The 288,358-nt window shown below is 42.9% G+C and overlaps 1 protein-coding gene across 2 annotated transcripts; it reads left to right on the top strand.

Moving 5' to 3' along the window:
* Positions 1-80,905: 80,905 nt before the first annotated feature.
* RSPO1 (R-spondin 1) lies at positions 80,906-263,457 on the top strand. Of its 2 annotated transcripts, none has more exons than XM_066574856.1 (6): positions 80,906-81,250; positions 200,500-200,850; positions 228,561-228,752; positions 233,559-233,705; positions 236,251-236,442; positions 262,722-263,457. In XM_066574856.1, the coding sequence occupies exons 2-6, from the start codon at positions 200,757-200,759 to the stop codon at positions 262,850-262,852; spliced, it is 756 nt and encodes a 251-aa protein (XP_066430953.1). In that variant the 5' UTR covers positions 80,906-81,250; positions 200,500-200,756; the 3' UTR covers positions 262,853-263,457. The 2 variants fall into 2 exon arrangements, with proteins under 2 accessions (XP_066430953.1, XP_066430959.1); XM_066574862.1 differs by having other exon boundaries at positions 80,906-81,255.
* Positions 263,458-288,358: the final 24,901 nt, after the last annotated feature.

Below are 288,358 nucleotides of genomic sequence, written 5' to 3'. Positions count from 1 at the left end.
TGTTATAGAGCAGGAGTAGCTGAGCAGATTGATGTATAATTTATGGGAAGTAATTCAGTATACCCTGTATTCTATTATTTTGAATTTCTGCTAATTTTGGACTTATGAGTCCAGTGGGTGGTCCTACTGAGTGATTGACAGCTATGTCAGCATGCACACACCCAGAATGTGCAAAGATTGAAATTAAGTAACACTGAATCTTCCCCCACACAAGTATATAGTGTATGTAAATTTGTTCAACTACTCCTATTCTATAGCCTGCTGCCCAAACCCCAGGTACCATGTTGAATGTGACAGGTTCCCTTTAACTAGATTAATCCTCTTTTTTAACCATACTCTAATACTCTGATTGGATATATGTTGTTTTGTCTAAACCCCACATAAAGTTACTTATCATCATAGATAGAGACCACACAACTGCTCTGGGAACTGTAGTGTACACTGCACTACCCGTCTTGCATCTCTTCACACTGATAGCTTGTTTACCTGTAGCTACTACTAAAGGCAGGTGAGCTGCATTACCAGGTAAACCAATGGCCAGATGCGGTGTTGTTTCTTGATGTACTTTTCATCTAACTATTCTTGATCTGTTCTTGCATCGATTGGCTTTCTCAAACAGAAAATAAGACTGGCACTTATTAGATTTTTTAAATTCAAATGAAATTCATTTTATATATTTAAAATTATGTTTATCCTAATGTTTATGTTAAAATCCTGGAATTGCCCAAACATGTCTAATTTTTATCTACTGCAGACCTTCTTAAATATTATTTAAAAGAAAATCAATAAAAGAAGTGTAACTCCAAGCTGCACATAGACAATGGCCACACGTGGTACAAATGGATTTAAACCATATGTCAGTACAGGGTTGAACTTGTTAGTGCGTATTCTCGGCAATGATGGAAAAAGCAAATGTTGTACGTCAATTGACCCATGGAAATATCATCTCAGCCAAAACAATTAAAAGATGCCACTTTAGTGATTTGACATTTTTTAGGAAACATACGTAAGCAGCTTCATTTCCTAAGAACATATTAAACCATTAGAGATGTTAATTATTTATGTACTTCAGTGCGTTCTCTTTAATGGCGATCTTGGAACATCTGCAAATGTAAATTTAGCACCAAATTCCTCATATTCTTCCACTACTTTTAGAATTGTGGAACAATTATTTAACTATTTACTGGAGACTTTCCTGACTTAGTTGTGTTGTTAACTCATGACTTAGAATGAAATTAGCGGCCTGTTAACAGGTTAGCAGAAGGGGAACTGGTGAGGGGAACTTAAAAAAGAGGTAACAGTAATAAGATTCAGTCAAGCAACTGCTATTGGTTCAATTCACTAATATTAGGGTATGTTCACATGGTGGAATTTAGCTGTGGAATCTTCGCCGATTCAATGGCAAGACTACGTCTCATTACTTTCGATGCAAATCTGCTCCATAGTCTATATAATGCTGATTTATTCTAAACACAGCTTTCAATTCGGCGCATGGAAAAAGAGGTGACATGCCACTTCTTGATGCAGATTCTGTGCTGTATGCACATCGGGAATTCCACACACAGATTTGCTTATAAAAATGGACTAATCTGCAGGTATAGATGTATATAGCTGCGCAAAAATCTGTAGCTTTAGGGCAACTTCACACAAGCACATTTGTGTGTGCATTGCGCAGAGAATAGAGCCCATTATTTTCAATACGTTCATTCACATTTTGGCATTTTGCGTGTGAATAAAACCCATCATGCTCTATTTTTGTGTGCACTGGCGCACAAAAATATTGGGGCAGATTTATTAAAACTCGTGTTTCATACCATTTTCACGGCAGAATTCTGTTGTAAAAATGCTTTGTGTATGAAAAACATCTATGATATAGCAGCCCTAATGTCTAATGAGGGAATGTCTGCAGGGACGCACACTAATCCTGAGACTGGAGGCGTTCTGTAGTAATGGACCAGAGTTGTTCTCCAGCTTGAAAGAATTTTTTAATTGGCTCCAAACAAAGAAAAAATGCACATAACATCAAAATAACAATAAATAATTTTACTGTACAGTGCATAAAAACATAGACACTACAGGAAAGATACAGAACCACAGCCCAGGACAGAAAACAATAGGACCTCCAAATTAGGCCTCGTGCACACGGGCAGGTCGGACCCCGCATGCGGGATTCCCGCAGCAGAGTTCGACCCTGTGCCCGGCCAGTGACCCCTGCATACCTGATTGGCGTCTTCTTTCTGCACTGCGGATGTGCCACCCAGCACTCTATCGTGCATGCGCAGTAGGTGCCAGCGCTTGGCAATGACGCAGATCCCTCCGGCACTTCTGTAGTGCTCAATGCGGAAGGGCGGCAGGACGGATGTCTTCCATTGACTTCAATGGAAGCCGGCCGTGCGTAGCCCGCACAAAATCGCAGCATGCTGCGTTTTATCCCCCGCGAGTGGAAAATCACAATCGATTTCCACTCGTGGGCAGGAAATCGTGTTTTGCCATAGCTTGCTATTGGTTGGATTTGCTGCAGAGTCCGGAGGCAGAATCCCGCTCTGGATTTCACAATCAAAATCCACCCGTGTGCAGGAGGCCTTACAAAATCAAGCTTCAATATTTTGCAATTAAAGCATGTGCCACTATTAGAAAACAAATAATGCTATGCATCAGTGCAATACATTATATATCAATAATGTGCTTGTGCATGCATTACATAAATAAAGTGTAAATGCTCCAAGGGATGCAAACAGAAATAATACTTTACAGGATGGCGTCTCTCAGCTCAAATAGCTTTCCTCTGAGGAAGACCAGCATTATTATCCAGCTTCAAAGACCTTTCCAGTGGCTGCCTGCACTAGCACATAGATGGGGTTACAGTAGGAGAACCCTCATTATTAGCTTTCAATGGGCCATATGGAAACAGTTGTCAAAAACATGTAACCAGTAGAGATGAGCGAACGTGTTCTTCCGAGCTTGATATTCGTGCGAATATTAGAGTGTTCGGGATGTTCGTTATTCGTAACGAACACCATGCGGTGTTCTGGTTACTTTCACTTCCTTCCCTGAGACGTTAGCGCGCTTTTCTGGCCAATTGAAAGACAGGGAAGGCATTACAACTTCCCCCTGTGACGTTCAAGCCCTATACCACCCCCCTGCTGTGAGTGGCTGGGAAGATCAGGTGTCACCCGAACATAAAAGTCGGCCCCTCCCGCGGTTCGCCTCAGATGCCGTGTGAGTTAGATGAGGGACAGTGCTGTTTGTACCGGAGCTGCTGTAGGGAAAGAATTGGTAGTTAGTGTAGGCTTCAAGACCCCCCAAAGGTCCTTATTAGGGCCACTGATAGCTGTGTGTTGGCTGCTGTTAGCAGTGGCAAATTTTTTTTTTCTCAAAATCGGCTCTGCAGAGCATTGCACCAGGCATTAGGGACAGAAGTGCTGCATAGGCAGGGAGAGTGTTAGGAGTGAGTGTAGCCTTCAAGAACCTCAACGGTCCTTTCTAGGGCCATATTTAACCGTGTGCAGTACTGTCCAGGCTGCTGTTAGCTGTGCTGCATTTTTTTTTGCTTCTCAAAATCGCCTCTGCAGAGCATTGCACCCTCCATTGATACTGCAGGGAAAGAATTGTATAGGCAGGGCCACAACACAGTTATTATTCATAGAATATACGCAGTGCTGCCTTTTGGTGCCAAAAAACGGAAAATAATTCTATTTGTCCTGCCTCTGTCCGTCCTAACGCCGGTGGACACGTGTCGGCTGCGTGTGCAACCTGTAAAAATCAGACGCAGCCAGCTACGTTTTACTCCTGGCTTTGCCATTTGCTTTCCTTAATTGGGAAAAAAAATACCTGCTCTGCCACAGTTAATAACTCTGCTACCCTCACGTTCTGTGACACATTAGCAGGAAAACAGCACAGTTATTAAACTTCTCATGTTCATAGAATATACGCAGTGCTGCCTTTTGGTGGAAAAAAACTGAAAACAAATCTATTTGTCCAGCCTCTGTCCGTCCTAAGGGCTGTGGACACGTGTGAGCTGCGTGAACAACGTTGAAAAATCAGACGCACCCAGCTACGCTTTACTGCTGGCTTCGCCATTTGCTTTCCTTAATTGGGAAAAAAATACCTGCTCTGCCAGAGTTATAATAACTCTGCTACCCTCACGTTCTGTGACACATAAGCAGGGACACAGCACAGTTATTAAACTTCTCATGTTCATAGAATATACGCAGTGCTGCCTTTTGGTGGAAAAAAACTGAAAACAAATCTATTTGTCCAGCCTCTGTCCGTCCTAAGGGCTGTGGACACGTGTGAGCTGCGTGAACAACGTTGAAAAATCAGACGCACCCAGCTACGCTTTACTGCTGGCTTCGCCATTTGCTTTCCTTAATTGGGAAAAAAATACCTGCTCTGCCAGAGTTATAATAACTCTGCTACCCTCACGTTCTGTGACACATTAGCAGGGACACAGCACAGTTATTAAACTTCTCATGTTCATTGAATATACGCAGTGCTGCCTTTTGGTGGAAAAAAACTGAAAACAAATCTATTTGTCCAGCCTCTGTCCGTCCTAAGGGCTGTGGACACGTGTGAGCTGCGTGAACAACGTTGAAAAATCAGACGCACCCAGCTACGCTTTACTGCTGGCTTCGCCATTTGCTTTCCTTAATTGGGAAAAAAATACCTGCTCTGCCAGAGTTATAATAACTCTGCTACCCTCACGTTCTGTGACACATTAGCAGGGACACAGCACAGTTATTAAACTTAGATTATTCATTCACTAGAGGCAGTGGGGCCTTTCGTTTTCCAAAAAGGGAAAAAATTATATTTGGCCTGCAGTCTTGCGCCAATTTATTTCCTGCCTGTGAAATCAAATCACTGGTAATACAGCATGCTGAGGGGTAGGGGTAGGCCTAGAGGACGTGGACGCGGCCGAGGACGCGGAGGGCCAAGTCAGGGTGTGGGCACAGGCCGAGCTCCTGATCCCGGTGTGTCGCAGCCGACTGCTGCGCGATTAGGAGAGAGGCACGTTTCTGGCGTCCCCACATTCATCGCCCAATTAATGGGTCCATGCGGGAGACGGTTATTAGAAAATGAGCAGTGTGAGCAGGTCCTGTCCTGGATGGCAGAAAGTGCTTCGAGCAACCTATCGTCAACACGCAGTTCTGCGCCGTCCACTGCTGCAAATCCGAATCCTCTGTCTGCTGCTCCTCCTTCCTCCCAGCCTCCTCACTCCACTACAATGACACCTGCTCAGGAGCGGGAAGACTCCCAGGAACTGTTCTCGGGCCCCTGCTCAGATTGGGCAGCAGCGGTTCCTCTCCCACCAGAGGAGTTTATAGTCACTGATGCCCAACCATTCGAAAGTTCCCGGGGTCCGGGGGATGAGGCTGGGGACTTCCGCCAACTGTCTCAAGAACTTTCTGTGGGTGAGGAGGACGATGACGATCAGACACAGTTGTCTTGCAGTGAGGTAGTAGTAAGGGCAGTAAGTCCGAGGGAGCAGCGCACAGAGGATTCGGAGGAAGAGCAGCAGGACGATGAGGTGACTGACCCCACCTGGTGTGCAACGCTTACTCAGGAGGACAGGTCTTCAGAGGGGGAGTCAAGGGCATCAGCAGGGCAGGTTGCAAGAGGCAGTGCGGTGGCCAGGGGTAGAGGCAGGGCCAGACCGAATAATCCACCAAGTGTTTCCCAAAGCGCCCCCTCGCGCCATGCCACCCTGCAGAGGCCGAGGTGCTCTAAGGTCTGGCAGTTTTTCACAGAGACGCCTGACGACCGACGAACAGTGGTGTGCAACCTTTGTTGCGCAAAGCTCAGCCGGGGAGCCAACACCAACAGCCTCACCACCACCACCATGCGCAGACATATGATGGCCAAGCACCCCACAAGGTGGGACGAAGGCCGTTCAGCGCCTCCGGTTTGCACCCCTGCCTCTCCCCCTGTGCCCCAACCTGCCACTGAGATGCAACCCCCCTCTCAGGACACAGGCACTACCGCCTCATGGCCTGCACCCACACCCTCATCTCCGCTGTCCTCGGCCCCATCCAGCAGTGTAGTTCAGCGCACCGTCCAGCCGTCGCTTGCGCAAGTGTTCGAGCGCAAGCGCAAGTACGCCGCCACGCACCCGCACGCTCAAACGTTAACCGTCCGCATCGCAAAATTCATCAGCCTTGAGATGCTGCCGTATAGGGTTGTGGAAACGGAGTCCATCAAAAGTATCATGGAGGCGGCGGCCCCGCGCTACTCAGTTCCCAGTCGCCACTACTTTTCCCGATGTGCCGTCCCAGCCCTGCACGACCACGTCTCCCGCAACATTGTACGCGCCCTCACCAACGCGGTTACTGCCACGGTCCACTTAACTACGGACACGTGGACAAGCACAGGCGGGCAGGGCCACTACATCTCCCTGACGGCACATTGGGTGAATTTAGTGGAGGCTGGGACAGAGTCAGAGCCTGGGACCGCTCACGTCCTACCCACCCCCAGAATTGCGGGCCCCAGCTCGGTGCTGGTATCTGCGGAGGTGTATGCTTCCTCCACTAAAGCACCCTCCTCCTCCTCCTCCTCCTCTGTCTCGCAATAAAGATGTGTTAGCAGCAGCATGTCGCCAGCAGTCGGTGTCGCGCGGTGTGGCAGCACAGCGGTGGGCAAGCGTCAGCAGGCCGTGCTGAAACTACTCAGCTTAGGCGATAAGAGGCACACGGCCCACGAACTGCTGCAGGGTCTGACACAGCAGACCGACCGCTGGCTTGCGCCGCTGAGCCTCCAACCGGGCATGGTCGTGTGTGACAACGGCCGTAACCTGGTGGCGGCTCTGCAGCTCGGCAGCCTCACGCACGTGCCATGCCTGGCCCACGTCTTTAATTTGGTGGTTCAGCGCTTTCTGAAAAGCTACCCACGCTTGTCAGACCTGCTCGTAAAGGCGCGCCGGCTCTGCGCACATTTCCGCAAGTCCCACACGGACGCTGCCACCCTGCGCACCCTGCAACATCACTTTAAGCTGACAGTGCACCGACTGCTGTGCGACGTGCCCACACGGTGGAACTCTACGCTCCACATGTTGGCCAGGCTCTATGAACAACGGAGAGCTATAGTCGAATACCAACTCCAACATGGGCGGCGCAGTGGGAGTCAGCCTCCTCAATTCCTTTCAGAAGAGTGGGCCTGGTTGGCAGACATCTGCCATGTCCTTGGTAATTTTGAGGAGTCTACCCAGGTGGTGAGCGGCGATGCTACAATCATTAGCGTCACCATTCCTCTGCTATGCATCTTGAGAAATTCCCTGCAAACCATAAAGGCAGCTGCTTTGCGCTCGGAAACGGGGGCGGGGGAAGACAGTATGCCGCTGGATAGTCAGGGCACCCTCCTGTCTATTTCTCAGCGCGTACAGGAGGAGGAGGAGGAGCATGAGGAGGATGAGGAGGAGGGGGAAGAGACAGCTTGGGCCGCTGCTGACGGTACACCGGCTGATTGCCTGTCATCCTTTCAGCGTGTATGGCCTGAGGAGGAGGAGGAGGAGGAGGATCCTGAAAGTGATCTTCCTAGTGAGGACAGCCATGTGTTGCGTACTGGTACCCTGGCACACATGGCTGACTTCATGTTAGGATGCCTTTCTCGTGACCCTCGCGTTGCACGCATTCTGGCCACGACGGATTACTGGGTGTACACACTGCTCGATCCACGGTATAAGGAGAACCTGCCCACTCTGATTCCCGAAGAGGAAAGGGGTTCGAGAGTGTTGCTATACCACAGGACCCTTGCGGACAAGCTGATGGTAAAATTCCCAGCCGACAGCGCTAGTGGCAGAAGGCGCAGTACCGAGGGCAAGGTAGCAGGGGAGGTGCGGAGATCGAGCAGCATGTACATCCCAGGCAGTGCAACAGTCTTTAAGGGCCTGGCCAGCTTTATGGCTCCCCACCAAGACTGTGTCACCGCTCCCCAGTCACGGCTGAGTCGGCGGGAGCACTGTAAAAGGATGGTGAGGGAGTACGTAGCGGATCGCACGACCATCCTTGGTGACGCCTCTGCCCCCTACAACTACTGGGTGTCGAAGCTGGACACGTGGCCTGAACTAGCGCTGTATGCCCTGGAGGTGCTTGCTTGTCCTGCGGCTAGCGTCTTGTCGTAAAGGGTGTTTAGTGCGGCTGGGGGAATCATCACAGATAAGCGTAGCCGCTTGTCAACCGACAGTGCCGACAGGCTAACACTCATCAAGATGAACAAAGGCTGGATTTCCCCAGACTTCTGTTCTCCACCAGCGGACAGCAGCGATACGTAAGCAATACGTAGGCTGCACCCGCGGATGGAAGCTACGTTCTCTCTCACCATCCAAAACGGGGACATTTCTGCTTCATCAATCTGTGTCTAATATTCCTCCTCCTCCTCCTGCTCCTCCTCCTGAAACCTCACGTAATCACGCTGAACGGGCAATTTTTCTTAGGGCCACAAGGCTCACTCAAATAATTTTTCTGAATAATTTTTATAAGTTTCAATGCGCTTAAAAGCGTTGGAACTTTAACTTGAACCAATTTTTCGTTACACTGGGCTGCCTCCAGGCCTAGTTACCACTTAAGCCACATTAACCAAAGCGATTAATGGGTTTCACCTGCCCTCTTGGCTGGCCATGGCCAATTTTTGGGATGTACATTAGTACTGTTGATACAGCAATTTTTGTGGGCCCTCGCCTACAGTGTAATCAAATTAATTTTTAGCCCACCTGCATTACAGCTGACGTTACCTCAGCTGTGTTGGGCAATGCAATGGGATATTATTGTGTACCGCTGGTGGCTTCCTGGCACCCACCCAGGCAGTGGGTCCACAGGGAGTGTAACCTACATGTGTCCACTTGTAAAGAACCCCAGTCTGACTGGGGCATGCAGTGTGGGCCGAAGCCCACCTGTATTACGCACGACATTACTACCTCAGCTGTGTTGGGCAATGCAATGGGATATTTTTGTGTACCGCCGGTGGGTTCCAGGGAGCCACCCATGCTGTAGGTGCACACGGAGTTTTTAATACATCTGTACACTTCTAAAGAACCCCAGTCTGACTGGGGCATGCAGTGTGGGCCGAAGCCCACCTGTATTACGCACAACATTACTACCTCAGCTGTGTTGGGCAATGCAATGGGATATTTCTATGTACCGCCGGTGGCTTCCTGGCACCCACCCATGCTGTCGGTCCACAGGGACTTCACAATAGGGAGTTGTACCTGCCTGTGTCTATGAATTAAAAAGCCCGGTCTAACTGGGGCATGCAGACACCTTGACAGAATGAATAGTGTGTGGCACATAGGTTCCCCATTGCTATGCCTACGTGTGCAGCTCCTGATGGCGGTGGCACAGGATTCTATTTCTCATTGCTTCTGTACAGCATTGTGGGCTATCGCCCCGCCCCTTTTAAAGAGGGTCGCTGCCTAGCCGTGCCAACCCTCTGCAGTGTGTGCCTGCGGTTCCTCCTCATGGCAGACGCACTTCTAAATAGACATGAGTGTGGCGTGGCATGAGGGCAGCTGAAGGCTGCGCAGGGACACTTTGGTGTGTGCTGTGGGGGGGAGGGGGGGGCGGTTGGTCAGCATGTAACCCAGGAGAAGTGGCAGCGGAGTGTCATGCAGGCAGTGATTGTGCTTTGTTGTAGCTAGTGTGGTGCTTAGCAAAGGTATGCCATGCTAATGAGGGCTTTTCAGAAGTAAAAGTTGTTGGGAGGGGGGGGCCCACTCTTGCCGGTATTGTGGCTTAATAGTGGGACCTGTGAACTTGAGATGCAGCCCAACATGTAGCCCCTCGCCTGCCCTATCCGTTTCTGTGTCATTCCCATCACTTTCTTGAATTGCCCAGATTTTCACACATGAAAACCTTAGCGAGCATCGGCGAAATACAAAAATGCTCTGGTCGCCCATTGACTTCAATGGGGTTCGTTGTTCGAAACGAACCCTCGAACATCGCGGGAAGTTCGTTCCGAATAACGAACACCCGAACATTTTGGTGTTCGCTCATCTCTAGTAACCAGTTGAAAGGCTTCAAGGTTGAAAACAGTGTTTCTTAAACTTAAATGGGTTGTTCCTATTTTCACATAGGAACATCATAGGGTGGTGCACCCCACTCAGGACCCCCTTCTATAAGACAGACACATGTTACTTTTGAGAACAATATGATAAAAACGCTCTGATTACTCCTGTATGAAAACACTATAATAAGTGCTATAATGACAGATATAGCAATTCGGACATACAAAATTCAAAATACGTGAAAAGTAGTGAGTAATAAAAATGAATGCATATTTTGCAGCCCCCCTCTATGCAATGCCTAAATGGCATTGTTATATGCTGGTCCATATATTTACCCCTTTCCTCAAGTTTTGAAGTTGGACTTCATTTCACCCAGAAAAGGCTCTTTTACATTAATAGAGTTCTCTAGTAAAGCATCATCTTCCAATTCACATAACAATTGCAAAGTTTCCTTATTGTTATCACTGAAAGCATCTTCAGCAAAAGCCCCAAAGGGTCCCAAAGATGAAGGAACCTCCCTTTCTCTAGCTATATCTTTATCAGAGGCGTAACTTGAAGCTCCCAGGCCCCGATGCAAAACTTGTAACAGGGCCCCCAACTATAATGCTTTACTTATAGTACTGGGTTCCCTATATGGAGAAGAGAGGCCTTATGGGCCCCCTAAGGCTCCTGGGCCTGGGTGCAACCGCATCCCCTGCATCCTCTATAGTTACGCCCCTGATCTTTATCCTTTACATTAATATGCTCAAAATTTCATCAGATTCATTTTGCGAATAGCTTTAAATAAACCTATCTCAAAATCAACTAAATCAAAGTTCCGTGAAAGACAAAAATTCAGTCCCCTTGATAAAATTCCAAGACAATCTTCACTCAACTTGAAATTTGCCAAATTATTAACAGCAGTCATTTAAGCGGCACTTACATTTGCCAATCTACTCGCTTTCATGGATGAGCATCTGGACAATAATGTTGAAGCAGGGTGCCCCTTTGCGAATGGGAGCCCGGGGCAATTGCCCAGTTTGCACACACACCACTTCCATCCTCCCAAAGCGGACTCTAGGCAGGGCTTAGCTAGGATAAGTAAGCTCCAAATAAGTTCATACAGATCATTCTGCTTTCCCCAGCTGGTACAGTCTGACTTGAGAACTAGTGTACAAGCTCTCTTCCCTCCTGTTTCAGCTCTGTACAGTAAGTAGCCATCGGTCCTGATAATGCCCTATCCTTCCACAGTCCTGCTATACAGGCTGCTTGTGGCAGTACTGTAATTCACACAACATTCAATGAGAAGAGACGGTTTCTCAGATCAGGCAGGGCTCCCTCTGGGCAAATGTAAGGAGAAACCAGGAGAAAAGAAGTAGAAGCATGTATAGAACTGGCAGAGCTGTCAGGCAGGTTACTGCCCTCTGAGAATGAGTGGATGGATTACACAGGTCTGCAAAAAAAAAACTTTTTTAAAAATTGTTTTGATTTTGTTAAATCATCTTTATGTAGTTTTTTTGCACAGATTTTTTTCTGTCACGTAAGGCTTGCCTACAAAATAACGTTGAAATATTTGGAAAAAATACAAAAAACTGAAAATTTTTTATTTGTTTTTATTATTTTAACATGAAGTAAAAGCAAAAAAACCCCAAAAACAACAATACCTAGCTAAAATAAGCATAATAGTGATACACATGTGTTGCAAAGTTATTATAAGTCTTTGGTACTTTTTCGGCTGTGTTCTTGTGAATTTTCCCTTTTTAACATTCAACAGTAGTCTGCCATCATGTTGACATTCCATCGACCTTGGTATCTGCGCTCCATTTCTTTTAGATCTTGATGGAAACGTTCTCCTTGTTCCTCACTTACAGCCCCAAGATTTTCTAGAAAATAGTCCAGATGTGAGTGAAGGAAATGGACTTTCATGACACTCATGTTGCAGCCCAAGATTTTGTAGTTTTGTAACAATTCAGCAACCAAAGTTTTGTAGTTTGGGTCGTTTTTATTTCCAAGAAAGCCTGTTACAACAAGTTTAAATGAATTCCGGGCATTTTTTTCTTCAATTTCCATTTTAGTGACAAAGATTTCATCTTTTAAAAGTTTTCTTATGTCAGGCCCAACAAAGACTCCCTCTTTCAGCTTAGCATCTGATAGACCAGGAAACTGTTCACAAAGATACTTGAAACACTCTCCTTCTTTGTGTAATGCTTTCACAAACTGTTTCATTAGTCCCAATTTGATATGAAGTGGTGGAAGTAAGATCTTTTTAGGATCCACTAAACTTTGTCTTTCAACATTTTTAACTCCAGAAATAAGAGCCTTTCTGATTGGCCAGGTCTGCTTGACATAGTGTTGTTTCCTGTCACGGCTATCCCATTCACAGAGGAAACATGTAAACTTTGTGTAACCACTTTGTTGACCTAGTAACATGGAAATAACTTTCAAATCCCCACAAATGGTCCATTTATGGTCAGAGTAGCTGAGCTTATTAAAAACAAACCCAAGATTTTCGTAGCATTCTTTCAAATGGACTGAGTGTCCAACAGGCACAAAAGCATATTGGTTACCATTGTGAAGAAGTACGGCTTTCAAACTCCTTTTTGACGAATCTATGAAAAGTCTCCATTCCTCTGGGTCATACGTTATGTTGAACATTTCCATGATTCCAGGTACATTGTTGCAGAAAACTAGTTCACCCTCTTGTGCAAAAAAAAAAGGGACAAATTCCTTTTCTCTAAGTCGGTACCATAAAAATGAAACACCGGAGGCTAACATATGTCTTTCTTCAAGTCTAGACCCTAACACTTCCGCTGAATCCTTTGGTAGGCCCAGATCTCGTACTAAATCGTTCAAGTCTGATTGAGAGAAAAGTTCAGGGTCATTGGTACCTGGATCATAGCGGTCATCATTATTGCTGCTACTATGTGACATTTGGTCTAAATCGTCTAAAATATTGTCCAGGGTATCCGGAGGTGAAGGAATAGGCAAGTCAGGTCCATGAGGAACAGGGCGAATAGCCGAACGTATGTTGGTTGGGTATGAAATGTCCTTCCTGTTTTTTAAATTGAAACCTTGCACTGAACAAGAACAAAAATAACAGTCATCACTGTGATTTTTAGGCTCTTTCCAAACCATGGGTACTCCAAAACAAAATGATTTCTTCTTACCTTGAAACCATTGTCTCAGTTCTTCAACACACACAGAACACACTATATGGGGAGCCCAAGATTTATCTTGGTCCCCTAATTTCATACCAAAGTATGCAAAATACACCTTCTGAACAAAATTAGAAATGTTCCTTTGTTGCTTCTTGACGGTATAAGACCCACAAATATAACAGAAACAGTTAGGAGAGTTGACACATCTTCTAGTAGCCATTTCTTCTAAATACAGTATCTCAAAACTGTTTGATGCGTACACCACAGTGGCTGGCTCCACACTGAGTCACTGACTGCAGTCAAGGTCACGCCTAGCAGACAGTTTAGATTCGTTGTCGAACGCGTACCGAACCTGAAAAACCATGAAAATAAGAAACTTCAGGTGAAATTTGTGACTTATCTAGGGGTGATGGAAGTTTTTCACTATTTTTACCGTAATCAGCACAAAAAATACTGTTAAACCCACTAATTAAATATGCTACAATTTTTTCATCGCACACCTGTGTTAATAGCACAACTATGGTATGCTTAATTTATTTTACTAGTTCTAACTTATGTTACCCCTTTTTAAAATAGTCCAGCTAATGATTGATTTGAATACATACATTTTGGTAAAATCATTGTACATTTTTTGTTGTGTTTGCCAGTTATCCAAAATGTATATGTTAAACTATAATTATTCCTCTGTACAATGAGAGTTTTGAAATTTAAACAAGTTATACAAGTGCTTCAACATCAACCTATGTTGCATAATAGTCCATTTACCCTCCATTAGCTATTATAATAGTCCAACTGTTGTTTGCAGATTGGTTAATAAAGATAATTAATTTGAACAAGTTTGCATTTTTTGGCTTCCCATTTAAGTATAAGTATGAGAAGTATAGATTATGACTAGAGATGAGCGAACGTACTCGTTACGAGTACTTACGCACCCGAGTACCGCCATTTTCGAGTACTTCAGTACTCGGGTGAAAAGATTCGGGGGGCGCCGGGGGGCGGAGGGAGGCGTGGCGGTGCGGGGGGTAGCAGCGGGGAACAGGGGGGAGCCCTCTCTCTCTCCCTCTCCCCCCCACTCCCCACTGCTACCCCCCGTGCCGCCACGGCGCCCCCCGAATCTTTTCACCCGAGTACTGAAGTACTCGAAAATGGCGGTACTCGGGTGCGTAAGTACTCGTAACGAGTACGTTCGCTCATCTCTAATTATGACGCATTTAAGCAGCAGTCACAAAACTTTTCCATACAATTTATAAAAACGATGTTTGGAAAACCAATATATGACCAACTGAGGTAAGCAATTATAAAATTGCATGAAAGGGGGAAATCTCAATATTCGATTTCCAAAACACTGAATATATCTCATGTCACGATTCAATGTATTGTTTTAAAATGTACAAAAGCAGTCTCAACTGCTGTTGGGAAGAAAGCAGGACACTTTATAAAAACTTCTGTCCAAGAATCAGCGAGCATCAGTTGCTGCAGTTTCAGTGGATTACCAGCAAATATATAAATAATCTAACATGCAACAGAGCCTTAAGGCCATATAGACGGGACAAATTATGGGCAAACGATGCCCAACACTCATCCCCGCAAGTACGCGCTCACGTGCTTTTGCACAGGAACGAGTATCATTGCTTCACAGTGGGGCGGCTGCAGGAGAGTTCTCTCCTTCATCTCCCACGCCACTCTCTATTGACTTAACATAGCGGCTGTTCAATACTGAACGGCTGCTATTTACACTGAGCAATCAGCGATCAGCTCATCATCCATCGTTTATGCTGCATAAATGATGAACGATGAGCTGAACTATGAGAGTTCAGTGTAAATAGCAGCTGTTCAGTATTGAATGTCCGCTATGTTAGGTCAATAGAGAGGGAAGAGTAAAATCTCCTGCTGTGAAGCAACGATACTCGCTCCTGTGCAAAAACATGTAAGCGGGTACTTGTGGGGATAAGTGTTGGGCATCATTTGCCCGACATTCGTCCCTTCTAAATGGGCCTTTACTCAGACTAGGTTCTGGCTTCTACAAGACAAAGGAAAAACTACTTATTACAAGCCTGCAAAAAAAAGAAAAGCCTGACAATGGCTAGGGAGAGCCAAAACTGGGTGTCTTATCAGTGTTATTCAATAATAGGGAGTGATTAGTTGAGGTTTTATGTCTGTGTTGGCGATAAGAATAAATGAGTGGTCCAAATTTCTGAAAAATTATTGCCTAACTCAAACAGTCAAATTTCCAGTTTCTATAATGGTGTCAGCTAAAGGCATTGGCAGTATTCACTTCATAGTGAATATGATCAATGCTTCTATGTACCAAAAACTTTTGGCTGAACTACTTTTGCCCTCTATTTCAAAGCTTTAAACTAATGATAGAGAATTCATTTTCCAACAAGATGGAGCATCACGTCATATAGCTTAATCAACTAAAGTCTGGTTGGCTCAAAACGGGATCCCCATATTTCCCTGGCCTGCAAGCTGCCATGGTTGACAATTGAGTCCATATGGCAAAAGCTGAAGCGGAAGTCATATAAAAATCCATGATGCACCAAGGACAGATTAAAGGTGAGGATTCAGCAAATCCTGGATTCATCCAGCCCTGGGAAGTGCCAAACAGTAGTAAATTTGATGCCCTTTTGGCTAGTAGTCATTCTATATAAAGTGATGCAGGGATGCAACAAAGTTTTAAATAAACTTTTAATTTGTTTTGCTGGACTAGTTGGACTATTTTGATCTATTTCAGCAGATAGTTGGACAATTATTAAAGTTCACACTGTTCTTTAACTTAAGAAATCTTCGTTTCTAAGGCCAGCTGCACACGAACGGGGAGGATTCTGGATTCGGGAGCCCACACTGGAATCTGACCCTGTGCCCCGCCGGTGACCCTGCGTACCTGTCTTCTTTTTCTGTACTGCGTATGGGCGGTATTTTCTGTGGAAACCAGAGGCAGACACCGGATTCCCCAATGCAAATATGCCCGTGTGTAGCCAGCCTAGTAGCTGTATATTTTAAAATACATTTTCATATACCATATATTCCGGCATATAAGGTGACTGGGTATATAAATCAACCCCCCAACTGTCGCCTTATATGCTGGGAATACGGTATTAAAAAAAAAAAAAAGCAGTACTCATCTCCCCCGACATTCTGTGGCGCTGCTGCAGGCTGTCGCTCCCTCCTCGTCCCCGACAGAGCATTGCTTTCTGGATCCGGGGCTTGAAATCTCCGCCTCCTGAAAGCTAATGCTGTGATTGGCAAACTTATGCGGCGTCAGCCAATGACAGACATTCAATGACATCATTGAATGGCTGTGATTTCCTAACTCAGGCGGCGTCAGCCAATCACAGACATTCAATTGAATGGCTGCGATTGGCTGACATCGCGTGCGTTAGCCAATCACAGCATTAGCCTTCTGGAGGCGGGAATTTCAAGCCCCGCATCCAGAAAGATATGCTCTGTCTGGGATGAGGAGGGAGCGACAGCCTGCAGCAGCGCCGCAGAACACCGGGGGAGGTGAGAACTTTTTTTTTTTTTTACACCTTTTTTTTTGTATACCCGGCTTATAAAATGACCCCCGACTGCAGAGCAGATTTTTCGGGGTAAAAAGGTCATCTTATACGGTACATAAATAAATGTTTATTTTTTGGCAGCTTCATTTGTTTTTATTCGTATTATTTTTCAAATAAGGTAACTAAATTAGCTGATCAAACTGAAATTTATAGGGTAGGTGAACTATTATCAAAAGGAGTGGTAGTTAATATCAGCTTCAGATGTTATACTATATTAGTTTTGTGATGATAGGAGTTGTATTACCTATGAACAGTCAAGTTAAATGCTAGAAAATAGTAAAAAGCAGGATACAATTTTTGTGGCTTTTCACATTAAGAATCATCATAAGACATTTATTGCTTAAGGGTTTATTCACATAGGTAGGTGTGATCTCAGATTGTGCAATTCGGACCGAAATCGCACTTATAAAGCTGCGATTCTTCCTTTTCAAGAAAAATGCATCGCATCACATGACTGCAAATGCCATTTTTAGGCACAATTATCACGCTTGTTTAAATCGCATGTTGGTTTCAATAGGAAAAAAAACTAAAATTGTATAGCATTCGCATGGAAATCGCATCTGCTTGCAAGTGCAATGTGATTTTTTTTCACATAGAAAATAATAGGACATGCTGTGATTTTTCTATCACACAGCATCGGTGCTAGAGATAAGTCACCCATGTAAATAGACCCATTGCAAATAACGGCTTCTATTTTCATATGCATTTTGTGCATCCCACAATGCGAGAAACTCACCCATATAAATACTTTTATGCAAAGTTAACAATGCCTCAATTTTAATTTCCCAGTAAAAACTGTAGGATAAGACAGCACTTGTTCTATCCAAGTATGAAAAAACATCTACAGATTTAGACAATTATTTATGGATGTGTAATAGACTTAACAATTTCCAAAAACTCTTTCTAAAGTCTAGGCAAATTTATGATTCTTGTTAATGTTCTGCTGACATTGGCAGCTTTGTTTTTTATCCAGTGGAGCTGAAGGAAACCATAAGGAGAAGACAAACAAATCTCAAATTGCTATAACAAGAGACAGAATGGTCTTTCTAACACTCATTGTGTGTATGTATGCATTCTGTATACAGAAACCATTTTATGTTTCTTAATTTTTGTGTATTTAGAGTTTTAATTTACTTTTATGCATCCGTTACATTTAATTATTAGCTTTCTATTATTCTGTAGTCCTAGTAAGCTTTTATATAGTATTTATTCAGCTCAATATCAATGAACATGACAAGTCTGAAAATTAGTTCTATTCATCTGAATGGGGTTGCTTTGGTAGCAAGCAGAAGGTTTTTGGCAAACCCTATTGAAATGAATAAGACAATCAGAGACATTTTCTGCATTAAGGGCTCAGTCACACGGACACCGATCCGCTCGTGTTTCTGCCCGATAAGACGGCCGCAAGGCATGTGGACGACTCTCTGCATAACCGGCTCCATTGCCGGCCATGTGTTCTTTCTTCCGACGGGGCGGAGAGTCATCTGCACCTGCAGTGCAGCGGTCTTAATCGTGCAGGAACACTGGCGGATGGGCACCCGTGTGACTGAGCCCTAAATCTGCATTGCTGTGGATTTGCCATTAAATCTGTGTGGAAATCTTCCATCCATTACTTTTAGGGCTTAGTCACACGGGCACATCCGTCTTCCTGCAGGATAAGACGGCTGCACTGAAGGTGCGGAGAAAGAACAGGCTCCATTGCTGGCCATGTGTTCTTTCTTCCGGCACTGTGGAGAGTTGTCCGTACCTGCAGTGCAGCCGTCTTCTTCATGCAGGAAGACGGGCGCATCGGCACCCAGATGCGCCCGTGTGACTAAGCCCTTAATGGGAATCTGCGTTGTGGGAAAAAAAAAGTAACCTGTCACATCTTTACATGGACTCTGCATGGAATCTGCATTGGCAAAACACAGTGACTTGGCCATTGAAAAGAATGAAAGAGTAAAAAGCACTTGTGGATACTTGGGCATACAAGCTCACAGCCGCAGCAGAAATCCTTGGCTAGTCGATGGATTTCTGTTGTAAATTTTGAGGAGAATCCATCTGAAAAAATGTGATATAGCTTCCGCCCAGGTGAACATAGCCTAAGGGTTTCATCAGGTTTTGTGGCCATGAAAATTGGGGCCTCAAAATGTGATGAAACAAAACCATTGGTTTCAATTGTTTCTTTTTGGCCAGTGGGATTCTCGCACAATATTATTACGTGTGAGAAAAGATTGGGCAGGACCTATCTTCCTGCTTTCTTTTTACCATGCGCAATGGCGCAAATTATAAATGGTAAAAAAAAGAATATTGACTTGTTCATGCGCAAATACGCTCCATAGCGCTGAGTATATTTGTGCATGCGCTCGTCAGTTTAAGCCTTAAAGGGCAAGGTTTTCTATACAGTATCAATTTATGCTCCTTTCATACAGTTTTTTTTACTTTACAGTTTGTATCTACTTACACATTGTGATACTGTATATCCCATTCCAGTAACTTTTTGATTGATCTATCAAGAGACAGTGAGCATGCAGTTAGTCGGCTGACAATATGCATTATACAGAAATGAATTCTCATTATTTAAAATGATACCTCTGTTGTCCAAAAACAATGCAATGCAGTTATCAAGCAGTATTGCCATATTGTGTCCAAAATAACGGTGGACTGTGGATAAATGACACAACATACTACAAATGCCTTCATGACCAAAGGATCTCCTCCATAGTCCTATGCTTTGCCATTTTAAGTTAGTCAATATGCAGATCACACATAGCAGGTTAGTGAAAGCTGCTATATTGTGGAGACAGTTGCTCCACATGCCTCTCATATAATCTTGTCCCTTTTCTACCATTTCAAAAGTTGTTGAATTTGAAGCACTTTTTCATTTAAATGTAGAGATGAGCGAGCACCAAAATGCTCGGGTGCTCGTTACTCGGGACGAAATTTTCGCAATGGTCGAGGGTTCGTTTCGGGTAACGAACCCCATTGAAGTCAATGGGCGACCCGAGCATTTTTGTATATCGCCGATGCTCGCTAAGGTTTTCATTTGTGAAAATCTGGGCAATTCAAGAAAGTGATGGGAATGACACAGCAACGGATAGGGCAGGCGAGGGGCTACATGTTGGGCTGCATCTCAAGTTCCCAGGTCCCACTATTAAGCCACAATAGCGGCAAGAGTGGCCCCCCCCCTCGCACTGTCAGCGTAAAGATCGTTCTCCTCTGCCATAGCTGTAACAGCTGTAGCAGAGAAGAACGATGTTTGCCCATTGAATTCAATGGAGCCAGCAATACAGCAGGTTCCACTGAAAGCAATGGGCTGCCGGCGTGCGCGGGGATGAATTGTCGGGAAGGGCTTAAATATATAAGCCCTTCCCTGCAATTCATCCAGAAATGTGTTACAATAAAAATATATACCGGCGTATAAGGCGACGGAGCGTATAAGACGACCCCCCAACTGTCACCTTATACGCCGGCAATACAGTGGAGCAAAGAATAAAAATCATTACTCACTTCTTCTGACGTTCTGCGGTGCTCCTGCAGGCTGTCGTCCCTCCTGGTTCCCGGCAGAGCATTGCTTTCTGGACGCAGGGCTTGAAATCTCCGCCTCCAGAAACACAGCCAATCACAGCCATTCAATGACATCATTGTCATTGGCTGTGATTGGCTGAAGGCACGTGTGTTTCTGGAGGCGGGGATTTAAAGCCCTTCGTAGAGAAAGCAATGCTCTGCCGGGAACCAGGAGGGAGCGACAGCCTGCAGGAGCACCGCAGAACGTCAGAAGAAGTGAGTAATGATTTTTATTCTTTGCTCCACTGTATTGCCGGCGTATAAGGTGACAGTTGGGGGGTCGTCTTATACGAGAAGAATGATTTGTCTTCTATATGTTCTCAATGGGGTCGGCGCTGCTGCCGCCGGCCCCATTGAGCGCATATAGAGAAGAGAACAGAAATCGCAGATCGCACATAGGTGCGATCTGCGATTTCTATGGCCTTAAGAAGGACCGTTGGGGTTCTTGAAACCTAAAATACTCCTAATGCTTTCCCTATAGCAGCTCCAACACGATAGCACTGTCCCTCAGCTATGTCAAAATGCATCTGTGGCGAGCCGCGGGAGGGGCAGATTTTAATACTCGGGTGACACCTAATCTCGCCAGCCACTCACTGCAGGGGGGTGGTATAGGGCTTGAACGTTGCAGGGGGAAGTTGTAATGCCTTCCCTGTCTTTCTATTGTCCAGAAAAGCGCGCAAATTTCTCAGGGAAGAAAATGAAAGTAACCCGAACATCGCGTGGTACTCGTTACGAGTAACGAGCATCTCGAACACCCTAATACTCGAATGAGTATCAAGCTCGGACGAGTATGCTCGCTCATCTCTATTTAAATGCTAATTTCACCATAAATGTCTTTTGCATAAAATCAGCCTCCATAAAAGGGTATTTTTCTATTTTCTTTACAGGCATTGTACATGTATATTTAGTGGTTTCCACAAGTACATATGTGTGCCTTTTGCATCTTTCCCCCATATGACCTTACAATGGTATGATGCAGTTATTGGGAGATCTGGTTGCTGTTCTCAGTATGTCCTCCTAGTCCCAGTGCTGCTGGACATTATTTCAAAGCACTTACAAAGTTTCCTCAGCTTGAAATTGATCATCTCAAAGCATCACTGTGTTCTTTAAACCTGCCTGAGGGTTTCCACCTTCAAAGGGAACATCTTATACCCAGCTGATTATCTGTCACTTTGGAATCAACAGTGCTGTCTATTTAATTTAACTAGCATGTTGTCAGTTTAACCGAGACCACAACATATCCAAATGTGGTAAGCATGTGTTGGCATCGAGTGGGATACGGGCAAAGAATCTTCATCCCGACCCACGTTATTCACTGAGTAGTAGGACATCTTCCAAAGAATGCAATTCCCACAACATACTTATGACCTGAATGTGTCAGTTTACATGGCAGACCTGCACTGATTTCTTCAATGAAGAACAGAAAATTGGCACAATGCTGCATAACTCTTTGGATAAACTGTGGCCGTATCTCTTCACTTAAACCAGATTGCTTAGTTTACATTTCTTGTCCTATCTGGCTAAGATGTCTGTCCTGTGAATTTCCAGTTGGTGTTTCCTGGTTTTCAAAAGTAATTGAAAAAAAATGCAAGGCTATGAAGACACAAATAGCATGTGTTGTTTTTTTTTACCCTAGGAAACAAAAAGTTTCCTTGATCTAATGAAATGAATGGGAGTAACTCTGAAATACATGTCCCAAAAGAAAACAGGTAAAATAGACTGCAGAAAATATCTATTCATCTATTTATCTATCTCATATCTATCTTATCCATCCATCCACATATCTATCTATCTATCTATCTATCTATCTATCTATCTATCTTATCCATCCATCCACATATCTATCTATCTATCTTTCTATCTATCTATCTCCTATCTATCTCTTATCTATCTATCTATCTATCTATCTATCTATCTATCTATCTATCTATCTATCTATCTATCTATCTATCTATCTATCTATCTATCTATCTGTCTGTCTGTCTGTCTGTAGTGTATCTTGACGCCACCATGAAGCTAGGGGTTTGACACGGTTTGGATGCAGGCACGCTCCTGTCACACCCCCAGCTTCTGATTGGTGACTTCTCAAAGGCCCTAGCTGAACAGTGTGTAGTGTTTTTTGACGTGGCTGGACGGCTAGGGATTAGTGTAGGTTTTAGGTGTACATTATTTGCTGAAAAGGGGTGCATGTCACAGCAAAAACCATTTAACCCTAACCCCAAAACATCCCTAACCCTCCTGCCAAGGCAAAAGTTACAGCACTGGTATGACAGCGAACAGGCTGCTTATTGCTGTGGGGGGACTAACTGTGCAGGGCGCAAGCAGATTTCAGTCGGCATTGCTGGCGCTCTTCACCGCTGAAATGTTACGACCAACGCCTCTCTGCTTCCTCCTTGGCCTGCACTACAAGCGATTGGAGCTGAACTTTGTTACACTGCAGCCGCCAGGGACTGCCACACGGGCCCCGGTAAGAGGAGGGCACAGTAAGTGCAGCGCTGCCCACAGTCTGGCTAGTGTTGCTGCTGGGAACACTCTGCCGCACACCCCACCGGGAACAGTAGGAAGACTGACAGGGCGCTGGCCACAGTCAGACTAGCGCTACTGCTGGAAGGCCGCTATCCCAGACACCGCCACCGGGAACAGTGACAGGGAGAAGAGGCGCAAGGGGGAAGCTGCTGGTGGGAGCCCACTGACACCTTACAGGGAGATGACGCCGCAGGGGGGAAGCCGCCGGTATAGCAGCGGTGCTATACTCACTTGACGAAGCCACTGTGGGTTGCTAAGTTCCAGGACCTGCTGTCAGGGTGAGAAATATAAGCCTATCAGGAACAGGGGGCGTCACCCCCCTGTCAAGCACCTAGTATCTTGTCACCACCCACACTTACGGTGGTGTCAAGATACACTAATACCCAATCTATCTATCTATCTATCTATCTATCTATCTATCTATCTATCTATCTATCTATCTATCTATCTATCTATCTATCTCATATCTTATCTTATCTATCTCATATCTTATCAATCCATCCACATATCTAGCTATCCATCCATCCACCTATCTATCTATCTTATATCTTTCTCATATCTATCTTATCTATCCATCCACATATCTATCTATCTATCTATCTATCTATCTCATATCTATCTATCCATCCACATATCTAGCTATCTATCCACATACCTATCTATCAATCTCATATCTATCTATCTATCTATCTATCTATCTATCTATCTATCTATCTATCTATCTATCTATCTATCATCATATGTCCTATCAACTCTCTGGACATATTTTAAAAGATTGTAATTTATACTCAGAACCTGAGCAGCCACATACCATACATTTTTGGTTACTGTTGAATAACAATGTTATCTAACATCCATATCACCCACATGAAAGCTTCCAGTCCCTTCAACAACTTTCACCATCATCAGCATCAATTACAACCCAAGGTCTCCTGTAACTTAATATCAGTCTTTCACATGCTTGTTTAATCTGTTCTTAAGTATATGTTAAACTTTACCTATTAGTGTGTAATCTTAAAGGGAACCTATCATGTCCCCACAGCAGCATAAACTGAGTTATTCTGCTGTTAGGAGACATAACAGGGAGTTGGGTGGAGTATTTTTTCATACTCACCAACTCCCGTGATCCAGCGGAGTCCCTCTCCAAAGTTGGCATGCGGTACAAAAATCTGACTCTTTTCAGAGTCCCATCCATGCACTCTTCCATAGACTAGTGTAGGACAGCATTGAACTCTAAAAAGAGTCAGATTCTTGTACCCTGTGCCAACTTTAGAGAAGGACACCACTGGATTGCTGGAGTTGGTGAGTATAATAAATACATCAGCCGGCTCCCTGTCACATTCCGTAAAGGACCATAACTTAGTTTATGTGAGGATGTGATATGTTTTTCTTTTAAATGAAAAAGTTTGGTACGGTGTCTCCAGTAGAGCAAAATGTGATTGTTCTCAGCAAGAGAAACCAAGTAATCTTGCAGATATTATACCTTTTAATGGCTAACAAAAATACATAATGTTATAGAGAGCTTTCCAACCTACTCAGGGTTCTTCCTCGGGTATATTTCATTTTAAACATAAAATTGAACATATATATTTATATTATGGGAAAATATTAAATTTAAAAAGTTCAAACCAAATGAGTAAAGATATAAATAACATGACAGTATGTAAAAGTAAAATGAGCATGAAGAAAGTCGGAACTTGAATATATTACCTAATATTAGATAGATAGATAGATAGATAGATAGATAGATAGATAGATAGATAGATAGATAGATAGATAGATAGATAGATACTATAGATAGATAGTGGATTTAAAGAGGGAGAATGAAGAGGAGCTGTTTACTATCCAGGTCACTTCCTCAAAACTATCTGGAGCAACTTCTTGTGTATCTAGATGAATAATTCTTCTGCTTATGTTCTGAGCATCAAGAGGAAAGGGGTAGCAGACAGGAGCAAGAGAGTTTGAGTCATCCAGATACACAAGAAGCTGCCCTACACAGCCTGTAAGAAGTGAGATTAGTAAACAAGTAACAGTGTGGCAGGGGGACTTGTGGGAGCATTAAAGGGACACTATTATCTTATGGAGGAACAAAAAGGGCAATATTACATCATGCTGGCACTACCATGTTTCCCAAAAAATAAGACACTGTCTCATATAAAATTTTGCCCCAAAAGAGGCACAGTGTCTTATTTTCAGAGGGTGGGGCACATACTCACCTCGTAGTCGGCGTCTGTGTCCCCGGCGATGATCTCCCCAACGGTGCGGCAGGCTGCTCTGTAATCTTCCCCGCTGTCATCTCTCTCTGGTAAACGGGGCTTTGAATTCCCCAGCTTCCAGCAAGTAAGCGTTGTGATAGAATCAAGCGCCAGCCAATCACAAATGGCGCTCAAACAACCAGTCTCAGCGATTCAGTGATGTCATTCACTGAATGGCTGTGAATGATTGAGCGCTGGCTGTGATTGGATGGTACTCGATCCAATCACAGCACTTACTTGCTGCATTCAGAGGAATTCAAAGTTCCATTTACCAGATAGAGATGACAGCAGGGAGGATTACAGAGCAGCCTACCACACCACTGGAGAGATCATCACGGGGGGACACAGACGCCGGCTGCTCGATCCAAACACAGCGCTTACTTGCTGGAAGCGAGGGAATTCAAAGCCCCATTTATCAGCGAAAGACGACAGCGGAGAGAATTACAGATCAGCGTGCCTCAGCGCCAAGGAGACCCCTAGCGGGGGACACAGACGCCGGCTGTGTGGTATTGCCTTTTTCAATTTTTTTACCTAGTGTAGCTGGAGCTTATTTTGGGGGGGGGGGGTTATATTTCAAGCCCTCCCTCTCCCTGAAAATCAGGGTAGGACTTATTATCGAGGTAGGTCTTATTTTTGGGGAAACACGGTATTATGCACATATAAATTAGACTATTTTTCCTTATGCGGGCACTACTGCCTTATAGTTCGCATAAAAAAGGCAGTATTATCTTATGGAGTACAAAGGTTGGGCATTTTTATTTTATGGGGGTGTAAAGGAGACATTACTCTACAATTAACTTATAGGGCATAAAGGAACACTTATTTTGATTGGCAAAAGATGGAATTTTTACTTTGCTGAGACACAAAGGGGGTACTATTGCAGTGGGGGGCACAAAAGAAGCATTCTGATGTGACAGGCATAAAAGGAAAATTATTTCTGTATAAGGACATTTGCTTTGTAGGGAAAAGAAGGGGCACTATTACTGTGTAAGGGGCACTGAGAAGGGCAGAGGTTGCAGCAGGATGGAGAGTGTGTACAGAGGTGAAGTAGTGGCTGGAAAAAAGTCTTTATGGCAGTCAGAGCACCGAAAGAGATGGAGGACAGAAGCTCATGATCCCAGTCAGAGAAGATGTCACCTGTGATCACTGGATACAATTGCACTGTAATCACTATAAGGGCTCAGTCAGACGGACGTTTTTTCGCGCGATTTGCGCATGCGCATGCGTCCGGCGTTTTTATAAAACCATTGCTTTGCAATGGTATCGGACACATGAGCGCTTTTTATGTGCTCGTCCGATAAATTATAAAACAGAAATCGCAGATCGCACCTATTTGCGATCTGCGATTCCTGTTCTCTTCTCTATATGCACTCAATGGGGCCGGCGGCAGCAGCGCCGACCCCGTTGAGAACATATAGTAGACAAATCATTCTCCTCTGCCACAGTTGTAACAGCTGTGGCAGAGAAGAATGATGTTTGCCCATTGAATTCAATGGAGCTGGCAATACAGCCGACTCCACTGAAAGCAATGGGTGTCGGCGATCGCACGATGAATTTTCGGGAAGGGCTTAAAAATATAAGCCCTTCCCGGAAATTCATCCAGAAATGTGTAAAAATAAAAAATATATATATACTCACCTTGTCCCAGCAGACGGAGTTCAGCCGCGGCCGGCCAGCAGTTCTCCTGAGCTGCTCTGAGTAGTATTCAGCTGAGTAGCTCTCAGCTGAATGACAGCTGAGAGCTGCCCCTGATTGGTCCCTGCGCTGAGCCAATCCGAGGCAGCACTCACTCACCTACTCATGAATTCATGAATGGGTGTGAGTGAGAGCTGCCTCTGATTGGTGAGGCTGTGACCAATCAGAGGCAGCTCATTCAGCAGGCGGGGATTTTAAATCCCCGGCTGCTGAATACTACTCAGAGCAGTTCAGGAGAACTGCTGGCCGGCCGCGGCTGAACTCCGTCTGCCGGGACAAGGTGAGTATATATATATATTTTTTATTTTTACACATTTCTGGATGAATTTCCGGGAAGGGCTTATATTTTTAAGCCCTTCCCGAAAATTCATTGTGAGATCGCCCGCAGCCCATTGCTTTTAATGGAGCCGGCTGTATTGCCGGCTTCATTGAATCCAATGCACTGGACAGCGCTGAACTGCTCCGGCCCGTTTCTATTAAAACACGGCTAGGAGCAGTTTTTTCGGGCGATTTTTCGGCCCCGGTCACGCGATTTGCGGATGCATCCATCATGCGATCCGCAAATCACGGGAAAAAACGCCCGTGTGACTAAGGCCTAACTGTGTAGAACTGGTATCTAACCATTGTATGGTGACTGCATTGTTTAGAGCTATACTACCGTACATACAGCTGAGCTGCTATATCTTAACCTGCCATATTCTAAAAGTTCTTTACATATGCTGTCTCCAATGTTTATCTAGTCCCTAACAACAAAAAAGTTTCACCAGCACATTCAGGGGAAATAGCTATGCACAAGTGGCGAAGAGCGCCACCACCACTCCAAGATACAACCAAGTATCCAAACCCCCCATTGTATCAGACTTCAGATGAGAGCTGTCAGTTCCAATTTAGTTATATGCTATGTCTAATAAAAACACAGACCATGGTGACAATGTTTCATAGTATGGCCTATCTCAAACCTTGCCGGTAACCCAGCTTTCTCATAGATGCTCCATATCACAAGTAACAGTTTCCAGAAAGACCCTTATAAATCCCACCCTTCAAGACCCTTTAACTTCTCTTTACATGTAACATTAAGGAGTGGGGGCCTTTTTACCTGATACTGACATTCTCCAGTTAGCTTTACGAAAGCTCTACATTAAAACCCTGGATCTGCACAAGATGACATATCTGTGTATAAACACAATAAGAATCTATTGAGTGCAAAACAAATGAATACCTAGCCTCATGTACAAATCTATAAAAGCAAAACATGTTGGTGCCGGGCAGCCCGGTGGTTCAGTGGTTAGCATTGTTATCTTGTAACACTGGGTTTTTGGTCTTGAATCTGCCCAAGGGCAACATCTGAATGGAGTTTGTATGTTCTCCTCATGTTTGTGTAGATTTCCTCCAGGTTCTGCAGTTTCCGCCCACACTCCAAAAACATATTGAGAAGTTAATTGACTTTCTATGCCTGATACTGCAAAATACTGGTTCAGTTCGCTCAACCCTAATCAGCAATGTTAAGCTGGCCATACACCTTACATTGCTGAGCATTTACGGCCAGATATTCCACCCAACTCTTCGTGCCATACATCTACCATGCTATTCATCTACCTTGAGAACAAAGGACTGCTCATGTTGAAATTCAAGACGCTCAACCCTTCGTTCACATCACAAAATTGGCAGGTTTGGACAATATTCACCTAATGTGCATGGCAATCTTTAATGGCTATTTAAAATGTTTCTTTATACTTTATTACTTTGCATTTTATAATACATCATAGAAGCTCTTGAGGTTGTACAATTTCTATTGCTATTTGCTAACCTGGATGACATTCTTTATCTGAGAGATGCAACCTTACTCACCTTAACAATTAAACAGCTTTGATATGACTGTAACTACTCTATAGAAAACTTTGTACATCTCTGTGGAGGAAGGTGCTTTATTGTATTTCTGCTCCAAAGCACCTGACACAGTCAGTTAAGAGGCAAACTCAGAAACAAAGTCCAGAGGAGCTGGACCTGGACTCTCCTAGTAACACCCAAATTGTAAGGATGTTAGAAATTGATTGGCTCCTGGCATGTTAATTCCTGGCTCTTTTGCCTCAGTGAATTTCTGGCCCTGTTTGTTTTGTGCTCATTATCCACACCTCACTGGTTTAACATTATCTCTAGCATTAGCTTTTCTGCAAATGGTGCGTCAGTAAGGGCCATAACCTGCAGATGGTCCTAAGCCCAATCCACAAGTCTTTGCAGGAGACTTTAGGGAAAATGATGTCCACATTAACACGGATTAATGAAAAATACTCCCATGACAGGAAATCAAGCCTAATAATTACAAGTTATCATTCTTTCTAAATCCGAGACGTGCTGTCCTGAAGTCATATATGACTCCGATATGTGTACAATTAGTTCATTGCCAAGCCATGTTGTCTTCACTTGAAGAATATATTCTACAAACATCCTTACATCAATATGGCCACTGTTAAAATACTCTTAAGTGTGACTATAACTCATCACTAATTGGTATTGGATGTATGGCTCTGTTTCAGTCTTTCCTGCATGACGCTATGGCATGTCAGAAGTTTTCTGAAACCACAGGTATACTTGAAAATAAAGAAAAAACTAATATAAATTTAATAAAAGCTTCATATAAATGGCCATGTGTAGAAAAATCTACCAATAGTTTGGAAACTTTAATTTCCGTGTAATTCTTGTTGTATAGCCTCTTGAGTTCAAGAACTGAGGGCAACTTCATAGATTTGGAAGTACTTCTTCAAAGAGAACTGCAGTGGTAATAATCTAATCATTCCCAATAACATCCCACCCTGACCCTGACTTCTCCTCCCTGTGACTTCAAATAATTAAATATAGACGGCTGTGGAAACTACATCTAAATAAACATTAGGAGAAGTAGAAATTAATCCCCTGCTTGTCAAACAAATGAATCCTCGCTATTTTCAAAGACAGCTAAGCCAACAGATTTCTATTTTCGTAGCCGTAACAACTTAATTTTTCTTCCTGTGATGCCAATATCAACAAGCTGTGGAGAGGCAGGCCAGCCGGACAAAAGCAAAAAATTTATTTCTTTCATGAGAATGATGAAGGATGGAAAAATATGGCACAAAATGTTAGAACATGGGCAAGAACAAGATTTAACTCTAAGAGAAGCAAATAAAGCTGAAAATAGTTGATCACAACTAACACAGATTTACCAGCAGTGTGTATCTAGCATCATGTAGTTCTATTAAGCCCTATTTAATCTTCAAATACAGGGAGGGGTGGAGTAAACTATACCATGAAACACCCAAACAATGCGCCAGAGAAATCAACTGTACCCACAGTTCAACATGACCATGCCCAATTTCTTAAGTGAACTCTTAACGGGGTCTTGTGGTTATACAAAGTTTCTGTCAAATGATAATCAAAAGTTATTAAAGTTTGCAACATGATTCTGCTTTGTATTTTGTGTCTGTAGCTCCAAAACCATCTTCTCCTGGCACTTCAGAAGGGTTTATTCACAGGTTGCTCTGGATACAACCTGTAGGCGCTCCAGCGCTACCGGTCAGGCTTGTCAGTACGAATGACCAGAAGAGGCTTTTTTTTACTCTTCAGTGCTCAGGACAAGATTGCTGACCAAGAGCAGGGCAGCGCTTAGTGGGGAGGCACATAGGAAGAAAGTACAGAACAGAGAATTGTGTGAAATGTAGTTTCAGGCTCCATATCGGCAAGGATGAGACCGTCATCTTGGAAAATAGTGAAGCAGGGAAATATCAGATTTCAAGAACAGGATAAGAAGGTAATGACTATGTGATTTATACCCATAACCAGCTGTTCATAAACATGGTGCAAACACCATTCATATCTGGAATATTTGAAAATTTGCTTCATAACTGGAATACCCCTTTAAAGTCTGCAAGGTGGAATTATAAGAGGGTTGGAAGGTTGGAAACTGTTATTGTGCCCAACAGCCCATCACTGTATCCTTTAACTGGGAATAGTTGACTATTGGCATGTTTGCCACTATTTTGTATTGCACTGTTATAAAGGCTACAGTGCTGATGATGCATTATATTCACAGGTTGTTGGCAGAGAAGTGTATATTGCACAATGTAATAATAATGATGATTTTACTCTGTAACTTGTAAGGCACTGAGCAAACATCCTGGCTGGGTGCTAGACTGCAAGCGTGTCACGTACTGGAATTGGGTTGTTTATTTTAACTTATTTTTCTCTTGTTATGTAATGAAACCAATTTCCTATGAACAACACCCAAGAATTAATGGCACTTTAAAAATAAATAATAATAATGAGGTAGCTCACAGAACGTCATGGCAGCAGTTAAAGTGAAAGAGGAAGAGGAGTGCAGTGAGAAGGTCTGCGTCCCCTTGTAAGGTTATAGTGAGCTACTAGAAGGGCTCTGGAACTGTAGGAGTATTGGGAATGCTGTACTTCCCTGAGCAATCTCATTGAAAAATTGAGATTGGTGAGAGATCAAGTCCTGTAAAAGAGAGAGAGTAGATGAGCCATCCCTAAAGGGATTCCAAGAGAGGATCACTGCCCGGAGGGCCCTTGGGTAATCTACAACAGATGCCCTATAATTGTCAGCTGCGTTGTGCTGACCAGCCAGTTGGCCACCCTGAGAACATCTGTGGTATGAATCTGAACGGAATATGTACTGTATGGAGTATACTGAGGCTCATGAGAAATCAGATTAATAGAAATGTATAGTGTGGGCCTATAGCAGGCTATGGATCTGTAGCAAATAGATTTGTTATACAGTACAATTGTGTGAGTACATTGTCAATGCAGCTATAATATGCTCATGTGAAAGTGGCTTACAAGAGTTCTAGGACAACTCAGAATGAATTATAAACTTCAATTGACCCTCTGTTCCATGAGAAAACCAAGATGGCCACACTGATTCTCTGACTATCTGATGCTCATGTGTGCAACACTGACCAATCAGAGCAACATGTAGTGTCTGGGACTACCAATGCAGTGTGCGCATCAAGTAGTCAGAGAATCAATGTGGCTACCCTTGGTTTCTCTGGGACCATAGGTTCGCTTTAGGTGGAATGATATGTTGTTTGGGCGATTCCCATGTCACAGTCATTCTTTTGAGAATAGCGGCTGCAAGAAAAACACTGTTGAATGAAAAACAATATAACTTAAAGCGGTTGTCTGATAAGGAGACCGTACTAGTACCATAGCTCCTCCACTGCCTATCTAGCTGCCAAACATCTGGTTGCTGGAGCCCCATAGAGGGGATAATGAACTGGGATACCCCATGTCCATGTTGTCCATCAAGAACACACTTTTTATACCATAAAGAATGGTGCTCGCAGGATTACTCTGTGAGGCTGTGCCTATGCAGCATGCTCTAGAAAGTAGAGGAAAAGTAATGTAGCAAATATGGGTAGGTTCAGAAGGAAAACCTGCTGCACTTTGTAAGAGAACTGCAATGTGGTGGAAGATTTATTTTTCTTCATCAACAATTTAGACATAAAGCCCGTCACCAAGAAATAGCCTAAAATAACAATGGGCAAGAGCCCATGCACACAGGTGTATTATGGATTGCTGTTGTACGGATCGATACTATAGCACAGATAAGCTGCTACACGACCATATTATAACTCGCTGTGCTATTTATACAGAATACTTGAAAAAAAAAGTTTGGCCTGTTCGAACATTTGCTGTTTTATGGAGGTATTGTCTTCCCGAAAGCACTATATGGCCTATATGAAGACAATGGCAGTGGTCTGTAATACAGGACTATAGGCATTTCATGTGCTGCTTAGTCAGTGACTAGCCTGGGCCCTAATGGGTTATCACTTCACTCCCAATAATATACCCATATTAATTTACCAGTTACCATAATATAACAGAAATGGGGATTTAAGACGCTGGTGGTAGGTGAGTCATTTGTGCTTATTTTTTCCTGCAATTCTTTATATAACTAGCATCAACGGATACTGACTAGCTGGAATTTACTGAGAACATAGAGCCATACCACTTGCTAAGGACAATAATGCATTGTGCCTTACGTAAATCAATCCAGAGACTATGGACACTGTCTGGTGCATATATATATATATATATATATATATATATATATATATATATATAGTATTCGGCATCTGTTTTACTACAATTGCATTCAGTGATCAAACAAATGAGATTGTCTTTGATGGGTTAAATGCTCTCAGACCAGAGTGGGTTAATTTATAATTGGCACATCCTGTTTAATACTTCCATGAAACATTATTAAGCAGAATTCTAGTATAGGGCCCGTCGGTGGCATTAAATAATTGTCACATTTTTCTTCCGAAAAGATTAGCCGTTTTGCTAAGGTTGCAGAGGCTTATTGATGCACTAACGCCATCAGAAAGAGGACACAATTGCTAAGGGATTAGTGTGTCTGTGTCACAGCTTGTTTTTGCCATTATATTTTTCCGATGATGTGCAAATTTAGTTTTCTGCTGCAGGGAAACAAGAGTCACACTGGGAAGTGCCACAAAGCTGTCGTGTGTGTGTGTGTGTGTGTGTGTATGAGAGGCGGGTGGTTTCTCTGTGGTATGTCTGGGTGAGTCCAGAAAAAGGTCACATACAACACACAGCAAAACAATGTTATTCCTTGCAGGCAAACTTCATCTAGCTATACTATAGCAAGCTCAAGTGTGACTTATTATACTCATAGGAAAGCCATTGCTTATAAAGGCATGTTAAAATGGCTTAAAAATTGCATTCTGAGTGAAGGTCCATTGCTTGTAGTATCTGTAGGAGATATTTAGAAGTGTATAATGTATATAACATACATTGAGCACCAAGTTAGGTGCCTATACACGAACGAGCCGGATTCCGCATGCAGGAGCCCACAGCAGAATCTGACTCCGGCCGGTGACCATGCGTACCTTCTTTTCCTATACTGCTGATGACTGCAGACACTGCCTTCGGTCATGCACAGTGCAGAGTTTATTTTCAAATACTTGATTTTCTTGCGTCACCGCTATGAAATTGCAGATGGGCTGCGGGTCAGACAGCTTCCATTGACTTCAATGCAAGCCGTCAGTGTGGAGTCCGCACAAAAATAGAACATGCTGCGATTTTAAATCCGCTTGTGGAAATCGCAATCGCTATCTGCTTATCTGAGCGGACATGCAAATGTTCTGTTCTTTAAATGGGTGCGGAATACCGCGGATCGTCCGATAAAGTGACGGTCGCAGATTCCGCAATTCAAATCCGATTGTGTGCAGCTGGCCTTGGGAAGATTTACAGTTTATTTTTTATGTTTAAACTTGTTTTATTGAAGAATAACATATTCCACTTATACAAACAAATGCAGTTACAATGTATTAAGGTTTAAAAACTTATAAAATGTCAAGTATTTTTTAAATGATTAAATGCATTATTATTACACTTAAAGGGGTTGTCCCGCGAAAGCAAGTGGGTCTATACACTTCTGTATGGCCATATTAATGCACTTTGTAATGTACATTGTGCATTAAATATGAGCCAAACAGAAGTTATTCACTTACCTGTTCCGTTGCTAGCGTCCTCGTCTCCATGTTGCCGTCTAATTTTCAGCGTCTAATCGCCCGATTAGACGCGCTTGCGCAGTCCGGTCTTCTTCTTTTCTGAATGGGGCCGCTCGTGCCGGAGAGCGGCTCCTCTTAGCTCCGCCCCGTCACGTGCCGATTCCAGCCAATCAGGAGGCTGGAATCGACAATGGACCGCACAGAAGACCTGCGGTCCACCGAGGGAGAAGATCCCGGCGGCCATCTTCACAAGGTAAGTAAGAAGTCACCGGAGCGCGGGGATTCAGGTAAGCACTGTCCGGTTTTTTTTTAACGCCTGCATCGGGTTTGTCTCGCTCCGAACGGGGGGGGGGCTATTGAAAAAAAAAAAAACCCGTTTCGGCGCGGGACAACCCCTTTAAAACATCTTTATTGTGTATACAGATATATTGATTTAGTAATGATAAATATAGTTAGGATAGTTTGTGTTATTTCATAGTATTTTAGTAACATAGTATGTAAGGCTGAAAGGAGACTTGTTCATCCAGTTCAGCTGATTATCCCTCAATATTGATCCAATATTGTTAATTGGTCTATATAGGAATTGATGACCATTTTGAGAGAAAACAGTATTGAAGGAACTACACCATACATTAAAATTATTTTTTACCTTATTTAGTATGCTTTGTGCTAACTCCTCTTATAGGTGCAGCAGGCATAAGGGTGGCAGTGGCATGCCTGAAGCAGACAAATTTGCTAATTTAGGTTGTATGTAAAACATCTTGACAGGGGGCAATACCAATAAATAGAGTAAAAGCCCATTTACACGGAGCGATGATCGATCAAAAATCACTTAAAAAGCGATCGTTTGAGCGATCATTGTTGCGTCTAAACGTGCGTGAATCGTGCACTTTTTGTGCACTGCTAGCTGATCATTAAATTCAGGCCAACTTAAAAATCGTTGCTCAGCCTTATCAGCAGTTTTCCGCGGGTAGTGCTGATAGCATTGTTTCCTGCTGAAGAACAAAGGAACTGAAAGCAGATAAGAGCCCTTGGGCTATAAACTGCATTTAGCTAAAGGCTACGTTTGCACACTTAATTGCTCCTAGTAGCTGAGTAGCTACTTAATAGTTTATGCAAAATGATCGCTCAAAGCTGTCACTCATACTGTCTTTGAGCGATCTTTGAGCAACCATCGCTTCGTGTAAATGGGCCTTAAGTACAGGTTATCACCATGCAAAGAGCCCAGTACAGGCTATGAACAATTAGTATCACATGTCATGTTATTTACATCATTTTTTTTTTTTTTCCAGTGTTTTTTTTCTCTTTAGTTGTTTTTGTATGGGGCACAGGCTGGGTGTATGCTTAATATATAACAAAGCAGTACCACATACTGTATGTGCCTACTCCTTTTCCACAAAACATGTATCGTCAATTGGCATTTGGATCTGTTTAAAATTAAAGTGTGAGTAAAATTAATTAAAAATTATCTAAAATATCTAACAATGTTTTCTATTACTGGTACTTCATGGAAACAAGGAATGGCTATCTGTGGAAATATAAACATTAACTTCTGGTATTAAAATCATTTTTTAGTAGGGACACTAGCAGCTACTGAGTGAATATTGTTAAAGTTCAATTTTGGTTAGGCACAGTTTATTTAACATGACTACAGATGATAGGGGATCACTTGCTGATCATTAGGGATCTCACTGCTGAGAGCCCAGCCAATCTCGAGATCGGGGGTCCCGTGTCCACCATCCTCCTCACTGTGATGAGACTAAATGGAGTGCTTTTCACCAAAGTGTACTGGCTCTCCATTCCCCTTCAAAGGGGCTGTGGAGATACCCAAGTGGCATTGGAATAAATGTAGCACTGACCTCGCATGTACGGCCAGTGCTCCCTTCCTGATGACGTCATTGCAAGGGAAGACACTTGTAATGACAGCAGAAAGGGGCAAGGAAGTCCTGGAGTTCGGCAGGGGTCTCAGCAGTGATATCCACCCCCTCCCCCGCCCCACCCCCACCAATCAGCAAACTATCCATAGGATAGAGGTTAACTTGCAATCTGGGTACATTCCATATAATATCCATGGCAAAAAAACTTTTATCAACTTTGTTAGGAAAAATAAAAATTAAACATTAACAATAAGGATGAGCGAGTATACTCGCTAAGGCACTACTCGCTCAAGTAATGTGCCTTAGCCGAGTATCTCCCCGCTCGTCCCGAAAGATTCCGGTGCCGCCGCGGGGCGGGGAGCTGCGGGGGAGAGCGGGCGGGAACGGAGGGGAGATCTCTCTCCCCCTCTCTCCCGCCCGCTCTCCCCTGCTCCCCACCGCAACTCACCTGTCAGCTGCGGCGGCTCCCGAATCTTTAGGGACGAGCGGGGAGATACTCGGCTAAGGCACATTACTCGAGCGAGTGGTGCCTTAGCGAGTATACTCGCTCATCCCTAATTAACAACAAACATAATAAAGCAATGAAAAATGGCTCCAAAATAAAAGACTTCCTGTAATAATCCAAGAGATAAAATCAGGTTATATGTTTCAATCCTGGAATGGGGTCTTTGTTTTATTTGCTATCATATCTGTTTATTCTTGGGGAGCAGCATCTGTGGGAGATGGTTGTTTAATTGTGTTTACTGTGCCCGGTTTTGAGTCCATGGAAAAGCTCTCCAGGTGACCCTAAAATGGCTTGCAGTCCCTTAGCCTGGATTTATCAATTCTTCTGTCTCTTATCTTGAAGTGCCTTCCAGGGACGTAACTATAGAGGATGCAGGGGATGCGGTTGCCAATAAGGGTCCAGTAAGGCCTCTCTTCTCCATATAGGGAGCCCAGTACTATGAATAAAGCATTATAGTTGGGGGCCCTGTTACAGGTTTTGCATTGGGGCCCAGAAGATTCAAGTTACGCCTCTGGTGTCTTCTATGTAGTTATGCACATTCTAGCACAAGTGAACAAGGTGAGAGTAATAGTCATTTGTACTATTTATGTTTTGATTAATTTCATTGAGTATACTAACCCATATAACGCCCCCCGAATTCTTCCTCCCCCTTGTTTCCTCAAGATTCTATAAACATTAACGGGTTGCTCTGAATAACAAATCAACATTTTGTTTGAGACAGTACTGATACATGAGGTCACAGTGGCCCCTATCAAAACCAGACCTTAATGTAAGACTTCTTGCACACTTTGTTCTTCTGTCTAGTGCTGACTCCATCTCAGGTTTCCCATTTTCTATGCAGAAAACTGCCTAAGGACAAATCTCTGAATGGAACTGAGAAGGAACCATAAGGTTTAATTTGTGAGACAGAGACCTCTTTGGTCTCTGTTTTACAAGGTTTCCATCCCTGTCAGTCTTTTTAGCTGGATAGAAAAGAGTCATCCTCAGCAACTAACAAGCACAGAAACCCTATGAAATGGAGGCCAAAGAGGACTCTGTCTCACATGTCAAACCCTGTGGTTCCATCCAAGTTACCATCCCTCATGCAGTTCTCTATAGAAGAGGGAAAACAAAGATTGAGCCGGTGCTGGAGATTAAAATGAAATATGAAAGAAAACTTAGCTGCTATATGTACAACCAGTTCAGGGAAAGATCAGAAGCAACGTCAGAAAATACTAGGTAATTGAAAGAGTAGAAAATGCTTAGAGCAAACTCCCAGTACCAGTAGTTAGAAAATCAACAGTAAGTGAATTTAAGAATGGGATATAAACATGCATATCTATCCTAAAAGAAAAAGGAAATAATATATAAGGGCAGACTAATGGACAATGTGGGTTTTTTCCACAGCCAGTCTTCTAAGTCTCTAATAGAGATGAGCGAACCTACTTGTTTCGAGTAATTACTCGATCGAGCACCGCGATTTTCGAGTACTTCCGTACTTGGGCGAAAAGATTCGGGAGGCGCCGGGGGGTGGCGTGGCAGAGCGGGGGGTAGCAGCGGGGAACAGGGGGGAGCCCTCTCTCTCTCCCTCTCCCCCCCACTCCTTGCTGCAACCCCCTACTCACCCATGGCGCCCCCCGAATCTTTTCGCCCGAGTACAGAAGTACTCGAAAATCGTGGTGCTCGGGCAAAAAAGGGGCGTGGCCAAGTACGCTCGCTCATCTCTAGTCTCTAATCAAGACTTATAGTGTTACATTCCAATATTAGTTTTCCAAACTGCTTTAAGATTAGGGAATCCAAGAAACATATAAAATGACAAATACAAAAATGTGACAAAAGGAGAGGAAGGACCCTGTGCTTAATGGGAACGCTTCACAATCTCTGCCCAGTCTCTCTCCCTGCTTTATGCTGTTATTAGAACAAGAAACATAAACCTGGTGACAGATTTCTTTAAAAGCCTGTATTCTAAGGCATAGTACTATCTCTATTTAAACATCCTCCCCTGGACTCCAGGATTTGGTTATTGTTTAGCAGATCATAAAGGGGTTTTCTAGGCAATTTCTATTAATGACCTATCCTCAAAATACATCAATACTTGATCGGCTGGGGTCTGCTTCTTGGGAGCCACAACACACAGGGGTAAGGAGCAGAAGCAGATAGCTCCCACTCCTGTGTAGTGGCTGCACTGGTAATTGCAGGCCTACCTTCCACTGATTTTAATGAGAGCTGCAGTTGCAAGCACTGGCCACTACACAGGGTCAGAGTGATCTGCTTTGTATGCATTGTTGTGGCACTGACAGCAGGTGCCATAACAGCTGATGGGCTGGGGTCCTGAGCGGCGGACCCTGGCTGATCAACTTTTGATGATCTATCCTGAAGATCGGTCATCAATAGAAATTGCCCAGCATACCGCTAATTACAGTAATGATTAGTAAAATGAACTAAGCTTAAAGTTCAAAGATCCACTCATTGACGTATATTAGGGGAAATATATTTTCACAATTATAAAAATTGGATCAAGTACAAAAGATGACGTCATGGACAAGTACATTAGATTATGGTTTGAAATAATAATGATGATTGTATCCTTTATTTAATTTCATAGGACAGAGAATGCTCATATTTTTCTAATTCAATAACTTTACTGTTGCCTGTCCTGGCTGCCGGTTCGGTCATAGCAAAAGGATGATATTAATAATAAATAAGTAATGGTATCCTTTGTTCATTTTAAAATGTTCATGTGGTTTTTATGATTTATTTAACTATTTGGCAAGTTTGTTATGTTTTTAATTATGAATCCCAGCTTTCCCACTGGAACACGCAAGTGGCAGCGCCCATCTAGAGAACCCCTTTTTTTCTTAACTTTTTAATCCACTTCCTATAGCATACCATGAAAACTTGCTATGCCTTTATATAGGCATAATGAATTAATACTTCGCCTGGAAGTTATTTATATGCCACAAGGACTTAATGCAATGTTGCCTATAGTGGCATTACTTCTTATTGTAGACCAAAGCATAAGCCAGCAGATAGGTCAGCGCAAAGCAATGGGTGGGTTTCTTATTCCAGCATTGCAAGTAGGCCTGGCTTTAGACGTAAGCGTATTTATATGTGCATTTGCGCTGTGTATTTGCGGGATGGGCAATGCGTTTTTGCGTGTGCCTGTGCAAATTTTACTGTATTTTTTGCACTCGCATGCCCTGTGTTTTTGCAATTTAACTTTAACAGCTACAGACGCGCTACAATGAAACTATTCTGTAAACTAGAATATTTTTTAAAATATGTAATGTATGAAAATATTTTAAGGCATTATGCATATGAATTATGATTATGAATGGTTTATAAATGTCTAATTAATGTGACTATAATCTATATACCTAGATATCCCTCATACCACATCCTAACAAATATGGAAGAGGCGTATACATTTTCCGCCACAGTTTCTCATATTTGCTTTATTTTTTAGGCTGTCACAATCTGCAAAAGAAGGAATGTGCACACCAAAATTTATTATCTGCTCCCCTGAATGAACACCTGGATTCATGGCTAGAGGGGCAATAGCCAGATGATGGTTCGGAAGGAAGTTATTGTGCACTAAAAGGAGTATATTGTGGGATAATGTCACCAGATGTGTCTTGATCTATCTGGATATCCTACATTGTCGACAGTACTCAACACAACTGAGGTTTTAAAGGCGTTGTCTGCCCACAGAAAATGTAGTTTTACTATTTCTATAGACTAGATTGCAGTCACTTACCCAAAGGGGACAGGTTTCAATTGCAGCATGAGCACCAGCTCTGTCTCCCCATCACCAGCGCCTATGGGTAAGTGGCTGTCTTCTAGCCTATTGACCCCATATTTTCTTGGAACAGATGACCCATTTACTAATTCCTAATGTTCTAGAAGTGTGACTCAAAAAAGTTGATAACATTGCATGCTAGCTATTCAAAGTCAATACTAAGTCAGCAGCACAAACTTCATACCACTTAGGGAAGTAATTTAAATGCACGTCCAAGGGAAGGATCTTGACTCACTACCCAAAATGCAATTCCAATATAGAAAGAATCCAAGAGCAGCATACGTGGTGCAAAATTTAGCATCCATTATGATGCATCTTTATTTCTCCCCAACATAGAGATGACACGATGGTTCGACCTTCTTGCTGGGTCGAAACCTTGGTATCTCTAACTTTTTCATTAGGTCTGTGGCTGTATTGTCTTAAATGAATATAAAGTCTTTTTAGAAATATACTCAAAACTATGCAATCAAATCACCCGTATTTTATTGGCACTAGGAGAGGGTTGTTAAAACATGCACAAAAGCATGAGCAGATACATAGACAATTCCATCTCCGCTCCCATCAAATATGAAACGCCTGCGTTGAGCTCAGTTAGGATTATTCACTTCTAGTTAATAAGAGAATTTACTGTCTCTAGATCACTGAATCAAGGCCACTGGAATACTTAGACTCTCTTCTGAGTCACATTTTCAGGCTTCTATCCATGAAATTCTCTTTCTTTTTTTTGTGACAGGAGGCTTGATGAGGTAACAGATGCTATAATTACAAACATTTGGATGAAAGTGGTCTTGCAATAAATTTGGTCCTCTGGAATTAATTATCTAATGCAGTGCTAACATTTATATGAAGATTGGTAGAGCCAATCATATAAATCTTGCCTTATTTGAAGTATCAAAACCTTATCAGAATAGTCTTAGAGTTTTAAATAATTGACTGATTCTTTTTCATGAAATCTAAATAACAGACTTTTGGAGATTATTGGATCTAACGATCAGTTACTAACTATAAATGCTCAGTCAGTATCTACAGTAATGCAGCACAATTTACCCTTAAAGGGGCAGTTAAGGTTCAGATTTTCTATGGGCTGTATCTGGTATTGTGGCTTATTACAACTGAAATGAATAGGGTTGAACAAACATAGCCAATAGACAAAAGTCATGCTGTTTTGGGGGGAAAAAAGAGCAGTCTCATTTTTCCAACCCTAGACATAACAGTTTTAACTACGAATTTTGCCTAAAATTTGCTTATCCTAAGCTGATAATGCATTTTATGAACCAACTCACTTCCCAAGGTGGTCATTGCGATGAGGCTCTCTTATACGTTTTGCTATGAGCCCCTATGCTTAATTGTTCTCTTGCTGCTTAAAAGCAACTGAAAGGGGAAGTAGAAAGCCTACCAAATGGAAGATTCTTCTTCTTCTTTCACTGGGCTTTGCTCTACATGCTCTATACTTCCTAAACAGTTTCAGAGCTTTTTAGAGACTTCCAGCATGATACTCCCAATAACACATCAGTTTCAATGGTGTTCCCTATACAAAGGGATTTTTCAGGTTTCAAGTGATTGAAGTTTTCAAAGAGCACCAAAAAAGTATTAGATGGTCTACAGCATATGTAGACATTGGGAGTGGTTCACGTTTCTGACTCCGCTAAATATCCTTTTATGACTTCTTTCTGTTACCTGTGATGCCGTACAAACAGCTAACGTATAAATGAACAGTTTATGGAAAATTACTCTAAATTGCTGCAAACAGATTGTTGGGATGAGACAATTTTTTCCATCTAGCTATAATTCCAGTTGTTGCCAGGTATTATCTTCCTTATCAACCAATTCAGTTTCCAAACACAAGATAACTTTTAAGATTGGAATACAGATCTTGGCAATTGTGGCTACTAGAGGCAAGTGTTCCAGCATTAGTTCAAGAGTCATAAATGTTTAAATAGTGATCCAACCATTACACATTCAGTTGAGTAACAATATCACCATATGAAATCACTTGCGCAGTTAACAACTGGATCTCATCACCCGCACCAAAAATAAGTTGTTATTTCACTTGTGATAAAGCATTATAATGCCCTTTTCTGTTGTGCATTTATATAAAGCATCACAATAAAAAATGTCTCAGTATTAGGCCTTATTCATACAAGCGTATATCAGCCTCGTTTTCATGGCCAACTGATATACGCATCAGTTTAGATGGCCGATTTTCGAGTGCGTAAAAACGGTCATCTGGAAAAGATAGCGGATATGGTGCGCATTCCGTTTGTCTGTTTTTATACTGGGCGGAAAAAATAGTTCTGGAACTATCTTCCATCCGGAATTCTGCAGCTGGTCCCATAGATTTCTATGGGAGCCCATGGGAGCTGCTGAAAAAGGGAGGTGGGAGGGAGTTTAGCAGAAGCTCTGCTAAACTGCCCTCTCCTTATGTCCCCCTCTCCGACCCTTGCTGGCTGTTGGCAAATGGAGGGGGTGGGGCGGAATATTAGCACACTAGCTCCCATCCCCTCCCGCCCTCCCTTTGCCAACAACCAGCAAGGGGTGGAGTGAGAATGAGAAGGGGGAGGGAGTTTAACAGAGCTAAACTCTCTCCCCTCTGCCCGACGGTATCCCACGTTCTGCATATATTCACCTTACCCAAGCCACCTGAACGAGTGTATAAATGGGAGATGCAGCTGTGACTTTGTCACGGATGACTCTCAATAATGTGATTTTCGGCCACACTGCGTCCGTTCTCAGTTCTAGATGTCTTTGTTCCTTTTTTTCTTCCCAGCTCTAGTGCTGAACCCCTTGTAAATAAGGTGTGATTTCAATGTTTTAGTTTTTTCTTACTTCTGTACGTTTTCGTTATTAGTTTGTATTTCTTTTTAGCTATTTACATGAATATTTCCATCAGAAATTGCATCCTGACAAATATTGTTGTAGGAAGAAAAAAATACTTAAAGGGGTTGTCCCGCGGCAGCAAGTGGGTCTATACACTTCTGTATGGCCATATTAATGCACTTTGTAATGTACATTGTGCATTAATTATGAGCCATACAGAAGTTATAAGACGTTTTTCACTTACCTGCTCCGTTGCTAGCGTCCGCGTTTCCATGGAGCCGACTAATTTTCGGCGTCTAATGGCCAAATTAGCCGCGCTTGCGCAGTCCAGGTCTTCTTCTTTTCTCAATGGGGCCGCTCGTGCAGGATGCCGACTCCGTGTAGCTCCGCCCCGTCACGTGCCGATTCCAGCCAATCAGGAGGCTGGAATCGGCAATGGACCGCACAGAAGCCCTGCGGTCCACCGAGGGAGAAGATCCCGGCGGCCATCTTCAGCAGGTAAGTAAGAAGTCACCGGAGCGCGGGGATTCAGGTAAGCACTCTCCGGTGTTCTTTTTTAACCCCTGCATCGGGGTTGTCTCGTGCCGAACGGGGGGGGGGGGGGGGGGTTGAAAAAAAAAAAAACCGTTTCGGCGCGGGACAACCCCTTTAAGAGCAATGAATAAGACCCATTTTTTAACATGGCCATTCTTCATGTCTAAGTGAGCATTCCCACTGTGTTTTTTGTATCCTCTAATAAAAATATACGTTTTTATACTATTTTACATTGTTTAAAAGGGAAAGCGTACACAAATGTAGGCAAAGATCTACATTTATCTGCATTTCATTTTTTTCTTGCAGTATACTGTAGCCTAATCAACTACATTATTGTGTCCCACAAAAAAAGGATACATTTGTTTACAGTTTTTATTTTTATTTTTTACAATGCTTTCCTATGAACTGATGTATTGTGCAATATGCTATACTGCATTAGAGAGTGAATGTAAGAAAAGAGAGGGGGTAGATAAGTTGAGCTGTGTTAAGGCTCCTTCACACATTGCAATTGCGATATTGGCGCAAGAAAAGTGCGTCAAAGTCACAGTCTTTCCTGAGAAAAACCATGCAACGTATCACTGCTGCTTGCGATTTTGATAAAATCTCGCAAAAGACAATAGGAGTTTTTAATCCTAAAAACACATTGCGAGTTCGTGTGTTGTGATAAATTGGTGGCTCCATAGAGAAACATGGGGGATAGAAAAAAATTGCAAAATGCAAAAAGATAGGACATGCTGCAATTTTCAAATCTTGCAACATTGCGTGAGTGAAAACATTGCAAATGGGAATAAAACCATTGAAAAGCATGGGTTTCCACTCACTCTCGCCTTGCCCGATTTTATCACCAGTGTGAATGCACCCTAAGGCATATATACTCTAAGACATCATCATAAGATCAGTTTTTCTGTTGGCTGACAAGGGTCCAGAGAGGGTTGACAGAAATAGGGGGGAGCGTGGAAAGAAAGAAATAGTATTTGTTTTAAATGTAATCTACGGCTTCTTTGTCAACAAGTTTGTCATGAGTGCTCCTCAACTTTTCTGAGCCATGTGCTTATTGATAGGGTCTCTATTAGAGATGAGCGAGCATACTCGCTAAGAGCAATTGCTCGATCAGGCATTGCCCTTAGCGAGTACCTGCCCGCTCGGGAGCAAAGATTTGGCTGCCAGCGGCGAGCGAGGAGCGGTAGGGGAGAGCGGGGAGGAACGGAGGGGAGATTTCTCTCTCCCTCTCTCCCCCCCCGCTCCCCCCTGCTCACTGCCGCAACTCACTTGTCACCCGCGCCGGCAACCGAACCCTTTCTCCCGAGCGGGGAGATACTCACTAAGGACAATGCTCGATCGAGCAATTGTCCTTAGCAAGTATGCTCGCTCATCTCTGGTTTCTATACTTTTCCATTTTAAGGGTAGCAAAAGTCTCGCTATTTGTATCAATATAGTGGTGAGATTATTTTTCCTCTGTATCCAACTAGAATGAGGGAGGACAAACTTGGGTGTTAACTGTATGGAGAGTGTACAGATCTTTTTAATGTGCTTCCCTATTTCCTTCCAAGATGATTGTATTTTGGGGCAGCAACAGAAAATGTGTGATAGGGAGCCTATGTCCCACTCACATCTCCAGCAAAAAAGTTTATAAGCCCAATCAATTTGAAAATAAGAGGTGTCCTGTAACATCTTCTTAGGAGTTTATATGACCCCACTTAGATTCGGACACACCTTGAAAAACCATTAGATTTAGATAAGATACGGGTTACTTTAGGAGGTTCGGGAAACTGTCGCATAAGATTTGCCTACCACTGTCTAATAAAAGCTGGAGTTCCTGAAGCATTTAAAGTTCTAATATGATTGGAAAACAATGAAGTCATTTTAGAAGGGAAATAAAGCTAACTACGGTACTTATCTATGTTTTTCCAAACTTAGAGGTCAATTGTGTTCAACTGCCCTCCCATTCGTTTCTTGGATGGGGAGAAAAATTCTCCTTAAAATATACATCTTACCAAAACTCCAATGCATAATGCATATGCACTCAATCCACCTACCAGATATTTTTTTAAACAAATTAGATCCCTCTTTATATTATTCCTATGGAAAGGCAGACGTCCCAGACTGCCCTTTGATCCTTGGATATGTTTTGGTGGGTTTGGTCTCCCTAACATTCATACTTATTATGAGCCAATTCACTTGGGAAGATGGCTACAACTTTTAGAACTCTAGGTTCAGATATTGAGTTGATCTTGGCAGGTATGGAGGGATTAACTTGGTTCTGGGATATCTTTGTGATCTTTACCGCTATTACAAAAGGAACAGTTCATTTCAATATTTAAAGGCTAAGTACAGCGTTATCTCAAGTCTATCTCCACAGATGTCAATTTTCCTTCTACTGGCCCTATTAAGACTGACTTGCCATCAGAAATAACCTTTTTGGGAAAGTTTCTCTAATTTCACAATCTCAACTATATAAGGGCAAATTGGGATTGCAACATGTCTGTATCCCTGTTCTTATCCATTGAGATAAGTTCCCTTAATTTCCTCCAACTTGCAGACATCAGAAGTACATGTAAGTCCCTTGTGACTTGGTTCCTAACCATCAAGCTCCTAATCTAGCTGAAATGTCTCATGTTAACCTGTTTTTTGTTGTGTTAAGTGACAATTTAAAGTTTGCAGAAACTGTATTTAATGCATAAAGTATCAAGTTCATGTTTGCTACACCTGTACATGTCCCTAAGCTGCTCCTGTCCTGCTCTGCTACAGTTTACAGTATTTTATCAGTTAGAGAACATGAGAGAGCAATATCAGCTATAGGGAGGGTGACAAGAATGCTGACACAAAGCTATAGGTGATCAGTTCTCTCACTTTTCTGTTAAGGCCCATTTAGATTCAACGATGATCGCTCAAAATTCGCTCAAACGACTGTTTGAGTGACAGTTTTAAGCAATCATTTTGCATAAACTATTAAGTAGCTACTCAGCTACTTAAGAGTTTATTAGCGTGCAAATTAAACGTTTTGCTGAAGGCAGATAACAGCTGGAGGTCTGTTCTTTGCATTCAGCTGCTTTGTTCTCGAGCGGGACTGCAGCTGAAAGAATGCTATCAGCACTATCCTGCTGAAAATTCAGCGTGTGGTCGAAATAAGACACATCGCTGACTTCAAGCTGGCTTGAAGTCAGCGATGAACGAATAGTGCATAAAAAGTGCATGATGGGCACACATTTAGACGCAGCAATTATCGCTCAAAAGACGGCTTTTGAGAGAATTTTGAGCGATAATCGTTGCATCTAAATCGGCCTATAGTTCTCATTCTCATTGCCATTTTACACCGTCGTAATTCTGCTGTTATATTAGCAGAACAATGAAAGTGACAGTGGTGCCAGATTCCTCGTATGCTGAACAGCAATAACACTCGATGGACCCTACTGATTATGGAATACGTTGGGTTTCCACCCTGGTGTCCAATATTTTACCAGAAAAAATAGATATATGAAGGGGGCAACTTATGCGGATTTGCTGATCTTTTTTCAGAGGTCTACCATAGATAATAGTCCATTTGACTACCACTGGCCTATGGTTACTAGCCATACATTCTAAAAATTGCTAAAGTAACTTCAAAAATTTGGAATAGCTGTAAAATGGAAAAAAATATTATTTTTTTCTTCTTTTGTGTGGGTGTTTGAAATTTTGTCAACCATATTTGACCATAATTTTCTACCTGAACCTTAGGTAGGAAATATATAAGTGAACCTTTGCAAATGACAAAATAAACGAGGTATGAGAAATATTTAATTGGAGCTTTAATCTCCTGATAGTTGATGTATTGTAGAAGCTTTCCAAGCTCTGCTCTTTTAAACAATATGACTAATGGATACCGTCTAATTGGTCTTAAAGCTCCTTGTGAGGGTAGAAAGCTCAGCATGTCCCTTGAAGAGGCTCACTTTCTATGCACTGAGCGCAGAGGCATGAATTATTAAGAGGGACTGTGATGGAAGAGCCCTTTTGCAAAACAGACTGAAGAGGCCATTAACATAAGCTAAATAATCCATAGCAGATTGACCATGGCCAATCAATAGAGGGATGGAGATTGAGATAAACACAAAATCGTTACCTATGCATGCTTAATGCTTGGCATTTAACCCTTTCTAATAAGAGATTTTATCTCCTCTTCTTAGAACATTCAGTACATGTTTAAAAGTGGGCAATAAAACAGGACACCAAACAGAAATGATGGATGTATCCAAAACTCAATCATGTACTGCATTGGTTATGCTTCCAAAGAACCTTGGCCACCATTAATATCCAGGGTAACATTTACCAAAACGTCATCCTCGGTGATAGCACAAATACAGCAAAGCATAAAAAGCACAAAATGCAAAAACTTTTTTGATGATTTCATATGCAGTGTTTGAGAACATCTACAAGATGCAGCTGGTTTATAGCTCTGTTATTTTACACTACTGCAGGGCTTTAGGGTCTGAGGCGGCACAGGCGTAGCTAGCAGCATACGTAAAGATAGTAATGGAGGTGTAGTTATCCAATTAGCGTCATATCTCTGCTTGTAGTCATGAAAATAAAGTGTGTGGTTTTGCAAATCGGAAAGTATTGTATGATTTCTACACTGTGTGTTCAAGGCAGTGTTTGTTGTTATCAAAGTGGTATATACTTTAGGCCAGTTCTGTTCATTGGGTTGCATAAATAAGTTAATCAGGTCAGCCTGACAAGAAAAAGTACTGACGAGTAAAAAGCACAACTACAATAATATTACCAATTCATAGTTGAGATGTGACAGAGAAAAAAATGAGTTGATGAATAATCCATTCTATTCCAAATAAATAGATAGATGCAAAATCTATGAATAATGCAAATAATAAAGACAAATTCAGCAACGATGCTAGTATAACTTTATAAGTGTCAGTACTACATCAACAGCACAACAAGATAATATAGCATAACATAACCAGCTCATACTCATACCTCCCATCAGTCTAATGGCTGTTGGTCATCACTGGGAGCTTCCTGTATCTCCTCCTGCCATCAGACATGGTCAGTGCTGTGACCCCATGTAGTCTGTTGCACACTTCACATCCCCTACAAGTTTCCTGGTCCCCATGTGGTGCATGCGCACCCAGGCCACCTCTTACAGGGTCAGTGCCTGCAAGCAGCTTCCGCGAACGGCGTCTGTGCGATCCATATTAACATTGCATATGGGCTGTGGGTACCCATGTTAACTTCAAGTGACGGCGCAAGAAATACAAAAAACCTGTACTGCTCATGACCGTCTGCGAGCTTTCGCGGTCATACGCAATACAGTTACTTACTGTACGCAGGGTCACTGGCTAGGCTCACAGCTGGAATTTGCTGCGGGCCTCCCGCATGCAGAATCCAACCCAGTTGTGTGAGCCCAGCCTAACTGGAGCAACCAGTGTCAGGGGCACATGACGAGAACATTTTTCTGCCTCTCTGCAAGTCACTGGTCAGACCACACATAGAACTATGACACAATTATGTTGGTGATACAAGTTTTTCTTGAGATGCCAAGGAGATCTTTTGATAGGTTGACTACTCTATATTTACATGTTTGTATACAAGGCACTAAAACCTAAGGGCAAAAACACACGAGCGCATGCACTAATACGTTCACCGCAAGTGTATCACAGAAGTGTATTATTGCGTGAACCAGGGGGTTCTTTTGGACTTTTCAATCAAATACGTGATATACAGTACTATCATGACTGCCGAGATTCCACCATCCTACACTAGAAGGGTTGCAGTGCTAGCTAAAGTCTTTAGCGTTTTGATAGTGTTTCTGTGCACATTACTATTCCCAGCCATCCGGAGTGGAGGGAACTATCATACAGCTCAGTACACCTAAATGGTGCTGAGTTGTAGTTCCATTCACAATGACCCTATCGGGAGTGAAACTAGCCAGGATATTGGGGAACACTGTGCAGCTTACACTGATGAGGAAAGTCATTATTTGTTTCAATATATTTCATCCATACAGACTTCATAGTAGACTAGATAAGTTAAATACATCTATAAATGTGCATATGCAGCATCTGAGGAGCAGGCCCACAACCAAGGAGATAGCGGGGTAGAGAAAGACTTTGTCACGGAGCTCTACCATCTCCTCCCTGTAAAGGTAGCTCGGGACCAGACCACGTTACTGCTGGAGGAGATCACAGGAATAGTAACTGGCGGTTACCTGTAGCCCAATTGTCACTCGTGACGCCAACATTTCATCCTCTGCGGTGAATCTCTCAGATGTAATAAAGTAATCCACACACAAGGTATTTTCTGAATGAGAAGCAGGTATGGTCGATTCTGTTCGTTTACTTAAACTCTTGAAATTGTATCCAAATCAACAGTCTTTGTACAGAAGCAAATTATAGTGGTGTAACAGAGAGGATTCTTGGGGCATTTGTATAATCCACAGTCCAAGTTATCTGAGATTTCTCCCCCAGCAAACTCTCTTTGTCCTGTCATACACTCACTTTCCTCTCGCTTAGTAGCAGTTTTCCATTCCTCTTAATTCATGTGGTACCGCTCGCTTAGTAGCGGTTTTCCATTCCTCCGGATGCATGTGGTACCAGTGATGTACATTCACGTGTTTCCATCGTGTCCAGGCTTTCGCTCTCCCTACAAATGGAGGCCATAGGTAGTCTCTCTGCAGGTCTAGTTCCTGGCAGGAACAGCCGACCACCTTTCTGACTCTTCCATGTCTCAATTAGCTCTCCATGCGTCAGGATTGGTTGTGCACTTTTGTACTAGGTGTAAGGCCTGAGTGAACACGTATGCATATTGACGCGTGCATTTGGGCTGCGTTTTTGCACATCAGGTGTTGCGTATTTGTGTATGCAACAGTGTTTTTTATTGTACATCTTATATGCGCAAGTCGCATGCAATTGTGCGCACAAAAACATGCACTAATGCTCTCAGCCATTGAAATGGACAATTAGTTTGACAATGAGTTTATTAAATGAGCAGGAAAATAAAGCATGCTGCGTTTTGTCTTTTTTTTTTTTTTTGCACAACCAAAATGCGTGCTTGTAAATGAACTCTTTGAAATCAATGTATTCTATTTTCTGCATATTGTAAGCGCAAAATTTTTATGAGCAAATATGCCCATGTGACACAGGCCTAAGCTTTGCCAGTGCATATAGATCAAACATGCCAGACCAGATCCCGGGTGAAGCAGAAACAAACTTTTGGAAGCATGTTTCTCAATTATTATATCCTTAGGTATTATAGCAATGCCTGCAAAATCTCATTTCTAGCCTGCCTAAAACCAGTAAAACAAAATAAAAAGTAATATTATTAAGACATAAAAGAACGTACTGCATCTGCTCTTCACAGCTCCATCAGTAGAATACAGATGCCATTAACAGCAGGATAATAAATGTGTATTAGGGAACTGGAGTAAATGTATTGGTGAAGTTTGAGAAATGTAGATTCTTGCAGAATTCAGTGTGATGTTCATTTTTTATTAGGGAGAAAACTAAATGTTTTCTGACAAAAAAAATCAAATATGTAAGTAGTGCATGTTAATAAGAACACAGTACCAAAAATGGTGTTTCGTCCAGTGGAGACCAAGCACTGGTCTAGTGTGAAACTCCTGCTGCTACCTTGGAGAACCAGGAGTCTGACAAGGGTGAACGCCCCATGGATGAGTACAAGGTGATGGACTTTATGCTATATGTTTGAGGCACTAAGTCTGTTTGATAGACAGAGTTAAACCCATGCTATTTAGCAGCAAGATGGCCAGCGACTTGCATGTGTTCATGTACAATGCGATGAGTAACCAACAGTGTGAAGATAGTACTATGATTTCTGTTGATTTGCCACAATAAAAGACGTATCTAATGAGTTTGTACCACACTTCTGGCCTGGATATGGCTTCCTGGTGTGCGACCATCCATCTGGTGGAGGGAAAATGGTTATCTTGCTATATGAGCTAACAACCCCCAAGTTGCTACAATGTCTATATGCAATAAGCTAACACCCACAGTGCAGTGGTTAGATATGTCAGCTGTTGTGAATACCTCAGTAGTCCTGAGGGTTCCCCTCTTTTCTTCTCTGGTGTGTCATCTCCTGTAGTGCATGTTCTGATTGGTTGTTAGGGAGTCATGCTATATAATCCGACCCCACCCTATCATGGGTCCTGGTCATTTTGCTTTTGTCTGCAGGGTGCCAGTGTATCTGCATGTCTGCTAGAGCTCTGTCTGTCCAGTTCTTCTTTCTGGATCCAGTTTTGTCAATTATAATGCTGTTGCATGCATGCTATGCTCCATCAGTCCGGCAGTCTGTCCATCAGTTCATCTGTTTGTTTGCCTATGTCTGATACACCAATCTGAATGGTTGTTAGATGCCTGGTTCATGTCTGTCTGTCCTACCTGTCCGTTGGTGAGTGGTCACCTGAGCCTCATTCTGTTTTTTTCCCTCCATATGGTGGTAGGCAGACACCAGGGCCTTGTCCTCTTTGGTGACACTTGTGCATGGCATCGTTGTTTTACTATGCATGGACGTGATATAATGACCAGCCCAACTTTTCACACTGCAGAATGTTCCTATTGTGCTAATGTGTGTACCTGTGTTTGTCTACCCTCTGCTTTACTTACAGGCATGTCATGGACTCTGATGTTGCAGACTTATTATTTGCGACTGAAGCAGGTCACGTCTGGTACTGATAGGGCGCAATAGTTTTGTGATAAGGTTTCATGACAAGCAGTGGTCTCTTCCGGAGAAGTCACAAAGATGTATCTGTATCAGGCCCAAGAGGATAAGTCCTGTGCAACATAGATGTTAGAGGAAGAGTTTCCATTCTAATTTGTCCTGTGGGTCTAGAGACAACACGTAAAAAGTGGGGGTACTCTCATTGTGTAATTTGGCTGGCAGTCTGGACTTTCCATCTGTTTTTTGAGTTTGGTCTTAGTTTAGTCATTCATAATATCAACCATCTGAATATCAGTGGTTCTCGAGGATAAAGAAGAGAAAAGTGTTGCAGAGTGCCATCACTGCAGAGCTTCCTTGTGTCTGCAGTTGGGAATACCTCAGAAGTTCTGTTACTGCAGAAGTACCTTGTATAGGCTCATGGTTTCTATCTTCTCTTCCCTGCTGCATCATGCCTCATAGTGACTGTGTCCTGATTGGTTGGCAGGAAGGCGGTTTCCCTGGTCGGCCAATCAGCAACAACATGATGCTCTGTAATCTGACTGTGTCCTGTCATGGATGATGGTCAGTTTGGTTTTTGTCTGCAATGTGCATGCGTGCCTGCTAAAGCTCTGTGTGTCCACTTCCGTCTGTGCGGACACCTGAGTCAATGCAGAGTGAAACAACAATGCCCTATGTAGGTGTGCAGACTCCTGTTTAATGTTCTGCAGTGTAGCAGTTTCAGGCACAAGGTTAGAGCCCCAGGTGTAGTGGATGCAGGTCTGGAGAGTAATCAAGGAAGAGCCAGGAGCCAGCAACAGGAGGTCTCTGTTCACAGTACAGATGGAGGAGGCGGGTAGTGTAGTCAGAAGGGAAGACAAGGGGGGCGGTATCAGAAGATCTCAGTAGAATAACAGAGGAGCATGCAGAAAGAGCTTGATCACAGCTTGGAGCACAATAATCACGCACTGGGTCATCTGAGACAGGGTCAGGCTTTTATAGGAAGTCCCTTTAGTGGTAGGGTGGGTCTGGGACATAGAGAAATAGATGGTGGAGACAGTCAGGGAAAACACGGGAGCATGGCTGGGAGTTCAGTAGAGAGCTGTCCAAGTCCTAGATGGCCTAGTGGAGAGAGCTGGTGACTGGAGTGCAGGAGGTCCTGGCTTCGAGCCCTGACAGTAGCCCCCTTCCTTGAGGATGGCCTCTGGACATCCCAGGTGCCGGTTTACCTGAGTATCTCCTGTGAAACTCCTTTATAAGCCTTGAGTCATGTACATTTTTCTCTGGGTCCCATGAGTTCTCCTCTGGCCTGTATCCCTGCCACTTCACGAGGTACTGGACTTTACCTTTATGTAGTCTGGAATCCAGAATCTTCTCCACCACAAACTCGTCCTGGCCCTGAACTTTTATGGGAGGAGGAAGTGGTTGATGCCTTCCCATGAAAGTATGGCATTCTGGGCTTCCCATAAGGCTTCTTTCAATTCCTTCTGGGTTTCTGCTAACCCCATCAGTCTGTTATTGACAGTCAGGACAGGGTTGTTGATAAGAAGACCAGGAATGAAGATGGGATGTGTACCGTAGTTGGCATAGAACAGTCTCTCAACGGTTGAACTGTGTCTGGCATTGTGGGTGAACTTAGCTGTCACTATATAATCCACCCAGTCATCTTGGAGATGGAAGATTACATAATACTGCTCCAGAGTCTGGTTTTTTCTCTAGGTCTGGCCATTAGACTTATGATAAAAGGCAGAGGAGAGATTCACTGTAGTTTCCAGAGCCATACAGAAGTGTTTCCAGAACTAAGGGGTGAACTGAACCCCATTGTCAGAGACCACATCATCAGGAATTCTATGTAGTGGAAAAACTCTGTGGTGTGCTCGGCGGTGGGAATCTTTTTTATGGGGATAAAGTGAGCCAGCTTCATAAGTTGGTCCACGACAACCAGGATGTTAGTCATTCCTTTTGAGGGTGGCAGATCCACTAAAAAGTCCATAGATATAGATCCCCATGGCCTGGATGAGACTGGACAAGGTTGTAGGAAACCCAGAGGGTGGTATCTTGTTTTGTGCACATACTTCTCAAGAGGTGACATACCTCTTCACATCCCTCCTGCAGTTGGGCAACCAGAAGGTATGAAATCTTTGTGACTTCGAGTCGACTAGCCTTGGGAACATTTAGTTGCTGTTCTCACCTTCAAAGTCCATCTTTGAAAGAAAGCTTCACATCCTTAGAAGGACGACTCAGAAAAGGGTCATTTTCGTATCCTCCCTTAAACTTTGTTAGAAGGTCTTCAAAGTGTAAGACACCCAAAAATCTTTTTTGGGACAGCAGTGTGTTATCGATGTTTTACCCCTCTTCAGGCTCCGAAAATATCCTGGACAAAGCATCTGGCTTACCGTTTCTGGAACCGGGATGGAAGGACACAATATAATTTAACCAGGAGAAAAACAGGGCCCATCGTGCTGGCCTCGCCAATAATCTCTTGGCAGCATGGAGAAATTCTAAGTTCTTAGGGTCAGTAAGAACCATTACTGGATAGTGGGCTCCCTCCAAGAGGTGCCTCTATTTGGGGAAAGCCACATTGATGGCCAGTAGCTCCTTGTTCCCGACGTCATAGTTTTTTTCTGTGGGTGATAAAGTGTAGGATAGAAATGCACGAGGATGTAGTTGCATCTTATCTCCAACTTGTTGTGACATGATAGCTCCCACTGCAGAGTCTGAGGTATCCACCTGAACAATAAAAGGCAATTCCGATTTTGGGTGGATCAGTACTGGTGCTGAAGTAAACAAAGTCTTTAGTTTCTCAAAAGTGATTTGTGCCTCCAGGGACCAGGAAAACGTGTGTGCTTTTCTTGTGAGAGAGGTGATGGGGGAGATGACCTTTGAGAAGTCCTTGAAAAATCTTCTGTAGAAGTTCGCAAAAGCGATCAGGCGCTGTACTTCCTTCAGATTTTTTGGAATGGGCCATTCCAGGATGGCTTTAATTTTGTTCTGGTCAATACTTAGGCCATCTGGGGAGATAATGTATCACATGAATTGCATTTGGGTCTGTTCAAACTCACACTTCTCTAGTTTGATGTAGTTGGAGTCATTTCAAGACCTCCCGAACGTGCCTGCTATGCTCCTCCAAGTTATCAGAGAAGATAAGGATGTTGTCGATATACGCCAATCTGAACTGGTCCAACAGGTCTCAAAATAAAGTGCTGGAAGGTGGCGAGAGTATTGCAAAGGCCGAATAGCCTCACTAGGTATTCGAAATGACCGTATCTTGTCCTAAAAGCAGTCTTCCATTCGTCCCCTGGGCAAATCTGTATAAGGTTATAGGCCCCGCTTAGATCTAGCTTGGTGAAGATCTTGGCAGAGCGGAGTTTTTCTAATAATTCTGGAATCAGGAAAAGGGATAGCGATTCTTGACCGTAATTATATTTAACTTCCTGTAATCGATACATGGTTGCAGGGTTGAGTCACTCTTTTCCACGAAAAATATGGGTGCTCCCGCTGGGTATTCTCGGAGTACCTTCAACTCTGATTCTGAAAGTTTGTAGATCCGCCCAAATGGAATAGAATCCCCCGGGAGCAACTCCACTGAGCAATTATAGAGCCAATGAGGTGGCAGCTGGTCAGCTTTTTTCTTAATGCAGACATCCCTAAACATCTGGTAGTGAATCAGTAACTTCTCAAGGTCCTGTAGACCATCCTCGGGGTCTTGCAGTGGTTTAGAAATGGATGGTGCTATCTTGCAGTTCTTTTTACAGTACTCTGACGTCAGCGTGCACCCAGGATTCTCCGCCCCTGAGTCCTCTCCTCCTAAGTTCCGTGGAAGAGGACAAGGGAGGAAATGTTCTGAGCGCACACACTGATGTCAGTGTGCACCTGGGATCAGCACTGTGCAGAGAAAGAGCGATGCTGACTAAAAGGAGAAGGTAAGTATATGGGTTGGGGGGCTATTATTACTGTGGCTGCTGTGTGGTTAATATTACTGAGCGGGTTAACATTACTGAGGCTACTGTATGGTTAATATTACTGTGGTTACTATGGGATTAATATTATTGAGGGGGTTAATATTACTGTGGCTACTGTGGGGTTAATATTACTGAGGTGGTTAATATTATTACTGTGGCTACTGTAGGGTTAATATTACTGTGGCTACTGTGGAGTTAATATTACTGAGGGGGTTATTATTACTGAAGGGGTTAATATTACTGAGGAGTTAATATTATCACTGTGGCTACTGTGAAATTATTATTATCACTGGGGCCTCTGTAGGGTTACTATTACTACTGGGGCCACTGTGGGGATCACTATTACTACTGGGGCCATTATGGGGGTCACTACTACTACCGGAGCCACTGTGGGGTCCCTATTACCACTGGTGGCCACTGTGGGGGTCACTATTACTACTGAGGCCACTGTGGGGGTCACTATTACTACTGAGGCCACTGTGGGGGTCACTATTACTACTGGGGCCAATATGAGTGATGTTAATACTGCTGGAGCCACTATAGGGGTGCTATTACTACCGGGGCCAATATAGGGGACACTTACTACTGGGGCCACCAGTATAGGGGTAAAAATTATATGTTGTGATAAGCCACGCACCTAACCCATCCCTGACCACACCTTGGGGCTCCACAAGAATTTTTTTCTTCAAAAAGGCATGCTTTCCATGGCTGAAAAAGTTTGGGAACCACTGGGCTACATAAAAGTCTGTATTAAACACATCTTAAAACAGGCAGATGTTTTGTTTTGCTTTTTTTTCCCTTTAAATCAACAGGAGTCAACAGCGCACCTCCAGGCAGAAAAGGAGAGAGCAGTAAAAATGGTGCGTTTATGTTGGCAACGCATTTCAAAACCCAGGCTTGGACAGCGCTTGTATTCACCTCCTCTCCCCCGTAGATTGAGAAATAAAATACCTTGTGGAGCTTCAGGAATCTGAGATTGATAGCAGTTTGGTGGTTCTTTTGGCTGCCTAGTATCAGCCATCTATCTCTTATGTTATGTTGTTATATCACATTGTGACATGATCAGTGCTATTTAAAAACATTTCCTGCTCATTAACTAATTTGCTTGTATACAGTGGTCCTGACATTCGGTATCTTTTAACTACACGTCCAGATAAGGTTTAAGAAGTCTGAATACTTAAAAGTGTTTTCAAGGCTCACATACTATTAATGACCTATCCTCAGGAACCCGGGCGATCAGCTGAGTCGGTGCATGCTGTCAGCCCCACAATTTTCATTCATTTTATCCAGGCATAGAAATTATCGTTGGCTCATTCACTAATCATTTGGTTAAGCAGCACTCGTTCAGTCGTTCTCATTCCCTTATACAGTCAATGTGAACAATTTGCTGTTTGAATGAACCAACGATGCATCTCTGCATAAACAGGCTGACCGAGCGAACCCTTCCATTGGTCACTCGTTCAAACAGTAAATAAGCAGGTCTGAATGGACCCTTAGGCCTCCTTCCCACGAACGGATTTACGCCGCGTAAATTCGCGGCAAAAATCCGCTGCGTGGCCCCCTGCTATTAGGTTCTATTGAACCTAATAGCACAATGCTCACGATGCGTAATTCCACCGCGGAATTACGCACCGCGATTTCTCCCGTCCTCACCCGCAGCATGCTCTATTTTCTGCGGGTGAGGACGGGCTGTACGCGCTGACGGCTTCCATTGCAGTCAATGGAAGCCGTCCGTTCACGCTATCGCCCGCTGTAACCAGCGGGAGATAGCGTGAAAAAACGCTTCCCCGCCTACCGCCGAGCGTCATATGACGCGGCCGGCGCGTCATATGACGCAGCCGGCGCGTCACGTGACACGGCCGGCCGCGTCATGTGACGCGGTGGGCGTGTCACATGACGCGACGGCGGTGGGCGGGGAAGCGTCTTCACGCGATCTTCCGCTGGTAAGTATGGGGTCTCTGGGGGGCGCCGTGACGGGCTTCACTGCGTAATATTACGCGGCGGAGCCCGTCACGCTCGTGGGAAGGAGGCCTTACTGGTGTTGCTGCCTGCCTGCAATCTGATCTGAGATATCTCTCCTCTGCTATTCCCTCCAGGACTGTAGAAGAAGATGTTAGTGACTCAGAGTAATGACATTTTATTTAACACTGTCAGCCAATGAGTAAGAAGAGTTTATAGATGAGAGATAACTCTGTCAGTCCAGACATTAGGATATCAGCTAGTTAATTACAGACAGTTACCAGTCCAGCCTGCTGATGCTCACTGCACTCACCCTCCTAAGGGCTCACTCACACAGGCGTGTGTCACCCACGTATTATGCACATATTTTGCACATGTGTAACAAGTGGTTCTAAAAGCCCATTGATTTTTATTAGGCCATTCAAACCAGCATTTTTATTCACACACCTATTACCTATGTGAAAAAAAAAAACGCAGCATGTCCCAATTTGATGGGTATTACATACATGATATATAATACATACATAATACATATATTACATGCATATAAACCCAAACCTGTGTGAGTGAGCCTTAGGCCTCATATCCACGGGGAAAATTCTCCATGGAGAATCCGTAGCGGGTCCCTCCTGCCCCGCGGACATGAGGGCTGAAAATAAGAATAAACTTACCCGCAGCGGACCGTGCAGATCTTCTCTTCGCGGCCGGATCTTCTTTCTTCGGGCGGCGGATGTGCTCGGCACGCTGGGCACATCCGCCGGGCCAAAGAAAGAAGATCCAGCCGCGAAGAAGAGAAGATCTGCACGCTCCGCTTCGGGTAAGTTTATTCTTATTTTAGGTCTCCCACGGATCCGGGAGCCGTTCCCGCGGGAGACCCGCACCTAAATGGAGCATGTCCATTTTTTTTCATGCTCCATATTTTTTTTAATTCACTTTTATTGACCATCCGTGGGTATTTATCTACCCGCGGGTGGTCAATGCATCCCTATGGGGTGCGGATCCGCGTGCGGGAGAAGAGTTAAAATCCGCTGCGGATTTTAATTCTTCTTTTCCCCGTGGACATGAGGCCTTAAGCCTCTGAGGACGCTGCCGGCTTGCAAGGTACAGCAGAAGAAGAGAAAATGCCTCTGGACCGCTAACGAAGACAGAAGAAGGCCGTACTAAGGGGGGTTTGGAGCCAGCCCATGTGCTTGAGCCTGCAAGGAAGCCAGAGGTGGACCTAAGTGCTATCAGCAGTGGTGGGGTGTCAGATATCTGGCCATCAGTGTCAGGACAGGCAAAAGAATCTTATGGAGAGTGTTGTGTGTATCAGGAAGCCCCTCTGAGCCTGCGGGAGGGCAGGCAAGGGTTGGAGCCCCCCTTGAATATGGAGGAATGCGGGGCCTGGAGCCAGTGCTCCATTTGCTCCAATTATAATCTGGCCCTGCCACTACTCCACGAAAGCCATCAAAAGAAAGCGTGCCCAAGACTTGAAAAGCTTATGGTAATTTTGGTTTCTGTTTCCCCGCATAGTTTTCTTGTTTTATCAATGATCTGCATTCAGTACTTCACAGCTCTATTGCTCTACGATTCCATAATCCACACCTCTTTTCTGAGTGGATACGAACCCCCTTAGCTGCTGAACCCCATGTGCAATGCCTGCTAGTTAAGTCCTAAGTGAACCCTCCGACCACCCTGTGCCCTCAGGCAGTGCACAAATACTTGAATGATCCGTCCAAAACTGCTGGAAAATCAATTCCACTGCTTATTTTCTGATTCAGTAAAGTATCACACTACAATGTATTTACGATTATGGTTTCCTCAGCACATTCTTGTAACTACACTGCTGTAAAAGTATTTCCGACTGAAGTATACAATCAGTTGACACACTGCTCGTGTGTGAACATTTGTGGTTTTGGGTTATGTTTTCCTTTTTTTTGGAGATGTGTATGCTGAGCCAAGATTTTCTATCATGTCATGTACTATGAGCAAAGTATGAAAGACAGAGCTCAAGCATGGAAAGCAACAACCCAAAGCAGCTAATCTTTCCTAGGTATTGGTTTTTAAGAAAAGCTATACAATGTTTCCACAATTTTTTGGAAGTTTGGGAATTTGGGATGACATTTATTACAGGATAAAATCTGTACTCGAATATAATAATAAGCCACTAGCATTCTTTATAAAAGAAGAAAAAGACATACTTCATTATTTTCTATTGTTTACCAAAAGCTGCAGGGCATCATAAATGATACATCAGGGGTAGATAATATATATAAAACAGAAGAAAAGCAATCTGGAGTGCAGGACTTATAAATACATATATTTTATGTATTTACACGCCTCTTTTACACGGGCGACAGCGATATTGGCGCTACAAAATCGCGGCTTTGTCCCCACTGTCTGCAATCAAATCGTGTGATTAAGCCCTACCTCGAAACTAAGCCCTTGTTGCATTGCATAAAAAAAAGGTAATGCTTACCTAAAAGGCTCGTCCGGGTCCTCACGCTACTCTCTGGAGCTCTGCTGGGCATCCCACAGTCCTCGTTCACCCACAGAAGATCACTTCCTGGATGCTAGATTCATAAATCCCGCCTCCAGGAAGCGATGGCTCTGATTGGTTCATCCAGCGCTGCTCAGCCAATCAATGCAGCGCTGGATGAATCAATCCAATGGCTGTGATTGGTTCATCCAGCGCTGCACTGATTGGCCGAGCAATTGCGAAAGAATGAATCAACGGCCGGCGCATTGTGGAGGTGGGATTTATGAATTGCCCAATCAATGCCGCGGCTCAGACATTTTTAGCAAGTGTAAAATAGAGCATGCTGCATTCTTTCTTCCACTTGCGGAATACGCAATTTGAACATACATACCTTTCAATGCTCACCTTTTATCCCTGAAGAAGGCTGGTCGGAAACGGATGTCAGGGGTCTAGTCCACACATTATGTTGGCCCTCTGGGGAGCCTTATATTAATAATAGATATTTAAAACTCTCTGCATTATCTGTGACATGCACTTAGTTTTTCTGTCTTGCATGGGGGTTATACTGGAGATGCATTGATCACTATTGCCCTGGACATATCCAGTGATATACATCTATTTGGATTTGTATTATGCTCTGTGAGGATTTGTTTTATTTAATGTGTATTTATTCTTGTGTGAATTTCTGTGTCCTTTTTTGGATGTCTGACTTTTGTATATTTAATATATATATATATTTTTATTATTATTATTATTATTTTTTTTTAATAAGTCCTGCACTCCAGCTTGCTTTTTTTCTGTTTGATATAATTTTCTACATATAAGGCAGATTTATTAAAGGGAATAAGGGGGGTCTCGCACGAACAGTTTTTAATTGTGGAATTCGCGATCACAGTCTGCACGGAAGAACCATGGTAAAATGCGGGCATTGAAAGAATCTACTTTCGAATTGCATATGCCGCAAGCGGAAGAAAGTCTGCAGCATGCTCTATTTTAGCGTGGATTACAAGCAGACGGCCTCAATAGATGTCTATGGATGTGAGTGATCCGCAGCTCATATGCAGCATTGCATATAAGTGACAGAAACGTTCGCAACTTCATAGGAAAATAAATAGAAAGGGGTAGAGGGATTTATCTTCCGCATGGACGATATGCTGTACATACGCATACATCCGTGCAGAAAAATGCTAGAAAAATGCTTGTATTCTCGATCTTCTGTGACAATTCGTGATTACTTTCCACAAATGATTGCAGGTCTTCTGCTGCGGAAATCTGCATGCAGAATCTGACACTTTCATGTGGGCCCGGCCTAAGGGACATTCCACACGGGATGGAATATTCCGCAACAGCGTTGTAGAATATACATTCCTTGAACTCCACACCAAAATGTGCACTACACATTAGTAATTCAGACTTTGGGGCAAAATATTCCGGAGGAGGGCATATTTCTCAATGCTGTTGTGGAATATTCTGTCTTGTGTGAAAGGTCCCTTAGGAAGCTAAACACTAGAAAAAGGGGGCACCATCTGAGATTAGTTGGAGAAACAAACAGAAGCAATGCGAGGACATAATTGTTCCAAGATGGACAAACCTACTCAGTTTTGTTCCTATGTACTGGAGTAGAGGCAGAAGCAAGACTGAGCTGATGGAACAAATACTGAGGTGGGCACAAGATAGAAACAGTAGGTGGAGCTATTCTAACATTAGTCCTGAAATATCTGGGGACAGAAGCATTTTTTATCAAGTGTAAATGCAAAGATTTTTATAATTATAAGCTGGATCTAACCAGAAACAATATCTTTTATATGGGAACGCTTTTGATAAAAGGAAACCCAGAAAAATTGCTTACTCCAAGGGAACGTCTACTGTCATTCTCACTTCAAAGAAATTTGGCATAGGGACATCTAAAGCCAGGAATAGATTACCATTGGTACACTTTTGGAAGAACCAATAGTTAAGCAAAGCAGAAAGAAAGGAATGAAGTATGGAGAAAAGAGAGAAGGGGTGATGAATAGAGATGAGCAAGCACACTCGGATACAGCAGTTACTCTAGCGAGTATCGCTCTTCTCGAGCAACTGCTTACTGGTCCGAGTGTGCTCAGGGGGGCAGGGGTGAGCGGCGGGTGGCGAGGGGTAGCGGGGGGAAGAGTGAGAGAGATCTCTCTCTCCCCCCTGCCACCCGCTGCTCACCCCCGCCGCCCCCCCGAGCACGCTCGGACCAGTAAGCAGTTACTCGAGAAAAGCGATGCTCGCTCGAGTAACTGCTGTATCCAAGCGTACTCGCTCATCTCTAGTGATGAGCATAGAGAGAGATGTGGGTAAGGATTAGAGGAAGAGAAAGGAAGAAAAAAAGCAGGAAAGAGGGAGCACCAAAGCGCTAGGCTGTACTGGGAACAGGAATCCAAGGCAGGTTCTGCAACGAGCAGCACCTGAAAATCTGAAGAACTCTTGCAACTCTCTGTAGGCCAATTTCTCTCCCTCCCCTCTCCCTCTCCCCCCCACACCCCGCTGCAACCCCCCACTCACTCATGGCGCCCCCCGAATCTTTTCGCCCGAGTACGGAAGTACTCGAAAATCGCGGTACTCGGGCGGAAAAGGGGCGTGTTCGAGTACGCTCGCTCATCTCTAATGGTGATTCAAGAGGTAAAGTTTTTAGAAAGATTTGAAGGGACAAACAACCCCTAAATATTGAACAGCCTGGTTTTGCCACATAAAGGGAAATATTCAGTGATTTGTCTAGTGGAAGAGAAATGTTAAGAGGATCTGTCTTTATGTACTTGACCCTGAAATTACTTAAGTCAAGTGCCCATACCTTTCGAACTCCTGAAGTAATGTAGAAAGAGTTATACAGGTTTGTGAAACATAGAGCAGAAGGTCATCTACATATAATGCAGCCTTATACTGAGTCCCCTCAAACTGTAGCCTAAGTATGTTAACATTATTCCTAATTGTATTAGTAAGATGCCTTATCAGCAGGACATAATGCAGGGGTGAAAGAGGGCGCCCCTGCCTGGTTCCATTCCGAATAGATGATAATAGGCAATTTATACAAACTATTGCTATAGGAGGTGAATATAGGGCTAAGACCCTGTGAAGAAACCTAGGACCCATCCCAAGTTCTTTGAGTGTTTCTGTTTTGAAGCCCCCAGTGGACCCTGCCGAAGGCCTTCTCTGCATCCACCTTTAGTAGACAAAGCAGCTATGAAAGTGCTTTATCATCATCATCCACCCAAACCTTCCGACCCTGACAAAGCTCACCTGGTCTGTCTGCACCACCATGAATATGAGGGGAGCCAGTCTATAGTCTGATAATATGGAAAACAGTTTTATATCAACATTGATTAAAGATATGGGACTATGATTGGAAGATAGCAAAAGGTCCTTGCCTAGTTTCAACAAGGTACTAATGTGGGCCTCCAGGGATTTCTTAACATAAGGGGAATTTTAAGAAACTGCATTAAAGACCCTAGCCAGAAAAGGAGTCAACTGGTTTTGAATAGTTTTTAAAATGCCGTCATCAATACATTAGTGCCAGAGCTTTTTTCAGCTGGGGTTGATTTGATGACCTCCTGGACCTCAGTCTCCAGGAAATCATTCTTCAAATCCTCCCTGGATTCATCTTCCATAGCTGAGTGAGAAATCTCTGCTAAAAAGTCTGCAATCTAGTCCAATAGTGTGGGGGAGTGCATATTGGTAAATTTGCTCTAAATATCATAAAGTTGGGAGTAATAAGAGCAAAAGACCTTTAAGATCTCTGTGGAGTTATGTGTATCTGTCCAATCTGTTTAATGTAGGATAACTGTTTGCATCATGTGTGGGTGTAGCAAGCGGGCCAGTGGTCTACCACATTTATTTGCATTTTATAATGGAATTATTTATGTTGAACCCTAAATATCAGAAACGTATCCATTCTTGGCATGGATTGTGGCAGATGATAGTATATGTTTGTGTGCAGTTTCAAGTATGAATTTGTTGGAGGGGTTTTGTTATTGTGAACCCTCTCACTTTTTTGAGCCTTGCTTCACATTTGATTAACATTTCCCTGAGGATGCATTTTGATGCTTCCCACTGTGTTGGTTATTCAGTAGAATCAAGAGCTTGCACAATTCGGAAAGACTCAAAAGTCTCCTTTACATCAGGCACTCATGTCACATATTTATCATTTAAAGGAAACCTGTCATCAAGTTTCTGAGTATTAATCCGCCAAGAAAAGTATTGATCCTGAATAATAGGGATAATGCACAAGACAAAGAACCATTTCTTATTCATGTTGTAAAGAATTTGTAATCATTTTGCAAGGTGATAAATACCTGTATGCTGAGGGAAACAAATGTGAGTAGAGCCATTATGTAAGCAGGTTGTATGAAAATAAGGGGCAGCAGAGAGAAAAGTAGAGAAAAAAGGGAATCAGGGGTAAAGAAGGGGAGAGAAGAGGTCTAAGAGGAAAAAGGAGATAAGAAAAGGGAAGAAGCAGAAAGAGAAATATGAATTAAGAGGGGAGAATTAGAATCCTGTTCTCTAAAAGATCATCTCCCACTTTACAATGAATTAGATAAGGGGTCAACTGTACTTGACAATTAGTACAACTGATCCTCACTATTCCCATAAGGCCATGAGAGCATTGTGGAAATTCCTACTATTCCCCTACCCTCTGTACTTTAGTACACATGGAAATTAAATGCTGGAGACAGAACCTTTTATGTTAGGTTATCATTGGTAGCCCAAGTGCAAATGTGAAGGTAGCGACAGCTTCTGGGAGTTGAAGTGTCTCATGGCAAACCCAGCCCTCATGGCAAACCTATAAAAGAAATGGAAAATGCCGAGTGTATAATACGTTTTGCTTTCAGAGAAAATCCAGCAGGGGTTTGAGGGCCCTACTCATTTGGAACATGAGATGGGAGTGTCAGGGTAATTCTATGTACAGCACCAATCAGGCCCACCCCAATACCCCGTAGCCAGTTTTAAAGAAAAACATCACACACGGAGGTCTGGTATAGTTCCTCCCACGGGAGTAACTGCACACTTTATTGCAGATTACATTATGTTTTATACCACTTGTTGCGTCACTAGGAATGTGTAATTGTCTTATTGGCTCAAATCCACCGCATAACCATATATGTAATGTCTGCAGTTCCGCCTGAGGCAGGGTTAGTCATATAAGCAGTTAAGTTAATCATTATCCAGATAAGGCACTCCTGGTTTTCAGTCTCTGTGCAAGAAGTGACATAGTCAATTTTAAGAAAGCAGCCAAGCACACAGTCAGCGCAGCCTCAGAATACATCTCTCTGCCTTGCAAAGCTCTGGCATAATATCTTGTCGTATATTATTAAGGTCCATATTACGTTTTTGCATTATAGTATTGCATAGAATTAGCACACGTATAAAAAAGAAAGACATATAGCAATATATATATACATATCCATATCTTCTACCTATATACACATGTATTTCCCTCTCAGGAGAGACCAGGGAGAAACTGAATCCCATAGCCTTGATGTCGCATGATTCTTAATTCTCATGTCTTCTACTTTATTCTCTCTTTGTGTTGATTACAATGTAATCTGCAGATGACGTCTGTTAGGTGGTCAGAATCTGTGGAACTGGGGACTAGTTATTGATGTGATGAGTCTGTGCTGTCTTACTCCAGTGCAGTATCCAGAAAGACTCTCTCAGGGTGTCGTTCGAGGAACAACTCTGCCCAAGACATGACCAAGTGGAGGTCATGGGTAAAAAGTTGGGTATGCCTAAAATTGTCTGTCTTGATGTTGAGAAATAAAAAAAAGGTTTAAAGGCAAATATGGAAGCTGGACAAATGATCATGAATTCACAATGGATGTCTTTATATAGAAGTCCCTGCTTGGAAAGATGTAAGATTATAGTCAGAGCATGTAGAAATTAGATCCAGAAAGAGTTAATTCCTTTCTACTGTTACAACCGGCACCGGAGACAAAAGGTTTCAATAAAGACTTATGAAAAACCTTGTGAACTCTCCATGTAGCTGGCAAATCCAGTTCATAGGCGAGTGGATTCACTACACGTGTGATGACAAAGGGCCCTACGTAGCGCAGCACCAGCTTCAAGGATGGGACATTTAATTTGAGACTTTTCGAAGACAGGTATACCTTCTGTCCCACCCTGTAAGGTTCAGATACTGACAGACTCCTCTCACTACGCAACTGCATATGAGCCCCCGTTGCCTCCAAGTTCCTCTGCACATCCCTCCATACTCCCTGCAGTGCATCAGTGGCGATGTCAGCTGCAGGACAGACAGAGGGAGTAGGAGTCGCTGTAAGGTAGCGAGGATGCTGACTGTATAAACAAAAGAACGGGGATACCCCAGTGGAAGAATAAGTGCGGTTGTTTAGCGCAAACTCTGCCAATGGCAGGAACTCTGCCCACTGATGAGCCTTTTCGTTAGCAAACAACTGTAAATATTGCACTAAATCTTGGTTCTTCCGCTCAGTCTGACCATTGGTTTATGGATGGAACGCTGACAAGAAGGAAAGCGACGTTCCCAGGTTTCTGCAGAAAGCTCGCCAAAACTGAGCAAAAAACTGAACCCCGCAATCAGATACAATGTTTTTGGGAACCCCATGTAGACGAATGAGTTCTTTTATGAAAATCTTGGAAAATTCTATCGCGGTTGGTAACTTCTTTAACGTCACAAAATGTGCCATCTTAGAGAACCGGTCGACAACCACTAAGATAGTGGTGAACTTCTGAGTTTCCAGTAGATCGGTGATAAAATCTACCGATAACTGCGTCCACGGACGAGAAGGTACCAGTAACGGTCTCAGAGGGCCCTCCGAAGGATGCCGCCGACTTTTATTGCGTGCACAGACCGAGCATCCCTTAACAAAGTCGCGGATCTCCTGAGACATGCCTGGCCACCAGAACTGTCTAGAACAAAGATCCAGAGTCTCCTGAAACCCCGGATGACCTGCGAAAACCAACGAGTGAGATTCTTCAATGACTCTGAGACATAAGGTCTCTGGCACAAACCATCTGCCCTCCGGCACCCCCTAAGGAGCGTCCTGCTGACAGTTCTGTAGTTAAGGGATGAAGTTAGATTCTACAGCTGCCACCACCACCCCAGGTGCCAAGATATTCTTGGGAGTCATAGTCTCACTTTCCGGCGCCCCAAAACATCGTGACAGGGCATCCACCATCACGCTCTCCTCTTCCGGGATATATGTTACAACGAAATTGAACCTGGCAAAAAATAACGCCCACCTGGCCTGCCGAGCTGTGAGTCTTTTAGCATTGGCGAGATGTACCAAGTTCCTGTGATCAGTGTACACGGTAATGGGGTGTCTAGCCCCCTTAAGATGGTGTCGCCACTCTTCTAGAGCCCACTTGATGGCCAATAACTCACGGTTCCCCACATCGTAATTACGTTCCGCCGAATTAAACTTCCGTGAGAAGAACGCACAAGGACTATACCCGGATCTCCCGCTGGCCTCCTGAGACAATACCGCCCCTGCCCCCACCTGGGACGCATTGACTTCAATAAAAAACGGTGGCTGTACTAACACCGGGGCAGTGAAAAACGCCCTTTTTAAAGGACTAAAAGCCTCTAGGGTCTCTGGTGACCATCTTACCAAGTCGGACCCCTTTTTGGTTAGATAGGTCAGGGGTTGGCCAATAACTGAGTAATTTTTAATGAATTTGCGGTAAAAATTAGCGAAACCCAAAAATCACTGGAGAGTTTTTAGGTTGTCTGGTCTGACCCATTGGTAGATTTCAGCCACTTTATCAGATTCTATTTGAATCTCCGTGGGTGAAATCACATAAGCAAGGAAAGAAACTTGTTTAGTATCAAATATGCATTTTTCCAACTTGACAAAAGTTGCTATTCACTCAAATGGGTCAGAACCAACCTCAGGTGCCACACATGGGAATCCCAGTCTGGGGAGTACACCAGAATGTCATCCAGATATATGACCATAAATACCCCCAGGAAGTCATGGAAGACCGCGTTCATAAATCCCTGGAACACAGCGGGGGCGTTACAAAGTCCAAAGGGCATGACCAGACATTCAAAATGTCCTAACGGGTTGTTGAACGTGGTCTTCCACTCATCTCCCTCTCGAATGCGAATTGGATTGTAATCCCCCCCTTAAGTCCAATTTGGAAAACCAGTGGGCCCCTACTACCTGATTCAATAAGTCAGGAATCAGGGGCAAGGAGCACTGGTTCTTCACTGTAATTTTGTTCAAGGCATGATAATCCACACAAGGCCTCAATGTCCCATCTTTCTTCTCTACAAAGAAGAGACCTGCCCCGGCAGGGGACCTGGATGGCCTGATATGTCGTTTGGCCAGAGACTCTGAGATAGAGGACTTAAGGGCTCACGCCCAGACAAATTGAAAATGGCTCCCTTAGGGATGGGACTGTCGGGGATCAAATCAATACCACAGTCCCACTCCCTATGAGGAGGCAAAGTCTCAGACAGTTTCTTGGAAAATACGTCCTGAAAATCAGACACATACTTTGGGATAAGTACAGTATCTGCTGAGCACATGGATACAGTAGTTACATGATTACGACAGGACAACCCCCAACGTGTAAATTCCCAGGTGGACCAATCAATTTGGGGGTTATGCAATGCCAACCAGGGCATACCAAGCACCACATCTACGGACATCCTTTCCATAACCAGGAAGGACAGATTCTCAGAGTGGAGAACACCCACAGTGAACTGCAGAATGGGAGTCCTCCATTGGACAACACCTGCGGACAGAGGGGTAGAGTCAATGCTAGTGAAGTGTATGGGGGACTTACACGCAGAGAATTCAGTCATCAGAGGTCTGACAAAATTTAAATGAATCAAATTGGCGGCAGCGCCCTAATCAATAAGGGCTTGCCCGGACTGACTGAAATTCCGGAAGCCCACCTGACAGGGCACAAACAACTTAGGGAGTACCTGTGATCCTAGGCGATCCTCCCGACAGTCGCCTAGGATGTGTAGTTTTTCCGCTGGTTCAGACTGACGTCGCTTCTATGGACAGGTTGCTACCTGATGTCCGGCTTCCGCACAGTAGAGGCAAAGACGGTAAGACATCCGGAACCGTCGCCGTTCCTCTGGACTTAGTTGGTCCACTTCCATAGGCTCAGCACCAGGAGTTGGCTTGGAATGAGTGGAAGCGGGTCTAGAAGATTCCCTAGTTTTATAGGCCTGATGTCAGCTTTTACTGCCAATTCCATCACCTCATTGAGTGTTACAGGAGTGGGATGAGAAATAAGTAGATCTTTGACATCATCAGAAAGACCCAACAAAAACACATCTTTGAGGGCACTATTGTTCCAGGAGTTTTCACCAGCATACTGTCTAAACTTATAGCAATAGTCCTCTACCCACTGCTGCCCCTGACATAGAGACATGAGCTGTGACACCCCCGCCAGTTAGCCAGACCACAAGCGGTGGAGTTAGGTGATATAAGGCGAGGAAGGAAAATAATAGGCAGGATTTCTGTAACGTAATAGTTTCGCCCCTCCTTAACACAGACCAACTTAGCAAAGAGACGTGTATTTCCATTTGAGTGCTATGTATGCATGTGTATATGTATTCTTAATGTATGCACAACACAGGTTAATGGTGTATTCAATAAATATTGGGTTTTACTTATTCGAATACTATTGAATTCTGATGCTAAATAATAATAAGACAATTGTGTACTTGACAAGCCTGATAAATACATTGCAAAATTAAGTTGATGAGTGGATCGCAGTGTCTCAGAAAGTGTATTATGGCCCTTTTACACGGGACAACAGTCGGTTAAACGACTGCCCACGGGCTAATGTCAGCGCTCGTGCAGAACATTTAGACAGACAGACTTCGCCACTGGATCACTGGGTTCTTGCTCAGTGCTTCACCTTCTATGTGAAGCGCTGAGCGGGGAGCATGTACACGGAATGAGAAGCCAGTGATCCAGCAATAGTTTTCATGCTGATATGCTGATTAAAAGTCAGTGATAACGATTTGCGAACGAATAGTGAGCTTTTTATTTATTTTTTTTGCCTTTACACTGCAGGATTGTCAGTCAAATTTGTTTGTTTGAACAAATTTTAATCGTTATGTGTAAATGGGCCATTACAGAGGATATAATGAAGTTGATGTAAACAAATGCTATCTGTATAGTGGCATAAGTATGAATGAGGACCATGAGGAAGTATTAGAGGAGGCAGGGTCAGCTCCTCTCTATCACCCCATTGTTAATTTCATACAGGGGTGGACATGTCATAACTGTAGACAACAAAACCCTAGATTACTGTATATCTTGTCACAGGTCCCATCCTGATGGACTGGGGCTTCCAGACCCTGCCTATCCCATGGTGATGAGAACTAGAGTAGTACATAGGAGCAGATGGACAAAGAACACAGTTTTAAGCCAAAATACTTATAAACCCTGGATGCCAAGAGACCAAATTACCCTGGTTAAGGCCTCATGTCCACGGGGAAAATCAGGCCCGCCGCGGATTCTCCATGCAGAATCCCGCAGCGGGTCCCTCCTTTCCAGAGGACATGAGGCTAAAAAAAAGATTAAACTTACCTGTCCGGACGCTGCGGATCTTCCCTCCGTCGCGGCCGGATCTTCTTTCTTCGGCCCGGCGGATGTGCTCGGCACGCCGGCAGCGTGCCGCGCGCATGCGCCAGGCACATCCGCTGGGCTGAAGAAAGAAGATCCGGCCGTGACAGAGGGAAGATCCGCAGCGTCCGGACAGGTAAGTTTTAATTCAGGTACGGGTGTTCCGCAGATCTGTACAGCTTCCATAGGCTTCAGTAGAAGCCTGCGGGAGCCGTCCCCGCGGGAGACCCGCACTAAAATGGAGCATGCCGCGTTTTTTTCCCCACACACGCAATCCGCGCCTAGAGGGTAAAATGACATCTGCAGGTATTTAACTACCTGCGAGTGTCCAATGCATCCCTATGGGGTGCGGATCCGCGTGCAGGAAAAACGCTGCGGATTTTAAATGATCTTTTACTACAGACTATTAAAACAACATACACTGCTACCATAACTAACTTGACTTTACTGGTTTTGCTTATAGAGGTGAAGAGACATTTTTGTCCCAAATAGAGCCATTTTGGGCTAAATATGATGTGGGGAAACCAGAGATGAAAGAACTGAGCAGTCAGGAAGTGATTTTGTGCGGTATGTACAATGTTGGGCTAAGGCACATCTGGACAGGAGCCCTATGACTCTTAACCACATCACACAAAATAAAAGAGAAACTTTAATTGACTTTTATATTAGACTACAGATTGCATGGTCGGACATGGGGTTTAAATCAGACCCAGCAGCATATGAAAGAATCCTCCACTGCTCATTTCTAGATCGGCTACATTAACCCATCCAGAAGCCAGTGCTCTTAGCCAGACCAGAGGCTAATACCATGAAGGCTAGTGACTTAATGGTCTGCCATTCTGCTGAACTGACACGGGACAGGTGAAGACCCAAGGAGCCTTTTTAGTGCAGGACCATCAGTCACGTTATGGGTCATTCCCAAATTGGGATGACCCTACCTATAAGAGGAAAGGTCCAGCGCAATTTAAGTGCTACACTATACAGCAATTGGGTCACTTTGCTCATAATTGTTCAAAAGGCCCAGACTGGCTCCTCGGTCAATAAGAAATTGGCAGTCTGAGTGTCCCACAGCCATTTATTGCACCAGGGTTCCTGAGGGAGGAGAGTCGGTCTGCTACAACTACTCTCACTCTATCAGGAAGTGAACCCATCAGTTGCTTAGTGGACACCGGAGAAGCCAGATCAGTTTTTTAGAGCATCCGATGTACCAAAAGAGTTGCTTTCAGGGGTAGTGAAACATGGGATGGGATTAGGAGATGAAGAAATGGAGCACAGGAGATGAAACAATTAACTTTACAAGACACCCAGGAAGCTGTAGGTAGATTTTTAGCGCCAGAGACCTGTCCAGTTAAAACTTTATATTGAGGCCCAGCAATGTTTTCGGGATCTAAAAAGTCCATTGCCTCAGCTCCAGCACTCTGCCTCCTCAATTATGACATCCCCTTCACCCTTTTCTTGCATGAGACATATGGGCATGTACAGTTTTGAATCCAGCTTCATTACTTCCACTGAATTTAGAAGAGGGGGAACTAGAAATGGACGTGAACATCAAATGCATGATTGTTTACGGTTAATAGAAAACAAAACAAGGGGTCTTGAAAATGTTGTTAAAACTCCCATTGCGAATGCAGGTTTTGAGTTTTTGTAGGTGGCTTGCTACCATGAAAATTGGCAAGCAAAACATGCTATGCAGTGGTAACCAACATCAAGGTAATTGTACAGTAACCACTACCTCCTGGCTGAGGTAAGACTGTTAACATGTATACTGACTCGAGGAATGCTTTTGGAATTGTATTCAATGTTTGTGGCACAGTAGAAAGTTTGTTGGACCATCGGGTAAAGCAATCCAGAAAGCAGAAGCAGTGTCTCTGTTGTACAAGGCTTTAGCTCTTTCCAACAGGTAGCTATCATCAAGGTCCAGGGCCATACCAAGGAGACAACTCCTGAGGCCCTAGGGAACTGGAGAGCAGACGCAGCAGCCCAACTCCCCATGAATAAGGTAACAGCTGTTAACCTGGTTGCAACTAACCTGGGCATGGATATCTCTCTGTTGTCTGTTTATGGCAAAAGGAGAAAAAGAGGAGTGGCACAGAAAGTGTACCGAACCGGATAAGAGTGGAATCTGGAGGAAAAGTATACACCTGTGCCTTCCCTGAACACTCTACTCCATTATGTCAAATTTGAGCCACAGACCAACTGATCAGTTAAAGGAGGTAATGTATGGTGTAGTGTCTTCTGCTTGAATTGCCACAGGGTTGAACAATGGTAGTTTGTGAAAGGATGCATAACTTGTGCCCAACACAACCCAGGCAAAGTTGCCAAAATACCTCCTTGCTGAACTATTTAAGGCCAAGTGTTCTCCAAGGCCAGACTATCCATTCCAGCTATTGCAAATTGACTACATGGAACTGCCTACGTTAGGTGTGTGGGAGTTTGTGTTGGTTTGCATATATTTACATAGACTTCTTCTCAGTTTAGCCAGAGGAATGGTGTGTGAAAAATGCCAATGCCAAGACTACAGCTAAGAAATTGCTGAATGAAGTCATTTATAGATATGGTTTACCAGAAGTTATGGAAAGTAATAGAAATACACATTTTACTAGCCAGATACATCAGGAGATCCTACAGGTGTTAAGGAGAGTGAAACACTTGAGCAATTCTTATCACCCACAGAGTAGGGGTAGGGTAAAAAGGTTAAATGACACCTTGAAAGTACAGAAAGCCATGTAGGAGAGAGAGAACCCATGGCCAGAATGTCTATCATTATCTCTCTATTCAGTAAGAACCATATTTAACAGGAAGACTAAGCAGCATGGGCACCTCACCTCCTATGTGAGTGCCTTACACCCACAAATTGGCTGCCATTTGTAAACATGTGTTTTCTTCGATTCCAGATCCAGACTCAAAAGAGGGATTGCTTGCAGGAGGCTGGATTGTCCTCAAAAGACATTTGAGTATTTGGAACAAAAATGTGATGGCCTATATCAAATATAGCTGACAACTGCCCCTTCAATCAAATTGAAAGCAAAGGACACCTGGATACTCTCCAGCCATTGCAAAAAGGTTTTGACCCCAGAGCCTGAAAAATGTTTGGAAGGATGTTTCTACTGCCATGGACAATCTTCAGTATGGAGAGACTCAATGACATAATAAAAGATGATTGGAAAAATAGGTCATGGGACTGTGGTTAAAGGATTTTGATGATTCAGAGAAACTCAAAAAATTGCTGGATATGCACACATAACTCCATAGCTGCAAACACTATTAATGAAAATTACATAAGTGCTACATGTCATATCGCTTTAAGGTTTGCAAGAACTGAGCTAAGACAGTTACCAGGGTGGCAAATACCAGATAACGCCCTTATAAAGATGCCTACCCAATAAGATACCAAAAGTCACAATCTACCCAACTATGAGAGTTTCTCTCAGCCCTGAATAACACTGGACTGTGAAATGAGGTGATAGCCCTTGTGTGGTGAAGAGTCCTCCTCTTGGGATTAGCCTAAGGAATATACCTAGTTCAGTAATGTGTTTGAATAAGATGGGAAAAATCTAAGAGTAATTTATGTAAATTATTTACACATTATTCCTTTGGGTTATTGCAATTTTACTTAGACTCAATCGAAAATAGGAACTGCCTCTAGGCAGAATTATATTTGACCTGTCTAAGGCCAGTTGCTGAGCAGAAAATCTTCAGGGTTTAAAGCATTACTATATATGGTTATAGATATTCGCTTGCTCGTAAGATTAATTAATTCATGCATCATACATTATCCTTTAAGATGATTCACTGACAAACATGGTAGACATGTTGTCAATCGGTCATAGGATGGCTATCTGGTGTTGTCAGACACTGAGTGGCTGTTGTTATTCCTCATCTATCTTTAAAAATAAAAAAGGATGTGCGTACCTCAGAAGAGCTCTGAGCTGCTACTCAACCACTTCTGTGTTGTGTCCAAGTTCTTCTCCAGTGCGCTGTACAGATAATTAGACATACCTGCTTGATAAGGCTACAATATCCTTTGAGTATTATCCAAATTGAGGCAAACACTCCATCAATACTATGGTAATATTAATCAGTCACTGTGGAATTATGGAAAAGTAATGATAGTGGTGTGACAATATTATTTAGGCCTTGTATAGTGGTAAGATTGGTATTTGTACAGTGCATTTTGTTCAGTAACAGTATGTAGATTACAGTATGTTGGTAATATTTTTTGTGGTTTAGTGGCAACGATGTTATAAGGTAAGTATTAGAGTTGAGCGAACGTACTCTTCCGAGCTTGAAGCTCGTTCGAGTATCAGCGTACTCGATGGTGCTTGTTACTCGTACGAGCATCACGCGACCCACCCCAGTTTTTGGCTCCTCCCCGCTGTGAGGTGCCTGTTTTGGCCCCTCCCCGCCACGACGCAGCGTGCACGTCAATGGCAAATTTTTTTGGGCTGGCTGGCTGGCAGGCAGGGGGAGAGAGAGAGAGAGAGAGAGAGAGAGAGAGAGAGAACACACGAACCAAGAAAAAAAAAAAAGAGCTCGGGACCCGGCATCCCACATACAAAAATGCTTGAGTCTCCCATTGCAGTCAATGGGGTTCGTTACTCAAGTAGAGCTCTTGAATTTTACGAAAAGCTCGACTTGAATAACGCGGACCCGAGCACTTGGGTGCTCGCTCATCTTTAGTAAGTATGCATGTGCATAATTTTGGTGGAGGTCGCAACATATGCCTTGGGGCTTGTGCCCTTGATCTTTTAAGACCCAGCAACCTTCCTGAGCAGCAAATTAGGTAGACCATAGGCCGTGGGCTGTTATCCTTGCCCCCACCCAACCTTGTGCCTCTTTGCCATGCCATGTCTATGGCCAATGCCACTTTTCTGTGCTGGATGCCAGACCAGATGTCTATTTTCTAACTCCACATTTGACAAGAAATAGTATTCAAACCTCAGAGTAGACTTGTATACTCGCCAACCTCTCTGCCACACCTTGCTTCAAGTGCAACAATAATCCCAGCACACACTTTCTTTTGCTGAGCATTTATTAGCTATATAGCATACAGCTAAAGAATCAGCTGACAGCACTCAATATGAACTGTTATAGTAGCTGCACACTGATGCCAAGTAAGCAACACATGAGAGAAGGTAGGCTGCTTTCACATCTGTGTTGAAACCTCCATTTGGTCCATGGAGTCAATTCCGTCACAAGACAGCTCCGTTCGGCCAGAGGATTCCCCTTTCTTGCTTCTACAATGTAGAAGGAAAACGGAACCCCCAACGCAGATATGAAAACAGCAGTAGCATGAAAAAAGACATTGTAGCCCAGTAATAAAAAATACTGTTATATAATAGAAAAAGTTACATCTTCATTGCACACTTACGCAAAGTTAAAAACACTTAAAATTATATACAATGTAACCAACATAAAGTGCTGCATGATATGAGCCACTTCGTACTATATCGTCCATGAAGGAATAGGACTATACACATCCAAATGTCATAACAAGATGTCATACAAGCCCAGGCTGTCTATGCAAAAAAAATCTAATAAGATGTCCAAGTATTAGTATTAGAGCTGAAACAATATATCTAAGTTGTCCATGTTATAAAAGTTGTCATCTAGATATACTATCTCTGACATATATATTAGGAGGAACACATATGGCTTAGGGTTTATGCCATTTATCTTTTAAGACCCTAGCAACACCCCCAGCTGCTAGTGCTGCCTTGATGGATCACTCAAGGGAACCAGCAGAAAGTTCCAGGCTGACCAGGGCTAGTAGCCCTGAATAGGAAGGGGGCTTAACCTGAACTTTTGCACTAGGGCCTATAAGCTTTAATTAAATGTATGTATTTATATTGCTTAAGTAGCACCAACATATTTTGCAATCCAGTAGAAATATTGTTATCACTCACATCAGTCCCTGCCCCCAACAGAGCTCACAATCTAAATTCTCTGGCTCAAGCACATGTTGAGTTAATTTCATAGAAAGCCAATTAACCCTTTCAAAACCAGAGATCTCTCATTTTTTCATCCCCACCTTCCAAGAGCCATAACTTTTAAATTTTTCCATGAAAATACCGTAGCTATATGAGTTCTTGATTTTTTTTTTTTTTTTTTGGGGGGGGGGATCATTTTTTTAATTGGACCATATAATGTACTGAAAAATGTTTACAAATTTGTAAGAGCGATAAAATGAAAGAAAAGTGCTGTTGCACCATTTTGGAGGGGTGTTAAATTTTTACACAGTTCACAGTGCATTAAAATGACTTTATTCTATGGATCTGTACAATTATGGCCATAGAAAATGTGCACAGTTTATTTTATATTAAAAATGTTTGTTAAAAAAAATTGCATTTGTTGCTGTGTTCTGACACCCGTAACCTTTTTCATTTTTCTGTCGATTGGGCTGTGTGAGGGCTTGGTTTTTTCAGGGCAAGCTGTAGTTTTCTTGGTACACATGACTTTTTATTCACTTTTTTATTCCATATTTTTATTCCATATTTATTCCAACATGGAGGTATTTTTTTCATACAGTATTCACATTGCAGCATAAATAGTGGGATATTTTAAGGCAAACAAGCATGACAGCCCTGGAAGTGTTCATTTCATGTTGCAAGGGAGCTTATGGGGCAATGGAGGGAACCTTTCCCCTCCCACCTACTGCTTAGATGCCCTGGTCATCATTGACCGCAGCATCTAGATACAGCAGTATATTCCAGCTCACCTTACTTAAGGATCAAAGAGGTGCTAAGAGCACTGAGAATTCAAAGAGGAAAAAAAGGGTGACTTCATAGTCATGTATAGAAAACAGAATAAAAAAAATCTACAATCAGAAAATTAAAAAAAAATAGAAAATGGAACATGTTTCACTATGTGGTTTTAATTAGTAAAAACATGACGCATTACATTTAATAAACGGGGGAAAAACCTGTATGGGGTTGCATGTAAAGGCAAGTATCACATAAATATAATATAAGAAGACACTAAATGGACTTTATTCTTTGATATTTACTATTAGCCAAATAGTACAATATTTTTTATGCCATTTTTGCTAATAGATCAGATGTCCACACGCTATCTTTCCTTTAAAGAGGGCTGCATAATACTATATCATGATTGATTTGATTTAATGACAGTCAATAAAGTAATGTAAATCCCAGAGAATAAAGCAAACACTAAGAAAGAAACTGAAAAATAGAGCATTTACAGGCAAAAACAAACTAGCAACATGAGGTTAATATACCTCAATATGAGCACACATTATCTGTCTGTCTATACGCTTCCATTGAAGATGACATATGTCATACATACTGTGTCTTTAGTATTGATTGCATGCCATTTTAGAGAAATCCTTTAAACGCAAACTTCCAGCTTTGCATTTTTAATACGGCCTTTTGTTTTCTACTGAGGGACCTTGACGTGTGATCAGTGAGAGACTTTCCTGGAAGCACCAGCTGTTGTAAGTATGAATCTGCACTTCCAAATCACAACTGGGAATAATGTCCAAAAGAAGGATGAGGTGAAACAGAGAGAATGACTCTTCTTCTGAGCAATTTATGTCTCTCTTATATATTCTGACACTTCTGTGGTATTTGATCTTCTAGCAGCAATCTGCTGTAGTGTCATTTCTCCAAGGCCTTCAGGCATTGTGTAAAGGTGTTAATGACAGTAACTTCGGAATGTGCTAATTCTCATTATCATGTGTTTATTGGGAGAAAGGGAAGGAGAGAATGAATCTTATTTTTATTGCACACAATTTCAGAAGATAGGTGCAATGTGGGAATTCTAACAAGCAAAAATGGATGGGATTAGTCCAGAACCGTGAAAACCCTTTGGCGTTATGCAATAGAGTGCGCTATATGAATGACAGGTGACAGAGCAGGAAAACATCACTAGCATCATTATAATATAATGGCAGTGACAATGTTTGCCGATGTATGACATGATACTGTGTCAACTACATTTTTAAGATACAAATAAGGGAGATGGAACAATACCTCTGCAGCGCCACCTATTGGATGGCAGCATTCTTTCCAATCAATGCTTGATCCTTTATACAGGTCTGTAGAGCAATGATTGGGAATTGGAAACCAAGCCAGAATCCATATATAGACAGCTGTTTCTGGGTGTTTGCCCCTCATCAGTGTGCAGTAGGTTTTTGGTTTAGTTAGTGAGAGGCAGGAGGGGTAACATCACTCCCTAGGGAGAGCACCAGAAGGTGAGTGATGAGATGTATTAGGCCATTCATGCTCCTCTTAGTAAAACACCAATCATTGCTCTAAAAGACTTGTCTAAAGGGTCAAGCATTGATTTGAAGGAATGCTGCTGTCCAATAGGTGGTGCTGCAGAGGTATTGTTCCATTTCCCTTATTTGCATGTTACCCAGAGGAGCATGGATGGCCTTATAAGTCTCCTCCCTCACCTTTTTTGAGCTCTCCCTAGTGTGATGTTACGCCTCCCATTTTCAAGATGTTAACACCCATGAAATGTAGAATCCAGGCTTTAAATCCATGTGGTATGTATTCGATTGCAAAAATTCTAGAAAAGCTTTCTTCAAACCTGTTTCCACAGTAAATGGAGATGATCAAGTTCCTATATGAGTAGTCAAAAAACAAATATTTCAGTTAAAAGAAATAAATTTTTTCTCTTCCACCGTTATCAGCGCCCTCCAATTTTAGGAATATTCCCTTTCAATTCCAGAGAATGTATTTACATCTTGCCAGACTGGACCTGTCACTGTGAAGGAGAACAATGCCCTCCATGTAGTTTCTGTGAATGCTTGCATATCAAGCGATATGTTAGGGTCCTTTTACATAAGACAATTGTTGGTCGCTTAAGCGCTCGACAGTCGCTCAATGAAATTAAGGTTTATAATATATCCTCAATTGTATCTAGCAGCCCATTGGGGCTGTTTCTGTCCTAGGTGTAGGCAGAAACAGACATATGCAAAGCCTACTGACAGATACGCCCTCCATACTAGCACCTGTCTTTACTGGACACCAAGGGGGAGCATTGTCTTTCATGAGGTCATGCATAAGACTCTTTGACCTCAAGAAGATGCATGTCCGAAAGCCAGCAGGGTTGCAAAGTACCCAAATGAGACTACTAGAAATGGTAAATTGCGTATTACTGAATTTAAGGTAGGTTTAGGCATAACTGGATTCTTTAATTAGATAAATCTCGATGGTCTACTTTAGACATTCTTCTTCCTTTATTCAGTGACGTTGAATTTCATTTAATATACATTTGTGCCATACTATGGAATGCTATGTGGATGTGCAGAAAGTCATCCACTATACCCAAGGTTTACATTTGGTGTCCAAATTTAGTTTTAGTATAAAAAACCAACTAAAGAACCCCTTTAAAATGAAGTATTTCAGTAGACGTATCCTTAGCATACCTACCCTTGATCTCTTGCCTTACTGTTTCCTGATGTAGAACTGAGTAGCAAAGAGTTAAAATTCCCTGTTAATCCCTAGAGGAGGTGGCACTTGCATGCAACAGATATCTGGCTTAAGTTAGAGGGGAAAACTGGATGCTTTGGTCATTTAAAAAGTGAGAGGGAAAGTGAGAGTCAGTCGACTGCATGAAAGTGGATGGAGCCAGAGCAGCATACACGCTGGGTCTCTTCACTGCTTGAACACTTGGTTTTGCTGATGGACTACAGTACAGACACAGCCAGACCCCTCTCCCTCTCTTCTCTTTGAAATCCAGTTGGAGTTATCACTAGCTGCCTTGTGAGAGCTGATATTTAGCATTGAATTGAACTCGCCATCAAATTGAAGAATCAAATCCACCTTTCTGGAGACTTTTATTCATTTTCTTTGGCTTTTCGGGAGATTTTCTGGAAAGAGAGGATTGCTAATAGAAACATATCCATTCACTCTGTCAAGTGAAATTTAAAGTAAAGGTAAGGTTTATGAAATCTTAGAAATGTATTTTTTAAGCTTTTGTGCTGATTTCTGTAAATATATATTTCCTTTAAAAAGCTTTTCTGTGATAAAGACAAGCCTCTGAAGTAGGAACAGCAAAAGTCATTTGTATTCTTCTGCTTGTATATGCCTGATGTATATGTACAATGATAAATCCTGATGGCAAAAAGCAAACAGTTTAGTTTAGCTGGAGAAACAGACATCTTTAATTGTCAGAAGACAATGATTTACTGACAGGCACTTTTTTTTAAAGCAGCGGTGCAAAATTCTGTGTTACTTTTACTGAATGCAGCAGAGTTGAATTTGTCATGTAACTCTTTGGAACTACATTGTTTGTGCACCATGATAAGTGTCTGAGTTGAGCACATGTAATAAGCTTATCTGCAGTCCTAGGTAAACCACAGATAACACATTATGATATCACCATCAGCTATGTGGAGCAAGCAAGTTACTGTATCTACATACTTTCATTTATTGGTGTGGACCTCAAGGCTGTAGCAGCAAAAAGATTTTCTGAAACTATTTTTTGTTGTTGCTCTTCTGCATTGCTTAACAGGCTCAGTGCCAAGAAGATCCTTCAGTTATCAGATTTGGAAGCAATTGTTCGTTGGCGTTATTAGGATAAAAGTATGGTTTATTTGAGTTTTCTTATTGCATGATTTGGATCACGGAACGGAGAGCGTGAGGTCTTTGTAATATGTGCATGTGTTTAGAAAAAGTAGCTTCTGCAAGGTCAAATTTACAATTCCTTTTTAATTTAAAACAGACATATCTAGGTCGTAGTTAGTTACTCCACAATGGAGAGCAGAGAAAGAGGGTGTGGAGATAGTTTTCCTTATATATTTTTTCAAACACTTTGCTTCTCTCCTAGTCAAGAGGCTAGAAAAAAAATGTACTATAACACTTGTGCGAGTTTCGTGACATTAGCCATGCTTACAAGATGAGTCTTTTTGACCCACTGTGTTTTCCGACATACAAAGTTTAGTTTTTCTATCTACTAGCCATTACTACAAGCTGGAAAGAGTAAAAAAAATGACTTCCTTCATGGCAAAGATTTAATCTATGTAAGGTGATAATACATCTGGTCAAGACTGTCAAGTTATAATACAATCTTTTCAAAAATCAGAAGGATGAGGAAGCTACTGTAGACCAAGACTGAAGCATATGTTGTACAACTGGGTTCTAAAAGAAGACTGATGTATATACAATGCAAGGGGGGTTCTACGAGAAGATTGAAGCATATATAGTACGTGTTAAAGGGGGTTTTGGATTATAGCTGCGTATGTAATACAAGGTAGAAGGGTTCTAGTAGAAGACTGAAACATATACAGTTCTAGTAAATGTAATGTGAAGACTGAAGCATACATGGTACAAGGGAATTCTAGATGAAAACTGATACATATACCACATGACAGGGTTCTAGAGAAAGTCTGGTCCACATATAATACAGGGAAGCTTTAGATGAAGAATGAAGCTAATAAAGTTCAAAAGGGTTAAGGATGAAGACTGATGCATATACAGTGCAAAGGGATACTAGATGAAGTTTAAGGCATGCTAAAGGGGCTCAAAATGAAGATGGATGTATAAATAGAGCAGGGGTTCTATACTTACGGTCAACTTAACAGAGCACTAAATACACTCTCGCTTGTGTGATATATTGTATCTTGAAATTCGACCATAATCATGAACTTTTACAGCTGAGAAAGGACAGTATCTATTGTCTTACAGATGTCTACCTAGCACATCAATGGAGGGATTACCCCTAAAAAATGCATTTTCAGTCTGAACCTACAGTGCTCAAAATCCAAATGTCAACATACTGTATATTGCACAGTTAAATCACATAGTAGCATATAGATCCCCTTTAGTAGGGCAGTATTTCATATAGGTCAGGCTACATTCTTTCTCATATATGTAGAACAACTTTAAAGGCTTAAGTAAACAGTGACACCACAAAATTGCAGGTAAAAATATTAAAATCGGCATAAAGCCTTGAAAGACTCAAAAATAATTACATTTGTAGTGTAATGGTCAAATTCTTAGAGTTTCTTCAAATCGCAAGATTAAATATGCCTCCAAGAAGTCTAGTCAGTGACATGTATCTAATTCTGAGAAACTCCGCTTCCTCACTGGAGGTAACATTTTTACCCGAGCTGGTTTGGTTATTGTGCCAGGAACATGTGCTTTCTCTTCTTGGCACACCCACTGATTAAAGGCTTTCATTTATGAGCTAACAAATCTGCTAACACCTGATACCTCTTTTGCTGCCGCTTTTGAGTCTGCATTAAGGGGGGCCTGGCAGTGTTACAGTGAAAAGTATCATATTCTGCTTTTCAGGAGACCTACAAAGCTCTGATGATTGAGCTGATTAAATCTTTCCTAGCTAATAACCCAATATATATTGGATTGCCTTGTTTAACAATAGTATATGTGTCAATAAAGAAACGCGTCCTAGCTTTGCAACAAGACACATTTTATCTCATGGCCCACCCTGAGTAACTTTATCTAGTGATGTTGAGCAGTAGAAGCCAAGATGACATCACACACAGTTTTATTAATGACACCGGCTTTAGGTTGAATTTTTAATCCTATATATAGAGGAGAAAACTTGCTGAAAGAGGAAGGAATTACGGGCCAGCGTAGTTTTTTTTTTCTCATTCCTTTTTGGCATGATTTCTATGGATCACAAAAGACATAGAGTTTCTCTATCTCCATAAATGGTCTAATCTCATTCCAGATTTCTCTTGCTTATTCATGAAGTTGTCATCCTGTACATGGGAATACATGGAAAAAATGAGCTGAAACAAGATGACTGTGGGGTTGACACTGATGAACCCTTACTTCTGATATCACTAATGTTCATATAGGAACCGCTGCTTAAGCTGTTTGCCCAGATCTTCAAATGATGTGCAAATCTCTGGATACGAGTAATGTCCACCTACAATGTTTTTGAAGGGTACATTTATACAGGGACATATTGTCTGCAGTGGAAAAGCTGGAATGAGTGTGCTATAAAATCTGCATGTAATAACCCTGGATATATTGTGGATTTTGGTGTGGATTCGCTGTGGGTTTAACCCTTTGTTTGACATGCTGGGGGGTTAAAAGCCACAATGCAGGTCAATTCACGCAACAGATTTTTTTCTGTAGCATGTGGATGTCATTTTTTAAAAATCAAATCCATTCCGCATGTAATGTAATATGCTACAAACCCACAATGGGAAAAAAAGGCAACATATATACATGAATATACCCTGGGTCCAAATGTGGCTGGATATGAAAGAGGTGGAATAATCTTGAACTTGCAGTGTGGATTTCACATCACAGATCCCCAGCAATTTACAATACAAAAGCAGTGAATGAGATATGAAGAACCGCATCTCCACCTAGCGGAAAAAGTCTACGCAGAAATAGGAGCTTGCTGAGGATTCTTAAATCTGCAGCATGCTCATTATGTTGCTGAAAACCTTCAGATTTTCAAGTGGATTTCATCCTTTGCAATGTACACGGTGAAATCCATAGCAAATCCTTTACAAAATCTACATGTAAGACAGATGGTTTCTTCTGGACTTACCTTAAGGGTATATTCATACGGTGTGATCAAATTACAGTTTATTGAAATGAAGAACACTGGGGGCGGGAACACAGGAAGATAGGTCCTGCCCTATCTTTCCTGCAGGTAGTATTAACTACATGCGGGAAAGATAGAGCAAGTCCTATGTTTTCTCGGGTGTAGTGTTCACACCCGAGAAATGAGCTAGTGGAAACGATACTATTGAAATCAATGGTTTTGTTTTCCTGTTATGCTATTGTGATTTTCACAGCCAAATAATGGAACTAAATCATGTTCATCTGTTGGGCTTAATAAGCACAAAATCAGGGCAAAATATAGTGGTTTTGCTGTGATTTTGCAAAAAAGTAGTTTCACTGAACAAGACACCATTTTAGTCAACAGGATGGGCTGATTAAAACATAACCTTTAATTTTCCATTTAATCCATTACTAGAAACTGTTTCCAAATACCAACATTTATAACATATAATGCCTCATCAGGGCTAAACATATCATTTTTAGGGGTCCCAATGTGGGACATCCAGTAATAGGAATTTTGAGTAAGCTGCATTTAGTGCTGTTGGGAAAGAGTCAGTGAAGACAAAACTATAAACTCACCCTATTACAGTCTGACTCTCACCCGTACACAGCAGAGCACCCGCCCTGATAAGGGTGTGACCACAGGAGCTTTCCCTCTCTGAAGTCTTCTTCCACTTAGGGCTCGTTCACATCTGTGTTAGAGCACTGGCCACACAAAAAGCAGCCATCAATTTTCCTGTCTAGCCATGTGGCTGTTCTTCTTTTAGGTAAAAAAATGACTATGCATAAGTCAATCACCCCAAGTTTTCATTTTCCATATGTCATAGAAGGATCAGAGGGTATCATATGACAAATCTGCAGACTTATCCACAATAATCTCACTGACATCCACATGTACATTATCAAAGGTCCCTACAATGATCAAAGTGCTCCCCTCCTCCTTCCACTTCATGGAATTAATAGTGTTTCACAATCCATCCATAATGCCTTTTTTATATGCAGTGGTAATTACTTCTTCGGGTACCCTCTGTGAATAAATGTTTTAGGTCTCTAGATTAATTTTTCAAAATTCTCAATGGAAGAATAGTTCCACTGCAAGCGGAATTCCAGACTTCAACGGTTTGGGGTACCAGCTCTCCCACCTCAGTAAGTTATTTGTTGAGGAAGACTTTCTGAATATACTGAGTTTCCCCAAAAATAAGACCTACCTTGACAATAAGCCCTACCCTGATTTTTGAGTGGGTGGGGCTTGAAATATAAGCCGTCCCCTGAAAATAAGCCCTAGCTACACTACATGAAAAAAAAGCAATACTTACCTAGGGACACTGTCCAGGTCCGTCCCGCTGGTCTCCAGCACTCCTGCAGGCTTCTGTGTAGTCCTCAAGAGCGATTGCTCTGATTGCTTCATCTGATTGAATAACATCATTGAATGGCTGTGATTGGTTCATCGAGCGCCACCTTTCATTGGCTGAGGCGGTGCTTGTGAACCAGTCAGAGCAATCGCTTGCCGGGGTATTCAAGCCCCATCTTCAGCAAGAGATGCTCTGTCGGCGTTGAGGACTACACGAAGCCTGCCCGGAGTGCGGGAAACCATCAGGAGGGACCCAGACGGCGCCTGCTAGGTAAGTATAAAACATCCCCCAAAATTAAGACCCTGTGCCTCTTTTGGGGCAAAAGTTAATATAAGACAGGGTCTTATTTTTGGGAAAACATGGTAGTTGTGGAGATTTGTCCCTCAACCCCACACTGATTCTTGCATCCAAGAAAGTCAAAGATTGTTTTTCCATCTCTGATGAAAATCTCAGACCTATGTCGTTTTGATTAAGAATCACCATGAACTCAGAGAGGGACTCCTCTGATCCGCTCCAGACAAGTAACACATCATCATTGTATATTGTCCAGAACAGGATCTACGTGAGGGTCACCATATTTTCCTCTACAAAATTTACTCTGTCCTCCCAAAAGCCCAAGAGTAGGTTGGCATATGTTGGGACGCGTGGGAACCCCATGCTAATGTCCTTGAGTTGCTGGATGATTCAGCAATCAAAGACAAAAAATTAGAGGTAAGTATGAATTCCATCAGTCCTATGACAAATTCATTGGGTTCACAAAAATGGATGCTTCTCATCTCCAAAAAGGGATGCATAGGCCCTGATTTACTATATATAAGTAAAATTGCCCTAGCTATACTGTGATAAGAGGTGTTATAAGTTGAAGATTTAGTGTTTTGCAGCAATTTTGTGGTAATTGTGGCAATAAAACATGATTTTATAAAACTGTTTGAATATAGCCCAATAGTGGATACTTGACTGCGTGTTTAGCTGCATTAGGGCACAGCTATAGCCGGCGACTGCAGTTTATCGTCTGAAGTAGCCTGTAATTCAACTCCTGCTTCAATGCAAGTTTGGGTTACTGCTGTGTCCATCAACCCTGCTTATGCCGAAGATCTGTTTGTTCAGACTGGCTTATGTGTATAAACATAGGCTCACCACAATTCAAGCCAGAAGTTAGAACATAAAATTTTTGTATTACAACAAGGGGGGTATGATTCTAACCTATAGGCACCTAAAAGACCAGTAAGAAAGTATGACTGTTAGCTGACTGTCTTTTTGCACTTTTTAAAGTAAGATATAGATATTACACAAAACTGAAAGCAATGACTAAAGATGAGCGAGCAGGCTTGGATACAGCAGATCTCTCTCTCTCTCTCTCTCCCCTCCGCTACCCCCCGCCGCCCGCCGCTCAGACACACCGCCCCCCCGAGCACGCACGGACCAGTAAGCAGTTACTCGAGAAGAGCGATACTCGCTCAAGTAACTGCTGTGTCCGAGCGTGCTCGCTCATCTCTACCAATGACGACTGTGTAACTCAATATTCTTTTAGAGGTGCATCTATAAACGCAACATGGCCTAGGAGGACATTTAATACGGTCTTACGAGTTGTTTTTGTCAAAAACATAAATAGTAATGAAGCAAGAATACAATCTTAAAAGGGTTGTATGATATCCGAAAAAGTCTCAGTTTTCTTTTACTGAGAATAGAGTAAGCGCCACTCCTGTCATAAGGCTGTATCTGGTATTACATCCACATTCATTTTCATGGTTTTCTATTACATAAAAGCATTTGAAGGGTTGTCCAAGAGTAGGAAAAAAAGACTGTTCTCTTCCAAAAACAGCAAGTCTCCTGCCCATGAGCTGTGTTGCTATGTCACACAGAAATGTGGACAGGTGGAAGAAAGCAGCCTTTTTCTATTCTAAAACAACTCTTTCCAACATGGCGCTGATCAGCTATTATTATCACTCATCAATGTTGTATACTAACGATGAAGAGAAGTAAATTGAGAGCAGTGACCCTATTGTTTACTCTGACCAGCTGCTCTCCTTTTCTTTTGCACTTTGTCTTGGTAATTGAACTTTTTTAATCTTTTTCTATAACACATCACCCAACTGTTCTATTTCTGGGGGATTGTTCAGCAGAACGGACATTAAAGGGGCTGAGCTTATGCAAATATGCCCCAAAGTAGGTGTTCCTGGGAGATTTTGTGGGCATTCATGTGTGACATTGGAATGGGGCTTCATAATCTCCAATTGGGAATTCAAATCTTGGGAGGTATGCTCCCGTTGTAATAAAAATGTTAGATGTTAGGTCTAAGTGTAGTTACCATTTAACAGATGTAGGGCAGCTATAATACAAACTGACAACAGAAGAATTACCTTTATTAGTTTAGTGATTTAGCTAGTCTATAAATCCTACAGCATTATCAGCAGCATGCTCCTTGTGCGATGGTTATGTCAGTTTTACTCTTTTTATGATTACTAGACATTACAAGTAAAATGATGGGAGACAAGAAGCTGCCTGTGTTTATTATAATTGGACTTTTTATAATAGGCCTGATGATCCGAAGACATGTAAATATAGTTGGTAATTATGTTGTGATTAGAAAAGCAGATGTCAAAACTGTTTAGTGTCTCAAGTATTTACTGTTCATCTGGTTCGACATAACAAATGATACCACCCATAATTGCTTATCAAATGATGACAGCAGAAAGAATCAATGTCATTTATGGCTGCTTCCAAGTGATGTCATAGTGGAGGAGAAATGCAGAGTCTTAGTAACTGCTTATGTACCGCTCCCTGTGAGGCCGGGATCAAACGTCTGTGTGTGCCGGCGTCAGGCACGTACATCACTCATGTGCGAGCACGTAGCAAGTATACAATGACATGCATAGATGCTGTGTGCTGCCGTCCCCATACACTATCTTAGTATGTATGCACCAAGATAGAAACTGCCTCAATTTTTTTTAGTGTGAGTGATACGCGCGCAAAAAACACAGGTGTCAAATGGCCAATATAAATCGATTGGATATTGGCATCACATGTTGCATGTTGTGTGTGCAACAACAATACACCCATGTGAGACTGGCCTGAATTTTTAAGAGTAGTAGAAAGTTCGCCCCAAGACAATGACTGCAATCTCTCTATATAAATATCCATGCTAAGGAAAATTATTCAGTGGAATTAAGAATCATAGTTATAATGCAAAGATGTCAGCTATTTCGAATACACAAGATACCCAAAGCAAACCAACACGGAGATCCCTTTTTTGTCTCATTCGCTCTGCTGCATAGCTTAGCGCTCCTCTTTGCTATTATATATTTGGGGATGTATTGTGATTTCACAGGACTTAAAGGGGTTGTCCGAATTGTAAAATCTCAGTTCAACTCCTTCCCTTTGCATTAACATAACAAACCCGCATATACTCAACCCTCCTGCTCCCACTATGTCCTGCAATGGATTGCTGAGTTCTTTTATTGGCTGCACACTTGTGATGTCCCGTAAACTGGACAGGACACACAGACCAGAGCAGGGACAGAGCATCAGCATAGGACACAGCGGGAGAGGAGAAGGATGAGTATATGTCTACGACAATGCTTTCCCGATGTGTTCTTACGGTCCTCCAGTCTTCTCAGGACAAGAGCTGCCAACTGCTGCAGCCAATAGAAGGCCCGATGAGGATGTCACTGATGATGTCCTGTAAACCTGCCTGGAGCTTCTACATTTGAAGCCCAAATGACATGTTTACAGGACGTCACCCAACCTTCTGCGGGGTGACATCACCTGTCAGATGCTGTGGTGTTGGACCACTGAAACATCAGTCAGGTTTCACGGTGAGTATATTTATTTTATATTGTTTTGGGCACAAGGAGCCTAAATCCACATAAAATAAATAACTCGGAAAACCCATTTAATGATTACATTCTAAGTGGAGTAAAATCTAAGTTATACAAAAATAAAGTATGGTCTTAATGACCACCCACTGTACTTCATCAAATCTAAGCAGCTAGAATCACCTCTTATACATGAATGTTGCGCACTATCCATTTGGCTTTACTACTTCAACAAACATGAGAGGCATTTTACAATTACAGATACTAACTTCATCTTTAAATTGTATATTATATTAATTTCTTAAAACAGGTTGTCCAATCAGTACAACCCGCTTTTTTAAGGAAGACCTACAGATGATCAGCTACTAGACTCGCTACCATAAGACTCGTTGATAGTAGCGAGTCTAGTAGCTGAATCCCTGGAGAATGATTTATATTACTCGTTGTTGTAATATCACATGTTTCTCTTGCTGTAGTATTATTTGGCACCTAAGCAAACCTATATGGTCAGAATGAAGGAGGATTCTAAGCTGGGACCCCCTCTCTATAACATCCATGTACCCTAATAGGTGTATTCAAACCAAAATACAATATTAAAAAAGTAAATTGTATATTTCTTGAATAGTACTATACTACTGTTATACTTAATTAGGCATTGTTCATCTACATAGATTAAGTGATTAGAGAACTAGTAGTTACATTTCCCTTGAATTTCATACTTGGATACTTGCCATTTTTTGCACAAGTAAATTATTCTCAAGTGAGAAGATAGTTCAGAATAACATTTTATAATTCCTAATGAAATATAACAATGACAAAAACTTCTGTTCTCGCTGAGTATGATTTATAACGTCCAAATATATGCCATGGATTCCAAATTATTGTTTGTCATGCAGAGCAATAATATGAAGTCCAAGGATACTTTTCTGGGACACCTAGACTGGCAGCAAGGGAGTGCCATCTACTAAACATGCAGGTGCTTATACTATTGTGGTGTCCTGCAGTAACTGAGACATGAGGCGCACACAGAGGAGATGGTGGGGGTAGAAAGGGCACTTGTCATGGTGGCTCTACCAAACTCCTCCCCAGAGGGATGCGCGAATAGCTTCAGCCAAGGCACTGCTGGGCCTCCTCCAGGCAACACTGGTATTGTGTTTACCTGTATAATAGTATAGTGGGCTTAAGATATTGTCGCTCGTGACGCCACCGTTCCTTCACATCGTTGGATGTCCGGCAGGAAAATAATAAAGTCCAAACACAGTTGTATTTAAATACCTCAATCATTGGGAACAGGTAGTGACTGGAACTTTAGTTCTCCAATGCAAACTTCTTGCAAGTTAGGGTTCAAGGGATGGGGACATCAGGACACCTCTCCTCAGCTTCCATTCTTCACCATATGAGGGTTGAAGGTACCGGATGCGTCCGGCATTCTCCCTCCACGCTCTACCGTTGAAGCAATGGAATCTCCAAACCCCACTCCTCTTGCAATCACATATATATCATATGACATCATGTGACAAGACAATTGGTTACAATTTCCAGACATATCCCAGCCATTAACCTCTTACATGCTGCAGCTGTGCAATACACATAACTAAACACAAGACAATTTGCACAGAGCATCCACATAGAAGACATGACATGTCTGACAGTTATGCAGGGGCCAGATATATAGACTTCGGGCCATTACACTATTAACGCAGAAACTGAAGTATTATCTAACTCCTCATGAGTTAAAAATGAATGTATTGGAGGGCCCATTAACCTACTGGGCTTCTTCAATGCCTCTCTAAAAGCACCTTCACTAAATTGTATTATGAACACAACAGCGAGGATGTAGCAGAGTCTTGGAGACTTTATGCGTGCAAATCCTAATTGGTGCCAGCAGTAAACAGCCAATAAAATAGTAAATGGACTTTAGTTTTACCTCTTCATTACATGAAAAAAGCAAAAATGCCATGTAATTTTTTCCATTTAACTAGAAAATGTGCTTACGCGTGACACGTCCTTATCTATAGTGTTACACAAGTCAAATAGCACTCTTCTGTATGAAGAAGAATCTGCTAAGACTATCCCAATGTCTCTTCTGAACAATACTCTCTATGAAACAAATGAAGCATCTGCTGAACATAAACCGGCTATATTAATCTGCACTGCAACCATTTTACAGCATCATCCTGTTTTTCCTTCAAAATTTAAATCTGGCAAGAAGATGCATTCCTTGAACTGCTCTAAAGCAGCCTTTAAAGGGAACTTGTCAGATACAGAACCATGACAGATATGTACAGTGCTCCCGAGTATGTGCTATTCTGAAACATTGCAGTCTTTCAGAATAAAGACACTTTGAAGTATGACTCGAAACAGAGCTGTGTGTCAAGGAGGCGGGCTGTGCCAGCCTCTCCCCTCCCCCATCATGTTATCTGGACAACATTAGTGACGTAGCATTCAAAGCCGAATGCTGTGTCGCGAGAGTTCCTATACTAATGCCGCGAAACAGCGCGCATGCGCAATCTTGGTATTAGCCCGACATAGAATCTGGCGCTTCCTGCTAGGCAGTGAACGCTACGTCACTAGGATGCCGGAAGAACACTGGATAATAGAAGAAGAAAAATCCGGTAGGCTTGCAGTGAGGTGACACGGGGGACTGCAAGAGCCAGGAGAAGATTGTTGAGCATAAGATGCGGTAAGTAGACTGCCAGGGGAGGAATAGGTAAGTATAGATTTATTTTTTTAATGACAAGACCCCTTTAAGTACAGTATATCTTACAAACAAGGAAAATAGTGTAAAGCAAGAAGAACCAGAATATAGTAAATAGAAAAAGAATGTTCGACTGATTTTACCCTGTAGATCACATGTAATAATAAATAGTAATCTTTATATGTATAGCGCCAACTTATTCCGCAGTCTATTTGAAGGACGATAAAAGCCTTTAAAAAGAAATAAGAAGTCAGATAAATACTAAATCAGAGAGTTTCCACTAAAATACTTTTATGTCCTGTCGCTTAAAACATGCCATGCAAGTCTTATTGTTATGGGTTCAACCACTGGGGTGTCAACTGGTCCCAATAATGAATAGACCTGGACCCTGATTTTGGAGGAGAGGTGGACATTAGAGATGAGCGAACGTGTTCGTCCGAACTTGATATCCGTGCGGATATTAGGGTGTTCGGGATGTTCGTTATTCGTAACGAACACCATGCGGTGTTCGGGTTACTTTCACTTCCTTCCCTGAGACGTTAGCGCGCTTTTCTGGCCAATTGAAAGACAGGGAAGGCATTACAACTTCCCCCTGTGACATTCAAGCCCTATACCACCCCCCTGCTGTGAGTGGCTGGGAAGATCAGGTGTCACCCGAACATAAAAGTCGGCCCCTCCCGCGGCTCGCCTCAGATGCCTTGTGAGTTAGATGAGGGACAGTGCTGTTTGTACCGGAGCTACTGTAGGGAAAGAATTGGTAGTTAGTGTAGGCTTCAAGACCCCCCAAAGGTCCTTATTAGGGCCACTGATAGCTGTGTGTTGGCTGCTGTTAGCAGTGGCAATTTTTTTTTTTCTCAAAATCGGCTCTGCAGAGCGTTGCACCCGGCATTAGGGACAGAAGTGTTGCATAGGCAGGGAGAGTGTTAGGAGTGAGTGTAGCCTTCAAGAACCTCAACGGTCCTTTCTAGGGCCATATTTAACCGTGTGCAGTACTGTGCTGGCTGCTGTTAGCTGTGCTGCATATTTTTTTTCTTCTCAAAATCGCCTCTGCAGAGCATTGCACCCTCCATTGATACTGCAGGGAAAGAATTGTGTAGGCAGGGCCACAACACAGTTATTATTCATTGAATATACGCAGTGCGGCCTTTTGCTTGTAAAACAAGTGAAAAAAAATCTATTTGTCCTGCCTCTGTCCGTCCTAAGGGCTGTGTGTACGTGTCGGCTGCGTGTGCAACGTTTAAAAATCAGACGCACCCAGCTACGTTTTACTGCTGGCTTCGCCATTTGCTTTCCTTAATTGGGAAAAAAATACCTGCTCTCCAAGAGTTATAATAACTCTGCTACCCTCACGTTCTGTGACACATTAGCAGGGCCACAGCACAGTTATTAAACTTCTCATGTTCATTGAATATACGCAGTGCTGCCTTTTGGTGGAAAAAAACTGAAAAAAAATCTATTTGTCCTGCCTCTGTCCGTCCTAAGGGCTGTGTGTGCGTGTCGGCTGCGTGTGCAACGTTTAAAAATCAGACGCACCCAGCTACGTTTTACTGCTGGCTTCGCCATTTGCTTTCCTTAATTGGGAAAAAAATACCTGCTCTGCCAGAGTTATAATAACTCTGCTACCCTCACGTTCTGTGACACATTAGCAGGGCCACAGCACAGTTATTAAACTTCTCATGTTCATTGAATATACGCAGTGCTGCCTTTTGGTGGAAAAAAACTGAAAAAAAATCTATTTGTCCTGCCTCTGTCCGTCCTAAGGGCTGTGTGTACGTGTCGGCTGCGTGTGCAACGTTTAAAAATCAGACGCACCCAGCTACGTTTTACTGCTGGCTTCGCCATTTGCTTTCCTTAATTGGGAAAAAAATACCTGCTCTGCCAGAGTTATAATAACTCTGCTACCCTCACATTCTGTGACACATTAGCAGGGCCACAGCACAGTTATTAAACTTAGATTATTCATTCACTAGAGGCAGTGGGGCCTTTCGTTTTCAAAAAAGGGAAAAAATTATATTTGGCCTGCAGTCTTGCGCCAATTTATTTCCTGCCTGTGAAATCAAATCACTGGTAATACAGCATGCTGAGGGGTAGGGGTAGGCCTAGAGGACGTGGACGCGGCCGAGGACGCGGAGGGCCAAGTCAGGGTGTGGGCACAGGCCGAGCTCCTGATCCCGGTGTGTCGCAGCCGACTGCTGCGCGATTAGGAGAGAGGCACGTTTCTGGCGTCCCCACATTCATCGCCCAATTAATGGGTCCACGCGGGAGACGGTTATTAGAAAATGAGCAGTGTGAGCAGGTCCTGTCCTGGATGGCAGAAAGTGCTTCGAGCAACCTATCGTCAACCCGCAGTTCTGCGCCATCCACTGCTGCAAATCCGAATCCTCTGTCTGCTGCTCCTCCTTCCTCCCAGCCTCCTCACTCCACTACAATGACACCTGCTCAGGAGCGGGAACACTCCCAGGAACTGTTCTCGGGCCCCTGCTTAGATTGGGCAGCAGCGGTTCCTCTCCCACCAGAGGAGTTTATCGTCACTGATGCCCAACCATTCGAAAGTTCCCGGGATCCGGGGGAAGAGGCTGGGGACTTCCGCCAACTGTCTCAACAACTTTCTGTGGATGAGGAGGACGATGACGATCAGACACAGTTGTCTTGCAGTGAGGTAGTAGTAAGGGCAGTAAGTCCAAGGGAGCAGCGCACAGAGGATTCGGAGGAAGAGCAGCAGGACGATGAGGTGACTGACCCCACCTGATGTGCAACGCTTACTCAGGAGGACAGGTCTTCAGAGGGGGAGTCAAGGGCATCAGCAGGGCAGGTTGGAAGAGCCAGTGCGGTGGCCAGGGGTAGAGGCAGGGCCAGACCGAATAATCCACCAACTGTTTCCCAAAGCGCCCCCTCGCGCCATGCCACCCTGCAGAGGCCGAGGTGCTCTAAGGTCTGGCAGTTTTTCACAGAGACGCCTGACGACCGACGAACAGTGGTGTGCAACCTTTGTCGCGCAAAGCTCAGCCGGGGAGCCAACACCAACAGCCTCACCACCACCACCATGCGCAGACATATGATGGCCAAGCACCCCACAAGGTGGGACGAAGGCCGTTCAGCGCCTCCGGTTTGCACCCCTGCCTCTCCCCCTGTGCCCCAACCTGCCACTGAGATGCAACCCCCCTCTCAGGACACAGGCACTACCGCCTCATGGCCTGCACCCACACCCTCATCTCCGCTGTCCTCGGCCCCATCCAGCAGTGTAGTTCAGCGCACCGTTCAGCCGTCGCTTGCGCAACTGTTGGAGCGCAAGCGCAAGTACGCCGCCACGCACCCGCACGCTCAAACGTTAACCGTCCGCATAGCAAAATTCATCAGCCTTGAGATGCTGCCGTATAGGGTTGTGGAAACGGAGTCCTTCAAAAGTATCATGGAGGCGGCGGCCCCGCGCTACTCAGTTCCCAGTCGCCACTACTTTTCCCGATGTGCCGTCCCAGCCCTGCACGACCACGTCTCCCGCAACATTGTACGCGCCCTCACCAACGCGGTTACTGCCACGGTCCACTTAACAACGGACACGTGGACAAGCACAGGCGGCCAGGGCCACTACATCTCCCTGACGGCACATTGGGTGAATTTAGTGGAGGCTGGGACAGAGTCAGAGCCTGGGACCGCTCACGTCCTACCCACCCCCAGAATTGTGGGCCCCAGCTCGGTGGTGGTATCTGCGGAGGTGTATGCTTCCTCCACTAAAGCACCCTCCTCCTCCTCCTCCTCCTCTGTCTCGCAATCAAGATGTGTTAGCAGCAGCATGTCGCCAGCAGTCGGTGTCGTGCGGTGTGGCAGCACAGCGGTGGGCAAGCGTCAGCAGGCCGTGCTGAAACTACTCAGCTTAGGTGATAAGAGGCACACGGCCCACGAACTGCTGCAGGGTCTGACACAGCAGACCGACCGCTGGCTTGCGCCGCTGAGCCTCCAACCGGGCATGGTCGTGTGTGACAACGGCCGTAACCTGGTGGCTGCTCTGCAGCTCGGCAGCCTCACGCACGTGCCATGCCTGGCCCACGTCTTTAATTTGGTGGTTCAGCGCTTTCTGAAAAGCTACCCACGCTTGTCAGACCTGCTCGTTAAGGCGCGCCGGCTCTGCGCACATTTCCGCAAGTCCCACACGGACGCTGCCACCCTGCGCACCCTGCAACATCACTTTAAGCTGCCAGTGCACCGACTGCTGTGCGACCAGCTTTATGGCTCCCCAGCAAGACTGTGTCACCGCTCCCCAGTCAAGGCTGAGTCGGCGGGAGCACTGTAAAAGGATGGTGAGGGAGTACGTAGCGGATCGCACGACCATCCTCGGTGACGCCTCTGCCCCCTACAACTACTGGGTGTCGAAGCTGGACACGTGGCCTGAACTAGCGCTGTATGCCCTGGAGGTGCTTGCTTGTCCTGCGGCTAGCGTCTTGTCGGAGAGGGTGTTTAGTGCGGCTGGGGGAATCATCACAGATAAGCGTAGCCGCTTGTCAACCGACAGTGCCGACAGGCTAACACTCATCAAGATGAACAAAGGCTGGATTTCCCCAGACTTCTGTTCTCCACCAGCGGACAGCAGCGATACGTAAGCAATACGTAGGCTGCACCCGCGGATGGAAGCTACGTTCTCTCTCACCATCCAAAACGGGGACATTTCTGCTTCATCAATCTGTGTCTAATATTCCTCCTCCTCCTCCTGCTCCTCCTCCTGAAACCTCACGTAATCACGCTGAACGGGCAATTTTTCTTAGCGCCACAAGGCTCACTCAAATAATTTTTCTGAACAATTTTTATAAGTTTCAATGCGCTTAAAAGCGTTGGAACTTTAACTTGAACCAATTTTTCGTTACACTGGGCTGCCTCCAGGCCTAGTTACCACTTAAGCCACATTAACCAAAGCGATTCACCTGCCATCTTGGTTGGGCATGGCCAATTTTTACTGAGGTACATTAGTACTGTTGGTACACCAATTTTTTGGGGCCCTCACCTACAGTGTAATCATAGCAATTTGTATGTTCTTCGCCTGCACTCATGGTACAGAAAGGTGTGTGGGGTTGGCCTACACTTTAGCTACATAAATGTAACTTGGGCCTTGGCTATACTAAGGCTACTGAAATGGAACTAAGACTGCGCTCCCACTATACTGCTGCTTCAGAATTGTTACTGGGGCCTGTCTTGAGTGCTACTATTGCTGACATGGAACGAAGACTGCGCTCCCGCTATACTGCTGCTTCGGAATTGTTACTGGGGCCTGTCTTGAGTGCTACTATTGCTGACATGGAACGAAGACTGCGCTCCCGCTATACTGCTGCTTCGGAATTGTTACTGGGGCCTGTCTTGAGTGCTACTATTGCTGACATGGAACGAAGACTGCGCTCCCGCTATACTGCTGCTTCGGAATTGTTACTGGGGCCTGTCTTGAGTGCTACTATTGCTGACATGGAACGAAGACTGCGCTCCCGCTATACTGCTGCTTCGGAATTGTTACTGGGGCCTGTCTTGAGTGCTACTATTGCTGACATGGAACGAAGACTGCGCTCCTCCTATAATGCTGCTACTGATATGTTAGTGGGGCCTGTCCTAATGCTACGGCTGAAATGTTACGAATTCTGGGCTCTGCCTATACCGCTGCTAATGGTATGTCTCTGGGGTGTGGAAACAGAGGCTTCCCAAAGACATGATGGCGGCGAGGCCATTTCCCACCAACGCGGTTACTGTTAAGGTGCATATAACCACGGACACGTGGAGAGGACACGTAGTGCCTCAAAAACATCCCCCTCCTCCTCCAACAGGGAAAACATTCTTGGCAAATGCCTTTGCATTGGTTCGTCTGGTGGCAGTCCAAGAATTTCACCTTTACTGACACAACAAGAGAGCCCCCACACCATCCCCCCGCCACGGCCCACTTAATCCTGGCCGCATTCCGAAAACCAACAAAATACAACCGTGCTACTAGGTCCGCAGTCACCACCACATTACCACCAACGCGGTTACTGTTAAGGTGCATATAACCACGGACACGTGGAGAGGACACGTAGTGCCTCAAAAACATCCCCCTCCTCCTCCAACAGGGAAAACATTCTTGGCAAATGCCTTTGCATTGGTTCATCTGGTGGCAGTCCAAGAATTTCACCTTTACCGACACAACAAGAGAGCCCCCACACCATCCCCCCGCCACGGCCCACTTAATCCTGGCCGCATTCCGAAAACCAACAAAATACAACCGTGCTACTAGGTCCGCAGTCACCACCACATTACCACCAACGCGGTTACTGTTAAGGTACATATTACCAGTCTGACTGGGGCATGCAGACACCTTGACAGAATGAATAGTGTGTGGCACATAGGTTCCCCATTGCTATGCCCACGTGTGCAGCTCCTGATGGCGGTGGCACAGGATTATATTTCTCATTGCTTCTGTACAGCATTGTGGGCTATCGCCCCGCCTCTTTTAAAGAGGGTCGATGCCTAGCCGTGCCAACCCTCTGCAGTGTGTGCCTGCGATTCCTCCTCATGGCAGACGCACTTCTAAATAGACATGAGTGTGGCGTGGCATGAGGGCAGCTGAAGGCTGCCCAGGGACACTTTGGTGTGCGCTGTGGGGGGGAGGGGGGGCGGTTGGGTAGCATGTAACCCAGGAGAAGTGGCAGCGGAGTGTCATGCAGGCAGTGATTGTGCTTTGTTGTAGCTAGTGTGGTGCTTAGCAAAGGTATGCCATGCTAATGAGGGCTTTTCAGAAGTAAAAGTTGTTGGGAGGGGGGGGGGGGGCCACTCTTGCCGGTATTGTGGCTTAATAGTGGGACCTGTGAACTTGAGATGCAGCCCAACATGTAGCCCCTCGCCTGCCCTATCCGTTTCTGTGTCATTCCCATCACTTACTTGAATTGCCCAGATTTTCACACATGAAAACCTTAGCGAGCATCGGCGAAATACAAAAATGCTCTGGTCGCCCATTGACTTCAATGAACATCGCGGGAAGTTCGTTTCGAATAACGAACACCCGAACATTTTGGTGTTCGCTCATCTCTAGTGGACATGCATATGTGGTCACACTCAATTGAAATGAGAGATATAGAAAAAAACTGGAGATTGCACAAGCCTGTGTCCATACCATTTCATTTCCATGGCTAGCTACCTCTCCGCTAGAGTGGGGATTGAGACCTTCTTGTTCCCAGCAGTCAGAACTCCACCAGTAACACTTTTATGTGGTGTCTGATATACAATACAGCTTTTTAAGTTGAAATCCCATTTAAAGATAAGTTTCACTCTGGGGCACTAAAGATGTACTGTAATAAATATTCATTTCAGAAACGTGATAATGGTTGTAAAAATTCACTGTATCAAGAAATGTTAATAGTGAGGTAGAAACAACAGAGAATGTAAATGGGCCAATTGCTTCCCTATACATGATCTATGTAAGGTCTATATACTGATTGTACAGAACATGATAGAATAGTCCTCATCCTACATGCTATATCTTATTACAGCTATTACTTTATATTAATATAGCTAAGTCCTGTTGCAACACATAGGCATTTGGGCTGCTCTTGCTTTTGAGAAACCGGCATAAGCATTTTTTACTTGGTCATCCACTGACGTTAGTAGAAATTATTTAATACTTAATTTCCTCTCCATTAACATGGTTATAACTAAATGTTGGTGCATTCCAGAAACTGAACACCAAATTATAAATTGGATCAACTCCTTTAATCTAAGGTAGTTAGTACAAAGTACTAAATTTTGCCCTTTTCTATGACTCTTCAAGCTTTTAAACTTACATTAACCAAACTATGCTAAGAGAAGTTGCATATGTCAAATTTCTTTGCTTTAGTTGGTGTGTGGTATGATGTTTACTAGTTGTGTACCTCCAGATCATACAGGAAAGCTGCAGAAAGTCTCTAAAGCTTGTTTCATGTCATTCTAATAAAATATTTACCTTGTACAAAGGATAAAGTGAAGACAGTCAGACATTGTATTATCAGCTAGAAATGATGCTGTGATAAGGGAATAGTGTGATAGATGCAGCAACTTAATAAAGAAATGACTCAAGTCAAAAGTAGAAAATATTCTTAGACTCTACTGTTAAATCCTTGGATTTAATCACTTCTCCAGGGGTGTACACAGAGGCGAGGAGATGCCATAGCAATCTGTAAAATAGAGCACCCCTCTGCTCCAAGATAACATCACAATAACCCTAACTCCATAGAACAGAAGGACTTGAAGGTAGTTTGCTCCCATCCTGTTTCCATTATGTTTGGGTTAGTTCTCCACACTCTTGATGGCTAATGCTGTAAAGCCTGACCCTGGTACAAATGGCCTTGTCAAGTGGCAAACAGTTATGGTTTGATAGTACCATATATAATAGACACAAAGTATTTTAGGATCCAAAAACCAGATGGATATACTAATAAACCAACACTATATATACACTCTTACTTTGTAATAGTCTCTATGTTACAATTTTAAAGAGGTTGTTCCATAAAGACATCACCCTTCTATATGCACAATTAGGGCATATAGAATTGTAGAGGAACATCCCAAACTCAGAAAGGAAGGAAGAACAGATCATACCCTGGCACACAGGGGCGTAACTAAAGACTCAGGGGCCCTGATGCAAAAGGTGAGCTGGGACCCCCCTCTATCTGTTCCTGTACCCGTATCCATACCTAAACCATGCTGCACAGAGGCATAACTTGAAGCTTCTGGGCCCCAATGCAAAACCTGTAACAGGACCCCCAACTATAATGCTTTATTCATAGTACTGGGCTCCCTATATGGAGAAGAGAGGCCTTATGGGCCCCCTAAGGCTCCTGGGCCCAGGTGCAACCGCATCCCCTGCACCCTCTATAGTTACGCCCCTGCTGGCAGACCTAGGCAATTCATCTATTATATAATTGGTCATTCATTTGACTCTACATTTATGGCTGAATAAAACTTACCCCACTGATAACAGTATCTCTGCAGCGGCTCTCATTATATAAGACACTATCTTCTATAGGCATGCCTTTTTTTGGACTTGATGGCTACTATATGTGAATTATTTAGACAAACCTGTTTCCTTATAATATAGAAACCTCAGAATGCACAGAGTTAAATGTACAAATAAAATATAGCTCATGAAAACAGTGTTTGAGGATCACATGGTAACACGGAGTATACTTTGAAGTAAGAGCTTGTTTAAGTTATTGCTGTTATGGAACAGTTTAGGCTTAGAAATATAGGACTGAATCATTTTTAATATAACTTGTACATATTGCATACGTATTGCACACATGCTCATGGTGAATTGAAATAAACTGTGTGGCGGTTTAATGTAGTAATAAAAAGATGGTATGAGACCGGGTTAATACAGGGTGATTTTTTTTCACATCCCCTAAGGTGGTATTTTTGCCACCAGTTCTTCTCCATTAATTCAGCGCAGCAATGAAGAAGAATGTAAAACAACACGCTTAATCATTTTCATGCACTGTGATTCTCAAGCACACCGCTATCACCGTTGTATATTGACCAGAACAAGACTTTAGAGCTTAGTGGGTAATGTTTCCATAAAACAAATGGAAAGTATAAAGGATTAAGCAATATAACATTTGTTCTCCCTGTCAATGATGCATCCTACACCTCATTTCAGAAACCTCCTGATCGGCTCCAAAACCCACAAATGTGCATTAAGCAAGTCATTTACATATCTAAAGTGAAACATTTGGTATGTATTAATAATTTCCCAACACCAAATGTGGCAAAAATCCCATCTAAAATATAACACCACAGATAATTCTTTCCATGTGTCAAGCAGAACATGGAGCGTTAATATAAAAGCTCAACAGCAGCTTCCATATTCAGTCTTAATATTGTGCAGTATCTGTTATATTGTTGAGCTTTTTCCTAATTTCATTATTTTGTATATCTCATCCTCTGCTCTGTAGCCACAACATCATCGTTATCATGGGATGGCTTCAGGAATCGCTTGTGAAAAGTACAACTTCCTCACATCTGCCCCGAGCCATCCACTTAGTGCGCGACCTCTTGTTCAAACACATTTTTGGGATATAATTCCCCTGTCTTGTGTGTATTTGATGGGTCTCTCATGGTGTATAAATTTTGTTAAGTGAGAGGGTAATGTGTCTGTAAAATAGTGCAATAGTGACCCCTGACCATTAACTAACCGCACTCAGTATGAGTATGTCATCTTCGTTATTTATGGGCATGAATAATTCCAGCACAGTAAGCCAATAAGAGTCATTTGGAAGTCAGTAGCTGAATGTGAGATGAAGTCAGGAGTAGTTCTAGATTGTACCATTAGCATTACAGAGAGATTTTAGGTTATCAATCATTCAGCAGCTAACATCTCTAAATATGATTCTGGCCTCAGTTATTGGGATTACATGTCTTGATCTTGGCAAATACAACATTCGTATGCGGGCACAGGTGTGGGATGAGAGTAGGCAGTAGCCAAGGGCACCACTGAGCAGAAATAATGCCTTTTTAATAAAAACAATGTTCTACATTTAAACATGTTACCACCAGTGTTTACTTCTATAATAAGGACACTAGGGATTAGTAGTAAAAGATGAAGCAGGTGACAACTAAATGAATGATTGTCCATCTGACAACTATAATGCTGAACTTCAGGGATGGAGTTGGGTAGTAGTGATTGCCTTGGGCACTTACGGAACTAGTTTCATTCCTGTGTGAGCAATCTTGCACATTTATATCTTTGTTCTTTGACTTCATGAGCTTTTAAACAGCATATCGCAAGCAACAGGACACCCCTCCAGACCCATGTCACAGGCCACTCACCAACTAAGACAGAAACGTACTGCACACTAAGGAGGGGCAAACACCCCGAAACAGCTGTCTGTGTATTGTTTCCTGGCTTGGTTTCCTATTCCCAATCATTGCTCTACAGACCTGTCTAACATTGATTTGCAGGAATGCTGCCATCCAATAGGTAGTGCTGCAGAAGTATTGTTCCATCTTCCTTATTCGCATTGCAAGCAATTTATTGGCCTTAAAAGACTCAGCGGTTCAGCTCAGAACTGAATAGACACTGTACTGACATCATGAAACAGGGAAAGCAGGTTAGCACTAGTAAAGTTCTGTATATGACTCCTGTAAAACCACATAGATAGAAAACTAAAAAATCTAAAAGAGCTACACTTTACTGTATATATCCACTAGACACCTGGTTCAAATCTCTCAGACCTGAATCCCAATAAAGACCAATCAGATAGGAATGCTGACCACACAGGGTATACGTAAATTTTAAAAACTCATCTATGTCAACAGCATGACCACACCCCAAAGCAGCAGGGTTATGCATGCCCAGTCACTTAGATCTCGAATCCACAGATCCACACATCAATAGAAAAATATATGTGGCAGCATGTCAGATGCAATAATATAAAAAGACTGTATTCCTCCTTTACATACAACATTTCAACCCCATAGGCCTTTGTCAAGCACAGGATACAAGTATCACCTAATAGGCAACGCCCATTGCATAGAGTATCAGTACCGAAGAACCTGCACACAGCCAAACTCCGCTGATGCTAGTAATCTCTCCTGGCAGTAGGTGTCTGTCAGATAATACAGTGAAAGTCCCATGTAAATGCTTCTGCTGTTCTGAAGCCCTACTGCTCTTATTGGTTTAAATAAAGCTCAAAGTCTTGATAGATGGAAGTACCTTCTGGCCAGTAGCGTGCCCCATTCTCAATTGTCAAACAGCGGGGAGCCAATCAGCATCAGCCAATCACAGTCAGCACTCGATGAATGGCTGTGATTGGTTCAATCACTGTCATTCATCGATTGCTGGCTGTGATTGGCTAAGCGTCAGCCAATCACAGCCAGCGCTTCCAGAAGGGGGGGATTTTTGAATCCCCGGCCAGAAGAAAAAAAGATTACTGCCGGGAACCCGGGAAGAAGATGCGGCCGCGCTAACAGCGCAGGATAGGTGATGTATGTGTGTTTTTGGGGGGGGGGGGTTTCTGCAGCCAGGGCTTAAATTTTAGCTTTAACAGTAGGATTTCCTACTGTCAAAGTTGCATCGCATCACATGAAAATCGCATTTTCGTGCAATGCGATGCAACAGAGAGGAAGGCTTAATAGGGAAACGGGGACTACAAAACCTTACGAGTAGCGTGCATGTAGTGGGACCCGCGAGGTTTTTGTGTCTGATTGTTGTATGCTACACAATATTGCGTGTGTGAAGTAACCCATGGGAAAGCATGGGCTTCTCATACATGTGATTTGTAGCAATGCTACAAAATCGTGCGACTTTGTCGCCCGTGTGAACGAGTCCTGAATGGGATTTCGAAAAAATACATTAACTTGTATTCATTTTACTATCAGTGTTGTTTTTTGCTGAAAATTTGTGTGAAATCTGTGACTTCTCCATAGAGTCAGTATTCATTATATTACTAGCATTCTATACATGAATGAACTAATAGTCATTAATTTTCCAAACAACTTTTGCTTATATGATAGCCAATGTGATAGCTGACAAAACTGCAATTTACTTTATTTACCTAAAATGATGTTTTTGTGCTGAAAAATCCCTTTAAAGTGTTGTCTACTGGGGCTCTCCCTTTCCCATAACTTTTTGTCTATTGCCTGCTGTCAAGTGTGTTACTGCAGACAGTAAAAGCGAAAGAATAGGAAGTAGAGCACAGGGATAATTCATCAAGCTCACTGAAAGGGGTTGTCCCGCGGCAGCAAGTGGGTCTATACACTTCTGTATGGCCATATTAATGCACTTTGTAATGTACATTGTGCATTAATTATGAGCCATACAGAAGTTATAAAAAGTTTTTTACTTACCTGCTCCGTTGCTGGCGTCCTCGTCTCCATGGTGCCGACTAATTTTCGCCGTCTAATGGCCAAATTAGCCGCGCTTGCGCAGTCCGGGTCTTCTTCTTTTCTGAATGGGGCTCCGTGTAGCTCCGCCCCGTCACGTGCCGATTCCAGCCAATCAGGAGGCTGGAATCGGCAATGGACCGCACAGAAGCCCTGCGGTCCACCGAGTGAGAAGATCCCCGCGGCCATCTTCATCAGGTAAGTAAGTAAGAAGTCACCGGAGCGCGGGGATTCAGGTAAGCGCTGTGCAGTTTTTTTTTTAAGTCCCTGCATCAGGGTTGTCTCGCGCCGAACGGGGGGGGTTGAAAAAAAAAAAAACCGTTTCGGCGCGGGACAACCCCTTGAAGTCTACAAGAGCAGAGAAAAGGGTGAATAGGAGAAGGGAGAAACGCTCACACACAATTGTGTTTAGAGCTTATGGTGATTTCGTGCTATTTATTCACATCTACACTGCTCAGGACTACTGTATACTCTCCTACATGATGATGTTACAGTATATCTTTGTGTGTTACAGTTCATTGCGCAAAGTCTTTAGAGCACAGCACAGCAACTAGGCTTCCCTACCAGTTCCTAGAAAATTGAAAATCAGATATATAGCCTGCAGAGAGGGGGAATGGAGAAAATGTGTGCTGTTGTGAAATGTTCTGTTATGTTCATAGATGCAGAGCTATTCATGCCTAGAAGCAAGGCTTTTGCAGAACTTTTCATCAAGCTTTATTTACATCAGACAGGGCAACCCCTTTTGACCTTGTTTCTTATTATCAAACTATAGACTAGATTATAACCAAACAAAGGAAGGATTGAGTTTGGCACAGCTAAAAAATGTCCATGGAAGTTTAACAGGAGATCAGCATACAAGAGCGGTGGTGCTCAACTCACTCCATTATCAGCAAGCAATAGAAGGAACAAGCAGCACTGGCCATTCTGCAATAGAGGCTCTCTAATCTAAAAAAGTGGAAAGGTTACATAGTGGATGAAAACATGTGCAAGTGAATCTAGACTAGATTATACAAATTCTAAGAAGATCATATTGAGTCCTAGTAGGAAATATACATAGGTGAATGAATTTACTGTTCTTCCAAGAATACAGTTGGCAAATCTGTAGCTTTGTTGTAGTAGCTATCCAAGAAGCTAAGCTAAATCAAGACCCTGTTTCCAGTTTTCTTGTCACCGTAGGACCTATTAGCCCTAGTATTTTTATCTAAAGTTTTAACTTCACATGCAGGAAACTAACTATTCTAAGTCAGCCGTGAACCGTGTGATGCAGTAGTGTTGATGTTACAGAGGTCCGAGTAGCAGTGCAAGACATTTAAGCCTCATTTTACACTGTATGGTCTTCCAGTTGGCCAGAATGATAGACACTGTAATATAATGCATTCCTGTCGCTCCACTGAGAACACTATATGCTGATTATAGTCCTAAAACTTCCATGTGTGTATCCTAACAACACCCTAGATAATTTTGTTTATTTGGATATACTCCATACCTCCAAACTGTTCCTAGTTTGTGAGATGGCTGAGAATCTTATTGTCTCTAAATCATTGCAACTTTTGTATCTTCAGCATGTGATTGCTAGATCTTTAAGGATAAAGCAGGTATTTAATTTATACAATTATACGTTGGGACTAATGACGATCAGGAAAATCAATCTGAAACGTGGAAAGATTTCCCACCTTTATATCAGAATGTAGCAAAGAAAAAGCAGAGGACTCCTGGACAAAATTGTTATGTGGGCCTCTAATAAATATTCATGCACACAAATATATACATAGCTATACAGGAACGCACATAAATTACACGCACCAATATCATATATGTAAGAGGGGTGACCCCCCCCCCCTCCTATAGGTGAGCAGCTCCACCACTCTGTGAACAGTGGCGGCCACAATTGCAAAGCTTTGCTCCTATGAAGGGACTCCTGCTAGAGGAAGAGTCTAGCCTACTGCGTGCCAGAAAAATAGGCATACGGCAAGTTTGAAGAAGCCATACACCTAAATTGGGCATAAAATGTGTCCGACAGCAGCACCATGTAAAGATCCCACTGCTGGCCCATTGGGAAGTCAGAGATGGACTAAGAAAATGCATAGATGAAGAGGCAGATGGACCCTTGGAGTTTCCTTTCCCACAGTGCCTGACACGGCAGCGACTATGCCAAAGAGGTACATCGACCACTGCTAGAGGTCCATGAATTGGCTATGATGCAGATAAAAAATTAGTGAAAACAAGCAGCAAAAGGTTATTACACAGCATCGGGTTATTTTCCTGGACACTGCGTAATGTAAAATCTCTGACCAGGGTGGGGGATGGGGATTCACAGGATCTGTTATATTGCTAGCTTAATGTAGCTATGGCGCTATACTTTTGATAATGCAAGGGCTTGCATAGTTGATGGTTAGGATAATGTATGGTAAACTGAAGTGTAATGTGGTAAAGTATATGATGTCATGTAGACTGTTATAACAAAGGATGTAATCGCGCAGTAAGGCACATGATGAAGAGATGTAGTACGGGTTTGAGTATTGTGTGATGACCTCTAGAAGTGACATCTATGACATGTTTGTCTTCTGTGTGAAAGGACTCTGTTCCTATAGAGTGTTTTGAGGTCGGGATCTACAGCTAAAGATGATGTATGTAATGGTTATACTACAGTTAAGAGGTGCAAGTTATGTGAAAAGTCATGTGCCTTACTGCTGCCAAGTAGGATGTGAAGGAGATGTATGTTCAGTAAGTGATGGCAGTTGACAATTTGGAGTTTGAGTCGATAGTAACCAGAATATCGCTTTAAGAGAGTTTTTAAAGGGGTTGTCCCACGAAACAAAGTTGGGGTATACACTTCTGTATGGCCATATTAATGCACTTTGTAATGTACATTGTGCATTAATTATGAGCCATACAGAAGTTATTCACTTACCTGTTCCGTTGCTAGCGTCCTCGTCTCCATGGTGCCGTCTAATTTTCAGCGTCTAATCACCCGATTAGACACGCTTGCGCAGTCCCGTCTTCTCCCTTCTGAATGGGGCCGCTCGTGCCAGAGAGCTGCTCCTTGTAGCTCCGCCCCGTCACGTGTGCCGATTCCAGCCAATCAGGAGGCTGGAATCGGCAATGGACCGCACAGAAGACCTGCGGTCCACCGAGGGTGAAGATCCCGGCGGCCATCTTCGCAAGGTAAGTAAGAAGTCACCGGAGCGCGGGGATTCGGGTAAGTACTATCCGTTTTTTTTTTTTTAAACCCCTGCATCGGGTTTGTCTCGCGCCGAACGGGGGGGCTATTGAAAAAAAAAAAAACCCGTTTCGGCGCGGGACAACCCCTTTAAGTAACATTTAAGTATGGAATCCCTTCTATAGAGCACAATAATGCTTACTCAGTTGATGTTCAGTAAAGCTATTTTTATATAAATATCTATCATCGCCTGGCCATCATGTAACCTGCTACATTACCACCCGCACATTACATTTACACATACATAAATTAACAGAAAGGATAACTGGACACTAAACAGCAAAACTTGGCTTCACCTTTAGCCATCACCTTTCCTGGGTACTAGCAGTGTTTCCCAGAACTTAGATACCCCAAGGACTTACGATAAAGTCAAATACCTTAAGAAATGGATGGCAAAATAAATATTGACATATGTATCAACACAATATATATGTGAAAATGGAACAGCTTGATCTGCCTACGTCCGGGCTCACTCAAGCGTAAGTTTACCGCAAATTATGTGCACGATGTACAAATGGGTGATACTTGGTAATTCTTAGGCAATCAAATACATTGCCCTATGCTGTTTCACTCACATATGCATTGCGTAATATGCAAGCGCAAAAAAAGAACACAGCGTGTTCTACTTTGCTGCGTATTACGGGCAAAAGAACCCATTGTTTTCTATGGGCACAAAATCAATGCTGCCCATACACAATGTAATATTGTAATGTTGATACGTGCTGTTGCGAAGCGACAACGGTAAATTTAAACAAACCAAAGAAAAAACAGGAGGATGAATGAGATATGCTGTCAGGCGCAGTACAATATTGCTGCCATTGCTGCCAGCTCACTACAGGCTCCACAGGGGTAAAACCATGCATGACTTACACAGGGATTTACGCACACTGTCGTGTGAGCCCGATCTACTAAGACCTCATGTCCACGGGTGAGCCGAATTCTTCTTGCGGCAGCTCATAGCAAAATCTGACGCTGCCTGCGGCTAAGGACCCTGCTTACCCGTCCAGGTTTTCTTTTTTCTGTACTGTGGATGTGTGCAGAAATAGAGTTTTTTTTCTTAAAACTCCTGCTTTCCGCGGAATCTATGGCCTGTTCGCAATGTCAATGGAGCATGCTGCAATTTGATTTCCGCACCCAAAGATCCGCAAATCAAATCCGCATTCTTTAATTCAGTTGTGGACGCCCATGTTTCCTTATGGGTGGCTTAAACTGTGGATCAACCGCAATTTAAATCCGCCCGTGGACATTGGGCCTAAGACTACTGTCTTGTGCTAGCAAAAAGCTCCATTTCTAAAGCGGAGACCAAGACAGCTAAACCCTGAATCTTCAAGTAAGCCCTCCCTCCTCAGTTGGTGCCCTGCTGAAGATAGAAGGGACTAAGAAGGGATTCACCACTTTTTTTATCACATTTCTGCAAGAATATTAGTTCCCCAAATTCTAACTAGAAATCTGAGTCTAGGGCCAGGTTTAGCAGATGTTTAGTTCAATGTAACTTTATGCAAATCTCTCCATTTGATAAAATACAGCTATTGTCTTTTGATTGCTATGCTTGTAGGATGAAAATAATAAGTTGGGCTTGTATCATTTTTTAACTGAGGTTGTAACACGCCACGATGGAAAGAATTTTAGAGCGTGCGGCAAGAGCTATTCATTTTAAAATAAAGTGCAGAAGGAAATAACCCCGTTATAAAAGTAATGTAGGATTTATTTCTATTAAATAAGCTAATGTCAACAGACATAATTCTTTCTGTGCACGCACTTGTTGGTATCCGTTCAGAACAGATCTCAGTAGGCTACAAAAACTCAGAATTATACATCCCTGCAATGGATTCTACAGATACTCGTATAACAACATCATTTATTGGACAATTCTATTTGAGTGATCTGTGTAGTTACAGTTATAAATCTGCTTCTTCTATTGGCTTTTCAACTGATAATAGTATACACAAGAAAACCCGTTTAACTTCTAGCTGATTTTGGTACCTGTGTCAGATCAGAAGAGTGGTACATGTCATTTATTTTTCTCCATCTTCAAAGAATGCTATGAAGTACACCATTCTCCTAGAATGCTGCTGATCTCCTGATATATATATATATATATATATATATATATATATATATATATACACACACACACACACACACACACACACACACTGACGTACGTATAGGGGTGCAGTCGCATCTGGGCCCAGGAGCCTTAGGGGGCCCACAAAGTCTCTCTACCCCATATTGCAAACCAATACTATCAATGAAGTTTTCTAGTTGGGGGCACAATTCCAAATCTTGCAGTGGGGCCCAGCAGCTTCAAGCTAAGCCTCTGTTATATATATATATATATATGTGTATATATATATATATATATATATATATATATATATATATATATATGATACTGGGTTTTACACAGACAAAATGGGAGAGGCAGCAGAGAGGATCTAAAGTAACATATTTAGTGAGTTTGAAATATGTTTGCACTGTTGATCCAGGAGAAATCAAACCAAACCCCATGAGGTGAAAGCCAATTTTCCATATTTTAGGATAAAAAAATATTCTGGATTTAAAAGGCAGCAATTAGATTAAATCCATCTCCAATATTCTACTACATGTAACTTGTAATTTTATTATAACAAAGGCATCTGGGCTTCTTTTAAACTCGTTCAGTTAATTGAAGGGAATTTGTAATCAGAAACAACCAATTACATTTTTGTTAAACATTAAAAAAAAATGTTTCTAATTCTTTAGAATGTTTGATGTCACGAACTTTTGATCAAATAATAACAATTTTAATATTCTATTTTTTTAATAGTATTTTCATTGTTTGATGGAAAAATCATGAAACATTTCTATTGTTCCAAAGTGACAGTACATATTTTATTGCTGTAACTTGATTCAACAAAGTTTGCTAGCACATCCTATCAATGAGCTTGCCTTTTAACTTAAAGAAGTTCAACAGGAGAAAAACTATTGATGACCTATCCGCAGGATGCAGTTGGTCACCAATGGCAGATTGGCTGGGTCTGCTGCTCGGACACCCACTTATCAGTTGATGAGAAGCTGTTACAGATGGTCAGAACTATCAAAACACCGTCCCTAGTCAGTGGCCTGGTTTGGTATTGCAGCTGTGTCCTGTTGATGTGAAAGTACTATTAATGAAGCATTGTAGTTGGGGTGCTGTGTTACAGATTTTGCATTGGGGTGCAGCAGCTTTACGTTACACCACTTGTGTTGTATTTAGAGATGAGCGAACCTACTCGTTTCAAGTAATTACTTGATTGAGCACCGCGATTTTCGAGTACTTCCGTACTCGGGTGAAAAGATTCGGGGGGCGCCGGGGGCGGGGGGAGGCATAGCGGAGCGGGGGGTAGCAGCGGGGAACAGGGGGGAGCCCTCTCTCCCTCTCCCCCCCACTCCCCGCTGCAACCCCCCACTCACCCACGGCGCCCCCCGAATCTTTTCGCCCGAGTACGGAAGTACTCGAAAATCGCGGTACTCGGGCGAAAAAGGGGCACGGCCGAGTAGGTTCGCTCATCTCTAGTTGTATTATTTTAGGCACGATGCTCTTCAGCAGTTAGCCTGTCAATAATAAAGCACTTTATTTCTCTTTGTACTGAGCTAGAGTTCTGTAATCCATAATACTTTCTTATAAACACATTTTTTAGACCAGTGTTTCCCAACTCCAGTCCTCAAGGACCTCCAACAGGTTAGGTTTTCAGGATTTCCTCAGTGTTGCTCAGATAATGTAATTATTGTCGGTGAAAACATGACCTGTCCAGGTCCGTGAGGACTGGAGTTTGGGAAACACTGGTTTAAACTATTCTCACTGGAGCACTGCCTTATGATGGAGATATATTGTATGGATCCATAATACTGCACTCATAGACTACTATGGGCCCATATCGTCGAACACTGTTCCTCCAATTTCTATAGCACGCAAGGGAAAAAAACGATACTTACTGTATTTTGAAAGTATTGTTTAAGCATTGTTTCTAGAGGAGAATGTGGTGCCAACCACATAGTGCTGCTATATACTGTAGGTGCTGTGTGCTACTGCAGACCAAGAAATCATTACTACACATTAATATATATTTTTTTTTATGCAGAAATACAATTCCAGATAGATATAATATTGTTTCAACCACCGACAAAAAGCTTCTTAACAGACCATAGTACTCTGCAATATTAATCAAGAGGGCAATCCGTTGTAGTAGACAAGATGCTAGCAGAACTAAACTAAGCCTATTTCCTTTTTACTGCCATAGTAACATGTCAATGTATAGTTCAAGGATTTCGCATTTAAAGGGGTTGTCCCGCGCCGAAACGGGTTTTTTTTTTTTTTTTTTAACCCCCCCCCCCCCCCCCCGTTCGGCGCGAGACAACCCCGATGCAGGGGTTAAAAAAACAAACCGCTCAGCGCTTACCTGAATCCCGGCGGTCCGGCGTCTTCATACTTACCTGCTGAAGATGGCCGCTGGGGTCTGCTCCCTCCGTGGACCGCAGCTCTTCTGTGCGGTCCATTGCCGATTCCAGCCTCCTGATTGGCTGGAATCGGCACGTGACGGGGCGGAGCTACACGGAGCCGGCATTCTGCACGAGCGGCTCCATTGAAGAGAGCAGAAGACCCGGACTGCGCAAGCGCGGCTAATTTGGCCATCGGAGGGCGAAAATTAGTCGGCTCCATGGGAACGAGGACGCCAGCAACGGAGCAGGTAAGTATAAAACTTTTGATAACTTCTGTATGGCTCATAATTAATGCACAATGTACATTACAAAGTGCATTAATATGGCCATACAGAAGTGTATAGACCCACTTGCTGCCGCGGGACAACCCCTTTAAGGCCTCTTTCACAGGGCTACAAAATCATTGCTACATAAGCATATATGTGAAGCCCAGGGTTTCCAATGGGTTCTTTCACATGAGGGATGTTTTGTAGCCTGAAAGGACCCATTGGAAACCCTGGGCTTCACGGACATGCGTTTTGTAGCAATGATTTTGTAGCCCGTGTGAAAGAAGCCTTAATGCCCGGGTTTGCAAGTTGGCAAGAAATTTGTCCCATGATTTTATAATGGGGTACTAATCAATCTCATACCCTGTTTGGGGAAATTTATAGTAAAAACACATAGCTGTTCAGCCATGCTAGATTATTTATTAATGCCCAACTATTTCTATCTCACCACACGTCTTACAGTGTTGTGCGTATCATTTTATTACTCAATCAGCAGACAGGAATCTGCAACCATTGTCTGCAATTTCATTAAGTATGAATTTATTCTGAATCTCTTCTTGTCTGTCAGTCCTGTGTATGCTATGCCTATAGTGAGGCCGGTGTGCACCTACTTGGATTAGTATACAAGGGAAAAGTTCTCCTACACATAACAGCCAATATACTCCGAAAGATGCACTAGCCATGGAAACGCCTACTCTAAGAGTCTTCAATCGTTTCATTTTAGGGTAGAACTTTGTAGAAAAGAGCTTTTAAAACATGTTTCAACATTTAAAAATGAGGCAATGGAATAATATAGCATAAAGCATTGTAGCATCCTGAGTAACATCTGGAGGGAAACAAATGACTGAAAATACGTTCAATGGAAACGTACAATGCTTTAGTCCAGATTCTCCAACTAATCATTATTGGAAATATTACATAATTCAGAACCTTCTTGGTTGATGAGTGATTATGCAAGTGGAAGGCAGTGTTGTACTGCTAATGGTGGGAGACCATGCAGCTGCCATGGGGCCAGTGAGGTAGAGGAACCTAAGGCTCAGCAAGGTATGTGAGCAGGAGATGGGAAAGGAGTCAGGTCATGCTCAGGTACTTGCGGTTCTCATGGAGCCATGCAAAGTCAGTACTGTGAGTAAGTAAAGTTCTGCTACTGGGTGAAGTTTCAGGGGGTTGGGGTGCTTGGAGTGTGGGGTCCATAAAATAGATATGATAACTATGAGGATCACAGAAGAGGCATCAGTTCCTTGTGAAGCCACACAGGGGTCACTAGTCTTTTCTGAGGCCTCTGTGGGGGCGCTATAACTTTGAAGAGTCATAGAGGGGCACTAGTCGTTTGTGGGGCAACACAGTGACACTAGTCCTTTGAAGAGCACAGATGTGACATTCTTAGTTTCAGAGGCACAGAGGGGTGCTAGTACTTTGTGAGGCCACAAAGGTTACATTATAATTTGGAAATGCACAGAGGGGTCACTAGTCCTTTGTGGGGCCATAGAGAGTCCATTATCACTTTGAGGGACAACATATGGGGCACCATAACGTTGAGGGTTCACAGGAGGCAATGTAACTTTGATGGACACAGTGGGGGCACTAATCCTTTATAAGTTTGCACTATTACTTTCATATTCATAAAGTTTCACTATTACTTTGAGGAGCAAAGGGGACACTATCATTTATTGGGTGGGACGCAGAAGGGTACTATCACTTTCTGGAGCGCAGGTAGCAGTTTTACTTTGAGGGGGGCACTAATACTTTTCGGAGCTTCAGGCATGGTGCCATTACTTTGTGGGGGCACGGAGGGGATATTATTACTTTGTGTGGCTACAGAGAGAGCACTATAATTTTATAGTGCTACAAAGGTGGTACCATTACATTGAACAACACAGAGAGGGCATAATTATTCTGTGGTGCCACAATGGGGGCACTTTTATTTTGTGAGAACTAGTACTACGAGAGGGTAATGAGTGGGGCCATTGGGGTTGCAGCAGTACATGTGCAGAGAAAACTTGTGGCTGGAAAAAGTCCTCATGGCAGTCTGGGTCTAGGTAGAGAAGAAAAATGAAAGCAGAATACTAAAATCATAAAATAGATAGATAGATAGATAGATAGATAGATAGATAGATAGATAATTTTGCTTTTTTGGGAAGTGGGTCCAAAATCAGAGTTGTGCTGTTGGCTCCATGTACTTCTAGTTCCTCCATGGTGGAAGGATGTAATAACTAAGTCAATAGGACTTGATGTTTTGCTGTACAGTAACATTTGTGTCCTTTTGTAGAACAGCTGATTCAGAGATTCTGCTCTGTTCTCCCTGCCATTGTCCTCTCTTCAGTTCCGATATAGAGAATGAAACAACTTCATTAATCACAACTCATCAGTTTAAGCCAATGTAGTTGATGATTCTCATTCACTAAATTCATGGTTGAATACAATAGCTTGAGATACAACAGCATAGTGGGAGCAGCCTGACTGGCGTTCTAGACCTTATGTACTGGAAGAGCACACGAGTGCATAGTATGCAGCAAACCAGATAAGCAGCTCTGTATGAGAATTACTGGGTGGCAATAATTATACTCCCAATTTGCTTGAGGTCTGTGTTGTAAATGCCTTATGGAAAAAGAAGAAAGATATTTTAATGCTCCACAAAGATCTACCGCTCCTAATGAACACATCAGGCTTCAAGCAATGTCAATTATAAGATAAATAAAAGATTTACTGCCATATAAAAGTATAAGACTATAAATTGCTAAAAATATAGGGAAAAAGGTTACAAAATATTTAGTGTGCAGGAAGGGCAGACGGGTCCGACAGAGACAGGAAGTTAAGACACAAGAACTAGAAAATTAAAATCAAACCGTAAGCTTTACCCTTTATTAAGACTGGTTTTAATAATATTTCTGCCGATGCATGATGTGCCTAATACATAAATAGGCTTACGGCTCTTCATACATTAGGCACATCTTGGCAGCTCTGTGCACCTACACAGAAATGTATATTCAATTTAGCATTCATTTCTGGTATAACGTACACCAGTTTCTGGTGTAAATTATACATGAATGTGTCAGTCTGGGGTGGCAACTCCCTCTCCCAACAAGCTGTGCCCCCTTTTTAAAAAGGGCTGGACAGCAACGCCGACAGCAAAAAAGTCGCAAATTTTTGCACAATCCCTACTTGTTCAAAAATATTCAACTTTTTTACACCAGAAACAGGTGGAAAAGATTTTATGAATGTTCCTGTTTGTCTCTGGTGTTACTCATTACCTGTATTAATGCACACATTCAGTCACAGCTGAAAATTTAGGAATGCAGTTAGGTTCATTTACTCCTTTACTAAGTCATAGTCAGCTGATGGGGTATGCAAGGTACTCTGCTGAAAGTTAAAGTTCAATGTTGCACTCAAAAAATTGATTTTTTTTGAAAGGTCAGACGGTACCTGGACCTTTAATATATGCATTATTTCTTCATGTTGGTCTGATTTGTACCTTTTTAGGATGGCTACTCAGAAAAAAAAATTTGAACCCAGTTGAGATTCCTTTCATTCTGCAATTGCTCCCCTTCCCCTGCTGTGTGATCAATTTCTCATCACAGCAAATCGTACTGTTGCAATACAACATCCCAACCCCTGCTGTCTGAAATTGTTTTCTCCTATACTACGCAGCCCACTTCTTCCTACTCCTCACCCAGAGGTGTAAATTGAAGCTTCTGGGCCCCCATGCAAAATCTGTAACAGGGCCCCAAACTATAATGCTTTATTCATAGTACTGGGCTCCCTATATGGAGAAAAGTGGCCTTATGCATCCCCTAAGGCTTGTGGGCCCAGGTGCAACCGCATCCCCTGCATCCCCTACAGTTACGCCCCTGCACTGTAGGCTGCTATGTCTCCCCAGTCCCCCCATTCTCCCTTCTGCTGTTACTTAGATGGTTCTTCTCAGTCACTGTAGCCTGCTGGGTAACATTTAAAGGGAATCCGCTTTCAAACTGCAGGCATTTTGTTATAGAGCAAAAGGGGCTGAGTAGATTGATATATAGTTTTATTCTTTTTTATCTCTGTTCATTCTGAGCAGGACAACAAAATAGTGGGGAAGACCATCAAAATATAACTTACAGACATGAAACAGGGTACAAACAGCAACAAATGAGAGGATAAGGAGCACCTGTTAGATTTTTGAAAACTCAGGTATGCTTTAAATTATGGTAGAGAAGCCTCTTTCAAGTCAGAAATATTAATATATTAACACAAGAATTGTAAAATTCAATTTGCAGAGAAGTATTTTAAAATTGCTGCACTGTTTTTAAGCCATCTAAATTGGCACAATTCGGTGATAGAATGTGTATGTAATCTCATTAATATGGATGTCATATTGTAGCAAGTACATGTGGCAAGCCACAAGCAACATATGGCGCCTGTGTCACTGATTGGAAGCACTACTCTAGGCCTTTTTACATTGTACAGAATAGCTGCTGTGTATATGCACAAGCCCACCACAAACTCTTGAGATGTTAGTGCATGGTGAGCTAATTTCTATAAGTAGCTACTTCCCATATACTGAGACAAATGAGCCTCAGTAAGTGGCGTGTCATTGGACTTTCATTAACTATCTTCATGATAATGCTTGCATTTGGAATATTGTTCTAATAATACAGATTAGACATACAGTTGGTCAATTGGCACAGAATGTAAGGAGTATCGTTAAGACTTTAATAGACAACATGTATTGTGCCATATCCACATTTTAGAATTAATCTCCAACCTAAAGATCTCCGGATTGGAGAGCCACCAGATGGAAAGCACTGGCCTGAGGAGGAATAAAAATTGAATATCAAGTGAAATCAATAAGCAAGCATAGATTTTACATAGAGCCAACTTCTCAGTCTATGTCAAAAGAAAAGCAAGTGCCCTTAATATTTGCTATACGCTGTATGAAATTGATGGACCGTATAAATGAATGGACTAATCTGCTGCCAGGAAGAGAAAGCAAAAGAATGTCCTGGGGACAGAAACTGGATCCATCATGTACATATTCCAGGTAAACAGACTTCTCAAACCAACAAACATTTTCTTTTTACCGTCATTGAACATTAGGGTTATTATACAACGCTTTGCTGGATTGTCATGAGTTCGTTTTCTGTCAAATGTTTTTCATTTGTTGTGCTAACAGTACCATGCTATGTTCCCTCCTGAAGCATTCTGATGAACAATTTAAGGAACATTTCAATGAATCATTTGGTTACATTTGTATAGACAATGCAATAAAAATAGTGAAGGGTTTTTAGCCCGCAAAAAAAAGAAATAAAACAAAAATATTATATCTAATCCAATTAGTTTGGAAGGAATTTAATTGGATACAACAGGTTTTAGCAGAACTAGAAAACTCTGCCTCAGTTCATAGCCCTGAGGTCATTCTGAGGGGAAAAAATGAAAGATTTTCAAAACAATGAGACAGCTTTGGGATGAAGTCAAACATCTGTAATGTTTGGGAAGCCATCCTAACCTGGCAAAGAAACCTGGGATGTAAACACTGGTACGGTTAGACTCATACATCACTAAAGTCATGCAAATCTAATTATCCACGCAATAGCTTTCCAATAGATCAAACTATTAGGTACTTCTGGAGTCCATCTGTAGATCATGCAGATTTTACTGGGCATTGCATAAGTCAGCTGCCACATTTAGTCAATGTGTATTACGATAATAGGTATTTGAATGTACATCTTCAAGAGCGCAGCCTCCATTGCATTGTATTTCTATAAGAAATGGTCCAAAGGCCAGAAATCTGCTACCACAATGTGCATGGCGCTTAAGAGTGTTAATTTATTTCATTTCATCATCTGCTGGCTGAACACAGCCCAAGTTCAGCCTCTGTGCATGTATCCAACAGGCCGAGATTCTTAACATAGAACTACGCCAGATGTTTCTATGCTGGTAACAGCTGGGCTAATTGATTAATGAGGTGCTAGTTATAGTAAACTGAAAAAGTTGGGGTAAATCTCATTGAAATACAATGTATTTGTAAACATATACTTTGAGTGCCTACCTATGCAATTTCACATCTGAAAGTTCTTAAGCCAGAATCTGATTCAGAAGTCCTCATAGGCCAACTGGCAGTATGCTCTCTCTTGAGTTGGAATGCACACTTTGCCTGGCCTGGTAAATGTCGTCACCTTTTAACTGAGGTTTCCTGTTCTCAGTCTTATCAGAAATTCATGTAGAAGGGCTACACTACTGTCCAGCAGAGCCTTGAACTTTTTAAAATAAATACATGCAATACTATAACTTCCGGCTAAAAGTTATGTACTAAATGAGCTAATGTTGTACATGCCATACCAGAGGCCTTACTTTATACGTTGGGTTGAAACTTAAAATGCTTCTATGGATATAAAAAGTTTATTTTGTGCCAAGAGTAGAAGTGTAGAAAAGGATTCTTAACCAAAACACTTAAAGGGGTTTTCCAAAAGTAGAAAAACATTTCTGGGCAGAAAATAGGCTTTAGTGGTTCTGTGGTAGTATAGTATCACCAGTGAAGGTAGTGATTGGCTTAACGGTCATGTGTACAATGAATAGCATGTGACCGGCACAGCTTCTTCCAGGACCATGTGGAACCTGGACATCTAACCTGTGCGGTTTGCCTACTTTTTTTATTTTAGCACATCTGCAGAGAATTTATTTTTACTCTTGGAACAACCATTTAGATGGTAGATGGTATTAGAAAACTAGATAATGCAACTTTGGTTCCATTTAAAATATGTACAGTATATGCACTAAAGTAAGTGTTTATCTTTTCTGTGTTTGCCTCCATCCATATTGTTATTGGACGCCCTTTTTCCTATTTCTGTTGAATTCTTTTGAGGTTGTTATTTTTCCTTCAGCCTAATCTTACAACGTAGCTAGAATCAGATTCGATCTAGATACTTGTAAATCAGTTATAAAGTTGGGATAGATCTGGTCAAAGATAGGATTGATTCTTTTCACTACCATCCACAGTATTATCAAATGTCATCATCACTACAAGAGTTCAAAAGCATCAATATATTTCTTGACTTGTCCTTTATTGCCGAGCTTTCACCTTCGTGAGTTTAGTGTAAGCTAAGTTTTATACTTGCCTTCCCCACCATTGCCCCATTAGTGCTGAAATCTGCCACTGTAGTATATTGAGCAGCACACTAAGTAGTCCTCCTATTCTGTTCCTAGAATGGGAGGACTACTTAGCACACTCCTCAATGCATTCAGTGGCCAGTTTGAGCTCTGACAATGGGGGAACGCAGGGCAGGGAAGGTCAGTATAAAACCTATATTCATGGACTCAGCGGGTCAGCTACTTTGAGCCTACAAGCTTAGCTAATAGGGCCCAAAATAGCTGCCAGAATCCCTTTAATTACATTTGAACCTCTTTTGCTACATGTTTAATGTGTTTTCTTCCAAGGCAAAACAAGGTCCCACCATTAAGTAACATTAAGTAGATACACTATAGGGACAAAAGTATTTGGATACTGCATGTTTTTCAGAAAAAGTGCTTTATTACTCTATTTAGTAAGGTGTCGGCCCTCCTATTGGTTGTATTATAGCGGCAACACGTCTAGGCATACTTTCCATAAGTTCTCTGTAAGTCTGGGCAGAAATAGCTCATCATTCTTCCTGCAAGGCTGTCGGAAGAGATTGTTGTGACGATGGGCGTGGGTGGTAATGTCATAGCCGTCACTACAGTTCATCCCACAAGGGCTCGATCAGATGATTAAATAGTTATTTTACCCATGTCCTTCCCAACATACCGTTCAGCAAACTCAGTATTTGCATATTTGCTGATTTTCTGCAGTGTCCAAATACTTTTGTCCATATAGTGTATTATCAGATCGGTCTCATCTTCATAGTTCCACCAAATGTAATGTAAATTGTGAAGAATTAATGGTTACATAATAAACTGGTCATATAACAAATATGTATGACTGTATCCACTCCAATGTATGCATTATGAAACACGTAAAATAAATACATAGAATAATTCCATCTTGCAGCCCAACCATGCAATTAAAAACGTAAAGAATACTGCAGAATTATTATATCCTCCTCTGGTAACATTGATCTGCATATACCCCTGTAATCTAGCTAGTGATTTAAACCAGACTGGACTGGGTAATGTTACTAAAAAGGAAGTCATTATTTAAGACTTCTAGGCAATCAAGTTATTTTTTTGTTGGCTTTCTCTTACATTTAACTTTTTTCTCGCTGTGCGTTAGCCCTGGGAAAAAGTAAGATGTCAATGAGACTTGCCAATTTTATGGTGTTCTGGGTGTGAAGTTTCATCAAAATGTTCACATCTCAGAGGTCTTGACTCTACGACCCTTAAAAACTTTACAGCTATAGAGAACAAGATGTATTCCAACTATTCTGGGGATTGCGTGTAGGTGATGTGATAGCTTGCTAAAGGCATTAAATGTGTCCATTATTCTATTCACATGGGTGTGTTTGACTGTATTATTATAGTTACTAAGCAAAGAAAAAGAAGAAAGAAACGTAGAAAATTGATGGCAGCCAACATAGTCTATCTAGCTTTTTCCTATTTAATTTTTATTTCTCTCTTAGGATAGATCTATGCTTATCCATCGCATGCATTAATTCATTTATTTTAGATTTTCCAACCACATCTGCAGGAAGTTTGTCCCACGCATCTATTACTCTTTCAGTAAAATAATATCTCCTGACTTTTCTTCTGATTTTTCTCCCAACTAATTTCAGATTGTGCCCGCTTGTTCTATTGTTTACCTTTCTAATAAAAACACTTCTCTCCTGAACCCTATATATACCTTTAAGCTGTGTAAAGGTTTTGATCATGTCCCCCCTTTCCCTTCTTTCCTCCAGGTTATACACATTAAATTCTTTAAGTCTTTTCTGATAAGACGATGATTTGAGACCTTCCACCATTTTTAAAGCCCATCTTTGGACTCATTCTATTTGATCAATATCTTTTTGTAGATGAGGTCTTCAGAACTGAATGCAGTATTCCAGATGTCGTTTTTACTAGGGCTCTGTACAGCACAATCACAATCTCCCCCTTTCTACTGGTTATACCTCTAGCTATGAAGCCGAACTCCAGCTCATTCTTGAAATAAAATAAAACACATTTAATTTACTATTGCTGGTGATCTTGTAAGCTGGGAGTAAAGGCCTGTTTAGACACAACGATTATCGCTCAAAATTCACTCAGAAGCCATCTTTTGAGCGATAATCGTGTCTAAATGTGCTGCCATCGTGCACTGTTTGTTCATCATTGATTTCTAGCAAGCTAGAAATCACTGATGACTCTTATCAGCGCCACATGCTGATTTTCTCAGTGGAAGGCACTGATAGCATTCTTTCAGCTGGTATCCCGCTGGAAAGCCCCAGCGGGATACCAGCTGAAAGCTCTTAGAACAAAGGAGCAGTTAGTGGTCCTGCTGTTTCTCTGAGCTATCATCTCAGCAGGACACCGCTGATAACAGCAAGAGCAAAGCAGCTGTTTGCATATACCAAACATCTGCTGTGTTCTGAGTTATCAATGGTGTACTTCTCCACCTGCATTTAAGTCTTTAAGTAGCTAATTAGCAACTTAAGAGTTATGCAAAGATGATCGTTCAAAACTGTCATTCAAACTGCCGTTTGAGCAATTTTTGAGCAATCATCTTTCAGTCTAAATGCACTTTTAGGCAGCTGAAGATAAGGTGCAGCAGAAAACAGTTAACTGAACTCTGAAGCATTCAGATAGTCTTTTGTAAAAAGAGGTAAAGTTCTTGATCCTTGCTTTACTATCTATACAGTCACATTTCACAATGGTAATGGTAGATATTTCTTCCCTGCTACATGGGTCATCACGTTATACTCTGAACTGTCAGATAGCTATCTTAATGTATAAATCATTTTACCAGTCTTTCAAAGACTGAAGGAAAATTTCACCTTGGGTTGCAGCAAGATCACAAGTTATCCTCTGTACACAAAGTAGGAAATAACTTGCTGATTGTTGGGGCCTCACCCATTAATCCCAAGAATGGGGATCCAGTGTCCCCCGTCCTCTTCACTGCAGTTAAGGAGGACAACCTGTCCCACAAAGAATAAGACCTCGTATGGCTATATAGACAGCTTTTGGAAGGATGGGAAGAAAAGGCAACTACAAAAAAAAACGAAAAATGGCTGCAACCACGTGGGGTGAAAGTGAGACTTTTTGGCACGTTTATACAAAGTTTGTCTATGCCATGTTTTAGGGGATATCTGTCTTTTTATAGTATATCTACTGTACTAAATCCATAATGTCAAACTACTAATGACAAGCTATCCGTCCGTGCGTGAGTGGGTAAGTGGGTTTGTGAGTGACTTCCATGCTCCGCCCCTGATCATATGACAATGACATAATCACAGGTCTTGTATGCACACGGCTGCTGTCCAGCTAGGTGTTCATTAGTATTCCATAGCAACTGAGGCCACTAGGGGTTTGTAATCTTCCCGTAATCTGCACAAGAATGCAGGACCTTTGGTGGCATTACTGTCATGTGATTAGGGGCCGGACATGTAAATCATTCACTCGGGATGAGCGTCACTGTCATGTGATTAGGGATGGAACATGACGGTGAAATCATGACAGTTCCTTCATCTCTGGTGCTGCGCTACTTCTGATCCCTGTTGTATGGGATGAACACTGTATGTAGCAGTGCTGTGTGTGTGACATGCATATAGCAGTGCTGTGTGTGTGTGATGTGCATGTAGCATTGCACCACCAGAAACACTGGTACTATAATTTCCTAATCATTACTAGTCAATTTTATAAAGATGATAGGAGAACTATTGTTCATTACAATGGCAAAGCAGCACTTTAATCAGGACATAAAGTGCCATATTATAAATACAGTACATTTAATAGATGGTTGGTAAACAATGTAAGCAGATACTTAAAAAGGTTTAATTACTGTATTTCCTCATTTTGTCATCATTTTGTTAAGGTACTATACTATAAAAGATGTATTCAATATAATATAGGGCTATATTGGTAAATATTAGTAGCAATATAGTTGATGACGTCTGTGGCCACTAATGTTGTCTAGTACGCCGTTCTAACTCACTGCTGCTTATTTCATTTAAAGTAATGGCATCCAGATCACTTTAGTCTGCAGGAGTTGCCCTCATCCTGTACATATTACATAGGATATTAAATTATGTGCACATGCAGGCCATGGTCCTTAGGCTTGTTGTAAACCAAGGCAATTTGACACTGCAATTTTTCAATTCACATCATAGTTTTCTGGGTTGATGTCTTGCACTAAATCGTAAAATTCCATCTTCTGCCTCAGTACTGTGGATTTGTAACTAGGCACAGAAGGGGTCATGTTTAACACATTAACCCCAGGAAACCTCAGCACATGTCATTACATTATGTGTGTGTCAAGGCATCTCTCCTTCCTTCTCATTCGTCTTCCACCTCCCACATCTGGATCTGGTCTTCCCCTGTTGACTAATCCTACAAGACCCCGTTTACATTACAGAATACCTTGATATGTCCTGAAAAGCGCAGCACAAGTAAATAAATAGGGATGGGGCAATGATATCTGGTTTACATTATCCTGCTTAATACTCTTGTGTGTCTGAAACTGCTGAAGGCAAAAGCATGTGGTTAGAAAACTGGGAGAGCTTTCAAAATAAGATCTCAGTGGAAGTAAAAATTGTCGAGCATTTAGTGTCATTTGGAGAATTGTGCGGTTTTCATTTTTGATCTCTATTTGAAATGGAATTGAAATAAACCATTCAAGAGTGTAAGTAAGTTTACATTACAAATTGGACTGGCTTGGGCTCACATGCATTTGTATATGGGGTACTTTACAAGTATTACATTTTGTAGAACAAAATCTATTTTGTTAGCACAAAACGTATGAACTAAATAAAATGAAACCCAAATGTTCCCAAACTCAATTCTATGTTACTAAATTTTATTATATGTCACAAACCATTAGTTGGTATCACAGAATATTAAACTATGTAATAAAAAATGACTTTTGTCATAACAATATTTTGTGAACAATTGTGTTGTTTTGTTCTTGTATTTTATTTTACTAGTTTGACCCGATGTTCGCTAATATGTAAACATAAAATGTTTGGAAAAGTGATTGTAAATGCAAATGTTGTCTATGGATCCCAGAGTTTGAATTTCCGTATGGTGTGATGTTGACCTATTGGAGATACACATTTGCTGCAATTATCGGGTCTACGTTGTCGAGCCAAGGATTCGACTTGAACTATTTGATATCCATAGCTTGCTTGGTCGTCCATATTTTTGTTACATGGCAACAGTCAAACTTGGTAAGCACTGTTCTTTATAGCAACTTGAACATCGCTTAGCAATGCTTGACTCTCCCTAGCAGCGGTGTTGGCTGAAGCACAACTGCGCCACTAGACCTTATATAGGAACTCTGACCTGGCCTGACAGTCATTCAAAGTATCAAACTTAAATGTTATGATTTTACAGTGGTGGTGAGGATGTCACAAATCTAATGACACCAAAATCATCCACCAAAGGTCACGCAAAGGGGTCAAAGTATGGGGCAAGAAAAATCCTGTAGGCTTTTTATATTAGATTTCAGACTGGTATTGCACCACATTTGTAAAGCAACCCATGAAACTATAATCCATAATTTAAAGACCAAACATACTGACCAAGGCTTTCAACCACCTATAAATGCTTGAATAGTCTGTAAAAAAAATAGGAAACTTTTTTACAGTGTCGTCAAGTTTATTTTTTTAGGCTATAGGAGCTAATAAAGTAATTACTATTTTAATTATCACCATTTTACAGATCAAAATAAATGCTGGTAATGTGTTCCTATCAACATTCTCACCTAGAAACATATAGCACTTATAATCTTCATTTGTCTGTGAAAAAATGTTGGCTGCCCATGCTTTACGGATAAGCCATCCAAGAAAAATAAAAAAATCTGGTTGCAAATCAGGTGCTGTTAAGGTGCAGAATGCATCTGGTTGATAGTCATTTTTTATTAAGTTAATATTGCTATGATTAAAGGCATTTTACTGGACTAAACTATTTATGACCTGTCCTCAGGATAGGTTAACAATAGTTGATTAGCAGGGACCTACCATCCGGGATCCTTGCAGATCAGCTGACTGAAGTGAGAGTGACATTCAAGAGAGCACCATGGTTGCTTCACTCCAATGGTATTCAGAAGAGCGCCATACATTTCATAGCAGCTCTGCCTGGTATAGCAGCTCAATCTCATTCACTTGAAGTTACCAATGAATGTAATATGAGCACTGCGGCCTTCTAAGACATCTGATCGGCGGGAACCTGAGCAGATGATTAACTATCAATGACATATATGGAAGATAAATCATCAATAGTTTAGTCCCCAAAAACCCATTTATCAATGTATAAATAATTGTTTCAAATGAATATAGTGTTTATGTGAGATCTAAAGACCATCTTTTGGGACTTTTAAGTGTTTTGGTACATACAATAATTCACAACACTTCATATCCACAGCTTGTTCTTTTTTATCTAACACTACAAAAATGACTATATATGTTTCTGCCCGGAAAACTTTATATGACGCCTCCAGTACCAGCTGGACCAACTTCAAGCAGTATGTCCTCATATTTTCCCTGACTATTGGGCTTCCAACTATCACACGACACCACCATAGCTTGCTCCAAAAAGTCACTATGCTAAGCCTAATTTATTTTTCAATTCTTATTGCTTCTTTGTACCAATTAAACGTAATGAGAACAGACAAAATAACCACTTGTAGATGTACAAACTCCAGTCGTGCGATTAATTTCTTCACCACAGCTTGCAACAGGGAACCTATGTCCCCCACAAAGACCTATGACTCAGGTCAAATCTGGGCCTGGGTTCACATGGACAATGCTACTCAGATCCACAGTGGCCTTTATACAGCAAGGTGACTGTCTGATGTCCATTTTCTCCTCTCTTCTGATTTGAGCTTTCAGGCTGTAATTCTTCAATTAAAAGCAGATAGCTGGTTTACACAGTGTTTCCAAAGTTTGGGAGAAAAGTTGGAAATTAGGTTTAACACTGATAAATGTAAGGTTATGCACATGGGAAGGAAAATTCATGTCACCATTACATGCTAAATGAGAAATCACTTGATAGAACTGTTATGAAAATAGGACTTGGGGACTAGAGTTAACTGTAAACTTAACTCGAGCAACCAGTGTCAGGCAGCTGTTGCCAAGGCAAATAGGATAATGGGATGCATGAAAATAGGTCTAGTGGCACATGACGAGAACATTGTTCTTCCTCTTTACAAGTCAATGGTTAGGCCACACATGGAATATAGTAAACAGTGTTGGGCACTGCTACTCAAGAAAAAATAGCACAGTTTGAGCGGGTTCAAAGGTGGGCAACTAATGTCATGGTTGGACTACAATACCCAGAGAGGGTATCAAAATTGGGCTTATTTAGTTTAGAAAAAAGATGTCTGAGGGGCGAACCAATAACTGTGTATAAATATGTTAGGGGACAATACAGAGATCTCTCTCATCATCTATTTATACCCAGGGCTGTAAAAGTAACAAGGGGGCATCCTCTCCATCTAGAGGAAAGAAGGTTTCAACACAAAAGGGGGTTCTTTACTGTAAGAGCAGGGAGACTATGGAACTCTGTCTAAGGATGTGATGATGGTGTACTCACTGAAAGAGTTCAAGCGAAGATTGGATGCCTTTCTTGATTGCAACAAAATCTACATTTTTTTTTTGCCTTCCTCTAAATCAACATTGCAGAATGACAGACTGAAATGGATGAACGTGTCTTTTTAAACTTTTGATATTATGTTACTATACTATGTCTGCTCTAATTAATAAGTAGTGTATTTGGATCAGGAGTGCCCAACCTGATTTTTGAAAAATAGTCATGAATCGAGAGAGCTGATTCCAACCCCCCTTTGAAATCGATAGGAATGAAAATCAGCTTCACTAATGTGCATGTGTGTTCTTGTATGAATGTGGTTAAATTGTTAGTAGTGATGAGCGAACGTACTCGTCCGAGCTTGATGCTTGGGCGAATATTAGGGTGTTCGGGATGCTCGTTACTCTTAACGAGCACCATGCGGTGTTCGGGTTACTTTCACTTTCCTCTGTGAGACGTTAGCGCGCTTTTCTGGCCAATTGAAAGACAGGGAAGGCATTACAACTTCCCCCTGTGACGTTCAAGCCCTATACCACCCCCCTGCTGTGAGTGGCTGGGGAGATCAGATGTCACCCGAGTATAAAAGTCGGCCCCTCCCGCGGCTCGCCTCAGATGCCTTGTGAGTTAGCTGAGGGAAAGTGCTGCTGCTGGTGCTGCTGCTGTAGGGAGAGTGTTAGGAGTGAGTGTAGGCTTCAAGAACCCCAACGGTCCTTCTCAGGGCCACATCTATCCGTGTGCAGTACTGTGGAGGGTGCTGTTAGCAGTGTTGCACAATTTTTTTTTTTTTCAAAATCGGCTGTCTGCAGAGCATTGCGCCCTGCAGTAATAGTCCAGGGACAGAAGTGGTGGTTAGGCAGGGAGAGTGTTAGGAGTGAGTGTAGGCTTCAAGAACCCCAACGGTCCTTCTTAGGGCCACATTTAACCGTGTGCAGTACTGTGCAGGCTGCTGTTAGCGGTGTTGCATATTTTTTTTTTCAAAATCGGCTGTGCAGAGCATTGCGTAGAGAATTGTGTAGGCAGGGCCAGAAGACATATATTATTGATGGAATATAGTCAGTGGGCCTTTTCTTTTAAAAAAAAGGGAAACATTCTATGTGGCCTGCCTCTGTTAGTCCTCAGCGTTCTGGGTACGTGTGTGGTGGGTGGAGATAGTAAAAAAATCATACGCAGCCAGCTACGTTTAACAGCAGTCTTGCGCCAATTTATTTCCTGCCTTCCTGGGAAAAATCACCGCTCTGCTGCACTTCATATAACTGCATTTCTGTGGAACACATTTCTTATCTGATTGAATATAGTCAGTGGGCCGGCCTTCCCTTAAAAAAAAAAGGGAAAAATTCTATGTGGCCTGCCTCTGTCAGTCCTCAGCGTTCTGTGTACGTGTGTGGTTGGTGGAGATAGTAAAAAAAATCATACGCAGCCAGCTACGTTTAACAGCAGTCTTGCGCCAATTTATTTCCTGCCTTCCTGGGAAAAATCACTGCTCTGCTGCACTTCATATAACTGCATTTCTGTGGAACACATTTCTTATCTGATTGAATATAGTCAGTGGGCCGGCCTTCCCTTAAAAAAAAAAGGGAAAAATTCTATGTGGCCTGCCTCTGTCAGTCCTCAGCGTTCTGTGTACGTGTGTGGTGGGTGGAGATAGTAAAAAAATCATACGCAGCCAGCTACGTTTAACAGCAGTCTTGCGCCAATTTATTTCCTGCCTTCCTGGGAAAAATCACCGCTCTGCTGCACTTAATATAACTGCATTTCTGTGGAACACATTTCTTATCTGATTGAATATAGTCAGTGGGCCTTTTCTTTTAAAAAAAAGGGAAACATTCTATGTGGCCTGCCTCTGTCAGTCCTCAGCGTTCTGGGTGCGTGTGTGGTGGGTGGAGATAGTAAAAAAAATCATACGCAGCCAGCTACGTTTAACAGCAGTCTTGCGCCAATTTATTTCCTGCCTTCCTGGGAAAAATCACCGCTCTGCTGCACTTCATATAACTGCATTTCTGTGGAACAGATTTCTTATCTGATTGAATATAGTCAGTGGGCCTTTTCTTTAAAAAAAAGGGAAAAATTCAATTTGTCCTGCAGGCTTGCGCCAATTTATTTCCTGCCTGGGAAATCACTGGTAATACAGCATGCTGAGGGGTAGGGGTAGGCCTAGAGGACGTGGACGTGGCCGAGGACGTGTAGGCCCAAGTGAGGGTGTGGGCACAGGCCGAGCTCCTGATCCAGGTGTATCGCAGCCGACTGCTGCGCGATTAGGAGAGAGGCACGTTTCTGGCGTCCCCACATTCATCGCCCAATTAATGGGTCCACGCGGGAGACCTTTATTAGAAAATGAGCAGTGTGAGCAGGTCCTGTCGTGGATGGCAGAAAGTGCTTCCAGCAAGCTATCATCCACCCACAGTTCTGCGCCGTCCAGTGCTGCAAATCCGAATCCTCTGGCTGCTGCTCCTCCTTCCTCCCTGCCTCCTCACTCCACTACAATGACACATGCTCAGGAGCGGGAAGACTCCCAGGAACTGTTCTCGGGCCCCTGCTCAGATTGGGCAGCAGTGGTTCCTCTCCCACCAGAGGAGTTTATCGTCACTGATGCCCAACCATTGGAAAGTTCCCGGGGTCCGGGGGATGAGGCTGGGGACTTCCGGCAACTGTCTCAAGACCTTTCAGTGGGTGAGGTGGACGATGACGATGAGACACAGTTGTCTATCGGTGAGGTAGTAGTAAGGGCAGTAAGTCCGAGGGAGGAGCACACAGAGGATTCGGAGGAAGAGCAGCAGGACGATGAGGTGACTGACCCCACCTGGTGTGCAACGCCTACTCAGGACAGGTCTTCAGAGGGGGAGGCAAGGGCAGCAGCAGGGCAGGTTGCAAGAGGCAGTGCGGTGTCCAGGGGTAGAGGCAGGGCCAGACCGAATAATCCACCAACTGTTTCCCAAAGCGCACCCTCGCGCCATGCCACCCTGCAGAGGCCAAGGTGCTCTAAGGTCTGGCAGTTTTTCACAGAGACGCCTGACGACCGACGAACAGTGGTGTGCAACCTTTGTCGCGCCAAGATCAGCCGGGGAGCCACCACCAACAGCCTCACCACCACCAGCATGCGCAGACATATGATGGCCAAGCACCCCACAAGGTGGGACGAAGGCCATTCACCGCCTCCGGTTTGCACCGCTGCCTCTCCCCCTGTGCCCCAACCTGCCACTGAGATCCAACCCCGCTCTGAGGACACAGGCACTACCGTCTCCTGGCCTGCACCCACACCCTCACCTCCGCTGTCCTCGGCTCAATCCAGCAATGTCTCGCACCGCACCGTCCAGCCGTCGCTAGCGCAAGTGTTTGAGCGCAAGAGCAAGTACGCCGCCACGCACGCTCAAGCGTTAACCGTCCACATAGCCAAATTTATCAGCCTTGAGATGCTGCCGTATAGGGTTGTGGAAACGGAGTCCTTCAAAAGTATGATGGCGGCGGCGGCCCCGCGCTACTCAGTTCCCAGTCGCCACTACTTTTCCCGATGTGCCGTCCCAGCCCTGCACGACCACGTCTCCCGCAACATTGTACGCGCCCTCACCAACGCGGTTACTGCCAAGGTCCACTTAACAACGGACACGTGGACAAGCACAGGCGGGCAGGGCCACTATATCTCCCTGACGGCACATTGGGTGAATTTAGTGGAGGCTGGGACAGAGTCAGAGCCTGGGACCGCTCACGTCCTACCCACCCCCAGAATTGCGGGCCCCAGCTCGGTGGTGGTATCTGCGGCGGTGTATGCTTCCTCCACTAAACCACCCTCCTCCAACGCAACCTCTGTCTCGCAATCAAGATGTGTCAGCAGCAGCAGCGCGTCGCCAGCAGTCGGTGTCGCGCGTCGTGGAAGCACAGCGGTGGGCAAGCGTCAGCAGGCCGTGCTGAAACTACTCAGCTTAGGAGATAAGAGGCACACGGCCCACGAACTGCTGCAGGGTCTGACAGAGCAGACCGACCGCTGGCTTGCGCCGCTGAGCCTCCAACCGGGCATGGTCGTGTGTGACAACGGCCGTAACCTGGTGGCGGCTCTGCAGCTCGGCAGCCTCACGCACGTGCCATGCCTGGCCCACGTCTTTAATTTGGTGGTTCAGCGCTTTCTGAAAAGCTACCCACGCTTGTCAGACCTGCTCGTAAAAGGTGCGCCGGCTCTGCGCACATTTCCGCAAGTCCCACACGGACGCTGCCACCCTGCGGACCCTGCAACATCGGTTTAATCTGCCAGTGCACCGACTGCTGTGCGACGTGCCCACACGGTGGAACTCTACGCTCCACATGTTGGCCAGGCTCTATGAGCAGCGTAGAGCTATAGTGGAATACCAACTCCAACATGGGCGGCGCAGTGGGAGTCAGCCTCCTCAATTCTTTTCAGAAGAGTGGGCCTGGTTGGCAGCCATCTGCCAGGTCCTTCGAAACTTTGAGCAGTCTACCCAGGTGGTGAGCGGCGATGCTGCAATCATTAGCGTCACCATTCCTCTGCCTTGCATCTTGAGAAGTTCCCTGCAAAGCATAAAGGCAGACGCTTTGCGCTCGGAAACAGAGCCGGGGGAAGACAGTATGTCGCTGGATAGTCAGAGCACCCTCCTGTCTATATCTCAGCGCGTTCAGGAGGAGGAGGAGGAGCATGAGGAGGATGAGGAGGAGGGGGAAGAGACAGCTTGGCCCACTGCTGACGGTACCCATGCTGCTTGCCTGTCATCCTTTCAGCGTGTATGGCCTGAGGAGGAGGAGGAGGAGGAGGATCCTGAAAGTGATCTTCCTAGTGAAGACAGCCATGTGTTGCGTACAGGTACCCTGGCACACATGGCTGACTTCATGTTAGGATGCCTTTCTCGTGACCCTCGCGTTGCACGCATTCTGGCCACTACGGATTACTGGGTGTACACACTGCTCGACCCACGGTATAAGGAGAACCTTTCCACTCTCATTCCCGAAGAGGAAAGGGGTTCGAGAGTGTTGCTATACCACAGGACCCTGGCGGACAAGCTGATGGTAAAATTCCCATCCGACAGCGCTAGTGGCAGAAGGCGCACTTCCGAGGGCCAGGTAGCAGGGGAGGTGCGGAGATCGAGCAGCATGTACAGCACAGGCAATACAACAGTCTTTAAGGCCCTGGACAGCTTTATGGCTCCCCAGCAAGACTGTGTCACCGCTCCCCAGTCAAGGCTGAGTCGGCGGGAGCACTGTAAAAGGATGGTGAGGGAGTACGTAGCCGATCGCACGACCGTCCTCCCTGACGCCTCTGCCACCTACAACTACTGGGTGTCGAAGCTGGACACGTGGCCTGAACTCGCGCTGTATGCCCTGGAGGTGCTTGCTTGCTTGCTTGTCTAGCGTCCTGTCAGAGAGGGTGTTTAGTGCGGCTGGGGGAATCATCACAGATAAGCGTACCCGCCTGTCAACCGACAGTGCCGACAGGCTAACACTCATCAAGATGAACAAAGCCTGGATTTCCCCAGACTTCTCTTCTCCACCAGCGGACAGCAGCGATACCTAAGCAATACGTAGGCTGCACCCGCGGATGGAAGCATCGTTCTCTCTCACCATCCAAAACGGGGACATTTCTGCTTCATCAATCTGTGTATAATATTCCTCCTCCTCCTCCTGCTCCTCCTCCTGAAACCTCACGTAATGACGCCGAACGGGCAATTTTTCTTAGGGCCACAAGGCTCACTCATATAATTTTTCTTAAAAATTTGTATACGTTTCAATGCTCTTAAAAGCGTTGAAACTTTAACTTGAACCAATTTTTCGTTAAACTGGGCTGCCTCCAGGCCTAGTTACCACTTAAGCCACATTAACCAAAGCGATTAATAGGTTTCACCTGCCCTCTTGGTTGGCCAGGGCCAATTTTTCTGATGTATATTAGTACTGTTGATACAGCAATTTTTGTGGGCCCTCGTCTACAGTGTAATCAAATTAATTTTTAGCCCACCTGCATTACAGCTGACGTTACATCCGCTGTGTTGGGCAATGCAATGGGATATTTTTATGTACCGCCGGTGGGTTCCAGGGAGCCACCCATGCTGTGGGTCCACAGGGAATTATAAATGCATCTGTTTCCACTTCTAAAGAACCCCAGTCTGACTGGGGCATGCAGTGTGGGCTGAAGCCCACCTGCATTAAGCACGACATTACTACCTCAGCTGTGTTGGGCAATGCAATGGGATATTTTTATGTACCGCCGGTGGCTTCCTGGCACCCACCCATGCTGTGGGTCCACAGGGAATTATAAATGCATCTGTTTCCACTTCTAAAGAACCCCAGTCTGACTGGGGCATGCAGTGTGGGCCGAAGCCCACCTGCATTAAGCACGACATTACTACCTCAGCTGTGTTGGGCAATGCAATGGGATATTTTTATGTACCGCCGGTGGGTTCCAGGGAGCCACCCATGCTGTGGGTCCACAGGGAATTATAAATGCATCTGTTTCCACTTCTAAAGAACCCCAGTCTGACTGGGGCATGCAGTGTGGGCCGATGCCCACCTGCATTAAGCACGACATTACTACCTCAGCTGTGTTGGGCAATGCAATGGGATATTTTTATGTACCGCCGGTGGGTTCCAGGGAGCCACCCATGCTGTCGGTCCACAGGGACTTCACAATAGGGAGTTGTACCTGCCTGTGTCTATGAATTAAAAACCGCGGTCTGACTGGGGCATGCAGACACCTTGACAGAATGAATAGTGTGTGGCACATAGGTTCCCCATTGCTATGCCCACGTGTGCAGCTCCTGATGGCGGTGGCACAGGATTATATTTCTCATTGCTTCTGTACAGCATTGTGGGCTATTGCCCCGCCCCTTTTAAAGAGGGTCGCTGCCTAGCCGTGCCAACCCTCTGCAGTGTGTGCCTGCGGTTCCTCGTCATGGCAGACGCACTTATAAATAGACATGAGGGTGGTGTGGCATGAGGGCAGCTGAAGGCTGCGCAGGGACACTTTTGTGTGCGCTGTGGACACTGGGTCGTGCGGGGGGGGTTGGGCAGCATGTAACCCAGGAGAAGTGGCAGCGGAGTGTCATGCAGGCAGTGATTGTGCTTTGTTGGAGGTAGTGTGGTGCTTAGCTAAGGTATCCATTGCTAATGAGGGCTTTTCAGAAGTAAAAGTTGTTGGGAGGGGGGGGGGGGCACTCTTGCCGGTACTGTGGCTTAATAGTGGGATCTGTGAACTTGAGATGCAGCCCAACATGTAGCCCCTCGCCTGCCCTATCCGTTGCTGTGTCGTTCCCATCACTTTCTTGAATTGCCCAGATTTTCACACATGAAAACCTTAGCGAGCATCGGCGAAATACAAAAATGCTCGGGTCGCCCATTGACTTCAATGGGGTTCGTTATTCGAAACGAACCCTCGAGCATCGCGATAATTTCGTCCCGAGTAACGAGCACCCGAGCATTTTGGTGCTCGCTCATCTCTAATTGTTAGCACTGTTGCCTTTCAGTGCTGAGGTCCTAGTTTTAAATTCCATTAAGGATAATAACTTTGGAAAATTCAATAAGATGTTGCTCTTTGTCAGATTTGAACCTACAACTCCAGCCCTGCAAAGCTGCAGTGCTACTAAGTGAGCCCCCACACTTGCTTTTTCTGCTCCAAAGGGTAGAGGAAGAGCAGCAAGAAAAAAACACAAACAGAAAATAAAAACCTCATTCAGATGTTGCCCTTGGTCGATTTGAGCCTAAAACCAAAGCAGCAGCACCAACAACAACAACTGAGCCACAAAACATGCATTGCTCCAGTGGAGGAGGAGAACTAGAAGAATAATTAACTGGAAAGAGAACATAAAAACCCCCTCTAGATGGTGTCCTTAGTCAGATTACAACATAGAACTACAGTGCTGTAAGGCAGCAGTGCTATCAACTGAGCTACTATGCTTGATCTTCTGTCTCCTCCTTCTCCAGACCAGAAGGAGAAGAAGAAAGTGAAGAAGAAGAATGAGAATGAGGAGGATAAAGGGGGGAAAAAGCAGATGAAAGAGAATAATAAGATATTTTCTTATTAATTTTTCTACTTCTCCTCATCCAGAGAAGAAGAAGCCAGAAGAGAAAAAAAGAAGCTTGGCGGCTCAAGAGCTATCGCTGTTGCCTGGTAGTACTGTGGTTCTAAGTTCACAGGTTATTAAATGGACAACATCTCTATCTATGTTCTCTTTGTGTTTATTATTCATGTTCTTCTTAATTTTCTCCTCCTATGGAAAGGGCAAAGGGAAAAGTGTAATGGCTCAGTTGTTAGCATTGCTCCCTTGCAGGGCTGGAGTTCTAGGTTCAACTCTGCCCATGGTATTTTATGTTCTCTCTGTGTTTATTCTTCCTGTTTTTCTCTTCCTCTGGAGCAGCAAGGACAGAAGTGGTGGCTGAGTGGTTATTAGTGCTGCCTTCTAGTACTTAAGTTCCAGGTTCAAATCTGTACAAGAGCAACATCTGGATGGAGTATTTCAAAGTCCATGTAGATGTTATCCTTAATAGGATTTGAACAGCATTGAAAGATATCAATTCATAGAAAAACACATTCACACCCCCTCCCTCTAATTTGTGAAATTACTTTCTTGCAATTTTTTGTAAAAAATTGGGTCAGGGTGTCCTGATCTGATTTTATCTTTCGGCCACTCACAACGAGCAACACTATAGGTTATTGGTTACCTTCAAGGTGGTGGATGCAAAACTTTTTGAATGCACCCCGAGGAGTAGGTTTCAATCCCTTGTACCCAACATTGCCAGTGCTTTACTTACATTGTTGCATTATACCTTTTGCATTCATATCCAGAGCTGCTCTAATAATCCTGAGGGTTTCCTGTTGACTTTCAGACTTCAGAACATCAGTTCTAATTGTTGGTTGTTGGGCTAATAGGTCAATTTTAAAAAATTCTGAGCTCCAACAGGGACAAAGCCCATAATATCAAGTGATGTAAAATTTTTCGGAATATGCATGTGCTATATAAACAAAGGTGATATAGCCATGGCCATATGCGTAAAACGCTGTGTGGATCATGCAGTGTTTAAATGGTCTGTACTGTATGGTGCTATCATGCGCAATGTGACTTATTTCTTTTTTTTTCCATGCTTTGTCTCATACTGGTGTTGCATATGCAACATTGCCCATACATGGTGTATTGCGTGAAATGGACATCATTACATATGTTACCCATAGAAAAGATTAGGGCTGTTCCCATAGACATCAGTGATTTAGTTTTGTCCAGTTAGGCCTTAGTCAGACGGGCGTTTTTTCGTGCGATTTGCGGATCGCATGACGGATGCGCAAGTCGCCCGCAAATCGCCCGAAAATCTGCTCCTAGCCGCGTTTCATTAGAAACGGGTCAGAGCTGTCCAGCGCATTGCATTCAATGAAGACGGCAATAGAGCCGCCTCCATTTAAAGCAATGCGCTGCGGGCGAGCCCGGGATGAATTGTCGGTAAGGGCTTAAATATATAAGCCCTTCCCTGCAATTCATCCTAAAATGTGTTAAAATAAGAAAAAATTGTAGACTCACCTTCTCCCGGCAGCCGGAGCTCCGCGCGGCCGTCCTGCAGTGGGTGTAAAGGGGGTGTGAGTCAGACCTGCCCCCTGATTGGCTCAGCGCTGAGCCAATCAGAGGCATGCCTCACTCACATCCATTCATGAATTCATGAATGGATGTGAGTCAGACCTGCCCCTGATTGGCTCAGCGCTGAGAGGCAGCAGTCACTCACCCATTCATGAATGGGTGTGTGAGTGAAACCGGCCTCTGATTGGTCAGGGCTGTGACCAATCAGAGGCAGATCATTCAGCAGGCGGGGATTTTAAAGCCCCGCCGGCTGAATAGTGCCAAGAAACAGTTCAGGAGAACTGACAGCGGCCGCGGCTGGACTCCGGCTGCAGCGGAAAGGTGAGTATACAATTTTTTTTTATTTTAACACATTTCTGGATGAATTGCAGGGAAGGGCTTATATATTTAAGCCCTTCCCGACAATTCATCCAGCGCACGCCGGCAGCCCATTGCTTTCAATGGAGCGGCTGTATTGCCGGCTCCATTGAATTCAATGGGCAAACATCGTTCTTCTCTGTCACAGCTGTTACAGCTGTGGAAGAGAAGAATGATTTGTCTTCTATATGTTCTCAATGGGGTCGGCGCTGCTGCCGCCGGCCCTATTGAGCGCATATAGAGAAGAGAACAGGAATCGCAGATCGCAGAAATCGTGATCTGCGATTTTTTGTTCTATAATTTATCGGACGAGCGCATAAAAAGTGCTCATGTGTCCGATACCATTGCAAAGCAATGGTTTTATAAAATCGCCGGACGCATGCGCATGCACAAATCGCGGCTAAAAACGCCCGTCTGACTAAGGCCTTATACTGCCATTATTAGCATGGCAGTATAAGGGGGAAAAAACACACTCATCTGAATCCGCCCTAAGGCCCCCATCACACAGGCACTTTTTACCGCGATTAGCGCAGCGTTTTCAATGGGAATGCTCACACATGCGCAGACAGACACTTGATTTTTGAGCAGTGCATGTCCTATTTTTGGCGTTTCAGCTTTTCTAAACGCAGTGTGTCACCCATTGAAATGAATAGGCAGAGTTTTCAGCGCTGCTGAAAATAAAGCACAACTTGGTGTCGCGTTTTTGACAGTGCTAAACGTCCTAGCTACAGTACCTGAAAAAAGAAAGGAATACTCAACCAAGCAGTCACCATCCGGGTCCCTACCGCTGCTCTCTGGCTTCCCTGCTGGCTTCGGTGATGTTTTTAGGCTCCGACAGACCATCCCTTGCTTGTCACAGGGTTGAAAACCCCACCTACAGCAAGAGATTGCTCTGAATGGCTCTTGAGTGCCACGCTCAGCCAATCAGAGCCAGCGCTTGATGAACCAATCAGAGCAATCTCTTGCGGGAGGCGGCGTTTTCAACGGGGTCTGAAAGTTGTCAGCCTCCGAGACAGGGTCTGTCGGAGGCTGACAACTTTACCGACACCTGCAGCAATGCCGGAGAGCAGCAGCAGAGACCCGGATGGCTCCTGCTAGGTGAGTATCCCTTTTTTTTCAGCTTCTTTGGCTGAGTTTTCAGCCAAAACCCTGGCAAAATGCATGCCAGTGCTGCTGGAACCGCAGTAAACGTAGTGTTAAAAAAAAGCTGCGTCTTTGCAAACGCCTGTGTGAGGGAGGCCTTTAATCTGTAATTTTCCTGCGTCTGCAATACATTTTTCACACACAAAAAAGTCGCATGTGTTTCAATAGTAAGAAATGAAGAATTGTATTGCACTTGCATGCACATTGTATAGCATGCGAGTGGGCTCTGATTTTTTTTTTCGGGTCCATAAAAAATAATGGAAGATGTCTCCCCAAAATAGGACATACTGCAGGTTTTCTATCTTAGGGTTTATTCACACTGCCATAGGTGCAACTACGCTCAGCAGCACGGAGCGTAGTAGCGCCTAAATGAGGGGAATCTCTTTCCTCGCTGGCAGTTCAAAGTCTGCGCCAGAGCGCAGGAGTATGAAAAAAGAGTCTATATACATCAATAGATCCAATGACATGATTTCGGGGTAACCTTTTCTACAAAAAAATAATTAAATTCTTTCTTTTTATGCAAAAGTGCATCAAAATAGAATACAGGAATATGAGGTTATAAAAAAGTGATAACCCTGGAGCACAAAATAATAGGTTCTATTTCCAGGGAGCCTGTGTGTCTCGCAACACACAAAACTCGTACATTTAAATTGCCCCTCTAAATATAAAGCGCTCTGCAAAAGTTCAGATTTTTGTGCACTAATAGCAGAAATAGTATTATTCATCATTTAGCATATTTTTTCTGAAAAATCATTATCTCTGAGAACCTTTTTTATCAATAGTCTATATGGTGTTAATATTTTTCTTTATCTGTTTTTTTTATTTCCTGCATGACCAACTCAATAGGACAATGTTGCAAAGGCAGATATGTACTTTGTGCTGTTTTGTTCCCAAATTAACATTTATTTCTGAAATACCAAGCAGCATACTTGGTGGATTAGGCAAAACAATTGATCTCATTGGCAAACTATTGAAGGCTTTAACTACTGGAAGCATTGTGCATGAATGGACCATTCAATAAACTATTCATATATTTCAATTAACAGTTAAATGTGTTGCCTTATTACTGAAGACTTCCAAAGTTAAGAACTGCTAAATAATTTGATTTCACCTGAAGCTCCACCTGTAACACTACATTTCTCCTGTAGTGGCCACTGCAAAAGTAAGTTGCAGGTGGCAAATTTCCCTAGCAGGGGTTTTCATTTAAGTATACAGAGTTCATTACAAATGATTGATTTCCAAATGGTAACCCTACTAGAGGCAAAGACAATATAGGTTCACTTCAAAAAAGTACAAATACTACAGTCACCCAATTTAAGGGCAACATCTGCGTAAAACTAAACTTTTCCCTTTTCTAAGAAAACTTCAAGTGATTTGCCAAATCATTTGAGATGTATTCATTTGTATATTGAATTCTTTTACATAGTTTATCTTTAGAAAAATGTGTTTGATTTATCTAGCTAAAAATATCCCAACTGGATTATCACAATCAACAGAGCTAGGAAATGACGGTACATACAGTAAAGCTGGAAAATTATTTTCTTCTTGAACCCAATCATTCTGAATTCCATATAATGCACAATCCATCAAAGTAGTCCCAAAGCTGAGTATCAAAAAATGCCTTATGGAATTTTGTAGCACCAGCAATGGCAAACAATGGTTGTTGTGGATGGAAATTGACCCCTGTCTCTCTTTTTTTAAGAATATTTTTATTTATTTAGGAATAAGTCCTTTATGCTGTTTGATAGTCTCATTGTCCTGCAGGCCACACTTTTCATTTGTTTAAAAGGAGACAGTGGCATATATGAAGTGCAGAGGTGGCAGTCACATCCAGCCATGGAGCCTGAGGGGTCTTTCTATCTCACATAAGAAGACCAGTACTATAATGCTCATAGCTTCTGGATCCTGCCAGGATTTAGCCATGGATTCAGCTGACATTCCGCCAACAGTGCATATGAATGAGGTATTTTATACCCAATTCACACACTTTGTAACAAAAATCAGTGTAGAATAATGAATGCACTGCAGATATTAAAATTCACAACATATTAGTTATTCTTTTGCATTGAATTACAATGTCTAATCCATGTATCGATCCACTGGATGCAGCAGTAATTATCATGTCCGCATAATGGGACAAAACAAAAGCCCTGATTTCAATAGGATTTCAGTGGTTTCATTTCACCAGCTCCTATTAATTGTATGGCTGAGAAAAGATAGCACAAGCCCTATCTTTCCCACATACAGTGCATACTACATGTGGGACAGATCAAAAGCTGGTGAAGATCAAGAAATTCCTCTCATTCAGGCGCTACTACACTCCGTGCAGCCGAGCGTAGTTATGCCGACATTTGTACGAATCCGCCCTTAGGTGCAGATTCCTGCCATTAATTTTCCATAAAAATACACAGAGATTTGTGAACACGGTGTATGTGATGTTTTACAGTTGAGAAGCCATTGCAGATTCAGAATTGGGGCCCATGGACTTCAATTCAGATCTCTGGAAGGAAATTTGAATTACTGTAGCCGTTTATAGTTGTGGTCAACATTAGTGGCACTCTTGATTGTTTACTATAAAAAGCCATTGTTTTCAAAAATAAGTGTATATTTAGTAACTCTGTATTCTTAAAATATTTTAATATCATTTCCAAATGCATTCAACAAAAACAATTTACCTGTCAACATACATGCCTTCATTTCTAAAAAGAAATAAAGAATGGGTATAATATATGACATGGACAAGATTACAGGTGCCCTTCCCTAATACTTGGCTGCATGACCTTTGTTAACAATGTCAATCTCAAAATGTTTTTGGAGCAATTAGTGAGCTTCTTGCACCTGTCTGCTGCTTGTAGTTTCTTCTACTGCAGTTCACTCAAGCTCTTGAATGTTTCCATGGTTCCTTTTCTCAATTTTAGCTCTTTCCAAAGATTGTCAGTTAGATTGAGATCAGGATTTATTGCCGGTCAGTTTAATCCAGTCCATTTTTACCTTCTTCAACATTCTAGTGTACTTTTGGATGTGTGCTTTGGGTCATCATCCTGCCCTAGGATCCAATTTGTTCAACGTTCTTGTCCCAGAGACAAGAACGTCTCTGGGACAAGAAGACAGCCCCACAATGTTTAATCTTCCACAGTATTACACTGCTTTTAGGGCGCACCTTTCCTTTTAGGCTTCATTTCATCTACTCAATATAACACTGGTATGCATTGCTGAAGAGCTTTAGTTTAGTTTCATTTGTCCATAAAACATCTCACAGAATGATTGTGGTTTGTCTATGTAACTTTTAGCAACATTCAGTCACTCTTTTTAATGCCTTACTTTAAAGAATGGGGTCCTCCTTGGCTCTAGCCCCATAGAGCCCTGTTTTGTTGAGTATGTGGCATATGCTACAGGTTGAAAATATCACGTATCTTCAACTCAACTTGAAGTTCTTTGAATGCTCTACATGTTCTCTTTTCCACATTGTGTTATTCATCCCCTGCTCGGCTGTATAACAGCCGGGCGCTCTGAGCAGAGTACAGCTGGATACAGAAGACAAGCGGCCCCGCTTGTCTTCTGCATCCCCCACTCAGAGTGCTCTGCTGTATAACAGCCGGGCGCTTTGCGCAGAGAACAGCTGGATGCAGAAGACAAGCGGCCCGGCTTGTCTTCTGCATTCCCCGCTCGGAGCGCTCGGCTGTATAACAGCCAGGCGTTCCGAGCCGGGAACTGCTGGATGCAGAAGACAAGCGGCTCCGCTTGTCTTCTGCATCCCCTGTTTGGAGCGCCTGGCGGTATAACAGCCAGGCCCTTCGAGCGAGAAACAGCTAGATGCAGAAGACAAGGGGCCCAATTTGTCTTCTGAAGCTCCCGCTTGGAGTGCAAGATGATTGATCAATGTTTGAGTGAACCAGCCTTAATTTCTAATTCATTACCGGTTAGTCAGATTTCATACTTTGTGCCATTAATCATGTCCTGGTATTGTTTTCAATTTTGTATCTTTGTTTCCAGCCCAGTTTTTATTTTGTTATCTTTGTGTCTTGTGCTTTTCAGTATCAACAATATATCCAATCATTTTCAATATACACATTATTTGAAGTGATATTTAATGTGGTGTACTTAATATTCAAGTGTGCCAATAATGTGGACTACCAATGTAGTTCCTCTCTGCTAATGTCATAATTAGACAGATAGATAGCTAGATAGAGATAGATATGAGATAGATAGATAGATACATAGATAGATAGATACATAGATAGATATGATATGGTCGGTAGGTAGATAGATAGATGATAGATAAAGAGATAGAAAATAACTTGAATACGTATTCAAACAGAGGATTACAAGCCTTTTGTCTGTCCGTAGAGAACTAGCTAGCTAATAAAACATGTAAGCACAGCGCCATTCATACTGAATTGATGGAAGGAAGAATTGCTAGTGTAATGTGAGCTAGCAGGTTTGTAGAAACTGTGACAGGCAGAGGCGTAACTATAGAGGATGCAGGGGATGCGGTTTCACCCGGGCCCAGGACCCTTAGGGGGCCCATAAGGCCTCTCTTCTCCATATAGGGAACCCAGTACTATGAATAAAGCATTATAGTTGGGGGCCCTGTTACAGGTTTTGCATTGGGGCCCAGGAGCTTCTAGTTACGCCTCTGGTGACAGGGACTGAGCTGCAGTTCCACTGTATGTATAAGTGACAACTTCCTGATAGTGAATTGGATTAGTGGTCTGCAGCACAAATAGTTCTGTTTCAAAAGGAAAAAGTTAAGGAACAGGATAATTAGGCTTACCATTATCAGGAGAAGCAGTTAACAAAATAACCAATTCTGTCTAACTAAATATTACACAAAAACCTATATAACAATGAAAATTTCAGTTACTGAATGCAGAATTCCTCACATACTGTATAACCAGTTGTTTAAACAATTTATCATGTTTAAACAACATTTTTGCTCTTTGAAGTATTCGCTTTATTGAAGAATATCCCCATTACTCATCTCACACTGCTCACATTAAGTTTAATGTAAATAAAGACTAGATTTTTACAGATATGTATATGTGATTGTTTCCAATATATGTATTTAATAATGAGAACATCCGAGTTCCAAACACAAGCTGAAAGATATTTGATCTACATTTCATCTTGTGTTCTAGTCTGCATTATAACAGCACCTGACAGTGGTAGCTTTCAAGGTCTCAGGACCTGTCCTTGTTTGAACTCGGTTAAGTTTCCGATCCAAAGTATGAGTACTTAAAAATGTCTGATGATAGTAAACAGAGTAATAGTGCAGATGCTTCCTTCTGACTCCTAGAGAACAATAGGTTTTACTCTAAAACTTCAAAGCTACACAGTCACCAAAGAAAAGCACTGGCTGGAGAAATCTCTGGTTTCATGCATTTATTTGGCTATAATCTACTTTTTATAGAGAAAAATACTCTTTGTGATTCATCACCGTGAGCAAAAAATTAAGTTGCTACATATATAACACACAAAAAAATAAAAGGCACATTTCTCTAAGTGTAAAATACTCCAAGGTTACTTAGCCAAACTTTCTCACAGAGATATGTCTCTTCTTTTGTAATTTAGTGATAACAGGGCTCTGGTAAAAGACAGTAACATACTGTAAGATGTAAGATCAGACAGTACACAGGTTTGTCTATATTCTTTAAAGGGGTTTTCCCATCTCAGCAAATTCTTCCCTAACTACAGCATAGGAGATAACTTGCTGGGTACTGGTGTATCTTGTCGACACCGGAAGCGTGGTCGTCGACAAGGGTAAGGCTGTTTGACAGCCAGGTGACGACCCCTGTTCGTGATTGCCTGCAGTGCTAGGTCCTGGCACTCACCACTCTGGTCTCTGTTCAGCCTCAGGTCCTTGGCTCACAACTCTGGCCTTCTCCACTGCCACTGCCATGCACTGCCTCTCAGGTGATCACTGCTAGGTCCTGCGCTACTGCTGTCTGCATGAAGGGCCGCGGCCACGGTAAGAGCTTTGCTCTAGGTGGGGTCGGAGGGTTGTCCTGTGGTGCTCATAGCAGCTGAAGCGGGGACACTCTCTGCACAGCGCTGGTAACAGCTTGATGGCAGCGGCGGATGCGCCGGCTGGGGGGAGGGGTGAGAAATGCTGTTAGATAGCCAGCAATCTACTCGCAACGTGGAGGATGATTTGTTGCTGGGATGGAGGGTTAGAGTTACTTTCAATGTTAGGCTTACATTATTTGCTGTAAATGCTTCCATGTTACTGCGGCCCCGCTGTCACATGCAAGGATTTACAGATAATAATGTAACTTTTACACTGAAACTAACCCTAACCCTCCATCCCAGCCATAACTCAATCCCCACGCTGCTAAGACCTTGCAGCAGCAAGCCAATCAGCACCTTTGGGGGCATTACCTAGCCCTTAGCTGTCACTCAAGGTCTTCACCCATTATTCTGGTGGAGACATAATACAATAGTACCAACTTGATGATGGTGGAGGTCCAACTACTGGGACCCCCACTGATCCCTGAGTTCAAGTGGTTGACAATCTGCTGCAGGCCGAATCACTTCAGTAGGACCATCAGAGATTGATGAGTTTTAAATGCATTGGAGCAAAGTTCATACAGTAGATTATGAACTGTTGATGTAGACATTGACTAGACTTGTTCAAAGCATTTGGATTTAGCTTTAAATGATAACAGATTGACCCTTAAGAGTTACCTATCAGATCCGTGGAAAAGAGATTACATTCTTAGAATTAAAATTTCCTAAGAATGCCAAAAATAAAATAACATCTACAATTGACTGCAAGAAACCATCTGAAATAATTAGTTAAAATGGGATAACTGTCATCACTTCCCATTCAAAAAGGGTATTTCCAAAGGATTGTTTACCAAAGCAAAATCCAGGGAAGTGTGAAAAAGGTTCCTTAAGAGGCGTTTCCCAGATGTAGTCTTCAGGTATGTTTGAATGTAGTGGAAGACGGTGCTTGTGATGGGCAATAAAGAATTTTCTCTTTTATACAATTTTGATAAATGAGGCCCATCTGAAAGGTCTCTTTCATAATGTACAGAAGAGGCAGTAATATCATCTGACAGAGAGATACGTGCGTCCTCTACTGAAACTGAGAATGTGGTTGGTTCGGCAAATGCCGGGAACATTTGGTTATGGTGTTCATTACTAAGGCAAAACATTCAGGAACATAGTTACAGGACAACGGTGTTGCCAATTGCTCATGTCAGTCTCATTGGGAGATCAGGAAACAGAGAGTATAATATTTTAAACCAGATAGATCTCACAATGGCATGTTAGGTCAGAGCATGGAGGGGAGGCAATATCATTAGTTTCAAAGCAACGGAATTGATAAGAGATGAGTCAAGAAGATGAGTCTGAGAAAAGAATCACAATAGATCTAATAATTAAGATCTGTAAATTCTGGGGGCCTGAATGATTTTATATCTTATGGTTGCTTTATATATGAATTGTCAAGAGATGATTTGGTTCTGCTAATATAAGACCTAACATCAGGGCTCACTTACACGGGCGTATGTCATCCACGTATTTTGTGCTCATATTACTAGAAGACCATTGATTTCTATTGGGCTACTCTCACCTGTGTCTTTTAATGCGTGGCAAGCCTGCGTGTGGCGTTGGAGGGCAGCCCATGTGGGTATTCATTACTTTAATGTTTTTCTCTACCAATATCTGGACTTCTATAAATGGGGCTGGGTGACTTTGTATAAGGTAATCCGTACCACTGGTTACAGAGGATCATATTATTAATTGGGGCAAGTAAGGGCCCTATTACTAAGTGGGTGCTTGCAGGGGGCTTTATTACTATGTGGGGGCATAGAAGGAGACCTGTTACTAAATGGGGGCACCAACAGGGTCCTATAACGACGTGAGGGGTCTTACTATATAGGGCACACAGGGGATCCTGGCATCATAGATGCGATCACTATCAATGAGTGGGACCACAGCAGGCACATTAATTATATAGGGGAGCACTCATCTGTAAAATGCACCCTAAATACATTTGTTTGAAACTGGACATGGTATTTATGCACTCTGCAGTCTTAGTTAGTTATCTCGCTTGGACGACGAAGGTCGGTAGCGTTGATCTAGAATGACCACGACCAAGAGCATTGTTCCATTCAGTGTTGATGTGTGGAGGAGGTACCGTTGCCTATCTGTTGCACCGAGTGCCACGGACGACCACGAGGCCTCCGCTGTGGTTCGAGCACCGTGGGCCGGGACAGCTTCTGACAAGGGTGCAATATGACCAAAAAGTGCAAGTCATCTCCTTGTTATTGTTCTTGTGATTGACTTAAGCTCCGTGCAAGCCTGTATCTCGCCGTTTCTGATGAAGTCAAATCAATGGACACAGCGAATCTGGCGTTGACATCGCATGTGAAAGGACTCCAGACGCTCCTGGACCTTGGTTTGTGACAGCAAGGTCCAGGTCTCCGAGTCATACAATAATATTGGCATTACGCAGCTCTGTCTATGTAAAATTTATGCATCTTTGTAAAAACAAGCCTATGCATGTGCCTGTATGTGTAAAAGTGTGCCTATGTGTTTTTAAGGCTGGGTGCACACTGCACTTCAGTATGTGTGTGGTGTTTTACAGCAACCAAGACATGAGGTATACACTGAGGAGATGGCGGGGGTAGAAATGGCACTTGTCATGATGGCTCTACCAAACTCCTCCCCAGAGGGATGCGCAACCTCAGCCAAGGTACTGCTAGGCCTCTTCCAGGCAACGCTGGGACAGCGGTTACCTGTATAGTGGTGTAGTGGACTTGAGAAGTTGTCACTCGTGATGCCACCGTTCCTTCATACCATTGATTGTCTGGCGAGAAGAATAATAGACTCCACACACGATTATAGTTGAATACCTTAATCACTGGGAATGGGCAGTGACTGAAACTTTACTTCTTGTAATGCAAACTTCACACACCAGGCAAGGAATAACAGTTAAGAAAGGTCAGGTAGGAGAACACAGGATGACACGGGTCCTACAGTCCTAGTTATCTGTATGACTCACGCTCCTGGACACACACACTCCAGGACAAAGGATGACATCAGACCTTCAGGCTTAGTTATCTGTATGACTCCGCTCCTGGGCACACACACTCCGGGACAAAGGATGACACCGGTCCTACAGTCCTAGTTATCTGTATGACTCCACTCCTGGGCACATACACTCTAAGACACAGGATGACACCGGGCCAACAGGCTTAGTTATCTGTATGACTATGCTCCTGGACAGACACACCGGAGGTGGGAAGAACACTCCGCTGACACTCACTTGTACTTAGAAGACAGAACACTGCACGGCAGGCTCCTTTCTTCCACATCACGTGACAGGACAAACTTGTTACATTTTCAAGACATATCCCAGTCATTCACAGACATAGCCTCTTGCATGCTGCAGCTGTGCAATACACATAACTAGAGAAAAGACACTTTGCACATTGCATTCACACTGAAGACATGACATGTATGACCATTATTGAGGGGCCAGATATACAGACGTCAGGCCACTACATGTGCCCAGGTTTTCTGTCCCATGATTTTGTTTGAATCACCAAAACTACATACAGACAGAATTTTGGACAAAATCATAGACTTTTATTAGTGAAACATTGACCATGTTAGTCCCTGCTCCAGCAGGATTGCTTTTATTTTGTTTATTTTTGCCTGACACAATAGCGCAGTCGGTTACATTATTATATTTGTCAAAAATGCTGGAAAGGAGTGAAATCCTGCTAAAATGGAGATCAACATGGTCACGTTTCACTAATAGAACCCTATGATTTTGTCCGAGGCCATGTCTGAAAGGTATTTACAGTGATTCACATTGAACCCTGGGAAAAGCTGGGCACATACTGGAATGCAGTGTGAACTCAGCCTAAGACCCCATGCACAGGGAGCAAACTGAATTGCAAACCCCTCGCTTGTCTTCGGCGTGGGTGATCCGCTGCTCAATTTGCCCATAGATTTGCGTGGCGATTACTCTGCTTCACGCACACATGTGGATTTTATTTGCGGACACAATGTGGCAAAAATAAAAAGCAGTATGCTCTATTTTAACTCGGATTCCGGGCGCACGGCTTCCATTACAGTTAATGGAAGCTGTCTGTCCCGCGACCCTTCCACAATGAGCATTGCGGAAGATTTGCAAGATCTGCGTTATCGCCTAGCGACAGAGCAGGGAATTCTGCACTGCACATGTGTGCCAGCGCGCCGGCGGCACATCCGCAGTACCGAAGAAAAGAAGAAATGACAGGTAAGCAGGGTTGCTGGCGGATTCCGTGTGGGATACCCCACGCGAAATCCATGCGTGGCGTGTGCATGAGGTCTAAGGCATGCTACTGTGTGTCTTCTGAGTACATGTAAAGTGTATCCCTGTGTGTGTGCGACTGCATAAAAGTGTACATGTGTGTAATAATGTATTCAGATATTTGGAGCATATTTACTAAATTTGCACCTTTGACAAGGTTTGCACTGTGATTTTTAATATATGCATAATATAAGTACAAAAAAGGGATGCAATTTTGTATCGTCTCTATGCTGCTTTTGATGGATCTGGGATTTTTTTTTTATTTTTACACCAGCAGCGATCAATTAGGCCAGATTTAGAAGGCAACATTTGGCTGCAATGGTGGATGTTCAACCCAAAAAAAGTCACTATGCAGTCCTGCAGCCTCACACTTGGGGGTTGCACCGCAACCCCACTGACTTTAAAGATAGTGCGAGGTCACACAGCAATTTTTGGTTGTGTAACTCTTTTCCTGGTTAAAAGTCGCTGTGTAATCCGGTATTAGTGTATCTTGATGCCACCAACCTGAGGGTTGGAAAGGGTTGGAAATGGGCTAAGGAGAAGGGAACGCCCAAAGATTCTGATTGGCAGATGCATAAACACCCTCAGCGATATGCCCTAGGTTGAGGGAAGCTTCAATTATTACACAACGTATGTTATCAATGGCAAAGGATGCCTATTCCTGGCTGGTACCGCTAGCCGCAGACATGCTCTCGCTGTCTACCCCCCCCTGCCCTGCTGCTGATCAAGGTAGCTGGGCTCCAGCTGATAGCCTCATGCCAGCTCCCAATGTCACCCCTGCTCCCGCTGTAACCCCCCTACTGGCACGGATAGCCGCACGCCGCCGGCTCCCGATGTAACCCCCCTTCCTGCCGTTGATAACCGCGGGGGGGGCGGCCACCGGCTCCCCTGCTGCTGCCGCGTCGGGACCTCTGAAATGTGAGGGCTGCCGGGCTCCCCTGCTCCCACCATGCTGGGACCTCTAAAGTCTGAGGGCGACCGGGCTCCTCTGCTCCCACGGGGCTGCGCCAGGACCCCTGAACTGTGAAGGTATGTTTATCTGTCTGTGATGCGTGAAGCTGTGTCTATGCAGCCAATTAGAAGCTTCCCTCAACCTAGGGGCATATTGCTGAGGGTGTGTATGCATCTTCCAATGAGAATCTTTGGGTGTTCCCTTCTCCTCAGCCCATCTCCACCCCTCTGGCTGGTGGCGTCAAGATACACTTATACTGTGTAATCCTAGCCTACCTAGCCTAATTCCTACAGAGGAACATAGGCTTATTTGTGGTACCCTGTATATAGTAAGCTCAGTTCTGGTACCATATTTATGTAGATAGCTTGGTTTTGTTATCGTAGCTATGTAGTAAGCTTGGTTCTGGTATTGTTTCTATGCAATAAATATCAGATTATTTTAGATTGTTAGCATCATTGGGGTTCACAATTTTCAAGCAGCCCAGGGCAGTCTTAATCCACTCCTAGTCCAGAAGTCACTATTTCAGTCATCAGGGCCTCCTGTAAGATTACGTCACATAGACTGTACCACAAACACTCTTCACGGGGCATGGCATAAACTTCTACCCCAGTTACTATTTATGATTAAAAAAAGAAAACATGATGAAATGTACAAATCAATGTGGTACCTGTTAAGCATCAGACAGGAGGCTGCACTTGCACTGCATGGAAGTGACTGCATTATACATAGGAGACCCGCAGAGTTTGATTGTCAATCAGGTGCAGTGATGGAAAAATGTTTTTTTTACAGGGGTGGCCTTTTAACTTTGTTGTTATTTGTTGAAAGAGGTGGAGAAAAGGGAAAGTCTGCAATAATTGTGGTATGCAGTATCAGTAGTCGGGAATCTGGAGTATAACACCGGAAAAAGACATAATTATAAAATATCTAAATCCTCAGATTTGAAAATATATTATTATACGTAAATTATAAAATTATGACAACTAGACTAAGAAAAACCTACAATGATAACATTGGCCACCTAGTGGAGATATTCCTTCTAGAAATAAATTACTTTAATTACTTCTGTTTGTTACATAATTCAATCACTCACAAACATTAAAGTATGTAGTTGATGAGATGCAACCATTTATTTGACGTGATTCATTCCTAAGTGAATGCTCACACAATATTTCCATAGTGACTGTCTAGTGAAAACTTCATTTTTGCCAAATAAGATTGAAGCCAGGCCAAATTTCAGTCATTCTTGGTTTCATGTAAAATGCCATACATGCAAAGGTTTTGAGCTAACTGGCTCTAAATTGTTCAATAAAATCACCAGACTGCTTGCTTTATATAGTTCATTTTAGTCAGTAATTGTTAAATAAAACATGGAAACGGTGATTACTTTAGTAAAAGCAAAATTATACAGTGTCTTAGGTTTCATTCAGATTTGCAATGGGCTTCCATCAGGGGTCTTAGCATTTTTGATGGCAAGGTAAGTGCAGTAGGGTGGCCCATAGAGATATGGCAAAAAATAAAGTGGCAGCTATACAGCAGGACACCTGCCCAATTTGTTACATCTGATAATAGTAATGTTAGGGTAAAGTTTTAGCTTTAAATTCCAACTACAACTAATTCATGGTCTCTAAGCTCATCCTTGTCGTAGACATGAGAACCTGAAACTGCCCCAAATAAACGTTTGTTAAAAGGAAAAATAACAGAGGGTGTCTTGCTTTGTAGTTGAACTTGATAAGAATCAATATAAGGCCTCAGTCAGACGGGCGTTTTTATGTGCGTATGTTTTCTGCGTTTGCGATCCACATCTATTAGAACCAATGCTTTTCAATGACAGTGGTCATATGCCCGATATTTACCTACACACAAAAATGTGCAGTGGTAAATATAGGTCAGCGGATTTTAAAACGCAGGTAACTGCGGGATCCGTCTTTTTTGGATGTAAAACCCCTGGATGCTGTCACATCCAGGCGTTTCACCTTGTGCTCAATGGGGCCGGTGGCAGCAGTGCCGACCCCATTGAGAACATACAGTGAAGATCGCCTCTCTGTAGCTGCCACCTCTCTGCAGCAAACCCTGCAGTGATTTTCGGAGAAGGGCATTAGATATAAGCCCTTCCCTGAAAATGATCCCTGAAATGTGTAAAAAATAAAAAATATATATACTCACCTCTCTGCAGCTGCCGGGGCTCAGACGCATCCAGCAGGGTCTTCTCCCTGCACTGCTCTGAAGTGCTTTCAGCAGGCGGGGATTTAAAATCCCCATGTGCTGAAAGGGCTGCCTCTGATTGGCTGAGGACTGTGACCAATCAGAGGCAGCACTCAGCTATTTTATCCCCGACTGCTGAAAGCACTTTAAAGCAGTGCAGGGAGAAGACCTGGCTGCATATGCATGAGCCGCGGCAGCTGCAGAAAGGTGAGTATATATATTTTTTTATTTTTTAAACATTTTAGGGATGACTTTCAGGGAAGGGCTTATATCTAAAGCCCTTCTCTGAAAATCACTGCAGGGCTTGCCGGCAGCCCACTGCTTTAAATGGAGCCAGCTGTAGCACTGGCTCTATTGAATTCAATGGGAGAACATAGCGATTCTCTGCTATAGCTGTGACAGCTGTGGCAGAGGATTTCTTCATCTCCGCGGGGAGTCCAATTGTTACTGGACACTATGACAATGCTATCACAGTGTTCAGTGACAAGGGGGCTCCCCGCAGAGATGAAGAAATCCTCTGCCACAGCTGTCACAGCTATAGCAGAGGAACGCGCTGTTCTCTGTATGTCAATGGGGCTGCTTCTGCTGCCGCTGGCCCCGTTGACCACAAGTGAAATCCCTGGATGTGACAGCGTCCAGGGGTTTCACATCCAAGGAATCCCCTGCTACAGCTGTCACAGCCACAGCAGTGGATAGTGGGCAGTCACTTTATGTGCGCAAAAACGCTGCCAAGTGCATTTTTTTCTGTGTTCTTCCGTCCCCTTTAGCCGTAGTGGCTCTGTTATGCATGGAAGCCATGACACTGATTCCAACACATCTGTATACTTAGTGCAGAACCCAAAAAGGTGCTTGATATTAACCTTTTGCAATCCAATTTTGGATTCAAGGTTTCCTAGGGGGTTTTCTCTTTCTGCCATTATACAATGGCGCCACCTGCTGGCTAGTGCCAGAACTGTGGTATTGGACATGCTGAAGAGGCACCCAGCAACAGAGCGGCCAGTAATATGCAGTAAAAATACCCTGCCGAACGTTTTCCGACATCGGAAGCTGTACAGCCTTCAATCAGAGTGTCTTTAGACGTCAGACAGTGGACTGGAAAGGGTTAATCAAGCATTTCACCTTGACTGTCTCGTTGATTGATTTCAATGGGTTCATTATCATGAGTGTGTTTTGTGCACACGTTAAAAAAGTAGGACCTGCTCTACCTTTTTATGTTTTGCGCAGCAAAGGACCTGATAGTCTATGACAGGTGTGCGAATATGCAAGGTGAAGTGTGAAACACTGCAAAAAAAACGCGAGGAAAAAAACGCTTCCGGACCTCATTAGGCTAAATATCCTTTTAATCCATGTCGCACGTGTGTGTAAACTGGCCCTGCATGCACAAAAGGTACAGTACCGTTGTGCTGCGGCAAGCATATTTGCGCGAATAAGCCCTTAATCCTCTGTTGTAGTTGTCTGGGAATATCAGTTGCACAGTATACATGACTCTTACATTTATATTTTTACTTGCTCCTTCATCCCCGATCAAGAGTCTTGACACAGTAGCCATGAAGAATTACAAGCAAATATGTTTGGATGACAGAAGAAAGCGGAAACTCCCCAGGGTCTGTGTTATACAGTGGCGTATTAGTGAGAAAGTGTTTTACTTAAAATGCAACTGGTTTCACTCAGCGCGTAGCCAGTGACAACAGAAAATCATTCTCTTCTGATAGCTGTTTAGTCCAATGTAAAACTTTATTTTACTTTTGCAGGAAGAGATTAATTGGTATGAGCATCTCCGTTATAAGGCATGATAGGCAGCAAGAGAATAAACAGAATCATTGAGTACGCAATGTACATAAAGAAGATAAGAGTGAGGCTCATAGTTACTGTATGTGTGAGTAGTATGTATTAAGAGTTGTCCAATGTGTCCCGTGTAATGAGCTATGAGATCGAGTTCAGGTTGGAAGACTGAACATAAATGGAACCAAAAAAGTCCTGGTTGTCATCATGTAATCTGGGACATCATAAAAAAAAACATACAGTATATACAATATACCAACATATATAACTGCTTACTGGACTTAAAGGGGTTGTCACACTTCTAGCTGTTTTGCAGCAGACAGCTCCGTACATTGTGCAGTGGCCTGGGTTGGTACTGCAGGCTGAGTCCTATTGAAGCGAATGGAATTCAGCCTGCAGTACCAACCTGGGCCAACGTGCAATGTACAGAGCTGTCTGCTTCCTGCTACAAAACAGCTAGAAGTGGGACAACCGCTTTAAGTACTTTTATATTTTTATAAAAACCTGGTAGAACCTAAAACTCCAGTTGTCATGATTTTACAATTTTTTTGTGGGATAGAAAATATTGTTTCATGGATATTAACATGTAACTGCAATATAAGTAGAAAACATACAGAAATAGCTAATAAGATAGTTGAGATGCAGGACAGGCTTGCATACATAGAGAATATACCTTCACCCAGGATCCTCTCCCTCACTATTGCTTGCACAATACCAAAAATCGTGAGAGTTTTAAACATCATCAAAGGTCAGCTACAAAGCGAACAAACATTAATTGAAGAGGAATTTAAGATTGCCTGTTTTTGATGTGATTCATATACTTTGCAGTTCAAGCTTCTAAGGAACTGAAGGATGGATGCTCATTAGAAAAGCAGAGGAAGACAAATTAAACCGAGGGTGGTATGCGCAACTATACTCGGCGCAGGTTTTTTTTTCCTTCTTGGGCCGTTCAAACTCAGCACCATGAAAAAAAAAACAGCGGGAAGTTAGGTCCTGCCTTATCTTTCCCGCAGGTAGTATTAACTACAAGCGAGAAAGTTAGGGCAAGACCCATGTTTTTTCGCCTGTACTATTAATGGGCGAGAATACCACTAATGAAAACAAAATAATTGCCATCAATGGTTTCATTCCATCCCCTTATGATTATCACGGCTGCATAACGGGACAAAAAAAATTATTTCGATGGTTTCGTTTTCACTACCGGGATTCTTGACCATTAATTGTACGGGTGAGAAAAGATGGGATTTGCTTGTCTTTCCTGCATGTAGTTAATGCTACCTGCAGAAAAGGTAAGGCAGGACCTTCGAGCTGTTTTTTTCAAACTCCTACACACTAGCGCAGAGTTTGAAAAGTTTAAAGAGGGGAAAAAACCTGTTCACACAATCCATAGCTGTAGGTGTGATTGTGGAGCCCATCTACTTTTTCCATCACATTACATAATGTGTCAAAAAAAGTGTAGCAGGAACTTCATAAGCATTGGTCTTGATTTCAATGACTAAAGCTTTTATTTGGTGCATTTTTTAACATAGTGTCTTATGTGCTGCTGCAATATATTTAGTTATTAAGTTACCATTTGTGATATGCATGTCAATTTGTAGAAGCGAAGTAAAAAGTGGGTGTGGCTCACTGCCTGGCCAGGATTTAAACACATTTATAACATGCAACTTTCTCAAAAAATAGCAAATGAGAAAAAAGTCTTATTTTTACTCCAATTTTAGCAGTGTGGAAGGTATTGTCAGTGTATAAAAAAAAGTTTTTGTAACATATATCAATATATTAGCCTAGCATTCCCTTAGATAGTGGCTAAAATGACTTGACCTTTGATGCTTGTAGGCTAATGTGGGCACTGATAAATGCTTTGACAGGGTTTCTTGCCACGCCAAAATTTTTACACGTCAATTTAATTACAAACTAGGGCTATTTAGCTACTCAGAAACACATATTTACAATTAATGTACACATTAATTCTGCTAAATCCAAAGCTCATTTTCCAAGATAGGGTTGAGAAGAATTCAAAATCCTTGCCCCTGCCTAACAAGCACCATAAGCGGAATGCAAGGTGGAATAGCCTGGGTTCTGTCAATATACTAATGAAATAGGTTTCTGCAGTACTCATAAACAGAAAATTACTGACTTCTGAAAATCTATTTATGATCTCTCAGAGCACTGAAGGGTTATTATTATTATTGAGCTGCTAATAATTGCACAGGATGCAAAAAAATAACATTATATTAGAAATATTATTAGGTCGATCTCACACGACCAGTTTTGGATTGAGGAATCCGTGATCATTACCCCCATGGACGATCAACAGTATTCCGCATCCATTAACAAGAATAGAGCATTGGCATGTCGGCTCACATGAGCGATTGTGATTTCCGCTTGCAGAAATAAAATTGCAGCATGCTCTATTCTTGTGCGGATTCTGCATGGACAGCTTCATTGATGTCAATGGAGGCCATCCAAACCATGGCCCATCCGCAATTGACATTGCACATAGGTTGTGGGTACATCGCCTAGAGACAGCACGGGAGACAAAAATTAGAAACAAAAATCTACAGTGGGTGCCCAACGGTGAGCCGTCCGGACCATCCGCAATACAGATTTGAACATTTCTGTAAGGACGCCGGTCGCGGTCGTAGCCGACTTTTCCATGTGAGACCAGCCTTATTGTGTTCCACTGTGTCTTCTAAATAAAAAGGAATATTCAACCCAACAACAGTTTATACATTGAAGATTTTTTTGAAAACTCCACTACAGCTCCACATTGCAATCAAACATGTCAAATGATGTTAACAGTCATAGTCCATGAGCCAAGACACCAGTGATATCTACAACAAAGGAGAATGTAGTGCTTTTCTCATCTTTATACCACCACATCATAACTCAAAGGTTTCTGTTTCTCCAAGTCATCTCTCGATGGGACTGTAGTGCACACACATTATTCTCCACCATTGACATCATCTTATGTGTGTTACAGGCCATTAACATAGGCAGCCAGAGAATTCGGATTCTTTCTGCTCTTCCAGGATACAGACTACCTTAAATAATGGTCAATATGGGCACATTCTCTACCATTCACCTGCTAGTAACTAAGTCAAGGAACCTTCACTTTAATACTAAACAAGCAACAATACCGAAATCTATATCTACAGTATAGATTTCTTTGCTTGCTTCGAATGTCCAGCTGTGCTGCTTCTTTAGAAAATATTTCAGACAACCCTTAGGAGGTAATATTCCATTTCAGATCCCTATCTCCCATCTATGCACTTTTACAATATCACTTTCTGAAACTTCAACTATGTCTACTCTACAGAACCATAAACCATAATCTCACAAGTACCTCACTTTGCGAGCACTGTGTATGCCTTGCGCACGCAGTGTGTGCTTTCTTTAGGCCTTTAAAGCTTTTAAAAGTCTTGAGAGTTACTGCAGACAAGACACTTGCAGGTCTATTTCTCACAAAGCCTTTCCTAAACATTTAATTGTTCTTGCAGAACACCAGCATTGTTATGACATCTTAGTCAAACATGTTCTGTTCCCCTCTTGCCAAGATGCTAAGATCATATTCCCTTTTTCTATATAATCATTCACTGGATTTGCTATAGCTCTTAGGCTGGTACTTTTAATAAAACAATGGGGCTAAATTAGTCTGGAATATTTTAAGGCTTGCCAGTTTACACACAGTAAAATCTGTATAAGGGTCATGTTCGTGTAGAAATACCGTGCATGCAAAGATTTATTCTAAATGGCACCACGGTAAATTCTAGAATGGCTCCTCCAGCTAGACCTTCTGCATTAAGAAAAACTTCACATCTTAGAATTAACTCTTACACAACTCTTATACTTACAATCGACTGGTATTTATAACTACTTAGTTGTATGTTTTTGCAATTCTTTATTGTTAGATAGTTCTAAAAAAACAAGCTGACCATAGTTAGTTCAAATGAGCTTCTTTACGTTGCTACCACAAGGAAAATGTACATGGTGCCCACTGAAATCAATGGGCTATGTGTATAGTGTATAGGCATGCTACTTGTAGTTTCTCTGAACCAAGGGTTCACAACATGCTGCCCAGGGGTCCTATGCAGCCCACAATGTCATTCTGTCTGGCTCCAATCATCTGTACATAGAAATATCTATGTGTGGGGGAACACATTTAGTTTTCATGTCAGGGTGAAGAGGATTGGCACATAGCAGGGCAGCAGGGACAGGCAAATGCTAAGGGTGAACTGTGCTGGCATGTCTGGGTCCCCTATACTATAAATTAGGAGAATAAAGTCTTTTGACCCATTTGGCACTTCAGAAATGGGTATATGAGCTGAGGGCATCATATATGCATGCAGTTCTCTTCATTGTAGCTTGTAGGACTTATGAAATGCTAGGCGGTTACCACAACATCTATTATCTACAATGGAGAGCGCATCATGCATTGTTTCCTCCTTTCAGGAGTGCTGATTGGGGGGGAGGTGACCCCCATTCTCCCAATAGGTGGAAGACTTAATTTAACTTATTATGGCATATACTTAGAATATACCATAAATGTCTCAGATGGGAATACCCTTGCAGCCCTTGGAAGTGGTTCAGTATGGCAATGTGGCCCTCAGACCAGAAAAACTTGTGCACCCCTGCTCTAGACCCAGAGTAATGGAAGGAGGTCCTGAACAAGCTCTCCTTCTATTAAACTAAAATGCCCTAATAGTGTATTTGAAAACAAGTTTTCTAGACTACCCCATTAAGGAAGAGCAGTCATGTTGGTTGGTACCTGTGAAATAACTTCTTAACAATGCGGTGTCTGAGCTTAAGATGCGCTGTTGCCGAGTAGACCACGGGGATGTTCTCAAGATGATTGTCACAGTTGGCTCTATGATCTCCCCCTGGCAATGGCGGCAAGGGCCTAGCTTGGTTGCACACAGGTGCAAAAATAAAACAGGCAAAATGTAGATGGTGGCAATAAATCTTCACGGTGTTGTCACGTGATGCCAGTACCTCTTTTACCATAGATAGTTACTCGTCGGCAAATAATCCACACACAAGGTTTACTTTAAAAACCGGAGTTCAGACACAACACTTAATTAACTCCATTACACACACTCTTACACGTCCTTTAAGGAGGCCCTTTTCTTTCCCGTTATTAGGTGCCTTCAGTCCAAGTTATCTGATTTGACGATCCCCCGGGGTACTCTCATGATGCAGCGTTCTCCTCAACACTCCTGTCTCTTTCCCTTCGTGTTCAGTTACACTTCTCAGCTGGCACTATTACAAGCTATTGCTTTCAGTTTTAGTCCGATCTTTAGTATGTCTCACAGAGTGTGTGACAAGCCCACGACTTTGCAGGGGCAGTGACACATCCTCCTCCACTGACTACATCTTAGCACTTTCTCTCTCTCTAACTTTGCCTCCTCCCACCTACTCCCTCCTCTTGAGACTAAACACACTTCACAGGGGAGGGGGAAGGGCAAGAAGACAGTTGATTAGCACTCACATAGGACATTTATGCACAAAACAGTTCACGCGAGAAAGACATACACCTAACGTAAAGACACCCCAACTCCAGGCCAATACAATAACTCATTTCTCCCTAATTTTTGAGACGTTTATTCAAAAGTGACAGCTAATACTTGCTGCTTTCATCCATGTAAAAACAGCTACCACAACAAAGCAGAAAGAAGGTAATGGGCAACAGTATTCTTCCTGGAAATAGTAGTGTTTTTCTTGCTATTTTGTACAGGTCTTGCTGACATTAGGCATTACGAGAGAGGCCTGCAAATCATGAGATGTTTCTCTGGAGTTCTTTTTGATATTGCTAATAAAGTCATTTTTTTACTAACCCCTCCTGGAGTGAACAACAATGGTGTTGAAAATCTCCATAAATCTTCCTGAATTTATGAAACCTTTAGAGGGTTTTTTTGTATTTTTTTCCAGACTGATCAGCATAAAAAATCCAGTCATGGCATTTGCTCAGAGACCTATAGGATGAAGACTCCAGATTATGTTTTTAAATATGGAAGGGCCAACCAGACTCATACTTAATTGTCATTTGACTGAGTTGCACTCTAAATTCTATTTATCCTCAAAACTAAACTCATAATTGTAGAGTGCTTCTAACAAAACATTTACTGTTGTACCATTTTATGTGCTCTTGATATCTTCAACATTATGTTTATTGGTCCTTTACCGTACTTGCATGTCTTAAGGCCCTTTTACACAGTTCGATTATAGGGCAAAAACATTCATCCAAGTGTTCGTTCACCCAATTGTCGAGACACGTAGAGGGGACAATGATGAGCCAATGAACAGGAAAACACTCGTTCATTGGCTTGTTGTTGCTTTTTTGCAACAAGTATAAAAAAGCTCTCTGGTCAGCTGTACATCTTCCTGTGTAAATGGGCAGGTGTACAGCTGGCTCTATTGGGAAGGAGCAATCATTAGTTCTTCACCATGCTAGCGATTCTTGGCCCATGTGAGACAAATGTAAATGAGTGCTGATCGAAATGCCTTGTCAATCAGCGCACTTGATATGGTTGGAAATCTGCCATGTGAAAGGATCCTTAGATGTAGATCTGAACACACAAGTCAAAGTTATGCACTAGTTCTGAACATTTTGAAGAGTTCATAAAATTTCCACCACCACTGTACAAAATAGTTACATTCATTGGCAAGTACTATAGTATACAAATCAGACTACTCACTGGTATATCATGTGCATTAGAAAGGATATTGCTACATAGATAGAATATAGTGTTTTCTTCTAATGCTGGGAACTTATTTCATGATGGACATTGTAAAATAATGCACTACTACCTTTTCAGCCAAAGACTTTGCTCAACAAACTCTCAATACCATAATATTAAATATATCCGATTCCCTATTGTCAAATCAAGCCGATCATCACCTAATAGTGCACAATAGAACTGGTTATCTGAAGGTCACAGGAACCATTAAAATATGCAATGCTTCCTGAACCACAAATCAGGATATACTGGTGCCTAAATACATAGCTTGTTCGAGTTACGTTTGGTTGATAAAAAAAAAAAGATCATATAATGTTTTTGGCAACATCGAGTACAGTGTTTTCACTTTGCTTTTATGATTGTGTTCTCCAAGATTTATTGAGCGTCTTCTTTCTCAACACTTTATGTGTTTTGGACAGATTTGTATTTTTTGTTTTCTACAACTGGAGTGAACTGCGCTTACATACTTCACAGATCCCTTAAAGTTACTTGGAAATTGAGCCTGCAATCATCCTGCCAAACTCAAAATTGTTTTAAACAAGAATTTTTTTTTTGTTTTTTGGATGTACCCCCAATGAATGGGCTTTGTGAGCCATTAAATAATGAAATTATATTACACAATCAAATATTGTGTTATCACACTTTGAAAAGGAAGCCTTATAAATTGTGTGAAATTATTTTAGCAATTATTTTATTAGTTGTCTGTATAGAGAGTATGAATGGCAGAACCTAAATGGCAGGCAGGGCACTCCCACAACTGATATCAACATAAATGGTATCTGTAATCATTTCCACATGGAGATAAGGAACTCATTTTTGCATAATAATTTTTTTTAAAGATGGAGTGAAATGATAGTCAAGCAATGAATGCAAATAAGGAACATGGAGAAGACCTGTGCAGCGCCACCTATTGGATGCAGCATTCCTTCAAATCAATGTACGACTCTTTAAACAGGTCTTTAAAACAATGAAGACATACTAAGTGAAATATCTTTACTACGCTGTGACGAAAGGCGATGAGAAAGCTTTTGGCGGAACACTTGTTTAGCTATTTTTCCAGACTCCTCCATAAACATATAGTACATGCTTAGCTCGGCCAAGCCTGCATGTTTATGCCGATGTGGAGAAGAGGATAAACTGCTATGAGATACCTCTGGCACTGGCTGATCTCCCCTGAGAACAAGAGATTTAGCATGTTGAAATCAAACATGCCCCATCCCTCTGTGTACCAGCATCTGCCTTCAGGTGACATTCAGGTGGCCCCATATACTTTGGATTATTGGCCAATACTGTCAAATCTAACTTTTATCTAATATGTTTGACCGGCTTAACTTTTATAGTGCAGGATGTGAACTTGAACTGACAGATTTTAATTTAATGATTATAATACTTTAAAGGGAACCTGTCACATTGAAAATGCAGTTCATTCTGCTGGCAGCACATTACTGAGCAGGAGGAGCTGAGCAGATTGATATATAGTTTTGTGGGTAAAGACTCAGTGTGACTTGTATTTATTAATCTCTTCTCATTCTGAGCTGAATGGTCCAATGGGTGGTCCTATCAGTGATTGACAGCTACCCCTATATGTACAGTCATACACAGCTGTCAATCACTGATAGCTCCGCCCATTGGACTGTTCAGGTCAGAATGATCAGAAATATAAATGTATAAAATACAAGTTATACTGAATCTTTCCCCATAAACTATATATCAGTCCGCTCAGCTCCTCCTGCTCTGTAACATTATGCTTGCAGTTTTTAATACAAAAACATCATTTTAGGTAAATAAAGTCATTTGCACTTCTGCTATTTATCATATTGGCAAACATATTAACAAAAGTTGTCTCAAAGTACAGTAAACATTTAAATACATTCAAATCATTTCTATGTATGCCTATGTACTTCTATCTATACCTTTACCTGACATGCCCTATCACAGAATAGATGTTAGTTAAAATATCCAAATTTTATTAATAGTAGCTACTTAAATACCAATTAATTTTTATGCAAAATGATCGCTCAAAGCTGTCACTCCAACTATCATTTGAGCAATCTTTGAGCAACCATCGGCCCGTGTAAACCAGCCTTAAGGTGCGCTACTAAACTGCACCATAATCAAACTATGCGAATAACACAACAATAAACTGTGCGGAGTATGCGATAATTAACTGCACAACAACCTAGCATGATCTATGGGAGACCTTTGATATGAACCCCTAGAGCTTCAATTTAATCTGTGGCACCTAACCTGGGACCTACACATTCCTAGTCCCGTGTATGAGCCACGGAATTTTATCTTGATCTGTTGGGTATTTAGTTTTCAATTGTCTTTGGACTCTTGATGCATACTAGTCAATTCAGGAAAACTTTAATTTGTTTCTTACTGTCAGAGAATAAGTCCCAAAGATCATTCGCTCTGCAAACCTGATGTGAGAATTGATCAGTTTATTACTGTCGTCTCATCCTTTCCAAACAGGAATCAGTTCTCCATCCTGGTTTGATTGGTGTTTTGTGTGAGTTTGTCTGTGTTAACCCGGGTAATTTTAAGGCCTCCTTCCCACGAACGAATTTCCGCCGCGTAATTCGCGGCGAAAATCCGCTGCGTTGCCCGCAGCTATTAGGTTCTATTGAACCTAATAGCACAATGCTCACGATGCGTAATTCCACCGCGGAATTACGCACCGCGATTTCTCCCGTCCTCACCCGCAGCATGCTCTATTTTCTGCGGGTGAGGACGGGCTGTACGCACTGACGGCTTCCATTGCAGTCAATGGAAGCCGTCCGTTCACGCTATCTCCCGCTGTAACCAGCGGGAGATAGCGTGAAAAAACGCTTTCCCGCCCACCGCCGCGCGTCATATGACGCCATATGACGCGGCCGGCCGCGTCACGTGACACGCTCGGTGACGCGGCGGCGGTGGGCGGTGACGGGCGGTGACGCGGCGGCGGTGGGCGGGGAAGCGATTTCACGCTATCTCCCGCAGGTAAGTATAGGGGCTCTGGGGGGGCGCCGTGACGGGCTTCACAGCGTAATATTACGCGGCGGAGCCCGTCACGCTCGTGGGAAGGAGGCCTAAGGATTATTAATAACATTTTGATATTTTAACTAACATCTATTCTGTGATAGGGTTTTAAAGTTTTGGTATAGACTTCTGTGACTGCCTCAGTGATTAGTCGTTTACCTGACATGCAGCTCAATATCATAAACGAGCAGGGAAGTTAGTTTGTTTTCTTCAGGCAATGATCTTTATATGGTTCGTTATAATAGTAGTAGGATAAAATTGCAGCATCATCTCCTTGGCCAATGCAGAATAGTAACTCATCACTGAGTATCACTTTCATCCAATCATTCACGCTTCTTGATTGCTTCTCTTTAGCTCACTCTGACCATGTTTTCTTATACTGAGGTGTAAAAGCTAATTTTCATTTTGAATTTCTGTATGTCGATCCCATTTCATTCATGAAATGTCGTATAGTTCTGCCACGAACATTGGTACAGATTTTGTAATCCCGTTTTATAAGTAGAAAGCGCAAATATGGACAAACGGTTTTAAAATGTGCCATATTTATTATTATTTCTTAGGACAGGGTTTTCCTCACCTAGAACACCGTTAATGCGACACACTCCTGTTGTTTATGCTTAAACTGCTACAGATTCATCTGGCTACAATTAACAGAGGCGTTGTCCAGACCATACATTTGGCTTCTGTGAAGTCACGCACCCTTTTCTGTGAAGTCACGCACCCTTTTTAAGACAGTGCTAAAAGTGTGTAAAGCTGTCTAAGTACATCCATATATATAAAGGGGAAAGCCCTCACTGACTCACTGATTGACTGACTCACTGACTAGACTCGCCACTAATTCTCTAACGTCCTGGTGTCGTACAAACTTGAAATCTGGCATGACTATTGTTTAGGTCAGAAATAGGAAAAGTAAAGGTGTTACAACTAGATTATTCACTTCTAAGTACCAAAGCAAATGACCTACTATGTAATCTTACTAATAACATTAAATTGTACAATTTGACACAACCATTTTTTATATCCTAAATAAGAAAAGTAAAGGGGTCGCAACTTCAATATTCAATTCTAAGAGGTAAATGAGATTGGACGTGTTATTTTTTCAGAAACCATAAAGCCTAGGGAAATGATTTGTATACTGAGAACAATCTACCTCAACTTTATGTGTATATACTGAGGAGAATCTACACAACCTCTATGTGTATATACTGAGGAGAATCTACCTCAGCTCCATGTGTATATACTAAGGAGAACCTACCTCACCTCTAAGTGTATATACTGAGGAGAATCTAATGCTCCCCTACATGCACATACTGAGGAGAATCTAACTCTCCTCTATGTGTATAAACTGAGGAGAATCTAACGCTACTCTATGTGTATATACTGAGGAGAATATAACAGACCTCTGTGTGTATATACTGAGGAGAATCTACCTCACCTCTATGTGTATATACTGAGAATACAACTGACCTCTGTGTGTATATACTGAAAATATAACTGACCTCTGTGCGTATATATTGAAGATAATCTAATGCTCCTCTGTGCATATACTGAGGAGAATCTATCTCACCTCTCTGTGTATATACTGAGGAGAATATAACTGAACTTTGTGTATATATACTCAGGAGAATCTACCTCACCTCTGTGTGTATATACTGAGGAGAATATAACTGACCTCTATGTGTAGATACTGAGGATAATCTAATAGACCACTATGTGCATATTCTGAAAGACTCTAAAGTACATAAGAAATCGGCCATGGACTGCAGAGATGTAGCATGCCTTTAAGTCTAAGAAGGGGCTGCAACCTCCAGTTTGGGGCTAAATTTGAATAAAAGGGGGTGTTACCTTTAAGGGTAAAAAGTGTAAAGAGTGAGAGGGGTGGAACATTCTGCAGAGGGACATTGGTACATGCAGTCTGAGAAGAATCTAACACTTCTCTATGTGTAAACATTTTACCAGATCTTCACCTCCACTATCTTCTCCTGTCTCCTGTGGTCCAGGGGGGGGTAACTTCACCTCTAGCTGGCTGATTCCTCCCCTTCCTGTGAGGTTACGTACATTGCTGGCAGTCTTCTTTCAGCCAGCCAATGTACGTTACGTCACAGTTCACAGGCCAGCAGGGGTAGTGACGATCTTCTTCAGAGGCTGCTCATGCGAGCTATCTCGGCAATAGGATCAAAAAAATATATCAGGAATAGCGCTCAGGGTATACAATTTTTTATATATTCATAAAATAGAGGAGACTCACCTGGTGCTTGCGGTCTCACCCCCCCCCCCCCCCCCCCAGATAAAGGAAACCAACCACTGCACCTCAGAAATTGACCTTCTGTAACAAATGTGTGTCCAGGCAAAATCCCTTCGTTTAACCAGGTAGAGCCCCCAGGAAAATAACCAAGAAAAAACAAAATATGTATATGGTTCCGCGCTCTTTACATGGATGGGATGTGTATACAGATTTCCTTTTTATGTTGTAAAAGAAGCACTTACTCCTTGGAGACCCTCCTTTTTGGATGAAAATGTCTTAAGGTATCTCCACCGACGGGATGTCCAAGTCACAATCCTCCAGGATTAGCAAACTCTAGTTTTATTGGACAAACAAAATTACCATAACATACATAACAAATAGCCTACACATAGTAGCGATGCAACGCGTCTTGGGACAACAGCGCCCCATTTCAAGCATCCATCTGTATATGATTCTCTTCCTTAAATACACTAAAGCACTCATCTGCCGTCACGTTGCGGCCTCATCGCGTGGTGACGTCATGACGGCAGATAAGTGCATTGTCGCGGGTTTTAAAGCTGCGCTTATGCCACGGAAATCTCACAGTTTTTCGCTGCAGCAAAACCGCAAGATTTCTGTGGTCAAAGTGTCCCGTGGGAACCTAGCATTAGTGGGAAGTGGGGGAGGAAGTAGGAAGTGTTAAAGGGTGAAAACGGAAAGGATTAGATTTTTTAGGAAGGAATCCTACTACCTTAATGAATCAGTACGTATAATTTACACAGGACTGCACGTATATGAACTTATAGATTGTTTAACAAAGTCTAAGAAAGCATTTTTCTGTTACTTCTAAAAGATTATACAGAATTAGAGCAGTTTAGACCATGGGTCCCAGGTAACTCAGTATTTTCCACTTTCAAGCCATATCTCTTCTAGTTTCCTCTCCTGATGCTCTGATATCTTCCTTGGTCTACCTGCATGCTTCCTTTTATTTTGTTGATACTTTGACCAAATTTACACACAGCTGGCCGGGAATAACTGACATCTTTTGCTACATTCCAAATTGCATTTCTGGGAGTTTTGTAATTCTTTGCATTTTGTCAATTCACAGCTCTCATCGTTGGAGCCATGTTTTCTTTAAATTAGCTAAGTCCAAGACTGCAATGTGGTCTGTAAAGACTTTCTTTTATCTGTAAGCTAATTTGTAATTTTTATATGTGTACTTGCTTCACAGATGCAAATTACAAAGTGACTCTATATTTTTTTCCAGGACATTGAGTGATTCTATATTTTTTCCTATATTTCATTTTAAAAAAAACATTGCCATAATGCCATTAATTAAAAAAATAATTACTTTGGGGTATGCTTCATGAAGCCAGAATGTTCATTTATTAAATGTTGCTTTGTGTTATTTCAGTTACTTCATATGAAGTAAAAAAAAAGCTGGGTAAACATTTTCTAAATGCGGTGAATCCATCATTATTGCCTAATAAGTGAATCAGTAATTCATGAGCTTGGTAGTTGGGTTCATGATCTTAAAGGGGTTGTCCCGCGCCGAAACGTTTTTTTTTTTTGCATAGGCCCCCCGTTCAGTGCAGGACAAACCCAAGGGATGTGTTGAAATAAAAAAAAAAAATTTTACTTACCCGAATCCCCTCTCTGCAACTTCTTCCTTCTTTTCCTCCAAGATGGCCACCGGGATCTTCACCCACGATGCACCGCGGGTCTTCTCCCATGGTGCACCGTGGGCTCTGTGCGGTCCATTGCCGATTCCAGCCTCCTGATTGGCTGGAATCGGCACACGTGATAGGGGAGGAGCTACGCGATGATGTGTAGAAGGGGGCGGAGCCAGAACGCCGCTCGTGCCCGGACCGACCAGAAGGGAGAAGACCCTTCTGCGCAAGCGCGTCTAATCGGGCGATTAGACGCTGAAATTAGACAGCACCATGGAGACGGGGACGCCAGCGCAGGGAAGGTGAGTATATAACTTCTGTATGGCACATATTTCATGCACGATGTATATTACAAAGTGCATGTATATGGCCATACAGAAGTGTTTAACTTAACTTGTCATCGCGGGACAACCCCTTTAAGTATTCATGAGTTAATTAGTATTAAAGTGTTATTGAGCCATGCAGGTCCATAGTCTATTCAGTACAGAACACTTAAAGGGGTTGTCCGCCGCCGAAACTGATTTTTTTTTTCCCCCATGAATGCCCTGTAGAGGAGAAGCATCACACACAACAGCTTTACCCATAAAAAACTATATTTTCCTCAGCTTTTTATTCCTTTTCTTCCCCTTATATAGCTGGCCTGAAGGATTTTTCAAAGATGGCGCCGCTGGGTAGTTCCCATGATGCACTGCTGCCTCTCGCTCCTCAGTGCGCGCTCCCGATGACACCGGTCACATGACTGGAGGATCGGTGTCATGGAGACGCACGCTTCACTGCTTTGAATGGAGCCGGCAGCTGGCCGGCCCCATTCAAAGTAATAAGAGAGCAGGGAGAGCAGTGCGATCTCCTGCTACTGCTGTGACAGCTGTAGTAGGAGATTCCTTCATCTCCCCGGCATGTCCCCTCTTCACTGTACACTGTACAGTGAAGAAATCTCCTGCTACACCTGTCACAGCAGTAGGAGCAGATCGTGATCTCTAGCAGCACTTTCAATAGCAGACGATGGTCTTCTATTGAAAGTGAAAGTAGCACCAAGCATGCCCTACACACACACATACATACATATGCCCACCCCCCTCACAGTGCCCCCTCCACACTGCCCCCCCCTCCAGTGCCCCCCCACAATGACCTCCCCACAGTGCCCATACACAATGCACCCCCCCACAATGACCTCCCCACAGTGCCCACACACAATGCACCCCCCCACAGTGCCCCCCCCCCCCTCAGCATCAGACAGCCCGGCCACCCACACTACTAGCCCCCCCGGCATCTGACAGCCCGGCCGCCGGCACTACTAGCACCACCCCCCCCTCCCCCTCGACATCTGACAGCCCGGCCGCCGGCACTACTAGCACATCCCCCCCCACCCCCCGCGGCATCTGACAGCCCGACCCCCACCAGCACCCCCCCATTCCCCCAACCCCCCCTTCAGGTTCTTACCTTACCAAGAAGATCCAGCAGCAGCGCGTCCCCTGCAGGCAGACTAGAGCTTTCCAGCTGCTGAAGCTCTACTGCACATGCGCAGTAGAGAGAACAAGCAGGAAGCAAGAAGCGCGTCCCCGACGTCCCGTCAAGACCTGGAGCCAACCCGACAAGAAGAACAGAAGACTTGTCGTAACCATGGACGACGGAGGAGCAACACAGGGGGGGGCACCATTTTCCATGCACAATGTACATTACAAAGTGCATGGAAATGGGCAAACAGAAGTAATGAGATGTAATGTTTCTGGCCGAACAACCCCTTTAAAGTACTGTATGGTGACGTGTTGTTCTTTGGCCCACCAGTAGAAATTATATTCATTCTCTGCAGAACTTGTCCACAAGAAGTTGGTTCTTTATTGCTGGGCCCCACTTGAGGACGGTACAGTGAAGAGGAAGACACACAGCAATAAGTAGGAGACTCAAGGCTTAAAGTGGTTTTCTGGACAAAGAAATTGATGACCTGTATCTTCGGGAAAGATACCTTATTAGTGGGGGCTGCTGTTCTTGATCTTTACCAACAGCTTCTTTTCATGCAAGTGACATCATGTTAATCAGTCACGTGGCCTGAGAGCAGCTCAAGTAAAGGGGGCTGAGATGTTTTACCATGCATGGTTGCTATGCAATGTACGGTGCTGCCTCTTCAATCAGCTGATCGGTGGGGGGTCCCGACTGGTTGGATATTGTTGACCTATCCTAAGGATATAATGTAAAAAGTAAAAAAGTAGTCAGCTCACCCCCTCCAATGGGAAAATCCAGGGTCACGTGTGCATATATGTACGGAGCACCAGACACAGCCGCAAGTCATGAGCGGCAATTGCAGACATCAAACATGAAAAAGTCCAACATACACAGACAGGAGCAGTGCTCAGGAACTCACGTCCACCTTTTTTAAGTTTAAAAAGGAGAATCCATCAGGTTTATTGTAACTCCGTAAAAATGCATTTTTACCCTGAAGAGGTCTGAAAGCTCGCTACAACATCATGTATTTTTGTTAGCCATTAAAAGGTATCATATCTACAAGATTACATGGTTTCTCTTACTGAGAACAATCACATTTTGCTCTACTGGCTAACACAGTACCAAACGCCTTTTTTTCAACAAAATGACACTCCCTTATCTACACACTTTTGAAAAGTGTTGAATGTGATGAAAAAAAATCTCTTTTTTGGTGCATTTTATTGATTAATTTGTCTAAAAGATTTGCACCAGAATTTTAGTCCAACAACTATTGTAAATCTACTCCAAATGTAAAGCGACCTGTTCTCATTTTATAATGGGCAGGTTGCTGCGCATTGAGCAGCGTCTTATTCACACTGGGGGAATAACGGGGAAGGTAAGTATAACATTTAAATCCCTGGACTCAGTGGATCACCTACTTAGCTTAGCTTATAATGCTAAAAGGAAGTGACAGATTCCCACATTTATAGGCATTTATATACATGAAATTGTAGATTTCCTTATTATGCTATAGAAATAAAAAGTACAAGCTGAACAAAATAGTTCAAATAAAAAACATAGCTGAACCTAAATTTTAAAGGACATTACCAGTGTCCACATTTCTCCACAAAGTTCTTCATTTGTGTTATGTATTTAAAACCAGATACACCAGAAAACCGGTCCATTGATCAAGGTATCAGAGTAAGACCAGGTTCACATGAATGGCTCAGATTCCGCAGCGGAAGACCTGCATATGATTGCGGAAGTGAATTGCATACGGTTATGTATACGTGCGGTTTTCCGCCAGGATGTGCATTTAAGGACAGCATATCGTCCACACAGAAGAACAAACGCAAGCAGGGAATTGCATCAGAAAGTAGCCCAATGCCCTTCTATCGCTTAGGTGACTGCCCAGGCAACATTTTCTTGTGCTGTTGTGGTGAGAGTTGCTCTGAGAGCCATACCTTCACAACAGGATACGGCTTTCTAGACTTGCCTGCTTTTATACTACTTTTTTGGAAGTAGCATAAACCACTTATTCTTGTGGAGGAAGACCCCAGAAGAATAAGCAGAGGTTGCAGACAGCAGTCTGGATGGCGCAATTCCTATCCACACGTGTGAGCGAACTGGTAAAAAGTCAATGCATTTCAATGCCCGTGTTTTGCCGCGAATCATATGCGCAGACGGTGATCGCGGAATGCACAATTCAATTCTGTCCCTATGAGACCGTCCTTGCACATACAATACAAGATGATGAAGAGGTTATTAATGCAGTGTAAATATTTCACATAATGTCAAGTATGTTAACCACTTAATAACATCTTGTAAGGCACATGAACACCTTCCAAAATGAACCTTTAAATGGTGTTTTCTTTTTTTCTTTTTCATGTCTTACGCACAGAAAATTTTTGTCCTACAGCATTTCATTAATAAATTGCATTCCAAAGAAATGATGCACAAACAAAGGTTGCTTTGTGACTCATGATGTGCAGTACAAATTCATACACTATGAGTTTGTTACAGACTGATTTCAGTGTGTTGCCTAGTCCCATCCTGCACTGTCATCGCAATGTTTCATATATACCATTGTAATAGCAGAATTATGGGAATTCTCTCTTATAAATTGTTTCACCTAATGCCAATGTTATAGGTAGGTTTTGCTTCACCTGGATCAAATATTCAGTTTGCTGCCCTAGCCCTATATCTAAATAACATGAAGAAGGCAGAGAGGCTTGTTGCATCCCCTGACACCAAGTCCCCAGTGAATATGCAGCTATAACAAGGGAACATCCACTACATCTAGAATAAAGAAAGTTTACCAATGTAGAGGGGTATTCTCTTCTGTAATATTCAAGAGACTATGGAAAAATTCTTGAAAAAGTTTAAAAGTACAGTAACCTGACACTTTTTTGAATGTAATAATATCACAATTATCAGCCTTACAAACTATGTGTTATGGCCAGTGGTCATGGTGAGTGATGTTCCCTACCACTTCCTGCCATAGGTCATAGTCAGCACCGTGTCACTTGTGGTGTCTATGGCAGATGCCTCATCTCCTGTCATTTTCTGTGTCGTGACAGATTGTAAGAAAAGGAGACAGCCCTAGAGTATACCTGACTAAACAAACAATACCAAGAAAATTGCCAGAGGCAAGAGAATAGCCTAATGATTATACCCTCCCAAACACACACAAAAAAAGTATACTTTATCAACGTATATGCGCTCAAAGACAAAAAGGACAAAGGCACTTCAAAATAAAGGTGTAGGTGGCTGAACTAGATCAGGAGTATGTCCATAGAGGAACTAAGTGTAAGTTAGCTAGGCAAGCTGAAAGGGTATGATACAAAAGTGTGAGTTAAAGGGGTTGTCCCGCGCCGAAACGGTTTTTTTTTTTTTCAACCCCCCCCCCCCCCCCCCCGTTCGGTGCGAGACAACCCCGATGCAGGGGTTAAAAAAGAACACCGGACAGCGCTTACCTGAATCCCCGCGCTCCGGTGACTTCTTACTTACCCGGTGAAGATGGCCGCCGGCATCTTCTCCCTCCGTGGACCGCAGGGCTTCTGTGCGGTCCATTGCCGATTCCAGCCTCCTGATTGGCTGGAATCGGCACGTGACGGGGTGGAGCTACACGGAGCTACACGGAGCCCCATTGAGAAGATAAGAAGACCCGGACTGCGCAAGCGCGTCTAATTTGGCCATTAGACGGCGAAAATTAGACGGCAACCATGGAGACGAGGACGCCAGCAACGGAACAGGTAAGTGAAAACCTTTTTATAACTTCTGTATGGCTCATAATTAATGCACAATGTACATTACAAAGTGCATTAATATGGCCATACAGAAGTGTATAGACCCACTTGCTGCCGCGGGACAACCCCTTTAATAGAGGTACTATGCAAGCAGCCTGATTATAAGTTTCCTAGGTAAGCTGAAAGGGCAGTCATTTATAGCCACTATCATTTTCACACAGCTTGCTGTCCTTAGGGAAATGACATAACTGCAGGCAGCCAATACTGGGATGCACAGGGTGTTAGTTGATAGAGGTGCTATAAGAAGCAGCCAAAATATAAGATTCAGTACATTGCTATGCTAATTATGTCTTAATCGCAGATGACATATAGGCTGGAAATATCAGAGAGATCTCTGTATATTCATATAGCATATGAGCTGTTGTGCTGCTATGTTATCTAGTACACTGCTATGCTGATTGTGCATTGAACACAATTGTGATTAGCAATGTCAGAGTAGTCTCTAGTATACACATACAGCATGCAGTGTTTTGGAAAAGGGTGTGGCTTTTGGCAGTCAGAAAAATCTCTATTAAACCACAAAGGGACTGCCTAGATGCCTAGTTATCTATAAACATATATTGTATAGTGGAGCTATCCCTGAACCTAATGTAAAAAACATATAACACATGCCCTCCCAACATGTTTCGCCACAAGGCTTTACCAAGGGAACTCAGGTAGGTGTGTCGTGACAGAGCGCACATGCATTGCTAGCCTGACTCTTAAAGGGCTAGTGAGCATCTAGCTTTTCCATTTCTGACCAACCCAAATAAGACTTTGGCTATTTAAGATATTCTTCCTCACTATCCGGCGCCTGAGCAATTAATCCAGTTTGGTACTTGAAGTTGTTCTGATTGATTCCTGGTTTGACCTGTGCATGTTCTACCCAGCTTTCTTGTCTTCTCCTGACCTCGGCTTATTTTTGAACCACACTCTCTTTGCCTTATGTAAGAACATCAACTGCTCTATTACTGCTAACATAAAGTGAATAAAAGTAACCATACAGCCATGCAATTTCCATAGACAACACTAGAATGGCTCAGTTTTAACATTGCACTGTCATGGGATGTTGGTTTTCAGACAAGTCAGTTTGAGAGATGTATGTTCCTCCTTAGTTAACTAGAAGTGTTCTTATTGCGATTACTGCCAAATACCCAATGAAGTTCACTTTAACATTTCTCTGCCCAACCTTCTAACTTTCCTCTGTTATATAATTCTATGCTCTACATTCTAAACCTCTTCCAATCAGTTTATAGTCATTTTACATCCAAAGCGAACCTTCCAGTTTCCAATAGGACATAAATAGGGGTTAGCTGGTTCACCCAAGGATGATAGTGTTGTGGTTCCCCCTTTTTCTCCTATGCAAATATAGAAACAGCAGTGTCCGATCAATTAACCTCTTAGATGCTTTAGTCAGTACTGACCACTGCATCTAAGGAGCCTTAGTCCCAATGCACGATATACTTTTTTTTTTAAATTAGTAAACAAAAAAATTAACATGAGGTACTGCAACAATCGTAAAAATACATACAATGAAAAGACTTACATTATTTAAACATGTGACAGAAAAAAAACACTAAACCAATAGCAGAATTGTTGTTTTTCTTCATCCACTTTGCAAGAAAATTATGAAAATCACGCAATTAATTATACATGCCCAAAAATATTGCCAAAAAAGACAATTCTTTCCACAGACAATAAGCTGTCATAAGACTACATCGACTTTAAAAGTTATGGGTCTTGGAAATTAGTGCTTCAATTATTCTTCATACAGTATGCTTTTATTCAGCAATAGTACTAAAAACTATATCAGTTTGGTGCGATTGTAATATTACAGTCTCTGGATTGAGCCTCAGCCCGAGATTCTTGCATAAGTGGAAAATATGAAAGGTCTGAAGGAGGTCAAGAGGGATGTCCTCTTCCGAATCAGAATTTATATATATATATATATGAATTCATGAATGGGTGAGTGCTGCCTCTGATTGGCTCAGCGCAGGGACCAATCAGGGGCAGCTCTCAGCTGTCAATCAGAGGCAGCACTCACCCATTCATAAATTCATGAATGGGTGTGAGTGAGAGCTGCCTCTGATTGGTGAGGCTGTGACCAATCAGAGGCAGCTCATTCAGCAGGCGGGGATTTTAAATCCCCGGCTGCTGAATACTACACAGAGCAGTTCAGGAGAACTGCCGGCCAGACGCGGCTGAACTCTGGCTTCAGCGGAGAGGTGAGTATACATTTTTTTTTTATTTTTACACATTTTAGGATGATTTTCAGGTAAGGGCTTATATTTTTAAGCCTTTCCTGAAAAATTCATCCCGCGCTCGCCGGCAGCCCATTGCTTTCAATGGAGCCAGCTGTATTGCCGGCTCCATTGAATTCAATGGGCTAACATCGTTCTTCTCTGCCACAGGTGTTATGTTACAGCTGTGGCAGAGGAGAACGATCTTTATTCTGACAGTGCAGGGGGGGGGCCCACTCTTGCCGCTATTGTGGCTTAATAGTGGGACCTGGGAACTTGAGATGCAGCCCAACATGTAGCCCCTCGCCTGCCCTATCCGTTTCTGTGTCGTTCCCATCACTTTCATGGATTTCCCAGATTTTCACAAATGAAAACCTTAGCGAGCATCGGCGATATACAAAAATGCTCGAGTCGCCCATTGACTTTAATGGGGTTCGTTACTCGAAACGAACCCTCGAGCATTGCGGGAAGTTCGACTCGAGTAACGAGCACTCGAGCATTTTGGTGATCGCTCATCTCTAATCATTATGTACTTTAAAATGCTGCTAACTCACCCTGCAAAACACATTGTGCAAATATACAAATTGTCCTCATATGCCGTTTACAAGATTATCAGTAGGCACAATGAGATTCTAGGGTGCAACTCGCATCAGAGAGCACACAAACACACGTCCGTGTGCTGTCTGATACCTGCAGGCAGTGGTCATTGCATGTCTGATTTTGCTCCATGAATTGGACCAGACTGGGGCATGATGTGAGCTTTTTCATGCGGACCATAAGTTAGTGTGAAAAAATGCTCATGTAATAAACCTAATTGGGTATAATGGGCTGAGTACTGTCTGTCAAATACACACACTCGGATGCAAAAATCGGACGTCTAAGTGAGCCCTTATAGCGAATTGAAGATATAGGGGTAGTTGAACACATTCTCCTGTTTATACAATGGAGAGTTACCTTGCATACATAATTACTACAATAGTAGTAAATGACTAGCAACTGAAAAACACAATTTCTTTGGTTGGAATCACTAAAAAAGTGACATGTATGCATAGGTTTATATCACTAGCTATAGTCTTTTTCTGTTATCAGAATGTGCCACATTTGTATTAACTTACATAATAAAAATAAGATAACTATGGAAGAATAGGTAAAAACTACTTTTGGCAAGAGCAACAAATGTTTCACCATAAAACATGGAGTGGTGGGATCACTGAAGCTGTCAGGGTTTATAGTGTGGACTCTTTTAAATATATTTCTAGAGATGAAAGAGGGCAAGAGACTAGAACCACAGTTACATCTCCAAAATTTCACATAAAAGAATCAGTTGTTAAGTCATTTCTTGGAGTGCCGCGTGTTAAGCTGTTTCCTGGAATTGATTGGGCGGCTGTTCCAGACCCCATGCTCTCCCACTGAGAATGGTTTCCTTCTGATTGTGTTGGATAGGAATCAAGGGACATCAAGGAACACAACATAAAAAGTTATGTTACTTGATAATGGGCGAAAACTTTGTTGAGTGGATTATTACTATTTATTGATGTATTCTTTGGCTAAAGTAGACTTGAGAACAGATACTACAAAACTACATCTCCCATGATATCCCACGATCAAATGCATGCTATATCTGTTCTCATTACCAAGATATAGTTTAAACACCATAAAAACCTGTTCATTTCACATCTATTAGGCAAAGGAAAATGACTAGGCATCTGCGTATGTGGAATATCTGTTCATTCCACTATAAACAATATATATACGCTGTTCATTCCACATCTGTTAGGCACAGGAAAATAACCAAGGCATCTACAATTGTTCATTCCACTATAAACCTTACGTCTATCCTGTTCATTCCACATCTATCTTGCACTGAAAAATTATTAGGCATATACTTATGTGGAATATATATTCATTTCATTATAAACAGTATATATATTCTAACCTAGTATGCTAGGCTGAAAAAAGACAAATGTTCATTCCATGTGTATTAGGCACAGGAAAATTCCCAGACATCTACTTATGTGGAATATCTGTCCATTTCACTATAAACAGTATACATACCTTGTTCATTACCAGGCATCTAGAATGTGGAATATGTTCATTCCACCATAAACTACATGTCTATGCTGTTCATTCCACATCTATCCTGCACAGGATAATTATTAGGCATGTACTTTTGTAGAATGTATAACTAATTTCATTATAAACAGTATGCATATTCTGTTCATTCCACGTGTATTAGGTATGGAAAAATTACTAAGAATCTTCCCATGTGCAATATCTCTTCAGTCCACTATAAGCCACATGTCTGTCCTGTTCATTCAACATCTATCTTGCAAATTAATTTTTTTTAGCATATATTTATGCGGAGTATATGTTCATTCCACTGCAAACAGTTTATATACCTTGCTCATTCCACATCTATTAGCCACAGCAAAATGATTAGGCATCTGCCTTTTTGGGATTTGTATTCATTCCACTATAAATTATATACCTATCCTGGTCATTCTACATCTAACTTGCCAAGAAAACATTTTATACCTTTCTTTATATTTTTACTATTTGGTAATATTTGTTCCTGCTCATTCTTTTCAGTATGCTCCTACACAAAGCTCTGCTGTATATTCAGTACATACAGATCAGCAGCATACACATAGCTCTCATATAAATACAGTTCACACACAGCTTTGTGCCGACATCTTGATTAACAAATAACTATAAATATGAGGGGCTGCTGATACGTCTTTGGCTTTGTGTTCTTTTTTGTTTCTATGGTAACGAATGTTACATCACATGAAAGCCTTATGTGTCTAATATGTTTTCAAAATGTTGTGTTTGTAGCTTATGGCAACAGTGATCTAGGCACGCTGGTAAACAAAATGGTGGAGTCTAAGGCGATGTTCACAGCAAATGAGAGCAGAGGAGTGCTAAAATTCTTGTTTCTGCAAGGAAAGTCCACGCAGGATATTTATGGTGATATGTCGCAGACATTGGGGGATCAATGACCTTCATATTCTACAGTTAAGAACTGGGTTGTCAAAATTAAAACGGGTCACTTCAGCACCAATGATGAGGAACGTCCTGGATGTCCGAGAGAGGTTGTTGTTCTGGAGATCATCGATGCTGTGCACAACCTCATACTGGAGAATCGGCGAATTTCAGCTATAGGAATAGCAGACATCATGGGGATTTCTCGTGAACGTGTTTGTGTCCTTATCCATGAACACTTGAACATAAAGAAGCCATCTGCAAAGTGGGTCCCCAAATGTTTGAAAACAGATCAGAAAAGCATGCGAGTGAAAACTTCCCGGTCCATTTGTCAGCGTTTCCAGACTGATAAGAACTTCCTGGATCGATTGGTCACTATAGACCTGGATTTATTTGTATGACCCTGAAACCAATGAGCAGTCAAAAGACTGGAGGCACAGTGGTTCCCCTCGCCCCAAAGAAGTTCAGGGTGAAAAAATTAGCCACTAAGGTGATGGCATCTGTGTTCTGGGATAAGGAAGTGCTGCTAGTGGACTATCTTCAAAATGGTTCCACCATCAATGCAAGGTATTACATTGAACTTTTGGACCAATTGAAGGCAGCTCTGAAGGCAAAAAGACGCGGCAAGCTGTCCAAAGGAAACTTGCTCCTGCAAGACAAGCCTCCGTTCACACTGCACAAGCGACCACAGCAAAACTGGTGGAGCTAGGCTTCCAGCTGGTTGACCACCCACCTTATTCACCAGATCTAGCTCCCTCCGACTATCATGTGTTTCCAAACCTGAAGAAACACCTCAAGGGTACCAAATTTCACACCATTTCTGATGCCATGGCTGCTACGGATGACTGGTTTGAGGCACAACCGAAATCCTTCTTTTTGCAAGGCTTACAGAACTTGGAATACCGATGTAAGAAGTGTGTTGACATCAGTGAAGAGTATGTGGAATAAATGTAAAGTTTCATCTTCCTATCTCGTTTCTTTCTGGGTAAAGCCAAAGACTTATCAGCAGCCCCTTGTATATGGGGAAGTAAAAAGTTCATAGCCATAGTCACATGACCATGATGTCATGACGGTCCTCAAAGGTCCTTCATTCCCTGCTTGCTCTAGTCCATGTAGAGGCTGGGAGGTGAGTTTTTCTTTCCCACAGGTGTATCCAGAAGCTGACTGTGACCCTCTCATCAGTGAGAGAAGTTTACAACTTTAGAAAGTTCTCTTACTGATCTAGCACAGTGGTTTATCAGCACTCTTCTCAATCAGGAAGGAAGCTGTCAGGGGATTCTGGCACTGCTGGATCCCCCTGACTTTGGACTATAAGATACAACCACTTTTTAGCAAGATTACTTTTTTGCTAAAAAGCGCATCCTATAGTCTAAAAAATATGGCAAATACCTTAGAGTGGCATGTGGTCATCCAACCATATGGGGACAGCATTTCAATTACAAACTGGCACAGGACATGCTAAGGCATATATACTGTATATTAGACAGTATATATAATCTCATGTCAGGGTATACAAGATGTACTTTGTGGTTTCATAATGAGCATGTTACTAAGGCCACCTTCACAAGGTCGATAAAATTGTACAACACCTGTGTGTTGTGAGACACACAAATCTTGCACAAATGTGAACCCCATTACTTTGAATGGGGTCATACACATGAATTATGTTTTTCCACGTAGCATTGCATCGCAGCATGTCCTATCTGGCTGCGTGATCTCGCATCACAGCCCCAATTCTATCAATGGGGCTGGTGGCAGCAGCGTGACAGCCATGGCAGAGGATCCCTGCATCCTCAGGGCTTTCACATGGATGGTGAGTGCGATATGGGGGCAGGATCCATGGCCCATATCGCATGCGCCTGTGTATACATAGCCTTAGGCTGCATCGGGCTGCAAAATCATCGCTACAATGTGAAGTCCATGGTTTCCAATGGGTTCTTTCACATGAACCATGTTTTGTAGCGAGATTTTGTAGCCGGTGCGGATGCAGCCTAAGGATTGGGCTACATGGATATGTTTTGTAGCATGCCTTTCCAGTCTCAGTCCACAGGAGCACTTTGCATGCAACTCAGTAAACATTTGCAGATTGCAGCTGTATAAAATAGTTTAGCAGGTTGCTGCAACTGTACTGAGAATACTCCTGGGGAAGCGACCTGGAGGTTCCCTGCAGCGAAGAGGAAATCCCACAAAAAGGGGTTAAAGTGTGAATTTGCTACCTAGCTAGAAAGTGTGAAAACCAGGGACCTCTTAAAACAGCCTGCATACATAGACCAAAGCTAGATTGTCAGTGGCAGAAGGGGTCCACGTTCGCTGCATTACAAAATGTATGATCTCTGCTTACACTTTATTCTATAATGAACTAGCCCGGGTACCCTATACAAAGCATTTGCAATACAAAATGTGACATCTAAAACACTATCTGTTTGTTTATGTCATTTACAAATCCCCAGTTGTGGTCTGGTTTGAGTAAAATTTGGCATTTTTGGTTGCCAATAGCAACAAATCATAGCTCAGTGTTATTGTATCTTGTGACCACCGGAAGTGTGCTTGACTGGGGGAGACTCCCCCTGTTCCTGATAGGCTGCTCTTTGTCGGCCTCCTAGCAGGTCCTGGCCCAGCTGTGACTGTAGGCGGTGGCAGCCTCCTCCCTGCAGCGCTGCACTGACTGTGTGCTCCCCTTACCCAAGCCGCTGTCACTCTCCCCAGCGGCACTGTCCATGTCCCTGCTGTCACTGTAGGTGGCGGCCTCCCCCAGCAGCACTGCACTGACTGTGGGCTCCCCTTACCGGGGCCACTGTGACTCTCCCCGACGGCTGTAGTGTGACAGCAGCAGTGGCCATGGAGGAGGACGATCGCCTCTGCTCCCTTGTAGCGGCCCCGCTGTGACTCTCCTTGCCGCCTGTGTTCTCCCAGCTCCCTTCCCATTACCTTGGGCGGCAAGAAAGAAGCGGAGAGCAGTTGGTCCGCACTTGTAAGCTCTGAAGAACGCTGGTGGGGCAGCAGAGTAGTTTGCAGGCAGCACTGTAAGTCCCCCCCACATAAAGAAACAGCCTGTTCCCCGGGCAAAGAGTGCAGTGATTGTTGCCTTACCAGGAGGGTTAGGGATGTTTTGGTGTTAGGCTTACATTATTTGCTCTGCTCCATGGAAGCCTTTTCAGCTAATAATGTAAGCCTAACAGGTAAACAAATTCCTAACCAGCCAAGGCAAACATCACTACACACTGTACGGCTAGGACCTTTGAGAAGTCACCAATCGGGAACTAGGGGCGAGACAGGGGTGTTCCTGCATTCAAGCCCTGTCAAACTCCTAGCTTATGGTGGTGACAAGATACAATAATAGCTCATAGCTTAGCTTTCATGTGTTATTCTGCTGAGGTAAAATAAAAGCTATGCTGTGATTGGTTGCTATTGGCAACAGCTTTTAGTCCTCTTAGTGCTGAGGTAAAATGAAACCTGTGCTGTGATCGGTTGCTATAGGGACCAGAAACAGTTTTTTACTGTTTGTATAAAATGAAGAAAAAAATCCTTTTCTGCGCTTCTAATGGGGTCACCTCGTTTCTCCAAGAGAATGGCTAAATACTCGTCCAAATCGAAAATTAAAATTTATTTAATAAAAAATTATAGAGGTCAAATAGCCTCTTTCCCAAATACAAAAATAAATCCCAGGTACATATAAGATATTTTACCTTTGATTTATTTTTGTATTGGGGAAAGAGGCTATTTGACCTCTATGGTTTTTTATGAAAAAAAAATTTAAATTTCGATTTGGATTAGTATTTAGCTATTCTCTTGGAGAAACAAGGGGACCCCATTAGAAACGCAGAAAATGATTTTTTTCTTCATTTTATATGATCTCGACCCGGTTTTCACTGGAAACCAGGGTATTCCTACACTGCAGCTCTCCAGTGAACTGGATGTTGGAGGACCTCTAAAAAGATATCATTTAAGGCTTACTTGGATTTATGGTGCAAGCAGGTTACTAATAGGTGGCCTCCTTAGCACCGGGTGAGTTGAATTTACGCTTTATCTATTTTTCATTCCTAAGGGTGTGCAAGGCGCTCTCCCTAAAATCTGTTTCTTTTTTACTGTTTGTTTATTTCCTGTTAGACAGTTTTGATATATGAGGGCCAGTGTTCATAAATTTGCTCCATGTATTCCTGTCTGGGGACAGATCATTTTTGCAAACTGTTATCCACACAACATCCAAGGAGGAATTAGGAAGGACATAAAGGACCAATAATTGGTGGCCGCCAGCAGGGTTAGACCGGGGCTAAAAAGCAGTCCTGAAACACAAACTGTCAGCGTTCAGTATGACTCTTCTAATGGGAATTACTTGTTGGAAATCCCCAGGAATACTTAATTCGAGTCCATAAAATCCATTGGTAAAAGCAAATTTGGGGGGTTGCTGCATTAAAATTCAAGTAAAGGCAAGAAAATGCAAATAAGGTTACCATGACAATAACATTTCTGAACTTTTTTCAGCCTATAACCTTCTCCGGGTCGAGATTATACTGCGTGCAAAATGTCATGTCAATCGGTCGTACAGTTTGTGCGCGATGCTCCTACAAACAGACAGACATTGACAAATATATAGAAGATTGTACATAAAAGGCAACAAATCATCTATTTCAGTGAACTTGTAAAGCTTAACGTTTTTTTTTGTTTTACACATTGATGGTCTATCCTCAGAAGCCCATGGAAAGGTGAAAAGTGTTGTTTGTGGGCCAACCACTTAAAAATAATCAACAGTGTTGCATAATAATGGGAACAAAAAAATAACTATTTTAAAAAATGACACAGAACATTAGGAGATCCCTCTACTTGGTGGCATAGCTATAGGGCTCACAGGAGTCACTAACCTAGGGTGCCCACAGCCCCCCCCCCCCCCACAACCTTTTGTCTGTTGTGTGCCTATAGCATTTCTGCTCATCCAGCATTGCTATCAAGCAGTGCCATCTTACCGCATGGGCCTGATGGGCACTTGCCCGGGGGCCCCGCAAGCATAGGGACCCCATACTAATCTATGTATGTTAACATTTCAATGCACCTTGTATCATATATGAGAATGTTGTGTGGCGGGATATGAACTTGCCTCGAATCTGTCTATGCCATGTGTGAAGACTTTCATTTATCACTTTCTGTTTCACTTTCAAATTACCTATAATTCGTTTTTTAAATAACCCATAATTCCTATTGTAAATTATCCATAATTTCTATAATAAAAAGAGAGATTTCTCACTGAATGGATGTGTGGATCATCTTGTGAAGAGTAGTACATCTGTGGTAGCCTATTCGTAAGGCAAAACTAGTTGTGGTGCACTATTAGAGACACCAAACTTTTGCAACACCCAGGCATGGGATACTGCAGAGGATGACTCGCTACCCAAGCATATGGCTGGAGCTGGGAGGGTGCAGTGCATGGACCTGTCACAGTGGCACTTACCAACTCCTGGTCCCTGAGGGAGTTACTGCAGCAAAGGATAGGGCCAGTAGTCCTCAAGATGAGGGGGGTAGAAGTTGTCAGTTCATGATGCCACACACTGGCATTCATACACGGCGGATTAATAACACTGGACAAGTGTATAGTACCTCGGGTCCTCCGGGACGGTAGGGGCCCGGTAAAACTTTACTAGTGACTTTTAAACACGGTGCAACAAACTTCAGCAGGCAGACTTTACAGTGCAGGCGAATTAGTATTATTCAAACAACTTGACATGAAAGTTAATGGCCACAGAATGGCATTAATTATCACCCCGCTCTCATAGACTTCAGCACACGTGAGTGTCAGTTAAAGGTGTACCACTATACTGTGATCCAAACTTCAGATGGCCACATAGGAATCATAAACAGACTTAAAGGGGTTGTCTCGAGGAAGCAGTGAATTTTTTTTTTTTGCCCAGTCCCCCTAATTAAGCATACATTACTAAGCCCCCCTGTAAATGACTTTTCTAGCTGGTTTGTACTTACAGTTCCAGTGTTTCAGCAACTTATAAAAATTTTCCCAAGATGGCCGCCAGCTCTTTTCCCGTCGCTTTCTGTAGCCCGACGTGCGCGCTCCCGAGACGCTACCAGCTGTGTCTCCCTGACAACCAGACGCCCCGCAGCCGCCGACCGGACCCCTGGATTGAACGCGGCCGACCACGGCACACAGTCACCCACCGCCAGGCAGCAGGTAACCGGCGCAGCCCCCCCCCATCACAGCGACAGCCCCTCCATCACAGCGGCAGCCCCCCCATCACAGCGGCAGCCCCCCCGGCACAGCGGCAGCCCCCCCATCACAGCGGCAGCCCCCCCATCACAGCGACAGCCCCCCCATCACAGCGGCAGCCCCCCCCCCCGGCACAGCGACAGCCCCCCCATCACAGCGACAGCCCCCCCGGCACAGCAGCAGCCCCCCCCCCGGCACAGCGGCAGCCCCCCCATCACAGCGGCAGCCCCCCCCCCCGGCACAGCGACAGCCCCCCCATCACAGCGGCAGCCCCCCCACCCGGCACAGCGACAGCCCCCCCATCACAGCGACAGCCCCCCCATCTCAGCAGCAGCCCCCCCCCCCGGCCCAGCGGCAGCCCCCCCCCCCCCAGCACAGCGGCAGCCCCCCCGGCCCATCACTTACCTGGGCGGCAGGACGGCAGGACGGCGGGACAGCTGGGCGGCTTCTCGGGACAGCTGAACGGCTCTGCACCTTCCTCTAACAGAGGATGGTACAGAATGGCCGCTCCAGCGCGCTCCCGAGCAGTGACAGCTCGTCTGCGCATGCGCAGAAGAGCTGTAGCGGGGAGCACACTGAAGCGGCTCGTGCTGAAAGGAGAAGACCGGACTGCGCAAGCGCGTCTAAAAAAGCAAGCTGCCAGCGAATTTAGACGGAACCATGGAGACGAGGACGCTAGCAACGGAGCAGGTAAGTGAATAACTTCTGTATGGCTCATATTTAATGCACGATGTACATTACAAAGTGCATTAATATGGCCATACAGAAGTGTATAACCCCATTTGATTTCGCGAGACAACCCCTTTAAGATTATCTTTAGAGGTTTGGTAGACTTCTGCACTGTTCTTGTTTGAGGAAAACGTATAGTCACTAGAAGAGGCAGTTACTTACAAAGGCTCTCTGATAATGGACCTTTTGGGGAAAACCACTTAGGCTCAATCACTCCCATTCCCATTCTCTTCTTAAAGATGCAGTCTTTCATTCTCTTCTATCTTCAGCTGCACAAGAACTGATGGTGCCCTCATGTGCCTCTGTGGTAGCAAACCCTCAGATGGTAGATGGGCACTCCTCAGCAGACAAGATGGATCTCGTTTCTTGGAACCCAATCACTCATACTTATAGATTCATCCGTACCACCTCACATGACACAGTAGAAAGCTACATTCAACATGCAGCAAGGCTCACAGACAATGATTTTTAAAGGAGTTAACCCTGCAGACGCTGCAGCTGTGCAAGACACACACAGAAAATAGACTTGACAGTTTTGCACAGTGCATCCACATAAGATAGACATGTATGACAATTATGGAGGGGTCCAGAATGATGTTCTGGGACACTACACATCGTCTTGTTATTTTCTGGTGTAAAGTAGCCTGGCACTATGAACACAGAGATGTCTACAGTGCTAAAGTAAAGTGGACCATGAAGACTTAGACTTTTGGTTCTCCAGTCTAGGTCGCCGGTTACTAACTTTATTCCTGTGAGTAGTTGTCAAAGGGGCCCCAGTACACTGCTTTGTCTGAGGGGCCCATGATGCTGTTAAGATGACAAGGGCTATCAAGAGTTAATTTTATGTCACCTAACCAGGGACGTCAGAGCCCAACTCCTTGTCTGTGTCTGCAGTGCAGTCTGAATATTGGAGTCACAGAGGGGAAGTCTTGCTCTGATGCAGCCGGGTTAGATGACTGAGTGGCAGGAAGATACATTTTGAGTTCCTTCCTGCCACTCAGTCATCTAACCCTGCTGCATCAGAGTTCAACTTCTCCTCTGTGACTCCAATATTCAGACTGTGCGGCAGACACAGATGAGGAGTTGGGCTCCGGCGATCTGGGTTAGGTGACTGAATGCTTGTAACATAAATTTAGCACTTGATAGCAGCGTTGGGTGGCCAAAAAACCAATAGGGTAAGGAGCAACTGGGAACCAGTGTGTCTAAAGGGCCACAATTAGGACACAGTTACTAAAATGGCTACATTTGGGGACACTCTTACTGAAGGAGCCACATTTGGGAGTCCTGTTAGTAAGGGGCCACGTTTGCAGGCAGTGTTTCTAAAAGGGCCAAAAGGGGACACTAATACTGTGTGGTGAGGGCTCATGTCCACCACCGTGTTTTCAAAGTGTATTACGTGCGCGTTGCACAGCCACATAATACACAGTGAATAGAGTCAATGAAAGTCAACTGACTTTCATTAATCCGTGCACATTTGCATGTAGACACTGTGTATCAATACGCACAAGTAATAAATCCCAGCGAGCTCTATTTATCTGCGATTCTCGCAGCGTGAGCCCTATGCATTTGTATAGGCTACGTATAAAAAGCTGTCCATACGCAATGCATTGTGTATGGACAGCGTTTTCATACACATCCCCCTATTAGCCCTAACCACATCAAGATATCTGTCATTTAATGAGGATTTTGATACGGTTTTTGACATGATAGACAGGCACAATATGGCAGTGTTATGCTGTCACAGTATGGTGCGACTATGATGTGCCGGACGCATGCGCAGTGCATTTTTTTGTTATTTGAATTTCCTGTTTTCCTGCGGATCTGCAGCACTGCCACAATGACAGCTGTGGCTGTGCTGCAGATATGACAGCTTCCACTGACTTCAATAGATGCCGTCCGCAGGATCCCCAGACAAAAAAGGAGCATGCTGCGATTTCTTCCCATGCGTGCAATTCGCACGTCAGGAAAAAAATCATATCTGCGTGCTTTAAATTTCCCTGTAGATGCTAATGCATCCCTATAGGCACAGATCTCCCGCGCGGGAGACATGTGCAGATTTTGTAATTAAAATCCGCACATGGACATTGGGCCTAAAACAGTTCTGCTAAATGAGGCCTAAAAAAGTTTTATTCTACTGTAATTGTCATTAGGGAATGTGAAACAAAGTGGCTGCCAAGAAAGACAGTAGAGTGAATTGTGTTTTACAGCTACACGTCTACCAGTCTGTTATTAGTGTGCAGCGTCATTTTCAAGCAAAGTTTCGTGAAGATCCGCCTAATGGGTGCATAATTCGTGTGGCTATCTACCAATGTGTCTGGAAATAGTGAAGTGTGTTCGTGCAAGTTTCCCACAAAGTCCTCAGAAATCCACCGTCAGAGCAAGCACAGAATTGGACATCCCACGGCCGAATGTGTAGGAGATTCTGTGCAAAGCTAGCGATGTTATTCCTACAGATTGCAATTGTTATAGACCCTGAAACTAGACAACAAAGTAAGTATACAAACTCTAATGGAAACTGATGGCTTCATGGAATCTTTAGTGTTTAGTGATGGGGCCTGCACCTGTCAGGCACTGGTAACAAGCTGAATGTTAGAATCTGGGGGATGGAAAACCCATATGGTTACATGGAGCGTATGCACAACTCCCCCAAGGTGAGTGTGTTTTGCACTATGACCTGTAGTAAAGTGTACGGACCCTTCTTTCTCCATGAGGAAACAATCAGGGGATTTTGAACCTGAACATGTACAGATATGACATCTTCTGCAGCAAGAACATAAAATCCCAGGTTCCATTTTCCAACATGACCCCTCCCTCCTTCATTTTCACAATGAAGTCAGAAGTGAACTCAATAGGTGACTACCAAACAGATGGATTGGCCGTGCAGGTAGTGCCTATAGTTGACTTCTTCCTTGGCCTCCATGTTCCCCGGAACTTATGCCTTATGGTTTTTTTCTCTGGGGGAGTGTTATAGTCTACATGTCCCCCTTACCACCCACCATGCATGATCTGTGGCATCACAGAAGCCATTGCATCAATCAATCATGATACGCTACAACGTGTATGGCAGGAACTTGACTGCAGGCTCGATGTGTGTCGAATGACAACCGGGGCTCATATTGAAGACCTCTGATGTGGAAAACATTTTTGATGTTGTGCAACAAAACATTTTGAGTTTCTGTTTCCATTTATATTAAATTTACGTATCTGAGTGCCATTAAACATGAGTTATGAGTGTTTTAAATCGGGAAGATCATTTGTCATTTCCCTGTAGGATGTACATTTAAGTTTGCAATAATGTAATGGCTTACGTTTGCCATCTTAGAAAACCTCATTATATAATGATATATCTGTGGTTTAATAAAGGTGTGTAGATAGAACTGACTGAAATATCAGCTCAAAAAAGTGCTAGTCCTATAGATCTATACTTTGTTCTTTACAGCGGGCCCACAATGAGTGTTACTATTATCCCTTTATAGCCCTGTAGTGACATCTGCTGGTTACATTGAAGAGCAGACCATCATTCTGTATTAACACTTTTCATGCTATCTATAGTCTACGAACATTTATAATTTACTAGAACTGATTTTTTTAAAGAAATTCAGAAATTCCAGTTTCATAGGACAGTCTTAATGATATATTGTTTTTGCTAATCAAAGATTTGTGTCTGATAAGTCTTTATTTATACATTATAGAGGTTACTTCATTAATCATTTTTAGAGATGAGCGAGCATACTCGCTAAGGGCAATTACTTGAGCGAGCATTGCCCTCAGCGAGTACCTGCCCGCTCGGAAGAAAAGATTTGAGTGCTGGCGGAGGGCAGGGAGTGACGGGGGAGAGCAGGGGGGAATGGAGGGTAGATCTCTCTCTCCCTCTCTCCCCCCTGCCACTCCCGCAACTCACCACTCCCCCACATCGGCAGCCAAATCTTTTCTTCCGAGCGGGCAGGTACTCGCTAATGCTCACTCCAGTTATTGCCCTTAGCGAGTATGCTCGCTCCTCTCTAATCATTTTCCTACCAAAAGTCCAGAACAGTCCAGTCTGTTAACAGACTTTCAAAATGAGATATAGTTTTTCTAGCATGAAAAATTCCTTTTTTCATCATTTTTCCTTTTTTGTGTTCCTCTTGGTGCTACAGCTAATATGTGCTGCTGTGGACAGGCTGTAAGCAGAATCAATCTCCTTCTCTTTCTGACAGCTGACAATCTAGTCCCTTTTCTCCCAGTAGAAGGAGTCTTCTCATCTATACTGCCATATTACTATAGATGCTCTACTCCTTCCCTGACAAGCACAGAAGAAAGCTGCTTCCATAGAGTATCACTATGCACAGACCTGCGGCCTATGGGAAGGGTAACTGAGCATGTGTGTCCACCAGCACACTGTATTATACACTTTGAACAGCAGGTAGTGCTATTCTATGTACATAAATGCCAAAAGTTTGCACTGGGTCATTTTTTAACAGCATGTAGATGACAAACATTGACATTTTTTTAATCTATGCAATGGATGGAATTTTTAATGGTGCGACAACTCATTTAAATAATTTCAGACATCGAATGTGATACACATATTCACATGTAATAAAACATGATCTTCTTGTGTTGTGTTAAAAAAATAAACACTGGAAATTGATCCCTGGGCCTTCGGCCGCCTACAGACGGCCAGGTCGGATCCGGCTGCGAGAATTCTTGCAGCGGGACCCGACCCGAGCATCTGCAGAGAGCAGCATGACACTTACCTGCTCCTGCGGCCCCGGCTCTTTCATGTGCCGGCTGCCGTGCAGCCGGTGCATGCACAGAGCGGAGCCGGCGGCCGTTGAGTGACATTTCTGTGCGGGGCTCTGCGGAAATGTTGTTTTATGTTTGTATACACATATTCAGAATAAAGCTACCCACTTCAGTCATCAGACACCCCGAGAACCTACCTCCACACTAACTGTGCGAAAAAGATAGGGCAAGTCTTATCTTTTGTCAGTTGTAGAATTAACGCGTGAGAATCCCAATTACAGTTAACTTACTTAGCCAACTAGAGGGAGGGCCATTCTGGAATTATTATTAACCAACAAACAGGACAGAATCATAGGGGTGCAGGTTGAGGAACACTTGGAAAATAGTGACCACAATATATTCAATTTCCAGATGTCGTTCAATAGGAAGCCTTATCAGGGAGTGACAAAAAAAACTAAACTTTTACCAAACCAAAATTTGATAAGCTTAGAATTACTCTTGGCAACATTAAATGGGACAATGTCCTCAAAAATAACAATTCAGGCGACAAATGGGAGAAGTTCAACATCCTAAATACCTCATGTGAGCAGTTCATAACCTTAAAAAATTAAAGAACTACAAGTAGAATGAAACCAATGTGGCTCAACAAGACACTACGGGGAGCAATTAACGAAAAAAAAGAAAGGGTTTAAACTATTAAAACAAGAAGGCAGTAAAAAAGCCCTAAAAACACACAGGGAAAAGAAACAAGGATGAGGCAGAAAGACTCATTGCCAAGGAGAGCAAAAGTAACCCTAAACTATTTTTCAACTGTATAATAGGTAAAAGGATTTGCACTGAAAACACTGTCCCTTTAACAAGTAATGCAGGAGAAATCATAGAAGATTATGGGGGGCAGGCAAATCTATTAAATAGTTTTTTCTCAAATGTATTCACAAAGAAAAAATAAATTTCACATAAGATGCAAGGAGACAAAACGAAACCCCCATTACATATCCCCTGTATAACGCAGGAGGAAGTGCAAAATCGGTTAAAAAAGATTAAAATCCACAAATCGCCGGGGCCAAGGATTCTAAGGGAACTAAGTGACGTGATAGAAAGACCGCTATTTCTTATATTTAGGGACTCTATTGAGACCGGGGTTGCACCACTGGATTGGCGTATTGCAGTGTGATTTCAATATACCAAAAGGGTCTAAAAGAGAGCCTGGTAACTACAGGCCGATAAGTCTCACTTTAATAATTGGAAAAATATTTGAGTTTCTGAGAGATGCCATCCTGGAATATCTCAAGGAAAACAATGGTATATCTTCTCATCAGCATGGGTTCATGAGGGGTCGATCATGTCAGACCAATCTGATCAACTTCTATGATGAAGTAAGTTCTAGGCTGGACCTGGGAGAGTCTATTGATCTCATATATCTGAATTTTTCTAAAGCACTTGACACCGTGCAGCATAACAGGTTGATATATAAAATGAGACAGCTCGGTCTGGGCGAAAACGTGTGTATCTGGGTAAAGAACTGGCTCAGAGATAGAAAAGCAGAGGGTGGTAATAAATGGTTCACACTCTGATTGGGCCACCATTGCTAAAGGGGTGCCACAGGGTTCAGTATTGGGCTCCATTCTTTCCAATACATTTATCAATGACCTCATAGAAGGACTGCATAGTAAAATATCAATATTTGCAGACGATACAAAATTACACAAGATAATTAATAAAAGATAGGACAAGGTACGGCTGCACATGGACCCAGATAAGCTCGGTAGAAAAATGGCAAATGAAGTTCAATATTGATAAATGTAAGGTTATGCACGTGGGCAGGAGAAATGGATGTCACCAATATACACTAAATGGGGTACTGCTAGGGAAAAGTGATATGGAAAAAGGCCTAGGGGTACTAGTGGATTGTAGAGCAATCAATGCCAGTTAGCTGCTGCAAAAGCAAATAAAGTCTTAGGATGCATTAAAAGAGGTATAGGGGCGAGGGATGAGAACATTATTCTTCCACTATATAAGGCACTTGTCAGACCTTACATGCTCAGGAAAGATATTGCAGTGCTTGAGGAGGTTCAAAGACGGGCAACTAAATTAATAAACGGAATGAGAGGACTGAAATACCCAGAGAGGCTATCAAAATTGGGATTATTTACCCTGGAAAAAAGATGGTTATGTAAATACAGATTGTGCTCAAAAGTTAAAAAGAAAATCACCCAAAAATTTTTTAAAGTATGTTTAGCAAAAAAATTTGATTTATATAATACACCATTTTCTGTTGACAGTTTCCCTCTAAGATTAGATGAATACAACTTCAGATGACCAACAACACCACATGACAAGTTACACTGTGTCATTATTTATTTAACAAAAACTAGACCAAATGCAGAACAGTGTGTGTAAATAAAGCATACCCCATGAATAAATAGCTGGTAGGACCCCCTTTAGCAGCAATAACCTGAGGTATTCATTTTCTGTATAACTTTATCAGTACCTCCCAACATTCAGGGGGAATTTTAGACCACTTTTCTTTACAACGTTGCTGGAGTTTGTTGAGGTTTGTGGGAATTTGTCTGCACTTTGTTTGGGCCATTGCATTGATTATTTTCTTTTTTACAACCATTCTGATGTATATTTGCTGGTGTGCTTGGGATCATTGTTCTGTTCATCACCCTGTTTTGGCTAAGCTTTAACTAACTGGACAGGTTGCCTCACATTTGAATCTAGAATACTTTGGTAGAGAGGAATTCATGGTGACTCAATGACTGCAAGATGCCCAGGTCTTGTAGCTACAAAACAAGCCCAAATCATCACTTCTCCACCAACATGCTTGACAGTTGGTATGAGGCGTTTGTGCTGATATGCTGTCGTTGGTCTTCGCAAAGCATAGCACTGGGCATTATGGCCAAACATCTCACTTTGGTCTTATTGTGTAAAGGACATTGCTCCAGAAGTCTTGTGATTTGTTAAGATGCAACATTGTAATAGTTAGCTATGCTGCCATGTTCTTTTTAGAAAGAGTTCAGGCTTTTTCTAATTGTACTGTCATGAACCTTAACATTTAACATACTAACTGAGGCCTTCAGTGATGTAGCTCTTGCGTTTTTTTGAAATTTCTCTGAACGTTGCATGGGGATGAATTTGTTGTCTTGAATGTTTTCCACTTATCTTTCCAATCTTACTTACTGTAGAATGATGGACTCCATTTGAAAATGGTGTTATAAACCTATTTTTATTGATTGGCAGCAAAAAGTGTTTCTCTAAGATTACTGCTGATGTCTTTCCTTCTATGCTTTATATTAACACATAGCTGAATGCTGCAGACCAGCAAACTGCCAAAATGTTTGCTTATATAGAGGGAATTTGATTAGCAGCACCGGACTGCTACTTTCTCTTTTAATTCCAATGGAAGCAGTAAAGATGTACTTAATTTTTCACACACTACTTCTAGATTTGGCCTGTGCCATTTTTAAATAATGACACCGTGTAATTTGCCATGTATTGCTGTTCATGTGAGGTTGCATTTACCTAATTTTAAGACCTTGTAAGTACTAGATGTATTTTTATTGTGTCCTGATATACAATATAAGGGTGCATTCAGATGACCGTATATCGGCCGGGTATTCACGCCGGCCGCTATACGGCATCTCTCTCTGCAGGGGGAGGAGGCTGGAAGAGCCGGGAGCAGTGCTCTGAGCTCCCGCCCCCCTCTCTGCCTCCTCTCCACCCCCTCTCCACTATTTGCAATGAGAGGAGACAGAGAGGGGGCGGGAGCTCAGAGCACTGCTCCCGGCTCTTCCAGCCTCCTCCCCCTGCAGAGAGACGCCGTATATCGGCTGGGCCTGAAAACCCAGCCTATATACGGTCGTCTGAATGCACCCTAACACAATACATACAATACAACCATAGAATTTAAAGAGGGTTACTTAGTTTTTATCATGCAATGTAATAAATAATGGTTGCATCTCACAACTAGAAGCACACACTCTGCTGCACAATCAATCTAAACATAAAAGGTCAGCACGCAAAGCTCCCATAAAAACTTTTCTATATTTTATTCATTGCAATTAAGATGTTGCAGTACAATAGAGATGAGTCTCCAATGTGCAGCAGATAGGAAAAAGGAAGGTATACAACATATCAAGTTCATAGAATTAAATATATGCTCAAAACGTGCATGTATGCAAAATTATATATAGACAAACATTTAACCCCTTCCCGCTACAGGACGTACATTTACGTTCTGGAGCGTCGGGGTGTGTATGCAGAGAGGTCACGGGGCGACCTCTCTGCATACAGCGCGGGCGTCAGCTGTTTACTACAGCTGACACCTGTGGGCAATACCTGCGATCGGCTGTTCAGGCGACTGCGGCTATTAACCCTTTAAATGCTGGTGTCAGTTCTAACAGCGGCATTTAAAGCCCCTGAACGCTGTTCGGGGGTGTTGTGCAGTCCCCCTGCGGTGAGATCAGGGGAGCCGTGCAGGTGTCATGGCTGCCGGGGGCCTTCTGAAAGGCCCCAGGGCTGCCTTGAGAGATTGCCTATCAAGCCATCCCCTATAGCATTACGTCATGCTGCAGGAGCGATCAAAGTATCACATATTGTAGTCCAGAGGGGGACTTAAAAGTAAAGTAAAAAAAAAAGCAATAAAGTTTTTTTCATTGTAAAAACAAAAAGTAATAAAAGTTTAAATCACCCCTCTTTTGCCATATCTATAATTAAAAAGTCTAAATAATAAAATAAAAATACATATTTGGTATCACCACGTCCATAAAAGTCCGATCTATCAAATTAGCACATTATTTACCCCACACGGTGAACATCGTCCGGAAAAAAAAAGAAAACACTAGAAATGCACTTTTTCAGTCACCCTGTCTCCCAGAAAAAAACACAATAAAAAGCGATCAAAAAGTTCTATGTATTCCAGATTAGTACTAACCGAAACTATAGGACATCCCGCAAAAAATGAGCCCTCGCTCAACTACGTCGACAGAAAAATAAAAAAGCTATTGCGCGCACAAGATGATCGCAGAAAATAATTGAAAAAAATTAAATGTCTTTGAACAAAAAAGAGTAATACAGTAAAAAAAAAACTATACAAGTTTGGTATCGTAGCAATCGTACTGACCCATAGACTAAAGTTATCATGTCATTTTTCTCACAATTTGTGAGCCGTAGAAACAAGACGCACCAAAAGATGGCGGAATGTGTTTTTTGTTTTTTTTTCATCTTACTCCACTTAGAATTTTTTAAAAGTTTTTCAGTACATTATATGGAACATTAAATAGCACCATTGAAAAATACAACTTGTCAAGCAAAAACAAGCCCTCATACAGCGACGTCGATGGATAAATAAAGGAGTTATGATTTTTATAATGGGGGGGGGGACGAAAATGGAAAAAAAAGGGCCGCGTCATGAAGGGGTTAATCATATAAAATGACACATCAAGCATATAAAGCATTCAATCTATGCATATAAGCAGCAGTACATGATGTGTACCCCCTGAGGAAGCTTGGGGCGAAACACGTGTCGGGGGTGCAGGTGGTAAGGTGGGCTTTACACATTATGTACTGCTGCTTATATGCATAGATTGAATGCTTTGTATGCTTGATGTGTCATTTTATACAATTAAATGTTTGATATGTAATTTTGCATACATGCACTTTTTGAGAATATATTTAATTCTATGAACTTGACATGTTGTATGCCTTCCTTCCGTCTGTCTGCTGCACATTGGAGACTGATCTCTATTGTACTGTAACATCTTTTTAATTGTAAAGAATAAAATATAGATACGTTTTTATGAAAGTTTTGCGTGCTGACCTATTATTTTTAGTTAGTGTTTATCATGACTCTATGTAAAAATTTAATAGTAAGCAGCACCCCCCCTCCCCCCCCCCCCCCCCCCCACTCCTATGAATGGTAGGTGTGTGAGTGGTTGTTTAGAAGTATTTTATCAATATTTTGCACTTGTGTCCATATTCCATATAGCATTTTTCCTTTCTGCATGCTGCTGGGATTTGGTATTTGTACCTGCCCATATACCAACCTTTTGTAATCATTTATCGTATGGGGTGCAGGAGGACAAGTAACAATACAGCCAGGCAAGTTGCAGTAAGCGGTGTCTTTCTTAAGAATTATTTGGCAACAAATAGGGGGTACAACTGGCAGCATCATGCAGCATATATATGTGTGAAAATAGCAAAAGATTAGCAGTCTCTGTATGTCCTAGATATAATGCCAAGTCTCTATATATCACTAGGTCAATAAGCATATACACTAGGTGCTCTTCCCCTTTTTTACATGTGGCTTTAGGAATGCTCTCCTCTTTATCTCTGTTCTGGTGTCATGTTCATGCTGGTGCTGGTCACTGGTTAAGCCCCCGGTATCAGGATTACTCAGTGTCTGCAGCACTGCTGTCTCCCCCAGTACCACACTACTCTGGCACTAGCTAGCTCAATGTTGGTGACACAGCTCTGCTACTCCTGTTTGAATGTTGCAGCTGACACTCAGTGGCCAGATTACAAAACCTCACTCTGCAGACCTTGAATCTCACCTTCGTCTCTGTACACACATGTATTTCTCAGGAAACCAGTGCTCACCCCATTCCCGTCTAAACTGGAACTCCTTCCCGGGAACAGCCTCTCCACTTACAGTGCCTTCAGCTGTTAGTCACAGGTGGACAGTCCTTTGGCTCCGCCTCTTGGTAACAGCAAGTTACATGGCTATCTTGCATATATTAAAGTAAATATGTATATTAAATATGTTATTCAGCCTTTCGAAATTCATAGCCCATTCTCTACATAAGCCATCAATATCTGTTAAAAGGTTGCCTGCCACTCGGGACCCCTGTCAATCCACTGATTGAAGGGGCTGCAGCCCTGCAGCTTCCTCAATATTTACAATTCTGTCGGTGCTTTCGCTGTATTTTTATAACAACCCTTCTCAGTGCCCTAGACTTGTCTCATTGAAGTGAATGGGAAAATCTGTAGCACTCAAAATGGCCGTTATAAGGGCGGCTTCACAGCGTGTTAACGTGTGCAAAATCTGAAAAGAATACAGCCCATTGTTTTGGGTTAATTCTCACTTTCACTTTTGCGCAAGCATTTTGGCCGCACAAAAGAAAAAAAAACGTAACATGCTGTATTTTAGTGAGCATTTGCACAACAAAGGCACCATAGGAGTTTATGGGGTGCGCAAATACATCCCAGATCCCTGCGCCATTGTGCTATGAACTGAACAATTTTGCAGAGAAATCAACATACTGGTGACTAATTAAAACTGCACAGCCTTTTAAATCACGGTGCGGGTGGTTCCCGCGCTGATGTGAACGGTCCCCAGCAGTGCAAAAATTAGTGTAAAAAGCACATATACTCCATGAGGGCTTAGTCACATGGGCGCATTGGCGCCCGTGTTACTGCAGGTAGAAGACAGCTGCACTTCAGGACGGAAATCTCTCTACAGCGCCGGAGGAAAGAACATTTGACCGGCTTCATTGCCGCTCATGTGTTCGTTCTTCAGCGCAGCGGGGAGTCGTCCGTCTTGAAGTACGGCCGTCTTCTTCCTGCAGTAAGGGCTCAGTCACACGGGCGCATCGGCGCCGGTGTACGGGTGCCGATGCGCCCGTGTGACTAAGCCCTGATAGTGTGACCTTCACTGCACTTACATTCATGTGAAACTGGAAATATAGTGTTCTAAGCGCTAAGAGGATCATGCTGACATGTAAACAGTAAAGAGGCTGCAGCACTTGCATGCGCTTCATAGTCCCATCAATCAGCGGATCAGTCCTGAGCAGCGAACACTTCAATTCATGCTGCTTGCACCAAATTCTGACCCTTTCATCCACCTGGTACAACAGAAATCTAGATTAATCTGACCAAGCAATGTTTTTCCACTGCTCACTGATCCAATATTTGTGCTTTTTTTTTTCTCCCATTGGAGTCTTGCTGAGTCTTCTGATAGATAGCACAGGTATTGGAACTGGTCATCTGCTGTTAGAGCCCATCCATGCTAAGGAATAGAGATGAGCGAGCGTACTCGTTAAGGGAAATTACTCAAGCGAGTATCCCCATTTTCGAGTACATGCCTGCTTGCCAGAAAAGATTCGGGGGCCGGTGGGCGGTAGGGGGCCGGCGGGGGGGGGGGGGGGGCAGAGGGAAACAGGGGGGAAATCTCTCTTTCCCTCTCCCCCACTCCCCCCTGCTCACTCCCGCAACTCACAGCTCACCCCCGCCAGCCCCCGAATCTTTTCGGACGAGCAGGCATATACTCGAAAAGGGTGATACGTGCTCGAGTAATTTGCATTAACGAGTATGCTCGCTCATCTCTACTAAGGAACAATGAGTTTTATTTGCAGACACGATAGTTGGATCACCAACATTGTTTTTGGCTGCAATTCTTAAAGTTCTCCTCTGATACTTTTTATTCATGGGTTGTTTATGTCTACTGTGTTTCCCTGAAAATGAGACCCTGTCTTGTATTAATTTTTGCCCCAAAGGAGGCGCTAGGTCTTATTTTTTGGGGATGTCTTATTATTATTACCTTGCAGGCTCGGTCCAGGACCTTCCTGCTACTCTCTAGAGCTCCTACGTGCTTCCTGCAGTCCTCGGATGCCCACAGAAGGTCACTTCCTGGTTACTAGAATTAAAAGTCCCGCCTTAAAGGGGTTGTCCCGAGGCAGCAAGTGGGTCTATACACTTCTGCATGGCCATAATAATGCACTTTGTAATGTACATTGTGCATTAATTATGAGCCATACAGAAGTTATAAAAAGTTTTATACTTACCTGCTCCGTTGCTGGCGTCCTCGTCTCCATGGTGCCGACTAATTTTCGCCCTCCGATGGCCAAATTAGCCGCGCTTGCGCAGTCCGGGTCTTCTTCTTTTCTGAATGGGGCTCCGTGTAGCTCCGTGTAGCTCCGCCCCGTCACGTGCCGATTCCAGCCAATCAGGAGGCTGGAATCGGCAATGGACCGCACAGAAGCCCTGCGGTCCATGAAGACAGAGGATCCCGGCGGCCATCTTCACCAGGTGAGTATGAAGACGCCGGACCGCCGGGATTCAGGTAAGCGCTGTGCGGGTGGTTTTTTTAACCCCTGCATCGGGGTTGTCTCGTGCCGAACGGGAAGGGGGGGTTTAAAAAAAAAAAAACCCGTTTCGGCGCAGGACAACCCCTTTAAGGAAGCAATGTCCCTTATTCGTTCTCGAGTGCTGCTCAGCCAATTAATGCCACGCTCGATGAACCAATCCGATGGTTGTGATTGGTTTATCAAATGCTGCATTGATTGGCTGAGCAGCGGTCGAAGAACCAATCACAGCCATCGTGATGTGGAGGCTGAATTCTTGAATTGATTTATGAATTGCCTGAGCCACGGCATTGATTGTCCATGTAATAAATTACGCCTCCACAATGCGATGGCTGTGATTGGTTCATCAAGTGCTGTACTTATTGGTTTTCGAGAGCTGCTTAGACAATCAGAGCCATCACTTCCTGGAGGTAGGATTTATGAATCCTGTAAGCAGGAAATGATCTTCTGTGGGCAGCGGGAGGGACCTGGACCGAGCCTGCTAGGTGATGTATTCTTTTTTATTTAATTCAGCTAGGGCTTATTTCCGCAGTAAGGCTTATATTTTAAGCCTCCATGAAAAATCAGAGTAGGGCTTATTTTCAGCGTAGGACTTATTTTGGGGAATCAGGGTGTCTTTCCTCGATCATACCATTTTTTTGAATACTCTTCACACTGTTGCACAAGAAACAAATCCCTCATTTGAAATCTTTCAGGTCCATCAATTTTTCCATTCTAAAATTGATTCATACGGAAAGAAGTGATCCATAAAAAAATAACTCACCTGATTTTATGCTGCACTCTAGGGTCACGTGTCCAATTTCCACAAACAGAACCTCCAATCCTGAGAGGGCAGCTGTCTCTAATAAAGTGGACATTTAGTGTATCCAAGTATTACACCAAGAAATATATAACAGTACAGGCAAACTATTGCATAAACTACAGGCAAGGTGAAGGGGTATCTCGCATAACTTTTTAAAGTCACATCCCAAAATGGTTAAATGGTTTTATTACTTTTTACAAACGTAGACTTCAAAAGTAACAGTGTTGTTATTTATGAATTTTCATAATCTGGTCCATATAAATGAGCCGTACAGAAACAGAAATAATATGGTAAAGGTAGGGAATGAGATATGTGAAATCTATAGGTTGTACAACAGCTTTACAGCCTTCATATTAATATCTATCATTGCTGTGTTGTCTGCAGGTACCCTAGAAGATTCATGTAGTGCCTTTAGTGACAACATAAATGGAACTCGATCCAAGTGCAAAATGTCAGAAGAACTACCTGCCACTTAAAGTTCATGGAGATGATGATATGAAATTCCGATTTCTTCCTGCAGCAGGCATGTACGGGCTTGCATTTGTCATCAGACTCAGCAGATACTAAAACAACCACAAGGGTGGCACAATCAGTCCCTCCAATCAGCCGGCTTTGCATGCACTCAGTGCTGGAGAGTTACTATGCAGTTTGGACTGTTCACTGTGCTTGTCTTGATCTTGATGGATATTGCAGAAGACAGCAGCAAGGTTGTGAAGGGGAGGAGACACAGGAGAAGTAAGTACAACTCCCAGAATCCTGACACTGACGGAAGCAATATCACTATCATTCATTACATTTCAAGTGGGAACATGTTAAATAATTAGGATGCTATTTATTTATGACCCTATTCAGACTTCAATAAAGGCTTCCGGTCTGTTTAATACGCCTGTCTTAACCCAAATGTGTTGGAGTAAAATGCGCTAAAATTATTAAGAGGTGCACATTGTTTGTTCGAGGACCAAAAAGTCAAATCTACTTTAGTTGTCAACCGGTATGAATTTCTGCTGTAGTTTATTACAGATTCTGGCATAAATTATAGTAACTTAGTTGAACTGAGGGCGGCCCTTTCACTAACCCACGCCCACTTTGAGGAAAAACTGTCACTTTTTATGCCTGAATACAAGTGTACAGCGGTTACTAAATTCTGCCTTTGTGTTTTAATTCCTTGCCATTTTAAGGCTGGGTTCACAAGGGACGAATTTTCAGCGGAATTCTCGCGGATTGGCCGCACCGAAAATCCGTGAGAATTCTGATGGTAAACCACAGCTGCAGGTTTTGGAGTGGCTTCACCGCCTGCATTTCCGCTGCGGCCATCCCTCCCCATAAAGAGGAGAGAGGACACTGTGGAAGAAAAAAATTGACATGCTGCGTCTTTAATATCTGTGCTGCATGGCCGATTCCGGAAGGTTTGGCCACAACGGATTGGCCACAGCGTGGGTACGAGATTTTTGTAAAATCTAATCCACTTTGCTGGCTAATCCTGGGATCAAGAGCCACGTGCGGAATTTCCATGCTGACAGTCCGCACGGAAATTATGCAGGGAAATATGTCCCATGTGAACCCAACCAAAAGGTTTCAGCTTGCTGTCAGCAGATAGAAACATTCCTATATACGTTCAGAAGCTTAAAAAAAATGTATAAATCTTATTGTATATTTAGATTTTTTTTAGTGCGTTGTCACTCTTTTTACAAAAATATCAGGCAGCCTGGAGATGGCAGAGTCAGATTCCGCATGTGGGCACCCCAGCCGGCGACCCCGCGCACGTCTCTTCTGTAGTCTTTATCTGTACTGCGGATGGTCCAGACGGCGAGCCGATTTTTCCTCCGCGAAAGGAAATCGCAATTGATTTCTGCTTGTATGCAGGAAGCAGCGGTTCTCCATAGGATGTAATGAATGGTATTTGCTGCGGATTCGCGGTGCGGACGCTGACCATGGATTCCGCAATGCATATGCTAAGAAAATTGTGTAAGATTTGTGCGTTGCAAGACGCACAAATCTTGCGCGCATATGAACCCCATTCTTTTGAATGGAGTCATGCACGTGAGTGATTTTTTTCAAAAAATTGTGGCATGCTCTAGCTTTGCTCATTCCTCGGAACGCATCACCCATAGTTTTCAACGGCACAGGAAAACACATTGCACAGCATCAATAAAGAATGGGAAAGACTTGCTGATTTACAGAATTGCAACCTCACAGAAGTGTTGAGAGGCGTTTTTAACAGAAAAACTCCTCAAGCCCATTGGTACATTGCATGTTTACGAGCGGGATATCGGGCCGAGTTTCACGGCCTGATATCACACTCAGCCATGTGTAGCTAGCCTAAATAATATTTTTTTACATTGTTTCTAAACTTCCCCCTCCCCAACTAACTTCAGATTATGCCCCTTGCTCTTTAGTTTCTTGTTAAAAACACTTCCCTCCTGAACCTTAGTCATATTTTTAACATAGTTAAAGGTTTACATATTGTCCCCTCTCTCTTCTTTCCTCCAGACTACACAAAGTAAAGAGGATGTGCCAAGATATAAAATTTTCCGTATCCAATCTCCAGTACTCCCATTGAAATGAATGAAATGGCTGTATACATGTGCGAACGGTATTAGTGTATCTTGACGCCACCAGGATGTCCTGGTGGAGCCAAGATTGACAGGGGGATGACGCCCCCTGTACCTGATTGGCTGCACAGCGGCGTGAGCTGCAGGTCCTGGCAGCCCACTAAGTAAAAGGTACAATTCCAAGGCCTTAATATCATAAGCTGACATCGGCCTGGGGCTGCAGCCAGGCAGCCCCAGGTGCAAGGTTGCTACCCATTGGCGACATACAAGGTGGGGACGCAACTGACAGGCTGTGGATGGGATGAAGGGTTCATCCGGTGGTCGGCCGTGACGCTTCTGGTCTGATAGTCGGCCAGCACGCAAGACAGAGGCTCTGTATGGGAGGGACGGCTCATCCGGCGGTCGGGAGGGACGCATGGCTGAGAAGCACTGCAGAAGCAAGCGGTGAGAGTCCATGCTGCAGTGTCAGCTTTGCTTTTTGCCGGCGGTGCTGCCTTTCCTTCTTCTTAGCCGCACTTTATTCATTGCAGAGATTGTCAGGGTAAGTGGATGAGTAATCCTCACCCTAAGCCGCCAATAAACCATGCACACGCTGCTAGGACCTTGAAGTCTTGAGCCAATTTGGAGCCAGGGGTGTGAGAGGGGCGTTCCCCCTGTCAAACCCCTAGCTTCCGGTGGCATCAAGATACACTAAGACCTGTGCAAACTCTGTTGCATTCATACAGAGACCTTCAGGACCACTGTTCTCGAGATCGGTGGGGGTCTCAGTGGTCAGACCCCATCACTCAAACAGTGATCCTCTATCCTTTAAGTTCCTTAAGTCTCTCTTGATAAGTTTTATGCTTAAAGGAGTTTTCTGTCCTTTTTTTAACTGATAACCTTTCCCCTGGGGGCAGTGGGTAGCAGGCAGCTGGTCAGACATTGTCATTAAATAAAATGTAAAAGCGTGGCACTGTGTTGATGGCAACGTCTGGCCCGCTGCACTGAACAGCGAGCTTGGATAATCAGCTGATGGACAGGGGTCCTGAGTGGTGGACTTATCCTGTCCATCAACTACTGATAGGTCATCAGTTAAAAAAAGGGCAGACAACCCCTTTAAGACCTTCCATTATTTGGAGCCCATTTTCGGACTCGTTCTATTTTATCATTGTCTTTTTGTTCATGAGGTCTACAGAACTACACACAGTATTGCAGATGTGGTCTCAACAGAACTTTATACACCGGGATCACAATCTCATTCTTTCTACTGGTTATCCCTTTCACTATGCAGCCAAGCATCTTACTTGCTATTCCTGCCTGACTGTACTGTGGACTCATTTTGAGGCTGTTAGAAATTAGAACCCCTAAATCTTTCTCGTCTGAAGTCACGCATAACAGAGAACTGCTGATATAATATTCAGTCCGAGGATTCCTTCTCCACAGGTGCATTATTTTACATCTGGAAACATTGTACTGCAGTTTCCATTGCTTTTACCATTTATCTAGTAATGCTAAAGAATTTTCCATGTTCAAGACACACTGATTTATATATAAAATAAAATCCCAAAACTGAAGTTTCACTGGAAACAGCAAATTTAGGTGATAATTGCCCAGTGTACATATGACCACCAACAGGGCACTAGGCGAGAAATTGCTCACATGTTGGAGTCGCTTGTTTTTTGTAAAACTAAAACCCAAGTAACTATTTGGCTATGTAAACAGGAGCTTCTCAATGTTTGAGCGATTCTTGTTTACTGTCAATTGAGGTGGGCAGGACAGAATGATCCTAGGCCACTCCATCTTTATTCACTTAAACAACTATTGCTCCTGTGTTAGCACCGAAATGATAGTCTGGCAGCAGTGCATTGGATGGCTGTTGGGTGCTTACGCACCAACAGTCATCCAATGTAAGGCCCCTTGTCCACGGGCGTTGTGGATCTCCGCCGCGGGAGCCACCACCCGGGAGCAGGAGCCGGCAGACAGATCTCTGCTGTCAGCCTATCTGACAGATAGGCTGACCACTGAGAATTGTGGCAATTTGCAGCATGCTGCGAATTGCCGGCCGCGAGCGGACAATCGCAATGGTTCTCTGCTTGTGGACACGGGGCTGGCGCTTTCCATAGCAATGCTATGGAAAGCTTTAGACGGTGTGATCTGCTGGCGGTAAATCACACCCGTGGACAGGGGGCCTAAAGGGACTTCAAGGTAGTAGGTAATTGATAAAGACAACAACAAAGTTATATATAAAAACAATGCAAAATCAGATGACTGGTTGATTAGTGTACTGATAAAGGACTAGAGAGGAAATATGGAGAAAAAGAAGTAGAAAAGAGAGAAAAAGAAAGGAAAAATGGGGGAGCTAAAGGAGAATGAGACCCAGGGTAAGAAGGAGATTAGCAGACATATTAGGAGAACAGTAAAATGAAACAAATCATGTTTAGCCTGACGAAGAGCCCGAGAGGTTTGCAAGCTCGCTATTACATCATGTATTTTTGTTAGCCATTAAAAGGTATCATATCTACAAGATTACATGGTTTCTCTTGCTGGGAACAATCACATTTTGCTCTACTGGCTAACACAGTACCAAACCTTTGTTTTCATTATAACATGGGGAACAGGTACAGTATGCTTGAGAGTTTTCAAAACAGAGCCAATAATGCCATGAATGTAAAAATTTATCATGAAATCCTCAAAAAGAGACCATTCAATCCTCGATCAGTTATACCTGCTGAACTTTTTGGAACCAAAGACATATGGCGGGAGGGTTTACTTGTCTCCAGGAGGTAAATATGCAAGCTTGTGCTGCAATGATCAAATGGTGAAAGTTAGACTTTTTGTAGGAAGCAAGGCGGATGTCACACAGATGGAGAAGGAAGAGGTCAGGAAATTTAGGAAGTATGTAGTCCGTAAATTTCAAAGTAATTCATCATTCGATCATTCAAATGGTATTAGTGTTTCTTGACACCACCAGAAGCTAGGGGTTTGACAGGAGTAACGCCCCTGTCACACCCCTAGCTCCCAATAGGCTCAAGAAGCTAAGGTCCTGCAGGTAGCTACGAGCCGGGGAACCAAGGATAATTGCGGCGGAGCCGAATCGGGACCCATGCTGCTGTAGGAGTGCAACCCAATCACAGCACTACCACCTGCTTTGGTCGCAGGGAAACATGAAGAGGAAGCATAGAGTGGTGCACGTCTGCGGAGAAACCTGTCATAGCACTGCTGCCTGCTTGGCCCCGCTGTGGGAGCAGAAGCGCTGCGCATATATCCAAGTGTGGCAGGAGTGGGACCTGTGGACAACAGCGCCGACCACACTACAAACTCTCCCAGACGCTGTGGCCGCAAGTGGAGCGGCACCTCTACAGTACTGTGGCCATGCTGCATGTGCGGGAGCAGGGCACAGCAGCGGGTACGGCAGTCACAGCGGTCACTGAGCGGGACCAGGGCACAGCAGTGGCTATGCTAGTTGCAGCGCTCCCGGCTGCTTTGGCCACAGGGGGAGCGGCTGCGGGAATATACTGTGGCGGGGAGGGAAATGGGGGACCTGTGTGGTGTGAGACAACCGAACATTTGTGTAAGGGAGGGAGGGTTAGAGTGAGGGGTACATCTAACAGTTAGCCTTATATTATATATTTAAGACTAACTGTTACACTTTGCCCTCATCCTAACCCTCAATCCCTGTCAGAAATCACTGGAGCTGCATTACTTTACTGGGCTGCTAGGACCTGCGGCCCATCGACCTCTGCAGCCAATCAGCTACAGGGGGCATCACCCCCTGTCAAATCTTGCCTCCACCAGTTCTTCCTAGTGGCGTCAATAAACACTAATACCTATTCAAATAATAAATGAATTGTGTGAAAATCAACAATAATCATTCATTGTAAACACAGCCAATGACTGAACAGTAAGAAACAATGGTCTATCCCATTGCCTAATTTCCTTAGAATCCGGGGTTATATGCCATCGGGACCCAGCTATTTGTTTATTTTGATCTGTTTAAGGTGGCTTTGCACTTCCTCCTGGGTTAGGCCGGCTTCACACGGCCGTGACAGGCTCCGCCGTGAAATTCCGCGACGGAGCCCGTCACGGCGCCCCCCAGGAGACCACATACTTACCTGCGGATCCGGAGTCCTTGCTCCCGCATGACGCTTCCCCGCCCACCGCCGCCGTGTCATGTGACACGCCGGCCACGTCACATGACACGCCGGCCGCGTCATATGACGCGGCGGCAGTAGGCGGGGAAGCGTTTTCACGCTATCTTCCGCTGTGCTACAGCGGGAGATAGCGTGAAGGGACGGCTTTCATTGACTGCAATGGAAGCCGTCCGCGCGTACACCCGCGGCAAATAGAGCATGCCGCGGGTGAGGACGGGAGATTTCACGGTGCGGAATTCCGCGGTGGAATTCCGCACCGTGTGCCCTGAGCTATTAGGTTCAATAGAACCTAATAGCTGTGGGCAACGCAGCGGATTTTCGCCGTGAATTACGCGGCGGAAATCCGTTTGCGGAAAGGAGGCCTTAGACTGATGACATTTAATGAAGAGTTTACATTATAACTTTACATTTCACCTGACATTTCATTTTCTTCAGTGAATGCACTAGTTTAAAAATTATTTAATACATTTGCTTTCTCCTCACAACCCACTACATTTTACCTAGATTATTTTTTAAAAAGCCAACATTTTCAATATTAATCTTTTTACTATTTATATAGTTAAAGAACAATTTAAGTTTAGTTTTACTCTCTTTGGCAATGAGTCCCTCTGTCTCTACCTTTGTTGCTTTTATTGTTTTTTAATTAAATTGTTTTTAAAAATTATTTTTTTCTTATGGGGTTTAAGTGCGTATATGCTGTATTCTTGTTTTAGTAGTTTAAATGCTTCCTTTTTGTTATTTATTGCCCCCTCTACATCTTTATTGAGCCACATTGATTTTCCAAATCCTCTTATTTCTGTAAGGTATGAACAAGTCACAGTGAGTATTTAAGATGGTTTTAAAAATCTCCCATTCACTGTCTGTACTCCTATTTTTGAGTACATTATCCCAGTTGAAAAGGTTGAGGGCATCAATATGCTGTTTGAACTTTTGGTAGAGCATTCCAGAGGAATGGTGCTACTCTGAAGAAGTCTTGGAGGCGGGAATGAGAGGTTTGGAATTAAAGGGGCACTTAGTCTGATTTCGTTAGCAGAGTGGAGGGCGCAGGCTGGGTGGTGAATTGAGATAAGGGAAGCAACGTAGCATGGCGCAGTCCTGTGCAGAGCTTTATGGATGAGGATGATGACTTTAAATTGCATTCTATATTTGACAGGCAGGCAGTGCAGTGACTGGCACAGGGCAGAGCCATTCAAGTAGTGGCTGGACAGGAAGATGAGCCTGCATTCATGATGGATTGGATAGTGGAGAGTCTGGTGCACGGGAGGCAGATTAGCAGCAAGTTGCAATAATTGAGCCGAGAGTGGATGAGGGCAACAGTGATCGCTTTTAGCGTGTCCACGGTGAGAGAAGGGCAGATTCTTGTGATGTTCTTGAGGTGCAGCTGACATGTTCAGGCCAGAGATTGGATGTAGGGAGTAAATGAGAGATTGGGGTGGAATATAACTTCAAGGCAACGGACGTGCTGTCTGGGAGTTATGGAGGTGCCATACACTGAGATGGAGATGTCAGGATGAGGTCGGTTAGTAGAGGGCGAAAACAGGAGAAGGTCAGTTTTTGAGAGGTTCAGTTTTAGGTAGTTAGAGGACATAGTGTTAATGACGGTGGACAGACAGTCGGTGGCGTTCTGAAGGAATGGTGCTGTGATGTCACGGGAAGAGATGTATAACTGGGTGTTGTCAGCATAGAGATGGTACTGAAAGCCAAATCTCCTGATGGTTTGTCTAATAGGGGCTGTGTAGATGGGGAAGAGTAGGGGGCTGAGGACTGAGCCCTGGGGGACCCCAACAGCAAGGGGAAAGGGAGGTACAGCTAGCAAAGGAGACACTGAAGGATCAGTCGGATAGGTAGGAGGAGAACCAGGAGAGAGCAGTGTCCTTTAGTCCAATGGAGCAAAGCATAGTGAGGAGGAGTTTATGGTCAACAGTGTCAAATGCTGCAGAGAGATCTAGGAGGATCAGCAGAGAGTAGCCACATCTCGATTTGGCCATCAGGAGGTCGTTTGACACATTAGTTAATCCGGTTTCTGTCGAGTTTAGAGGGCAAAAAGCCAGACTGTAGGGGGTCAAGAAGAGAGTTTTCTGATAGATAGCTTACAAGGTGGGAGTAAACCAGGCGTTCTAATAGTTTGGAGATGAAGGGGAGATTTGAGACGGGTTGGTAGTTGCCGGCATCGGTCAAGTCAATAGTCGGTTTCTTTAGCAGTTGGGATATGATAGTGTGTTCAAATGAGATGGGGAAGATGTCAGAAGTCAGAGAAAGATTGAATATAGTGGTGAGGTGGGAGATGACCACTTGGGAGAGGGACCAGAGAAGGTGTGAGGGAAGAGGGTCACTAGCGCAGGTCGTGGGGCGAGCAGAGGAAAACAATCTGGAGACTTCTTCTTCTGTCATTCGTCTGAGTACAGAGAGTGAGCAGGAGCTGGATGCAGTGCTGACGAGACTAGGATCAGGTCTAGTCTGGGATTAGGAGGTTATTTCCTGCTGGATGTCGTTGGCTATCTTTCTGAAGTAAGCAGATAGCTCTTCAGCACTGAGATCTATCATCGAGGGCTGCAATTTTCGGCTGAGAAGGGAGTGGGAAGTGGCACAGAGTTGTTTATGGTTGTGAGATAGTGAGTAGACGAGAGAGGTGAAGTATACTTGTTTGGCATGTTGGAGGGCTAGGTTTTAGGTTCTGAGCATGAATTTGAAATGGAGAAAGTTTGCAGACTTTTGAGACTTTCTCCACAGCTGTTCAGCACACCTAGAGCACCGCCAGATGAAGCGCGTTTGAGGCATGAGCCATGATTGCTGAGGTCTGCATTGGATGGCTTGGGTCACAGGGGGTGCCACCTCATCCAGGGCATGTGGGCAGCAACTAAGAGAATGGTATTTAACAAGGAGAAATGCAAAGTCCTACATCTGGGCGAGAAAAATGAATAAAGCACATACAGAATGGGAAGAATTTGGCTAAGTAGCAGCCCGTACAGAAGGTAGGAGGGTCTGGAGAGATGCTAGGGAGCTTGACATAAAAAGAGAGGAGGTTATGGTCTGAGAGTGGGAGAGGGGAGTTAGTGAAGTGGGAAGCAAAGTAGAGATGGAGGAAGACCAGATCCAAAGTATTGCCATCCTTGTGAGTGGGAGAGGCTGTGAGTTGTGAGAGACCAAGGGAGGAGGTGAGCGATAGACGCTGAAAGGCAGATAGGGAGAATGGATCGTTGGTGGGGATGTTAAAGTCTCCTAGGATGAGGGTTGGGATTTTGCAGGAGAGGAACTGGGGGAGCCAGGCGGCAAAGTGATCCAGAAACAGATCGGGAGGACCTGGGGATGGTAGATAACTGCTACTCGCATGGACAGCGGATGGAAAAGTGAAAGGGCATGTACCTCGACCGATGGGAATGTAAGTGAGGGTACTGGGGGGATGAACTGGAAGATGAATTGTGGGGAGAGAACAGCACCTACTTCTCCACCTCGCCTGTCTTCCGGTCTTGGGGTATGGGAAAACTGCAGGCCATTATAAGACAGGCCATGTCAGACTGTTGTATCCACATTTCTGTTAGAGCTAGAAGGTTTAGGGATTTAGCAGTGAAAAAATCATAGATGGTGGGGAGTTTGTTGCATGCTGACTGGCAATTCCAGAGTGCACATTGAAAGGAAACCGGGGAGTATATGCACGGACTAGTGGTTGGGCTAGAAGGGTGTCTCAATGGGGCACGTGGGGGGCAATAGTTAGGGGCACTAGAGGGTGGCCCAGGATTGGGAGAAATATCCCCTGCTGCTAGTAACAGCAGGATAGCGATGCTGAGCAGCTGGGTAGGGGATTTATGAGGGTGATTGTTATGTTTCACTGTAGCTTTAGGAGGATTAAGGTGTCTTAGGAAAGTGAAGAGTGTTTGTGAGCTGTGCATGGGTGAGGAAAGGAGAGGGGCTGATATGGATAGAATGCACCAGAGGTGGGCATTGGAGGTAGGTTTGAAAGAAGACAGTAAAGATAAGTATAGAGACTACAGTAGAAGTGATGGTCAGGAAGTGAAGGTTTTTTTAGACAATTTGTGCGGTATACCTGTCTCTTGCCATGTCAAACTGCCATGTTTAACTTAATATCTACAAATATCTGAAGGGCTGTTACAGTGCAGAGGGATCAACCCTAATCTCATTTACACAAGGAAAGATTAGAAGAAATGGGATGAAACTGAAAGGGGGGAGACACAAATTAGATATTAGAAAAAACTTTCTGACAGTGAGGGTGATCATTCAGTGGAGCAGGTTACCATGGGAGGTGGTGAGTTTACCTTCAATGGAAGTGTTCAAACAAAGGCTAGACAAATATGTCTGGGATGATTTAGTAAATCCTGCACTGAGCAGGGTGTTGGACCTGATGGGCCTGGAGGACCCTTCGAACTCTACCATTCTATGATTCTATGATAAAAGTACACTTAATCCTAGTCACACTTCATCCAGGGAACACATGCGTGTACTGCCACATGCGTGTCAGTGAATGAAAACTACTTTTAAAACCAAGCAACAGCCAATAGCTGGGATGGACTAGTTTAATTAGATTCATTAAGCAACTAGCCAGTGACCCGCCCATAGGTTTTATGGCTCGCTTACATAAACAACACCTCCACACTAGAACTGGACATAGAGGTGGGGGATGATACTATATGATGGAGGGTGCACCAAAGATGCACAAAATATGAGCAGTATTCAAACTAGGCGAGAAAGACGTACAATAGACATAACATTAGAAATATGCAAGAAGGTAGCAATGGTGCAGATTAAGCAGAGGTGAGGAGCACGGTGTTTATTTCCTTAATTTCCTGCTGCTTTTCTGGTGTGGCATGTGGTACAGGTAGTATTTTAGAAAATACTTAGGTCCTCGCCCTAAGCTTACGGCCAATTCCCTGAAATGATTTTAAGGACCTTCCATGTGCCTCTAGTTCTGTCATTGGTGCCAAATATGCACCATCACCACTTGGTCCTCACTAGCCACTCCCAGTAATCTGTCAACCGAATCCACGATGTTTCGAACTTGAGCGCCAGAAAGACAACCCACTTGAGCGCCCGTATGACTAAGCCCTTATCATTCAGTTTAAATAGCGTCCATTCAGTAGCTCTCATTCACTTCTTTTTCCTGCCGGAACAACATCTAGCTTTGGCTCAAAAAACTGCTTCAAAAGCTGTGGCTTTTAAAAAATATCTAAATAAACGTGCGTGAAACTACCCTTAAAAGAATGTGTTACCAATAGAGATGAGCGAACGTACTCGTTTCGAGTAATTACTCGGACGAGTACCACCATTTTCGAGTACTTCAGTACTCGGATGAAAAGATTCGGGGGGCGCCGGGGGGGAGGGAGAGGCGTAGCGGCGCGGGGGGTAGCAGCGGGGAACAGGGGGGAGCCCTCTCTCTCCCTCTCCCCCCCACTCCCCACTGCTAACCCCCGTGCCGCCACGGCGCCCCCCGAATTTTTTCGCCCGAGTACGGAAGTACCCGAAAATCGCGGTACTCGGGCGAAAAAGGGGCGTGGCCGAGTACGTTCGCTCATCTCTAGTTACCAAGACAATTAAACATGGGCTTATATTGTTACCCTACTAACAATAAGTGACTCCAATTGGAGCCTCTTTGAGAAATAAATCCATTTAATGCATTATTAATTAATGACAATATTTAGGAGTAATATTTTCTAAAGATATATAATGCTAACTATAATTTGTCACTGAATGAACCATGCCCAGGGCCTTTGTTTTGCGCATTAGAAAAGTTCCCTAGAATTTTTTCTAATTCATTGTTAAGTGATTAATCAATTAAAAGTAAACTTTTCGTGTGATGCTTCATCTCTCTATATGTTTATTGTTCAGTGTTGCGTCTGAGCATCTCACAATCTTATGCTACTCCTTTCCAACTACACCCAAATAAGGCTGGGTTCACACTGCATCTTAGTGTGTACTCAGCTTTTTTCAGAGTTCCATCCGAAATTGCAAAAAATGGCATTCAGATACAACCCTGGACAGAACCATAGGTTTTTATGAGTTAACTGGACCCCACTTTTGTCTTCATTTAGAGTAGGTTTCTATTCTTTTCCAGCATTTTTGGAGCACAGCATAGTGTAGTGAACTAAACTATGCTGTCCAGCACAAATGCCAAAAAGGAATATAAACCTTATTGGTTTCTGACTAATGAAAGCATATGGTTCCATCTTGGGGTTCTGTGTGAGTCTCCTTTTCAGTGAGTCTGATGGATCCTTGAGACAAAGAGTAGTAGGCAGTCTGGACAGAGAGTACATTGTGTGCCACATTGGATGACTTGGACTGTTGTGATTTATTACAATCTGTGTAGAAATCCCAGGATGCGTAGAGGGTATCCTCAAACCACTGGTGTTAAATAGAACCATGGATTATCTCTTTAAAGGTGCCAGCCTACCCACCATGAATGTGGAATCCCTATATTCCAACATTCCACTTGAGCATGGACTAACTGCCTGCCATGTGTACTTTGAGGCTAATGAGATTGCTTCTTCGTCTGTACCAAAATTCACAAAATGTATTTTTTTGCACAACTATTTCTCTTTTGGCAAAACGATATATCTTCAACTCACTGAATCCATCATGGACAGTGAAATGGCACCACAATATTTCTTGGCATCATGAAACCATTGGTATGCTTCTGCTACATTGATGACATCATAATCATCTGGACTCACTTTGGACAAAAACTAGTAAAACTTCATGAACAGTCATTGAATTTTACCCCACCATAAACCTGACATTGAGCCACTTAGATACCGAAATTACCTTTCTAAGCAACTCAATACAGACATCCTTGTACCAAAAACTTATTGATCGTCCTACATGCTTCAGATGGGAAACCTTCTACCCCAAACATATTAAAAAGTCTGTTGTCTACAGCAAGGCAACAGATCACTTAAACTACCTTAAAAGGATATTTTTAAATCAGGGTACCCAAAAGTCAACTGCTCCAATACAGAGGAAAAAGAAAGAAAACAACTACTAGGAAACTCCACCATACCCTGCAGAAGGATGACTACCTGAGAATAATATTTCCAGACCGCCCCCTCCTGTGTTACAAACAACCTTCAAGTTCATGAAGTTTTATGATCCAGAGTTCATTGCCCTCAGACACAGAGAAACCATTTGGTGTGGGTTTGATGTGGGTTTTACAACGTATTTTTGTGTGGAATTCACTGCCTCATTGAAAAAAGGTGAATCTCACAGTGGAAAAGGCGATAAAAGTGACATGCTGCACAATTAAATTCTGCACTGCATGTCAAATTCCACACGGGTATTGTGCACATTTTTTTCCGCAACATGTGAATGAGATTTTTAAAATCTCATTTATTTTCAAGTTACTGCTACTGTAAATTCCACAGCCAATCTTCTCTGTGTGGTAATAGTGTCCCTAAACTGGTGGCCCCAGTAGTACTAGTGTCCCCTATAATGTCTAAGTAGTAATGGTGTCTACCATATTGATGGCTCCAGTAGTAATAGTGCCCCTATACTGGTCCCAGTAGTAGTGCCCACCATATTGGTGGTCTAAGTAGTAATAGTGTCGCCTATATTGACCCCTTAGTAGTGTCCGCCATATTTGTGGCCCCAGCAGTAATAGTGTCCTCTATATTGGTCACAGTAGTAATAGTGTCCCCTACATTATCCCCTGTAGTACTAGTGCCCCCCATATTGGTGGCCCCAATAGTAATAGTGTCAGCTATTTTGGCCTCAGTAGTAGTTTACCCCATATTGGTGGCCCTAGTAGTAATAGCGCCCCCCTCAGACAGATATACTCACTGTCCTTCTGGTTTTCAAAATGCTGCTGCTCTTCTGCTCGCTGCTGCTGCGGTCAGAAGTGTGTGACCCTGGACTCCTCCTCCCTTCTCCTCTCTCCCTGTGGAACCAAGAAGGAGAGGTCAGCAGGGGAGGAACCCGGGTGCACACACTGCCATCACTATGTGCATCCTGTAGCTGCGCCAAATGATTACCAGCTGGGGAGTTGCAGCACTCCAGCTTGTAATCACTTTTGTGGTGACCAGACGTCCCGGGACAAGAGCAGGAGAGAAAAAAGGCTGCCCCACTTAGGGAGCCTGAGGACAGTGGGACACGGTTTCCCAAAGCAGGACTCCCCTGCCTAAATTGGGATGTCTAGTCACCTTAAAATTAATCATGTCTCTGTTAGTACAGATATATTTGTTACACAATCCTGATAAAGAAACCTAGGAAGTTTAAAAAGTTTGCTATGACATCATTTCTTTTCATTAGCCATTAAAATATATTATATCTACAATATTATTTTGTTGTCTTACTTAGAGCAAAAGCATTTTGTTCCAATGGCTAACATGGTACCAAACTGTGACTCTTATGATATAACCACCAGATATGCAATAAAGTCTGATAGATGTGACACCCACATCTATCTTGAGTTTGGATTGGGGGTGGTTGGTATTTATGAAAGCAGCTGAGTAGATATCACTACATTGTTTTTGTTACTCTCATAGATGGCAGTTACAGAAACAGCACAGCGAGCTACAAAGTTTCCATAACTTGGGAGTTGCATGAACACTGGAGTTCATTGTACTTCACTGTTTCTGTAACTCCAGATGACTTCTATAGGAGTTATGCAACAGCATAACGATGACCGCTTTACTGTTTTCGTAGATCCAACCATCCTTGGCCACTTCATTCAGTCAGGCTGGGGATGGTCAGGGCATGACATCGAGATATGTGTAGATCACAGAGGTGGGATTCACATCTAGCAGACTTTTATAGTATAGCCTGTGTATATGCAATAAAAGTTCCAGATGTGAATACCCCTATTTTACTTTATTGCTCCAGAAAGTGCCTGTCTGGCTTCTGTCTCAGTGTTTGCACACACTCTATATCATTTCATTATTTCTTATTCAGGGTTAAGGTTTCGAATCTAATAAATTAGTTGACAAGTGCAGCATATACCAGCAAAAAGAGAGAATGGCTGTCCTGTTCATTGCCCTGTGATGATATTGCTGGGATAGCTGCCTGCTTGGCTCATTGGTTGTGTATTTAGCAAACCTTGGAAGCCTGCATGTGCCTAATGTTGTGTAATCTGCAGGAAGTGCTTGTCTAAGGGATGCAATGAAGTGAGCATTACACTGGAATTATCCAACTATTTTTTAGCTAATCATGAGATCAGAAAGGGAAATGCAAACAGACTGACTAAGCCTGTCCCAAACATGTTTTTCTTCTATTTATATAAGATGACTCTTTTATAGCTTTCGATTTTTAATATAACGCAAGGCATGGAAAACGTGGTCAATATTTTAGCCAATTTAATACACATTTTTAAATGTGTATAATATTATTCTAATGTGTTAAAAAATCATACACATGTACAAATTGTGTATATCATATCCCTGATCGAAAAAATAAGCAACATACTAAATACTTTTCCAGTGCTCAGATAAGGACTGGACATTCATCCACTTTCCAGGGTCATGAGATGTGTATATATAAATGTGGATCATCTAATTACTATACTTTAAAATGTACCCTTCTTACTCATAGAATTATTTGTAAAGGGAGTTTTGTTATCCTAACATTGCAATATTAATATAAATGTCCAAGAGCCATATATTAATGAAAGTTTAGAAATTCTGTAGTTATATTTTACCATCTGACCTCATAGAACGACCGCATGTGAACACTGTTGTCCTCTATGCATCACAGTTAGTTTTTTAGTGTAGGACTGGTAATTATTAGGAAAGTATAGTACCAGTGTTTCTGGTGGCACACTGCGCCACACAGCTCTGCTACATGCACGTCACACACACACAGCTCTGCTACGTTGCTTTTGCATATGAGCTGCACGTGATTTACAAACTTCAGCTGCTTGCTGAGGAGACATGTTTGCTTGTAGCTCTTGCAAATTTGCTGCATGAGATTTACAAACTTCAGCTGGTGGTGTGTCGCTGTGTCATGTAAGCTGCATTAGCTTCACGGCGGTGTTGAACCCTCTGTGGTAACAGGCTCGCACAACAGCAATGGTTTATTTCAACACTGGACAACGGTCCATGATTAGATGAAGGCTGAAGATGACATGATATCACGTTCAGGAGATGTGAAGATAGTGGGGAAGGACTATGCTTCAATGTTGTTGGACAATATGCACTGTGCACTGCCAGCTATGTGTGTGGACATTTGTGAGGTGTCATTTATTGGAGTCTCCACAAAAGTGTCCAACTGTCTCACAACCAGCTACAAACTGCCAGACTGAGTACTGCTGTATCCATAGCAACTGAGGCCACTGGGGTTTGTGGGGGATGTAGCCTGCCCATAATCTCTCATTCAGCTCTGAGACCATGTGCCTCAGAGACCATGTGACTCAGCTACTTAATAACTATTTAGTGTGCAAATGAAGCCTTAGCTGAAAGCAGTTAATAGCCCGAGGGCTCTTATCTGCATTCAGTTCCTTTGTTCTCCATGGAGAACTGCTAATAAGACCACAGGATGATTTTTAGATTGGCCTGAATTTAACGATCAGCTAGCAGTGCATGAAAAGTGCACGATGACCACGCGTTTAGACGCAACGATGATTGCTCAAACGATCACTTCTTAGCAATTTTTGAGTGATCATCGCTCTGTCTAAATGGGCCTTTAGACAGATGGATGTGGATCTGCCCTGCTACACTCCGCTTTGGGCTATCTGAAGGGGCAGCACATGGGAATCCCAATTTTCACCCTTGATGCCTCCAGGCGGGATATAGTGTTTGCTGCGGGGTTCCCAAGCCATTACTTACACCAATAGTCCTGGTTCTGTGGCTGCTGACGCTGCACTGGGCCATAATAATAATAATCATAATATTCTTTATTTATATAGCTTCAACATATTCCGCTGTGCTTTACAAATTGGGGAAACATACACAAAATAGGTAATAAAATACAATAATAAATCAATGTGGATCTAAAACATATCGGAACCACAGACTGAGCTGGAGATAGTGGAAACACAAGATGTTCAGCTTTTGAAAGGTTCGGTTTTAGATAGACAGGTGACATGGTGTTAGAAACAGTGGACAGACAATCACTAGCATTTTGCAAAGGCAAAAGTGTGATATAATGGGAACAAGGATATAATTGGGTATCATCAGTGTAAAGATTGTATTGAAACTCAAATCAACTGAGTTTTCCCAATAGAGGGTGTGTAGATAGAAAAGAGAAATGGATGAAGGACCAACGCCTGAGGAACCCCAACAGCAAGCAGAAGAGAAGAAGAAGTATAGCCAGCATACACTGAGTGAGCGGTTAGAAAGGTAGAAGGAAAACCATGAAAGTGTAGTATCCTTAAGGCTGACAGAGAAAAGCATGCTGAAAAAAATATGATGATCTATGGTAATGAATGCAACAGAGAGATCTAGGAGGATCAGTAGAGACTGGTCGCCATTCGATGTATTAATCAGAGGATCGTTTGACAGCTACTTACATAAACAGTGAATGGAAGAGTCTAAGGGTGTAGAGATCAAAATAGGGGAATGTGAGAAAGGGTACCAGGTGGATAACGGTGGATAGGGTACGTTGTGGAGGTGCAGTACCTGATGGTGTGAACAGGTGCATATCCAGAGAACAGGTTTTAGTAAGGGCTAGCAGCACAGGTGCAATTACAATGTCCAAGCAGAAGGTCAGGGCAGGCAGCAAGTAGTAACGAAGCTCAGAAAACAGAGCCAAGGAGCACAGAGGTCAGAACTGTAGGGAAGATAGAAGGTCAGAATCAGAATATAAAGGAAACAGGGACTTTATCACAATAGCTAATGAGACCAAATATTTAGGCATTCTCCATGAGGGGAGGGTGGCCAATATAGCAGGGAGTGGCTGGTGACTGTTAGGGGATTAGACTAGAGAGTGGTCATTTAGGAAAGGGGGCAAGAGCACAAGCCCTATGGGCATAGAACTGGGGGTGAGCAGTGGAGGGAGGTCGGCATGCAGTGATCAGCAGTGTCACCCAACCGCAGCCCCAGGAACAGGTGAACGCTGTGATTAGCATCAGTACGCTGTGACAGTATGTTTCCTTTTTCAGATTTAGTCCTCTTATTAATGAAGAATATAAGGACATTTCATTTACTTTTGTTTTAAAAAAAACTCCCACCCTACGATGCCTGCTGACCCGAGTGCCACTGCAGGACCCTCTGCTCCGTACATAGGAAATCCATACATGGCACAGAAAAGGTGTCCCTGCTGCAGAATGTCACATACTGTCAGTTTTTTACATGGCCGCAGCAGTTGTCCCGTACATGGCACAGACAGAGAGAGAGCGGTATTTACATTTAGCAGCACTCAAGTTAGCAGGCATAATAACAAGATTTTTTTTAAACACAAGTATTGGAAAGCCCTGCTATTCCTAATTAATAGGGCTATGTATATTCACTTCTGTGTCGGAGACTCTGTCCTAAGCCTCCAGCTCAGATCCAGCACAAAATGGGCATGATGGAGAGCCAACGTTATTTTTGTTGTCCGGCTCTTATGATAGAGCAGAACAACTGAGCTGAAAAGCGCTGGTGAGAACAAAGCCAAACAGAGAGCTAAATAAAAATACACAACCAAAAAATCCTTTTACTAGTTTAATGTTGGAGGGCACTATAAATTAAAGATTACATGAAAAAGAAATACATCCACACATGCTGCTTATTATTTATGGTTGTACCTATATTTTTGGATTTTGTTGCCATGGACTTGTATAGTGCGGTTCTAAATTCTTCAAGACTTGGCAAAATTGGGAACTGCATAATAAAGAATTAAAAGTCTATTCAGGGAGGAAGAAAACTTTCAGACATAGATAGATAGATAGATATGAGATAGATAGATAGATAGATAGATAGATAGATAGATAGATAGATAGATAGATAGATAGATAGATAGATAGATAGATAGATAGATAGATAGATATGAGAAAGATAGATAGATAGATAGATATGTGGATGGATAGATAAGATAGATAGATAGATAGATAGATAGATATGAGATAGATAGATAGATATGAGATAGATAGACAGATAGATAGATAGATAGATAGATAGATAGATAGATAGATAAGAGATAGATAGGAGATAGAAAGATAGATAGATAGATAGGAGAGAGATAGATAGATAGATAGATAGATAGATAGATAGATAGATAGATAGATAGATAGATAGATAGATAGATAGATAACATATAACTTAATTTTAATATGAAAATCTTACAAGCCACATCTCCACCTATGCTAAACTGCTGAACTAGTATTGAATTAAATGAGTGGCATAAATGTTTAGACTGAACATTTCATAGTAGTTAATTAGTAATTTTCATCGACACCAGGTCTTTCTTATGGTATTTACCTTTGTTACATCATCATGGGGATCTCCAATTTCACTTCCAGCATGTACACCTTATCATTGATTAACCAGGTGACAGTGAATGCTTCAGTTCAGCATGATCAAGAAGCATCTACTATAGGCCGCCTTCCCGCTGGATTTCCGCCACTAAAAGCCTGCATAGGAGTGCATTACAATACACACTCCTATGCAGACGGCCGCGGTTTGGCCGCGCGAAATGTCGCGGGGCAAACAAACCACGGCATGTCCTATTTCTGTGCCAGGCTCGCAGAGCCTGGCACAGAAACATCGCTCACCCGGCCGGCGGCTCCGGTCTGCGCATGCGCCGGCTGCCCGGCAGCCGGCACATGAAAGAGCCGAGGCCGCCGGGCGCGGGTGAGTACGCGCTCCTGCCTGCATGTGCTGGGGTCGGGTCCCGCGGCGTGAATTCTCGCGCCGGATCCGACCCGCCCGTCTGCAGGCGGCCTTAAAGGGAACCTGTCACCATGAAACCACAGGCATCATGTTATAGGGGAGCTGAGCAGACTGATATCTAGTTTTATGGGGAAACATTCAGTAGAACTTGTATTTTATTGATTGAGCTTAATTTGTCAGTGGACGGCCTATCAGTGATTGTTGTATCCCTGTACATACATAGATAGCGGTCATAATACAACCCACTGGACCACTAAGCTCAGAAGTAGCAGAAATAAAAAAGAATAAAATACAAATTATACTGAATCTTTTCCAGCAAAACTATATATGGTTCAAAGGTATTTTATTAGCTGCATCAGGTATAACAATACATTCACAGGAGAAATCAGAATATAATTAAGACAAGGCTACATTGCCTCACTCCTGTGCAGATTTTCTGATAAAACATAGCAAAACAAAACATAACATAATCGCCCTTGCATTTGTCGCAGAATATACCATTATCTGGGGGCTAGGAAGAAAAATGAAGGTATCAAAACCTTGTAAAGAAATAGAATGAGATTATGAAGAGATGGGAAAGACCCCAGAAAGAAGGAGTGTGTGTGGGTGGGGGGGGCGGGGGTGGTAAGGGTACAGGGGAAGTCAGTCCAGTGTGAGTAAACCTCTGAGGCAATTTCACCATCGGATCGTAGCGTGTTTTCAGTGCTAGAGGGTGTGTCAAGTCTGTTCAGGGGCCGACAACGCCATTAATCAACCAATTAATCAACATCAAAACTATATATCAATCGGTTCGGTGATAAAGGTCTAATTAGTGAAGGGTCTCGGTGCTAAGACCTTGACTGATCCCGAAAATGGGGCTCACCATTCCCTGTTCCTCCTCACTGTTGGCTTACTGCACCCCCCCGCAGTGAGAACACTGAATTGAATGCTGATTGTGTATACATGGTGCCACTCGAATCATCTTCAATGGGGCTGAGAGAAATAGCCGCGTACTTGGAGAAGTGTTGCGCATGCACATCCACAGCTTGCTTTAAGCTGACATCACTGCAACTTGGTGCAGCAAACCCATAGTTATGAGAAGAGAGGGATACCGGACCTATGGATAGCTGATAAAAGCCTGTGTTAGGGAAAAACCTTTAACCCCTTAACGCTTCACGGCGAGCATTTAAGTCCTGGAGGTTCAGGGTTTGTCTGGAGAGGGGGCTCAGGGGTCGATCTTACTCCATACAATATGGATGCCAGCTGTTTCTTACAGCGCTTCTTTTAGAGCTCCATTCTCGAGATCAGTTGGGTCTCAGCAGTTAGACCCCACTGATTAGAAAGTTATCCCTTATTCTGTTGATAGTGGATAACTTCTTATTCTGTTAAAAGCCCTTTATTGTTTCAGCTGAGTCAGTTCTGCTACAATATTAAAAACTGTATTTGATATGCTTCAAAGCTGCTAATACTTTCTTACCTTCTTACTTGGGACTTACAATAACAGTCGTCACTGCAATATGAGTTATCTAGAACATTAAGGAGGTTTTCTGGGCTATTATTATTCATGACTAGGGATGAGCGAGTATACTCGCTAAAGCACTACTCGCTCGAGTAATGTGCCTTAGACGAGTATCTCCCTGCTCGTCCCTGAAGATTCGGGGGCCGCCGCAGAGTGGGGAGCAGCGGGGGAGAGCGGGGAGGAACAGAGGGGAGATCTCTCTCTCCCGCCCGCTCACCCCTGCTCCCCGCCGCAACTCACCTGTCAGCTGCGGCGGCTCCCGAATCTTCAGGGACGAGCAGGGAGATGCTCATCTAAAGCACATTACTCAAGCGAGTAGTGCCTTAGCGAGTATACTCGCTCATCCCTATTCATGACCTATCCTCAGGATACAATTGGTATTTATCGGAAGGAGATCACTCATATCCCTGGTAATTCCGGGTGCAACTTTCATGGAATTTAATGGCAACTGCACTTGCCATTACCAGTGCTGGCCACAACACAAGGGTCGGAGCACCAGCTTCCGTTCCATACTGTGTGCATTTTATGACTGATAGTGGGTGCTGGAACAGCTAAATGGTCAGGGTCCCAAGCAGCAAAACTATTGATGATTTATTCTGAGGATAGGTCATCAATAAAAATAGCCTGGAAAACTCCTTTAAAGGGATCTACATTCCTAGATATCCCATAACACTTTGAATAAGGGTATGTTCACAAAGCTAATTTTTGCAGCAGAATTTGATGCAGAATGTATGTCAATTCCAAATCAAATTATGCAGCAGACCCGCATCCTATTACTTGCACCCTAGTCTATACGGAGCAGATATTTTTATATACATGGTATGAAAAAAAGGAGTGACACGTCTACATCAAGAATTTCCCTTGTGGATTTTCCTATTGAAAAGGACTAAATCCGCATGTGGATCCATGGCCCTACACCTGCAGACCAGCTGTGGATTTCTGCTGTGCCTTCTAGATGCAATAGCCACAAGGAAATATCTGTGTTGCATTCCGCCTACCCTCATAGGGACTAGCGGCACTGCTTCTCAGGACTGGTGAGAGTCTAATTAGTCGGATCCTCTTGATATGCCAGAAAATATTAGTTAGTGGAAAGAAGTTTAACAAGTCATTCTGTGTCATACACACTCATGTTCTGGAAGACTATTAACGTTTAAGAAGAGAAAGAATTTAGAACAAGGTAACCACAAACCACAAGCTCCATATTATGTCCAAGATCCTCTGGAATAAAAAGGGATGTAATTTGCTTTGGTTGTTTACAGGATATAACAAGCTGTTATGGGTCAAGAATATAAATAATCTTACATTCCTTCAAGTCATTGGGTTGTAAACACTCTCAGCACAGAAAGGGTTAGGCATTTTTGTAAAACCATAATCACCACAGACACATAATACGAACTGCTATGTATGATGACAATGCCTAACACTGCTGAATATGATATCTTCTGGGGTTCTGACTTTCACTCCAGTATCAATTCATCACTCATCAATAGTTGCTAGTTAAATATTTCTGCACTCCCATGTTTTATTAAATGCACTTCTTTCTGAGATGCAAAAGTAGGAAAGATAAATTACAATGATCAGTTCCCCATACACTTGAGGGTTCTGGACCTGTGCACATCCTTTGAGGTGGCAAAGATTGAGGGTTATACTATACTTCGAACAGGATATATCAGAATCTTAAAATATCCACAAGTATAACACAGTCAATACAGACTCACGGAGAAGAATAGGGAATTTACCAGACTCTCTCAATGTGCAGTTTCAAGTGTCACATTGTGTGTTTTCACATGGTTCTACAACCCCTCAATGCTGGTGGATTTCTCTCCCGTAAAGGGCATTTTCTGCAAAAAGTAGCATTATGCCATAGTGGTGTCTACCGTTACCATTTTTTAGGGCAGCTAACAATCCTAAAGGCTTGTTCCAATGGGATATGCCCTAATATGGCATAGGATCACCTTTAGGGCTCGCTCAGATGAACATAGTTTTCTGTGCTGCTAGCAGCGCACAGAACATGCTTATAATAGGAACCAAAAGGTTCCTATAGAAGTATTCATATGGAGGTTGTTAGGTGTGCAAACACTGCGCACCTAATAAAAAATAGGACATGCAAGTGCAAACTCGCATGTTGGCTCCGAGGTGCACGGAAAGATAGGACATTCCTATCATTGCTGTGTGCTTTCCATCAGCTCCTATGCGAGCTGTGAAAGCACACAGCCTGCACCTCATAGCATGTGAACGGGCTACTTCACAGAGCTTGAAGCAGCCCGTTCACGTGATCTTCCCAGCGCTGTTAGCAGCGCTAACAACTACATTCATCTGAACGAGCCCTTATGTACGAGCATGTGTGCATACTACGCAGAACTTTACATCACATGATATTGGGTTCGGTCCACATCAGGTCTCACAATCATGGGCGTAACTATAGAGGATGCAGGGGATGCAGTTGCACCCGGGCCCAGGAGCCTTAGGGGGCCCATAAGGCCTCTCTTCTCCATATAGGCAACCAAGTACTATGAATAAAGCATTATAGTTGGGGACCCTGTTACAGATTTTGCATTGGGGCCCAGAAGCTTCAAGTTACGCCTCTGCTCACAATCTATAGTAACCGATCTTTATGTTTATAAAGTGTGGGAGGAAACTGGAGTACCTGAATAAAACCCATGAAGACACAGGGAGAACATACAGACTCCATGCAGATGCTGTGCTTGGTGGAATTTGAACGCAGGACCGTAGCGTGGCAAGGCAACAGCGCTAATCACTAAGCCACCCCTGTAGCCAGTTTTGGCCTTCTTGGCCCATTTTTCAAATCTTACATTGTGGTAATGACTTTGGAATGCTCTTAATTATGCAAGTGATTCTGATCATGTTTCTGTGACACATTGTACTTTTTTAGTGGTGAATTTTGGTTGATACATTTTGCATTCATTTATCAAAAAATTATAGAAAAGTTTGGAAATTTTGCAATTTATAATCTTTGAAATTTTCTGCTTGTAACACAGAATCGTACCATGCAAAATAGCTAATAAATAACATTTGCCATATGTGCACTGTGTTTTGGTACCATTTTGAAAGCATCTATTTATTTACTTTGAAAAAGTAAGAAAGTGTGTAAAGTGTAGGGGCCGTTTTTCTAATTTTTAAAAAAATAAACAGAATCTATTTTTTATGGGTCCAATTCAGTTCTAAGGTGGCTTTCAGAGGCCCATAAATGACCCCATTTTAAAAAGTGCACTCATCACGGTTTTACAAATTGTCTTAACTCTTTAGGTGTTTCACAGAAACTAAAGCAAAGTGCAGGATACATTTGATAATTACATTTTTCTTGCACATTTTCAGTTGTAATAATTTTTTTCTGTAGCTCCACAAAAGTTATCAGATAAATAAAACTCAATATTTATTACCCTAAACCTGCATTTTTTCCTCTTTTGAATATCCCACATGTAGTCGTAGTGTATAACATGACTCAAACACAGGTCTCAGAAATGAAGGAACACCTTATGGATTTTGGGGGCCTCCATCTTTTTGGGCAAATTTTTCATAGCCATATTCAGAGAACCATAATTGTTTTCATCTACAACGCTGTGAGGGCTTGTTTTTTGCACGATTAGCGGTTGTTTTTAGTGGTACCATTTTGCGGTGCAGACAACATTTTTGATAGTTTTTTATTGCCTTTTTTAGGAGACAAACAGTTAAAAAAAAGTGATTCTGGCAATGTTTTTTATTTTTTGGAATCTGGTCACTGTACGGCATATCCTTATTCTGCGGGTCACTGAGTTGTAGCAATACCACATTTACATTTCTTTGTTATTTGTACTACTTTTGTACAATAAAACTATTTTTCATAGAATTTTCTCTTCTTACGTCACCATTTTTAGAGCCACATAACTTTTTAATTATTTCACCTGTGGAGTTGCTTATGGCTTGCTTTTGCAGGATGATTTGACATGTTCATCGGTACCATTTTGGGGTGCATATGGCTTCTAGATTATTTTTTATTGTCTGTTTTTGGTGCTGAGGTGAAAAAAAACTACGCAATTCTGACATTGTTTACATTTTCTTTTTGATATGCCGTTGACTGTGCATTATAAATTACATGTTATGCTTATTCTTTGGTCATTATGATTTAAGCTATACCAAATTTATACATATATATATATATATATATTTTTTTTTTTTAAATCCTTTCCAATCCACTGTCTGACGTCTAAAGACATTATGATTTAAGGCTGTACAGCTCCGATGTTGGAAGACATCCAGCAGGGTTCTCTTACTGCATATTGCCAGCCTCTCTGCTGTCGGAGCCTATCCAACGTGTCACCTCATGCAGTACTGGCTTTAGCCAGCATATAGCGCCGTTGTATAATGGCAGAAAAAGAGTAACCTCCCTAGAAAAACCAGGATACAAATTGGATAGGAAAGGGTTAATATTACTACTTTGGCACAGTAAAAGCATTTTTCATAGAAAAAAGTTTTTTGCATCTCTGTATTCAGAGAGTGATAGCTTTTTTTATATTTTTCATCTGCCCTACAGAGCTGTGTAAGGGCTTGATTTTTGAGGGATGAGTTGACATTTTCATGTGTGCCATTTTGGGGTGCATATAAGATTTTGGTTGCAATTTATTAAATTTTTTGTGAAGCAGAATGATTTAAATCAGCGATTATAGTATTGTTTTTCTTATTTTTAAAACAGCGTTTCCCACGCGGGATAAAAAACATAATAATTTAATAGTACTGGTCACATTATGAACGTGTCTTCATTTGCACGTTTCCAATAATCAACAGCGTTTTATTGGAAAAATGGGGGGGAGGAGTTTACACGTGAATATATATATATATATATATATATATATATATATATATATATATATATTTTATTTATTTTTTTTTTTTTTTACCATATTTGTTCGTCCCACAAGAGAACTTGAAGATGTGATCCTTTGATTGCTTACATAATGCAATGTACTGCTTATGCAGCACTTGTGTGTTATCTCACTATCATGTTTATCCTTGATAGTACCGCCTTTTACTGTAAGTGATGACACTCATCCTCATAGGCCACCATACATGGCAGACCTGGAGGTCATGATTAGATCCAGCGGTTTGCATTGACAGTGGTATCTGTAAGTGTGAAATCGCCAGAAGTGGAGCTAAGCTTAATCCCTGATATTCAACACTATATATGTATGGCATGATGTGGGAACTACTGTACGGCGCGTGTCAGGAAGGGGTTAAAAAGGGGGCACAGTTAGTGAGAAGAGCCATTGCTATTGCTTGGAAGGCTTAAAGCTACCATGTATTAGGGTGCGTTAACACATCCCTTATTTGCTGCAGATTTTCTGTTGGATTTCGTTGCAGACCTGCAATACATTTCAGCACTTCAATTTGAATTCAATTGAAAGGGTGAAATTTGCTGCAGATCTGCAACAAAAACCGCAGCAAATCAGCAACATGCGAGCACAGCACCCAGTCATTTGACAGCTGAGAATAACCTCTTTAATTTCGATGTATTGCGAATATACCTTTTGATGTATGCCTTTCTCTGAAAACATGTAATTCTCTGGCTTTTTCATCTGCTCAGATCATGTTAAATGTAGCATCAGCTTATACTTTGCAGTAGATTCCATGTGTATTGGCCTTGCCAGATTTTTCATTAGCGCACTCCAAGTCAACTAATATGGAAAATGGCATAAAATGAAGTCAAAATCCTGAGTACATTTTGCCAACAATTAAAGTACAGCTGAGATTTCGTTACGGTCTCGGTCCATTTTAGTGGCAAGAACTATGAACATTGAGGTGTACCTTGACATTGTAGCAATAATGTGCTCTGCAATACTTCCAGCAAGACAATGCGCCTTGTCATAAACCCAATGCTGTTCTACGTTGATTTGAGGATATAGATGTTCTACGACTCGACTGGCTGTACAGCATCCAATCTGAACACTACTAAACATATTTACGAAAACTGTAATGTTGGGTCAGGAGATATGAACAGCGTCCATTGAACCAATCACAGCCATTCATTGAGCACTGGCTGTGATTGGCCAAGTGTCAAGCAATCACAGCCAGCGCTTCCAGTGGGGGGGATTTTTGAATCCTCGGCCAGTAGATGAAGAAGAAAGAAAAAAAGTGCTGGGACCTAGGGAGAAGCTGCGGCGGCGCCCTGGACAGCGCGGGAGAGGTGATGTATCCTTTTTTTTTTTTTCCCTTTTCTTCAGCTATAGCTTATTTTCGGGGTAGGGCTTGCAATTCAAGACACACACACCCCCCCCCCCCCCGAAAATCCTCACGTGTGATGCTACAAAGTCGCGCTACAAAATCGTGATATTGCCACGAGAAGACGCAGCAATATCGCACGGTGCAGCAATGCGATATCGCTACAATTTTCTCGCAGCGATGCTGTGTCGCCCGTGTGAAGGAGGCCTTACTTAAAATAATGCTTTAAAATGTGAGTGTTTCTCCATGTAAGCTATTTTCTATATTTAGTTTACAAAGTAAGTGATTTTCTACTGGACTCTTCCAACAGGAAGTACAGACGTGAGCCAAAGCTGCACCAAAGGCTGTGAAGCTTGTTCCGAATTTAATGGTTGCCTCAAGTGCTTACCAAAGCTTTTTATCCTTTTGGAAAGAAATGACATACGGCAAATTGGGGTCTGTTTGCAATCCTGCCCTAAAGGATACTACGGTGATCGTAATCGGGAGATTAACAAGTGCATGAGTAAGTTGACCATTACTAAATAGAATATATAACTGTCATTATTAGGCTGAGACAGCTGTCTTATGTATGATGTCCCTGCACAAATGAAAGAAATACTCTTTACGGATTAAGGAATGGTGAGATCAGCATAATACCTCTTTACGCCTGGAATCTAGTATCTATCTTGGATTACTGAGCACCAACAAGTAGTCTCAAAATTCTAGACTTGTGTCCCACTTATCATCAAAATAAATGACACAGGAGCAGTAAGCTTATGTGATGGGGGAAGCACAACCCAGTTTGCCTAAGTCCGCCTGCATACAACCGGGTCGGATCCTGCTGTAAGAATCCTCGCAGCGGGATGCAACCCGTGTCCTGGTATTGACCTTATACTCACCTGTCTGCCGTCTTCTCTCTCTGCACTGTGATGTGCCGGCTGGCGCACTGCCGCACATGCACAGTGCAGAGCCGACGCGTCAGCCGTGACGTTTCTGTGCGGGCCTCTGTGAGGCTCGCACAGAAATAGGACGTGCCGCAATTTGTTTACCGCGTGAGTTTTCAAGCGGTCAAATCACGGCTGTCTGCATAGGATTGCATTATCTAATGCAATCCTATGGCACCGTGCATGGGCGGAAATCCCACCGCGGAATTTCCGCCCATGTGCAGGAGGCCTAAGGAATATAAATAAGTCCGGGTTGTGTGATGGATGCACAGATACAAGACTGATAACAGGTACAGTACTGCATGTGTATAGGAGCTCTGTCTTTTTAAAATTTTTCATTATACCACAAAAAAACATTTATTTGGTGAAAATGGAACACCCCTTTAAACCCTTCCCGCCACAGGACGTAAATGAACGTCCTGGCAGGGGGGGTACTTAACGCAACAGAATGTACATTTACATTCTGTGGATAGCACCAGATCATAAGAGATCTTGCGCTATGCAGCAATGGGAACCGGCTGTCACCGATATCCGGCCTCCCACTGCAATAGTGCAACGCCCGCTGTTAACCCCTTCCCTGCCGCAATCTATGTAGATCACGGCACGTAAAGGGTTCACAGAGGGAGCGCGCTCCCTGCCCATGTGCATAACCTTACATTTATCAGTGTTAAACCTCATTTGCCACTTTTCTGCCGAAGCCCCCAACTTATCCTGATCCTCTGGCAACTGCCTTGCGTCCTCTCTTATTTTAATATATTTACATAGTTTTGTGTCAGCTGCAAATGTTTATATCTTACTGTACAATCCTTCTACCAGGTCATTAATAAATATATGCCAAACCAACCCCTGTTACCCCACTAGTAGCAGTGACCGAATCAAAGTAGGTGCCATTTATATCCACCCTTTGCTTTCTATCATTGAGCCACCCACTTACACACATTCTCACCCAGACCAAGAATTCACATTTTATATACCAACCTGTTATGTGGCACAGGATCAAACACTTTGAAAAAGTCCAGATACATAAGACCCAGTGAATTTCTTAATTCCGGTCTAGAACTTTCCTCCTCATAGAATTACTTAATTCCCTTAAAACCTGGGGGTGTATGGCATCGGGACCCAGCAATTTGTCTATTTTAATCATTTTAAACCAGCTCTGCACTTCTTCCTGGGTTAAGGCCCATTTAGACACAACGATTATCGCTCAAAAGATGTCTTTTGAGCAACTTTTAAGCGATAATCGTTGTGTCATTTACAGCGCAAGATGATTGCTCAAACGTTGAGCGATCACCTAGCGCTGCGAGCGGAGGATGCAGAAGACAAGTGGGGTGTCCCTACTTGTCTTCTGCATCCAGCTGTTTCCCGCTCTGAGCGCCCGGCTCTTATACAGCCGAGCACTTGGAGCGGCGGATGCAGAAGACAAGCGGGGTGTCCCTACTTGTCTTCTGCATCCAGTTGTTCTCTGCTTGGTGTGCCCGGCTGTTATACAGCCGAGCGCTCCAAGCGGGGTATGGAGAACAGAGCTGGACCGCTCTGTTCTTTATACCCAGCCTGTCATCAGGAAGCTGGATACAGCTGAAACAATAGTATCAGCTGTATCCTGCTGTGAATACCTAAAAGACACACTGAAAGACAACGATGAGCGACGGCTTAACGAAAACTGCACAATGTCAGTGCAGTTACACACAACGATTATCGCTCAGAAGACGGCTTTTGAGCAAATTTTGAGCGATAATCATTGTGTCTAAATGGGCCTTTAGACTCATGACATTTAGTGGAGACTTACATTATCTCTCACATCTCATCGGACATTTCATTTTCCTCTGTGAATACACTGGAAAAAAAGGATTTAATAGATTTGCTTTTTCGAATCGCCCTCTACAATTTCTCCTACATTATTTATTAAAAGGTCAACTTTTAGTATTAATCTTTTTACTATTTAAATAGTTGAAGAACAGTTTGGGGTTAGTTTTACTCTCTTTGGCAATAAGTCTCTGTGTCCCCAGCTGTGCTTTTATCTGATTTTTACATAATTTATGTTTTTCCTTATAGGTTTTCAGTGCTTCTTTGCTTGTTTTAGTAGATTAAACACTTTCTTGTGGTCATGCGAAAAAAACACGTGAATATCCGCTCGTCTGACTGAGCCCTCATCTATTTGCTTCAGTAGATTTTCAGTAGCTTCTGTTATATTTTGTGGTTTAACCCCTTAGTGACAGCCCTATCGTAAAACTACGTCCTGCTGTTGCAGGACGTGTATGGAGGGAGGTAGCGGTGCTATCTCCCTCCATACAGCGCAGGCATCAGCTGTTTATTACAGCTGACACCCGCGGGCAATAGCTGCGTTTGGCCAATCGCGGCTATTAACCCTTTAAATGCCGCTGTCAATTCTGACAGCGGCATTTAAATCCCCCGAACGCTGTTCGGGGCTCCCGAACGGCCCCCCCGCGGTGAGATCGGGGGAGCCGTGCAGGTGTCATGGCAGCCGGGGGCCTAATGAATGGCCCCAGGGCTGCATTAGCAGACTGCCTATCAAGCCATCCACACAGGGTGGCTTGAAAGACTGCCTGTAAAAAAGCAGTATGACGTAATGCTATAGCATTACATCATACTGCAGGAGCGATCAAAGCATCGCATGTTAAAGTCCCCCAGGGGGACTTCAAAGTAATGTAAAAAAAATAATCAATAAAGTTTTTTTAATTGTTAAAAAAAAAAAATTATAAAAGTTTAAATCACCCCCCTTTTGCCATATCCATTATTAAAAAATCAAAATCATAAAATAAAAATATGTATTTGATATCGCCGCGTCCGTAAAAGTCCGATCTATCAAAGTAGTGCATTATTTTTCCCACACAGTGAACGTCGTCTGAAAAAAAAAATAAAGAACGCCAGAAATACACTTTTTTAGTTACCCTGTCTCCCAGAAAAAACGCAATAAAAAGCGATCAAAAAGTCGTATGTATTCCAAATTGATACTATCGGAAACTTCAGGACATCTCGCAAAAAATGAGCCCTTGCTCAACTACATCGACGAAAAAATAAAGAAGGTATTGCGCGCACAAAATGACCGCAGAAAATAATTTAAAAAAATTAAATATCTTAAAAAAATAAATAAAAGTACTACAGCAAAAAAAATACTACACAAGTTTGGTATCGTAGCAATCGTACTGACCCATAGAATAAAAATATCAGGTCGTTTTTGTTGCAATTTGTGTGCTGTAGAAACAGGACGCACCGAAAGATGGTGGAATGTCGTTTTTTTTCCATTTCTCTCCGCTAAGAATTTTTTAAAAGTTTTTCAGTAAATTATATGGTACAATAAATAGTGCCATTGAAAAATACAACTCATCCCGTAAAAAACAAGCCCACATACAGCGACGTTGATGGATAAATTAAGGAGCTACGATTTTTTAAAAGGGAGTAGGAAAAAACAAAAATGGAAAAAAGCAAAAAAGCTCCGTCACTAAGGGGTTAAAGAAAACCCCTGTGAGGATTTTATTGTTGTTTTTCCCTCCATACATTTCCACCCATAAAGACTCCACATGTTCATCTGCCTCACTTATATCTTCAAGTAAAGCGGGCTTTAAACAGGATTTTTCATAAAGACAAACCCCTCCCTCTTTCTGTTTTTCACGATCCCATCTGAACAGACTATAACCTTGTAAGTTAACTGCTCAGTCACAGCTTTCATCCAATCAGGTCTCTGTTATTCCCACTATGTCATGGTTTTCCTCAGACATTATTACTTCTAGTTTGTCCACTTTATGGGTCAGACTTCTAGCATTAGTCACTATACAGTTTAGAAGGTTTTGGTTATTTCTTATATTACGTGTATACCTACTAACTATTCTGCCAGTTCTAAGTATACTAACCCCTTCTCCTGCTCCACCCTCATTTCCATTACTTAGTCCCAGGTCACTGTCTACACTGTCTTTTCCTCTATGGCCACCTGCAGACGGGCGGAAATTCTGCGTCGGGATTTCCCGTGGAATTTCCGTCTGTGGAAGCTGCCATAGGCCGTGATTTGGCCGCGTGAAATCTCGCGCGGCAAACAAATTGCGGCGTGCTCTATTTCTCACTCCCCGGGCACCGGCTCCGGTCTGCGCATGCACATAAAAGAGCCGGAGCCGCGGAAGGAGTTGAGTATCACGCTGCTCTCCGCAGACGCTCGGGTCGGGTCCCGCTGCGAGAATTCTCGCAGTCGGATCCGACCCGGCCGTCTGCAGGCGCCTATCTCTCTGGTTGCCTACCCCCCACCCAGTCCCTATTTTAAACACTCCTTCAACCGTTTAGTATAGATATAACAAAACATCTACAGATGCCATATACAATATGTGATTTGGATTATTATTCATCGACTGTAATTCTTTTTCTATTCTTTTGTCTAGGATGTAAAATGACTAACTGTGAGGATTGCTTCAGCAAGACATTTTGTACAAAGTGTAATGATGGTTTCTATTTACATAAAGGAGTATGTTACATCATCTGTCCAGATGGATATACTGCAGCAAATGGCACAAATGAATGCAGCTCCGGTAAGTCTAATATGCATTTGGCACATACCTTTGAAGGATTTCGCTGAATGTATAGAGCAGTGATTCCCAACCACGGAGCAGTAGGAAACAGCCAGACTGGCAATCACTCAGCTGACATTAAATGGGATTTCCAGGCAGCACCCGCTGGAATACACCGGTGTCATAGCGGAATGATTGTGTAGTGGCTGGGGCTCGTAATTGTAGGCGCAGCTCTCATTAAAGTCAATGGGACCCCAGCCTACAATTACAAACAGAGCTCCTACTGATTTCAGTGAGAGCTTCGACTGTAATTACAAGCACCAGCCTCTACACAGGGGTCATAGCAGTTTTTCCGCTTTGACCCTAGCGCTGCCTGGGTCCACACGGGGCTGATTTACTAAGGAATTTCTGTGTGGAACCTCTGCAATGAAATTCTGCAGCATTTATAGGAGCAGCAAAATGGATGAAATTTTAAAAATCTTGTCCACAAGATGCAGCAAAAATCCACACAAAATCCATGTGGAAATTGACATGTGGTGCAGAAGTTAATTCTGCAGCATGTCAATTTTATTGCCGTTTCCACTGTGGAATTCACTCTTCTCAATGATTGGGTGAAATCCACAAAAAATGCATATAGCTGGAATGCAGTGAATTTTCCACAGCAGGAAATTCTACTGCAAAATCTGCAGCATTTCCACAAATAAACAGAGTAAAAATTAGCATCATCGGTGTGGATTTTTACTCAAAATTAGTTGCGCTACTGCAACTGATTTCAAAAGATATTGTTCCCTTTCACCTTCAAAGTCTTTGCGCTTTTGCCACCTCCTTCACCTGGCGGCCCCTAGTGAGCAAAGCACCATTGGTCAGGTAATGCAGAAGCTATGCCCCTGACCAGACCCCCTTTTTGGTAGGGGTGCTCTATGATAAGACTCTTTTCCTAGGGATGCCCCAAAGCTAAAAAAAAGTTGGTAAACACTGCCTAAGGCCTTAGTCAGACGGGCGTTTTTTCACGCGATTTGCGGATCGCATGACGGATGCGCATCCGCAAATCGCGTGAACGGTGCGCGCAAGTCGCCCGCAAATCGCCCGAAAATCTGCTCCTAGCCGCGTTTCATTAGAAACGGGCCGGAGCTGTCCAGCGCATTGCATTCAATGGAGACGGCAATAGAGCCGGCTCCATTTAAAGCAATGCGCTGCGGGCGAGCCCGGGATGAATTGTCGGGAAGGGCTTAGATATATAAGCCCTTCCCTGCAATTCATCCTAAAATGTGTAAAAATAAAAAATATATATATACTCACCTTCTCCCGGCAGCCGGAGCTCCGCACGGCCGTCCTGCAGTGGGTGTGAGTCAGACCTGCCCCCTGATTGGCTCAGCGCTGAGCCAATCAGAGGCATGTCTCACTCACACCCATTCATGAATTCATGAATGGATGTGAGTCAGACCTGCCCCTGATTGGCTCAGCGCTGAGAGGCAGCAGTCACTCACCCATTCATGAATTCATGAATGGGTGTGTGAGTGAAACCTGCCTCTGATTGGTCAGGGCTGTGACCAATCAGAGGCAGATCATTCAGCAGGCGGGGATTTTAAAGCCCCGCCGGCTGATTAGTGCCGAGAAGCAGTTCAGGAGAACTGACAGCGGCTGCGGCTGGACTCCGGCTGCAGCGGAAAGGTGAGTATACAATTTTTTTTTATTTTAACACATTTTAGGATGAATTGCAGGGAAGGGCTTATATATTTAAGCCCTTCCCGACAATTCACCCCGCGCACGCCGGCAGCCCATTGCTTTCAATGGAGCGGCTGTATTGCCGGCTCCATTGAATTCAATGGGCAAACATCGTTCTTCTCTGTCACAGTTGTTACAGCTGTGGCAGAGAAGAATGATTTGTCTTCTATATGTTCTCAATGGGGTCGGCGCTGCTGCCGCCGGCCCCATTGAGCGCATATAGAGAAGAGAACAGGAATCGCAGATTGCAGATAGGTGCGATCTGTGATTTCTGTTCTATAATTTATCGGACGAGCGCATAAAAAGCGCTCATGTGTCCGGTACCATTGCAAAGCAATGGTTTTATAAAATCGCCGGACGCATGCGCAAATCGCGGCTAAAAACGCCCGTCTGACTAAGGCCTTAGAGGTATGAAACTGCCATTTTCTAGTATTCAATTGTATTGAAAAGAATACTAAAGTGCACTTTTCAATAGAACTGAAACAAAAGGCTATGCAAAAAGCAGTGCCTAAACATTGTGTGATGTTAGCTTAACACCTCACAGTTATTAGAAATTGGTTTAATACAGTTATGTTGGACAAAGACAACCAAGATTTGCAAATATTCTATCCCTTTGTCATTTTATCATTAGTTTATTTGTTCAGCTATTCTACATTTGATCATGTCTTCGCGCCCTACATACACTATATGTCGCAGAGCTATTTTTACATTATAAGTAAAAGACATTTTTTTCTTCATTATGATCTAATAGCATCCAACAGTTCTTTTTTTACTGATGTACTCATTCTTTACAGATATGATTGCATAATATGCTAATTAAGTGCTATTTATTGTCTTTCAGCACAATGTGAAATGAGTGAATGGGGATCATGGGGTCCATGTACTCCTAAACGGAAAAAATGTGGAAGAAAAAATGGATTTGAAAAGAGAAGTAGGAAGGTTCTCAAGGCACCACCATTGGGGCTTGAGTCTCTCTGCCCGCCTACTACAGAGAAGAGGAAATGCACAACACCCACAAGCCCATGCCCTAAAGGTAGGTGTTCAAGTGCTTGGCCTTGCCTCAACTAAGACCCTTTTTACATGGTCCGATTATCATGCAAACTGAGCAGTTTGCACAATATTTGTGAAAAATACATGCATGCAGTGAAAGAGCAATCAGTGATAAATTGCTGATTGGATCTTTCTGTTACGTCCGTGTAGGCCATGAGAACAACGGCCTACATGAACACAACAAATTGTATAACAGGAAAGAAGCAAGGGGAATTGGGACGTGCATACACAGCCGAACACCAACAACAAACAAGCATAAACCAGACATGCACACAACAACCCGCAGGAAAAATAGGGACAGCCAACCCAACACCACACTGGACGGCTTCATACTTTCCAATATACTAAACAACTAGACAAAGTAGGTAAAAGTATTGATTTGTATTTTTTCTGAAACATGTAAGCTCATACGCCCACATCAAGGGTCCTTATTGTCTTGCAACATAGTACACACTGAACAGGACCTTGTTCACACTAAGCCTGGTCCACACCATCAGACAGAAGGTAACCCCATTCAGAACCTCATACATGCATAGATAAACAGGAGCTAGTTCAAGTGTCCACACACTGAGAAAGGAGAAAAAGCATCAGACACCAATCTGACGTAAAAGGAACATGTCAGATATCACCCACCTGACAACATACAGGACATCAGATGTCTGGAGGCCGCACCTGATGAAAGGGAAAGGAACTCAAACAAACAGCATGCATAACACAAACCACCAACTACTGAGAGGGAAAGGAATAATAAATAAATGGCCAGCACCCTCTACTAAAAGGGTCTGGAGCATATCTGCACAGACCGGTGGTAATTGGCTGGCTGGGGCAATTTACACACCCAGCCAGCTCAATCATCCTACACCTGTGGAACTGTGCTGCTGGTAATCTATAGAACTATAGGTTCCAGGAGCAACGCGTAACAATTTCATGTACACCATAAAATCATTGTTGGTCTGCTACAGTATCTGCCTTTGCAATGAAGCAGTCATTCATCTATGAACGACTACCTCTTTACTGAATGGAGGTGTGTGGGCTGCAACGATCTCCAGCCCACTCCTCCTCTATTCAGTAAGTAATTATTGCTTCAGTGTGAAAGCACAGGAGCAATTATAGATGGTATGGCTGTCGGGCACTTAAGACAGTTGTCCCATGTAAGAGAGGCTTTAGGGCAATAAAGGGGTTGTCTAGCCATATGAAATGTTTTTGAAACAGCTTGGAACTTTATACAATAAAAAAAGAAAACTCTATAAAAAGAACTAATACTTTAACAATCCACGTGATGACGTCCCGCGATACTACGCAGACGCCGCAAGTTGTGTCCCTATGGGATGCACCACGGCAATACGTGATGACACAATAACGTGACATGAAGTCAGCCAGTAGGCATTTCCATGTGCCCGGTATACCGGGGGTTGCAGGCGATAATCAGAGGGTAAGAGCTTGGGCCTGTATTTATAAGTAGATAGGATGTTTGCCCTGCACCTGCCCTAGGAGGAATATCTGCCTTGATCTTCAAAAGTGCATTTACATTTAGACATTTAGTACCATTGCTATAACTTCCTCCATCGTCACCCCTTTTTGTGGGTGGGCCTTTGTGCTGACATCTCTTACAGTGATAGGCCTGTTTCCACACCCCTATGAGGCGGTTGCACTCTTTTGCTATAAAAGAACAGACGCAAAACTACCTGGTTATTCATCCCCGGTCTACCATCAAGGCTGGGGATGCTGTTTGTTATTTTCGCTTTGAACAGGGGCTGATTCTGGGTTGGGGGCTATTTCTCTCCTGCACCTTAAGCCTATTTCTAATGGGCCTGGCCATTGCGTCATCCCCCTGCTGTTATTTGAATCTCTCAGATTTTTCTGAGATTCACTCAGTACTTTTTTGAGAGGTTCTAGTTAAGTGGTTCCTGATGCGTCTGTATCACTACAGCTGAAATGCGTTGAACCGACCAACCGAACCATTTACTACTTAGATAAGAGTTCTGCATTCTAAGTGATAGATTTTTCATATGGCATAAATTAATTATTTCCCCATCGCATCTTCTTTGGGATATATAATAGCTATTTAGCCAATAATTTATGCTGATACTCGCGTACAAGCGTAGCACTTTTTAATGCTTGTGTCCTCGTGTTTTTTGTGTTTGCTCGTTCCCCATAGCCGTGGGCTGGTTTTATTTTACTTTATCTATTAAAAGTTATATTTTAGAAAGTGAATAGACACTCAGTGAACCCCCTTTCTGACCTGAAGTCTCCTGCTACAGTGATTTCTTCTGTGGGTCATTCACATTGTATTTATTTTTTTAAATTTCATACTTAATCCACTGTAGTCCAGGGCAAAACTATCCCCTGTAGTGACATCAGTCACTAACAGAGCTAATGTGGGTCTGCTAGGAGAGGGTCACATGATTGCTGGTTCACACAATGGAAGTAATACTTCCACTTTCACTCTTTACTACATAGCGTTCATTGAGTGCTGTGTGGCCGGGGATGGAGAAGGCAGAAGCGGTTAAAAAACGATTCTCCATTCTCCTCCAGGGCCCTCGACAGTGTCGGTGGTTGATTGCAGGAACTGAGGTTTTAATCATGTGCCGTATTTTTGCTATTGGCCAAGATTAAAGCCTAGGACCAAGCGTCATATATTTACCATGCTAGGTCCTTAAGGGGTTAAAAAAAGCAGATCAACTTCTCCACACCTGTGCCTTTTATGGTTGTTTGATATGCTATTTCATGTCAAACTAAGGAGCCAACAGTCCTCAGAAAATGGTCTAAATCAGCCACTTTGTCCATCTGAAAACTCTTGTGTATGGCCAACAATAGGGCTTAAGGGTACTATTGGCCAAAAAATTGCTCAAACAAGCAATTTGCAGTGATAGTCATACTGTGTAAAAATGGGACTCAACAGGGTACTGAGAAAGAAATTGCTCATTAGTCACTAGTCACTTTGTTACAGCTCACTGAAAAGAAGCACTAATGAGCAAACTCTTGCTTAGTGCAAACGGGCAGTCAGTCATCTACTGCCTGTTCACTGTGAATGGAGGGGGGCGGACAGAAGAGATCTCCGGCATGCTGTTCCTCCATTCATTGAACGACTATCTCTCCTGTATGAAAGCATAGGTGCGATAGTTTTCCCATGTAAACGTACTCTTAATGTCTAAGTAAATCTAAACAAAATATTGAATAATATAGACACAAATAATTTCCACCTTCCCCTCATCTTAATTTCTTCTATTTGCTTCTCTTTAAGAAGCACCAGCCAACTACTGATGGCCATAGTTATTAGAAAGAAAACCTTTGTTCTCAGACTGAGATGTGATTCCTCCATTAAATGCATACTCGAATGTGTTTCTATATACACAAGTGAAAGTTGTCTACTTACCCTAACGTTTAAGAGTCCCTTTTTGTTGATTTTAAGGCAAGGAAAAGAGATTTAGTCACAGATCTAGTTCTAAAACAGATTATTTGTGTTCAGATGAGAACTATTAGTTGCTGCAGATGTTTTTCCCATTTTCAAGTGTTTCCAGTAAAAACATATTAGTGTAACCCAATGAAAATAAAATAAAGCCTTCTTGTTCTAACGTTGACTAATGTTTTCAGATTATGTAGAACAGCAGATAACCACTTAAACTCACGAATCCTCCAGACCACCAAATCCGCAGAGTAATAAAGTCTCCTGACTGGCTGCCAGTTACGATGTACCAAGTAAAGTCAGACATGACTATAAAGAAGGCTTCACCTGGAACACATAGTAGACTGCCAATAAACTGCAACAACTGTGGGTGATGATAAAAGGGTGGTGTGTGCAGCTGCCTGCCCTTCGAGCATGGGGTGCCACAGGCGTCTTAGTGGCGGAGCTTACAGAAGTGGACTTCTGTTTACCATACCTTAGCGCTCCAGGAATTTCTCTGGAGTGAACTTCTAGACTCTGGTTTAGTCTGATAACGTATCATTTGTTAAAAGGGCATTAATTAAAAGGGGCCAGCTTACATTCTTCCTGTATAAACTTGGCTGGACCCCCGGATGTTATCTCCAAAACAAAACCTCAAGCGTTAGAGCTGCAAAACATCAACACAGGGAGAAAAATTGCAGAAACAAATCTATCTTCAATACGTCTGCTACTTCTCAACACCCACGGACTGTGAAGAATTTCACACAGCTGTGTTCATAACATCAGTCTGAACACAGGCACACTGATATTAAAGGGGTTTTACCAGAATAACAAGTTATTCCCTACCCACAGGATAGGAGATAACCTGCTGAGAACCCAACTGATCTCGAAATTGGGACTCCTGTGTCCCGTTCTGCTGTCACTGTGGGGTTGGCTCTTTCCCAGCAGTGTTGTCACTCTAAAAGGAGCATGAACGGTCAACGCTCCATTCACTTTCAGTGGGACTGCCAAGATACCCGGCAGTCAGGTATTTCCGTCACTCCCATTAAAATGAATTGGGCGCTGACTGTGCATGCTCGGCCAGCGCTCCATTTAGGGTGACGACACTGCTGGGGAAGATATTGGTTGCGTAGTTCAGTTGTGAACACAATATTTCCTTAATGTTATTAAACTTTATTGTTGGATCTTCATCACTCACTCTCACTTCTTAGTATCCAAGTAGCTTTGCCTGTGGGTCCACCCATGTTAAAACTGACTTTCATGGAAAGTTGCTGTGCTCACAGTTTTGCTCATGTTGCAAAGTTTATTTACATACCGCAATATTTTTTTCCCATCTAGGGTAAAACTTTAAGTTTAGAGTTTACTTGTGAGCACACCACGTAAAAATGGCACAAATCCATACCTTCCATGTTTGCTTTACACTTTGTTAATACTGGTCATTGCTTTACTGGGAATGGAATATTTGAAGGGAAAATCAGTATTCTTGCTATGAAGACCTTTTCTCTGGTGCCGAAAACAATTGGTGCTATAAGGTTATTTTGCAGACTATTAACTTGTAAACAGGTGGCATTGTATAATTTGAGTGGGTTTATGTTTCTTAATAAAATTATTGGTGCTTGAATTTGGTCTTGATTAGAGGCAAGCAGATTGTCTGCTTTCCTCAGAATAATATGGCATACGCTATTGCTAGAGACGATTTTACCTCTCCGTATAAAGCCGGGCTCACACAAGCATAATTTCATTACGTATTACACGAGTAATGTACGCTCGCATAATACACCGTGAATGGAGTCAATGAAAGTACATTCATTTTCATTGCTCCATTCATACTTGCGCATATTTTTCACGCAAATTAAGTGAAAAATAAAGTAAAAAAGGAATGCAGCGCGTTCTATTTTACCGCTTTTTACGAACGTACAGGCTTTTTGTTTTAACAGGTGAGCTCGAAATTAAGGGCATACGCAATTCAATTGCATATGTATGGCTTTTTTACCCATGTTGCTAGGAATCATTAGAAAAAGTAAAAAATAGAAGAAACCAGGAAGCCAATGCATGGCAGTGTGTGTATAATTTACTGTTCATGCGCAGGCAAAAACGCGACAATACACAGGGATACACATTTCTCAATGCCGGTAAAGCACTGCGATTTTTACGCAGCGTTTTACCGTATGGTCTTGTGAGCCCGGGCTACGAGTCTTCTTAGCTTTCAGAGGCATGACTTTCTCTCTCAGCACTGAGGTGTATTACCCTTCCTAAGGAAGACTCTTCAACTTGCTGGGAGGCATGTTTTTCTCTAACAGCACCAAAAGGCCCTTTTACGCGGAATGATTATTGTTAAAAAAATTGTTCAATGATCGAGCGATGAAGAATAAATCATTCACTTTTCGTGCATTGTTCATTTTATGCAGCCATGTCTGAATTTATCTAAAGATAGCTTGTCCTCATCTGTGAAGAAGATTTAGTTGTTCTCTGGGACGCGTGCCGAATCGCATCTTGTGAAACATGGTCTCCCTTTGCCAGCTACTTTTGTTCTGTCCATGTGAGTGCATCCTTCGGGTGGCCAATATATTTTGACTCAAAAGGAAGAATTTTCTATGACAAGGCATTATCAGGAAAAACAAAGAAAAAGAGGTCAAAAACACAAGAAATAAAAAAGGCAAATAATGAGCTAAATTATTCCCACAGTATGAAAAGTAAACTTTGTCACTGAATTAACCCTTTCCAATCCACTGTCTGACGTCTAAAGACATTCTGATTGAAGGCTGTACAGCTCTGATGTCGGAAGACGTCCGGCAGGGTATTCTTACTGTAGATTACTGGCCACTCTGTTGTCAGAGGCCTCTCCAGCATGTCACATACCGCAGTACTGGCTCAAGCCAGCAGATGGCACCATTGTATAATGGCAGAAAGAGAAAGCCCCCTAGGAAAACCCTGAATCCAAAATTGGATTGCAAAGGGTTAACATAACTAGATTGACCTGATGGTTGCTGCGTGAACATAAAATGTTTTGAAAAATAGTTGCAGAGGTTTTAAGAACTGTCGAGCCACGGATTCAGCTGGAACTGTTCCCCCGTCTACGGGTTGGTCTTCCACCTTTTGGGGACATGGCAACAGTCAAACTGGTAAGCACTTGATATGAACATCGCTCAGCAATGATTGACTCTCACTAGTGGTGATGTTGGCTGAAGCACAATGGGGCCGCTAGACTTAAAATAGGAACTTTGACTTGGCCTGACAGTCACTCAATGTAGAAAACGCAAATGTTATAATTTTACGGTGGTGGTGAGGATGTCACAAATCTAATGACACCAAAATCATCCAGCAAAGGTCACGCAAAGGGGTCACAGTGTGGTGGAAGAAAAACCTGTAGACTTTTTTTTAGATAAGATGAGCACCATTTATTAAAACTGTCTAAATAAAAAAGTGTCTTGTTGCCCCTAGCAGCCAATCATAGTTGCTATGAGCAACAAATACACTTTTTCTGTTAAACTGAAAGGACAGAAAAAGTGCTCCATTGTGCAGTATGTTAGGGAGGAAGGAGGCTAATTTAATTAAGGTTCCAATCTGGGTGAGTTGATGGCCCAACTCACTAATGCACCTGCAGCTGAAGAAAAGAAGGATGACCATGACTCGTTTTATTAGGGTGCAATGTGTTTTGGCATTGGAGCGATTTTCTTTCATTGGATACACGAATGCCAATTACACAAAGGATGTTTTTACTGGACAACATCTCTTTCCTTTTAACAAGTCATTTTTTGAATTTTAGGGATCTCTTTTTCAACAAATAAAAGGATGTACCATGGGGATGCGGTTCACATCCACCTTTGTTAACCTCTACTTGGGGTTTTTCAAGTCTCTGATCTTGTACACAATACATGAATTCAGCAGTAAGATTCTATTTGATCGATTCTTAGCCCATTGGAGCACTTCAGGTGTATTCTTATGTCCCAAATTAGGGTATGTACGAGCTGCTCGGAGAATCACAGGTCACACATTGCATCTGTGTAAATCGCAAATGATTCTGTTTATTTGGTTAACCAGCCAAATAATGTATAGTCCTTCAAAACAAATACATTGAAAGGTCACCTGACTTAGCATATCTATAACTTGTTACGCCTCTTTATTACTGATTAGTAAACTTAGCATGTGCAGTGAAGTCAGTCTCAGGACAAATGTCTTCTCCCTAGTAATGTGCTGTCTAAGATCATTAATTGGTAAAATATAAATATTCCTAAACTTAGTCAAGGTTTCTATATGTATAGAAGGTCAAATAAAGTAAAACAGGTAATAAAGAGTTCTATTCACTAATAAGTGTCTAAGACAAAGTCCGTCTGGCTGCACATTTGTGTGAGCGAAGGTCAATTTTTTAAGATTTTTTCTTCTTTATCAGGCCTTGCACTCTTCTGAACAAAAATATCTAAATAGTTTGTCAAGTACGTTAGAAAATGGAAGAGACACAAGATGGTGTTCAACAGACACTATGGTTTCTCTTACACAATGTTATATTAACGATTTGCTTTTACTCTGGCTAGGTAGTGATATGGAAACAGAAGAATTCATAAGTTTGATGAATAACAATACATTTGGCTTATCCTTCACTCACAAATCCTCAGTGCATCAGATTGATTTCTTAGATTTGGAACTATATATAGATACTGGAGTTTTGCTACAGACTGGTACCCACTTTAAAAATATCGATGTTAATAGCTTATTCAATTTCAACAGTGTTCCTTATTGCCGCTGGCTGAAAAATATCCTGTACAGCTAATTTAAATGTATTAGAAAAAGCTGTTTGGAGGGGAAGAAGTTTTTGGAACAATCTAGAATAATCTAAATTCCCTTTAACCCCTTAGTGTCCAGCCCATTGCCTTTTTACGTCCTGGCCTGCTGGGCTTAATTCCCAGAGGACGTAAAAACATGCATCCTCTGGGAATGACAGCCCTGCAGGCTCAGGATGTGACAGCTCCATGCTGCCAGTTACTGGAGCTGTCATCCTGGGGCGGGACCCCACTCCCGTTAAAGTCTATGAAAAGTTAAAAACAATTAAAGTTTCAGCTCCCCTTACAGATCGGATCCATAAGGGGAGCTGAGAATACTCACCCCCGGTCCTCCGCGCTATCCAGTGTCTTCCTCCATGTGCAGAGGGCCGGGAGGCCCAGGAAATTAAAAACTTTATGAGTAGCCAAGAGCAGGGAGCTGTCACCGTGAGCCGCTGTATGCAATTCCCGGTCACATGATCGCTGCTATCCAATAGATAACAGCGATCATGTAAAAGTTGAAAAAAAGTTTGAAAAAAAAAAGGTTGGTTTCATCTCTCCTGATGGATCATATCCATGAGGGGAGATGAAATTAGGTAGCTAAGGGCCCCGGATTTATCCGCAGATGTTACCCTAGCTTCTGCACACGTGTCCATCGCAAAAGCTGCAGATTGCCAGGGTAATTTAAACTCTCCCCACACCTGGCTACTAAATGATTTTTAGGGTGGTGTCCAAAAAGTTGCTTTCTGTATACGAGTAGCTTAATGTCAAGTTTATTGTGGGGTGAAATGCATTGAAACTCTCAAGAAATTTTATTAGTTCTTGTTTGGAGTTCTGAACCATCAACAATCATCTGGATCAACTCCGAATTTGGCATTCTTAAGGCACACCTTGCATTATTTTACTATCAGCCTACTTGTTAGCACTAAGTTACTAAGTTTACAACATTTTACTTAACCTCTAGACAACCAGTCATATGCCTTTACAGCAGCTGTTAATGGGGCTTTATTTTGATATAATCACCTTTTCATGGTGCTTCATCAGAAGATTGGCATGAGTGCTCAGTTGCTGGATAACAGCCTGGCACTTGCTCAAACAGCAGGGACTGGAGAAACCTCTGATCCCCACTGTTTAAACCCTCACATGCCGTGGTCAATGCTCCCTCTGTCACCCACTGGACCCTTGTGATACAATCGCAAGGTCCCAATGGATTGAATGAATATGACCTCTGGGGCTGCCAGCTATGGTGGCCTATGAGGCTCAGCCTCTGACTGAGCTTCATAGGCTTTATATTACACTGCTATATTGAAGTATAGCAGTGTATTAGAAGAATAATAAAAGATGGTGATATTAAATTCCCCTAGTGGGACAAAATAAAAAGTATTTAAAATAATACCAAAAGAATTACCCCCCCCCCCCTTCCTTTACTATGTAAAAAAAATCACAAGTCTAGTAACACTGCATACGTAATGACCCAAAGAAAAAAGTTAGTACATTATTTAACCCGCACGGTGCACGCCATGAAAAAAAATACAAAAAAAACATAGTAAAAATAGCTAATCTTGCCTATGTCGCCTTAAAAAAACAGAATAGAAAGTAATCAAAATGTCATATAGATCAACAAATGAGACCATTAAAAATACAACTCATCCAGCGAAAAATAGATAAAGACTACAGTTCATCCTCCAAAAAAACAACCCCTTATAGAGCTCCGCCGATGGAAACATGAAATCGTTCTGGCTCTTGGGATGTGGTGACTCAAAAACAAATCTTAAGAAAAAACAGCAAAACATAAAAAAACTGCATAAACTTGGTATCTCCAGAATCATGCTGACCCAGAGAATGTGATCATATTATTTATTTTGCATGCTGAATGCCATGAAAAAAAAATCCACAAAATTTTATTTTTTTTTTTTTAAATCGCGGAACTTTTTTTTCCCCCCAATCTCTCTAGAAAGTTTTAAAAAAGTTATACAGTACATTCTATGTACCCAAAAATGATGTAATTAAAAAAACACAACCTGTCTGGACCTTATCCGACCGTAGGGCACAGAAAACCACATGAACCTAGCCAGCATTGTCTTTTCTTCTCCATCTGAATAGCAATCAAACTCCACTTCCCCCTTTTATTTACATTTTTTTGTTCTGTTCATGTTATCTTTGTCAATGTACATGGTCAAAGGATATCTTAATGTGCGACATACTAATTTAATGTATTGCATTGAGTTAGATTTCATAGCAATAGGTTTGTACATCTGCATTAATGCAAAAATGTAATAAAATTCTTTAATGAGAAAAAAAATACAATCTGTCCCGCAAAAAAGGACCTCTCATACGGCTATGTGGAAATAATAATCAAGAAGCTATGGCTATGGCCATGGCTCTAGGAATCAGATGATGAAAAAACCTGAAGAATTAGTTGGTCATTAAGGCGCAATCAAGCTTTCTCACTAAGTGGTTAAGTAGTGCTGCTACTCTAGTAAGGCAATTTAATAGCTCCTCATTCCATAACCTGACCACATTCTGTAGTTGTAGTTTGGAGGAATGCCAAGCCATTTATTATTACTGTATGCATTAAAGGTGTCACACAATGAAGCAGCGTCTGATTGCTCATGGGATGTAATATGGTTTTTGGAAAGTACTTTGTTATTATGAAAGAAGCTTAAAATGAATGATTACAAACTGTTTTTGGCTACTGTTTGCTGCTGTACTGAGTCCCGAGTGTTCTTATTAAGATAATGCATTTCTCTATGTGCATATCACAGAATAGTTATGGGATTCAAATATTGTTCTTCTAAAAATGTGCTACATACAACTGAGTTTTGCTGCGTGTAACATCACATGCCTTGAACTTGTAGACTTATTAACTATACTCTCTGCTAAACTTTCCTCTAGTGGGAAAGCTTTACCCTAGATGAAAAGGAATCCGGCACCCGAATCTTTTCTGACGAGCAGGCAGGTACTCGAAAAGGACGAGACTCGCTCGAGTATCTGCCCTTAACGAGTATGCTCGCTCATCTCTAATAGAGACCCTCTGGTCCTCCATATAAACTTTACTTTAACCCCTTCCCGCTCCTGGACGTACCTGGTACGTCATGGTAGCGGGATACTTCCCGCAACATGACGTACCTGGTACGTCATGTCATTAAAGTGTCGCCGCGGTGACAATCGCGGCGACACAGCAGCGATCCTGGCTGATATCGTCGGCAGACAAGTGAGGCATCCGGGCTGGGGACCAATCAGAGCGGTCCCTCCCCCACGATCGCTGTGATTGGTCAGGGAAAAACTCCCTGACCAATCACAGAGCGGCAGCGGTGTTCGCGCTGTTTAGAATAGGAGCTCTGTCTGCAAGCACCGCAATGTGTTTCCGGTGCTTGTAGAAAGAGCAACCACCGTATTGTGTGCCATAAAAACGAGCGATTAGAGTGTAGATTAGGCAGGGAGTGAGTGTAGTGTAGTGTAGTGTAGTGTAGTGCAGTGTAGTGGAGTGTAGTGTAGTGGAGTGTAGTGTAGCAGAGTGGAGTTAGTGATCAGTGTAGTGGAGAGGAGTTAGTCATCAGTGTGGTGTAGTGGAGTGAGTGTTAGTGATCAGTGTGGTGTAGTGTAGTGAGTGTAGTGAGTGATTGATCAGGCAGTGTAGTGTAGTGAGTGTAGTGAGTGATTGATCAGGCAGTGTAGTGTAGCAGAGTGGAGTGAGTGATCAGAAGTCCAGTGTAGTGTAGTGAGTGAGGGATCTGTAGTGTGTGATCAGAAGTGTAGTGAGTGAGCTGTAGCGTGCGATCAGCAGTGTAGTGTAGCGCAGCGTGTAGTCAGTGTATCCCTTGGTGTAAAAAAAAAAAAAAAAGAAAAGTTCCTGTTCCCATTTTGTTACCTGTCCCGTCACCCGTTATTAGTTAGTGTAGCGTTTAGTTAGTCCGTCTAGTGTGTAGCGTGTCGTTAGTCCGTGTACTGTCAGTGTATTTGTCTGTGTAAAAAAAAAATAAAAAAAAAAAAAAAAAGTTCCTGTTGTTCCCATTTTGTTACCTGTCCCGTCACCCGTTATTAGTTAGTGTAGCGTTTAGTTAGTCCGTCTAGTGTGTAGCGTGTCGTTAGTCCGTGTTGTGTCAGTGTATTCGTCTGTGTAAAAAAAAAACCAAAAAACCAAAAAAGTTCCTGTTGTTTCCATTTCGTTACCTGTCCCGTCACCCGTCATTAGTTAGTGTAGCGTGTCGTTAGTCCGTCTAGTGTGTAGCGTGTCGTTAGTCCGTGTTGTGTCAGTGTATTCGTCTGTGTAAAAAAAAAAAAAAAGAAAAAAAAAAAACACGTGAATACACCACATAAGTTTCCGCGTTCTTTCCGACCCCCGTCCCGTGGTCACCCCATCCCGCAGTGTCCCATCTAATAAAACTTTTTCCCCGTGTGCCCCATTTTATATAAATATGGCCCGCAGGAGGTACACTTCAGAGGAACTGTATGCAATCATTGCATCAGACTCGGACTCAGGTAGTGGTGATGACGACCCCACTTTTTTGGCATTCTCCGACTCCTCATCCTCATCCAGCGAGTCTGAGCTCCCTGCACCCCCGAGAAGGCGTCCAAGGACCGCCACTGACCCCAATGCATCAGATGCTCACTGGAGTACCCCGGAAGATTACAGACCCCAGATCCCTGATTTTATTGGGAACCCAGGGATTCAATTTGATCCGGAAGGGCTCAGAGGGAAGGACTTCTTCAAGTTTTTTTTTTCAGAAGAGTTCATTGCACATATTGTTACCCAGACTAATTTGTACGCCCAGAATTTTATTCAACAAAATCCCACCTCCAGCTATGCCAGACCCGATAAGTGGACCCCAGTGGATGCACCAGAGATACAAAAATTTTGGGGGCTTATACTAACTATGGGGCTAATAAAGAAGCCAACAATCAGGGCGTACTGGACTACCGATATTTTGTACCACACCCCAATGTTCCGCATGGCGATGTCGAGGACGCGCTTTGAGTGTATTTTAAAATTTCTGCACTACAATGACAACCAGCTGTGCCCCCCCAGCGATCACCCCAATTACGATCGGTTGTATAAGATCAGGCCCGTAATAGACCATTTTAACGCCAAGTTTGCCCAGGCGTATGCCCCACAGATAAACATTGCAGTAGACGAGTCCCTGGTACACTTCAAGGGGAGGCTAAAATTCCGCCAGTACCTGCCCAGTAAGCGGGCACGGTATGGTGTGAAGTTGTACAAGCTGTGCGAAAGTTCATCAGGGTACACCCACAAGTTCTGTATTTACGAGGGGAAGGACACTAAAATTGAGCCCCCAGAATGCCCCCCCGTGCTGGGAGTAACAGGGAAAATAGTGTGGGAACTGGTGCACCCACTATTAGACCAGGGTTACCATCTGTACCTGGATAACTTTTATACCAGTGTCCCCCTGTTTCAGTGCCTCGCTTCCAGAGGAACAGTGGCATGTGGCACTGTTCGGAAAAATCAAAAAAGCCTCCCTAAGACGCTGCTTGGGCAACTGCTCAGAAGGGGTGAGAGCCGGGCCCAATGCAGCGACAATGTATTGTGCGTTAAATATAAGGACAAGAGGGATGTCCTTATGTTGACGACAATACACGGCCACAGCAGTACCCCCTGCCCAGTACGAGGTACCAGTGCAGAGACCCCCAAACCAGACTGCGTCCTCGACTATAATAAGTACATGGGAGGGGTCGATCTATCAGACCAGGTACTGGAGCCCTATAGAGCCATGCGGAAAACACGGGTGTGGTACAAAAAACTGTCCGTGCACCTCGTACAGATGGCACTGTATAATGCCTACGTGCTGTTCCGAGGTGCAGGCCACAGGGGGACATTCCTTGAATTTCAAGAGGAAGTTATCAAGGACCTAATATTTGGGGACCAGGAGGTGGGGGAGAGGCCCAGTACTTCTGGAAGCGAGGCCACAAGAATTGTACCAGGGCAGCATTTTCTCAGTGAAATTCCCTCCACTGCGACGAAGGGAACGCCCCAAAAGAGGTGCAGAGTGTGCTACAAACAGGGGATAAGAAAAGACACCAGATACCAGTGTGAAACGTGCCCCACACAACCCGGCCTCTGTATAAATGAGTGTTTTAAGATCTACCACACGTCCCTGAAATTTTAATTTTTTTATTGCCCTGACGTTTTACCCTGATGTACTTCGCACAGCTTGTACATAAAGCCACATGCTAAGTCCTTCCCTTCTGAGCCCTGCGCCCTAAAAACAGTTTAGATTCACATATGGGGCATTTCCCTGTTGGGTAACATCATGGATTACGTTTTCTCCTTCTGCCCCTGGTAAAAAATAAAAATCTGGGCCTAAACTGAGCATTATTGGAAAAATGTGAATTTTTCGTTCTCAATTCAAATTGTTAAAAAAAATTCCTCAAATACCTGTGGGTTCAAACCGCTCACTACACCCCTTAAAAAATTCCCTGAGGGGTGTAGTTTCCAAAATGGGGTCAGTTGTTGGGGGTCTCAAATGCACTGGTACCTCAGGGGCACTGCAAACACTACACGGTGTCTGAAAATTATTCCAGCAAAATCTGCATTAAAAAAAAGCGCTCCTTTGTTTCTGAGCCCTGCCATGTGCCCAAACAACAGTTTACATCCACATATGGGGCATTTCCGTGCTCGAGAGTAATTGGGTAATGTATTATGGACTATGTTTTCTCCTTCTGCCCCTGGTAAAAAATAAAAATCTGGGCCTAAACTGAGCATTATTGGAAAAATGTGAATTTTTCGTTCTCAACTCAAATTGTTAAAAAAAATTCCTCAAATACCTGTGGGTTCAAACCGCTCACTACACCCCTTAAAAAATTCCCTGAGGGGTGTAGTTTCCAAAATGGGGTCAGTTGTTGGGGGTCTCAAATGCACTGGTACCTCAGGGGCACTGCAAACACTACACGGTGTCTGAAAATTATTCCAGCAAAATCTGCATTCAAAAAAAGCGCTCCTTTCTTTCTGAGCCCTGCCATGTGCCCAAACAACAGTTTACATCCACATATGGGGCATTTCCGTGCTCGAGAGTAATTGGGTAATGCATTATGGACTATGTTTTCTCCTTCTGCCCCTGGTGAAAAATGAAAATCTGGGCCTAAAGCTGAACATTATTGGAAAAATGTGAATTTTTCGTTCTCAACTCAAAATGTTAAAAAAAATTCCTCAAATACCTGTGGGTTCAAACCGCTCACTACACCCCTTAAAAAATTCCCTGAGGGGTGTAGTTTCCAAAATGGGGTCAGTTGTTGGGGGTTTCAAATGCACTGGTACCTCAGGGGCACTGCAAACACTACATGGGGTCTGAAAATTATTCCAGCAAAATCTGCATTCAAAAAGCCAAGAAGCGCTCCTATCCTTCTGAGTCCTGCCATGTGCCCATACAACAGGCTACGTCCACATATGGGGCATTTCCGTGTTCGAGAGCAACTGGGTAACGCATCATGGGGTACGTTTTTTCCTTCTGCCACTGGTAAAAAATATAAATCTGGGCCTAAAGCTGAACATTATGTGAAAAATGTGATTTTTTTGTATTGAACTCAAACTGTTAAAAAAATTCCTCAAATACCTGTGGGTTCAAACCGCTCACTACACCCCTTAAAAAATTCCCTGAGGGGTGTAGTTTCCAAAATGGGGTCAGTTGTTGGGGGTTTCAAATGCACTGGTACCTCAGGGGCACTGCAAACACTACATGGGGTCTGAAAATTATTCCAGCAAAATCTGCATTCAAAAAGCCAAGAAGCGCTCCTATCCTTCTGAGTCCTGCCATGTGCCCATACAACAGGCTACGTCCACATATGGGGCATTTCCGTGTTCGAGAGCAACTGGGTAACGCATCATGGGGTATGTTTTTTCCTTCTGCCACTGGTAAAAAATATAAATCTGGGCCTAAAGCTGAACATTATGTGAAAAATGTGATTTTTTTGTATTGAACTCAAACTGTTAAAAAAATTCCTCAAATACCTGTGGGTTCAAACCGCTCACTACACCCCTTAAAAAATTCCCTGAGGGGTGTAGTTTCCAAAATGGGGTCAGTTGTTGGGGGTTTCAAATGCACTGGTACCTCAGGGGCACTGCAAACACTACATGGGGTCTGAAAATTATTCCAGCAAAATCTGCATTCAAAAAGCCAAGAAGCGCTCCTATCCTTCTGAGTCCTGCCATGTGCCCATACAACAGGCTACGTCCACATATGGGGCATTTCCGTGTTCGAGAGCAACTGGGTAACGCATCATGGGGTATGTTTTTTCCTTCTGCCACTGGTAAAAAATATAAATCTGGGCCTAAAGCTGAACATTATGTGAAAAATGTGATTTTTTTGTATTGAACTCAAACTGTTAAAAAAAATTCCTCAAACATCTGTGGGTTCAAACCGCTCACTACACCCCTTAATAAATTCCCTGAGGGGTGTAGTTTCCAAAATGGGGTCAGTTATTGGGGGTTTCAAATGTACTGCTACCTCAGGGGCACTGCAAACACTACATGGGGTCTGAAAATTATTCCTGCCAAATCTGCATTCAAAAAGACAAGAAGCGCTCCTTTCCTTCTGAGACCTACCATGTGCCCATACAACAGGCTACGTCCACATATGGGGCATTTCTAAAAACTGCGGAATCTGGGTCATACATTCCAAGTTTTGTTTCTTTGCTAACTCCTACTGTTTTATATTAAAAAAAAGGTTTTATATTGAAAATCAGTAGAAAAAAGGAACTGTTCTAATTTTTGATGCACTTTCCTTTAATTCCTGTAAAACATCTAAAGGGTTAATAAACTTTCTAAATGCCATTTTGAATACTTTGAAGGGTGCTGATTTTAAAATGGGGCAATTCATAGGGGATTCTGATATACAGGCTCGGCAAAACTATGTCTGAACTGCATTGGTCCTTAAAAAATTTAGATTTTGAAATTTGCTAGTAAATGTGAAAAATTACTGCTAAATTTATATACTTTGTGGAGTCTGCAAAAAGTAAAATAACACTTAAAAAATGATTGCTGTGTAAAGTAGGCCTATGGGAAATGTTAATTAATAACTATGTTGTGGTGTTTGACTTTCTATCTTACAAAGAAAACAATTCAAAGTTTGAAAATTGTGAATTTTTCCAAATTTTCAGTAAATTTGGATTTTTTTTCCAAATAAGGACAAAATTTATTGATGAAATTTTTACACTAACATAAAGTACAATATGTCACGAAAAAACAATCTCAGAATCACCTTGATAAGTAAAAGCATTCAAAAGTTATTAGCACAGAAAGTGACAGATGTCAGATTTGAAAAATAAGGCTTGGTCCTTAAGCTCAAAATAGGCCATGTCATTAAGGGGTTAAAGGATGAATGTAAACTCAAAATACCTCCTGGTGGACTCCTTTTTCATATTTTGCCATGGTTCCTCCAATTTCATGTTGCCTGTTCATTTAGGTATTATGGCCACCAGCTTCTCAGACTATGCTATACATAATGTGCTTTAGTAGTCTGAGGCCCCCCTTGCTCTTTGATGGACAGAACATCTTGTGTCACTCATTAATATAAAGCTCTAATTTCACAACCTTCACTTAAATTCTAATTAGTAACACACCAGGCTTGAAATACTATAGAGACTAGGTATTAGTGTATCTTGACGCCACCAGGAGCTAGGGGTTTGACAGGGAGAATGCCCCTGTCACACCCCCAGCTCCCGATAGGGTCAAGACACGAAGGTCCTCTAGTGTGCATTGCTAACTGGCTGCCCTGCTGCCTTAGGCTGATGGTGACATCAATGTTAGCGGTGTAAGCTGGCAGAATGAAGATGTAATACTGAGAATTAACCATCAGGCTAAGGCAGCAGGGCAGCCAGTCATCAATGCAGACGCTGCAGCGATCAGTGTGAGCGGAGCCGCCGTCCCCGGCTCCCAGGCGGCGGCCACCCCAGTGCTGAGTTGCGGCAGCCGATGCAGAGCCTCTGCTCCGTGACGCCCGCTCCCCTGCTCACTGCCATCTTCCAGCTGCCCGTGCATCTGTTCCGCCGCCTGGACGTCCAGCTGCCCAGCGGCTGACTGCTGCGTGCCAGCAGTCGCTGTAGCCTCTCGGCTCCCTGCTGTCCGATCCACCCCGTCACCGCTGCAAACCTACATGAACGACACGCATCTTCTGCTCCGCCGGCCGAATAGCTGGGCGGCATCTGCCACAGCCTCTGCTTTCCCTGCCACCCACTCCCTCGCTCATCCACTGCCAAAGTGGCCGCTGGGCACGCATGTGCTGCTCCACGGTCACTACACCCGGCTACTTGCCGACTCCTCTCTGCTACGTCCTGGCTGTACTGAATGCTTAGTGGCCTTCCAGGACCTACAAGCCAAGCTGATAAGCAGCCAATCACTGACAGGGGGCGTCACCCCACTGTCAATCATGACTCCACCAGGACTTCCTGGTGGGGCCAAGATACACCAATACCTAGAGACTAGTTAGACCTCAATAAATATTGGTTACAGAAAAGAGTGCCTTTAGCTCCTGAAGGACGTTTGTGTGTAATCATCTCTCTGTCACTCCTTCTTCTCCTACCCTCTGCTGCCATTGACATCAATGAACATAACGACCCTCACCCCTCCTCTCCTTCCTGTTCTGCTGTACTACCATCTCCAGTATCTCACTTGACATCAGGCAGTGGACAGCAAGTTAGGAGAACGTGAGACCCTTTAAGGAACAGCACCTTATCATGTAAGCACAAATTGATTGAAGAATTAGTAACCATTTAAAGGGGTTGTCCCGCGAAACAAAGTTGGGGTATACACTTCTGTATGGCCATATTAATGCACTTTGTAATGTACATTGTGCATTAATTATGAGCCATACAGAAGTTATTCACTTACCTGTTGCGTTGCTGGCGTCCCCGTCTCCATGGTGCCGTCTAATTTTCAGCGTCTAATCGCCCGATTAGGCGCGCTTGCGCAGTCCGGTCTTCTCCCTTCTGAATGGGGCCGCTCGTGCCAGAGAGCTGCTCCTCGTAGCTCCGCCCCGTCACGTGTGCCGATTCCAGCCAATCAGGAGGCTGGAATCGGCAATGGACCGCACAGAAGACCTGCGGTCCACCGAGGGTGAAGATCCTGGCGGCCATCTTCGCAAGGTAAGTAAGAAGTCACCGGAGCGCGGGGATTCGGGTAAGTACTATCCGTTTTTGTTTTTTTTTAAACCCCTGCATCGGGTTTGTCTCGCGCCGAACGGGGGGGCTATTGAAAAAAAACAAAAAAACGTTTCGGCGCGGGACAACCCCTTTAAGTTAACAATATGTCTTTTAGCTGATTCTAAAAAAGCTAGATAACAACTACTACCGTATGTATCCTTTTACACCATCACAATGGGCAGATATGAGATTAAAAAAAAGAAACTAAAAAACTATTTTTTTAAATCCCACCCTCGAATTTATTCTTACCTTGAACAAAAAAACACATGAGAAACTGCAATCTACACCAAAATGCACTGTGTGAATATGGCTTGAGGTTCTATTCACACATCTCATTTTAATGTAGCTGTAACCCCCAGCTTTACAAGTCTTGTGACTGGGAAATCTACCTAGGTATGCAGCAGTACAGGCTAAGGACATGTATACTGCTTTGGTGTTCTTTATACATTCATCTCTGAGAGTTAGCATCCAAGTTTAGTGCTTACCACCCATCACATAAACTGTAACTATATAAACTGTCATTCAGCTATCTGTAAGCACAGCTTTACAGTTGTATGGGAAGGGCTCAGGGCTCAGTCACACGGGCGCATCGGCACCCATACACAGGCGCCAGTGCGCCCGTGTGACTGAGGCCTTACCTCAAGACATACGTCTCTCTGCAGCGCTGAAGAAAGAACACATGACCAGCAATGAAGCCAGTCACATGTTCTTTCTCCCGGCGCTGCAGAGAGACGTCCGTCTTGAGGTACGACTGTCTTCCTCCTGCAGAAACACGGGGGCCGATGCGCCCGTGTGACTGAGCCCTCACATTCATTAAGAATAAGTATATCTGTAGAGATTCATCAGCAATCTGCTTCTTGAGGGAATGCTATCAGCCAGTAAAGCGTTAAAGACACTAGAATCTGGTTGTTCTGTTTTATGGAGAGTATAAAAAGTTTCTTTTTAACTGCATCTACTTACACGGGACATAAATAATAGGAATTGTTATGCAACTCGATCCTTATGTGGCCCCTGAACAATTGCCATTTATGGAACTGTAGGAATACATTTCCCGTAACAATGTGGTATGGTTGGGATATAATTTACCACGCAGAATGCTTTGTATAAAAAGAAGCATTAATATCCTTGCTGGGGCTATGGCAGTGTTTACACTTTAAATTACTATAACTTAAAAATGGTCCCAGTCCAGGGGGTTTAAAATTGTAATCTAGGTCACAGTTGGGAACACTATGATGTTATAATAGAAGGCTTTAATCAACATACAGTAGCATGTACAGTACTATGTGCAGCAACCGTGTACGTGACTCATTAATCTGTGTTTGCTTTTGGATGCTGCTTGTATGATTGGGTTTTGTAGTCTATTCAGTGGTAGAAAAAGTCTTGTCCTTTGTGGTTGAGATTCACTATTTAAGGGGCATAGCTAAAGGCACATGGGCTCAGGTGCAAAAGTTTAGCTTGGCGACCCCTGCTACTATTTTGCATGGCTACCAGTTTTGGTTTGCCCCATAAAATACGTATATCATATAAAATCAAACAAAATTTTTATAAGAGAATGTTTCTAACATGGTGGCTTAGTTACAGCAGCTCAGCTCTATTAACCTCTATAAAATGCAGTCACCATATAATAGTGAGAAATCAGTTCTACACAGTGATAGTGATCATAGTGTAATTATCTCCAGTGATCACAAGTGACGTCTCTCATTGGTGTCGTCCACTTTCACTTTTATTCTCTATCCAACCCATACCACCATGAAGATTTCTTACAGCTATGACGTGTCTCTGCACACTCTCCCCATCCTGTCAATCCCCCCATTGCACCTACAGTAAAAGTGCCCCCTCTTGTGCCCTATAAAGTAACAAAGTAACACTGCTCAAACACAGTAATAATGCCCCCAAGCAGTAGTGCCTTTCTTGTGCGCCCACACTGTAATAACACTTCTTTATGCCCTACATAGTAGTAATTTGCTTATGCACCCCCCACAAAGGAATAATGCCCACTTTGTGTGCCAGAAAAGTAATAATACACATCCATGCTCACAAAGCCATAGTGGTCCCTTTTTGCCACGTAAAGCAGTTGTTTGAGTTTTTTTTTTATTATTCCGGATCCCCATGAATAAAAATAATAATAGTATACTCACCTCTTCCCACAGCTCCAGTGCTGTGGCTCTGTTTTCTGCACCTGGTCTGCATTGACAGGCTGTAAATGGCTTGTTTATGGGATGTCACAGGCTGTTCCGGCCAATCATAGACCTCAGCGCTTCTGTGCACAGTCTGCTGCAAGTTGCCTATAGTGCATTAGCAGAGACCTGATGATGTGGCACTGGAGCTATGGAGAGTCAGGACAGGTATACTATTATTATTTTTATACATGTGGAGCGTGATACTGTATATTTATTTTTTTTATGTAACTTTGACAACCCTCCTTAAAGTAATAGAGCCCCACCTTGCCCTTTTAAACTAATAGATCCCTCCAGTGCTACTATAAAGAAATAGAGCTGCCTGTGCCCTTCATACCTCCAAAAAAGCCCCCCCCCACACACACACACACAGCACCCCCATCCAGCCATGCAGGAAGATCACTGTAGCAGCCTATTACTTCTCACCTGGACAGGGACGTGGGAGGAGCAGTGCAGTGATGCAATCAGTCAGTGGGTCCCCCTTGCTTAAGGGCCTGGTTGAAGTTGCAACCCCCGCAACCCCTATTGCTATGCCACTGGTTCATTTGTATACTCAGAAATGATGTAACCGAAGGGCCTTTTACACAGAGTGATTATGATCTGAAAAATTGCTAGATTGAGTGAAAGTTCCTAAATAATGGCCAGTTTAAAGATATGCAACAAGCGACTAATCAGAGGCAATTTGCTCTTTTGTTGTTGATCGCATCTTTTATGATTACCTAAAAATTTTACTTTGTTGGCAGTACATCCGCCTGTGTAAGCAAGAGCAGCCATCTGCTTGATGGTAGTAATGAAAACAGCAGGAGAGGAGGAAAATCAAGTGATCAGTGACTGTAACATATAAGTAAAAGTCTTACAAATGTTCATGACTTACTTATATCGTCAACTGGTGCTGGTATTACCAATTCATCTTCCCCTCCCGTGTAGAAGGATCTTCAGAGTACATGACTTCTTGTACAGTTTTCTAGTGGCTCCTGCTGGCCTTATGTAAAGATCTGTAGTTTAGAACTGAAGTGTAATGCCATAACAGAGAAAACCATCTAGGACTACTTCTGCACATGTAGCAGCACGTGGAAGAATAGCCCAGGGTACTAGCCAACGTGATCTAAGAATTCCTACAGAATGTGCCAAGGGGGATTCTTTAGTAAGTGGGTTGATACAATTACTGTACAGAGATACCAAACTTATATAATTTTTTATGTTTTGATACCTAAAAAAATAAAATATTTCTTCAAAAAATAATAAAAAATAGCTTTCTGTCACCATCTTATGACCCACGTAACTTTTTTGCCAGCAACAGAGCTGCATGAGGGGTTGTTTTTTGGGTGGTGACCTGTCGTTTTTTATTCATACCATTTGGGGGTATATACATCTTTTTTATTCAATTTTCTTCCTTGTAGACAATGTGTCCAAAAAAACTTCTGGTATGGCGTATTTTTTTCTGATAGAATTAATTCTGTGGGATAAATAATGTGATATTTCAATCAATTTGACTTTTATGGCTATAGTGATACCAATTTTCTTTTTCACTTTATTTTATGATTTGTGATGCAATTACTGGGAAAAGTATTTTTAGCTTTTAAAAAATGTTTTACATTTACCGATCACTAAAAAACGTTATTAATCATACTTTTATTTTATTTTGGTCCCCTATAGGGGACTTAAACTGGCAATCGTCTGATTCCATGTACAAGATGCTGTAATGATTCAGTATTGCAATAGATCATAGCTCTACAGACAGTCTCTATTAAGACCTGCCAGAGGCACGGATTAATAGGTAAAACCATAGCAGCCCTGGTGGCCTTCAGTAGACTCTGGGATGCCTGGGTAAGCAAATGGCAGCCTGCAATCTTGTTGCAGGTGGGCCATTCAAGTGACAGAGAGAGCCCTCTCTCTGTTGGACCTTTTAAATTGCAATTTCAGAACTGACAGAGCCATGAAAAGGGTTAACAGTAGGTATCTGAGTTACCATTTATGTATGGCGGATGTCAGGAAGGGGCTAAAAAAATTTGGTGCCTTTTACAATTCTCCTTAGCCGCTCTCTTTTTTCATCTAGAGGTAAAAAATGTCTAAAACACTTACGTTTGCTGCACGCCATATTTACCTTTGCAATAGAATTTAGCTGCATTTTGCAGATTGAATCTCCCCCACTGTGTGCACAACAGAAATACGGCTTGCACTTGGTTCTACAGTACCTGCTATAGTCTGCATGCTGTGACTGGCTAAGCAAAATCAAAGGCAGTATAGTGGATCAGTGATTATATTGCTACAGTCTGTGGAATTGCAGGAACGTTAATAAAAGCTGATGGTTTATTATTTCAATTGAGAGAAATGTAACCGTAAAATGCATGTTTGATAAAAACACTTCATAATGTTGCTTGCAATAAGTTGTGCCTACATCTACAAGGGAAATATTCATTGATGACAAGCAAGTCAACCGAACAAAATCTTTAAACAGATCTAGCTGCTAAAAGCCCCTTTAATAGGCTGATATTGCTAGAAAACGTGGGTAGCCACAGTTGGGACAACCTCTTTAAATATGCTTTTGATAAGGGCTACGTAGAGATTTTATGATATGCTGACCACCGAAATAATGTGTTGTGTAACAACTGCAGTGCAGGGAATACACTGAGCTATGACACATGCACTTCCATGAGATTTTTATGAATTTTTGTACAAGAACATATCAAGGAGGAAGACAAGGGGTAAAAATAAAGCACATACGTTCCATCCCTAATGAACCTATTATATGTAAGTTGCGATACCTATGTAACTGTCATAAGACTGTCATGTCACTGTTGTGCAACAAATGTATCAATAAGGGTCTTTTCTCATCTGTGTTGAACGGCCTGTTTGTAGGCATACCGCGGAGGGGACTGCAAGTGAGTAGAAAGATAAAAATGACAGATTTGGAATCAGCATTTTTCTTTTAATCTATTTACTGAATACTGTAGTTTAAGGGGGGTTTCGAATGTGACAGATTCCCTTTAATCCCTTAAGGACCAGGCTGTTTTGTACCTTGAGGACCAGACACTTTTTAGTGATTTTACCCATGTGGTGGTTTATCTGCTCTATTTTTTTCCCTTAATGATAATTTAAAAATCTACATGGGCTGACGGACATTTACAGACAGACAAACAGCTAAGTCTATGTGGAAACCTTAATGGGAGCTCAAAGATAGGAGTATCTCTTGTTCATCCCAAAGGCTGTGGATGAGACAGCAATAGGTACCACTAGACTGAAAAATATAAAAAACACAGAGTACAGTTGATTGTCAAGATGTATAGACAATCGAATAACTGTACTACAAGGCTCTAGACTACCGTGTACAAACGATTGACAAAATGTTTGGACCATAAAGTATTGTACTAAAGGGCTAGACTAATCTTGGTAGATCTTGGTTCAATAATTAGTTCGACATTGATATCTATCTTGGTTCTAGATTATTGTAGTTCAAAAATTGGTGCGGTTCAACACGTTTCCCTGCTACGTTACTAGCAGTTCATCGGGAACCTAATTTGTATCATATGGTTAGAATGTGTGAGAGAGTAGTCCCCCCAAATAATGGACAGGGTGAAAACTTTTAGATCAGAACCAGTATTATCTGACGCATCATCACAGATGACTAAGTTTGATGAAACTGATATAGTAACACACACTGTGTGATGTCTATGGATAATAAATGGAACGCAACTGGGTTAGCATAAACCAGTTTGCCTTTCCAGGTGAAACACAGAGACAGTAATCACTTCTCTTGATAGTGTCCAATACAGACTCTCAGATCTAATATCATGTGTGTGACAATAGGTTTGAACCATATATAGATGCCCCAAGGATGGCTGATACATGCTACTATCCGAATGGGGATTTTATCAGATAAGGAGCTGAGCTATGACCACAGGAAGAGATCTGAAGAGGATGTATGGAACTAGTGCTCCACGAGATTGCTCATGGGAGACTCCTGTTGGTCAAAATTGCTCTATAGACTGCCCCAAGTAACTGACTATATCGGTTAAGGATAGGATCCTCCCTTAATGCTTGGTGGAGCAGTCCCAGTTGTTAGCAGAGATGATGCGCCAAAAAAAAAAAAAATGATAAAGAAAAACAATAAAGTCTGTGACTTTTAGCATCATCTCTGCTAAGAACTGGGACTGCTACCCCAAGCATTAGGAGAGGATACTATCCTTATCTGATATAGTCAGTTACTTGGGGCAGTCTATAGAGCAACATGACCGCCAGCTCTCGTAGTAGAAATTACACTAGTGAAAGGAGAAGGAGCTAAAAACCTCTTCTCCCTTCTCCTTGAGGGTTCTCAGCTATGACTAACAGCTGACAGTCGACTTGCTTCTGATTGATTGCAGAAGCAGGGGCTTTAATCCGCCGCCATATTTTATCAGCTGCGATTAAAGCACAGGGCCAACTGCCGTAAATCTCCATTGCTTGGTCCTTAATGGATTAAAGGGGTTGTGCCAAGTTGGCATTCCCTGTTCATATTCTCTATTAGGACATATGAACATCATAAAGTGTGGTTCTCTGCTTGTACACCCCATCCGCTGTGTCCCAGAACAGAGAGCAGATCCCATGTGAATGGTGATCCCACAATACTACTGCACAAGAAATGTCAGGTTGGCCATTGCTGCTAAATCAGCTGTTTTCCAGGACAGCCCCAAGCCCCACATTTTCATACGGGCTGTGCATCTTGGCAGAAAACCCTTAAGTTTCCAAAAATGTATATGCTATTAAGAATTCTTTATCAAGTGAAGCCTCTAATATAACCATGTTTTCATTGCAGGAGAGGGAAAGACAAAGAACGCCAAAGGAAAAGGGAACAAGAACCAAAATACGGGGACAGGAAATAATAAGAAAAAAAATCAACAAAGAGTAACATCAATGCCCATCACTCCTTCTGTCCCAACAAAATAGCTGTCACTATAGGGTCCAGCACCAACAAGAAAATCATGCTGCTATATATCTAAGACGCTTTCTTGAACTGGAGCACTGCTAAAACTTAAGCACCTACACCATTGGCGAATTATTTGCCACCTCTTACGGTTAGCAAACTGAATTTATATTGCCATAAGGATGGGAAAATTTTACCCAGGACTTCTGCAGAGGAAAAGAAAGGGTAAAGAGCTATTTCTTGATCAATACTGCAAAGGCATGACTTCCCAGTCAGAGGATAACTATGTGGAGGTGATCCTGAAGATATTTCAACTTCGGTAGAAGTTACAAAGGCTGGAAAGTTACAAAGTTTTGAGAAACAGTAATTAACTGTGGATTTTCATGTCACCTAGAGTATTCCCCACTGTTCCCTTCCTTCCCTTTAAGTCTGTGTTTTCAGGTATTTGTATGACTTAATCTTCGGGGAGTATATGTTAAACATTTGTGACCAATGGTTGTGGTCATCATTATGAAAAAAGCAGGAAAAATAAAGAACTGAGCAAGCTTCTGAAGGAGGACGTTAAGGAGATGTATCAATGAGTATGGGGCAGTTACAATGAACTAAAGAAGTTTTATTTTCAAATGGATTTCTAAGTGTTTTATTGTAACATAACGAAGGTAATTAAATAATAACATAACAAGGTATGGTATGAGTGAATGCACACACAGTACACAATGGTTACAAAGGAAAAGTGCATTAGTTCAGGGGTAACTAGAATTCAAAGGGTCCCATATAGTCCCAAATAGAAATACAAACAGTAGCAAAACTACTTGCAACCAAAAGACAGACAGTAGTGCAATATGAGAGATCTTCTGCGCAAAGCTGAATCCACTGGTAAATTTTGACACCAGAAAACACCGACAAAGAAAAATGTTTGAATGGGACCCTTAAAGGGTTCTCCAAAAATTTTACAATTGATCATCTATCCTCATCAATAGTTAATCAGCTCAATGGGAGCTGTGCCTGCAGTCCCAAACTGGGACTCTACAATGTTGACATCGCTCCGGCTGACTGCACTCATAGCAGGCCCAGCAATCAGCTGATCAGTGGGGATTCCAAGTGGTGAACCTCCGCCGATCAACTATTGATGGTCTATCCTGAGGATAGGTCATCAGTAGTAAAAGTTCTGGAGAAATCCTTTAGGCCTCTGAACTACATCGCAGCTGTTACTGTTAAAGCTACGTCCATGGCTGGACCACAATTAATTGGTAAGCAAATGGTGATTGAGTACAAAAATTACAAAGCACTTTGGTTTCCAAGTCTACTGGTTTAGTCCAACTAAAGCATAAAGCTTGTTCATACCTTAACAGAATTAAAGGAATTGTCCAGTGGCTACAAAAAAGCCCCCTAATGACCACTTTGAAAATAAACTAAGGTATGCTTACCTGTTGCATGCCCCTGCCACACGGGATCTCCACTCACTTCCAGGTAGTGCAGTTATGCGCCATCTAAGTGCCAATCACTGGACTTGGCGGAACCAATGCAGTCATGCGCTTTGATGGCATGTGACTGTGATACCCAGAGGTGAGACCAGGAAGGCCTGAGTGGCAGGAGCACACAACTAGTTTTGAACAACATTCAAAACGTTTGTGTAGTCTGATGTTGCATGCATGTTTTACTTCTTTCCAGCTGCTCCTCTTCTACGGTCTTAGCAGTGGTAGACAGAGGAACAGATAACAGTAGGATTAAACTACACAATGCTTTTTATGAAGTCTATAACCATGGAGACACATAAATCTTCAGAGGAGCTGCTGTAGACACAAAATGGTTGGATATTTTTAATCAATACTATTTACAAAGTTGCTGATTTTTATTTTTTGAAATAACCGATATGATAAAATAAATGTACTTTAGGGAAAAACTCACAAAAGGACCATATGGCGAAACTCATGCAACTATATACCTATAACCTGTCAGAAAAAAATTTGTATATGCGCGTTACATGCATACAGCTATATAGTTGTATTCAAAAACACAGTTGAGTGCATTTCAGCTCAGGGCTGTGGAATCCAGGCGTATACTGTCCACACATATACCATAAGGATACCCTTTGGAATATGTTGGACATTAAAATCTATCAGCATGTTGACCAATATATCTAGAGATTTCACAACCTCAGTAGATGTCGTCTGTATTTAAACCTTTTCTTCTTGGCATGAAACTATCTCATATGCGTTCTCTGTGAATATCACTCATTTGCTTAATATCAGGCAAATTATTTTACTTTTAGTCATAACTTTCAAGGAGTTATACCACAATTGCAAGTCAACTTGTTGATTGGTAGAGGTATCACCACTGAGACCCCCGCTGCTCTTGAGAACGTGGCTCCCATGTACCACTCTCCTGTCACTGTAGGGGTTGCACATACACGGTGAGTGCTTCATGAGTTTCAATGGGGTTGATGGAAATAGTCGAGCGGTACCTACTCGGGGATATCTCTGTGAATGGAGTGCTAGTGCACTTGCGCGACCTGCGCTGCATTCAGTCTCCTGAACCCTGCAGTGAGGAGCACGGGGGACATGGGACCCTCGTTCTCAAAAGCAGTGGGGGTTTCAAGGTGGAACCACCACCAATCAGCAAGTGATCTCCTATACGATGGAGAAGGGATAACTTGCAGTTGTGGTACAACGCCTTTGAGATTTTCAGCTGTAGTGAAAAGTGAAGCACACAGACTATTCCAACTATTGTATCCAACAGGAATTATTTACTTACTTTGCCTTTATCGAGAAAACATCTACATGGTTTCAAGCGAAAAGGCTATTTATCACTCCCACATGTAGAACTGAAAACATTTCCACCTCTTCAGGAACAATCCGCAGCAGAAAGGAATATTATGCAATCTAGATTACATAAATAAATACACAAATGTAAAACTTTTTTGTACTACATATTATGCAACTTTTTATTTAGCTTTTTGCAAAATGCTTTGAAAAACTAAATTCTGTTCAATAAAAAGCATACTAGTCACAAGCAAAACATCTTAAGAATAGGGATCCACACTGCGGCAACTGCATTTGGCCAAAACTTCTGCCACCTGCGGTAACCAATGACTGCACGATTTTGCCAGTAAAACTGTTCCTTTACCTGCAAAATCTTCCGGTCATTTGCCACCGTAGGTAGGTGAGGTTGCAGCCTCATGTCACAGGCTGCTGCAGACAATCACAGACTTTAGCATTTGACAGCTGAGGTCTATGATTGGCTTTAGCATGTTGTGACGTCCTATAAACAGGCTGACTATAGCCTGTCAAAACATACACGTCATCGATAAAGGACCTGCAGCACTGGACATGTAAGGACCTAGAATTGGTATCGGCTCTTCTAATTATTTCTGGCTATGGGCAGCAGGATTTTTAAAAAAATAGGTGGAAAAATGCCTTTAATTTAGTATGTAATATATTTGCATTATCTTAAAGAAAAGTTATATTGTTTCATTGCAGGGAAGAATGTTTGTGGTACTTATCCCCTGTGACCAACTCTCTAACCTCAAAGCTCCTAACTTTGTGTATTAGGCTTCTTTCCCACGAGCGTATATCGGACCGCCGTTTTCACGGCTGGCCGATATGCGCTGTGATCTGATGTATTGGATTCCAATGCATCAGATCACATGGGCATATTCTCGTGACGTAAAAGCGCCCAGCCGGCCAATATAGCGCCAGGCGTTTTTACGTCGGGCGCAAAAGATAGTCCTGGTCTCCTCCTTTTATTTTATTACATACTTTGTCACCCCACTGACACTAATGCCTTAGGATTCTTAGAAAACCCTTTAAATCTTTTTATTTAATGAAATCCCACTAAATAGACATTTTGTGAATAACTTAGAATAATTTAGAATCATAGAATGGCAGAGTTGGAAGATCCTCTAGAATCATCGGGTCCAACCCCCTGCTCAGTGGCAGATGACTTCCATTGAAGAATTAAACCACTTCCCATGGCAATCTGTTCCACTCATTGATTACCTTCACTGTCAAAAGGGTTTCTAACATTCAATCTGCATCTCCTCCCTTTCAGTTGCATTACATTGCTTCTAGTCTTTCCTTGTGCAAATCAGAACAGGGCTGATCCCTCTGCACTGTGACAGCCCTTCAGATATTTGTAGTCCACTATTAAGTCTCCTCTCGGCCTTCTTTTTTGCAAGCTAAACATTCCCAGATCCATTAACCGTTTCTTATAAGACATGGTTTCCAGACCGCTCAGCCTACTGTTAGCTCTTCTTTGAACTTGCTCCAGTTTGTCAATGTCTTTTTTATATTGCGTTGCCCAGAACTGGACACAGTATTCCAGATGAGGTCTGATTAAGGAAGAATAGAGGGGGATAATTGCCTCACGTGATCTAGACCAGTGTTCCCCAACTCTGGTCCTCCTGGACCGCCAACAGGTCATGTTTTCAGGATTTCCTCAGTGTTGTACAGGTGATGTAATTATTGTCAGTGCCTCAGACATTTCCACAGGTGTTCTTACTATAGGATATCCTGAAAACATGACCTGTTGGTGGTCCCTGAGGACTGGAGTTGGGGACCCCTGATCTAGACTCTATGCTTCTCTTAATACATCCCATAATTGTGTTTGCCTTTTTTGCTGCTGCATCACACTGTTGACTCATATTCAGTCTGTGATCTATTAGTATAGCCAAGTCTTTTTCACAAGTTCTGCTGCTTAGCCCAATTCTTCCTATTCTGTATGTTCTTTTTACATTTTTCTTACCCAGATGTAGGATTTTGCATTTCTCCCTGGTAAATACCATTCTGTTAGTTGCTGCCCACTGTTCAATCTTGTCTAGATGTTTTTGCATCCTCTATCTTCTCTTGTGTTAGCTATTCCTTCTAGCTTTGTGTTGTCTGCAAATTTGATCAGTTTCTCATCAATTCCTTCCTCCAGATCATTAATAAAAATGTTGAAGAACACTGGGCCCAGGACAGAGCCTTGTGGTACCCCACTTGAGACATTCTTCCACTTGGATGTGCAGCCATTTATGACCTCTCTTTGAGTACGATCACTTAGCTACTTGTAAATCCAACTAACAGTTGCTTTGTCAATCCCATATTTGGCCATTTTTAAAAATAAGGATGGTATGAGATACTTTGTCAAATGCTTTACTAAAGTAAAGATGTACTTTATCCACCACATTTCCCTGATCAAGCCAGTTTGTGATTCTGTCATAAAAGGAAATTAGATTTGTCTGGCACGACTTGTTTGTTACAAACCCATGCTGGCTCTTGTTAATTACTCCATTCTCATAGAAGTATTGCATACATGCTGTTTAATAATTTGTTCAAAGATCTTTCCCGGTATAGAAGGCAGACTCACCTGTAGTTTCCTGAGTCCACATTATTCCTTTTTTTTGAAGATAGGGACAACATTTTCCCTACTTCAATCTTCTGGGACTTCTCCTGTTCTCCGGGAATTTTTAAAGATTATGCAAAGCGGTTCACAAAATACATCTGCTGCTCTCTTCAGTACTTCATCTGGACCTGGAGACTTGAATTAATTTAAGTTAGCTAAGTGTTCCCTCATCATCTTGGATTCTGTTATTCTTTCAATAGTACAGGAGTGATCAGTTGATGTTACATCTACTTTCTGAGAGAAAACAAATACGAAATGGGAATTTAAAAGTTCGGCCTTCTCAACATCATTTTTAAGTAACTCACCATTTTCATCCTGTAAACATCCTATAGCATCTGACTTTTCTTTTGCTCTTGACATACCCCCCAAATCCTTTTTTATTGATTTTGGCCTCTCTTGCAAACCTCAATTCACTATTAGCGTTAGCTATTCTGATGCTAGCCCTACAGTTTCTGTAGACTGCATTATATTCTTCTTTAGATACTCCCCCTTCTTTCCATTTGCTAAACATTTTTTCTTCATTTTTAGCATGTATGCAAGTTCTGTGTTCATCTATTCTGGTCTCTTTAGATGCTTACTATTCTTCCTTTTTTTAGGGATTGTTAACAATTGTGCTTTGAGAATCAAAATTTCCCATCTTTCTAGGATATTTCTGTCTTTAAGAACATCCAGATTCTTCCTACCCTCATTCCGAGTCGATTAAATTCTGCTTTTCTGAAATCCAACCTTGAAGTCTGAGTCTTCTCAGGTTTTCTTCCCCTTGTTATCCAAAATTCAAGGATATCATGATCACTGTCTCCTAAGGTCCCAGCCACCCTAACTCCCTCAACCGTTTCCACCCTGTTGGTAAGAATTAGGTCCAAGATTGCAGATCTCCTTGTTTTTTCTTCTACTTTTTAGAAAATAAAGTTGTCAGCAATAGAGGATAAGAATTTGTTTGACCCATTACTTTCACCTGAGAGAGATTCCCAACAAATGTCTGGCTAGTTAAAATCTCCCATGATCGCTATGTCGTAGTATTTTGAGAACTTGGCCATCTGATGTAGAAAGAGTTCATCCATATATTATGCTTCTCCAGATGGCCTATAATAAATGCTTACAATAGTGTCCTTTCTGTTGTTCTCTTCTTGTAGTCTTACCAAAACAGTTTCTACAGAACTGCCATGCTCTGAAGCTTGAATCTCTTTTGAGCAATGCAACACCTCCTCCCCTTTTATTAGGTGTTTTTTAGGTATTATTATTTTATTATTTATTAGGAGTTTTATTGAGTATTTGTCATTCTCAAAACACTCACATCTCCATTTTTCTCTCCGTTCAAATCATCCCATCTAATACGTGGCAGTCGTGTCTTAATGACTCTCTCCTCCAGGACCCTTAGATTAAAGCGGAAGTACTTAGAGACTTTCAGAAATATTTCACACATAATGCCACACAAGGGATCGACCAAGTCTCTTTACAGGAATCCCACAAGTGTTTCATTAAGGGTACCTTTATCAGAACCGGTTCCCAAAAAGAGAAAAATGCCTGCCTCGAGGATTTACTGGACCACAACAGGCAACACACAAATCTTCTGTAGACTGAATTGTGGGAGCAGAGTTAGTTTAACTGCAGAATCGCATCTGTTCATTGTGGCTGTGGAACGCCAAGGTGATGCTGTACAAATGTTGTCGACACATATGGCAACAAATGTAGCAAAATCGTAGCGCGCGCACTCTAGAAGACACATTCACATGTCAACATCCCGCACATTTCCTCCTCAGCAGGACATTCATGTACTGCAGCAAATCAAGGAGGCTTTGCAGGAATAATATTATTCTCTATATATGGCTTAACAATACCATATTATAAAACTTTCTTGAAGCTTTTACCTCCTCATGTCCTCCAGGTGTACAAGTCTCTTGCATTTTCCAAGATATTATTTATCAGGACCGGGCGGCATTTATGTCTTCTATGGAAGCACAGAATAAGACAACCTGAGTCATAAACATTTACCATGCTAACAGAATCAACGTGCCACTATGCTTGTTGTCCACAGATGCAGATAAAGCATTTGAAGGGGTAAGCCACATTGCTGTCCCTTCTCACTAAATTTATTTGGGTGGGAAAATCCCCTCGCATAACACGCTTGACATTCATTCGGTCCATATTGGAGGATAGCCTGGGTCTCCCAGACTTTGTAGTTTATCACCAAGCCTCTCACCTGCTGCAAGTCATTGACTGTCACAGATATTAGGACTATAAACGCTGGATGGATCCCACTGGAATATGCGTCATTGCCTCTACGGAGATGGGTTTTAAAGTTTTGTTGTGTTGGTATAGGGTGCCCTCTTGACTACACATCATGATGTCTGCAGTATCTCCAACTTATTGGAAGTGTGGGGGGGGGGAACTATGGTACCTTGCTCCATATTTTTGGGATTGTCTGGTGTTGACAAGTTTTTAGTCTTAGGTCTGGCATATTACTTCCAGATTTAGAGACTTTGGCTTACCCAAACTGCCTCCACTATTTGTGCTACCCTCTGTGAGACCTCCCTGTATAAACGCTCTGTGGTCAGCCATCTGATAAATGCTGTACATGCGTGTATACTGTTGCCCTGGCAGGAGACTTCTCCACCCTCTATCTTGATGTGGTTCAATAAAGTCTAGAATATCATGAAGATTGAGGCTCCTATGGCTTCTCTTAAAGCTAAGCATGATGAATCGCTCAAGTCCTGGTATTACTGGAGTCACCAGAATACAGAGCCTTACCCATTGGATGACCCTCTAGGCGTAAATTTGCTGTTGGTGCTCAGGCACCCCATACTCCTTCTGCGATTTTTAACTAGGTCTAGAGGGACTCATTCTATCCCATCTTCATCCGTCTTTCATTCTTTTTCTCACCCCCCCTCTTCCTCCCTTCCCTTCCTCATGAGTGCCCCCCTTCCTTTTTTTCCATTATGTTGCGCTTTTTATTATTTAGCTTATTGTTACAGTGTTACAGGGAGGTAATCGTGGCAGTCCTGTTGGACTATTTGTCCTTATATAGTTTGTTGACATATTGCGGAACTTTTTGATGACCGATGTACTTACCTTGCATTCACTTTTCTATTCCGTATGCATCTGAAAATGCTAAATAAATAAAATAATTAAAAAAAATAAAAATCACCAAGAGGCAGGGGTATGATTAGGCCTGTTTTTCACCACTCAGAACTTGTGTTACAAAAAACATGGAACAGTGTGAATCGGCTTAGTGGAATGTCAGATACTTGTTTTGATACTAAGGGTCCAGAAGGCATGTCACGGAGGCAATGATGAGCTTTAACTAAGCTTCATTTAGGCCCTTTTACACAGAATGTCAAAAAAATTGTTGGATTCATTTGGTTGTTTGTAGTTTATTTTATGCAGACATAAAAATAATTGTTCGCTCATTTGCACGCAGTTGTGTGTGAATAGATTGTCTAGTTAGTTACAATCCCTGGTACAGTGAATGCGAACGACTGAACGTTCAGAAAATGCAATACCAAACGAAATTCCAAACGATTTATCTGTCTATAAGAACAGGCTACACTAGTGAACAAGTGAACTCTGTTATCATTTGTTCATGCAAACGTTTCATCGCTTCATGTAAAAGCAGCTAAAGGCTCCTTAAAGAGACAGATACTTAATGGTTACAACTATTGAGAGGCATACATGCTTATTGGTTCTTACTAAGAGGCATAACTTGAAGTTGTCTTTAACAGGCACTGCAGAGGTCATTTCTCTTTTTGTTTTCGATATGAGCTAGTCACAATTAACCCCTTAAGGACATGGCCTATTTTGGGCATATGAATGCAGCGATTTTTGTGGGATTTTCATTTCCACTTTTCAAAAGCCATAACTTTTTTATTTCTTCGTTGGCACGGCAGTATGAGGGCTTGTTTTTTTTGCATGGCAAGCTGTAGTTTTTATTAGTACCATTTTTGGGTATATAGACTATATTGTAAAACTTTTATAATTTTTTTTATGAAAGCAGGGAGAGAAAACACATCAATTCTCCCACAGTTTTTTTCCCCCTGTGGGTCGGTACAATATCAAAGACACCAAAATTCCTTTTTTTTTTAGGTTTTTCCACATTTCCGCAGAAAAAAAAGTATATAGGATTTTAATTTAAAAAAAATTATACTGATAGGGAAAAAGCACAAAAAAGGTTTTTTTTTTACATTTTCTACACCATTTGTATCTTTTTTTTTTTTTTACACTTTTTACGTCCCTGTAGGGGACTTGTACAATAACATCTATGATAAGACATTGCAGGACTCCTGCCTGTAGCTGGGGTCCTGTTGCCATGGCAAATCAATTGCATCGCGGGGTTCAATGACATCACAGAGGGAGCGCGCTCCCTCTGTGAGCCCTTTACATGCCGCAATCTACAAGTGAACATGTAATTTTGAGGGCCACATTTTCTATATCGGCACCACATTGCCAATGCGCCAATCCTGTGGAACAGACCCCTTCACTATACAGTCCTTATATATAGGAAACAGGGGTCTGTGTATCACATTACTGAATTCCCTTAGAATCCTGGGGTGTATGCCATCGGGACCCGGTGATTTTTTTATTTTAATCTTTTTAAGATGGCTCTGCACTTTTTCTTTGACTAGAATGTTGACATTTAGTGGAGAGTTTACATTATCACTCTGCATCTCATTTGACATTTAATTTTCCTCTGTAAATATACACTGGAGAAAAACTATTTAATAGATTTGTTTTCTTTTCATCACCCTCTACAATTTCTCCTACATTATTTATTAAATACTTTCAGTATTAATCTTTTTACTATTTATATAGTTGAAGAAGAGTTTAGGGTTAGTTTTACTCTCTTTGGCAATAAGTCTTTCTGTCTCCATCTTTGCTGTTTTTATCTGATTTTTACACAATTTCTTTTTTTACTTATAGCTTTTTAGTGCTTCTTCGCTGACTTCTTGTTTTAGTAGTTTAAACCCTTTATGTTTGCTGTTTATTGCCCCCTTTACATCTTTATTGAGCCACATTGGTTTTCTCCTATTACTAACCCTTTTATTCCTGTAAAGTATGAACCGTTCACACTAAGTAATTAGTATGTTTTTAAGAGTTTCCCATTTATTGTTTGTACTCTTATTTTTGAGGACATTATCCCAGTCAATAAGGTTAAGGGTATCAGTAAGCTGGTTGAATTTAGCCTTCCTAAAGTTTAGTATTTTTGTAGCTCTCCTATAACCTTCTCTCTTGAAGAACAAGTTAAGATGTTTTATATTATGGTCACTATTTTCCAGTTGCCACCCAACCTGCCCCCCTGTTATTATGTCAGGTCTATTGTATTGAGGAATGTTGAAATAACATTAGTGTAATTGAATAGGAAGGCATGGATATGGCATTTCCTGGGTGCTCCTAAAAATGGATTTCAATTTTGTGTTGTGGCCCCTGTAAAAGATAGACTGTAAAACCCATCTGCAACGTTGAGGAGTAACATGTGAGAAGCTGAATTTGCTTTCTGAATCTCTGGTCTTGTGAGACCACCGCAATGACTGAAGCAAGGAAAGCTGCTCGAAGTGGCCTCCTTCTGCTATGATACATACATGGAGATGTCTTTGGGCCTTTGTTCATTCCAGGGACTGTCAATGCAGATTGGTACCTGAATCTCCTGCAGACAACGATGAATAATTTCCTGGATGGTCTGCCCTAGTGTAGTAGATGGAACAGCGGTCACACAGACCTGAGAGAGATACGGAAAGCGGATTTCCGCTTCTCAGATAATTCTCTTCAATGTCGCAGTTGCATTTTACTCTCTATCTCAATTGAAATTTATGTTCTAGGGTCCATGTGCCATACTATTATGTAGTGTATCCATACCTTCCTATTCAAGTACACTATTGTTATTTTAATATAGGGCAGCAGTATTAAGATATAGCGCTGGATCCATCTTTTTGACTTCACCCTGTATGATTTCTGTTAATATCAAACTTGAAATCCCACAAGAAGACTTTTTTTCCATGTTTTAAATAAGGTTCGTTTACAGTACATTATGTTTTGTGAATCCAGCGCTGGTTCCATCTTACTTTCCATCCTGAAAACATAAAACTGCATGAGGGCAGAAACCAGGACGGAAACATGGGGTGATTATGTGAGATGGAGACCTGTTTGGTCTTTGTGCCTCATAGTTTCCATTATGTGGTAAGTATTAATAGGGACAGATTATAAAGCAGTTTTTGCACTGGAAGTAATGAGATTTATTCACTTTCTGTGTTTTTTCTTATAAAACAGGAGTACATCACTTTTGTAAATTGCCCCTTGTTTATGATGGAGGAGTAATCCCTCCAACACTAGTGTGAAAGTGTCTTAAGATGGAAATAAATTTATGCTATGTGAGAACCAAAGAATCCTATTTTTTTATTAGTCAAAATGTAGAATGTTATTAAGTCCAAATTAGAACCAGTAGATGCACAGTCAGACATGAGTACTAGATAAAAGGAAGTACAAATGTTTAATACAGTGCAGAAGATTCATTAGCAGGAATTGTAGTAACACTGACATCTGCTGGCAAGTGCTGCAACTACAAATAATGAAGCAAGGCAAAACTTGTTTTCAAAAACAGTTCACACTCAATAGAGGAAAGCATGAGGTTTTTTAGATATGATCTGATTAAAAAAAAGCATGGCTTACCCCGATACTCTGATTTTATCACAAATTTGCAGCAATTTTACTAAAAAGAAAAACTTCAATATGGAAAACTACAGCACTGCAAAGCCTCTCTGGTGAATAATGAGCCACAATGTTTGCCTAGTATTCACTTGAATATGTTCGGGCTGCTGCTGCAGGCAGCCAGAGAGTGACTGCCAGTGAGAGTAAGGTCCCAACACTGAACTGAAGAGCAGCTGTGAGGAAGAAGACTGCTGCTGATAAGTATATTCCGCGCGTGTAAGTGTGTAACGTGAAGCGAATCAGTGTGACTGAAGGCGATCAGGCAGTGGGAGCGTGAGAGCGATTGAAAAAAAAAAGAAAATTAAGGTGCGAATGGGCGGAGGCACGTGAGTTGGTCGCGAACGTGTGGAGGCATGTGAGTTGGTCACGATTGGGCAGAGGCACGTGAGTTGGTCGCGAATGGGCGGAGGCATGTGAATGGTCCGAGCCGGCGGAGGCACATGAGGAGTGTGATCTAGTTGATTTTGTTACTTCTGTAACTAAAATTGGAGATCCCCACTAGAATTTGCTCCATACTTCACAATGCCGGCCAGGGTACTACTTGTGCAATGTATGCATTACTTGATGAGCCGATCGAGGGTGCATACTGTTGAACAAGATGCATGCACGTCGCATATCTGAAAGTCCAGGTCCTAGATCTAAATGAGTGGCTGGCAACACTTAGATACATTAACAACATGGAAAGGAGTTTGCTTCTCACTGAGCAGACACTCGCTGGGGTAGATGTGGGGGCGGCGGGTAGTTCGTGAGAGCAGGATGAGCAGGCATCTAGCTGGGTGACAGGAGGTGCAGAGGGAAGAGAACTACGGTAGGGAGGCTAGTCCTGAACTGGCACACCCCAAAAAGTTTGGGGGGATGAGGGGGATACAATTACATGGTTAGTAGAGATGAGCGAGCACCAAAATGCTCGAGTGCTCGTTACTTGAGTCGAACTTTCAGTGATGCTCGAGAGTTCGTTTCGAGTAACGAACCCCATTGAAGTCAATGGGCGACTCGAGCATTTTTGTATATGACTGGTGCTCCGCTAAGGTTTTCATTTGTGAAAATCTTAGCAAATCACCAAAGTCATGTAAAAAACACAGAAATGGATAGGGCAGGCGAGGAGCAACATGCAAGGCTGCATTTTGGGCTCCGAGGTCTCACTGTTAAGCCACAATAGTGGTAAGAGTGAGACCCCCCACTGTCAGCATAACGATCGTTCTCCTCTGCCACAGCTGTAACAGCTGTGGCAGAGAAGAACGATGTTAGCCCATTGAATTCAATGGAGCCGGCAATATAGCCGGCTCCATTGAAAGCAATGGGCTGCCGGCAAGCGCGGGATGAATTTTCGGGAAGGGCTTAAAAATATAAGCCCTTACTTGAAAAAGAAAGATTTTAGTGTAAAAAAGAATAAAAATGCAGGCATTCTCTTCAATGGAGCCGCTGCTGCTGCCAGCGACTCCATTGAAGACAATGGTCCGCTGGCACACCTGAATTCTTTTTCAGGGAAGGGCTTTACATATAAGCCATTCCCTGGAAATGAATTAAAAGTGATTTAAAAAAACAAAAAAAATAGATACTCACCTCCCTTCAGCTGCCGGGGCACAGCCTGCTGTCCCCTGCACTGTGGTGCTGAACTGCTGTCATTCAGCTGAGAGCTGCGCTGAGCCAATCAGAGGCAGCGTTCACTCACCCATTCATGAATTCATGAATGGGTGTGAGTGAGATCTGCCTCTGATTGGTCAGGCTGTGACCAATCAGAGGCAGCTCATTCAGCATTTTAAATCCCCGCCTGCTGAATACTACAGAGAGCAGTTCAGGAGAACTGCCAGCTGGCCGCAGCTGAACTCCGTCTGCCGGGACCAGGTGAGTATATATATTTTTTTTATTTTTACACATTTCTGGATGAATTGCAGGGAAGGGCTTATATATTTAAGCCCTTCCCGAAAATTCATTGTGCGATCGCCGCAGCCCATTGCTTTTAATGGAGCCGGCTGTATTGCCGGCTCCATTGAATTCAATGGGCTAACATCGTTCTGCCGGGACAAGGTGAGTATATTTTTTTTTTACTTTTTACACATTTTAGGATGATTTTCAGGTAAGGGCTTATATTTTTAAGCCCTTTCCGAAAATTCATCCCGCGCTAGCCGACAGCCCATTGCTTTCAATGGAGGCGGCTGTATTGCCGGCTCCATTGAATTCAATGGTCAGTGCTCGTTTAATCGAGACGAGTACCGCGTGGTGCTCGTCTCGAGTAACGAGCATCTCAAGCACCCTAATACTCTAACGAGCATCAAGCTCGGACGAGTATGCTCGCTCATCTCTAATGGTTAGCAATGCTGCAGCACAACATGCCCTCTGAGTGCCAGGAAAATGACTGCTCCAGTAAGAAGGGGAAGGGGAGCACAGGGCAGGCTAGACAGGTCCTAGAGGTGGGGAACTGAATTATAAAGGGGATAGACAGGGCAATCTGCCACAAATACTGCAATTGTCGAACGGTGTGTTGTCTTCCTGGTGCTCGAGTTAGACACATTACGAATCGGATTGATAGATTACTGGGAGGGGCTGGTGAGGAGCACAATGGTACCAATGACAAAGTTAGAGGTCAATGGAGGACCGTCAAAAATGATTTCAGCGACCTAGAATCTAAGCTCAGGGCAAGGACCTCTTGGAAACACTACCTGTACCACGAGACACACTAGAAAGGCAGCAAGAGAGTAGGGAGGTAAACAAGTGGCTCCATAGTTGGCATAGGAAGGAGGGATTTGGGTTCCTGGAGAACTGGGCTGTCGGCTGCAGGCTCTACCGTAGCGACAAGCTGCATTTTAATGGGGAGGGTGCAGCTGTGCTTGGGAAGAAGATGGTTAGAATGTTGAAGGAGTGTTTAAACTAGGGACTGGGGAGGGCATAAAAAGTAATAGGGGGAAGAAAGTGTAGACAGTAACCTGGGATAAAGTATTAGAAATGGGGGTTCAGCTGTGGGTCGGGTTAGTGCAGTTGGAAATGATAGAATAGCTAATGGGATCATAAATAGCATAATGAATATAAAAAAATAACAACAACCTTATAAATTGTATGGCACCGAATGCAAGAAGTCTGATAAGTAAAGCTGGGTGAGTTTGAAGCGAGAATGTCTGAAAATTATGATATAGTGGAATAACGGGAACATGGCTTAATGATAGGTGCGATTGGGCGGTAAATTTACAGGGTAACAATCTCTTTAAAAGAGACCATGGGAACTAGAAAGGTGGGAGGGGTATGTCTGTATGTTAAATCCTACTTAATGCTGAGGCTATCAGAAGATATAGGTGTAGGAGATGCACATGTGGAATCTATGTGGGCAGAAATACAGGGAGGGAAAAGTAACAAAATCCTGGTAGGAGTTTTCTATAAGCCACCAGAAATAACAGAAGAAACTGAAAACGTATTATTAAGACAAATCGAAAAGGTGTAAAACTGCAATGAAGTAATTATTATGGGAGGCTTTAATTATAATAATAATAGGCTTTAATTATTTAATTATAATATGGGAATATGAAACCTGCAAATCTCACAAGGGCGATAAGTTCTTGAGAACAATTAAAGATAACTACCTTACTCAACTTCTATAAGAGCTGACTAGAGGGGGGGGGGGGGGGAACACTGGACTTATTGTTAAACAACAAACCGGACAGAATCATAGGGGTGCAGGTTGAAGGACACTTGGGAAATAGTGTCAACAATATAATTCATTTCCAGCTGTAATTCAATAGAAAGCCTTATGAGGGAGCGACAAAAAAACTAAACTTTAGTAAAATAAAATTTGATCAGCTCAGAATTACTCTTGGCAACATTAAAGGGGTTGTCTCGCGGCAAACATCAAAATTTTACATTACCCCATTCCCCCTGTCACCCCCCTGGCATAAAATAGCAATTTAAAGCGGTTTTTAAGCCGCTTGCTACTCACCGATCCGACGAAATATGAACTTTAAAAAATCTTCTGCCTAAGATGGCCGCCAGTCCTTTCCCAGGGATGCACTGCTGTTTTCTCCAATGGTGCACCGCGGGTCTTCTCCCATGGTGCACCATGGGCTCTGTGCGCTCCATTGCCGATTCCAGCCTCCTGATTGGCTGGAATCGGCACACGTGATGGGGCGGAGCTACGCGATGACACGTAGAAGGGGGCGGAGCCAGAACGCTTGTGCCGGACCGAAGAGAAGCCAGAAGACCCTTCTGCGCAAGCGCGTCTAAAAACGCCAGAAGACAGCAGAATTAGACGGATCCATGGAGACGGGGACGCTTGCAACGGAGCAGGTAAATGAATAACTTCTGTATGGCTCATATTTAATGCACGATGTATATTACAAAGTGCATTAATATGGCCATACAGAAGTGTATAACCCCACTTGCTGCCGCGAGACAACCCCTTTAAATGGGACAATGTCGTCAAAAATAACAGTACAGGCGACAAATAGAGACGTTTAAAAACATCAAAATTAAAGTGAACAGTTCACACCCTTTAAAAATGAAAGTAGAGGGAAACCAATGTAGCTCGACAAGACTGTAAGGGAGGCAACAAGAGAAAAAAAGAAAGCGTTTAAATTATTTAATCAAGAAGGCAGTGAAGAAGCACTAAAAACATACAGGGCAAAAGACAACTCTGGCCTCTATGCAGCCAATTTCCTGAATCTCTTAAATAATCTTACCTCATGGACAAAGGGCTTTTTCTTCTGGTTTGGCAGGTGTTCAATATTTAAGATGAACATTCTACCCAGGGTACTATACACTCTCCAAGCTTTACCCATTGACATCCCTAGACTTTTTTTCCGACACCTGTTTTGCCTGCTCACGAAGTTTGTCTGGGCAGATAACCCTACCTGTATAGCCAGGAGTCATCTGTCCAGGCCTAAGGAGATGGGGGGCCTTGGCCTTTCAGATCTAGTGGCTTACCACCAGGTTTTCCAAGTAATGAGAGTGGTTGACTGGGTCAGGCATTCGGAAAATAAACAGTGGATCTCAGTCGAACAGACGTTTTCCTCAATACCCATGTTGGCCCTCCCTTGGGTTCAGGGAAACATCCCAGCGGAGATTACGTCACATCCTACAATAGCACCCACTCTTAGATGGCTATCTCGGGTACTCCACAAGCCTGGGGTTTCACTGAGTCCCTCACCACTGTTTCCTATCCTAGGTAACCCAGCCTTCCCTCCTAGTCCAAAGGTTGGTGGGTTTCAGGCCTGGTTTCGTAACGGCAGGTTTAGAGTGATCCATTTTATCTCAGAGGGACATTGGTTGTCGGTAGATGAGTTGACCAACATCACAGACCCAGTGCGGCTAAACTTCTGGCAAATTCATCAAATTAGGCATTTTCTCCTTTCTCTACCCTTGACCACGGGATTTTCACAAGCAAAGACCCTATTTGAGCAACTTTGTAGCAGGACGGGTTCCTCATGTCATACCCTCTCACGCATGTATAATATTCTCTCGTTGGAAGCGAAGAACTCCACACCTCCATATGCCTTGGCTTGGGATAGGGAGTTGGGGATGTAATTTACAATTGAACAGTTAACAAAAATCTACACTTACACGCATAAGTCCTCCATTTCAAGTACGATTCAGGAAACAGGATTCAAAATTCTCTCTTGCTGGAACAGGGTGCCCTCCCGGTTACATAAAATGTTCCCTGCAGTCTCCCCACTTTGTTGGAGATGCGGTGCTGGCCAAGGGACTTTATTACACATTTTCTGGGACTGCCCAGTGCTGACGGGTTTTTGGTCTGAGGTGTGGCGTATTGCCTCCAAATTCACAGACTTCGCTCTGCCAAAATCACCCGCACTCTTCCTCCTGCATCTCAGTGACATCCCGGAGTATACCTACAGGCGCTTGGTGGTGAGACACCTGGTAAACGCAGAAAGGGCTTGTGTCCCCAAACTTTGGAGACAAACACCACCGCCCTCCATTTTATTGTGGTTTCATCTTATATGTGAGATCAGAGAGATGGAAGAGCTCACAGCATCACTCAAAGACGCTCATGAAAAATTCGCCAAAACGTGGCATCATTGGCTGGAGTTCCAAAACTCTGATGAATATAAGAATCTCTCTGGACAGAACGTTAGGTAGCTTTCCCAACTGAGGTTTTCAGCTAGTTATTAATTCCCTCACTTCCACACCTTATATGCCTACTCTTACGGAATATAGGGACCTATATTTGTTCTTCTCCCCTCTCACCCCCTTTTTTTTGTCTTGTCCGTCTTTGTCTTGTTGCTTTTCCCTCCCCATCAAACCTTCTATGTTCCCTTTCCTTACCTTTGCTGCAAGTTAAGGTAGATATTGTCAGGACCTACCTGGTCTCATATTGTGACTGATATTTTGGAATGTTAAAGATGTATGTACACTTATATTTTGTTTTTGTACTCGATAAATGTTGAATTGCAGTTTTATATGGAAAACTTATGAATAAAGAATTTAAAAAAAACATACAGGGCAAAAAACTATTTATGTAAGGAAAAGATCAAAACTGCCATGGATGAGGCAGAGAGACTGATTGCCAAAGAGAGCAAAAATAACCCTAAACTATTTTTCAATTATATAAATGATAAAAGGATTTGCATTGAAAGCACTGGCCCTTTAACAAATAATGCAGGAGAAATCATAGAAGATGATGAGGAAAGGGCAAATCTATTAAATAGTTTTTTCTCAAGTGTATTCACGAATGAAAAAGAAATGTCACACGAGATACAGGGGGATAAAATGACACCCACCCACCCACACACATACTAAATATCACCACATAACACTTGGACTTGCCCTATCTTTTTTGCACAAAGTATTAACTATGTGCAAGAAAGATAGGGCAGAACCTATCTTCCCGTAGTTTTTTTCAAACTTGCGCACTATGGCGCGGAGTTTAAAAAGTTGAGAACAGTTAAAAAAAAGTTCATACTCAACTACACTCCGTAGCGGCAAGCGTAGTTGCGCATATGCCCGTGTGAAAAAGGTAGATTCTCCTCAGTATATACAGAAGCTGGTTTAGATTCTCCTCAGTATATACATATAGAGGTGAGGTAGATTCTCCTCAGTACATACATACTGGTATGTATGTACTGAGGAGACAAGACAAACAAAGCTTGGCTCCTCCCATAGCAGTGACATCAGCACAGATCCTTTAGCCCACTGGATCTCTGTGGTGGTGGTAGGTCAGTGTGTTCTGTCAGCACTGCTGAGTTGTAGGAAATTATAGTACCAGTGTTTCTGGTGGTGCAATGCGCCACACAGCTCTGCTACATGGTACATGCATTATGATCCCCACACAAGACAAACACACCTTGGCTTCTCCCACAGCAGTGAGATCACCACAGGTCCTTCAGCCCACTTGATCTCTGTGGTGGAGGTAGGTCAGTGTCTCCTGTCAGGACCTGTCAGTTGTGTCCTCTGAGATAATGGCTTAGTTGTATTTTCATTTTGTTATTTTTGTCCTCCCCTTTCAAGAGCCCTAACTGTGTTGTTCTTCTGTTGGTCAAACTCCGTGTTTTATATATGTTGTAGGACCTTCGATGGCGTCACCAGGGAGCAGAGTGATGACTTTACCAGGAGTGGAGCATAAGAATCACTCACACACATATACTGTATACAGAAAAGTAGTCATTAGTAGTTTGATAGAGGTTAGCTAGATTCTCCTCAATATATACACATTTAGGTGAGGTAGATTCTCCTCAGTATATGCACATAGAGGTGAGGTAGATTCTACTGAGAATATAGACATAGAAGTGAGGTAGATTCTCCACAGTATGAGTATATGCACACAGAGTTTAGGTAGATTCTCCTCAGTATATAGATAGATAGGTAAGTTAGATTCTCTTCAGTACATACACATAGAGGTTAGTAGATTCTTCTCGTTATATACCCATAGAGGTGAGATAGATTCTCCTCGGTATATGCACATAGAGGAGTGTTATGTTCTCCTCAGTATATACACATAGAGGTGCAATGGATTCTTCTTGGTATATACGCATAGAGATGAGGTAAATTCTCCTAAAAATATAAACAGAGACGTGAGCTGGATTCTTCTCAGTATATACACACAGAGGTGAGGTATATTCTCTTCAGTATATACATATAGAGGTGAGGTAGATTCTCCTAAGTATATAAACAGAGAAATGAGCTGGATTCTCCTCAGTACATACACATGGAGGAGCGTTAGATGATCCTCAGCATTTATACATAGAGGTCAGTTATATTCTCCTCAGTATAAACACATAGAGGTAAGGTAGATTCTCCTAAGTATATAAGCAGAGACTTGAGCTGTATTCTCCTCAGTACACATAGAGGTGATGTAGACAATAGAGTTGTGACCCCTTAACTTTCCCTGCTTACATACAAAGTTTCCAAGATTTGAACTTTGATCACAAATTATCGTGGCTGGACAATGAATTTCTCAAATAGACCTGGTTAGTACGCCTCCACGGCCTGAATGTAGTGTGTGTGCAAAAAATCATTTCCCTAGGCTTTATGGTTTCTGAGGAGTGCAGATTTTTGCGCTTGGAATTGAATAATCAAGTTGCAACTCCTTTACTTTTCCTATTTAGGACCTAAAGAATGGTCGTGTCAAATTTCTAATTTGTACGACATCGCAAAGTTTGAGAATTAGGGGCAAGTCAGTCAGTGAGTGAGGGCTTTCGCTTTTACATATACTGTTTGTATATAGATTACAATATCAGAGCAAAAGGATAATTTCATGCAGAAGACTGAACACTTGAAGGGAGGCTCTAATACCCTGTTGACCCGCTTTTAGCTTGGATACAAGATGTGATATGGGCGGACATGGAAGCATACAGGTTCTGTATGGTATCCCACATATTAGTCCATATTTGCTGTAACTGAGCCTCTAGATTGTGGAGGTACTATTGCACCTTGTCACCACTGGAAGTTAGGGGTTTGACAGGGCTTGGATGGAGGAACGCCCCTGTCACGCCCCTAGCTCCTGATAGACTGACTTCTGTAAGGTCCTAGCAGCAGCGTCTGTTATAGCTTTTTGCAAGGGCTGGAGGGTTAGGTTGCCTATTAAGTATCACAGTTGCAGGGGAATCACATAGTACAAATATTGCCTTCACAGACTAGACTCCTTGCAAGGAGGGTAGGTTTCCTGTTGGGCTTACATTATTAGCTGTAAATACTTCCATGTTACAGGGGTAACATGGAAGCATTTAGAGATAATAATACAACCCCAACAGGAAAATTAACCCTAACCCTCCAGCCCTTGCAAGAATCTATAATAGACGCTGCAGCAATGAGTTTCCCCGGAGCAGCCATCCCCCTTCCATCCCCCCTGGCCAACCGGTAGCCGCCACCTCCGTTCACTGTGTGATCCTGGCGGCGCTGGAGAAATGTGCCTGCAGTGAGGCAGTGCCTTTGCTCCCTCACTGCTCCGGCTCTGGTGCTGCCGCTGGTTGTTTGTCTCCTGCCACCGCCGCTCACTGCTTTCAGGCTTGCCGCTGTCGTCCCCTGCCTCTGGATCTCCTGCTGCTGCTGCCAGGCTTGTCGCTGTTATTCTTTGCTGCCGCCTCTGGATCTTCTGCTGCTGCCGCTCCCAGTCTTGCCGCTGTCGGAGAACCTTAATGACCTGCCAGGACCTGCACGGGAGGCAGCTCTGCAGCCAATCAGGTACAGGGGGCGTCACCACTCTGTCAATCTTGTCTCCACCACTAATTCTGGTGGTGACAAGATACAATAATACCGATTGTGAAAACTCATAGTGTGTCGAAGTTGACATTCCAAATGTACCCATTCATGTTCTATTGGTGACAAATCTGGCGATTGCAGATAGCAGCGTTATCGCGAAACAGGCCCGATCAAAGGAGCGCTGTCCGCTGTTCGCCCATTGAATTCAATGGAGCCGGCAATACAGCCAGCTCCATTGAAAGCAATGGGCTGCCGACGAGCGCTGGATGAATTTTCGGGAAGGGCTTAAAAATATAAGTCCTTCCCTGAAAACCATCCTGAAATGTGTAAAAATAAAAAAAAAAGTATACTCACCTTTTCCCTGCAGCCGGAGTTCAGCCGCGGCCGGCCGGCAGTTCTCCTGAACTGCTCTGTGTAGTATTCAGCAGGCGGGGATTTAAAATCCCCGCCTGCTGAATGGGCTGCCTCTGATTGGTCACAGCCCTCACCAATCAGAGGCAGCTCTCACTCACCCATTCATGAATGGGTGAGTGAGTGCTGCCTCTGATTGGCTGAGCGCAGGGACCAATCAGGGGCAGCTCTCAGCTGTCATTCAATAGCTGACAACTGTGTGCCGCACTTACAACATGCTTCTCACCCCTCTTTACGATCAGACCAGAGACTTCTGACTAATTCAATAATAAAATAAAATCTCCTGCGTCTGCTCCCCCGTGATTGTATGTGCTAGGCATGGGACTTCCTGTGCCTAGTAGCAAATGTGGCCCTGTCAACAGACACAGGGGATGTAACAATGGTGCCACCTGTCTCTGGATGGCTGACAACAAAACAGTTGAAGCCACTTGCCGGATGATGAGACGATCCTCTCTACTGGTGGTCTGTCAAGGGCATCCTGAGCTTGGTCACCTTGTGTGTCCTCACGCATCCACTGGTCCCAACACATTCTAACAGTCTGGTCAGAACGGCCAGTGGGGGACAATTCATCGATACGACCATCCAGCTTCTCCCATCCCAATAATGCGCCCCTCTCAGACTCTGTGACAGGGCAAAATCTCTTTGATTGCATCATAGAGGCATCCGGTGGCTAACAAGCTCTACACAAGCGGAAGAAGAGGTCACTGCACACAAGGAGCCTCTGAGAGCCTTTTTATAGGCCAAGGGTGGCTTCAGGTGACAAGACCGTTCATCTAATCACCCCACAACTATAATGGTTTGCATACCTGCCTGAGATGGAACTGCATGCTGAGTTTTGCAGCAAAACGACAACTCCTTATAAGTGCTCGATTTCTTTTGACATAAAGTGTATAATGACATTGCAGGGATGTTCGGGAGCTCAGCTAAACCGTGTCTTATCCCACAATATGCAAACCGCATATATTTTTCAGTACATTACATGGGCACAATAATTAGTACTATTAAATAATACAACTCATTCAGCAAAAATCAAAACCTGCATGTATGTTGGCAAAAAAACTAAATGTTATGGCTCATGGAAAGCGGGAATAAAAAAAACGAAAGCGAAATTTCAAAAATTTGCTAGTTATTACATGGTTAATATTTCTCTTCCTCCATACAAAAACAAGATTCTGTTCCATTCTGTAGTAGTAGTGGAGTCAATGGAGCAAGAACAACACTTTTAAATTACAAATAGACAATCTTCTACATACGTATTATAGAAAATGTATAATAAATTTACTTAATTACGCTGCAGATTTCAGATTTTCTCATAAATGCAGGAAACTGGCTATAATGTAGTGTCTACCATCAAAACCTCCTAGAAGCTCATACATTCTAGTCACTTCATTACTGAACGGATTAGAATGTATGGGCTACTGGGAGGTGGTCCTCAAAAGAGCCTGTATGGCATTTTATGACTGAGCTGTCTGTTGGTGGGATCTCTTTAGAGACCATTCAACCATGCGGTATATTTCTGCACGACACACCTACAGATGCAGAAGAGTTGGCACCAAAACCTACATGCGGGTTAGGAGAAATCTGCAGTAGTTGAAGCTGTGACTTAAGGCGCATCTTGTGGAATATTCCGCGAGTGTGAAAGCTACACGGAGACTATGACCACAACGCAGGTTACGCGCCAAAGATCGAAATGTAGCCCTGCTGTGACATTTTAATATAATGGAAATTGCGTTGTGGCTCTTTAGTAGCCCACGATCTGACAACCACAATAAGGGCCTGTACTTTAAGCGTACGGTAACATACAGCCATACGCTTCTATATGTTTTTCATTGCCTGCCATGTTAACCCTTTCCAATCCAATTTGCACCCTGGTTTTCCCTGGGGGCTTACTCTTTTTCTGCCATTATACAATAGCGCTATCTGCTGGCTAAAGCCAGTACTGCATGAGGTGACACATTGGATAGGCTCTGACAGCAGAGAGGCTGGCAATATACAGTAAGAGAACCCCGATGGACGTCTTCCAACATCTGAGCTGTATGGCCTTAAATCATAATGTCTTTCGAGGTCAGACAGTGGATTGGAAAGGGTTAAAAAAAACCTATACATTTCCATACCTTTTTTTTTTGTTGGACAGGAGAACGTAGTCGACCATGTTTATTGATCCCACAAAAATGTGTGCTGCGCTAAATGTAGTATAAACCCTTATAGCCTGTGGATCCGTGTAATACTACTTTTCATCCCTTTTTTAGCCAACAAACGTGCACATTTCACAGTGCGCTCAGTAAACGCCCGACGCACACGGCTGTATGCCTAAAACCCTGCGTTTTACCACTGTGGAGTCGGCGGTGAGACGGCCTATCTCTGCGTATGGCAGCGATACTGTACCACGCATGATAGCCTATCTTCGCAATGGCACATATACGCATCGCCCATACACAAGGTCATTTGCTGTATCCCCTTTTTTTTGCGCTCGCGAATTACGCAATTCTTGCATGCAAATGTGAGCAAACCAGCATAAGGCAATGCATTTGATCGAATGTGGCCTACTGCGTATCACATGTGTAATATGTGTAGCATGTGTAATATATCTTACGCTCATGTGAGCCCGACCTAAACATGCTAGACTTCTTGCATTAGGCAGGTTGTGGCTCGCAAATTACTGCTACCTGACTACTGCAAGACGTCTAGCAAGTTTGGATGGCATAAGGCCCCCTGTCCACGAGCGTTGCTGTATCTCGCGGCGGATAGTTGCCGCTCGGGAGCAGGAGTCACGGACAAGTCTCCACCGGTCAGCCTAATCTAATAGATAGGCTGACTTCGGAGGATCGAGGCAATTCGCAGCATGCTGCGAATTGGCGGCCGCGAGCGTAGTATCACAATGATTCTCCACTCGTGGACAGGGGGCTGGTGCTTTCCATAGCAATGCTATGGAAAGCTTCAGATGGCGGCTTACCGCCAGCGAAATCACGCCCGTGGACAGGCACCCTAAGGCTAGTTTCACATGGGCACAATTGCGATTTGGCCGTGAGAAAATTGTGGCAAAATCACGATTTTGCTCCCGTGACTTTGTAGCGTCAGTGATGCCTTTTCTTGCGAATAATCTCGCATCACATCTGCCCGCGATAAAATAGGACTTTCTAAAGAAAATCACATATCGCAGAAAGGTAGGGCATACAGCAATTTTCCCCGCAACATCGCAGGGGTGGAAACTTCGTAAATGTGAAGGAAACCGTTGAAAATCATTGGTTTCATAATTCTTTTTTACTTATTCTCACGTCAGGTGAAAATCGCGCAATTTTATCGGCTGTGTTCAGGTGGCCTAAATGTCCACAAGTCGGCAATGTCGCAGGGCTACACTGCGATCTTTGGCTGCATGACCTGTGTTGTGGCCAAGTGTCAGTGTA

The sequence above is a fragment of the Eleutherodactylus coqui genome, chromosome 1, assembly GCF_035609145.1.
Source record: "Eleutherodactylus coqui strain aEleCoq1 chromosome 1, aEleCoq1.hap1, whole genome shotgun sequence".
Lineage (NCBI taxonomy): Eukaryota > Metazoa > Chordata > Amphibia > Anura > Eleutherodactylidae > Eleutherodactylus > Eleutherodactylus coqui.
This window is presented reverse-complemented; position numbering and strand designations above follow the sequence as displayed.

Coding starts and splice junctions, on each gene's coding strand:
- RSPO1 (XM_066574856.1), top strand. CDS start 200,757: ATGCAGTTTGGACTGTTCACTGTGCTTGTCTTGATCTTGATGGATATT. Junction 228,753..233,558: donor GGAGATTAACAAGTGCATGA/GTAAGTTGACCA, acceptor TCTTTTGTCTAG/GATGTAAAATGACTAACTGT. Junction 233,706..236,250: donor CACAAATGAATGCAGCTCCG/GTAAGTCTAATA, acceptor ATTGTCTTTCAG/CACAATGTGAAATGAGTGAA.